Source organism: Falco peregrinus, chromosome 18 (genome assembly GCF_023634155.1).
Source record: "Falco peregrinus isolate bFalPer1 chromosome 18, bFalPer1.pri, whole genome shotgun sequence".
NCBI classification, from domain to species: Eukaryota; Metazoa; Chordata; class Aves; order Falconiformes; family Falconidae; genus Falco; species Falco peregrinus.
In genome coordinates this window covers 154752-436449 of record NC_073738.1, presented here as the reverse complement: position 1 = coordinate 436449, position 281698 = coordinate 154752, and the positions used below count along the sequence as shown (strand labels likewise).

The 281698-nt window shown below is 47.4% G+C and overlaps 8 protein-coding genes and 3 long non-coding RNA genes across 55 annotated transcripts in view; 5 read left to right on the top strand and 6 right to left on the bottom strand.

Moving 5' to 3' along the window:
* The window catches only part of FMNL1 (formin like 1), a 17076-nt gene extending 2211 nt beyond the window's left edge, over window positions 1-14865 (top strand). The window contains 26 exon segments of the mRNA XM_055790012.1: window positions 3653-3736; window positions 3988-4071; window positions 4153-4226; window positions 4746-4829; window positions 5070-5210; window positions 6413-6521; window positions 6767-6843; window positions 6919-7012; window positions 7343-7417; window positions 7707-7817; window positions 7910-8059; window positions 8152-8253; window positions 8367-8610; window positions 8818-8867; window positions 8869-9103; window positions 9223-9344; window positions 9823-10025; window positions 10290-10524; window positions 10622-10690; window positions 10846-10926; window positions 11283-11412; window positions 11519-11682; window positions 11937-12038; window positions 12303-12401; window positions 12558-12681; window positions 13284-14865. Coding sequence (XP_055645987.1) covers window positions 3653-3736; window positions 3988-4071; window positions 4153-4226; window positions 4746-4829; window positions 5070-5210; window positions 6413-6521; window positions 6767-6843; window positions 6919-7012; window positions 7343-7417; window positions 7707-7817; window positions 7910-8059; window positions 8152-8253; window positions 8367-8610; window positions 8818-8867; window positions 8869-9103; window positions 9223-9344; window positions 9823-10025; window positions 10290-10524; window positions 10622-10690; window positions 10846-10926; window positions 11283-11412; window positions 11519-11682; window positions 11937-12038; window positions 12303-12401; window positions 12558-12681; window positions 13284-13387 — 3147 coding nt within the window. The 3' untranslated portion in view covers window positions 13388-14865.
* A 1920-nt stretch (window positions 14866-16785) lies between these two features.
* MAP3K14 (mitogen-activated protein kinase kinase kinase 14) lies at window positions 16786-42978 on the bottom strand. Of its 2 annotated transcripts, none has more exons than XM_055789887.1 (16): window positions 42889-42978; window positions 35144-35416; window positions 34501-34570; window positions 32451-32661; window positions 31714-32322; window positions 30532-30669; window positions 28236-28365; window positions 27372-27503; window positions 26836-26940; window positions 25437-25600; window positions 24888-25038; window positions 23907-24257; window positions 22627-22733; window positions 21668-21812; window positions 20995-21095; window positions 16786-20103 (listed from the first exon to the last, which is right to left on the bottom strand). In XM_055789887.1, exons 2-16 carry the CDS (start codon window positions 35394-35396, stop codon window positions 19939-19941), a joined length of 2832 nt encoding a protein of 943 aa, XP_055645862.1. In that variant the 5' UTR covers window positions 35397-35416; window positions 42889-42978; the 3' UTR covers window positions 16786-19938. The 2 variants fall into 2 exon arrangements, with proteins under 2 accessions (XP_055645862.1, XP_055645863.1); XM_055789888.1 differs by lacking the exon at window positions 42889-42978 and adding an exon at window positions 42742-42762.
* Window positions 42979-43029: 51 nt separating this feature from the next.
* Window positions 43030-51020, top strand: LOC114011448 (uncharacterized). 5 transcript variants are annotated; one of them, XR_008744694.1, is made up of 4 exons: window positions 43030-43091; window positions 43525-43677; window positions 43973-44100; window positions 46278-51020. It is a non-coding gene; the product is annotated as an uncharacterized LOC114011448 (long non-coding RNA). The 5 variants fall into 5 exon arrangements; XR_008744695.1 differs by lacking the exon at window positions 43030-43091 and having other exon boundaries at window positions 43288-43677; window positions 50298-51020; XR_008744691.1 differs by lacking the exon at window positions 43030-43091 and having other exon boundaries at window positions 43288-43677.
* Window positions 51021-71137: 20117 nt separating this feature from the next.
* MYO1D (myosin ID) lies at window positions 71138-235083 on the top strand. Of its 4 annotated transcripts, none has more exons than XM_055789789.1 (22): window positions 71138-71277; window positions 110878-111086; window positions 111948-112041; window positions 112793-112958; window positions 114508-114561; window positions 115488-115583; window positions 116756-116872; window positions 118103-118306; window positions 119474-119619; window positions 119703-119817; window positions 120522-120692; window positions 125464-125534; window positions 127217-127291; window positions 128848-128980; window positions 138299-138465; window positions 142960-143167; window positions 158566-158789; window positions 159935-160079; window positions 160682-160786; window positions 170093-170206; window positions 175282-175436; window positions 231627-235083. In XM_055789789.1, the coding sequence occupies exons 1-22, from the start codon at window positions 71183-71185 to the stop codon at window positions 231781-231783; spliced, it is 3021 nt and encodes a 1006-aa protein (XP_055645764.1). In that variant the 5' UTR covers window positions 71138-71182; the 3' UTR covers window positions 231784-235083. The 4 variants fall into 4 exon arrangements, with proteins under 4 accessions (XP_055645764.1, XP_055645765.1, XP_055645766.1 ...); XM_055789790.1 differs by lacking the exon at window positions 231627-235083 and adding an exon at window positions 183042-183821; XM_055789791.1 differs by lacking the exons at window positions 170093-170206; window positions 175282-175436; window positions 231627-235083 and adding an exon at window positions 162048-162298.
* On the bottom strand, window positions 96354-248470 carry LOC106112343 (endoplasmic reticulum-Golgi intermediate compartment protein 3-like). Of its 34 annotated transcripts, none has more exons than XR_008744651.1 (6): window positions 248340-248453; window positions 247513-247560; window positions 246561-246760; window positions 244876-246192; window positions 242980-243098; window positions 238397-241981 (listed from the first exon to the last, which is right to left on the bottom strand). XR_008744651.1 is itself a non-coding variant. In XM_055789798.1 (5 exons), the coding sequence occupies exons 1-5, from the start codon at window positions 248460-248462 to the stop codon at window positions 241286-241288; spliced, it is 414 nt and encodes a 137-aa protein (XP_055645773.1). In that variant the 5' UTR covers window positions 248463-248470; the 3' UTR covers window positions 238397-241285. The 34 variants fall into 34 exon arrangements, 7 of the variants coding, with proteins under 7 accessions (XP_055645774.1, XP_055645773.1, XP_055645772.1 ...); XR_008744638.1 differs by lacking the exon at window positions 246561-246760 and having other exon boundaries at window positions 238397-241291; window positions 241926-241981; window positions 242366-243098; XR_008744639.1 differs by lacking the exon at window positions 246561-246760 and having other exon boundaries at window positions 238397-239327; window positions 241926-241981; window positions 242366-243098.
* On the top strand, window positions 98090-100877 carry LOC114011446 (uncharacterized). The gene is made up of 3 exons (XR_003553335.2): window positions 98090-98144; window positions 98575-98639; window positions 100330-100877. It is a non-coding gene; the product is annotated as an uncharacterized LOC114011446 (long non-coding RNA).
* Window positions 234739-237323, bottom strand: CDK5R1 (cyclin dependent kinase 5 regulatory subunit 1). The gene has a single exon (XM_005244519.2). It carries the CDS (start codon window positions 237225-237227, stop codon window positions 236334-236336), a length of 894 nt encoding a protein of 297 aa, XP_005244576.2. The 5' UTR covers window positions 237228-237323; the 3' UTR covers window positions 234739-236333.
* A 193-nt stretch (window positions 248471-248663) lies between the features above and the next one.
* LOC106112336 (uncharacterized) lies at window positions 248664-250890 on the top strand. The gene is made up of 4 exons (XR_001226554.3): window positions 248664-248768; window positions 249729-249865; window positions 250128-250262; window positions 250378-250890. It is a non-coding gene; the product is annotated as an uncharacterized LOC106112336 (long non-coding RNA).
* Window positions 250891-266823: 15933 nt separating this feature from the next.
* On the bottom strand, window positions 266824-276503 carry CDK16 (cyclin dependent kinase 16). Its single transcript, XM_055789972.1, is given in 20 exon segments — window positions 266824-267181; window positions 267669-267716; window positions 268010-268087; window positions 268551-268641; window positions 268871-268913; window positions 269199-269304; window positions 269997-270094; window positions 270399-270454; window positions 270456-270520; window positions 271132-271255; window positions 271522-271584; window positions 272249-272343; window positions 272576-272648; window positions 272650-272691; window positions 272810-272866; window positions 273302-273370; window positions 273372-273413; window positions 273883-274018; window positions 275495-275613; window positions 276344-276503. Coding segments are annotated over 18 exon segments (1386 nt in total). The 5' UTR covers window positions 275605-275613; window positions 276344-276503; the 3' UTR covers window positions 266824-267181; window positions 267669-267678.
* A 921-nt stretch (window positions 276504-277424) lies between these two features.
* UXT (ubiquitously expressed prefoldin like chaperone) lies at window positions 277425-280364 on the bottom strand. Of its 4 annotated transcripts, XM_055790090.1 has the most exons (6): window positions 280111-280266; window positions 279504-279587; window positions 279001-279065; window positions 278163-278272; window positions 277739-277802; window positions 277425-277621 (listed from the first exon to the last, which is right to left on the bottom strand). In XM_055790090.1, the coding sequence occupies exons 1-4, from the start codon at window positions 280245-280247 to the stop codon at window positions 278166-278168; spliced, it is 393 nt and encodes a 130-aa protein (XP_055646065.1). In that variant the 5' UTR covers window positions 280248-280266; the 3' UTR covers window positions 277425-277621; window positions 277739-277802; window positions 278163-278165. The 4 variants fall into 4 exon arrangements, with proteins under 4 accessions (XP_055646065.1, XP_055646067.1, XP_055646064.1 ...); XM_055790092.1 differs by lacking the exons at window positions 277425-277621; window positions 277739-277802 and having other exon boundaries at window positions 278170-278272; window positions 279542-279599; window positions 280111-280364; XM_055790089.1 differs by lacking the exons at window positions 277425-277621; window positions 277739-277802 and having other exon boundaries at window positions 278171-278303.
* Window positions 280365-281692: 1328 nt separating this feature from the next.
* LOC101924673 (RNA-binding protein 10) overlaps window positions 281693-281698 on the bottom strand; it is an 18415-nt gene continuing 18409 nt past the window's right edge. Inside the window, 1 exon segment of the mRNA XM_055790077.1 lies at window positions 281693-281698. This exon segment is cut by the window's right edge and continues 380 nt beyond it. The gene's annotated coding sequence lies outside the window, so the exon portion shown is untranslated.

Below are 281698 nucleotides of genomic sequence, written 5' to 3'. Positions count from 1 at the left end.
TCCCAGGACCTGGGGGAGAGTATGGCAAACGTCACTGCTGCAGATGTTTGCGGATGTGCTGTTGGCTTCAGTGGTGAGACTGATCCCCAGTGAGCGCCAGCTGCAGTGTCGGCCTCTGCTCAACTGAGAAGGAAACCTGATGCTTGGCTTTCTGCTGGATCCATCCTGCACCCGGTCCTAGCGCGGTGGCCGAGTCCGGCTGGTTGCTGTGGGGGCTGCGATGGGGTGCCCCCATGGGGGCCGTGTGCCTGGGGTAGAGAGGGGAACGGCTTGTGATGGATCAGGCCCTGGCTGAATGAGGAGGGTGTCCCAGTGCAGGGCTCCCCCCCGTGTGTGGGTACGAGGGGGCACCAGGCACCCGGTGGGGCTGTGGGCATGGTGGCTGCATCAGGCTCATTTCTCCAGCCTGTGCTGAGAGCAGCTTCGGCTCGTTCTTAAAATAGAGCCAGGAGCAGCAGGCAGCAGCAGCCACCCACCCCTCAGCCTGCTCCTTGCCACCCTCGCAGCAGGATCCGGCCATCCACAGGGGCCCTTCTGCTCCTCTGCTGGCTTGTCCCTGCCTGGCATGTGGTGGGTATGGCACCTGGCTGGATCCAGGGGTTCCCTGGTGGGAGGAGCTGGTCCTGGGAGCATTGCCCAGCCTGGCTGGCTGCATGCAGGAGAGCCCTCAGTGGGCCTGATCCTGCTGGGTGCCCAGCTCTGAGCCTTGGGAAGAGGCAGGAGGACGGGTCCAGTGGCAGTCAGGGTCACTGGAGGGGATGCCGTGGGTTGGCTGGTGCTGTGGGGCTGGGCACGTCCCAAAGCCCCTTGGGTGGGAGTATCACACTCTGTGGCCATAAGGGATGGAGAATCCCGGGAGCGGGGTGGTCCATTGGCCACTAGCTCAGGCACCTGGCGACCTTAGTCCTTCCTGTGGCCGGTGAAAGCCCCAAACCTGCCATCTTGGGGCTGCTTTGGCCCCTTCCCTGCAGCGGACAAGGCTGGTACCCAGTGTCTGGACTGGGATGCTCTCCCATGCCACATGCCAGCAAGGCTTTCCATCCCCATCTCATGGCTGCACATCCCCCACACGCCCCAGAAACGATGCTCTCTGGGTTCAGCCTGGTTTTCACTCCAGCCCATCGGTGTTTCAGAGCAAACACTTCCGTAAAGGATGCTTTGAATTTTTTGTGCTGAGGTTTGGTGCAGAGCCTGGCTCTGCTCAGCTCTGACCGCTCATGTGCAGAACAAAATAAAGGTGTCTGACGCCCAGAATAGTTCCATCTCTCCGACGGCAGCAGCCCCAGCGCTGTGGGTGCTGCAATATGAAAAGGTCTTTTCATACCGGAAAATGATGTAGGTGCTGCTTTACGTCACCCCAGCCTCAGTTTTAGGTGCAGGGTAAAGCCCAGCTCAGCCCTACGGCTGGTGTTGGCTGAGCTGGTGGGTCCTGGCTGGCTGCATCCTGGTGCTGGACATGGGTGGGATGGCACTGTAGGCTCCATGGCACCCTGTGTCCCAGGAGGGTTGGTGGGGGATGTTTGGTGGCGTCCGTTCATTAACCTGGTGGGCTGTGATGCTGCTGGGAGGCTGGGGAAGCCCCACGCTGGGGTGGGACAAGGGTGCTGGGTGCCGGCCGGAGAGTGATGGGAGGTGGGATGTGGCTGCTGGGGCCAAGCCCCTGTGGCTTCTCCATCCTTGTCCCCCGAGGAGAAGGACTAAGTCCTTCCTCTGACACCTCTGATGTGCTTGGCTGCTGCCCTGCCCCACATCACCCACCCTGCCCCACACCTCCCACAGCACCAGTCCCCTGATCCCCAGCAGGAAATGAGCCAGTTTCTTCACACTGCTGGTTGATGCTGAGGACTAGAGTGGAGCCACTTCCTCCCCCCCAGCACCACGTGCCCATCTGGGGCCGTGGCGGGATGCAGCCACCACCCAGTTTGTACCCGAACTGTGCCACATCCTGCCACCCAGCCCAGCCCTGCTTGTGAGGAGGGACTGCAGGGCTCTGTGGCAGAACTGCCTCCGTAGGGACATCCCCAGCATCCCCCTGCCCCACCTGCATCCCCGTGGTGGGGAACCCATGGGAGGTCCTGTCCCACCGGTTGTGCTTGGTCCTGGTTTTTCCAAGTCCCACACATAGTCGACTGGAAAAGGTGGTCCAGGTGCCACCATCCCCCCTCTGCCAAGAGCACCTAACAACGTGCCATAGGTGCTGCTGTAGCCCTGGGTGGGGTGTTTGGGCATGTAGTCCTCTTGGCGCAGCCATGTCCCTTGGCCTGACCCTCCTGGGGGGGCTCGTCTACTCCAAGGATGGCAACTTGGGGACCACAAGGACAGGGCTCTGCAGCAAAGGGGACATCCAGGTGCTGCTGCCACTTAGCCCACCCTGGGTTCAGCTGGCAGATCCGGTGCAGCCTCGTCAGCTTTGCAATGAGGCTGTTTCTGACCCTGCCGTCTGATTTTACCCTCCCTGCAGAGCTCTCCGTGCGAGCTGTCCCCTGGCTAAATCTGGCCGAGTGCTGGCTCCTTCCCGCCCACGTCTCCTGATTTTGACTTCTTGCAAAAGCAGCTCGACAGGTCCTTGGTGGAGGCAGGTGGTGAGGTTTCTGCTCCTGCCCGCCACTGTGGCACCTCTCCTCTTGGACCTGCTCTTCTGTGTGCAACCAAACCCGTGGGAGATGCCTTTTCCCCAAGGATATGGTTGTCCCAGGGTGCCTGCACCCCACACGCCCAGTCCTTAACATCAGGGGACCCTAAAGCTGGATGTTAAAGGTGACCCGGGGCTGCGTGTTGCCTCCATGTGCCAGCATGGCCGGGCTCTCCAGGCGAGCAGCAGCCTCAGCTCCCGCATCTCCCTGGGGGCTGGATCACCAAGAAATGGTTCTTTGGGGAAAATAAATCACCTGTGACCAGAGCTGAGCTCCCAGCCTGGCCCAGGCCATGGTGAGGGCTCTGTTAAAGGCTCTGCCGGTCACCCTATGGTGTCCCTTAGGGACCTGCTGGGTGCCCTGAGCACCCCAGCGGCAGGAGCAGCACCGGGAGCCCCCTGAAGCCCCCGGCTGTGGTGTGGAGTGGTTTCGGCAGCTGCCTCATGCCGTTTGGAGAGCGGAAACCACATCATGTCCTGCCAGGGTGGCCCCGGGGGGGTGACGGGGGCCAGGGTTGTGCAATGGTGTTGCGGAGGGATGTGGTGACACACCAGACTCTGCCCTGACATCATGTCTCTAAAGAAATGCTGGTTTCACCAGCTGGGCTCGTCACGCACCTGCGGCGGGGGACTGGGAGGTGACCGTCATCCCTGAGCAGGGCCCAGGCTCTGGGGTTCCTCAGCTGTGTCCCCAGCCTGTGTCTCTGTTCCTCACCAGAACTGGGCTGGCTGAGGCTGGTAGCATTGTGCGCTTGTGACACGGATGGACGGGTCCAGTTTTTCCTCCTGTCCTCCAATAACACCTTCTGCCTCGGGGAGCCCCAGGTGGGGACATTGCTGATGGGCCCATGGCTGGTGGGATGCAAACATCCTGGGAATGGTCGTGTCCCCATCCTCCCCCTGATATCCCCATCCTCCCACCACTGAGCAAGGACACCGGGTGCTGGATGAGCAGTGGGTGCTACAGCCCCTGGGCATGTTTCGGGGGATGACCCCAACCCTGACACTATCACCCCACAGAACTCCATGAACCTGCCCCCAGACAAGATGAAGCTGCTCAACCAGTATGACAATGAGAAGAAGTGGGAGCTCATCTGTGACCAGGTGAGGTCCAGGTGTCACAGTGTCTCTGGTGCTGTCCCTGTCCCCAAGTGCCACTTGTGGAACAGGCACCAACCTGGCATGTGCCGAGTGCTGACATCCGTCCCTGTTAGCGCGACAGTGCCTCATTAACCTGATTAAACGTTGATGCAGTACAGGGGCAGGGACAGGGACACTGGCTGCTGCAGAGACAGTGGCATGTCCCTGCGCCGCGGGCGGGCGGTTTGGTTTCAGCCTCTCTCTGGGGCTCGTAGGAGCGTTTCCAGGTGAAAAACCCACCATCTGCCTACATCCAGAAGCTGAAGAGCTACTTGGACACGGGTGGCGTAAGCAGGAAGGTGAGGACTCCCCCTTGCACCCCGTGTCCCCTTCCTGGGTTGGGCGTGGGGACAGTGCCAACAGCTCTCCCCATCCCATAGTTCAAGAGGCGAGTACAGGAATCGACACAGGTTCTCCGGGAACTGGAGATTTCCTTGAGGACCAACTACATCGGGTAAGGGTGAGGTGTCCTTGTCGTCACCCAGCTGCCACTGCTGTCCCCGGCGTTGCTGGCAGAGAGATTGGCAGTGGCTTGTGGCCGTGGGGGTGACAGCAGGATGTGGAGGCTGGTGGCCTCATCCTGCCCCTCTGAGATGGCTCTGATGGGAGGACGGGGGTGCTGTAGGACCTGAACCCCATTTTGGCTCTCTGGTACCCCCTGGGTGCCAGGATGGACCCTGGTCCCCACCCTGCGTGTCCCAACCCCTCACGGTGTGGTGGGTTCTGAGCTATGGGTGCCTGTGTCCCACCACCCAGGGTCAAGCTGTCCTGCAGTGGTGGCAGCAGAGCCCCTGGGCTGTCCCCTGCCCATGCATCGGGAGGTGTGCCAGCTCATGGTGCCACCTCATGTCCACAGCGTGTCCCACCCTCGCTGGGGACCTCTGACCGGGGGTGGCTCCACTGAGGGGCTGGAGCAGGGAGATGGGAGGGTGAGGAGGGCTGTCGGAGCCCACTAACCCCCTGCACCCCACAGCTGGGTCCAGGAGTTCCTCAACGAGGAGAACAAGGGGCTGGATGTGCTGCTGGAGTACCTCGCCTTTGCCCAGTGCTCCGTCGCGTATGTCACCACCGGCTGCCCCATCCCCCAGGCCAGGGCCAGCCTCCCCTGGGACTCAGTGAGGCTGGGGATGTCCTGGGGGGCTCTTCCCCAGCATGGGAGTGATGGAGCTAAGGATCCTCCATCGCTAGGGTTGAGCAGAACATCCCAGCATCCCCAGCCTTGGGGACCCCGGTGGGGGTGTCTGCCCATATCGGGGTGCCACATCTCACCCATCTCTGTGTCCCCACGGGCCACCAGGTACGACATGGAGAGCGCCGAGAACGGCAGCCCAGGCTCTGACAAGGGCAAGGTCCTGGAGCGGTCGCTGGAGGACCTGAGCAAAAGCAGCTCCTCGTCCCCCACCCAGGGCTCCTCCAAAGTGCGGCACCTCACTGTAAGGTAACACGTGGTCCGTCCCCAGCTGTCCCCCTCGGCCTCCATGCTCCCCGCCTCGCTGCACCCCCAGCCGCGCCATGCTCAGAGAGGGGCTCGGCAGGGAGACGCAGGCCTGGTCCTAAAAATGGGTCCCCGTCGCTGGTTTAGGGGGGGACAAAGCCACGTCCCCATGTATGCATGCAAGGGACAAACCCTGCAGGCCCCCAGCCGGCCCCCAGCCCCACACCGTGACCCTTGTGGGATGCTCTGGGTAAAATCCACGAATAAGCAAAAATTGGAGATGCTGGAGAATTTGGGGGAGCAAATTGCAAATCGTTCCCCCCCAAGTTTAAAACCGGGGTGGAGGAATGGCCTGCGACCCCCGTGGCCGGTCCCCGTGGCTGGTGGCTCTCGCTTGGCGCCATTCACCCCCGCAGCCCCCTTCTAACCCCGCTCTTCTCTTGCACGCTGCCGGGGGACGCGCTGACGGTAGGTGACGGGGCCAGGGCACTGGCGGGACAGGGACACCCTGGTGGGACTCCGCTGCCAGTCACCGGCATTGGGGACAGTGCCTGTGGGGCATCCCCAGTGGGCAGAGGGGGGGGTCCCAGGGGACACCCCACCACAGTCACCCTGGGAGCCGTAATGTGGCACCCCGGGGACCATGGGGGTCCCTGATCGCCTGCCAGCAGCTCTGGAGGAGCCGAGGTGTCCCCCTCCAGCCCCAGGGACAGGTCAGGAGTGACGTGGCACCCGGAGGGGGTCCCAGCCCTTGTCCCCCAGCTGTGTCCCCAAGCCTGGGTGTCCCAGGGGCGCCGCGGGAGCCCCGTTTCTCCCTCCTGTCCTGCAGGCTCTAACGCACCTCCAGCTGCTGCCTCTCGAACCAGCACATCCACACCCTCCTCCGCCACGTCCACCCCAGCGTCCCCTGCAGTGCCCTGGGCAGTGATGGGGACAGTAGCCCCAGGTCACCCAGCAGCTCCTACCCACCCCGGTGAGCCTCTGAGACCACCTTGTGCACACCCATCCCACCCCCAGCACCCCAGCAGCCCAAGCGCTTGTAGACGGACATGGACGTGGGGGGGTCTCTCCCGTGGGGACACAACTGTCCAGGTCCCTTGGTGTCTTCTCGCTCTTGCTGCCCACCCCCCCCACCCCCCCCGGCTTTGCGCTGCGCCGCCCCGGCTGCCCCCCAGCCCCTGCTCAGTGCCCTTTCGCCCACCCAGGCTGAACCCCTCGCACAGCAGGAAGGCACTTAGGAACTCCCGCCTCATCAACCAGAAGGATGACGTCCATGTCTGCATCATGTGTCTCCGCGCCATCATGAACTACCAGGTGGGGGAGGGCAGGGTCTTCGGGGACCCACCTGGGGCTCCTCGAAAGCCTTCAGCCCCTATGGGGCCATCTTCAGGGTCAGGGGTCGGGGTGGGACCCGGTCGCCATCCCCTCGCTCTGAGATGTCCTCACTCAACCTCGCGTCTGGTGGGGATGTGGTGTGGGGACGTCCCAAGGTCCTGGAGCATCCCTGGGCTGGGGACAGGAGGATGCACAACCCCATTAATGCTCCTTTTGCCCCCAAGTCTGGCTTCAGCCTGGTGATGAACCACCCAGCCTGCGTCAACGAGATCACCCTCAGCCTCAACAACAAGAACGCCAGGTAGGACCCATCCCCTGTCCCCCTGTCCCCCAGCCCGTGCCACGGCCCCAACCCCCTCCCACCCCATGTCTGCAGGACCAAGGCGCTGGTGCTGGAGCTGCTGGCTGCTGTCTGCCTTGTCCGAGGTGGCCATGACATCATCCTGGCCGCCTTTGACAACTTCAAGGAGGTGAGTCCTCAGCAGCCATGCATGGTCCCCACACTGACACCTGTGCTCTGGCTGGGTTCGTGCCTCAGTTTCTCTGTGTGGCAGAGCCCTGCATCATCAGGGCATCCTCTGTCCTGACAACGCCTGTCCTGTCACTTGCTTGTGGGTGCTCCAGCCATTGGGCTCGATGTCCCCATGCCAGGACCACATCGCAGCTGGACTGGGTGGCGGGCAGCACCTGTCAGAGTTGGGATGACATCCCTGGCAGGTGCCTCCTGCCTTGCCGCATCCCTGGGTGCCCACCCTGGCTGTGTCCCTCCTGGCCCTCAGCCCCCTGCTCTCCCACCCCAGGTCTGCGGGGAGAAGAACCGCTTTGAGAAGTTGATGGAGTATTTCCGAAACGAGGACACCAACATCGACTTCATGGTGAGCAGCTGTAGGGCTGGTGCTCTGCTGTCCCCAGGGGCACTGTGTGCCCAAGGGGCAGCTGAGCCACTGTCCTGTCCTGGGTGTGCCAAGGGCTGTGGTGTCCCCCAGGGCTGCTGGGCTGCTGGTGCTTCCCCAGGGCTGTGAAACCGCCCTGCATTCTCCAGGGGCCACCACGTCCCCGAGGGCCACCAGTCCACTGTGCACTACCTGGGGCACCGTGTTCCCAAGGATTACTGGGCCACCATGCCATGCTGGTGGCCACATTGAGCCTGTGCCTGTCCCGCAGGTGGCCTGCATGCAGTTCATCAACATCGTGGTTCACTCGGTGGAGAACATGAACTTCCGCGTCTTCCTGCAATATGAGTTCACCCACCTGGGGCTGGACCAGTACCTGGAGGTGGGTCATCCTGCACCGCCCCGGTGCTGAGCCCTGCTGCTGGGGGGAGGGGTGGGTGCCCTGTGACGGTGCCACTGGCTGTCTCATGGCAGAGTCTCCGTCTCACCGAGAGTGACAAGCTGCAGGTGCAGATCCAAGCCTACCTGGACAACATCTTCGATGTGGGGGCCGTGCTGGAGGACTCGGAGACCAAGACGGCGGTGCTGGAGCACATGGAGGAGCTGCAGGAGCACGTCAGCCAGGTGGGATGCGGGTGCGTGGGCAGGAGTTGCTGACGCCAGCCCCGAGGGAGGGATGAGGATGGGGCTGAGCAACGTCACTTCGTCCCCTGCAGTTGACGGAGAAGCTGCAGGATGCGGAGAACGACTCCATGGCCAAGATAGCGGAGCTGGAGAAGCAGCTGAGCCAGGCGCGGCAGGAGCTGGAGGCACTGCGGGTGAGCGCCCATGGGCGTTACGGTGCTGCAGGCAGGGGTGGGTGCCTGGGGGGCCGGGGTTTGAGGGGTGCAGTGGGACACCGGTGATCTGCTGGGGCTTGTCGCCACTGCAGGAGCAACTGAGCCCGCCACGGCCACCCAGCCCACCGGCCCCGCAGCCCCAGGAGTGCTACCGGCTGGCGCTGGAGCGGCAGCTGGCAGAGCTGGAGGAGAAGGGCTTGGTGCAGATCCTGCGTGGGCCTGACGGAGACGTCGCCATCAAAATTGTTCCCGTCGTCATAGAAACGCCAGCAGCCCCCGTGGTTACTGGAGAGGCCACTGCTGCCGCCACTGCTGCCGCCACTGCCACCTGCACAGGTACCATGGGTGCAGGGGGATGGCAGCAGCCCGCAGTGTCCCCTTCCTAGTGGGGACACGTGGCACAGGGGCGCGGCAGCAGCGTGTCTCCGAGGGGGGCGCAGGGATGTGCCCAGGGACACAGGGTCACTCGGTGGCAGAGGGGATGTGGCGGTGGCACTGTGCCTGCTGTGCCACCGTCACACCCACGTCTTCTTTCCATTGCAGATGGTTTGGCTCCGGCTCCTCCAGCAGCACCTGGCACACCGCCCCCCCCGCCCCCCCCCCCCCTTGCCGGGGGCTGAGCCTGGCCCCCCAGTGCCCCCCGCACTCCCATTGCCTGCAGGCACCGACCCCCCACCAGCCCCTCCGCTCCCAGGCACCCAAGTGCCACCCCCACCCCCACTGCTCCCAGGGGGGTTGGAGGGCCCTGTCCCCCCACCTCCACCACCCCCACCCCTGGGTGGGGAGCTCCCAGCTGGGCCAGCTGCCCCTCACCCTGCTGGCAGTTCAGGTAAGCGTGGCCCAGGGACAGTGGAGATGTCCCCCAGGTGAGGGCTGGGGGAATCCTGGGGTGGGTTTGGGAGCCCCCCACCCCATGATGTGTTGTCCCCCCTCCCTGTCACCCCACAGTGAAGGTGAAGAAGCCAATCCAGACCAAGTTTCGCATGCCAGTCTTCAACTGGGTGGCCCTGAAGCCGAGCCAGATCAATGGCACAGTCTTCACCGAGCTCAATGATGAGAAGGTGCTGCAGGTGAGGACACAGGAGGGTCCGGGGGGGTCTGGGTGCAGCACCCTTGGTTGGCCAGAGCCCCAGTCCACACTGCACCCACACTGAGGTTGCCTCCATGCCCCCCTTGTGCCTATCTGGGGGTGTCACATGGCTGCTGGAGGAGCTGGACGTTGGAGCAGCTCCTTGGCACCACGGAAAAGGAAAACATGGTATCTGCCATCCTTCTTTGGTCACCTGGTCCTTGTCCTCTTGCTTCATCCTTATCCTCCCATCCTGTCCATTTCTTCCACATCTTCGTCCTCTGGTCCCCTCGTTACGCCCTTCCTGTCCCTGTCCTTTTCCCCTTGCTCCATCCACATCCCATCAACTTGACCTCATCCCCTTGCTCCATCTTCATCCTCTCACTCCTCACCCCCTTGTCCTCGCCCTCTGGCCCTGTCCTCATCCCAGATGTCCTGTGTCACCTCCCTGCTGTGCCTTCAGCCCTGTCTCTCTGCAGGAGCTGGACATGAGAGACTTCGAGGAGCAGTTTAAGACCAAGGCACAGGGCCCCGGCTTGGACATCAGTGCCCTCAAGGTGAAGGCCATGCAGAAGGCTCCCAGCAAGGTCACCCTCATGGAATCCAACCGAGCCAAAAACCTGGCCATCACACTCCGCAAGGGCGGCCGCAGCATCCAGGACATCTGCACAGCCATCGAGACGTGAGTGTCCCCTCCTTGATGGGAGGTCAGGCACAAGCCCAGCTACACCAGGGGGCTGGGATGGTGTTGGGTGTGCTGGGGTTGGAGGGGTGATAGCACCAGCTGGGGGGACGGGGGGATGCGGGAACCAGGCACAGAGAGACGGAGGGATGCGGGGACCAGACACAGAGAGGTGGAGGGATACGAGGACCAGCCATGGGTGACAGGGCCTTGGGGAGCTGGTCGCAGGGTCTGACTGCACTGCGGGTTTCCCACCACCCACAGGTATGACCAGCAAGCCCTGAGCCTCGATTTTCTGGAGCTGCTGCTGCGCTTCCTGCCCACCGAGTATGAGCGGACACTCATCGGGAAGTTTGAGCGGGAGCAGCAGCCACCGGAGGAGCTCTCAGACGAGGATCAGTTCATGATCCGCTTCAGCAAGATCCCACGCCTGGCTGAGCGCATGAATGTCATGATCTTCCTGGGCAACTTCAACGACACAGCCCAGCTGCTCATGCCGGTGGGTGCTGCGGGGGGCACAGGGTGGCTGTGGGTGGGGGGCTGCGAGGAGGTGGCACCCTGCAGCGAGACTCACGGGCTTTTCCTCCCATCCACAGCAACTCAACGCCATTATCGCCGCATCCATGTCCCTCAAGTCCTCCAGCAAACTGCGCAACATCCTTGAGGTCTGGAGCTTGGCATGGGGTGGCCCTGGTGGAGGGACGTGGGGCTGGGATGGGTGCCTGCAGGGCGCTGCTGGGGCATGTGTAGGTGCTGTGCCCCCTCCCCAGGGTGCCCCATCCATGCCGGGTTGTGTACCCCAGCCGTGGTGTCTCCACAGATTGTCCTGGCCTTTGGGAACTACATGAACAGCAGCAAGCGCGGGGCAGCCTACGGCTTCCGCCTGCAGAGCCTGGATGCGGTAGGGTCCCCACAGGGCTGCCCCCTTTGCTGGGCCATGGGGACACTGTCACTGCCCGGGGATCAGCCTTGGGGATGGAGGGACACAAGGACCAGCTGTAGGGATGGAGGGATGAAGAGACCAGGGTTGGAGAGGCAGGGGGAGGAACCAAAGTGGTGGAGATGCCCGAGAGATAGCCATGGGGTTCGGAGGATGCAGAAATCAGATATGTAGAGATGGAGGGATGCAGGGAGCAGCTGTGGGGATGGAGGAAGATGAGAACCAGCCGCAGGGATCGATGCAGCCTACCCTGAGCGGTGCGGGGCGGTGCGGGGGGCGATGGGATGCGGGTCGGGGCTGACGCTGTTCTCTCGCAGCTCCTGGAGATGAAGTCAACAGACCGCAAGCAAACACTGCTGCACTACCTGGTGCGGGTGATCATGGAGAAGTACCCCGAGCTGACCGGCTTCCACACCGAGCTACACTTCCTTGACAAGGCGGGCACAGGTAGCGCCCATGGGCGCTGGGCTGGGGGAGTCATGACAGGCTGCAGCCATGGTACAGGGTCTCTCCGAGTCTGCTCTGACCCCCGCACTGCTCGCCCTCCCTGCAGTCTCCCTGGACAGCGTGTTGCAGGACGTGCGGAGCCTGCAGCAGGGGATGGAGCTGACCCGCAAGGAGTTCATGCGGCAGGACGACAGCCCCGTGCTCAAGGAGTTCCTCAAGGTCAACTCAGAGGTGATGGAGAAGCTGCAGGCTGACAGCAAAACTGCCAAGGTGGGTGCTGGGGGTAGCACAGGGTTGTGGAGCGGGATTGCGCCCCCCCATTCCTAGGTGGGACACCCTGGGGTGCCCTGTGCCCACACGTCTGTTCCATGGGAGAGGCTCCCGGCTGGGACGTGGCTCCAGCAGAAAAGCTGGGAGGGGTTTGGAGGGGGATGGCGTTGTGGGAGAGGCTGGGAGGAGGCAGTGGGTGAGGGAGTGCTGGTGCCCCGGCCTCAGCCCCCCAGTCGAGGTGTCTGTGCCCGCAGGAGGCGTACGAGTCGGCTGTGGAATATTTTGGGGAGAACCCCAAGACCAGTCCTCCCACCACCTTCTTCCCCATGTTCATGCGCTTCATCAGAGCCTACAAGGTAGGAGGAGACAGGGTGTGTGTGCCGTGTTTCTGGGGGCTGGGAGAAGGTTTGGGGGGGGTCTGACCCCACTTTGGAGTAACTGGCAAAATCTGTGCACGGGGCTGGGGGCTTGGGGCTCACAGGACAGGAAACCCTGGGGCTCAGCACTGTGCTTCGGGGTGCTCAGGGATGCTGGAGCTGAGCTGGGGGGAGATGGGGGGGGCTGCTGTCCCACAGCAGGACCCCTCTGGCTCAGCACACCCTCCCTGTACCTCTCCCAAGAAAGCAGAGCAGGACATCGAGCTGTGGAAGAAGCAGGAGGCCATGGCCAAAGAGCCAGAATCTGCCCCCCCCAGCAGTGAGAACCGTCCTGAGGTGAAGGTGCCCCACGTGTCAGGGGTCCAGCCCTGGGTGGGCTGCATGGTGGGGAAGGGCAAAACAGGTCCTGCTGTGGAAGAGCGAGGGTGAGGGCACCCCGTCTCCTTTGGGGTGCGGCGGGAGGCCACACCGTTCACCCCGCGCTGTCCCCAACCTCAGTTGCCCACCCAGAAAGCCAAGCGGCAGCAGATGGACGTGATCGCCGAGCTGAAGAAGAAGCAGATGGTGAAGGAGCCGCTCATCTACGAAGGCAAAGATGGTGCCATCGAGGATATTATTTCAGGTGAGAGATTATTGCAGGTGACCAGCCAGGTGTCCCCCCCTGTGGCAGACTTGGTGCTGGCGGGGAGACCCTTGGTGCTGGGGGGCTGCAGGGGACGGTCACAGCCAGGAGCTGGAGGGCCGCCGAGCCCCGTTACGGGGACCAAATCTATCCCACACGGCAGAGCTGCCAAGTGCTCCCTGCCCTGTCTCATTAGCTCTTCCTCCTCTTCTGCTTCTTCCTCCTCTCTCCTCCTCCTCGCTGTCTCTCTGGATTGCTCTACTCAGCTCTGAAAACTGTTCCTTTCACAGCCCGGACGGGCAAACGCTCGTCCCGGCTCTTCTGCGACGTGAGCTTCAATGAGGAGAGTCCTCTGTAGGTAACGTGGGGCCAGCGCGGTGCCGGCAGGGCAATGGGGGCTGCTAGGCTTTGCCCCCCTCCTGAGCCAGGGGCCGGGGTCCCGCTGGTTGGCCCTTCGTAGCTGCTGCTCCTCCTGGCTCTGTGCTAGGGCTTCTCCTGAGCATCCTCCTACCCAAAGGTGGGACTCCTGGGTGGGGAGGGGGTCCAGCCGTCACCGGGTGGGCAGGGGAGCTCAGCCAGCTCCACACTTTCTCCCGCTGCAGATCTGCGGAACAACCCATACCGGCGCGCAGACAAGGGCCGCGGCAGTGCCAAGAAACGGGCTGCGGGGCAGAGCCTGCAGGCGACACCGGACATCTCGCTGTGACCGGCGCCGGCCCTGCAGCTGCCAGGACCATCCTTCTGCCACAGATGGGACCCCAGGATGTCAACCCACTGGCCCCGGACAAAGCAGGGCAGAGGCACAGCGCCTGCTCCCAGCTGCTCCAGCTGCTTAGTGTGCCAGCTCCCGCCCTGCGTGCCCTGGGGTCTGGCGCAGGGATGCCTCACTTCTTGCTTAGCAATGCCTCTGAGCTCCTCTCCTCCAGGCTGGCAGGGCTGGGGGACCCTCCTGGCTACAGGCAGGGAAGGGGGAGTACAGAAGGGGCCCCAGCTTGCCCTGGCAGGAGGAGAGTGGCTGCCCCATCCCTCCCCTAGAGCTGCTCCCTTGTACGCCTGCCCCAGGGTCAGCCCTGTGCGCCGGTGTGCCCCACTCTTCAGCTTGCTGGTGCCTTTGATTTCCCGCTGCAGGGGGGCGGAGGGTCATACGCCAGGGATGCAGCAATCCCTGCACATCTCCCCCCTCTCCCCCAGCCTTGCAGTGCCCTTTGAGACCTGTGCTCTCTGCTGCAGAGCTGAGCCGGCACGGGGCTGTGCCTCCAGCGAGGAGCCTGCTGCAACGATCCCACCCTGGGCACTCCCCGTACCCCAGGAGCTGGCAGGGGTGCTATTTTACAGTGGGATTTTTTTAAGTCTTCCTTAAAATTTCTCTGTGCTATAGGAGCAGGGACTGGGATACCCATATACAAGGTCTCACCAGGATCCTAAGGCCACAGTGAGCAGCACTAGGCTGTTCCTCAGTGCAGGGGAGGCTCTGTAGCTATGACAATCAGCAGCAGGGTCAAGGATTTACTGTCCTGAAGTCTCTGCGTGGTGGTACCTAGCTCTGCCCCTCCCCATCCATCCACCCCCTGTGTCAGGGCTGGAGCCTCTTGGAGCCAGCCGTGATGGTCAGCCCTTGGGGAGCAGGAGCTGCAGGACGCGACATGCAGCAGGTGCTAGACAGCCTCCAGCGACCACCGTGAGCCCAAAATGCTGCAGGGTCACCGCTGCAGTCGCAGGAGGAAGAGGCCAGAGAGCTGCACAAGCTTCCAAATAACACACTGGACTCCATTCCTCCCCTGCCCTGCTGCTGCTGGGTGAATCCAAACCATGCACTGTCACAATTAACCTGCTCACGCAATTAGCTTCATTAAATGGCCCCTGCTCGCCCTGCTGCCGTGTACGGCACACTCTACCTGGCGGCCGTGTACGCTCTCGCTCGCTGCAGCTCGTAGCCTGGGGTAAGCCCTCACCGTCCACCAGAGTAGCAACCGCTTCCTGCTGTAATTATGATGCTCTGCGCCAGCCGGCTCCGTACCGCACGCAAGCTCAAAGGGGAGGGAAGGGAAATGAATGTGTAACTTATAAATGCCTTTAAGCCAGAAATGGAAAACATTAACTGCTAATTTGTATACATTATTTTTATATACTGAAGGCCTGTTTAATCTAAAGCAGAACTGGTAATAAAATTACTCTGAGGATAAAGCACTTGTCTGTGGGAAGGGGGAAGCTTTACCTGGAGGCGGGGGATGCTGCAGGGAAGGGAGAGATGCGTGAGCTGCTGCTTGCTGCTCCACCGACGTGTTATCTCCTGCACAAGGATCGGCTGCCAGGCGCGGTGACCGTTGAGCATTTTGATGTGGAAGATCTATTTCTGATTTGCCCATGATGGCAGCCAGGGGGTAGGGTCTCTTCAAGGCTCTGCTCAGCCCCGCAGGCCCTGCCCCCCCTCCCCAAGACTGGCAGCCTCTAGGCAGGCATGATCAAATGGGTGAAAACAGAAGGAATACACATGCCACAGGGCAACAGAAGGGAAAAGCCAGGACTTACGGCTCTTCCAAAAAGCAGTCCCACTTCTTACTTCACAACCATCCCTAAGGAGAGGGCTACTGGACCCCCGGCCCCCACATGGCCACGTACAGACCTGCTGGGCTACCTGGTGCCAGGGGCCACCGTTGCTGCCATCCACTGCGTGTGGGAGCAGCCGGCTCGAGGAGGCGAGGTCTGGCACACGCTGTTTCATGGCTGCTCGGCCGGGCTGTACTCAGAGACAAGAAGTGCTCTGGTCCTTCCCCGAGCTGACCTGCACCTTACAGGGGAGTTAGTGACAAACACCCACTTTTTTTTTTTTTTTTTTTTTTTGTGGTTAACCGGTCTGACTCCTGTGTTCACAGTGCCGATATTGGTATGCGGCAGCAAACCCCCTCGGCTTCAGTTTGGGGTTTATGTTCCAAGATAACCCACCTCACTCACTCACTGGCAGTGCCATGAGCACACCTCTAGTCCATGGCACAGATTTAACACGAACGTGCCACCAAAGCGGAGATAAACAGCTCTTACACCAACAGTGAGCAGAAGCACTTGCTGGAAGGTGTGGGCAGGTCTCCAGAGCTCTGCCTGCCTGGCCTGGTGCCTCTGCATCCCAGACCTACTTTTCCCCATCGAGGGGAAGACTCAGCATCTCCCAGTACAGCAAATCACACGTGGTCGGGGTGGGAAGGGAGTGCTGGGGGTCACCCAGCCCAGCCCCTGCTAGAGCAGGCTGCACAGAGCCACATCCCAGCGGGTTTGGATGTCCTCAGAGAAGGAGACCCCGCAGCTGCTCTGGGCAGCCTGTCCCAGTGTCCCCTCACCCTCAGGGCAAACAAGTTCTTTCTCGTATTCAGGTGGAACTTCCTGTGCTGCAGCTTGTGCCTGTTGCCCCTTGTCCTGGCACTGGGCACTGCTGAGAAGAACCTGGCTCCATCTTCCTGACACTCACCCTTAAGGTAGTTGTAGACATTGGTAAGACCCCCTCTCTGTCTCCTCTTCTCCAGGCTGAACAACCCCAGCTGTCTCAGCCCTTCCTCACCAGGGAGATGCTCCAGCCTCCTCCTCCTCTCATCTCCGCAGCCTCCGCTGGCCCCTCTGAGGTAGTTCCCAGTCTCTCCTGAACTGGGCAGCCCAGCACCGGACACAGCACTGCAGACATGGCCTCACCAGGGCAGAGCAGAGGGGGAGGATCCCCTCCCCCACCCTACTGGCCACGCTCCTCCTCGTACCCTCCAGGGTCCCACTGGCCCCTTGGCCATGAGGGCACACTGCTGGCCTACCAGCACTCCCAGGGCCTTCTCCACAGGATCCCCCCACCTGCAATGGGACAGGAGAAGGAAAAGGGAGAGGAAAGGAAAAGGAAACAGAGAGAGATGCCAGTATATTTAGCAAAGCCTGTGCTTAGATGCATCAGTTATTTACCACTGCATCAGCTGTTGCTGCCTCTTCACACCCAGAAATGACTTCTCTCTGCATCCCCCCAAACCAAGGGTGATGTACAGCACAGTTTAATCATACCAGGCTCCCCTTCTTGAAAAACATCTTATTCAGCACCATCATCTTGTTCTCTGGGACAACATATCATACCACTAGCAATGAGAACGAAGAATCTTTTTTTTTCCAGCTTTATTTTTTTCCCTGTGAAAATGCAGGTCAAAAATGTTAATTTCAAGAAATCACAGTTTTATAAAGTGTCATTCGTTCAATACAAGCTATAGTCATTCCATCACAGTGCCCATCCCAAAGAGATTACGAGCTTCATATTGCTTTGCCAACAGTGATTTCTCCAGACATTCGGAAGGAGCTACACAACAAGAGCCATCTGCGTTTATCACTCCTACTGCTATTTGTCCTCCCTATCCTGAACTGGGGTTCTGTCCTGAAGACCAGTTATGTTGTTATACACAGTTTCAGCCAAATTTTAACGTGGATAACGAAAAGCTTTCCTGACTTTCCCTTCTGTCAGCATTGCATAGCCCGCCTTGATCTGGAAGCTGGACTTTCTATGCCTGTCACAGCAAGAACGACCAGCCGAATTGAGAGGAAACCATCCTGGCAGCAGAAGAGAGTCAAGGAGACCTCAAGCAGGTAGGTAGCAAAAACACGAAAACCCTGGAGATACTCCTGAGAGGAGAACCACATTATTTCAGGACAGTAAGAAAAACACCAGTGGTTTGTGGTATTAGCTGAAGTGTCTTTCCTATTCGGCAGGGACTGCTGACACCACAGCCCGCATGTCTGGCCGGCTGTCCTATAAAAGATTTGTTAGGTGAAAATCTGCAGTCTCACTTTCTCACTTGAGGTGGCAGCAAAATAGGACTGAAGGTTCTGGACAAAACAAAGAGGATGGAGATACTGGCTAATGCTGGTGTGAGAGTACAGGAGAACATGGACATCTCCGTCTACCCAACAAAGACATTCTGGGTTCGCAAGGTTTGTGTAGGTGGCCTGAGATTAACGTTAATGCTATAGATGAAGTGTAAAGCTCAGAAGTCCTGCAGACAGAGGGCTGCTGCGTCCTTGCCCCGCTGCTCAGCAGAACGCGAGTCTAACATCAATGTACCAAACTGTACACCTATACATTGAAGCATTTAGCAGACAACAGTGAAAACCACGAGACGCAGCCTTTGGGAAGGGAACAGACCATGCTTTCGTATTGACACACCACCAACAGCGATGTGTCATATTGACGCATCACCAGCAGACTCTTCTTAGAAACAACCAACAGGTTTTTCTCCTCCCCACCTCAGAGGAAGCCTAGGAAGGGTGCCAGGCGTGGGAAGTTTGGTCGGTGTACTCAACATGTGCTTGGGAGCTCCTGAGAAGCCTGGAGAGGCATTTTTGATGCCTTCTGCTCCTGAGCTTACAATTCTTAAGTAGTTTATGGCATCTGAAAAAAGAAATAGAGCCAACCTACCCACTCTCCCCACTCCTTCCTGGAAAACATGTGCGTAATCTGTTAATTGTTTACTAAAAAGACTCTTAATGTGGCATTTCAGATATAATTAGGTGCCTATTTTGGACAACATATTAAGTGCTTTAGAACAAAAAGTGCTATAAAAACTATACCCATAGTGGTGACAGGTTCAATATTTCTTCAAGGGTTCCACTTTTTTATTACATCACAACTTTACTTTTCTGATTAGGGATGTCGCTGCCTAGCGTATCAATACCAGCTGATGTTCTGGGAGACCAAAGGGTATCAGGTGCTTAAGGAGCACCAGTCCTCAAAAAGGAAGGCCCAGAGTTTAACTTTTCCCAGCTATTTTCTAAGTGACCTTCGCTTAAGAAAACTGCCAAAATTCCTGCCCCGTTGCGTCCCCCAGAACCAGCATGGATGTGGCAGGGCCTACCCTGCTTTTTGGGAACTGTTTCTTTATTCTGCCTGGATGTAGATAGCCCCTCCTCAGAGGCCATGGCACTCAGCACTCTGCAAGAGCCACAGGACACCATCAAGTGACCGTGACTTCCAGGTGTGCAAGGACTTTGAGCAGTCCTGAACAACTACAGTCATAGCTTATGCCTCCCTCTGGTGCTGCTCCAGGTTATAGAAGGGCTAGCAATACCTGCCCATCCGAATTTGACCCATGCAGTTTTAGTATACTCCAAACTATTCACAAATCAGTAAAAAAAAAAGTTCAAAGTTTAAGGCACTCTGGGCCCAGCTGCCCATCCCACTCTGTTAACACGTTTTGCAGTAAGGGGAGCGGTACAACGCCCCGTGCCAGTCCCAAAGTGCTAGTGAAAGCAGCTGAGATAACACGCCATGCAGAACCGGGGCACCGATCTCCAGTGGAGGGGCCGAGCAGCCAGCCACGTAGATAGCTGGGAAGGGAAGACTTATATAAATGCTGCAGCAAAACTCACACCTTGTCTGAGCTGACTGAACCACCGCCCCTCCCCCCTCCAGATGGAGCTGCCTGGGCAGGACAGTTCTTGTGAAGCCCCAAGTCAGCCGTGGAAAGAGGACGGAGGAATACAAGCCCTTCACCCTGCCCACCAAGGAATACCATACCCTCCTCCTGCCCTACCTGCCAGAGGTGGCAGCAACACGAGAGAGAGAGCACCAGCTCCAAAGTCGGGGAGGAGACCTGAAGGTGAGAGCTGCAAGCAAAGCTCTTTCTGGGAACAAAGTTATTTTGTGATTCAAGAAGGAAGCGTCTGCGGGGAAGGGTGGGAGGTGAAACCAAGAACCCAGCTAGTTACTGCTGTAGATTTTCCCCATGCAAAAGGCTTGAGGTAGAGATGATGCTACCAAGCCTACAGAAACGTTAAGTTTTTCCTTCAGCTAGAAGGAAGTTAGCCAGCTCCCCTCAGCACAACCAACCATAGCTGCACAGAAGATGCCCAGCCTTCTCCTTTGGGCAAGCCCACCAACGACTGGCTTCACCTCAGAGGCTGAGCAACACGAGTTCTCATCCAATCCCCCTATTCTCCTGAAAAGCACAATCGCATTCCTCTGAAAAGCAGGAATTTCCACCCACCATTCTCAAGCTCAACCTAACACTCACACCCAAAACAAGTAATTCCCACTGCTCTGGAGAAGATCTAAGCTCAGGACATGTCTTGGAACTGGATCAGAACAGGTAACAGAAATGAGGCCCAAGAGCAGCGAGCTGGTGAACTGCTATCCTACTTCAGCACAAAACACCAGTAACTGCACTTGGTGCTCCATGGCAGGGGTGGTTGGAAGCTTTTGCAATTCCTTCTTTCAACAAGGTAAAAACCTCCAAAATAGAAACAGCTTCATGGTCTGTTCTCCAGCTGACCATGTTTGACTCGCCATGTCCAGCTGACGCTGCAGTCAGGGGCAAGGGTGCATTGCAGCTCAATACCAGAGTCGGGGACCTCCATGTCGTAGTGAACTGACTGGCCTTCTTTAGTAACCAGACTGAAAGCAGGAACTGGTATCTGTGAAGCAGGACAAACAGATCTGAGTGGCACTTCAAGTCTCTTTCAGGGCAGAATATCCCTCTACCAAACCCAGCAAATAGCTTCCCAGCCCCGTAAAAGCTCCTGGAGAGAGGCTTGAGCTTAGCAGTAACATCCTACCCTTCCCTTGTAAGAAAGTATCTCAGAAACTGGACTGGGTAGCACGCACCCTGCTGCTGAATCGCCTCACCCAAATTTTTGACCATTGCTGGCGGTTCCTGTGCTGCCTCTGTTTGGGGACTGCGAATCTCTGCAGGCTAGCGATATTTTGCTTGTGATGTCCAAAAGAACTAAGTATACCAAAGAGAATCAACACCACTAAAACATTTTCTGGACTTCTGCAACCTCTTTGTTTAGAGATGATCACCACATTTTACACTCAGATGAGTCACAGTCCCACAACCACTCAGGAGTTTCTTTCAGGGGCTGCCAAAGAGGCCCGCAGTGAGGTTCCCTGGAGTCTGCCAGTATCTCCTCCAACCTAACAATCTAGAAGCATCACAGCCAAATACAGCCTGTTTCCCATAGCTGATATTACTGCTCTTGATGAACAAGTCATACAGCGACTCCTCTTTAGGGAGAGGGGAAAGAATTTATTATCGAGCAGAAGAATTTTTATGCTGCAGCACAGGTACCTTCTAATCGTGAGGTCCCTATGGTCCCTATGACAATTAGCAATGGATTATGATACAGAAAACACCTTCTGGTGTCACGCTTACAACAGTGACACTGAAGTTATGTTACTAAATGTCATTAGGGTCCTTGAATGGATTTCTGGGTCACTGGTTTTAAGGCATTATGAGGCTGCATTATGGAAGAAATTGCTTCTCAGACAAAATGCTGTACTTAACTCCCAGCTTTGTGTCTCACCTGGCTGCTTATCCCAGTGGCAATGTCTCCCACCTTTGTCCTATGAAAATCCCTGATGTGTAAATTTTCTCCACTTAGCAACTGGATCTGGATTTTCACTCCTGAAATGCACAAAAGAAGTCATTAACTTCTGCTGCAGGCATAATGGCTTCACAGTCCACCACAGAACAACTGACTAGCAAGGTACATACATCAGAAGAACTGGTTTTTTGTCATTAAGCATTTAATTTAGGTAAGGCTTTCATGGAGCAGGGAGGCTTGCTGAAGACAACAATGACTCACAAAGCAGAGCTGGATTTAGCAAGAAAACAGCTGAAGAGATGTATTGATCTGCACAACAAGCCCTCAAAAATACTTTGTAGACATTTATGGTTATAAAGCATATATTCCTGCACATGGCAGTTGCACGAGGCAAGGCATACAAAGCTGAACGAGACTCTGTGCCTTCAGGAACTTCTCTGGCTTTTACTAAACAGTGTAGACCTGAGTGTCTTCCACCCATCTACGGCTGGGGCAGACTTAGCCTCTTGACAACTGTGTGCTTTTAGGAGGGTCTGTGCTAACACAGCAACTAAAGGGTAAGAAGAGCTCAAAGACTTCAAATCGCAGTCCCTCTACATACTGAGAAAATTATACCTGACCATTTACCCAAACTTCAGAATTTCAGGCTCACCGTTGAAATAGCTAGGAGTGTCTGTGTGCCGATTGCGGTTCAGCAGATTGTTCCAACTGAAGCTCTGTCCATCTGCCTGGCTGTTCCAGGAATGAATTCCAGAGCTCATAGTGTCCCTCAAGCTATGAGAAGCCTTCATGGAGTTCTGCAAAAGTAAGCACCAGTTTTTCAAAGGCTCCTAAAGAAAATGAGCTTGCATGAGACAAACATTAAAACAACATCAGGAAATAAAAAAGTAGAAATACACAGGGACCTAAGGCTGGGCATTGAGTTACTCAGCATTCACGTGACATCTAGAAAAGGGGATGAATAGCAATGCAACCATTTGCAGACATCGTAAGATATTCTCAATAATGAAATCAATAATCAGCTGAAGAGTCAGATGAGAAAGGGAGGTTTTATCATACTGAGTGACTGGAGAATAAAGCATCAGATAAAATTCTAATGTCAGTAAGTCACAAGTAGCATACAGGAAAAATAGTTAACTGTACATAAACAACTACGGACCCTCCATTGCTGTACTGCTTGGAAAAGTCTGTGTTATCTTAGAGTCACAGAAGGTCAAACTGACAACATCAGCATAGTGGCGAGTACCCGTCAAAAGTAAAATTAAATGTTAGGGTTAGGTATTGGGTTAAAAAGAAAAAAAAAAAAGCACAGTCACATCCTATGCTGCACACTATGCTGTGTCAACAGCCGAACTACTGTACAGAACTCTGCTCAGTCCTCCTTACAAAGCATTAAAAGGCTGAGAGGAGGAACAGAAGTAGGAAGCAATGATGATCACAGTCAGAAATTACTCCTGTAGATGGCAGGCTACACAATTTCGGACTCTTGAAAGTATCAACAACTGTGAGAAACTCTCTAGAGGTCCACTGGTCACAGCTGCTGCTTTCCCCGAGGTGTCTACCCTGCTACGCCACCCACGCACAACACGGCTAGCGTCCATTTACACTCACCTTCTCACTAGCATCTGACACAAATGGGCTGTCGATGCTGAGACATGAAAGCATTTGTTCTTGCTCTTCCAGCGAGTAAGGCTGTGAAAGGCTGTTCAAAAACAGTTCTGCAAGCAAAAGGAAAGAGAAGGAAGACATTTCCAACGTTTCCTTTAATGCCTCCCTGCTCTAATTGCAGTTACTGCAATTAATACCCAAAGCTTCTTCAGCATTATCTAATGAACATCGATACTGGTGTCCACAAAACACATGACAATTCCTTTGCTACACAGAGGCTATGGGCACCACTGTGAGAATAGGGAAACTGAGCCAAAAAGGACAGATGAATTGTGCAATGACATAGAAAATGCCAGAGACAGGGCTAGTACCCAGAATTTCCCAGTTCTGGCCTATTATGTCACCTATCATTCTTCATTCTAGATCCATCCACATTATACCCTGGGAAAAGTCAAACTTATGTACTCAACTCTTGCAGTAACTTGCACTGATGATATCCAGCCCTTAGAAGGCTGCTGAAGATCCAAAGCCATTTGAGAAGAAACCTGACTCTCAGCAACCCCTAAAATGCTACTCCTCAGTTCCACGACAACAGCCGGATTTCAAGACACTTTTTTCCTAGTCTGAAGTTTTCAATTCATTTACTAAGACTAGAAAATACGGGGTAAAAACAGTGAAAGGTTGAGTTATAATGCGGCAATGGAACTAGACTATTACTGCTCCACTGACTTTCACACCAAAGTTACTGCTGGTTTTCAAATTCTGGATTGCTGCTGGTAATCAAATTCATTGGCTGGTGGCTACAGGTTTTCCAATGCCCAGGACAAAGAGTTTCAGACTGATCCTAGCTATATTGCTTTGTTTGACATCTGCCATCCAACAGGCTTATCCTGTTATGACAAGAATTATACTTGAAGACCTAAAATTTCAGATGAAGTTGTAATTGCAGACACTGTTTATACGGTGTACGTAAGCACAAGTCTGAAACTAGCTGTTTTCTGAGAGGTTCCTGCACCTCTCACAGAAGTTCCATCCACTGTTCAGACAGCGGGAGGAAATACTGATCACTACCCCTGTAGCATATTTAATTGGTTAGGAGCTAGTAGTTTTGGTAATTTAAAAGAAGGCCGAGCAATGTGTGTAACGAAACAGGAACTATGAGCAAAATGTCATCCAAGCTCAAAAACCAGAAATAACTGTCAAGAGGCCAAAGGAGAGCAGCTGTATTTTTATCATGCTCTCAAGCAAAGAAATCTGAATTCCCTACATAGCCCATCGCTTACCTATTTCCAGCTGCTGAAGCTCTTGTTCTGAGATGGTTGTTGCTTTCTCCACATGGCTGCAGCTCTTCAAAAGGAGAGGAGTCGAGGAGAGAGGTGGAGGATCCCAGGTCTCTGATAATTCCTTGCACACATTCCAAGGGGTTCCCTCGACCTCCTCGGTTTGCTCTAGAGGTGGCAGTGGTAGGACTGCGCTTGCACAAGAAACTTTGACTGCCAATTTTGGGTCAGAAACAGTCTCAGAAACTGGGCTGACTGTGGGGGACAGGGATGTCTGTGGATTGTTTTCTTTGTTCAAAGATAAATGCCTAGGCTCTCTGTATTCGCCTTTCCAGGGGCTTGTCACACCTCCCACTGCAAAAACAAAAAGCATACAAACATTATTAAATAAAGAAGAGGAAAAAAAAAGGTAAAAGCTTGCCTTCATAATCAGTTTCTGAACTCTATCTTGCTGTAAAATGCCCAGCTTCTTCAAAAGACAAAACCAGATCACCTCTACAAATTCTTGTTGCATTACAGAACCTTTCAGCAGGATTAAGTTGAAATAAATTACGCATAGTCTCAAGGGCAAGACTGGACCACCAGTATGAGTTACAGTTCAGGATGCAATAAACCTCTGCTTTCAGTTTCGTGCATATCAGGCTCCAGCTCAATAGATGCAGTTGATATTTCAGCTGAACATGAGGCCAGCCACAGCACACATCTTCATAAACCCACATAAAGCAAAACATTGTCTACTTCAAGCAGAGAAGGAAGAAAGACTGTGTGACAGCACACAGGAAATTTTAATGTAGTTGTGTGAGAAACACCCGGCTGCGGGTAAAAGCTATCAACCCAAAAATATACATCAGTGATGAAGCCTGTGCAAACAATATACTGAACAGTAAAACATACTGATAGTGCCCATAAGACCACTATGATGTAATTAGCCATCGGCCACTTTACCACTGCAGGTAGGAAGCTTTAGACAAAGGACATTTCTACCTTCTTCAAGTGCGACACTAGTCTTAGTTTTCAGTTCAGATGCAGATGCTCTCTGAACAGGCTCTTTCTCCAGACCCATCTTAATAATCTCAGCAGTCAGAGGGTTGCAGGAAGGTGGAATTTCCCTCAGAGGAGGTGGCTCTTTAGCTATCTGTGTAACAAACAGGAAATGAAAGAGTTTAGACCAGAGAAGCTTAATTTGATTTCAGAAAGGTTCTTCCCACCCTGAGACCATTTCTAACTGAAATTACAGCATTAAATGAGACACCTGAGTGGTAATTTTATTACAGATGAATAGCTACAAAGTTACACCCAAGTCATGAGCAGGATACGAAAGGAAAAGCCCTAGCATGTGTAGTACACAGCAGCCTAAGAGGCGTAAGAAATGATCAGCTTTCAAAGCAAGGTTGGCATCATCTTAGATGTCCAGTTGGCTTAGATGCCCAGTTGGCTCTCAGCCAGCCTTCCTGAAATGACTGCTCTCTAGCTAGGTATAATGAGATTTTGCAGGCTAAGTACCTTTCACTGGAGATATGTTGGGTCACTTACCTTCAGACAGAGTGGGTGATTGTAATACTGGGTCCAAGGGTGGCACCCATTAAGCATATGCAGCATCATACAGCAACTGCTCCAGACATCCACTTTGGAGTCACAACGCTTTCCCATCACCACCTCTGGAGCCATATGAGTCTCCGTGCCAGGTACATAGTTCCCTAAAACCATTCAAATGAAAACTCATTGCATGTAAACTACAAAACTGTTCCAATGCAACTGCTGGGAAGCCTAAGGCAGCCTCCTTGTCTTTTCAGTTTCAGTTGAAGTGAGAAACAAGTCACCTTAACCCAAAAAACAGCATTATGTGCTCTTACAAGCTGTTCAAAGCCTACATCTCTGTATCAGTCCCATCTCTTATATATGGATCAGGTATTAAACTCCCCTTCCAACCACATCTGAAAGGCAAAACATCACGCTCTACTGGTGAGCTTGGCATTAGAAAACATGAGCACTGTGTCCAGCTCTGGGGACAACATAAGAAGGACATGGACCTGCTGGAGCAAGTCCAGAGGAGGCCGTGAAGATGATCAGAGGGCTGGAGCACCTCTTGTGTGAAGACAGGCTGAGAGAGTTGGGAGATTTTCAGCCTGGAGAAAAGAAGGGTCCAAGGAGGCATTATAGCAGCCTTCCAGTGCCTAAAGGGGCCAACAAGAAGCTGGAGAAGGGCTTTTTATAAAGGCATGTTGTAACAGGACAAGGGGGAACGGCTTTACATTGAAAGAGGGCAGATTTAGATTAGGTATTAGGAAGAAATTCTTCATTGTGACGGTGCTGAGGTGCTGGCACAGGTTGGCCAGAGCAGCTGTGGATGCCCCATCCCTGGGAGTGTCCCAGGCCAGGTTGGATGTGGCTTGGGAACAACCTGGTCCAGTGGAAGGTGTCCCTGCCAATGGCAGGGAGCTGGAATGAGATGGTCTCTAAGGTCCCTTCCATCCCAAACCCCTCTGTGATTCTATGATATCCTTCTCTTGCAACAGCTGCATTAAGAAGCCCTGTAAAGTTTAAGTGCCCAAAAGTCAGTGAGGAATTTTGCTTTAGTGGAGGTCAGGATTCTTTCCCAGCTGTTAGTGAGGTCACATAACAAGTCAAAGACAGACTTCTAAGTTTCAATGTTGCTCCTTGCAGGGACAAAACACTGAATGTAGCACGCTGTGACATAATCTTACAAAAAATAGAACAGCCTCCTTGACTGGGAGATAAGGACCACCTTTCAACCTCAAGTTCGTTTTAGCTGTCAGTGGGATACATCACAGTAGGATCAATAAATGTGACACTATGAGCAATGTTAAGTCTGGAAAATACAGTTGTTTGCAAATTAGCCATATGTAAATTTTCAAAAAGAAAGAATGAGTCAGTAGGGTAATTCTTTAGAATTGCAGCAGAAAATCCTTACCTGTGACCAAGGACTTTCCCAGGCCATCTGGATGAAGGTGAGCAGAGTGACCAAAGTCACACAGAAGAGCCCTGCTTCCATCATCAGACAAGAGCACATTTTCCGCTGGCAATGATAAAATTTTAATTAATCAGTCTCCTCTGTATTATGGTCACTGAGATGGGAGAATTGTCAAAAGCCCACAGAGCTGCAGGTTTTTTAAGCCCAAACCAAGGTCTATTACTCCTATGGAGCAGGACTTAAGCAAGAAGACAACTATAATTATCTCTACTTATAAGCTACCAATTATCTATCCCGGAAATTCTCCTACCCCAGTGAGGGGTCAGTCTGGGCAAACAGCCTGTGAGACCCACCAGATGACAGAAAGGAAGAGGTGACAAGTATGATACGCCCAGCTGCTCAGAACCAAGTTAAGCTCTAATCTCAAATGCAGAGCTGAAAATCTAGTAAAAAACCTTTTGCTACTCAGTAACTTAATCTCCAGTTTGCTGCTTCTAAGAAAAAGGGAAGAACAGGTACCTTAAGTACTGTCCTACCTTTTACATCTCCATGGAGAATGTTTTGAGCATGAAGATACTCCAAGCCCTCCAGTGCCTGGCCCAAATAACTGAGGGCTCTGTCCTCTGGCAGGCAGCCGCTCTGTTTAATTAGCTGACCTAGTGAGCCGCCTAGAAAGGAATCCAGAGGGTCCGTGTTAGTTTATCTTTAAATTCTTCCCAGCATCATCAGCGTTCCTCTTTGTTTCCGGTGAAGAAATGAGAACTGCCAGGTATGACAGCCTTGATCTTCCACACATGGGTCTGTTCCTTTTGTTTATTCCCAAGTTCTTACTCCCACAGAAACTGGCCTCTGTCATGAAGCCTTTTGCTTAGTGTGAGTTTGACAGTGTTGCTTTGCATCAAAAGCTACTCTGTGATCATATCAGACATTTCTAGGTGCTACTGATCACCAGGCTGTTTCTTCACAGACTGTGTTTTCCATGGTCCTGGCTAGAAAAAGAGCATCAGGCAACAGAGGCATCTAGGTTTGCTTATACAGTATTCCCTTTTCCAGTACAATGTGCTTTCCATGGTGCCATGCAAATAAAACATGAAAGCAAAAAACAGAAAATGTGTTCTAGTGGGAATTTGCAGCTGCTGTTCAAGAGATACACATCTTGAACTGGAGTGAGGCAGGACTGGAAATTATCCACACACACTCCCTTCCAAGAAAGGCCATTGCCACACACCAGCAGGGTTGACACATACCTATCCCAACCCACTCAGGAATTAACACTAGGAACACTCTGGATACAGCAAAGAATTAACAGATTTAAAATAGGGGCAGGAGGAAGAGGAGATCAATGTCCACTGCATTCAACAGTTACAATGGTGCTTCCATTGTGGTTGTTCCATTCTCACCCTCCATCAGCTTCATGAAGATGGTCACCCAAGGTCCTTCCTTCACAGCTCCGTACAAGGGGACAACTTTAGGACTCGTTACTGCAGCACATGTTGTTAACTCTTCTGCACGGAAGTGTTCAACTTGTACCTAGCAAAACAAAGAAGCAGCACTGAACAGATCTGGTGACAAATCCTGACAGAATTGTCCCTCTCTGATGATTAGGTCAGAGTGTCCTGGACCATTTAACAGCAGAGGCACAAGGATGACCTTCATTAACAGAAATCAGTGGGTACAACAATAAGGGGAACACTCAGAATGATTCTTAACAAGGATGATGAGTCCCTAAATTCTCAGTGTCTGAGTAAAGTGAAGATTTGTCAAAAAAAGATGTCAAGTTGCAGTATCTCTGGCTTATAGCTGAGTACTGGTAGTCTTCAGGAGGAAGGTCATTTCTGTCTCAGTTAAAAAAGGTAATGCTGACAATTTAAACATTCTGCTTTCATTAAAAAGGAAAAAAATTAAGGATGATGCAGTACTTTGCAAAAATAAAACTTCCCCAAAACAGGAGGAAAGATGAAATAGGACCACAAGCAATGATCTACACTATCACCTTTTTAGGTGGCACTCTGCCTGCACAGGAAAATGGTTAAAGAAAGTTTGGCCAAACTAAATAAAACAAGAATTTGCTAAAGACCAGAAGGAAAACATGAGTCATTAAGATTCTGGTGGGAAAAGGATGTATCATGTTTCTTCACTGTTAGCAATCCAGCTATCACCAGTTTTCTTTAATCTCAAGAATTTGGAGAGCAGGTGCTTACAACACCAAGTATGGTGAAAGAAGGTCAGGTAGTCCCCTTCTAACACAGGCAGACAGCAGTAACTGAAGACAGTCACTGATGTAAAACACAATACATCATAGCAAAATATTCAACTTGCATGTTAGACCTCACTGGTTCAAGAGTTTAGTCTGAGAAGATTTATTTCTGATATAGAAGTATCCTTTGAAATCCTCCAGTAATAAGGAAAAAAAATAAACTGACATTCTGAAAGACTTCAGCTTCTCCTACTCTCCCATTTTCTTTTCAGTACAACCACTGCTTCCTGAAAACATAGCCCACTAGTAAAAGCTATTTCTCCTAAGACTGTGTATCTGCAACATGGATGATAAATTTAAGTAGTTACATACTGTCAGAAAACAAGCTGGTCAAGTTGCCACAAAATTCCACATCTAAAATGTGAGGTTGCAGAATAGGAAGTCATTTTTGTAATGCTTTAAATATGTTTGCTTCTATGTACCTGACAAATGAAATGGTTAAAAATACAGACAAGCTGGCTTAATCTTGCATTTACATCTTTCCATGGGCAATACATCAAAGTGAAAACAATGTAAACAAGAAAAGTCAACATTTTCAATTGACAAATGCAAGTTCCAATTCTTTTTGCATGTATTATTTTTGTACTCAAGACAAAACGCTTCCCACTCACTTGTTGAAGTTTTCTATCAGAGTAATGTGAGAAACATCAGCTCACAGAGGTGATGAAACTATTCAAGTTCAAACAAAATAGTTCACATTCTCATCATCTACTTGCATTATCACTCTGCCTTTACCTCTGAGGCCCCCCCATGCCTGCCACAAATCAGCACCCTGAATCAAGTTATATTCCACATGCTTCACACATCGTATGAGAATGGCGTATCTCAGTGTACAATAGATTATTATGCCAGCTTCTGGAAAAATACACATCCTTTGCTGCATCTGTAACAAAACCACCTCATTACAATGTGCCAGTATTGTATATGACATTCGCTGAACAGATGAAACCTCTGTTCTAAGTGCCTACCAACTGCCTTATTTTTCACTTTACTCCTTTTTCAACAGAGAAACACCTGCCATGTCACCATTTACACTAGATATGTTTTAAGATGACAACAGTTAGATAAGCAGACAACTCACACAGCCGTCTCTCTCCCACACTCACTAAGCACACCTTAAAATCTTTCTGAAATCTCTACTCTCTTGCTTAGCCTGTCTCAGCACAAAACCCAGGATCCCTCGCAGCACGCTTTGAAGGCCAAATGAACCTATTTCTGGCTGCTAAGCTTGACCCCCTGCACACATACAGGTTCTCTGTCTGCTCCTTCTCTCCATGCCGTCACCTTGAAGTTTTTCCTTGGACGTAACCACAGCAGCATTTCACTGTGGCTGTACAATAAGGTACCTACAGTCCACAGCAGCTGCAAGAAGACTTTTTCTCCATAGGCCTTCTTGTGTCAGGAACCCCCCCCCCCCCCACTTTCTCACTCATAGTTACCTTTTTGGCAGCACACTGAAATCCTGTCTGTTTATCCTCTATTTTGTATACTTCTCCAAAAGAGCCAATGCCCAAAGAACCATGACACTTGGTCCAATGAACCTCTTCTCGGTACTCATAATCCACTGGCTTTAGTTTCTGGAAGTTAAAATCAGAAAACAAGATGAAGCAAGGAAAGTAACACTTAACTGCTGAGCTCCACAGACAGAGACGAACATTTTCAGAAAAAGCACAACGATAGGTACTGCTGCCCCTCTAAAAATCCCTGTACAGAATTACTTCTGTTATGGGCTTGAGATGAAATGATACAGGAGGACCTACTTGATTTCTGTGGACTCTGATCTAAATGAGTGCATCCAATTGTTGTAAAGGAAGGCCACCAGTATTTGGATAGCTTTGAAGCTCCAAACTATTCCCTCCATGGGCAGGACATTAAATACGAAGCGAAATGCTACAAACAAAATAAGATCCGTGTGACTAAATGTAGACATCTCTGTGTGAGCTAAACCTTTTTTATAGTTAGTAGACTGAGATTGTGCCTTAGGTCTCTGTAAACATACTTAGGCAGGTGACACCCTGAACTCCACCGACAACACTGACAGGGTCACAATGATTCCAGAGAAAGAGGACTCTAAGAGGAGTTTATGGTGGCAAGAAAGAACTGAATTCAGAAGAAATGAATCATGCCTCTAAGATTTCCACGCATTAGCTATGCCCAAGCCCTGTGTTTGGCAAGGGACAACAGGTAAGTTGCTGGAAGGAAGCAGACATGCTTTTTGCACGTTCACAATCTGCACGTCCCTGGTTTCTGTCTGTGTCACCGTTCAGGTCATCTATAGCCAATAAAATATTGCAGCCTGTTGACCTGAATGGACTTGGTTCTTTCACAGACAAACAGAGAAGGTGTTTGAAGACTGGCTAAGCAAAGAAACACTTCTCCTAGACAAGCATGCATATTCTGTAAATAAGCGAACAAATTAGAGCCACCAATCTAAGACCAGGGCTTTATATCCTTCAAAAAACAAAACCGCATCTTTAACTGGCAGTCTTCAATTGTATCAAGAACCATCCAGAAAATGCAGTCTGGTTACAGAAACTAGCACATGGATGCAGATTCTCTCTCTTCTGAAGCCCAGGAGAAACTGCCTTCCACAACACTAGTGTGCAGGGTCAGAAGATCACCTCGTTAAGTAGCACGCCTTCATTTTCATTGGCTTCATGAAATTGTTCCTTCAGGTCCAAACCACCTCCTCTCCACGTCTTGGCTAGGCTGGCTAAATTTTGTGGTTCACCAAGACTCACGCTCCCCTTCAAGGCGTCTACCAAGTATTCTTCCACAGAAATCTTGTCTGAACTGGTTTTCACAGACTGGTTGATGCATTTGGGGAAACTATATTCTAAGTTTAGGCCAGATAAGCGATGCTCACTGTCTTGATAGTTGAGATCACCATGCAAGTACGTCTCCAGAGCGTTACGTTTCATGGCAGGGAGAGGACTGTCCAGATGTGGGAAATGAGGGGGTATTATGTTGTAGGGAAAAGGATGGAGAGTTTCAGGCTGTGGAACACTGTCCCTCTGATAGTGCCGTTTCCAAACATGATTAAGGCACTGAATAGGGCTTATCAACTTGTGCAGTTCTGCTTTGTATTTGCTCCCTGGTGAATGGAGCTTGCCTGTGGACAGAACTTTCTCAGGTTTCTCAAATGGCAGTGGATCATAGACCAAGTCCTTGTTAAATTCCGAAACCCAGAAACGGTTTCTGTAAAGAGTATTTTGGTGTGATTCATCCTCCTAGAAAATAAACCAAAACAAAACAGCTGAGCAGGATCCTCAATATAGCCATATGAAATTCAACCAAGAATTGTTAGGAGTTTGCAGGGGTCCCCACAGTACAAAAGGAAGTCTTTAAGGATTCTCACCTGGACAGGAATTGGGGTGCAGCTCTCTTGCTCTGGAGTTCTGGGACTGCGCCTGCCAGCAGCCACTGTTTGTACTTTCAGCTTGGATCTTTTCTTGTGACGTTTCTTTTTTGTCTTGCCACGATGCCTCCCTCTCCAACAGGTAGGTGCCATCTTTCCCTCCGTTGCATGGGCCACATTGTTAGGGATTTGATCGAGACTGTCTGACCGGCTATTGGAAACCAAAATGCATGAAGTCTCTTAGATCTGACAGTGAAAGCACACCTCCAGTTAACAATTATGAACCACAGAACAAGAATGAGAATCAGAAATTCTGCCTTCTGAGATTTAAAGAATCGAGAATTATAACATAAATTCCTGCCTTCTAATATGTAGCATTTGTAACCTCAATGCACAGTAGTACACCTGGCATTGTAAGAAATAAATATGGGTGATGTGGTGGGGAAGCAAAGCATTAAGTCTCCCACTATTTGCAAATTCTACAAAGAATAGCAAGACTGGATGGCAAAGTAGAGGTAAAAGCACTAAATGTCTCCAAGTTGCTTTGAAACAGCTTGTGTCTATGATTTATAGCAAATGCACAGAGATTATGTATAAATGCAATCTATTTCTAAAATTAATAAAAGTGTTTGTAATATAAGTGTCTGCTCTACTTGAAAGAAAAATAGGCTTTGCACCAAAGAAAAGGGATGACTATGTGCATGCAAATAAAATAGCTTCAAAAAGCAAAAATATTCTGGCATGTAAAGATCAGTAGTACAATATGATTTCTAGAAATGCATACATATGCAAAACAGCACTGGCCAGCACACCAGCTGGGGGTCTGCACAAACAGGCGCAGCTCTCAAGAGGAACATTTATCTGCAGTTATTCAATACCAACCACAGTAGTTAAGATTTTTTTTTAATCAAGTTCTAAGAGAAAACAGGATATTTGATCTTCAAATGAAGAAATCCTAATTCATTCAGAATAGTTATATTTGTCTGCCTTTACTGAACAGTGATGCAGTTCACAGCCAGCATTGCTCTCTCCGTCTTCTCCTGCTGTTCCAGTGCAACACAGAGTGCTAAGAGAGAAAATAAGCAGAGTTCTAGGTGATGGCATTACCACATTGCCTCGAACCTGAACATATCGCTGGTGTGCCTTCCACATAAACCTGTCAAGAAATGGTTCCCTCAGCATTTCTTCAGTTCCTTCATGGGACATCGTAAAGTCCGTGGGCAATGTCAAACCATATACCTCACAAGGCCAGATTCAGTGTCTGAAAGCTGCCGGAAAACAGGCAGTACCTAATTCTAGATCCCAGCGGCCCACTTCACAATGTGCTGGAGCTGCCTGGTAAAGCTCCAGTGCTTAATAACGCTCCAGTATGTGCCCCAACAGGGCACATATTCTTCATGAAGAAAAAGTGGCTCGTTCTCAAATGACTTCAGAAAAGCAAGTCCTGTTACTCCCCCTCTACCACTTTCAGCTTCTCTTCACAACTCTATTTCTGTTGCTGATGCTGTCATCAGGCAAAGGTTCTTCTCTCATCCCTTTTTGTTTATCCTCCCTGGAAATGAAACAGTTCCTTTTTCTCAGGACTACTTCTAGCAACAACCTAAGTTTCCCACAACTTTTCAAGGAGGATGGTATAACTTGGTTTCAAAAGCACCAGGACAATTTAGTTTAAAAAAAAAAAAATAATGCAAATTTTCCCTTGGATCCTTCTACTTCAAGCCCATGAAACTAAATATATATATATAAAAATCACTCAGTCATTTCCAAACAAATTTGACCAGCCAGAAATAGAAGCAGAAAACTACAAGGGCCAGCAAATCAGAAGGCATTGCAATAAGACAATTGCAAGGTGTTTCAAGTGGTTTGTACTTCAACGTGTATTTTCTCCTAACAAAAAGGTTTTGAGGAAAATGTTTGGGCAAAGACACGCTCTTCCCGAGCCTGAGACAGAAAAGCTAATTCAAGCAGGAGTGGTTTTGGAAAAAATACTGCAAGCACACAGAGCCAGGGTGATCTGGATCAAGTCAGCAGATGTTAAGAGATCTCTCACCTGTAACGCTTACTATGAGCAATAAAGGATCTCTCTGATAAAGTGGGGCTGAACTCCTGACTGTTTTCACCTGTGTGAAAGAAAACAGGATCATCACATGTCTTCAGTACTAGGCAAAGTCTCTCCTAGTAACAACTGGACCAAGAAACAACTCTACCAACCTGCTAAATCGGGGATCCAGACAAATCACCACACACTCATGCCACATCACCAGCACTATGTTCTTGCTCCCCCAGCATTAAACAGCTTCCCAGCACTGCGATCTCCTGACCCCCCAGCTCTTTCCCACCTGACAGTTTTAATTTGTTTTTCTTCTGTTTTCCGTTTTCCTCCCTCTTTTAAAAAGCCTTTCAGAAGTCAGCCAAGAACAGATGATCCAGCAGGGCACATATTTATAGTCAAAGCTAGGTGCAATGGCCTCATGCTGTTCTGTTATTTATGCTTTATTCAGTGGATGCTGCCACATTATTAAGAGATTTCATGAGCTTCCTAAATAGAGACTGGGATGTGTCACCAACTCCACCCCACTTGGGATTACAAATAGATTTTGTCTCAGCTCTCCAGGAGTGCAAAGTGGGTGAAATCTCATACTGCATTACACATTCCTTTTTCTCAATGAAGAACAGCCTGCCTGGCTACTTACATTCTGCTTGGGCAATAATAGAAATTGATGCACAGCCTCCTTCTGTTTCTTCTTTTGCTGTTCCTTTGGTGATTACATCATTCAGGATTTTCCACTGGCTGTGAAAGATGACCTTCTTCGAATCTTCTACTTTGCAAACACTGCTCTGCTTTTCACTCACTGACTCGTTCAGCCCCTTGGTAGCTGTGAGCTCCTTCTTGTGCTTGACGGCTGGATCAGGAGATCCCTGGCATGTAATTCCCATCACTGCCATTTCACAGGTTCAGGAAGTCACTAAGGACAAAAAACCAAAGCAAAACACTTGTCAAAATTGTTCACAGGCAGAAGCAGCTTCAAGTTCATGAGAAACAGGAGGCTGCTGAAGGTATCAGATTACTAAATAATTAAAATCAAAGTCCTACCCAACCTCTCAGCATGGAGCTGAAAAAGAACCCAAGACTGCTGCCACCTCTCCATCCCTGACTTGTATCACTGAGCATCTGAATAATCGATGTTATTCTCAGTACTAAAAATATGAGACCACACAGGTTTCAAAGGGAAATTTATTTCTTGGTCTGTTCCCTTAGCTTAAATGCAAACAGTGAAACCATATAGAAGAGAGAACTCTTGTATCACTAAACAGAAAGAATATTCACAAAAAGAGAAATAAAAGAGAAGACATGTAAGATTTTCTCCTAAAGTACACCTAAGAAAAATTACATGGTGCTCTCGCACCACATGAAATGGTCATAAAATCCTGCTAATTGCTTTCTTCCTTTTACTCAAGTCACCCTTAAATCCATTTCTCATTTTTCCTTCCAATGAAACAAGGCTAGACAAACAGATTGCCCATACTCCTCCTTTGCTCCCCTTCCTTCCCCTTAATTGCCAATAATTTTTGAAATCCTTGGTCAAGCCTGACAAAAGTAGAGGTCTTACGATGTATTGGACTAATGCAAGTTGGTGTTGGACAGAGGACAGCGATGGTGCTGGAAGAAACAATCCCCTCTGGTTGGCAGCAGCTGGCGAGTCAATCAGCACGGGCTGCTAGCTGACCGGTTAGCGTAAATGTAGCTCCAAACAAGTCCCAGCATACGCCAAATCTTGGCCAATTGGCAGAGCAGAGGGAGGTGGAAGGGAGCCAGGAGTGGAAAGGGAGAAGTATAAAGAAGCATGGAAGTAAGGCGTTGTGGGACAGGGCAGGGGTATATTGTGGGGTGAAAATCAGGAACGTGGAGAGTTAGAAGTTCCCTACAACCACACTGAACACGAGCCCACAGGAAACATGGCTTTGGTTTAGCTCCTGATCCCCTCACCTTGGATTCTGAAAAAGTTAAAACAGTTGTCTTCTTTTAAACCAGAATATGCTCTATTGACTCTTAACTGTAGAGGTCACTGCCTCATGCCAGTCCTCTCACAGCTCAAATGCAAAATCTTAAAATGAACATTTTGGTCGGTAAATAACCCGTGAAAATTCAGAAACCTTAGCAAACACATAGAGGTGTGAAGTACCATGAACCCAGGATAAGACAAGGAGGAGGGGCATTTGAAAGGAGGCCAACAAAAACAAGATCTTAGAATGATTACAGGAGCACATCTTTGAGGCTCATCAGTTTAAATCTGCACCAGGGGTTTTCTTTTCCTTTTTTCTTTCCTTTTTTTCCTCTCCACCTTGAACAGTTGCCTGGGGCAAACAGGACATTTACTCTAACTGACTCCTGGCACCACAGAGATCAATCAGGAAAATGACAAAACTAGTGGGTGCTCTGTGCCTAAAGGACCACCAAGGAAAGGGAAAGGGAGCTGTTTGGGAGCCAACTGCACGAACCTTGGTGTGATGAGTCACCTAACAACCTGGCAGGTGTACAAGGAAAGTCAACAATGACCACATTCAGCGGCTAAGCAGAGAACAGCTGCTGTGCAAAAGAAGTGGTGATGACAGTATCCCACTCATTACACCCGTCCCACTCCCTCTCCTCAACAGAAATTATGTCAAATCTCAGTGCTGTAAAATAATCCCTTGGAGCAGCAGAAAGAGAGCCTGCCAGATGACTAACCCAAGCCACCAGTGACCAAACTGACAAGTTCAGAGCTATTTTTAGACTCACTCTCTCCTGACTTGCATTAACTCTGTCTCTCCTTGCCCTCCCCCTCACCTTCAAGGACCTTCAAGGTCTGCAGCGCAAAACCATTCCCATCGCCAAAAAATACATAATTCTACAAGTCACTCCTCAGCTTAGTTAAAAGACAATAGAGGGAGGGGAGAAGTAAAATCGCAAGTCCTTGTCGCCCTCTGAAATGGAAAAGAATAACAAGGAAACATTACTGAGATTAAAGTCAACAAAGCACATACCTCACTCACGGACTAAAAAAAAAAAATAATAAGACGTAGCTATTGTAAGCAAGGTCCTCTAACACAGCAGCTGCCTGTGCTCAGACAGTTTAATGTGTGACTCAAGTCTACAAGGCTGTGTAGGCTCAGAAGCTGCAAGCCCAGCCCAGTTTAACTGTTGCTGCACAATTTTCAGGTCCTTGTAAGAATCAAAAAATCCAACTATTTTTACAGTACGCACAACAAGGCATAGTTGGCAGAAGTTGCCAATAAAAAAAAAAACCAATCACAATTTAAAAATAATTTTTGAAGCATAACTTCTCTTGAAGTTACAATATTCAGAACTGAACAGACTACACCGATTGCTGTGCACTTGGAGGGGGGTGGCAATCCAGAGAGGTGCAAAGCATTCGTAAGTCCCATTAACTTGGACGTAGACACTCCCTCCACCTCTCAGGCCCAGGCCCTGTACACAGCCCTTCTCAGAGAAGCTCTAGACAAAAGGCAGCCTTGGGACCAGTAAATGGGTACCTGAGGTCCCACGGCAAGACCACTAAGAACAGGATTTATCCACATGAGACACGCTGGAGCTGTGGTTTCACTGCCTATTTACTTGCCACCACTCCAGGATGAGCACAGCTTCCTGTACAGACGTAACTGATGTACGTGCAACATGAGGAGCTTCAAGTTATTGAGCTGGCGGGTAGTTGTTTCATACCCTGAACTGCTTCTCTGGTTTTCAAAACCTGCTCTCCCTCATCCAGGTCACTCAGATTTAACTGTAATTCTTATTTCAATATCCCTGACTTTCTTCCTTCTGTCGATGTGTATATGGGCTCATTATTTTCAAGGAAGAAAGAGGAAGTCAGGTCATGATGCAGTAGATAAAAGTGAATACTACACTCCTAGCCCACAATGGGCTTTTGCTAGCAGTGCTGAAGACTACTTGCTTCTTACCTTCACTAAGGTTTTACACTCACCTCTAGTTAACTAATGTTAGTTTTCACTGCTGTAAAAAAGAAAGTGCGTTTTTACAGAATGAAAGCCAAACACAGTATCAGTTGTGCTGTGGAGGCACCGGTCTGGTGGCAGAGGCAACTCCTCCCTCAAATGATGTCTGTGCTCCTGTGAGAAACTAATATACTGGATAAGGTCATCTGAGACTTGTAGGGAGTCAGAATTAAGGAGACACTCAAACACTATTAATATAAGAGATAATCAAGTGCTTTCTACTCCATTAAAACCTCCTCCCCTCGCCCTTCTCTAAACATGTCCCTTTTCACCAACTTCAGCTCTTCCATCTCAACTGGAAGCTACATGTAGCAGGGACCTTAAAAGAACATCTGTATGTTTCATTAAGTTACTATGTATATAGAAAGCAAGACTCATAGCTGGAAGAAAAAAAGTAAAGCAAATACCTCTCTAGCACTAAAACACAGGCAGCACAACATTATACAGGATCCTGCTTGGTCTGTCTGGGTCAAATCTCCCCTGCCAATGGCTTTTTGGAGATCTTCAGTTAACATTTTGTGGATTAGCCCATAGATTTGGTTCAAAATGGCTTGGGAGAGAGCTTTAAAGCATACATTAGACTTCATAAGTCAGCTTCAAAGTATGCAGATCTCTTCTCCTAGTCTGACTGCGAATGTTCAGCAGCAGTTTCACATTGACATTTAGTTAGAAGGGAGGAAAAAAAAAAAGAAAAAAAAATCATGTTGTCTCAGTGAGGTTTCCCACTTCCTTATTGAGAAGAGTTTTATGAACAATGCACTAACTTAGGTTAGCCTTCTCTTTTGCAGCTGCTACTGGTTTATTAAAACAACACAACTAGCATTTTAGAAATGTTGCTTTGCTGACCACTACAACAAAGCAACAACTGGGAAGAGCCAGGAATTTATGCATCACTAGAGCAGGGAATGTCAACTAGGAAGAAGAGCATACACCTTTCTGGGGACCTTCCAGTCCTAAGAACTGTCAGTAAGTACTCAAGAAAGCAGCAAGTCTGCAGCCAAAAGAACCTATCCAGTGTATTAGCTACAAAATCATCATACAAAGACATCAAACCTTGTCAAAAACCAAGTTTCACCAAAGAAAAAAAAGATGACACTTGTTAAAAAAGAAATAAATCATACTAAAGACCTGGTTTGGGGCTGAAGGAGTTGATATACATGTAAAACCCCTTCAAACCCCAGGCACCGTTTCCCTTTGTCCCTGCCTCCTTGCCATTGTCTTTCTCTGCTTGGATGCTATTGATGGGGCTTCCTTGCCAGCCCACGTTTCAGATGGAACTGAAATTAAGACTATTCCGTTTTTGGTCGTGTTGGTTTAAGGCATATTATTGTAGCAGGGGCCTGGGGTGGTTATTTAAACAAGCTCAGTGCTGTCAGCAAGGAGGAGTTTCAGTTTGTGTCAGAAGGGACTTTAAAAAAAAAGTTGTAGCACTCCACACACACCCCTACCTTAAAACACATTTAATGCCATTTTAAGTTAGTATGTGCAAGAGGAAAGTTAAAAAGAAGAAAAAAAAAAAAGAAAAAAAAAAGGCTTCCCATGCATATCTGAGAGTTCCAATGTAAAAATAAATAGAATGCCTGACTGATTAAAATACTGGTGAGTCAGACCACCAGTTGCTATTCCAGGATGCTCACAGCCTTCATCTTCTCTTCTTTAACCAGTGTTATCCATTTGTCTTGTTTGAAATCTTGTCTGGATCCTCCCAGTCACTCACATATTGTCAAGTACTGCTGCACGCAGGTTTACCTTAAGATCCCCAGGTAAAGCAAAAACTTCTACCTAAACCACCACGGAACTGCCTGTTTGAAGGATTTCACTATCAGCCTTATGTTCAGGAGTAAGTTATGTTACAAATGATAATAAGTACGTAAACATATTCTTTGAAGTGGTTTGATAGTAAATACTTCAAAACCCTGTTTCAGCCCTTTGTATTGCTTACTGTAAACATCAGGATAATGAGCTTCAACTGTCTTTTTAGCTGCCAGACATTAGTATATTGCAATAGTTTGGTTACAAAGTCTGTAGGAAAACATTTGACTGGCTTTAACCATCAGCAGAATTTCTAAAAGTATCTAAACACTCCTGTCTTCATTTCCTCAAGTACAACCTTGAGTACAACTCGCCCTTTAACAATTCTTTTCATGTTGTTGAACAAAGATATGAATAACAACATTTGCCCAGAGTTTATAAACATGACCACAGCCCCATTCATTCAAAGAAGTGGCTAATTTTTCCCAACTGCTTTGTAAACAAGCATAACAGAAAGCATCAGAACAAACTTCAGCCTGACAAGGTTTTGCATTCCAGCATGGCTTAGCTGTTCTCACACAAGCTTTCAAGACACTGCTTAACATCATCCTGGTTTTTAAGACCCACCTGTGGAGTGAAGCTATTTCCTAAATTATAACAAGATGATATAATAAAGCACCTAAATGGACAACTTCCAACAGTAACCACAAACACACATTAAAATCAGTTCTGCCCAAGCAGGCAGGACCGAGTTTTCACCAGTTATTGCTATACATTGCTTTACAGCTTCAAGTTTTCGACAACATTTATAAAATGCCATGTAAGCTCACAAGGAAGCAGTAAGGCTGAAATGGCTGAAATGCTAGGCAAACCCAAAAGTTTAGTTAAGTTTCATATAGATAGAAACATTTAAATGCAACTTAATTTACGATTGATCCTGTGAATTCGCTTATGATGATTTTATACTATAAAGTAGAAATATGAACAGACTGGAGTAGTTTCTAACTGTCCAGCCTGAGATAACTCCCATGACACAAATTCCCGTATTAACTGCAAAAGAGTTAAACAAGGTGAGAGTCCACATTCTTCAGGGCCCCGGGGCCCTGATGTCACTAAACCACGATCAGTTTCCCACAGACTAAGCCTCATAGGCCTCCTTCTGGTCCCCCCCATGCATCCCCTTGATCTCTCTTCCCCAGCATCTCTAGACCGTTCCCTAACTCAGGTCTCTTTTACTCCAAGCCAGCTGCTCTTCTTGGAACTTAGATATCTTTCTGTCTTCTAGACCTCTGTCCCTCTGTCTCCAGCAGCAGGTTTGACTGACACTTGCCAGCAAGCTTCAAAAGTCACAAAAGGAAAGACAAAGTGACAGCATGGTCACGTTTGCCTCCATCCTCTTAGCAGCCAGAGTAATAATTAGGCACTGCATCACTGTTACGCTAAAAGCTCAGCTCTACCTTCTCACATTTAACACTGAAATGAGATTCAGGACAGACAGTGGCAAAGTTCATTAACTCCAGTGATGTTAGACCAGACCCTTAGGTTTTTGAGTTGTTGTACATTTGTTTGTTATACTCCTTCCTCTCAGCATGCTATGTAAAGAGTCACTCTCTTATAACAGTTAAAATTTAATAGTTAATAGCAAATGACTCATTCCAAAGGAATCTAGAGGCTGTGCCACTAACAGATTTCAACTTAGTTAAAATGCAATAAAGCAGGACACTACAGACAGATATTTCAAAGCCCGATTCGATTATTCTTATCGCTAATGTCACAGCAGAGAAGGTGTGAGTTATTACTCATAAAAGAGTTCAGGAAGCCAGTTGAAAAGAAATTTAGATGTTGTTTATGGATGCTAGTTTCAGACTGCTGCTTCTTACATGTGCAAAGCATCGAACACATGTTTCTAATGCAACCAATTAAAGCAGACAGGAAGCATCTGAAATCAACCACAGCCACAGCAGCAACTTATTAATCAGCAAAGAAGCACTTTAACCTTTTGCCAGAAAAAAAAAAAAAAAAGCGGTGTCAAAGAGAAGCGCGATGGCGAGATGTGAGGGGCAAGCGGCCCAGCTGTTTAACTGAACTTCAGATCTTATTCAGTTGAATATTTTGATTAGCTGATGTCAGGCCTGCCCCCTCCCCGGGCCTGCATCGCTGGGGGAGGCAGCACCTAGCAACACCCGATAGGCACGGCAAGGCGGCCCCTCGCCGCCTCCCTCGGTGGGTGCTCCGGGACAGGCGGGGAGCCCAGTCGGCGACACCCGGGCGCTGAGTTGGACGCGGCTGAGGGGGCCGGCGGGACCCAGCCACGGGGCTGCGGCGCGGCCCCACCGGGGCCCGTTAGCCAGCGGGCACCGCTCCCCCGGCCTCCCGGGCGGCCAGGGCCTGCCCCGTGGCGGCAGCGGCCGGGCTGCCCTACCGCGGGGCCGGGCGGCGAGGGAAGGGTCCCTCACACCCTGCCCCCGCAGGCGGCCGCGGAAGCGCCGGCGCCGGCCGGCAGCGAGCTCCAGTCAGGCCCTACCGGACAGATGCGCTCCGCGGGTCCCGCCCAGAGCGCTTCCGCCGCTGCCCCCCGGGAGATCCCACTCTCTCCCCAGGTCCGGGTCCCGGTCCGGGTTCTGGTCCCAGCCCCAGCCCCGCTCGGCGCCCCAAGGGCGGCCGCACCTACCGCCGCGGCCCAGAGTCCCAGCACGGCCCCTCAGGCCTCCTCAGCGGCGCCGCGCTCACTGACAGGCGGCGGCCAGCGCTGGCCCCGCCCCCCCCTCCGCCGCGCAACCAATCACTGCCGCGCCGTGCCGTGTGACACCGCCCCAGCCCGCCCCGCCGCCCGCGCGCGCCCAACCACGGGCCGGCCCGGCCGCGTCCGCAGGGGTGGGCCTGGGGAGACAAGGGCGGCCCGGGAGGGGTCGGGGGCCCGGGGTCTGCGGGGGCCGGGGGTGGCTTGGGGAGACCGGGGGGGCCGGGGCAAATGGGGGGCGGGCGGCGGGGGCGGCCCGGGCTTCCCAGAAGCGGGCGGGGCTTCCTGCCAAGCACCCCCCACCCCTCCCACTTCCGCCGCGCTGCACATGCGCGTTGCTGCCGTGAGGCGCTGCCGGTGTCGCGGCTGAGCCCGGTGCGCAGGCGCGGGGAGGGTGCGGCGCGCGGCGGCGTATCGTTAAACGGCCGCCCGGCTCAGTTGTTAGCCCTGCTAGGGCCCGGGTCCCCCGCAGGCCCCGGTGCCCCCGGGAGGGGGCTATCCAGCCGGGCCTCGGGCTTATGAGACTTTCTGTGGTTATTTTTCCCCCCCTGTGCTGACTCCTGCCAGTTAAATGCTAAGAGAAGGGCTGCAAGAAGCGCTGTCTGAGTCTGATGTCAGAGCTCTATCCAGGCCGTGGGAGAGAAGAGGGGGAGCCTTGATCCCCAGGTACTGTGGAGGTGATTGGAAGGGGTTCAGTCCTGCTGTGGAGATTTCAGCAGTGTAAGTTTCTGAGAACTCTGGTAGGGTTGGTTTTTTTTCACCCCTCACTTTGGCCCTGACACTCCCCAATAAGCGACAGTTTATTCTGCAGATTCTAGTTTGCCCAAGAAGTGTTTTTCTTTGCTTTGACACTATGTAAAGGGATGTTTGGGAAACTCCCAACCCTTGCCTCAGGGGTGGGGGCTACAGAAAATAAATTATTTCAGAGCTTTCAAGAAAGGACTCTGATACAGTTACTTATTCCCTCTGGATTTGCACCCCGTGTATGACATACAATATGCTTTGCCCCATGCAGGAGGATGACCCACAGTGGTGGCAGAGGCTGTGTATGATAACCACTGTGACAGTGCTCTGAGCAGTCTCGAAATCTGCAGTAGCAAGATCCAGTGTCCCTCATCTTTAGTATAAACTGGCTCTGCACAGGTACCTCGTTTGCTCAGACTCTTGATGTAGTTTGGAGATAACTCTTCAGTCCTGAGAGCTCTTTCCTAAGTGAACAGAGCTGTATCATGTTGCAGAATAATCCCCTGCTGCCTGGTTATAGTACAAAACCAGGGTTAAATGAACCTGTCACGGTGGATCACTATCATACATGGTATGTTCCAGTGAATAGGCTGTTCTGCAGATTACTCCAATCTTTTGGAGATTATTGAAGTGGAAATAGAAAATGCTGGGAATGGGGTTGGTATCGTCGGGTCAGTTGTCATGAGGAGGTGGCCAGTAGTAACGCGTGGTTTGTCAGTCCTTCCTGGAGGAACTGAGCTGTGGTCAATGCCAAGTGAGGTGCATGGAGAGAGCTGGGCTTCAGGGATGAGTTAGTTCATGTTTTGTGTGCCCCTACACTCAGGTGGCATGCATTACAGGCACAGACCCTGAGATCCACCCCATCTCTCATGTCCCGAGTGAAGAATCATCCTTGTATTCAAGCAGTAGGAAAACCTCAAGTGAGGAAGGAGTTATGGTAATGGATGGTCACATCTTTTTCAACATTTCTTACTGTCTTACCCTCACTTAAAGAATATGGAATGTCTGCTGGTCAAGATAAAGAACAAGAGAAATTTTTACAAGGCAGTGCTTTTCAGAAGTTGAAATAATTTGGCAGCAGTTCTGCCTTTAAAAATCTGAGGGAGTCTTTGTTAGGTTATTTTTGCCGGAGTAGTTGAGGTGATCATAATGTTGCATTTAGAGGTATTTACGACCTTGACACTTTTATCACAGTGGAAAGAAGATCAAACAATGGTTTTGACAAAACATAACGAACCTTAATACTCATTTTGTGGGCTCCATTGAAGTTACATTCTGTAATTGTTGTCTGAAGAGGGCAAACAGGAGGTGTATAGGACTGAGATTTTGAGAAGCATGTGTGGCACTTTTTTACAAGCCGTCGTTCAATACTGAAATCCAGTATACTCTGCTTGTCTTTTGTGGTTAAGTTACATGAAATGAATCGGTGGTCTCAGTCAGCTTGCTGGCAGAGTAGTTTGTCACCCTTAAGCTGTAAAGAATGTCTTGAAAGCACAAACAAAGTGTAAATAATGTAATAATGATTGCTCCAATAAGCAAGCAGTATTCAGGGCACACTGCAATAGCTCAAAGATACAAAGAGTTCATTTGTTGGAAATAACGTGAGCATGTACCGGTCTGTCAGAGCGCTTTTGCCACCTCTCCAGCAGGAAGAGCATGTCTGGAGGAGGGTGAGAGCACCATGTGTCTGACCCACCGGAGCAGAAGTAACCCAGCTGGTGAGGGCGAGGCTGGGAGACTGGCACTGCCTGCCCAACCTCTGCTCTGCCCCTTCTTTGTGGTTACAGGACCATGTACAGCCAAGCTACGGTTTCAATTGGGTTTCTATTGTGGCAATAAAACCCACAAGTAGTTATCGACACGAGTGTGAATGGAGTGTGAATGCAAATGTAACTGTGTTCCTATTTATGTAAATTGCACCAGGTGTATCAGTTACTCGATTTGGAGAGTTAACACAAATAGCTGCATTAATAATTGGTGCAAGATATGTGTAGCCTGCCCTTTGGGTGACCCAGTAATGTCAAGACATACTTGTTGGAATCTGTGCTGTGATTATAGTTACAGCTCAGAAAGCACAGTTAGTTTCACAAAAGGTCTTTTGGTTCTGCCTGGCTTGGTTAAGGTGATCTACTCTGGGACCACTGATCAAAAAACAGCTTTTCACTTGGAGTTTTCAATCTGTTATTCCACATTTGGTGCTCACTGGGTATGTGTGAGCCAAAAGCAGAGTGTTACAAATAGCAAGTTGTGTAAGAACTTGAACCAGAGGGGCCTTTGCCAGTGTGAGCTTCAGTCCGGATCTAGAGATGGGGACAGCTTATACCACCCTGGCTGATCTTCAGCCTCATCCCACCAACCCAGCTTCAGCCCCTGTGGTGTGTCACCAGTTTAACAAGGGAGAATTCTGACCACTTTACCTCCTCCTGTCACCCCCAGCTTTATGCAGCTGCAGTCCGTGCCCACTCATCCAATCCCTCTTCCAGCACCCTCAGTCCAGCCCTTGTGTGAGCTGCTGAGCTGGCAGCACTGGCAGCGTGGGGGTCACTGGTGCCTTACGTTACTGTTGGCTTTCCCAGGGTTGCTGTTCTCAGTGAAAAGAGGATCACCTGCTTCAGTTTATGTTGAAGGTTGGTGTCTGGCCATGGGCAGCTACACTGGAGAACCACTGTGGAGTAGCTCGGGGGCTTGGGGTGCTCAGCCGGCCGGATTGCGGGAAGAACGGCATCCCCCAGGAGCTGCATGCCTGTCTGAGGGTGACCCTTGGGGACTGCGCTGTACTTGTGTGTGGGAAGAGCTCCTCCACCAGGTAGTGTGAGTAACGGTGACAAAGCAGTGCTCTGTCCTGCGGTGGGGACACAGGATTGACATGTCAGCTGCAGAAGCAGTCCTTTGGTGTGGAGACTGGACCTTTTAAACCCGAAGTAACTGGACTCAGACCCCGCTTGTTTCATGGTAATATTCCGAGCCAACTAGACCCAGAAAGTGTAAAACGGGGTTCTCTGCAGTTTCATTCTTCGGAACTTAAACCTGAAGCAACTGGTTGAAAACTTCACCATTAAAAAGTTTCACTTCCCAAATAGTGCTGTTCTATAAATACCCTGTGCAGTGGGATATGACATTTACTCCCACACATGAGACACAGCATGCTTTGTAACTTGCATATGCTGAGCCTTAACCCTTGAGCAGTCTTTGAGTAAAACACAAGGCAAGGAACCCACTTTGGTGGGATAGACTCATGTTGCAACCAGTGAGCTGGTGCGGGTTGCTGTAGAGTAAATGGCAATAGAATTGCAGCCAAAATTATTATACTTTGTATGGTAAAACTCACTTCTTCGAGCTCTTTGGAGATCATGTAGCTGAAGATGTTGCCTTAGGAATAACAGTGCCTTATATGCACTGTTATCGACAGATCTCGGAGCGCTTCCCTGCCCAAACCAGAAGCAGTATTTAAGGTAGTTTGCTTTCATTTCTGATTCTGCTACAGTTTTATGATCCTTGACAAATTTCTTAGCTCCTTGGTTTCAGCCCCATATAAAACACATGATACTGCGTTTCTCTCAATTTTTACATGTTGTGTGTGTGTGTATACATATATATACGCACCCATACTAGAAATTCAAACAGTAGGCTCTGTCTTTGTAGGGTGAGTGCTCGTGTACTGATGTTTTGTAAATATTCTGTATAAATATATAAATATCCTCTCTATGTACATATATATCTCAATGTGAGTAAGTTTGCAATATCCCTTTTTTATTAAGAAACAAATGAAGACACCTTGATTGGTAGATTTAAAAATTAATGGGTCATCTTATCTCATCCTCTTGTGTGAGGTAACTTCAAGCAAGCTGTGTATCACAGCCAGACTTGAATGAGTTAGCAAAGCAGTCTAGCGCTGCAGCCATACCTCTGTGGGAAATGGAGCCCAAGATTTTAAAAGCCCAGACTTGTATAATGTTGGCATGTGACTGTTTTTCTGGTGCTAAAAGACTATGCAGAAGAGGTCAACAGAAATTAATCCTAACATTGGAAATAGGCTGGGTTTGTTACCTCGCTGGGGTGGGAGGTACAGAAACAGAAAATTTAGGCCTTTGTAGAATGGGTCTGATTCTGATCTCGGTTACACAATGTTGATCTAATTCTTTCATCTGAATGGCATAATCGTGGCTTGTGCCAGTGAAAAATAAGAAACAGCCTCAATGGCTTTCAAAAGTTTTTCATCAGCTCTTTTGAATACCAAGCAGTTCCAATTAATCGGAGTTTGGCCCCTGCAGGGAATACAGTTCTGTAAAGCTTCCTCTTATCTTTGCCAAAATATGATCAAATTGCTTGTCTTTCTGAACAAGTTCTGCTTTTGGCTCTGGTCTATCATCAGGAAACACATGTCAGCATTTTAACAGCTGTGTGTCCTGTTCAGAATGAGCTCTTTATCTGAGTTGGGTGCATAGGGAGCAGGGCTAGGGCTAGCTGTCGTTTGCTCATTTATGGTTAGGAGTATTGAGTAAACACCGATTTTGCCTCTGCTGTGGAGGTCATCCAAGGATTTCAGCACTTTTCCAACCAACTTGCATGAAGCTGAATCTTCATTAGATTCTTCTGTGGAGGCACCAGCGTAGCGTATAAAAAGAGGAAATGAGCACTGGAAAGATAAAGCCAATATTATTAAAAGCAGCCTCTGAGTTTGGGTCTTGGCTGCTCAGTTCAAGGAAATTTGAGCATTCTTTTTCTTGTAGATTACAGGAATTCTCTTGTAGTGATGGCGCCTTTTTGGGAGGGGGCTGAAAAGGTTTCCAAACTCAGCTCCATAAAAATCACTTTTCTGAGAGTCACAGGTTGTATTAAAAAGAGGTGCCACTCACTGAAGCCTTACAGCATCTCAGCTATTTAAGGATATATTAGAGAATAAGCACAAAATCTTTATCAAAATATTACAATATTCATGTGGCCTGGGTTTTTTTTTAAGCCACAGCTCTTGAGAATTAAGCAGTAAATGAAAAAATCAAGTGTTGTTTTATCAAAAGAAATCTTTATATATAGTTTGTAGAGATCAAGCTCATAAATTCTAAGAAGTTGAGAGGTTGACAGTACTACTTTGATTGAATACTTTTGCTTTAACCAGTAACTCCTTAACCCAAAATGTGCAACAACTTCCTCTGAGGGAGCTGGCTGTGATTCAGCTCATTGTAGCCATTTGTCAAAAATACATCCCAGCTACAACTTCTATTCATTAGCACTTAGATCTACACATCCAGTACTTTTTTGGGGGGAAAAACTGTGCTGGATTTTCAGACAAGCTTCTAGAGGGACTTTGTCTTCACTGATGTGAAAAGATCAGTAACCAAGAAGTTAATTTCAGCAGGAGGAGCCAAAGCTGATATTCGCTCTGCAGGTTTTGCTTCATATATAGTAGAGGACTTTGTTCTTAGATAGCCGGTCTTGTCACATCCCACTGTAATTTCACTGTGTGACACAATGCAGATAAAATGTCAGTAATTATTATGGGATCCCTGGCAGTTAGTGGTATATGCTCCCAAGCTAAGAAGTGGCAGGCAGAGTCCAAAAGCCACGTTGTCTTGCGGGGTTTCCGAGCTGTGGTGTGCAGGTCATTCAGAAATACCAAGTGACTTGTTGCAAGCATGACACCTGGCAAAAAATAGTTTGTCTGTACGTTTCAGCCAAGCAACCTGGTGGCTTACCTTTCACTGCAGCATTGCAGCAGTGCTCCTCACATTTGAAAGCGTTGGTTTTACTCCAGTACATCTGCTGGCTTGCTCCTTCCACAGCAGGACGCACGTAGACACAGGGCAGTCTGGGTACTAGTGCGTTTATTTAGAAGAATTAATCTAGTTAGCAATTTTTAAAGTCCATAGGATGTGGGCAAAACCTGATTGGCTTAGGTTTCAAAGTTTCCTCCTCCCCAAGTTGCAGCAGTTTATAAATGACTATTCCGTGTCCATTTCTCCCTTTCCTCAGCACATAGGGAGAGTAGGAAGGTGCATGACAGCGCGTCTGTACTCCTGCATCTCAGACAAGATATTGTCAGCATACTGGGACTGATCTCTGCTGGGCAATGAAGCCAAATGAGGCTGGATAAATTCTGCCCTTTACCAGGGGTCGGGGTGTGTAAGGCTGGCGTGTGCCATGGAGTAAAGCTTCAGCTGAGGACTGACAGAGGTGGGTGGCACAGTCAGATGAATCAGGTGTCAGACCCAAGCTGTCTCTAGCAGGCAGGGCTGGTGTGTGCTGCAATGTGTGGCATTTTCAGGTGCCGTGACTAGAGGACTCTGTCCCTCTTACTGTACACAGCAGTTTCTTTTCCTGACAGGCTGAACACAGGCATCATCCCCAGGGCTTGCCTTGGTGAAGCAGAAGAGCTTTCTCTCGGTCCAGGGGCTTGGAAGCACTTCTGCTCCTGGCACTGCAGATGTAGGCTTTGGAACAAACTAAAGTGGACAAATAGTGTGGCCTGAACCAAAACTTCTGCTTCAGGCATTTCAGCTCTGCAATCGCTGTTGAATGCCATAATATGGGATCTTGTTATGAAACATCCTGAGGTCCATGTCTGCAAGGCATTCAGGATTCCCTCTTCCTCTGCACAGTTTCCTACCATGTTGGGAAGAGCTGCTGCACCTTCCTGTGAAGCTGAAATGTTCAAAGCCATCACACCAACTAATGGTGGGTAGCGTGGATACGCTGCCCGCAGCAGGAGCAGATCCAGCAATGTGGTACAGGAGCAGAGAGGAAATCCTGAGAGTGTCGGGACAGGGAGCCCTTGAGGAGGCTCAGCTGTCGGTGGCTGCTGTTGTGCAGCCTCCCTTCTGGAATGTCCCCTTTCATCCCAGCCCCTGTCCTCCACTTGAACCTTCAGAAATCCCGAGCAGTCTATAAGGTCTCTCCTCTTACAGGCATTCAGATGGTCTGAATTAAAACCCAGCAGCTGCTGCTGCCGCCTGCTGTGATGTGCTTCCACTCTGTTTCTGCCAAGTGGCCATCCTCCTGCCTTGCGAGAGGGTCAGCATAGCTTCATGTTCACACCTCCTCCCAGCCCCACCAGGAGCTGCAGCAGTGATGAGGAGCTGCCATACTGTGTATCCTCTTAGCAGATTTCTTTACTCGGCTGCTACATCCTGGTCCCCCACTCAGGTCCTTGTACTGCTCCAGGCTGTCACCCTGCCCAAACCCCTCTCCCACCCACCCTGGGAACTCCACTAGCTCCTGTCAGCGCTGCTCAAGCACAAATTAACAAAATGACTGTGTGCCATTCTAGTGTGAGTTACTAATTCTCTCAGATTGGAAATACAATAAAATGTTGGAAATATTCATATTTTCTCCTATTTCTTATATGTGGAGGGAAGGGCTGCCAAGAAACAGAAAAACAAAAGCCAAAGCAGTCAACCACAGTCCAGCTAGAGACATCTCATCTCCAGGGCTTTATTCAGTTTTTACTCTGGGTGTCCTCTCCCTCTCATGTCCCCAGCCCCCCACCCAGCTCCTCAGTCCACTGCCACCTCCACTGGCATCCATGCTCTCTGCTGATTCTACTTTCAGTGTCTTCCCTCCCTCCCTTATTTCCCAGTGAAAACCCTGCCCATAGACAAGATAACCCTCACAAACCTCACAGCTTTAACTCCTCCTTTGTGATTAATTTTTAACTCCTCAGAAGGATGATCTTGGTGGAGGGAGTCCAGCCTGGCATGATCCTCACCCCTCCCGCCACGTGTGAAGAGACATGAAGAGAAATAGATCCAGGCTTCCTTCTGCATGGCTTGTCCCCAGGGCTGAGCAGGCACAACTGCAGGGTGAACAACCTGGCCCGGAGCAGGGCATGAAACGAGGTACAGACATGTCCAAAGTCATCTCATCTACAAGACTGTGCAAGAAGAAGACATTCCTCCTCTGAAACAAAATACCCAAAAAGGAGAAAGATTTCTTTCACCGTACAGCTAGAGGGGAGGAGTCACTAGCTAAATATTTACAGACAGATCAATCGGGTTTTATTGCAAACAGGCAAACCTTAGCTAATATTAGGACCTGGCAAAACATGCAAAAACCAGCACCCAGAGTATCTTTGCCTTCCTAATGCAGAAAGTGCCCTTTACAAAATAAATGGAGAGCACACAGGCACCATTTATCTGTGCTGATAAATGCGGGGCTTGTGGTTTTGCTGTCTGTGAGGGTCCTTTAGTTTCTGTACAAGCAAAGGGGACTTCAATGTACCCAGCAGGAGGAAACAGGCAGTGCCTCTTGCCTCTGCTCTTCACACCAGCCTTGGAAATTCTGGTAGCAACAATTAGGCAGAATCCTCGTTAGACAGACCACAGGATGGAACAGGGGCATAACACAAAGTAGGTCTTCACACAGATCCGACACTGTCTTCCTTAAAGCAACAGTGCTCCAGCAAAAGCAGCTGGCTCAATCTTTGCTTATGAAATTTATTAAGATAAATCGAAAGTGTCAGGGACTGGAATGTCTAATTAAATTAAACCAGACTGTAAAAAGATTGTATAAATGGAAATGGGCTAAAAATTCAATCAGACATGGTATTAATCTTACAGAAAAATGCATGCAATGCTTTAAAGTTAATTATGTGTTAATCTGTTGCAAAATAACAAAAGCCCTTAAAGCATGCTGTAAGACAGAGGTTTTGTCCTCAGGTGTAATTCATCCACTAGATAAAAAGATAATTCATACCAGCTAAATGGCAAGAGTAACATCAAGGCTTCTCCCCTGTGCTTCCTCCTCCAGGACTGCCTGCCCACCGTGTGATCCTGCAGCCTTTGAGCCATGTGGGGCAGCAGCAGTGAGAGCTGTGACACCCCAGTGCCTCACGTTTCTGCATTGAGGCCGGTCGCTCAGACTTCTGCAGCACAGCCTTGCTGTCCCTGCCCAGGGAGGGAGGGAGCACAGGCTGTGGTCTGGCTCGCTCATCCCCTGTGGATCAGGCTGGCCAGCACCATTTTGCCTGGCATTGTGAGTCCCAGGGCAGCGGAGGTAGCTCTGCAATGCTGGAGCCAGGCGATTTGCCACCTCCTGCATGCCTAGCTTCAGAGGAGCCACAGCTTCTCCCTCCACACGTGTCTTTCTCCCATATACCTCCCTGGAAGTGTTCCAGGCCAGGCCGGACAGGGCTCTGAGCAACCTGATCTAGTTGAAGATGTCCCTGGTTGTTGCAGGGGGGGTGTACTAGATGACTGTGGTGGGTTGGCCCTGGATGGATGCTGGGTGCCCACCAAAGTCACTCTATCACTGCCCTCCTCAGCTGGACAGAGGAGAGAAAATACAGCAGAAGTCTTGTGGGTCGAAATAAGGACAGGGAGTTCACTCACCAAGTACTGTCACGGGCCAAACAGACTCAACTTGGGGAGATTAGTTTAATTTATTTCCAGTCAAATCAGAGCAGGATAACAGGAACTAAAACCAAACCTTAAAAAACCTTCCCCCCACCCCTCCCTTCTTCCCAGGCTCAACTTCACTCCCGATTCTTCTCCCTGCTCGCCCCGAGGGGCGCGGGGGATGGGGAATGGGGGCTGCAGTCAGTTCATCACACGCTGTCCCTGCTGCTCCTTCCGCCCCATGAGGAGGGTCCTCACACTCTGCCCCTGCCCCAGCATGGGGCCCTCCCACGGGCTGCAGCCCCCCAGGCCCAGCTGGCTCCGGGGGGGTCTCCAGCCCAGCTCCAGCCCAGCCCCAGCCCGGGCTCCTCTCCCCACAGGGCTGTGGGTCCTGCCAGGAGCTGCCCCAGCGCAGGCTGCCCACAGGTCACAGCCTCCTGCGGGCACCCCCTGCCCTGGCGTGGGGTCCCCCATGGGCTGCGGGTGGGGGTCTGCTCCCCCGTGGGCTCCATGGGCTGAGGACACAGTCTGTCTTGCCGGGGGCTTCCCCCCTGGCTGCCAGGGAGTCTCTGCTCTGGCACCTGGAGCCCCCCCTGCCCTCCTGCACTGACTTGGGGGGCCACAGAATTGTCTCTCCCACAGGTTCTCACTACTCTCTCTGGCTGTTGTTCTGCAGGTTTTCTTCCCCGCTTCTTAAATCCGTTATCCCAGAGGTGCTACCACCGTCGCTGATGGGCTCAGCCTTGGCCAGTGGGTCCATCTTGGAGCTGGCTGGCGTTGGCTCCGTCGGGCATGGGGGAAGCTTTTGGCAACTTCTCGTAGAAGCCACCCCTGTAGCCCACCCTACCTGCCAAAACTTGGCCATGCAAACCCAGTGCAATGACCTTTAAAGGTCCTTTCCAACCCCAAAATTCTCTGATACAGCCTGGGCACATTTCAGCATGATCAGTACCTGTGAGGTGGGTGCAATGTATCAACCTTTGAAATTCTTCCACTTGCTCTTTGGAGCACTGCTCAACACGTGCCTAACCATTCTTTTGTTGATGTTAATACTGCAGGTTAGAGTTCGTGGTGAGATAAAAATGCACTTGCTGCAAGATCGCACCAGGGAGATGGTTCCATGACCTCCCATTTTTTTCCAGAGGAAGCTCCGGGCTGGGCATGCCTGTGGAGAAGAGCTGAAGGGGTTAAAGCTACACAATTCCAGCTCACACCAAACACCCAGCCTCTAGACTTTAACCAAAGTAGCAGATGTTGGTTTCCTACAGCGCGCATACCCAGATGAACTCACAGCCTGTCGCTGGGTTTTGCAAAGCCAAGGTGCTCGTGTTCGTGGGACATGCTATTCACACAAGGAATCCAGCAGCAGGAGCAGCAAAACAGTAATGGGTTTGAAAAACACAACAAGAAACCCTGTGGTGAATCTGCTGGATCTCTCACTCTTCACACTCTTCACTCGCATTCACTCTCTCACACTCACATTCATTCACACTCTTCACTCGCATTCACACTCTTCAGATAGTATTAGCTCTAGGGCTAAACCAACCCATTCCCACACTGTTTCTGTTGTCCCAAACCCATGTCCGTCTAATGAGAGTGACCTCTCTTCCCCAGAGAGTTCTTTTTTCATAAAAATGGTTCCCCATAGGGCCATCTGTCCTCTTGGGGCTGTATGAATTTGTTAGTCATCTAATAAGTCAAGAAATGAGTCAGCTGAGGCTGTTACAAACCAGAAGCCTTCAATTAGTCCTAGACATTTGTTGTTGCCTTACAGTTTTCTTTGGGAGTCCTTTTTCCAAGACCAATATTTGAAAAGAGGGTGAAGCCATTACAGCAAACATTTCTGGGCTGTAGCACAGAGAAGTGAAGTAGCACTGCTAGATTAAATTCTCCCAATCTCCATGAAAGCACCCGGGATTTATCCACGCAATTCTCCAGGCACGGTTTGCAAGCAGCAAAGTTCATTCCTGCTACAAACCGGACTTAGAATTCAAGCTGGGCTTTGGGGAACCTCTCTGGAGGTCACCATAATGTCAAGTTTTCCACCCAGTCCTCTGCAGTGTTTGATGTGATGTATCTGCTCGCTGCAGGCAAGGAGGGGAACAAAAACTCCTGCTGGTGTCTGGCTGGTAGAGCTGGTCCTTTTCTGCCAGATGTATACTTTTCTATTGATCAAATCAGAAGGAAGTTTTGGAGGAAAAGGAAACTGAGTCAGAAAGAGCTTTCTGGCCAGCAGCATGCATGTGGCCCTTGCTCCCTCCTCATCTCTAACCGCGTTCCTGCCCCTCCATGGGGTGTGGAAAGACAGGTTGTTCTTGCAGGTGGACTCGGGACCATGAAAGAGGACAGCGTATGTTCAGTAAGGAGCTGCTTTTACTGTCGGGTGCTTAAAACAGCTTGAGCCTGACCCTTGCATGTAATCAGAACAGATCTAGCCAGACCTGGTCACAGGGTTACTGGAACTCGTGCTGCCACTGCAAAAAACAAACTGGAAAGAGTCCAGAAAGACAAGAATGATTAGAGGTGGGACAAACCCACCCAACAGACTAAAGCAATTGAGTTTGTTTAACTAAGAAAAAGTTAAGGAGTGACTTGATCACTGTCTCCAGTGAAGATTCTGATGTTAGAAGATATTTATTTTAACAAATAAAAGAATAACAAGTGCCAACATCCAGGAGGAGAAAGGAGGCAAATTCAGGCTAGCATGTAGAGCAGGAAAAGCTGGTTGGATCCACTTTAATAGTTCTCCATCAGTGAAGTCCTGAAGTTAAATCAAGTGTCTGTCTAAGCTGCAGGCTTGACCATCTCCCACAGGAATTCCTGCATTAAAATAAATAGATCTTGCCACAACGTGGAACTGCAGCAAAAGACAAACTAATCATTCTATCCTATCCCTGCCTTGTGTCATGTTACGCTGTAAATGATTTGAATGATTTGACTCAGAGACAAACTCTTTGTTTTGGCTCCTGTAACACCAGATGTGAAAAGAGCCCTATTCATCAACAGGATCCCAAGATGCTCTCGCAACAGACATCACGGGGGAAAGTTGTTGCATTGCCAAGTTTAGATGGGAGCCTAATTCTGTTCTCCATATACGCAGGCTTAGGCATGTCTTAACTGATCAAAGAATTATTATAGATAAGAGCAACAATTCTTGTATTAGATAGAAAGCAGCTTCTACCCAGTGAAGATAAGAAATAGGTTCTTTTTTAACATAAATGCACAACTTCAAAGTCACTTCTAAAAAAACATAAAAAGAAACCAATGTCTTTCTTAAGGAAAAAGTCCAAGGAGACTATAAAGCATCTTTCATTCCCTGCTAGCCACAGGACACTCATTCTCCCCCACTGCCACGTGCATTCTCAGACTTCTGCATAAAGCAGCCTGTGCTGCCAGCCAAGGCAGGGCTGCATCACCCGGAGCCACACGTATTCCCCCATTCCTCGAGCAGAAAGAATTTCTTTGGCTGTTTCACCCAACGGCTGCATAGGCTATTTTAAAAAATACAAAGATCACTTTTCCCAGTGATGCTATTTTTAGGACTGGTCCCTCTGCTCCTGGGCTTTGGGAACAGTGTCTCTGTTATCTGCCTCTCTATTTGTGCAGTTAAGAGTGCACAGTCCACCATGCACGTGCAAATTTGCCGCAGTCAGCGGGATGTATTCTCTTGCCTGCTGCAAATGAACCTCGATTCGTTCAGTCCATGAGCTGGGCTGGGAGCCTGATACTTGAATCGTGTGGGCTACATCTGTCCCAGCCTGCATGCACATGGCACAGAGACTTGTTCCAAGGTTGCCTTGAGGTTTTTTTTTGGAGAAATGTAGAGGATTTACCTTTCAGGGAAAGCGTAAGGAAGCTTTGGGCAAGGAAGTCAAATGAGCTGCTCAGCCGTGCTCGCTCTAGCTCTCAGGCATAGGTCTGCTGGCACAGGCAGGGTTAATTCAGCTGTTGCAGGGTTAATTTTGTGGCCCAGATATTGAGTTTCTGAACACTGCAATGGCCCCAGGCTGGGGCAGAGAGGGGGTGAAGGATGGCAGATGGCTGGCCAGGCCATCCTTCCCCATGCTGCGACTTTACATCTCAAGCAGGTGAGGACAAACCCATGCAACACCCCTGGGAACTGCAAGCAGAGATGGATGGGAGGTTGTGCCCCAGTTCATGTTCTTAGCTGTTAAAAATAAAATGTGCCATTAATGAGATGGATCAAAGATCCATCTGGCAAAGCACCTTGGCAACTGGCGTCAGAGCAAGGACTCTCCAGCAGTGCCTTCAGGAGCTGCAGGATGGGTTTGCTACAGCCACTCTGTGTGTAACCTCTGGTACTGCTGTGCCAGGGCGAAACCTTAGGCAGCTAACGGGACATGGGAAGGAGCCCGAGGACAGCCCCCTTCCCAGCAAACCCTCCTGATTTCCAGCCATCTGCAGCTTTAGGGCTTTCTGAACTGGTTGTTGTCTCTAGACGGGTGCTTCGCAGCCCCCATGGTAGCTCCCACTTTTGGAGACAAGCGCACAGGAGGAGATGGCCAGGTCTCTGTGACCCACGCCGAGGCATTCTCCCCATCACTGCACGCACAGCTGCTCTTGGCAGTTCCCTCTGCAGGAATTATTAATGCTGAAAATTGGCGCTTGCATGTTTTCACCAGTGCAGCAGAGTCACCCGGCTCTGCCTGGAGTGCCAGGAGGGGAGGCCAGGCTGGTCACGGTCACACCGCCTGCCCCTTCCCAGCGGCGGTGTGTGCCTGAAAAACAAGCACACCCAACCAGCGCTCAGGTCTCTTCCAAAAACATTTACATCATGTTGAAGCCATCAAGCATGTGATTTCCCAGCCCTGAAACTGAAAGGAGCCTCTCTCCAGGAGAGGGAGAGGAGCTGTGCAAGAGCCAGCTGGGATTCAGGAGGAAAGGCTTTATCCACGCTCAAGGAAGGCTGGGTTCAAGCAGGACCCCTGCCACAGGAGATGGGACCTCTGATGCAACGGGCAGGAGGGCAGGCTGCAGCCTTCAGAGAAGGAAAACACTGAAAACTTTTGATCTGTCTTTAGATTTTGAGCACATTTCTTGGGAATTGGGTAATTTCTGTCAGAGCCATGAAAGTATTTATACGTTTCCAAAGAAGGAGTTTAAATCAGAGCAGAGTGGATGCACCTGCCTGGTTTAGTGTGTTAAGGCAAGGGGATGCAGGGATGCAAAGAACATCTCACCTTGCTTAACCTCATGCACCATATAGCTTACAGCACCTGGCTCCTGTGGCCATATGGGGCAAACTGGGCCACGGAGTCCCACGGCAGCAGGATGAGGCTTTCTTCTGCAGCCAGGTTCTCACCAGCATCTCCGCTCCTCGTCTCATTTTCCTGCAGTCTTGTGATCACAGGAAGTGCAGGGGTGGGGGAGCAGCTCTGCTCAAGCCCTGAGTGCCTGGCCTGACTCAGGTCCCGTCTGGGCATCTCACAAGGATCGCCTTTAATCTGTGCACAGTGAGGAGGCTGCAGAAACAAGGGCAGAGGCCACAAACAGTGCGGAATAACTAATCCAACTGAGGAAACCTACTGGGAACTGTTGTGTGAGACAAATCCCAGTCTTGGGAGACTCAGGTGTGCTTCCCCAGCTGGGACAGGCAAGTTCACAACTCGCAGAGCCCAGCTGGGAGCAGGAGGTTTCCTGAAACCTTCAAGCCTCTCTTTCCTGAAAGCTCATTTCTGCGGATTAGCAGATGTCTTTGTTGAAAGTCTGAGGACCTGGCAAGGATTACTGTAAACACTTGGCAAGGTACAGCCACTTGGCATGGATGCTGGGTGTTGGAGGGGGGAGCTGCAGTTCAGAGGGCGGTTTTGATGTTCACACTCACAAATAAGCTGTTAACTGGAAACACCCCAGGCAGGGGTAATGCAGCAAACACTCACATACCTGAAACATCAGGTATATTTTGGTTTTCCCACCTTTCTTACCCAGGAGGGGTAAAGGGGTTACTTGCCCATTTACTGGGAAACTGGCTGTTCCCAGATCTGTGAAGTCCTGCATGGTTAGACACAGTCCCACGCGATGGCCAGCATAAAGACAGCATCTCTGTGGTGCCAGGTGTCAAAACCAAGAAAAGACCACTATAGAAACGGATATATGACCTAGGGTCTAACCCAGGCCTGCGTGGCCATGGCCAAGTGGTACTGGGAGCAGCTCACATGACGTAGCATCAGGAGGGTGCTGCAGGAGAAAACCTAACAAGTGCCCCCGCTGTCAGTTGGTGAGGATCTCCCATGCTTGCAACCACACTGAGACTAAGAGTGCAAGAGGACTCCTTCGCTGAGGGATGAAGACCAGGTCATCGCTGGAGGACACTGTGCTCTTGGGTGTGATGCCTGAGGAGCATCACGCTCAGCTGTGACACTCGAACACCAAAGGCCACACTTAAACCCAGCGTTTCAACCCAGGATTGACTCTAAAGAAGCATCTGGGTGATGCAGGACAGCCCTGAAATAACTCACGTTTGAAGAAAAGTGTTTTATAGAAACTTATGCAACCTGATTTCAGACTGTCAGTGACTGAGCCTGCCAATACCTTAATGAGTGGCTCCAACAATTAATTACCTCCCCTGTTAGAAATATGTGCTGTTTCCAGTCTCGGCCAACAGTGCTGGCATGCATTTTTCTTTTCTCTGCCAGACAGAAGAACCCTCCAGTGTCAAACTTCTGTTCTCCCATGGGAGCTGCCAGAGATGAAGTCTTCTCTGACTTCATGGGTGCGGGATCCCAGTCCAGCTCCAAATTCCCCAGCCTGCTGACACAAGCTCCCAGGCTGCCTGTGGTCCCTCATTCCATCTTCTAGATCACAATTTCCCCATCCTACGTCAAATTTACACAGTAACCCCCCATCCTGTATGTGGGAACTGCATTTCCCAGCCACGCAAACGCAGCGATGAGCCCCGCCAGTATGTCATCTTTATGTGCATGCAGCTCCCAGCAGGTGCAGGGGGCATTTCCCACCTACGGCTGGCACGGACCCTGGCTCCGGGCAGGGGGTCTGGGTGGCCCTGCCTGTCCCTGCCTGCTCTGCCCCTGGTCCTGCCCCCGGCCCTGCCCCGGCTTTACCTCTGGCTCTGCCCGGCCCTGCCCCGGCCCTGCCCGGCTCTGCCCCCGGCCCTGCCCGGCTCTGCCCGGCTCTGCCCCCGGCCCTGCCCCCGGCCCTGCCCGGCTCTGCCCGGCTCTGCCCCGGCCCTGCCCCCGGCCCTGCCCGGCTCTGCCCGGCTCTGCCCCCGGCCCTGCCCCCGGCCCTGCCCGGCTCTGCCCGGCTCTGCCCCGGCCCTGCCCCCGGCCCTGCCCGGCTCTGCCCCGGCCCTGCCCCGGCCCTGCCCCCGGCCCTGCCCGGCCCTGCCCGGCTCTGCCCCCGGCCCTGCCCGGCCCTGCCCGGCCCTGCCCCCGGCCCTGCCCGGCTCTGCCCCCGGCCCTGCCCCGGCCCTGCCCCGGCCCTGCCCGGCTCTGCCCGGCTCTGCCCCCGGCCCTGCCCCCGGCCCTGCCCGGCTCTGCCCGGCTCTGCCCCGGCCCTGCCCCCGGCCCTGCCCGGCTCTGCCCCGGCCCTGCCCCGGCCCTGCCCCCGGCCCTGCCCCGGCCCTGCCCGGCTCTGCCCCCGGCCCTGCCCGGCCCTGCCCGGCTCTGCCCGGCTCTGCCCCCGGCCCTGCCCCCGGCCCTGCCCCCGGCCCTGCCCCCGGCCCTGCCCCGGCCCTGCCCCGGCCCTGCCCCCGGCCCTGCCCCGGCCCTGCCCCCGGCCCTGCCCGGCTCTGCCCCGGCCCTGCCCCGGCCCTGCCCCCGGCCCTGCCCGGCCCTGCCCGGCTCTGCCCCCGGCCCTGCCCCGGCCCTGCCCCCGGCCCTGCCCGGCCCTGCCCGGCTCTGCCCCCGGCCCTGCCCCGGCCCTGCCCCGGCCCTGCCCGGCCCTGCCCCGGCCCTGCCCGGCTCTGCCCCCGGCCCTGCCCGGCTCTGCCCGGCCCTGCCCCGGCCCTGCCCCCGGCCCTGCCCGGCTCTGCCCCGGCCCTGCCCGGCTCTGCCCGGCCCTGCCCCGGCCCTGCCCGGCTCTGCCCCCAGCCCTACCCCCCCGGCCCTGCCCTGGCGCAGCGGCTGTCGGGCCCGGCCGAGCGCGGGGCTCCGCCGCTTTCCCGAGCGAGCGGCTCCATCTAGTGCCCGCGGCCCGGCCGGGGGCGGCGCGGCGGGAGTCGGGGCGGGCGGGGGGCGGGGGGGCCGGGCCGGGCCCCCGTCCCCTGGAAGGGTGCGAGCGGGGCCGACCGTGGGGGCGCGGGGAGCCGCGGGAGAGCTCACGGCGGCCTCGCAGCGCCGGACGGGGTCGGCAGGCAGCTGGAGAGGAGCTTTGTACACGGGCATGTCGCGATAGGACGGGGGGAGTGGCTTTGCACTGACAGAGGGCAGATGTAGATCAGCTATTAGAAAGAAATTCCTCACTGTGAGGGTGCTGAGGTGCTGGCGCAGGCTGCCCAGAACAGCTGTGGATGCCCCGTCCCTGGAAGCATCCAAGGCCAAGTTCAACGTGGCTTGGAGCGACCTGGTCCGGTGGAGGTGCCTCTATGGCCAGGGGGTGGAACGGGCTGGTCCCTTCCAACCCAAACCCTTCTGTGATGCTGCGACATCTCTGCAGGCTGGGAAGAGGCTGCGTGAGCCTCTCTGGTGAGGAGGAAGGAGAAGGAAGGAGGAGGAAGGCTGCCCACCACCACCCCCGCTGAAGGGGGGGAGCGTCAGGAGGCAAGACCAGGGTGGGGGGCAGCGCCGGGGGCGGCGGTCGATGCTGCACGATGGTACCAAGAGAATGGAGATGGAAAGAGGAAAGAAGTGTGGGTAAAAACGTACGGTGCGTTTTATACCAGTGCTAATGACCCCCTCAGTGCTTCGGGTGGCCTTGCTCCCACCAGGGCATGCTTGCGTGACACGAGCAGGTCCCTGAGCAGAAGGTGGCCGGCAGGGCTGGGGACACTGGAAGCAGACGCCTGTGGCAGGGCTGAGGGCAGTGCGGCACCAGCTGCCCTCCTTGCCGGTCCTGCCGGCATGGTCAGCAGTGCCAGCCCTGTGACCCCAAGCAGAGGTGGGGGTTGTGACAGAGACACTGCAGGAGCCGCTGGCTGAGCAGTGGTAGGACTCGCCCACAGAACGCTCGGCTGGCTCTGGCTTCTTGTGGAGCACAGCAACCCTGTATCCTCCTCTGCACTCCTACCACATTAAGCATTTTTCTCCTACTTTTTCCTAGAGCTTCCTGCAGAGAAAATATCTCTGTTAATCACCTGGGTGGTGGGGCACAGTGTTCCCAGTGACACAAAGCTGAGTGAGTGGCTGGCACACCAGAGGGCTGTGCTGCTGCCCAGATGGACCTGGAGGAATGGGCTGGCAGGAACTTCATGTGATTCAGCATCTCTTTTCTCTTCCACTTTCCCTCTGGCCCTTGGATTCTTCTCGATCAAACTCCCCATCCTTGCATCCTTTCTGTACCAGACTTCACGTCTTTGCTTTTTCTGAGGACAACATACGCCAGCTGCCTCACTGATGGGTGCAGAGACACCAAGGAGGTTGGCAGGGGACCTGGGTGGCCTGAGCCCACCTCTCTTCAAAGGGGCTGGCTGTGACCTGGGCTAACAACATGCCCTTGATCATTTCATTTCTTTAAATACACAACACTGAGCCCATCACAGGTTTGCTGATCACACGTTCTGGTACCCAGAAGTCAAGTCACAAGTCCCTGGGGTGCAGGCTCCAGGGAAGGCTTGTTCATGCCGACCTAGCTGGAAAGCACTGGGTGCACAGCCGGGACCTCTCAGTGGCCGTTGTATTTCTCTTGAATCTCTGCTAAGTTACACCCAGCTCTTAGTCCTTGATTCAGGGGATTTCTCTTTTGGTTATTCCACGCAGCCATCCATGGCTTTCCCAGGAACTGGAGCACAGTGGAACTGAGGGTCATCGCTGGCAGCCGCTGCTGCGCTCGGCCACCTTTGACTCATGCCTGGGACTGTGCTCCCACCAGGAGAGCTCGGGGCTGGGGGCTGCTGTGCTTGCGGTGGGTGGGAGGAAGCTTATGAGCAGTTGCAACACATTTTTTAATGACTGATTGGGAAGGTTCATGCCCTCAGGAGTCCCTTTGCTAGAATGGCATGATGTGTCATGATGAATGGGTGATTATCATATTGACTTACGCTGATGCCTTGCAGCTGAAGTCGCTGTGCCAGATTTTTTTAAGACACAGGGATTTTAAAGATTTTGAGATAAAAAGAAATACCTATGCAGATTTTTGACATTCTTTTGGCAATGGGAGTCCAGGTTTCCATGAAGGATCTTCCTAAGCATTCTGCTGCATCTTGGATATCTGGAAACCTCCCCCTTGAACTAGAATTCCCACTCAGAAGCTATGTCCTACTGTAGCTGGATTAGCTGAGAAGGGAAGGGAATGGAGGAGTAACTTCCAGGAATAATACAGGGAGACTTTAATTGGCCTTCAGAGCCTTTTCTCTGATAGGTAAATTAGGAGCTGCTGCTTTTTTTTTTTTTTTTTACAGTCAGGATAGGCAACATTGTGTCAGGGAACCATGGTGTGGTCTGGGCACCTTCTCCCTTTGCCCAGAGGAGGGCAGGGAAAGCACCTGCTGCTGCGGGTGGATGTGCTCTGTTTTATTGCTCAAGACACCTGCAGGAAGAGAGAGCGCTGGTGGATAAAGAAGACCCCGTGTATCACCAATTTTCGTGAAAGCGACCGAGTTCAGGATCTTTTAGGTCACGTCAATAGAGATGAGAAATTCTAATGGATCTGGATATTATGTGGTGCAACCATTTTGGTTTCTGAAGACCAGACAAAGGCAGTTGGCCCTTACAAAAGTCCTGCTTTGCTGCCTTTGCTTGCCATCCTGCTGGCTTCTCTCCTAGCCCTGTGCTCTTGCAATGCTCACACGATGGCAGGCAAGGTAGCAATCCCTTGGCAGAACACATGGCAGGGTTCGCTCACCTCCCAGGTCTGGGGACTTGCTCCTTCCTTGCTACAACTGGTCCTGAAAAACCTTCCTTTTTTGCTAGCAGCAAGGATTAGCAGAAACCTAGAAAATATGATCTGTGAGGGAAGAATGAAAGGATTGGGTTGTTTGGTCCAGAGGACCAAAGCCTGGGGGAGGATCAGACAGCTGTGGACTAGCTGACCTCCAGACTCCTTCAGCAGCTGCGTGTTCTGCACTGCTGTGATAACCATCCTTCAAGAAATAAAAGGCTTCCATGAAGAAGAAGGGATTAAATGCTTCTCTGTCTCTGCCTGGAGAGGATGAGAAGTCATGGGATGAAACTGCAGTAAGAGAGCTTTAGTTAGGGGGACTGGCTAAATGTAAATACAGCGATGCGCCAGAACAAATTGCCTGATGTCAAGTCTCCATTAGTGGAAGTTTCAGGGAGGGAAAAAACCAGAAAAAAAACACAGATTAGACAAACATCCATCATAAAGGGTTTAACTTGGGCTTATCCTGTGCTGGAGCAGGGTGATTAGACAGTCCGTCAAGGAACCCCTCCAGCCTGGTTTGCTCTGCTTCTGTCCCCAGCAGTCTTGCAGCTCCAGGCAGTTGTTTGACTGCAGTCAGCCTTGAACCAGCGCCTGCTCTCCAAGAGCAGATTTTTGGATGAGGTGTTCGCTTCCCTCAATCTGTGATGACCCAGCTGCCTTGCCGCAGGGAAGCAGCACTATGCCGTGCTGCCTCAGGCCCCTGCTGGGGTGGGGGAAGGTGTGAGAACTACCCTGGGAACATCGCACAGGGACCATGGAGCTGGCTGAGCTTTGTCAAAGGTCTCCAGACTCCAAAAAGCTTCTTTATTTGTTTGTTTGTTTGCTTTGGGGTTTTTTTTTTGAGTTATAATGGAAACCATTTGGATGCCACACAGTGCAGTAAGAGGGTAACTAGCCCTCCCCACCCCACCCCCCACCTCCCTCCCCGCTGCCATGAAGTAAGAGTACGGAGTACAGGAGCTCAAGATTTCAATGGTCAGCCTGGGTTTCCATCACTTCTGTGCTCGTAAGGGCTGGTCCAGGCTCAGCATCACATCTCCAGGCAAGGAGGGATGATATTTTTATCCAGGCTGCTGCAAAATTGGCTATACTGCATAACTGGAGAACATCCCACGATGTTTCCCTTCTGTTCAGACAAGTCAGTCTGATGGTTTTGGCTGAATTCCCACCTCTCATCAGCTTGGGGAATCACAAGCTTGTATGTAGATACAAAATGGCTCATAGTGAAGCTTTTGCCATAGGGCAAATTTCTTCCTCTCCGGGAAGGGAAAAAGAAAAACGTTGGGTACTGCAGAGGGACAAGGCAGTCCCGTAACCCATCATGCTGCCTCTGGGTTCTCAGCTCCTCCACCTTATTCTTGCAGAAAGAAAAACATCCTCAAAAGGATTTTCAGCAACAGCTGTGGGAAAGTTTTATAGAATCGTAGAATCATTTAGGTTTGGAAAAGACCTTTGAGATGATCATCAAGTCCAACCATTAACCCAGCACTGTGGACTCAACTTTATCTGCTTTCTTTTACAGGATGTCTTGCTCGGTCGCACTCTGTCCTGAAAGGGGGTGTTCATAATGTTCTTCCAGTACAAGTGGGTACCTGTTTGTGCAACAGTCACGTTACAGACTTGGGAAGTCTCATTTCTGTCTTAATAATGTTTCCTGGAAAATCCCACAAAAGGAAACACGATATCCATGTTATATAATTACAAAAAGCCCAAGAACTCAATATTTAGGTTTGTTTACAGTTTAACATCATTGGCTAGAGACCATAACATTGTTGTGTATGTGAGACTGGAAATTTTGATGTGATGTGTAATTTTCTTTTTTGCTTCCCTTTTTGGAAGAAAAATAGAGAAGAGGGAACGGCATATGTTACCCTGTCACAAAAGGTTGATGCTGGGGAGGCCCATGGCAGCTATTTACCAGCAATGAAATTGTGGAAGGGAGGAAGGTGACGTCACTGATGAAATAGAAGAAGACATATCAGAGGAAGCTAAGAAAGAAGAAATGAAGCATCGATGGAAAGTATCAAAAGCAAAACTCATGCTTTTAAAGGGAGACCAGGCAGATCATTAGTTGAGGCATCAGAGAATATCCTTCAGGAAAATCTCTGTATTTAAGTTACCTTTTTTGTCCTCAATTCCATCGTTCCATCTCAGGGAGAAGCCAGGTCTCAGGGAATTCTGTGCTGAGTCTCCAGTGTGCTCCTGAGATGTGATTTTGATGTGTTCAGACCCACCTGGGTGGACTTTCAGGCTGATGTCCTGGCTGAACTCAAACTGGCACTGGCACATAGCTGCCATCACACGGCCTGCATCCCTGTGCTGGGCAGAGCTGGCACCTGAAGCCAGCCAGGATCAGCAGGGCCAAGCAGACAGCAGGGATGCTGGAGCTCTCGTGATGCCTCATCCAGGGACCGCAGTGGTGGGGAACGTGGGTACCCAAGCTGCTTCTGGCTTCTGTCTCTTCCCACAGACAGAGTGGCAGCAAGCCTCATCCCTTTTGCTGTCTCCAGTGACCTGCCGGCCACGACACGGCTCTTTGCTGGTACCTGGAGCAGGTACACAGCCAACCTGCACCTCCCACACCATCCAGCTCCCAGAGCCCAAAGCAACTGCAGCCCCAATCCTGCCCCACCTTGTTGCTGTGATTAGCTTAAACGCAATTAAATAGCTAAAAGCAAACCGTCAGGCGGCTTTGACTGGACTTTTTCCTGCCCAGGCACAGGGATGTGCTCCAAAGCCAATTTTCAGTTCATCACCTCACAGCTCCCCAGCGAGGGGAAGCATGTTCATCCCTCCTTACGCATGGGATGAGAAGAAGCAACTTCTATTGGCTTGTCCCCATCCTTTCACACTGTGCTGTGCTGGAGTGCAAAGCAGCCCCACTGCTTGCTTTTCCAAAGTTGTTTGCTGCCTAATTTAGGACTGTCTACTTAAAAGTCTCCAGCCGGAGCTGTAAAAACTGCAGCTGTGCTCTGCAGATGAGAGACTTGGGCTGATTTCAGCTCTGGTTTTTGGAAAGGCTGCTGCGACCCTGAATGAAGGCAACACAAATGGCACGAGTCCATCCTTCAGAGCAGCGAACCACAAGAGCCACGGTCCTCCAGAGCTCAGGACAGACATCTTTCTCTCTCAATTTTGGATCTGCAGACTGAACAAAGTACCTCTTTTATGTTTAACCCTTCCATTGCTTCAGTCTGTCTAGGCTTCTATCAGCAGCATAGTAAAAAAAAAAATAATCACAGAAGACACTATAAAAAAAAATCCTGAAAAGCCCTTTCAGTCCCAGTTACTTGGGGGTTATCCTCCTGCTCCTACCGAAGCTGCTTTTTGGGATGACAGAGGATTTTTAAAGGGTGTCCACGTGGTGCATGCAGCCTCAACAGGGCACTTCCCCTCCAGGAATAAATCATCGCTCTTGAGTTTTGAATCAAGGCTTTACCTCCAGATGTTTCCCCATGAACACATTGGAGGGGGGAGGATGAACTGAACAGTACAACTGCAAAAGAAACAACAAACACAGACTCTGATGTGTCGCTGCCAGGGTGCAGGGGAACTGTGCCCACGTTTGGGGATGAACGTGTGCCAGGGGCTGCCTACACATAAGAAACTGCTGCTGCCATGGGGTCAGTGGAGCACATTTTGCTCTGCCCCTGAACCAGACCCTCTGAGAGATTTTTTGGGGAATTGCTTGATTCAACCTGTGTTTCAGGTCCCTATTTCTAACACTAGGACTCTCCATTCCAAAAGCAGAGGGCGTATAAGGACAAAATAAAGGAGGGAAATAAGGATGAAATAAAGAGAGGGAGAAAAAAGGACGAAATAAAGAGGCTGAAGCACGGACCCCGGAGAGCTGAGGATCCACTGAGTGATGAGGCTGAGTGAGATCAAGTGTTATGCAGACACATATTGCAGGCATCACCCTGGTGCAGAGCTTCTCATGCCGCTTCAGCTGACTTTGCTAGAGACGGGTACAGGTTTCTGTAGAATAGGGTCAAAAAGAAAAGGGATGAGCAGGGCACCCAAGCACTGAACAGAAAACTGATGGAAACTAGAGTCCTGGGCGAGGAATCATTAGCTCTGGCTGCTCAAGACTCTACTAATTATATTGTATCTGTTCCCAGATCACACTGGAGCACAGCTCCACACAGGAGAGCCTTAGCTTGGAGGGGGATTTGGAAAGACATTTGCTCCAAGGACAAAGCAATTTGAGCAGAGATTTGCTCAGGGATTTGAGCACCACTGTGTCAGACACTGACCTTGACGCCAAAGCCAGAGCTGCATCTCAAGATTTCAACAAAATTCAAAGCGCAATTGAAGCGTCACAATGATTTCCAGTTGGTGCCTCTCACACAAAGTCACCCTGACATACGACAGGGGACCTGCTTTGGCTGCAAGTGTGCTTGCACCAGGTCATGTTCTTGGCTCTCTAGAGTCCAGGCGACCTTTGGGTTTTCAAGTAGGAAAAGGCAATGCTGATAACACATGCTCTCCTGACCTGCCCTGGCACCACCTCACACTACAAACCCGCTGAAGAGGCATTTCACAACCTTCGGCTCATGCCAGCATCACGAGGTGATAAAGGCCAGATCCCTCTGGAAGGATCCTGTCCACACTCCTGGGAGGAGAAGCTGGAAAGGCTGCTGCAGGGAGGGTGTTTCAGTACCGCCGGCACTTGCTGGGACTGAGAACCCCTCCATGGGAAAGGGGGTGGGGGTGGGCAGCTATCACCACCCCCATGGCTGGGGCTGAAGCTGTGGGCAGAAGGCTGGAGACCCTGGAGCCACCCCTGTGCTTGTGGGGCAGGGACACTGGCAGGTGAAGGGGCTCCACAGAGAGCCTGCAAACAGGTCACTTCAGTGACACCAGCTAACACAGTATCGCAGGGGATGCTGCTGCTCTCCAAGCTTGATATTTCCCCAGGACTTGGAACAAGGACCACCCTTCCTCCTCTCCCCATTTTTTGGCCAGATCTGGTGCCAGGAGGCATCCAGCTGCCCCTCAGCCCCGGGGCTGTCAGAGCCAGGAGGCTCCTCTGGCCAGGGAGCCCCCTTTGTGCCCCTGGGGAGCCCCCTTTGTGCCCTGGGGAATGTTTGCCTGCTGGCAGGGCTGCTCTGCAAATGTTTATCTAGGTGGGTGTGTGCCAGCACCCTCCCTCCTGCGCCCTGCCCTGGGTGCAATGGCGGTCCAGGCCCAGCAGCACCAGCCCAGGTAGGAGGTTCCGTTAAACAATGCTAATAAATACTTTTATTTACCAAAACCACATTAAAATACTCCTAAGACTGTCCTGTCTTGCTGGGTCCCTTCGGGCAAAACCACATTAAAATACTCCTAAGACTGTCCTGTCTTGCTGGGTCCCTTCGGGAGGAGTCACAGCTTGAGGATCTCAGAGGAGGCTTGGAGAGCTTATGCAGCAACACCAGCTTCATGGCTAGCAGGACCTCATGGTGGCCATGGTGGCTTCTTCTGCTGCAGTGGGACAGCTGGGTGGCCTCCAGCGCTGTGGCCCCAAGCAACCAGGGGCTACCCAGCCAGGCGGGGGTGGCAGGCACAGGGCAGGAGGCTCCAGGGGAGCACGGCTGTGGGGAGAGCAACCCACAGAGCATCAGCACGGCTGAGGAGTGGCTCAGGCAGGGCTCCCCAAGCCCCAGCACTTCCATTTTAAGCCAAAAACCTCCAGAATCAGCTAAGACACAAGCACCCAGGCTTGGATATGTGGCTAGCCGAGCTGAGCTGGGAAAGTGGGCAGCTGGACCCAAGCCCAGGTGGAATGTACCAGTAGCATATGGATGTAGGAGGAATAATCTGCCTTCTCCTTCCTGTGGGGCCAGAGGCAGAGGATGCTCTGCCCAGTCGCTGCCTTCTTCCCATGCTCCATCGCCGCTGCCTGCTTGCTGTGCTGGTCCCACACCTGCTTGCCACGGCCCCAATGCCTCCACCTTACTCTGCCTTTCCCAGGGCATTTACAAGGTGTTTAATTAGCATTGTGCCAATTAGGGAAATTGCAATGACACAAAAAATACTTAGCACGTTGTGTGAAACAAGATCAGAAACCATCCATCTTCCAGGGAGCCACCCATGCCACACCAGCAATGTGCAGACATGGTATTTTGGGGGAGATCGATCTATCTATCTATCTACCTATCAATCTATCTATCTACCTATCATCTATCTATCTATCATCTATCTATTGATCTATCTATTTCTCCTCCCTGCTCACCCAGGAGCAGGCAGGGAGCCAGGCACCGCTGCCTATAACCAGGGGGTCACCGCTTTTAGCTGAGGCTGCAGCCCACCAGCACCCACTGGGCTGTGGGGATGTGAGGCTGTGCTTGCTCCTAGGTCCGTCATTAATCTAATTAGCTCATGGTGGTACTGGCCCTGCAGGTGACCGGGTGCTCCCAGGTGGGAGTTTTTGCGTTTATTTGGGGGGAGTCTGGGGGTTTGGTAAGTGCCAGAGTGAGCAGGGTCCGGGAGGGCAGCCAAGGTTCTGGGGGCAGGATCTGGCCCTGCATGGTGGGGCGGGAATCCTCTGAGAGCAGGATCTGGCCCTGCCCACTGGGATCCTGCAGTGGAGATTTTCTGGGGGCAGGATCTGACCCTGCTGCACGCTGGGGTGGGTCTGTGGGTGCAGAAGGTCCCCCCCACCCAACACCCCCGGCACAGGATCCAGTGCTACTTGCAGCACCCGGGGCTGGAGGTTCGCCGGGGTGCAGGATGAAGGCCCCCCCCATGCTGTCCTTACTCCGCGTGCAGGAATGTGACACCCCCCCCCACCCCCCCCCCCCCCATGCTGGGAGACAGGGTGGGGGTGTCACCCGGGTGCAGGATACAGCCCCCTTCCCCCCCGCAGGGAGTGCCCCCCGCCGCCCCCATACCGGTGGGATTCCCCATGTGCAGTGCGCCCCTCTCCTCAGCAGAGGGCGCTCCTTGCTCCCGCCCGCGCTGGCTGAGGGGCGGGGCCGGTGGTGTGCACGCTGCGCGTGCCGCCAGGGGGCGCCGACCGGTGGTCGCCTCGCACCCGCCGGCCCCGCCTCACCTGCGCGCGCGAGGCGGGCACACACCCCCCCCCCCCCCCCGCAAGCCTTCGCCACTTTCCCGCCCCGGCCCGGGGCAGCGCGAACTCAGCCGTTGCCGCCATGGCCGAACAGGAGAGCCTGGAGTTCGGTAAAGCGGATTTCGTGCTGATGGACGCCGTTACGATGCCTGAATTCATGGCAAACCTCCGCCTGCGGTGAGTGCCGTGAGGGGGGGGAACGGGCGGGGAGGTGGTAACCCCCGTTCTCCTCACCTCGGGGGGAGGGGGTTTGTGAGGGGTTTATGAGGGGATTGTGAAGCCCTGGCTTCCTGGTTGTTACCCCCCTTGCACCCCCGATTAGCTGCCGGCTGTGGGGAGGGGGGGTGGGCTGTGCCGGTTTAGTGAGCTGAACCGGCCCTGCCTGAGCCCGATTGAGGGGCAAACTCTGCACGAAAGAGGGGAATTCTTTGTGAAATGGGGGTAAATCAGGAGGACCAAGTAAATAGGAGGGTGCCCAGGGTGCAGCCAGGGGGCACCGAGCCCCCCTTTGGCTCTGGGGGGTGTGTGTGTTCAGTCACCCCCCTGCAAAACCTCCCTCCTCTCACCAGACCTCATCTGCTTCAGGCTCCACCTCATATGCCTTCCCTCTGACAGGTATCTTGCCTGTGCTGATACGTGTGCAAAGTTAAAAAGGAAAAAAACCGGCAATAAAAGTCACCAAGTCGAAGGTTGCTCGAGCCCCGTAGGAGCCTTACAGCCCTTTACTGGGGCAGCCTTGCTGCGTTAACGTTTTGTGATCTTTATAGTTTTATTGCCCTACTAGACCAGCTTCAGGAAGATCTGGGTTTTCGTCCCGGTTTCCTCTGTGAAGCACAACTAAATCCTGAGCAGCACTGATAGAGGGACAGCTGGTGGGGACCCTAAGTCCATGGTTGCCTTTCACTTTCCATTATAAAAGATTAATGGGAGGTTTTCCTGATAAACTCTTATACCCCTGCTTGTGCAAGGATTTGATAGTTACCAAAGGGAAGCCTTTGGGATAAAACTGTGGATTATTGGCTGCCCCCCCCCCGCCCAGTTTTGCTTGTACTTTACTGACTGTTCCTCCCCTGCCACTTGTGTTCTGGAGATAGATGAGATCCGTCGTGTGTCAGGCCTGTGCAGTTGTTGGGCGCACCTGAGAGTGGTTCTGGCAATAGCCGAGGGAAGAGCGATGGGCTAAGCTTCCTCAGCTGGCATAAAACTACTGAGGAAGGAGGAAAACCAGCTCTTTGGCAATTGTGATGTCTCCTCTGGGTGAAATCTAGGTTTTGAGGTCTGGCTGCATCAGCCGCTGAGTGCTCGGGAATACTTTGTGCTAGACACCTGGCTACTGGGGTGTACCTGTCTTCTGTGGTGCTGCAAAGTCAGGGCTCAAATCCTGGTGGTGTGAGGTACAATAACAACTGGCATATTTGATACTATATTTTCTTTTATATTTTGGATTTTTATTTGGATAGGGAGGGCAGTTGTGTTTGAATACTAAGAAAAACAGCATGAACAGTTGAGCTTTGAACATGAGGAAATGTCAGATTCAAAAGAATTTTGCAGTGCCTCTAAAAGCTTTAATTTGTTTCTCATTTGTGCACGGCATGACACTAATTGTATTACAAAGGGCTTGCAAACAAAGTAATTGTAATTAGCAGGAAACATGCATGTAACAGGTTGTTCTTGGGGCTTTTATTCTTTGGTTAATGTGTATTAGAAACTAAATGAAGTATTGTAAACGGATTGTTAGATAAAAAAAAAATCAACTTAGCATGTTGGTTGCATTTAGGAATCAGATTAATTAACTGAGAGATGCCACTGGTAGACTTTGCTAATTTTGTGTGAAAGAGGATGAGCAGAACAAGCTAAAGCTAGCAATTCTTGATCCTTACAGTTGATATGCAGTTTGATTTTGTTTTATTTTTTTCCTGTCATGTTGCATGGTGATTGTGCTGAAGGATGTTGTCTGGACATCCCTGCTGTGTCTAATACGCCATCAAGTGTCCCTTTAACTTCGATACCTTGATCACTGGTACTTGAAACCAGACTTTTCCTTGTGACATCAATTCAAACCACAGTTTCTTTTGCATGAGAAGGCATGTGTTACTTTGGCCGTAATCTGCAGTTTGCAAGCAGAGGTCTGGCTCAAGATTGTCTTGTATCTGTCTGTGCTGTGGGCAGAATAATCTTCTGTTAAAAAAAAAAAAAAAAAAAAAAAAAGAAAAAGAGAACACTGTTAATTTTTTCTAGCCTTGGTGCTGTCATCCCCTGGCTTAAGGCTTGTCTGCACCAGGACGTTTAGGAAAGCTAATCTGAATTTACCAAAAGTGAGGCTTTTCAGTAAAATTGCTATACTCTGCTAAACCCTGTTTGACAGTGCCAGTAGAGCTATGGCCCTGGCCTGCTGACCCAGCTTTGCTGCTGGTGTTGTTACAATTCTCAAGCAACATTTGCTTCTCTTATTTTTACTGCTTTGGAGACAGTAATTAACTCTTGCCTGATGATACATCTTAAACTGTGTCATACCCAAATTACATCCTAGATTTTGACCCGCTCGAGGTTTGATTATGTCACGTTGCGTAGATGGCACGAGTTGCCTTGAGCTGAACAGAATGGAGAAATTGTTGCTTCTCCATCATTAACTTCAAGTGGCAGGTTTGTTCAGTTTACACTTGGATGGGCTCCACCCTATTCCATAAATCCAGCTTTCTGCCAGAGCTATTTTTGTTCAGGGTCACTGGCTGACCCAAGATGGGTTGTGCTGGATTTAGTTCCCAAGTGAGCCCAGATGTGGGTGGAATTGAAATCATACCAGTTTTGGTGCATGCAAGGATATTTCCCCAAGGACGTCTCTAGTGGGAAAAAGAGAAATGGTGAAGTTGCACTTTAATACTAGAATTTAGTGGTGTTGACATGGGCTGGATTAGTATGGCAGATGTGTTTGTCAGTGTGAGTACCTGCCCAGGTAGGTGGATGGATGCAATGTCAGTTCACTATCTCGTTTCCCAATCCCTGTGCATCTTGCGTTGTCAATTTGTGGGTTCATGTAGCAATTCAGCAAGGATATCACAGCATTAGTATTTTTTCATGGTGATGTCTTGCAACTGGTTAATAAACTGGCCATATCATGTAGATACTCAAGCAGTCACTGTGCGTTGTGTGCTAATTGTAAATAAAAGTCGTCCGGTCCTTGAATTCCTTAGTTCTGAGTGGGCTTCGTACCAGTGTCTGGTTGTGATTCTTAGTCATCAGAATAATTAAAAAAAAAACAAACCCAAACCCAAAATAAACAAGCAGGACTATTTGGAACAGTTAGCATGGACTCAGTAGCTAGCTTTGTTTCTTTATAGCAAACCTCTATAGCTTTAACAGATAATTATTCTTTAAGTGCTCCTAAGTGTGAATTATTTTAAACTGCCATATTTGAGCAGTTTGTGCTTCAGCAGGTAATCTGGCATTCCCTTTAATCGGTTCCCGGTTGACCTTTGTGGGCAGGTTGATTACTGCAGTGATAGTTGGCATTTTAGTTCCTGTCAGAGGACATAAGAGTAATTGAAAGGCTCCTTAAAACTGAATCTTTTTAATGTCAAACAGCTCACGGATCCTCTTGCTGACAGTCAAGGGCCAGTATTTAGCTGTACTCTGAGCGGTACCCACCTGTAATCTAAGGGAGAGCATCCTGCTCTGGACTTGTTAAAACACTTCAATTGCAGCACGAGGTCTTGGCTTAATGTGACTGACTATTCCATAGCAGGTGGAGTGAGATGGTGCTTGTGGGAAGGGAGCAGCGATCTCGCAGGAGTTGCTAATGTTTTGCAGAAATTGTGGCGTAGATGAAACCTGCAGTGTGAACTTTTGAGTAAGAGATACACAAAACTGTACATCACTTCATTTTTCATCACACCATAATGAAAATTTCAAGTGATGGAAGTTATCATTTTTCATTTACTTCCTTGTAAGGAAGAGGGCAAGGTTATTTTTCATAAGTATGAAATATTCTGGTTTATATGTGATTTCTCACATTATCCTGCAAAGACCACTCGTTGTACTATCCTTACAACTAACATTTTTATAAACAAATCAAAACACAGAGCTTTAAAAATCATACATATGGCATGCAAAGAGTTAGCTTGATTTCTTGAATTATCTGTTCTGCAGTCTTAGTGATAATTTCAGGAATAACTTGAGACTAGCTTCTCCTCACAAGGTCTCAAGTGCTTTGCAGGAGAGTGAGATGTGATCCCCTCTGTGCCGGGCAGTGAGATGGTGTGAGGGTCCAGCTGTGGATAAACCCAACACCTCTGAATTGCAGCTGGGGACTGTAAGTGGAAAGCCATGCTGAAGTGCAGGAAAAAAATGCAGCAGACAATTATGTATCACAGCGGCAGCGTAGCGTTCGGGGTAGTTCCATATGAGCTGTGTGCTCAAGGTCTTTCTGTTCTCTCATCTAATTTGTGAGCAGGTGCTATTTGACTCATCTTTTCCTGATTTCTAGCGAGTTGCTTATTATTCATAAGCATTGTGCAAATCCCCTTTGGGGAACTTAATAGATCTTAGTTCTGATTATTAAAGAATTCAAAGATGCATGAAAGGAAGCTGGTGAAAGCACCTGGTAAGATGTAATGATCGTGAAATGAGTTTTGGGTTGTTTTCTTTTTTTTTTTTCTTCTTTTTTCTTTCATTTCTTTATTTTTTTTTTTTAACTAATTCCGGCATGAAATCTGATGTGGAAGGCTGTACTTGCTGCTCAGATAGTTCCTGGTCATCCCGGCCCACCTGTACCTGAGGATGTGGTGCAAAGAACTACAGCTTAATAGTCCGTGCAGTTGCCTCCCTGCACACATTGTGATTTCAAACTTCTTAAAGCAATGCTGGATAAAATCGCAGTTCTGACTTTAGTTTAAAATATGCTCAAGTGGTCTTTACTGTTTCTCAACTATTTCTTACAGTCAAACCCTAACATTTACAAAGCTATCCTAAATTAAGGCAACAGTTCTAAATTCTTATTTATTGCAGATACTTTTGAAAGAGATCTAGTATTTATTAGGATTAATAATATTTTTGGTATCAAGAATGTATGAAGAAAATGTGTGTTTCCTCTGAGAATTTTCTGTGTTTGCTGCTGAGGCAAGTGTTCACTGTGAAGCATAGGCTGTAGTTCTACAAAAAGGCTGTAGCAAACCAAAACAGAGCTGGGCTTCAAATGCTGCAGAGGGATATCTTGAAGGCATTGTCTTGAGACAGTGGTGTGTAGGCTATACCTTTTGGACCTCTCAAAAAAAAAAAACCCGAAACATTTTTTCTTCTGGATGATGTGGTGGGTTGAGTTCATAGTATCTGTCGGTCTTAAAAAATGATCTGGTTTGTGTTTTGGACGACTGATATGAGCAGCTGTTGGTCTCTTGGGTTTGCAGCACACTCCTGTGCAGGCAGTTTTGGATACAAGAGGCTGAAGATGGTGCCAAAAATGTACAGACTTCGTAACTGCCCGGGTGACGTGAAGAGAAGCTATGACGCAGTTGTTCACAGCCCCTTTCAGTAGGTGATAACGAAGGGCATTTTTTTTTTTTCGTGTAAATGCACAGATAGTCACTCATCTTATGGTTCCGAAAGGCAAAACTCTTGTTCTGCATTTTAGTATCCTCTAGACCTGGAGACTGGGTGACTTACCTTCATTTTTGTGTTCCTGGGAGCTCTCCTCAACAGGTCTGGAAAAATGCACACAAGTTCTGGGGTTGACCAAACACTTTAATTTGTTCCTGTTTTCAGAGGATCAGTGTCCCCATGAATACATTAGAAACAAATCTTTCAGCAGGGATGTGGATCATTGATGGCACTTAGTTCTTCATCTGTATAGCACCCTTTCTGCTCTTCTGGTGACTTAATCTTACTTAAAGTAAGCAAAGGGGTGCTGTCTATATTGTATTGATGTTTTTACAGCGGCTTTCTTATCTTTTGAGCACCATCTTAAACATTCATATTTTTGGTTGAAGTTGTGGTGGGAGAGGTTTGGCTTCATGCTAGGTAGTAACAGAAATATTATGTGAATGCTTAGTTTCATTCATGCTTTTGGTAATGAAATATTCATGCTTAATAAACAAGCTTTTCATGCCTTTAAGCCATTTTTATTTTCTCATTTTAAATAGGTATGAGTATTTGAATTGTTCATGTGGCATTGAATTAAAATGCTGCTGGGAAGAGTCTGCTTTCTTTTTGGAGAGGGGTGCCTGCCACTGCAGATGTTGCAGGACACTCACTGCTGCTTGGACGGTCAGCAGTTAGGTCTCATCAGGTCTTGGCTTCTTCAGAATTGCTCAGTTTGCAGAGAGCTGTCTTGTGTCAGAATTTGGAATGAATGGAATGAAAATTCCCCTTAGTCCATCAAAAATTGTCTTATGAACTTGGACAAGGTCTAGCTTGATCTTCATAGATGGAAAAGGCCATCAATCTCATTTAAAAAGCAAATCCGAACTAGACAAGTAGCAAAAGGGAGGCGCAAGGCCAGTTTTCTGATTTCTGCAGGGACTTCATGTTCAGCTTATGGAAACTGATAGCTGCTGCAGGTGGGCTCAGTGTTTCCTGACAGTGTTCGTATGAATGAAGCATTGAATGAGATGGTGTCCAGTGTGGAATTTGTTTTGCCTCCATGTGTGCTGAATTTATGTAGTTCCACTGAATCTTCTTTTGCACATCTGCCCTCCCCTGACTTATGAATACCTTCTTTTCTCAGAGTGAAATTTTATAGTAGTCTTTTTATAGCAGTGTGGGTGAGGTAGTGTTTAATAATTTTAACACATGGGTGTTGAATAATATACGAGGCCAGATTTATGAATGAGGTTAGTCTCTCAGGGTAGCTTACCAGCATAAGAATGTAAATCTAATGCTGTGCACCAGATCTGCTAGTCCTGGCTTGCCAGCTGATGTTGAGCTGCATTTATGGTACTTGTAAGAGCACAGATAACAAAGTTTAATTGTGGGTAGCTAGCAGCAAGTTGGGGAGGGACATTCATGTCACATGGCATCAGGTCTGAAGAGAAAGCACTACAGAATCAGTTTTGTAACCAGAACTATTGCAAATTAGCTCAATAAGGAGCATCTTCTATTACATCTCTTTTTTTAGTATATTATTTTTTTCTGCTGTTTTACGCAGAGTGTGTCAACAAAAGTCAGCTGGTAATTTAGCAATTCCTCAGCAGCCTTTTTGCTTTCGTTCTTGCCTCTTCTCTGCGCTTATTTTGTAGATTCTGATGAAGTAATATGAGTCCTGAAGATCCTCAGTGGGCAATGCATCTGTTTGTGATACTGTAAAGTAGAATCCTGTTCTTGTTTTTGACTACCACACATTTGAGATGGCTTGTATTACCTGCATTGTCTTAATGAAAGTAATTTATCTTCACCTTCTGAATTTCCCTAGTTAAATTTTGACTTTAAGATCTGCCAAATTTTTACAGTAAATATTAGCTTATACTTCCAATGAGTCTCGTGGTCTCCTTTCGTCAAGAGTCCTCTGCTTTGACTTCTGTTCCAAAATCTACCTCTTTAGATGGTTTTACTGATAATACCACTCCACCAACCCCTTGCATTTCTTTCAGATCGAGCAAGCTTTTACACTACCTGAACATTTCCCCTTTAGTCATATTTACTCAAATTCCTTTCACAGTTGCAGATCTCGCTAGATATTTGGTTGTTAGATCATCACTCTCCTTTCTCAGTCCCTGGGTCATGATTGTATCTTTTTATGGAATGAAGACATTCTGAGGTTGCGGGAGAAGGAAAGACATGTCCGAACATAGGTTTGCCTTTAAGTGTTAGATCAGGGAGCTGTGTGTCCTTTTGTAGCAAATGCTCATTTCCAGTTCTAAGAAACAGAAATACATTTTCTAAAATATTTGTGTTCCATTGAGGGCTTTTCAGTGAGACCCAATGAGATCTCTGCTCACACTACTGCTGTCAGGTACTGCTGTTTCTGTCTCTGTTAAACAGACCAGGAGAAATAAGTTTCCATTGTGGTGCTTTGAAATGCTAAAAGAACAGTTTGGGTATGAAGCTGCTCTGTGTTTGGGAGTGAAAAAGAGGCGTTAGATAAGTTTAACCTGTTGAAAATACTTTTTCTCTTCAAATCTAAACCCTGTTTCTTAGATAACCTCTGTCTTTTGTTAGGAATGAGGTTTTTCTCGTTCCTGGGATTTGTTACAGGTAGTGTTCTCACCTGGTCTGTGTGGGGCCCGGCAGCCACAAGCAGACATGGCACAGCAGGCTGCTTCTGTTTGTGAGTAGTGTTTCAGACAGATTACATGCTGTCAGAGCCAGCAGTGAGAAGCTGAGGAAGGAGGAGGGGTATATCACGTAAAGACCTTTTAAATAAAACAGTTAATAATAAGCCAGAGGACGCAGCCCCATCGTCGCAGATGGTCTTGCAGTGCGTTGCTTCTCAGGCTTGTCAGTAGAAGTGTGATGAGTGCTTGGGCCGTAACAAGTCTGTTCTTGCTTTTAATTCTTCATGGTGATGGTACTTTCCATTCTGCCCCTTCTAATTGCAGAGCATTTCTCTTTGCAGGCTTTAATGTTTTCTTTGAACAGCATTGGAGTATTTGTTTCTCACCACTATTGCGTTTTGACCGATTCACCTGTCTGCTGAAGCATTTTGCTGCACGCATTTCCTGGTTGCTGTGATGTTGCTAGCCACCCCTTCTTGATTCAGGAGTTGGCAGTGGCCTGCCCTCTTGCTGCCATTTGCCTGCTCTGACCTGCCAGCCTTGAGATACGTGAAACTTTAGAGAACAGTTAGTGTGCAACCGTTGGGCTGGTCTGATCCAGAGCGTCATTTACAGAAAAATATACTGTTGGGGGTGAAAATACGGCATTAAACCAGTTATGTGGTCCCTAGACAGCTGCTTACTTGCCATGATTTCATTTCTAATCCTTGGATATTTCTTGCTGTACTCCAGGGTGTCAGCTGTTGTCAGGCGCTCTCACTGTCCCTCCAAGAAATGTTGTCCCACCTGACCCTTACTTTCTCCTCTTGCTGACTTCCCATATTTTTATAATTGCAGCTTCCTCTTGGTCATTCTTGGTGACTTCTCTTGCTTTCAGCACCTTCTTTGTACAGGTAAACACCTCTGCCCAGCTTTCCCCCTTGTGAAGTGTCTGCTTACGTCCCTTCAGCTCTCCCAGTGGCAGAGATAGCTTCTCTGATATTGGTGTTGATCTTTTCAGCCTTGCCCAGTGAGTGAGCTGGGGTTCCCTTGGGCTGGAGCAAGCAAGCTCTTCTGGACAGCAATTTGCTTGTTCTGCCTGTACCATCTGACTTGGTCCTTTCAAGGCCTTTGCTTTGAAGCCAAGGGTTATTTCCCCTATAGTATATCAGACCTGAGTTTAAGCTATAACACAGAGCTCAATCTCTTGCCTAGAACCACCTTCGCACTGATTTTTGTGCTTGCTCCTTGTCTTACACCTTGGCAAACCCCCCTTTCCCACATATGCTTGTTAAGTTATCTACAGATTGTTTTTGCTTTCTGTTTTATCTGCTTCGCCTCTTTGCCTCTTTCCTGTTTGACCTCAGAAATACAGCTTATCTCCTTCCAGTGTTTATCAGTTTCTCCTACAGCACTGATCTGTTAACATGTCTGTCTGAGAACTTTCTGACAAGCATTCATGTGCTTTTCCCTCAGTTGCTCCTCTTTTGGTGTGGAAGAAAATCTCCATATAAATTTCAACATAGACACTGCCTCCTCCTTAAATGTCTAATTTATGAAACCTACACAAACTTTGTCATGGTAGGAGGTTTGGTATGCTGCAACCGCTGATTATCGTGTTGATCTGTTCAAGTAGTTTCCTGATTCCATACTGGATCTGTGCCCACTGGAGTTAGTTTCTTGGGTCTGGACAGAGCCTGGCCTGATGCTATCCTGCCTGAGGTTGTTCAGGTAGAGAATAATTTGCTTATAGTATCATGATCTGTTCCCATTTAAGGTTGATGTAACTTAATGTGGGAAGCCTGAAGGCTCACTACATCCTCCTGGAAATAAAAATTGGAGATTTGTGGCAGGACTTTGTGCATTGTGTGGTATGTGATGTGCTGCAAGAGGTGAATGTTTAGTTTAGGGTAGTGTGTCTAGCTCTGTCCCCAAACAGAATTTTTTAAGTTTGTGGTTTTTTGCTTGCCCCTGCGCTCATGCGATCCTGCATGGTTTATTTAGCTCAAGGCAACTTAAGCACGCTGGAACTTCTGATGACCTTTGAATAAGCCTGCATATTATGGGGCTCCTGTTGAAAAGGTTTTCAGTCTCATTCTGATGTAGAACAGGTGTACATTGCTACTCCTCCAATGAATTATACTTTAGGGCACCACCTGAAAATTTCTGAAAAGGTCCAGTTTTAGTATCTGGCTTCCATTAGAAGCATCAAACCGGTCAGTGCCTTTGTCATTGTGCTGGTGCCCAGGACAAACTCACAATAGGGAAACCAAAGGGGGCTCAAGCAATGTACTACATTGTTCTGTCCAGGAAGCAAAACAGCCAAGGAGTAATGAGAACCTATATTTTAACAGCCTACTGAATGACAGCAAAGGCTGTTCCACAATGAATAGTTAGGAAAAACAAACTAAACAAAAAAATTCTCTTTTCCCACTGTACAGACTGCTTGCTTTCGGGAGAGCTCTTCTGTGGTATATTGAGGTGGTAAAATCTGGCGTGTCGGCCTGCAAAAACTCTGGTGGTTGTAAAAGCCTGTACATCACGGTTATCAAGAGTACAATGAAGCTTTCATATAGCTAGACATCTTTTAGGTGTTTACAGTAAAACTTCGGCTTTTAGTCATATTGCTAAAATTCACCTAAATAGGTTATTTTGTTTACAAGGATGAACTATAAAGTAAGTTTCACCTTCAAAGGAAAAATCCAGCTACTGTTGTTTGAAGGCCTTTCTTCCTGTGCACTGTTTATAAAACAACTGTTTATAAGTTTATATATATAAAGTTTATAAGCTTGTGAGGCTAGAAATAGTGCCTTCCACTTCTTAATACTAGCTTATTTGGCATTTTGATCCTTCTTGATCATGGGTGTAAAGACCAGGGGAATGAATCAAAGAAGATTGAAAGAGCTGTAAGTACAATTTAAGCCTCCAGAAAAATCCCAGAATACCAGACCCTGAGCACTCGGAGTCTTTAAGTGAACTTGCTTAGAAAAATTGTTGCCCTTGCTACTGCAGGGATTATACTCTTTTGTTTGCTTTTCAAAATATCAGAAAGACACAATGCTGCTTTTCCTTTTGCTTGCAGAGACATAAGTACCCCAGTCTTCTTTTAGAGCTGGATGTAAACAGCTCCTTGGAACACTGGCAATTAAACTTTGTTGAAAAGTGCTTAGCAATGACGAGAAAATGTTATTTCCAAAGGATTTCTGTAGTACTGAGGTGGGGTTTTTTTTGTGTGTTTTTTTCTTTTTCTTTTTTTTTTTTTTTTTTTTTGCAAATGAAAGTCCAAATTTACCACAAAAATGTCCCTGTAACCTCTTATAATTCAGAACATATTACTTGCTTTTCAAAAGCACAGACAAATTACCAGGGAGACTTTCTAAAATAAGACCAAGGGTTAGATACATAACTTTGTGGACAATGATTCTTGATAATAGTATGTTTCCTTTTTTGAGTTTTGCCTGTGTCACAGTAAGAAAGTAACTTTGCTTTATGTGGTTTATGTACTGACCTCTTTTAGTTGAAGAGAACACTAACGACATTTGTGTATGCCTGCAGGAATTAGTATATAAAAAGGAGTATATTTGTTTCCCTTTTTTTCCTGTTAAATGTAGCATTTATGTCTCTAACAAAACAAACAATAGAAATCTTGTCTTTGTTCTTAATTTGGTTTTTGGGCTGTACTGCATCCTGGCTTTTAAGGATGCAGACATTCCTAAGCTAGACATCTCCAGTCTCTGGAAGCTAATTCTCTGAACCTTTATTAGTTATACTGAACTTAAACCCCTTTGAGGAAATGCCAAGAAAATGTAGATACGTGTAAACCTTTTTAAACCCGGTATAAAACTATACAAGCTGAACTTGATTGGAAGCAGAAGTCAAGTTGAACAATTTTGAAATAATTGGGAATATTTTGCTTAATTTTTCCAATTAGTTGGTAGAAAACATGTTTTCCATTAAGGGCTTACGTTTTTTGGAGACTTAAAGCCAGGGAGCTGCTTGTTGTCAAAGTGAGTCTTATTTTTAACCAGAACATTTTGGCTGCCTTCTTTCTTTTTAGGTACTGTCACTCCATTCCTGTGGGTAGTGGAGTGGCAACTGATGTATTGCAGGTGTTCCAGAGCTTCACCCTGTTCCAGTGCAGTCTGGATCAGTCCATGGCAAATGGTAGGGCTGTGTTTTGACTCGTGGGGCAGTCAATTCCATGTGTACTTGTCACCCCTGTGTAACTTGATGGCATTAGAGTATGTTGTGTACCTGTATCTGCTAGAGCCTTATACTCCTGTGGGTCTGACGTGCCAGGCCATCGGATCCACAGAGACCAGAAAACCCAGTTGTCCCTCTCCTCCACCTGGCCAGAGGCAGGGTCCCTCTAGTCCTGGCCATGGGATTCTCCTCTCACTGCTTGTAGAAACAGTTTAGAATTCCTTTCCATAGGGTCAGGAGTAAGATCAGCCCTTCCACTCTGTCTGAGGAACTGCCCACTGGAGACTGGAGCAGGAGGACTGGAAGAACCCCCATTTGTGATTGTTTTTCCTTGCAGTTCACATACCAGTGCCTCTAGGGTCGAGGTGTATTTTTCATCCCCCTTCCTTATGTCCTCGCTGTGGTCGTGCAGGTAAAACCACAGGGTACCCCATGGTGTGTACGCTCTATATTCTCTCTTCTGAGTAAAAGGATGCTTACTGTAATAGCTGAGGTACTGGTCCCTACAGGGGAGTAGGACATATTCTCTTTTTGTTGCTGGAACTATTGAAACAGTTTTTCCCAGTTTTCAGACAGTTTCTCCACAGGTGAGACACAAGTCTGTAGGGAGGAAGAGAATTTTCTTTCTATTGCTGGAGTTGGTGAGCCACTTCATCAGCTGTTGGTGCCTCCTCATCTCTTCCAGTCTTTACTGGCCAGTGCCAGTCAGTCATCCCACCTGCCTGGAGCGACGGATGTTGTGGGGTTTGGATACTGAGTGCTCCTGCCATGAGGAGCAGAGGAGTGTTAGTTAGACTTCCAGCTGGTAGGTAAAGTATGAAAGGCAGGAAAGCATGATGGTGGACACTTATCTTTTAAAAGGTGCTATGTATATCATCCCCTGTCATGCAGGAAACAAGTAGCAATGTAAATTTCAACATTTTCATTTACAAGAATGCCTGATTATTTTTTTCCTGCTTTTCGGTTGGGTTTCTGGATCTTTGATCCTCCCATTGGAGCCAAGGCAGCACCTGCTGCTTGCTCTGTGAAGGAACAATTGAAGCAGTTGGCTTAGAGCAGGTAGATCTTTGCTGTTTTCATGACTTGTCTGAGGTGATGATGTTTTGGGGCTCTGGTCATGCACATAGGTCATGTCAGACTTCAGAGGCCAGCCCAGATTTGTTGCTACTGGAATTGGGGAGAAAACTCTTTAGCTGATCTTGGTCTCCTCCTGTGATTTTTTTTTTTTTTCCATAGTTGATTTGTAACTGGCAATTCAGCTGCTTTGCTATGAGACTGTTTACTGAGGTTAGTGAGTAAACCCTGCACAGATAGACAGATTTATTTCACTTGTTTTATTGTATAGACTAGCTTGGGAGCGGTAAAAATGTATTGTGTAGCAAACATTGTAGTAGAATCGTGAAAACTGTTGAACTGGGTCGTAATCTTTTAAAATGTTAAACTCAATCTGATATGTTTTAACCTTCTGGTTTTCCTGTATTGTCCTTGTATCTAGAAAAATGTAAGTTAAATACAGTAAATTTAGTTAGTTTTTAAGACATTTTGTAGTGCCTTGACTAGAGGAAAAATTTGCTAGGATTACATTTACTAATGTATGCTATTAAACTAAAATAAATTGCAGGATGGAACAAATTAACAGGTGCTTACTGAAAGACTGGCTTGGTCAGTAGGTCTGGTTTATGTTGTACTAGCGATGTGGGAAGACTGGAGAGCTCAGACATTCAAGTAGTCAGGGTCAGCTTTGTGGGTTATTTTTATCAAGACACTTTTCTGCCTTTTTGAAGGCTCCTCTGTACCTGTATGTCGGTTATGTGTTAGAAGTCTTGTGCGAGTAGGAATTCCCACACTTTCACATCCTTTGTGCAGTGCCAAAGCATTTTTCACCTCAAGTGCCAAATTCTGGGCTGTCTTGATGAGTATGGTAAGCCCCATAACCAATCTGGGAAAGCTTTCAGGGGAAAAAAAACCCCAACCCTCTTAACCTTTCATATGCAGATGTATTGGCTTGGCTTAGCCCCGAACAGTTTAAGATAAATGAGCAGCAGCCTCTGTTTGTCTTAATGAGGCATGTGATGTAGAAGCTGATAGCACTAATGGCCAGATCCCAAGGAACTGGGAAAATAGGAAAATGGCACAATTGTGCCCACCCATCTGGTCATCACTGGGTGTCCACATGGGTAGTGGGAGCCTTTGAGACTCTCATTTTATCATTCTGTGAGTAATGGAGTGTAATGGATATTTTGCAAACTAAAAATCCCTGTCGCTGAAGACAGCAATTTTTTTGTAGTTTTTACCTGGGTTTGGTATTCTTTGTACTCTCCAGTGTGTGCAATGAATACCAAAAATAGCCCTCCTTTTTTTTTTTTTTTTTTAATGTGGGGAGGAAATAACATGAAAAAACATCCTATCCCTTATCATGTACGAACTGTCCATCTGTCAGTAAGGACACTCACTGGGTCTAAGTGGTGAGTGAGCAGCACTGACAAATTCAACTCTTTACTGATTTGATTTTTTGCTTTCTGATGTTTAAGCCTTTGGGATATGCTGTGGTTGCTTTTAAGCTTTTCTTTACAGTGATGAAAGCTAAAAACCTCTTAATAAAGCTGAAGATGGTTGTATTCATTCTACTCTAGGAGGATGTATTTTTAAGAAAAACAATAATTGTCATGAGACCCATGGAATAAATCACGAATGCCAGTTGTGAATATTATTTTTCAGTCTGTAGTCTTGCCTTGTGTTTACCTCCCTGCTCAGTGCTGCTGTTGCTGCCACTGACCTCTTGGGTTGTCCGGCATTAACTTCTGCCATAGAGTTTGCGTACCAAGGATTTTGCCTTTGAAGTCACATCTTTCACTCAGGGTAGAAGAGTGGAGTTGTTTTTAGTCTCCCAGAAATTTTGTGTGAACACAGAGAAGGCACCAACAACAGAAAGCTTTTTTGGAGCAGGTAATGTCAGAATTCACTTTGACAGGATTTTATGTGATGCAAGAACCCAGGGTTTTCACAGGGGATGTCCCTGCCCTTAGGTGCTTTTAAATGCTGATGTCTGGGAATGCCTGAGAACTGATTTGGTTGGAAAAAGGATCTGTTGCTTCTCTCTCAGGATCCCCAAGAGCCTTCCAGGGTGGGAAACTGGTGACACAAGGTGATGCTGGGGGTCCTGGGACTTCTGCTCACTCGGGTTGACAGACCTCCTTCCTCCCTTCCTCCCTTCCTCCCTTCCTCCCTTCCTCCCTTCCTCCCTTCCTCCCTTCCTCCCTTCCTCCCTTCCTCCCTTCCTCCCTTCCTCCCTTCCTCCCTTCCTCCCTTCCTCCCTTCCTCCCTTCCTCCCTTCCTCCCTTCCTCCCTTCCTCCCTTCCTCCCTTCCTCCCTTCCTCCCTTCCTCCCTTCCTCCCTTCCTCCCTTCCTCCCTTCCTCCCTTCCTCCCTTCCTCCCTTCCTCCCTTCCTCCCTTCCTCCCTTCCTCCCTTCCTCCCTTCCTCCCTTCCTCCCTTCCTCCCTTCCTCCCTTCCTCCCTTCCTCCCTTCCTCCCTTCCTCCCTTCCTCCCTTCCTCCCTTCCTCCCTTCCTCCCTTCCTCCCTTCCTCCCTTCCTCCCTTCCTCCCTTCCTCCCTTCCTCCCTTCCTCCCTTCCTCCCTTCCTCCCTTCCTCCCTTCCTCCCTTCCTCCCTTCCTCCCTTCCTCCCTTCCTCCCTTCCTCCCTTCCTCCCTTCCTCCCTTCCTCCCTTCCTCCCTTCCTCCCTTCCTCCCTTCCTCCCTTCCTCCCTTCCTCCCTTCCTCCCTTCCTCCCTTCCTCCCTTCCTCCCTTCCTCCCTTCCTCCCTTCCTCCCTTCCTCCCTTCCTCCCTTCCTCCCTTCCTCCCTTCCTCCCTTCCTCCCTTCCTCCCTTCCTCCCTTCCTCCCTTCCTCCCTTCCTCCCTTCCTCCCTTCCTCCCTTCCTCCCTTCCTCCCTTCCTCCCTTCCTCCCTTCCTCCCTTCCTCCCTTCCTCCCTTCCTCCCTTCCTCCCTTCCTCCCTTCCTCCCTTCCTCCCTTCCTCCCTTCCTCCCTTCCTCCCTTCCTCCCTTCCTCCCTTCCTCCCTTCCTCCCTTCCTCCCTTCCTCCCTTCCTCCCTTCCTCCCTTCCTCCCTTCCTCCCTTCCTCCCTTCCTCCCTTCCTCCCTTCCTCCCTTCCTCCCTTCCTCCCTTCCTCCCTTCCTCCCTTCCTCCCTTCCTCCCTTCCTCCCTTCCTCCCTTCCTCCCTTCCTCCCTTCCTCCCTTCCTCCCTTCCTCCCTTCCTCCCTTCCTCCCTTCCTCCCTTCCTCCCTTCCTCCCTTCCTCCCTTCCTCCCTTCCTCCCTTCCTCCCTTCCTCCCTTCCTCCCTTCCTCCCTTCCTCCCTTCCTCCCTTCCTCCCTTCCTCCCTTCCTCCCTTCCTCCCTTCCTCCCTTCCTCCCTTCCTCCCTTCCTCCCTTCCTCCCTTCCTCCCTTCCTCCCTTCCTCCCTTCCTCCCTTCCTCCCTTCCTCCCTTCCTCCCTTCCTCCCTTCCTCCCTTCCTCCCTTCCTCCCTTCCTCCCTTCCTCCCTTCCTCCCTTCCTCCCTTCCTCCCTTCCTCCCTTCCTCCCTTCCTCCCTTCCTCCCTTCCTCCCTTCCTCCCTTCCTCCCTTCCTCCCTTCCTCCCTTCCTCCCTTCCTCCCTTCCTCCCTTCCTCCCTTCCTCCCTTCCTCCCTTCCTCCCTTCCTCCCTTCCTCCCTTCCTCCCTTCCTCCCTTCCTCCCTTCCTCCCTTCCTCCCTTCCTCCCTTCCTCCCTTCCTCCCTTCCTCCCTTCCTCCCTTCCTCCCTTCCTCCCTTCCTCCCTTCCTCCCTTCCTCCCTTCCTCCCTTCCTCCCTTCCTCCCTTCCTCCCTTCCTCCCTTCCTCCCTTCCTCCCTTCCTCCCTTCCTCCCTTCCTCCCTTCCTCCCTTCCTCCCTTCCTCCCTTCCTCCCTTCCTCCCTTCCTCCCTTCCTCCCTTCCTCCCTTCCTCCCTTCCTCCCTTCCTCCCTTCCTCCCTTCCTCCCTTCCTCCCTTCCTCCCTTCCTCCCTTCCTCCCTTCCTCCCTTCCTCCCTTCCTCCCTTCCTCCCTTCCTCCCTTCCTCCCTTCCTCCCTTCCTCCCTTCCTCCCTTCCTCCCTTCCTCCCTTCCTCCCTTCCTCCCTTCCTCCCTTCCTCCCTTCCTCCCTTCCTCCCTTCCTCCCTTCCTCCCTTCCTCCCTTCCTCCCTTCCTCCCTTCCTCCCTTCCGATTCCCACCATCTGCTTGCTGAGCCCTCCTGCTCTGCCTGTCCCATCAGCGACCTTGTAGAAGGTGTCAATCGAAACCCTTGTTTCTGAGCATATTTGTATTAACTTTTCCTTTCTAGCATAGTTATCTTACATGTTGTCACCCCTCAGAAATGTTCTTAAGGGCCTTTACTGTTGAGCCAGCACTTGACCCTCTGGAAACCACTGAAGTATTGCTTGCGTTACCCTGGAGCGACTCTTTGCTTTGCTGTTACATTCTGTAATTGTGCATGCTATTAATTATTATCTGTTGCTTCTGGATCCTACTGCAGTATTTGTCAGTCTTTTGCTTTTGGATTTCACATTTGCAGAGTGTAACTAGCCATTCTTTGTGTGGCTTGGATTTTTCTTGCTAGATTTGCCTTAAATTACATCATAGAGAAGAAGTTGAAATAGTAATAATAAATCACCTTCTTATTAAGTAGATAGCATCTACTTGTCTTGGTTTGACATGCTTTCTTACCAAGTGTATTCTGGGATCTCATGAAAACTTATTTATTAGATCATACTTGTGAAGATAGCATGTGAGATTGTTCCTCGTATTCCAAATATAACCATCCTGTGATCTTAATCAACATTTGCTTTAAAACTGTCCAGCTGACTTCCCTGACAAATTTGGCCAACACTAGCATTAACATGAAGGTGGCTTTTTTTTTGTTATTATGGACCTATTTCCTTCTTTTCTATGTGCAGCTGTGACTGTGCTAGGAGAGCAATTTAGGAGTTCCTCCAAAGATGACTCATATTTGACAGATCCACGTATACTAAAAATAGGACATGCTATTACAGGGTGTATTATTTAGGCTACTTAATATTTTAAGCAGTAGTCACTGAACTTTAACTGGTAGCCTTCATCTCTGTGCTTGCTTTTTCTTCCCCCATTTGTCCACCTAAAGACAAACCAACCCCCCAGGTGAAGCTGGAGTGTGTCTCCATTAATATTTTTCTGCTACCCTGCCTCCTGTCTGCCTTGATTTTATAACTGGGAGTGGCAGTTGCCCAAGGTCATCTTTCAGAAAGCAATAATGTGTTATTCCTGCCATTGACTCTGCCTCTTGGCTGGTTTCTGTAGACCTCAGACTCCTGCTTGCATCAGCCTGTGGGAGTATTGGTGGTTAATTAGTGTGAGCCACACCAGTCCCGTTTTTTAATTTCTTAGATAGTCCCTGGGTAATCTCCATTTCAATGATAGTTTCACTGTTGCAAAATTACAGCTGCGGCAAGGGCCTGGTTTTGTATTGGTGAACTGACCTGTGGTTCCATTCCTTGCGGGCTGTGCAGATCTCGGAGCTGATAGGATAGGATGTGAGAGAACTGGGGAGAAAACACTTTTAATCTGGAAACTGTGCTGTGCAAGTTCCCTAGAGAGCAAGAACTGGTCTGGTCAGGTACAGAAAATAGTACCTCAGCTACTAGTGTTGTGATCTCTTCTGAGAGCATCATCTACTGAAACATCCAGAAGGAAGGTAAAAATTCCTAATGCCTCATCCAAGGCAAGGTCTTCCTGCCAGAAAGTTCATCGTTGATAGCAGTGTCTGCAGTTGGGTCTTGTGTGGCATTTCTCAACTACTAGTGTGATGAACACACAAATGGAATAGATTTTAAAGAAGATTTGTAGTTGCAATTCTCTTGTCTGCTTAAGACACTCTTTCTCATTCTTTTCTGTTCCCTGGCATTTTGTTGATAACATCTTTGTCCTCTGGGCTGCCCTTTGTAAATTGTTTGTTTGGAGCCAGGAGCAGTGGTCTTTGCTGTATGTATATCAGACAGGTGTTGAAAGAAGAATTGCCTTTGAAATTAATGAGAAGGTTAAATGGCAGGCAATTGTCTCCACTTCTGAATTAAATGACTGAAGCTAAACACTAGAATCTAAATAAACGTGTGAGCTATATATTTCCAGGATGAAATTAGCCTTGTCAGGATGATTCTTTGGGGGGTTTATAATTTACAGAGTTACTTCCTAATATTTACAGATATTACTTCCTAAAAGGAGATTATCTATGCTTTAGTGCTCCCTCGGGGCTCCAACGACATGGTGACCTGTAGGAAACCTAAATGGGTTTATTCTTCTCGATTTAAATTCCTTCAGTCAAAATGGGAATAACTCTTTGGATTGGGAAAGGTTTTTAGCAGAATCCTGTCTGCTCGGTGGTGGTCCAGCTTCACTGGATTCATGTTCGTTGTGTCACAGGGAGGGATGGTGCTTTTCAGCCCTGTTATTATTAGATATACTCCACCCTTGAAAGCTCCCACTCCTTTTGCTGCTTTTCCCTTCGTGGCTGGCACAGACAAACGTTACGCCAGAGTGTCGGCATGGCCTGCGGTTGCATAACTTACTTGCAGTGGGCTAACCAGCTTTAGCAAAACAGTCATCTTGGACAGATGTTGCAGTGAAGCAATGATTAATCGGGGAAAAATTTTAACAACCTTAAATGGCAGTAAATTTATTTTGGCAGGTGGAGACTGAGAAAGTCATTGCTGCCATGTAGTGGAGTGTTACTCTGAAGAATCGCATTTTATCTGCCATAACACTTTCTCATGCTGTCTCCTGTCTCATACTTTAACCGGAGCAAGAGAACAGTACTGAAATCTCCTTTTTATATATACCTTTCTAACATGTTTGCCATCCATGTGAGAATGTGGAATGGCATTTTTTCAGACCCCCACTAAACATCAGAAGTACTATTGGTTCTTGCTTCGGAGAATGCAGTGAACGTGCTTATGGATAAGGAATGAAACATCCTCCGGAATTGACGTGATGACAGCTATAGCTTTATTCTAAAGTTTGCCTTTTCAAGACATATGAACTGGCATTGCAAATAATGCTGACTATCTTCCGTGAGACTGATTGGATAAAGTGATGTATCAGCTTGCCAGCCTGAATTTTTCGAATATTCTTGTAATAATTTTTCTGGAGGTGAAAAAGTAACTGGGTTCATCTGAGAGCTTTCTTTAATGGTGTCCTGGATTAAGATTGGAGCTTTTTAGATGTGGTGAGATAGTAACCCATATTTAAAAGATCCTTGAGAAGTGAGTGATAAAGGAGAATTGATGGATAATTTTAGCAACTTTCAAGATATGAATTATTTTTTATTCAAAAGCTCCAAATTCTCAGCAGTTCTACTGCTGTATTTGATTTTGAACAGGAATTCAGTTTTGACTTCAGGAGTAGGCTGCTGTCATTTCTCTTTTTTTAATCTCTCCTTGTTGGCCAGCAAAGGTTCTTGTTGGTATATCCGTAAATTTCATGGAAGTTTTATTTTACTGAGGCTCTGTTCAGAGCAGAAAGCACTTACCTGAACCCAAATTTTAAATGTTCTAGAAAACTTCCAGCCTCCCTCTCTCAGATTGTAACGGTTAGGTAGGAGGACTATAAATGGCTTTTGGATATTTGTATAATGTTGTTATTGTCCGAGATCCAACGTGTATGCAACCAGCAGGCACAGTGACAGCACTGCTTTTGGTTGTGGTGTTTGTCTTGTGTCCTTAGTCCTTTCTTTAACTAGCAGAAGTGGTAACCTGTATGTTGTTTTCCTACCAACACTGTACTGAAAGTAAATGTAGTCAGCATGCAGGGAACTGCACAACCACTGAAGACCATGTGTTAGAGAAAGTGTTTTCTTTGTAAAAAACAGCATATATTTTATGCAGTCAATCTTTCTGCATACAGATGAGTTCTTAGTCTGGCAGGATGTAATTTCATTTTCCTTAGTAGTTTGATTTCCTTTTGGTTTGTGTGTGCTTAAGCTTGTCACTAGTTTTGTGCTGAATTGATGTTGACTCTAAGGTACTTTTTTAAATAACTCAAGGGAAGGATATTTGTGAAAAGACTGATTTGATTTTTATCTATAGTAAATGCAGGCTATCAAGGGAGCTTAAATACTGAAAGTATAGGCCCATCTGAACATATTTTTCAAAGTGACATTTTGTGGCTGCATATGATGGTTGTAGTTCCTAGTGCAAAGAATCAGCTGGCAGATGCTTTTACTTGGTTTTTTTTTTTAGTAAGGTCTGAAGGCATAATACACATCTGCAACAGATGAGAGATTGATATGGCTTAAAGAGTTTATGAAGTTTACTTAAAATCTTAAAGCAACTCTAATTTAAGGCATGTTGATTTCTTCGGAAAGCTTTTGTTAGTTTGGATAGAGGCCATATTATGTAAGATACTATTTATTTGGCAACAAAGCAGTGATTTTAACAAGGAAGCAGTTTCAAGCTTGATGTCCTCTGCTGTAGCAATAACATTCTAAGTGTCAGTGCATGCAGGAATAAAACATGGGTGAGGTATGGTTATAAAGGCACAGTTTCCTTATTTACGGTATCGCAACAGCTGCGTTTCATTTCCTTCAAGTTACCTTGCTGATCCATGACTATCCTGAGTGCTGATAGCCAGGAAAATGAGAAAACAATCAGGAAAAATTTCTGATTTCACGTTATCCAAAGTGCTTTGAGGTTGCAGCCTGCAACTTCTGTGTGTCATTGTCTTGTGGAAAAACTCCGAGAGGTGCCACACAGTCGGTGTGGACTCCGCTGAACAGTGATACAGCTCGAGAGGAATATCTTGTGGGGCTTTACCCAGGATGAGGTGGGGCAAGCCTGCCATCAGAGATGCGTTCAAAGGAACAAGAAATCTAGCACTGCTGGCTCGGTAGCCACAGCTGAGGTGTTTTTAAAATCCCCTTTCCTGATATTGGAAAGAATTGTTAAGGACCTCCTTAAATAATTCTCTTTAACCAGCTACTTCATTTTCCTTAGGATTTTTTCTTTGCCCTAAATGGAGTCAAGGCAGTCTGGAATAACGTGTGGAATTGACAGGCCGTTTTTTTTATTGCAGTTTTCCTTTCGGATGACCTTTAAGCCTTGTGTTAGTTGTATTTCAATTTAGGGAATCCTTAAACTATTTGATATTATTTGGGCGTGGAGGAGACTTAGATAGAATCAGAATTTTGGATGTTTGTTTTCTGATAGTTAATTGCCTTCTTGCATGTCCTCCAAAACTTCACACAGAAAACACTATCAACTGGACTGCTATCAGAGAGTTGGCAGCAGGAGTAGCTTTTAGGGTGAGAGGGTCTGTGGGGCCGAGTGAGGACGTACCAAGCCCAGTGGCAAGTGACTGCCAAGGGCTAGTGCCCTGCTTATGTCCTGCTCAACTGCAGCAGGAGAGAAGAGAAAAGGTCTGGTGCTGAAAATGTTTTGTGTTGCCTGAAAGTACACTGGAGACACAGGATTTCTCAAGATCCTGGGCACATTTTAAGTTTGGAGAAACTGTGCCTAAGTGCAACACCATGGAATGTTCTGGAGAGCAGCTCCTCATTGGGTCATCCTCAACCTCTTCCTCACACATTCAAATTCTGGGAAGGCAAAGCTTGACAAGAACTAGATTGTGTCAAGAGTGACAAGGCTTTTGCCTGTGCTCATCAGTGTGTCTTGGAGTTTCACATTAGTGTCTAATCCTGTTGTGGAAACTTACTTCCTTTTCTTCCTCTTAAGTAATTTTATGATTTGTACAAACTGTTCAGATGATGTTTCGCTACTGTGTTGAACATAAACTTTGGTTTCTCTGAATTCTCCAGCGTTTGCTTCTATATTGGTGAACAGGGATTGAAGGCAGTCCTGGGCCTCAGCTGCTGCTCCAGGCAGCTGTGGGCATCTGCGGGCATCTGCACAAGAGGCAGCTCATCACACCCAACCCCTCCTGCTCAGTCCATCTGCCTTCCCTCCCTCGCCTAGGAGAGCATGGCAGGAGCAGTCATGGAGGATGCTCTGGCACAAAGATCCCACTTTCCTAAGAACAGTCCTGTGTTCTAGTTCAATACCTGTGTGAAAGTTTCACTGAGCTTCCTGGCCCTAAGGCAAAAAGTAGGGATTGTTATCAGTGGTGGAGGAACTAACTTGCTAAAAGTGTTTTTCCTGTTTAATGCTTTTACGGTACTCTGTCTGGGAGGTGGTATCAACTGTCATCTTGGGAAAGGTCAGATTAGTATTCTATGGTCAAGATACTCATATATTTACTGCAGGTTTAACAGGTACTAAAGGGATGAACCAAGTCAATGTGTTGCTGACAGACCAGCTGCACAGGCCTTGGACAAACTGGCTGAGGGGTTGATTTTCAAAGTTATGCCCCTTTAACTGAAGGTACCAGCCTGGCACAGATTTATTTTGCTATGGAGGGATGTGCAGGTCTTTCTTCTGCTGGAGGGTTTTGTGGTCCACAGGTCACTGGAACTAGTTTACAGCTATTTTTATTGTATTCATTTCTTTCAGATCTATACAGGATGCTTGTTCTTTTAACATCCTACTTTTTATTATGATTATAGATTGTGAGTGCCAGCTGTGAAGGAGGCAATGCCTGTAATTGCAATTCTGCCTTGGAGTGCCTGGCAGCATGTGTCCTTCTATAATGTCAGACCTTTTTTTTTTTTTTTTTTTTTTTTTTGAAACAGACTTTTGTTTGGATGCCTCACTGAATAATCTGTCAATAGCTGAAATAATACCTTGATCCCAGAGTAAGTGGTGCTGCCAGAAATCCTGCTTGCTTGTCTGGCTAGTTCCATGTTCACAGCTAATAAACTGTCTTTGCTCACACTACAGCTCATTTTGCTCCTGAATTGCGCTTTCTCCTATAGATCTGTGCGTGCTGCCTGAATTGGGTTTGTTACCCATTAAAATAACGTATACAAACAACTGCTTGCTCTACTGTTCTGAGCCCAAGTCTATGCTTGGGTTTATCTCATTCTTCCAGTGCCCCTTGTGAACCTGTGAACTTCCTGGGGGAATTTCATAATGGGAACACCAATGCAGACCACCTGCCTGACTTTTGGCTGAACATGGCTAAAAATCACAGCCTAGCTGGACTTCTCTTTTCGTTGCTTGCAGTTGTGATGTGAAGGTGGCTGTGTCAAATAATTTTCCCTCCTTCCCCTGCCCCCCCCCTCTTTTCTTTTTTTTAATTAAGGTTGGGTACAATGTGAGGGAGAGAGAGGGACATGGATGGGCCATGAACGAATTCCAGGGTTTGTGAAGCAGCAATAAAAATGCTGTTATAAATGATCAATGGCTTGTAAAGGGTTGCAATCTGCTAATGTAGGTTACTGGGTTGATACCATTGATTTAATAACAGTTCTTTAATCTGTTCAGATACGTTGACAGGCCTTTCAGTTTGAGTATCAGGAACTGGTCCCTTGTGAATTTTTGGTTATTTCTCTGGGTCGTTTTAATAGTTGCAAATCCTGTCAAATACCACTCAGCTGCACAGCACACTGCTATTCCTGGTCAAACCATGAAGACAACAGCCTCAGTAATTGCAGTGGTGTTGAATTTATCATTATCCAACAAGATGTAATTTGAAAATGGGTACTACTGCTTGGCCAGTGTGGTAATATAGTTTAGAAGCTTTTAAAATACTACCTTCGGATAACTTTGTTTTGATATGTACTGATTATATCTGATTAACATGTGATGAAAACATCACATGTGCCCATCTTCTTAGCCTTTGCATTATAATTACACTTTTACAAAGCAATCAATGCTGTGCAGAAACTGAGAAGTACAGCAAGAGCCTATGTTTAAATAACCAGTTGCACACGTCTATGCAGTTTTTGAACATGCCATATGGCGTGTGATGTATGGTACTTTGTGTATTAACAGTTGGTCAGTGTATTATGAAGTCTGTGGTGTCATATGATTGTGTTAGTTTGCACTAGAGAGGCTGCTCTTAAGAAGAAAGGACTGTCTGTTTATAAACCTGTGGAGAAAGAAGTGTGTTACACAGTCAGTGCAGTTTCACGTTGCTGCTCGCACCAGTGGAGCTTAGTTATGTGCTCTCCTTTGAAATATCTTTGGAAACAGAATTAAAGCAGATGATCAAGGAGGGACTTCAGGAGCAAAGCACTCTGAACCATCCAGTTGAAACAAGAATATGAGTACTGCCTTCATTTGGAAGGGGATAATCAGGAAGGAGGCCAGCAATAAATGATCAGAAAGAACCGCAAATTTCTGAAAGTCTCCCTAGTTTGTGGAGATTGTGTTTTGTGTTGTGTGTACATTGTTGTACTGCCTGGAACTGCAACAGTGCTTTACGTTGGCAGTAACACCTGCGTGTTAGCACCATCATCTTTCCCTACTTAATGAGGTAGATGGAAGGCTTAAAAACAGTCAATCAGCAGTAAGTTAATGTTTAGTTTTAGTAATACTTGTTTTATTTCCTGTACTTTTAATCCTCAGTTGCCCAGAGTGGATGATCTGGTTGCAAATTAACCACACCATTGACAAATGGATATGGGAGCTCCACTGAGAAGCAGCTCTGTCCTGGCAGAGTGCAGCCACCTAGGCATGGTGCTGGGAGAATGTGCCTGTGCTTCTCTCTGGCTGAGGCTGTTTTCTCACCTTGTGGAGCTCCAGCTAACAAAGCTGCAGAGCTGAGGTGGCTGTATGCAGAGCTGCCTTTTGCCACCATATTCTCAGTGCAGGGACCCTAGGGAAGAAGCTTCAGAGATCTCCTAGCAGGAAGTGAACCCCACTTCTGCAACATGGACACCATACAGGAGCTAGTGATGTTAAAGAAGTCTTTATATAGGCAGTGGAAACCTGGGCAATGCAGTTGATGAATCAGCCCCAGAATTTCATCTGCCTGAATGCTGGTAGCTAGTAGAAGGCTTATGGCAGTGTGCTGGTTAACATGGATGCAGGACTGGCAGGCTGGAAATGCAAGCACTGCTCCCCACAGGGGTTTGGCAAGCTGGCTTTGTCCTCCGGGGCTACTCAAATTAAAGAAAAATGTAACCTGGCCTACATTACGGTGCCTCGTGGGAGCAGCCACGGTGTGTGGTGCAGAATGTGGACTGTTGAAGAGCTCTGAGAGTGTGTATGTGCAAAGACCTGTTGAGGAAGATCCCTCTCTGAGGACTGCTGCAGATGCTAGGCCATGTGACTGGCAGAAACATCTGCTTGAGAAGGAGCTATCGAAGATGCTGTGCTTGTGAGCTGCCTTGCATCAACTGGCCTATAGAAGAAGAATCTCCCCGCAGTGGATCACAAAGATGATATGGATGTTGCTGAGGTAGCCTTTGTGTAAAAGCTAGATTCATAACATTAATGATGGGACGAATGGGGGAGGTGGTGCTCCTCTTGAAGAAGCCTGGATCACCTTGCAGATGGAATCCAATTATACAAAACACTGAGCCATTTGTTTACAGGTGAGTAATGTGCTGTAAATTACGAGGTCATGGATTAGTGGCAGAGGATGATTAGAGGACACTACATGCACAAGTGATTACCAGCCACCAGTTCAGTGTGCTTCTAGAAGACATTCATGAGGCTCAAGGATGCAGTTGGAGGAGATGCATCAGTAAAGACAAGGAAGTGTTGGTATGGCTTCATAAAATACTAGCAGGGTTTTGTTTTAATAACTACAAACAGTTTTGTTTCTCTGTATTTAAAATAGGGTAAATTATAAGAAATAGAGATGGTTATTGGGATGAAGAGTTACTAGTGGTTTGTGGGAATACATAAATAAAGTAAATAAAGTTTGACTTGTTTAAACTAGAAGTGGAGAAGCAAACCCTCAAACTTGAGCTGATGGAATTACACTTTTTTCTGTTATCGCCTCTCCTTCCAGCCTTCCTTCTCTACCCACTTCTCACTCCCTGCTATCCCCACCGAAAAAAGGGGGGAGAGAAAGATTTTAAGGAGTAACACTGGTAAAGCAGCACTAGGTAGTAGAGGGGAAATTGTGAGTTATCGTTGCTGGTTGGTTGCACAGGTTTAGGTTTTTGTTTATATTGATCCTGTGTTCTAGGATTTCCACTTAGTGTTTGCAGAGGCCATGCAGGAATCCTTCATCCTGGCACAGTGCTTTGGCTGGTGGGTGTCTATTGTTCTCTTCTCCAGATGAGCTGCAGCCCAGATGGGATATTTTCAGGGTGATCTGCCTCTTCAAGTAGTGTTAAACTGTTTTGGATCCCTTGTCTGTCTTGCTTGAGGTTACATCAACAGATTTGGACTCAGGAAAGGATTTTTCTTGTATCAGGTTACTGGACAGTTTAGAAGGGTTTTTGCGTGGCCCATTTCCTAGAACCATTTTTTCCCTCCTGAACTGTATTTCTTTAAGGACTGAGACAGAAATTTCACTATGCAAGCAAGTAGCTTCAACAGATGAAGCTTGCTTGTGTGAGAGAAAAAGTAGAAGAAATAATTAGCTGGTTTTTATCTGCTGTGACCTGGGACTTTGAGAGAAGTGAAGATATGGTGTTAATAATCGTCCTTATTTCCTGGCATTTGCTTATCAGTGTTAACGACCTATGCACCATAGCAGCAACTTGTCAAAGCCTCTGATTTTTCTGTATGTAGGACATCTCCTTAACTGTTAATGCGAGTCTGTACTCTGGTTAAAAAGCCAAAGGAGGGGTACTCAAGATGAGTGTGGATATGAAGTGTCAAATTCCTTTGTTCTCTTTCTCAAAGGACAGAGATGCGAACAGGAAATAACTAAGCTTTATTTCTTCTTCTGTAAGTCTCTCTTGAATATATTTAGGAGGAAAAGAGTCATTTCATAAATACATTCCACTCTCCTTTTGACAAAACCAGGATTTGTAGTAATTTTTTTGGCACTGCATGAAAGTGCTATGAATGAATCGCTGGAACCCTGGCCTTATCTGCAAGTGCATCAAACCATTTCATTATATCCCAAAGCTATAGATGCATTTTCTTACTGGATTGTGTAAGTAAAAAAGAAATAGACCATGCAAATTCTGTAGTGAGAGTGGACTGGATTTGGATGTGTACACAGTAATGTACACAATAATGTAGTAGTGACTGTTGCAGTAAAATTTATTAAATATTTAAAATGCAAGTAGTAAGGGTTGTGGATGTTGTGGGTTGAAACTCTTTCATTAATAGGTGTGGAAGACAGTGTTATGCTTGAGCCAGATCTGAACAGAATTTCTTTAAATAACAAAAGGCCACTTTGGGGAGAGAATGCCAGCTTTGCTGCTGCTTCTTATCAGATAAATGTGCATTTTACGTGGGTTTTACAGCACTGAAGTCATGGTATGTGTGTTTTGATATGTAATGGTTGACAGTTGTATTCCACTATGGATTGCTAGTAGATGCCTAAATATATGGATTCCCCATGCTTTCCAAATATCAAAGCAAAGTCTTTTGAGAAGTTTGAAGCCTTCAGTTGTTTTCAGAAGTCCTTGGAAAACTGGCAATAAATCCATTTCGTTCATTTGTTATTGCTGGTGGGAGGATGATTGCTAAGCATGTTGGGGAGCTGATATGTGAATGTTTCTAATTACTAGTAATTCAGTAAGATCTGTATTATTCCAACTGTGCAAGTGTTGATGAGATATCCAACCATTTCTTCTGCCGCATGTATGAATGTGAGGGTAACATGAATCTCTTAACTTAAACATAGAAAAATAACATAGAAAAGATTATTTTTTCCATGTAATAAGTGAATTCATGTATATTTTTGAAAGATTTAAAGAGATTGACAGCTTGTGACTGTCAGACTTGTTGATTCAAAGTGTATTTCTTTGTTCCCTTGCAGTATGTTGCTGTTCTACCAAGGCATAGCAACTGATTGCTCACAGGAGGCAAAAAGAAACATAGCTGCATTTGGAGGAGCATGCATCATAGCTCTGAAACATTATTTAATTTTTTTTTTTCAGAAATCTGTTTTAATTAATTTCAAAATGAATTTGAAAACCTGTGCTGCTATTATTGGAAATAACAGTTACTTTCAGCCATTATTTGAAGCTGCAACATGTATGTCACAGCCATGGAATAATGCTGTTTGGAAGGGACCTGTGGAGGTTGTTTCATCTAACGCCCTGCTTTAAAGTGGACCAACTGCTTTGTTACTGGTGTCGAAAATGAATGTAGTAATCCTGGAAGTGAGCAGCAGTGCAGGTTTACTTTGTGCTGCTGGTTTTGAGTGTGTAATTAGATCTGCCAAAGCTGAGAGTATGCACTTGACCACCACTGTAGGCTAAAATTGTGTTTTCAGTAAATAATCTGTGGCTGAAAACTTTGTTATTAAACTTTTTGATAAACAGTGTAACATTGCTCTGACTTTTGGTGATTGTCACTAACTAATGCTCGTTACCTAACAAATGATATTTCACAGTAGTAGTAGCCTGCCTGAGTTCTTGGGCTGATATGTTGTCTGAAAAATATCTGTTTTAAATAATTTCACAGGGCTCTGAATTCCACCGGCCTTGAATTAAAAATGTGATGACATGGTAAAGTAATCTTGGCTTGTGTAAGATGATTTGTAGCTTTTTTACAGGTTATCTGCATATTAATTGTGACTGGTATTTGTGCTGTCTCACAATATTATTTGAATAGCCTTTCAGCTTCTGAGTGGGAGCTATCTTGACAGAAAAAATATGTAAAATCTAAAGGAAGTAAATGAACACAATCTTTCTGGTCATAATTTAACATGATAAAACAAGCAGCATGTAAATCAAGTAATCTGTTTTAATAATCAAACCGTTTAAGTCCTTTTCCATATTGCTAATGTTCCCCTTGCATTATCATTGTTTAACAACTCAGGTCAGTTGGCATTTAGAAATTCACTCCTTTTGCAATGAGTGCATAAATAACGGCATTCCTACTGCTCAAATGTTTTTCCATTCAAAGAACATAAAGCAAAATACTTAAGACTTTTGTGCAAATTTACTTATCTTGCCTATCCTACCCTGCATTTCCATATCCACAAAGAAGTTTGAAGACTTCCCATATAATTTCTTCTCTTCCCTTTTTAAAGTATTCTTTTCAGTGAGAGGGAGAGAGATCCCGATGCTGAACCTGCCAGATGAATCACACTCATGACTTCAACTGAAAGTGCTACATTTGGTTGCAGTAAAAAAACCCCTGTATTTATAAATTGAACTTTTGGTAAAATATTAGTTGCTTTTTACTTGGAAGAATAAACCTTGTGTATTTAGTAAGCCTCTTCAGCACTGATATGCATACTCAATCTCATTTCTCTAGGGCTTGAGGGTTTGTCTTCCAGGGCATCTGCTGCTTGATTCTTGCTTACCAGGGAGAGACTGAGAGATGGTGAAGGAGGGATTTCACTGCAGTTCTGGTTCAAATGGCTGTCAGGTGGCATAAAGCTTTTCCAATACAAAACAGAAAATACAAGAAAAAAAGTCTCACAATAAACCCGAGCAAAGTCTATGACTAAAATTGGGAAGCTTTTCCTGACTAGACATGCTTTCAAGGAAACATGAGGAAAAGTCTTTTCTTTCAGCCTGAATAGTTAGTGGACATATTGTGGTGAAATGTCTTTGCTTTGTGATTTGCAAACCTAGTTTTCTGCTCCATTGCTTATGACTCTTTCATAACGTTAGCTGCCTGAAGTTGTTGGTAGCTGTCCTGCAGGAATGGTGTCAGTGATAATCTGGACTTGGAGTGGCCGAGATCATGGCTGTCCATCGTTGTCCCTTCAGCAGACGTGGCAGAAGGGAATCTGGCAAAGGAGCTGGATGGGCAGCTGTAGGTGGAATAGCTTCAGCTGTTGCTTTGAGACTCAGCAGTTTGTCTGCCGAAGCCCTTAACTGGTAACCTAATGTGCTGCTAGGACAGTTTACAAGCCAAAACCACAAGAGCTGTGTTAAGTCACGATATGCTGTAAAACACATAAAATGCCTGAAGAAGTCTGCCTGGTTATATGGCCAGAAAACAAACAGTCCTGTTTGAGGACTACATACGCAGTATTTGTTTTTAGGTGAGATGGTGCAGAACACTGTAACAAATCTAAAAGAAATCCAAATTATGCAGAAACATAAGTGATATTTGTGCATTATTTGTATGTTTTGTATTATTTTTGCGTTATTTGCATGGCCTGTGTTAGTACAAATAAGGCATCTAATTTTATTTTAGATCTAATGTTAGCAAAGGACTAAGCAAGCCTTTTGGAGTGCTTGCAGCTGGTATACTGTATTTTAATAGTGCAAGATGATTCTTGGTTTTTTTGAGCCCCATATCAAAACAATACTGTATTCGGGAGACTCCAGCAGCATTCATAGATCAGCACTGGGCACGAGCTTAACAAATGCAGAATATTCCTTTACAGCAGAACAATGAAGCATCTGAACATCAGCATCTCATGGCCAGCTGACAGCAAAAGGAGTCTCTGAGCTCTACAAAGAAAACCTGTGAAATACGGTGGTTGTACCTTGGCATCTACGCTTGTGGGATAGCTAGAGGTGTAGTTAGACATCAATACGAAGTTATGTTAATGGTGCAGTGTGTACAGAAAATTGGGAAGGTGGTATAGTGTATATATATGTGTAAGAAAGAGATGGCTTAGAAAATAATGTTGAAAGTCATCAGTACAGTTGCTGATGTGGCTTCAGGTTATGTTTGTGTATACAAGGATGCTGGTGTATCAAGGGTCATCAGCAGTGATGTGAATGGTTTTTGTCTCCTGAAATTACTGGAGAAGTCAGGAGCAAGTAACAGGGTATCAATCATGATCTTTGTTTTTCTGCATGTTTCTTGGTCTTTCTGTTGAGTTGCAGGGCTTTATAGTTCCTTCAGCATCCCTTGGGAGAAAAGTTGTTATTCAGAAATATAAGCTAGTCCTTGCCTGGGCACTTTTCAGACAAACCTACTGTTGCAGAATTCCTGCACCACTGAATCGGGGAGATGAAATCAGATGCTAACTTCTGCAAGATGCAAATCTGTCCAACCACCAGTCATTAGTCTAGTTTTTGCCTTTTGTGCTGCAATTTTGTCCACTGATATATTTGAACCTTTAACACAGCGGTATGTAATCTGACAAACAAAGCTGAATTCCCAAAAATGAAGGCCGAGATAATCATACCGTGGCAGGTTACTATTAATGTGGGTACACAGTTTGGAAAGAGAAGGTGGTGGTGGAAGGTGAAGCATCTTTTTGTAAGTACATAAATGCTGTAACACCAAAGTGGAGGGAACATAATGGATCATGAAGTCAGTTGCTGGTCAGTGCAGAAAGAGCCAGATCTAAACACATCCATAAAATAAGTTCCGTAATACCCAGCTGGGCACAATGGTCCTGGCAGCTTCTGTTGAAATGCCCTTCCAGGGCTGCCTCCCTGACAGCGAGCTTGCAGTTTCAAGCCTGTGTTGGCCAGGGTAAGTCCGTTCCCATTTTAGTTTTGTATGGGCCTGTGTAGTTTTTTGTTTAATTAGTTCCTCTGGCTACCTGGCAAGGTGATATTCATCTACCAATGTATTTGTAGAGTAATTACTTCCACCTTTTCCTCCTCCTCAGTAGTTTTGAGTCTTACGTACTTGTCAGTTCTCTTACATGACAAGCTCAAGGTTCTTCTGCACATGTGCTCCAGTTCACTTCACATGTGATTGGAGCAGATGGAAGAACCTACCTGACCTTTGAGTGTTCTTTTTCTTTTTACTATCCTTTTACAGATTATGTGCTTTTATTTTACAGATTAAAAAGTGAAGAGATGATGGGTGGATAGCAGTCTGTTGCTGTCCCAGGCCTGGCTTTACTCTTTCCTGGGTAGATCTAGGATCATGGGATAATTCAGCCTCAGGAGGTCATTCAGGGCAGCCTCCTGCTCAGAGCAGAGTAATATGATTACTGCATTAGGATTTTACAATGTTCCAGCCAGACTTTTCACATGGGAAGTGGGAGTGTGCTTTACTGCTCTAGGCCGAGAAGTCAGGAGCAAGCTTTTTCCTCTACCTGTGCTCGATAGGAACTTTCTCATGCGTGCATTGGAATAAAACCACAAAGCATTATGTTGTCCTGGAAGCTTCTCAAAGAACTTCCTTTTGTCTCATTATCTATTTCAAGTCTGCTTGTGCCTTCTTATGCTTCTAGAGACCTAAAGAGTATGCAGTGCTTCACTGCTGTAGGAGAGACTGCTCGGTCCTGTCTGACACAAATAGAAATGAAAGTTCACTGATTCCAGTGGTTTGGCATTTTTTCAGTGCAAAGTTAGGACTTTAACTTCATGTTTAAGGAGAGGGACTTTAATATTATTCCCATTTCTAGCTAGCTATGTTTCACGCGTTTAACCTTTATTCAGTGTTCATTAGAGCTAGCTTAGCATCCATCTTCCATTTACCTTTCCCCTGACCTTACCTGGTGGGTTTGCAGAGCTGCATAGATGACTCGAGGGTCAGCTGTGTTGAAGCTGAATAAGCCTTGTAAAACTACAGTCAGTTTGCTTAAATGTTGGTTTGTTGAGGAAGATGTGGCACCAGACACTCGTAGTTTACTGTTTTCTTTTGAAAAAAAAATTTACAAAGGACTCTTTTAACCTTATTTCCAAAGCTGACTGAAAATTGCAGATGAATGAAGTATTCCTCACCCTGCCTTTTCTGCTCCCTCTGTACAGGAAAGGAGTGGTGCAGAATGCGCACTGAATGGCATTTCCTATTTTGTTAAACTGGCAACATCTGAAAACTGAATCCATGCAAGGACAACTGCAAGCAAAAATTTCATCTGTGTGTTAAATTAACTTAAATTCCAGGTTTTATGTCCCTCGGGTTGGATCAAAACATTGTAGACATGCATATTTAGAATCATGACAGACTTGGATTGTTTTCCTAGCACAGGGAGGTAATACTGACTGGACAGTTTATTTGGTTTGTTTTTCCAAGTGCAGCAAGAATATTTTAGCTATAGTTCTGCCAACGCAAATCCTGTTTATCTGAGTTCTCTTCTGATGGGGTTGATTTGCTATAATAGTTTGAGTAATTTATTGAAAGACTTGAATGTCGTTCTTTCCTGCTTGACAGCTGATTTTTGTTTTGAGCTTTACCTAAAATAAAGTCTTCAAGTAGCACTGAATTCCTAGTGGAGAGACCTGGTATCACATATAAAAGGCACAATCGTCTGACATACCAGTTGAAGTGTGCTTAAACAAGCTTGAGAAGAATAGTTGTTGCTTTGTGTCAATGCTATACGTTCTTGTATTTAAAAACAGGTAAATAAGTAAGACTTCTGTCAGTGAAATCCTAAAAGTCCTTTCCGTAGTGAACACATCCTAAAGGCCCATCCTTGACTATCTACGTGCATCTCTTCATGAACACGAGTTTTAATTAAAATGTCTTCATGCATGTTTGCAATGAGAACGGAGTCAAAGCTTTCAGTAATGGATTTTTAATGTATGTATTTGGTGGTAAAAAATAAATAACCTAAAATCACAGTGGGTGTTTGCAAAAGGAAAAGGAATTGTCCCTCTTCATGTGCCAAAGAGGTGTATAGTTGCTAGATCGTTCTTCTTCCCCCGCATAAAGGAGGAAGGAAGAAAAAGCAGTATGCTCATACTAAATATTTCAGTTTGTGCTTTGGAATTACTAAGTTGGAAATGGATCATAGTTTGCAACCATTGTCTTTTATTCTTTTAACCTTCATGGTACTATGTTAGCTATTGACTATCTAGTGCAGGCTGATGCATCTGTAGCATTTCCGTACTTGAATTATTTGCTTTTTTTGTTAATGATTCCTTTACTTTAACCGCTGCTGTACAGTTAAACTGAAAGTCCGTCTTCAGCTGATGGCTGCGTTGGCTGCGTTGTGACTTCTTGTTGTGAAGATGTTCTGTTTCTGGAGCATCAGGGAGCCCTGGGGGTCAAGAGCCTGACAGAGCACCTGCTAATGTAGGAAAGCTTGAGTGTGTCTGCATGTATGTAAAGCAGAATATGATGTCAATCTGTGGTCGCGGGTGAGAAAGGAGTAGTTCCAGATGAGAGAAAGCCTTTTCCCAGGAGGAAGTGATCCATAATACCGATAGCCTACACTTCAGCTCTCTGAAAGTAACAGAAAATGGGATGACTGGTGACTTAATGTGTTTTTTCCAGCAGTTGTTCTACTCCTCGGGTGTTAGACAGGTGGAGGGAAAGACTGGCAAAAACGTGTTTCTGAGGAGCTGTTTCACAGCCCAGTGAAACCCAGCCCGTGATCTCACTGCGGACTGATCCCCTGGTAGCTGGCATGGGTCATTTCAGAAAGTATGCTGAATTCTAGAGACAGCAATAAGCCTGCAGAGTGCTCCTGCTCTCTGTGATCCTAACAAACTTCTATTTATCTTTTAGTACGGAGGAGTTACCATGTAAATGATTAATTAGAAATTCCCTTTATAATTTGAATTGCAGCATTTGGAGTGCAATTGCATGGTAGGATGCCTTTGTTTAACAGTCTGCATTCTGCAGATGTTGTTTTGGAGTATGGGTTCCAAGTCTTGCCAACTAACTCTTTTTCTTTATTTGTACTGAGTGCATTTGAAGTTGCATCATTTCCTCGGTAAGAACAGTTTTATTTTTGACTGGAGTGTTTGTCAGGTGGGAGAAATCCTAAATGTGAGTGCTCTCTGGTGGTGAACATTTCTGCTTCAGTTTTCTGGTTTCTGCAGTGCATTTTCTACTGGCAACTGAATGTGAACATGGGATGGCTGGACTTATGGATATATATTTTTTTTCAACTCCCTTTCCCTAAAAATAAAAACTACAAAACAAAGTAAGAGCCTTTTTCTTGCCTTGGCAGTCCTCTTTCCTGGACAATAATTTCTATGCTTTCAGATGATTTATGTTCTGTGACTTACGGATTTATATTTTCCCAGTATCAATCAGTGTTTTAACAAGGTAATAAAAAATAGTATAAAAAATTCTCATGAAAGAACTGATGTTTCTCATCAGTATAACATACAGGGATTAAATACCGTGACTTTCTTTTTGGTTGCTGAGCTAGTGGAAAATTCAGAAGATACTGATACAGAAATTATTCCAATAGAAACATTACAGGGAAATCTTTTCTCCTCAGAGTTGTAGCACAAGATGTGGTTTCCATGACGCATACAAACCAAGGTTTGACCGTGGGGTGTCGACCCCTAGGAGTAGATACAGGGGAGTCTTTTATGTAGTGTGCTGTAGATGGTTTTTAATAACAAAAATCCAGTTCTGTGTGTTCTGTGCTGGGTACTAAAATGATTATGCTATCCTTTAGGTTGATGAGCTTTCCCTTGGTGGAGTGCAATGCCCCAGCTGATAAGCCTTTCTGGATAGCTTCGATGTCTTGCTTTGCCACCTTGCTGTGCAGAAGAATAATGATTTGACACAGCTTGGTCTGCTGTCATTGGTTGTTTTCTTAAGTTTTCATGAGTTCTTTTTGGGAAAGGAAAACCACAAATCTCACACTGAAGCAATGCAGCTAGGAAAACAGCCGCTGCTGTTCTTGGCCTGCTGCTGTGCTGAGCTGTGCTATCTGATGAAAAGAGGCTTTATCAGCAAGGAGGGGTGAGGAACCACGAGCGACAGCTCCTTTTAGGACCATCGAAGCACAGCTCTGGAATTTTAACTCCGCTAATAAGAAGTAAAGAAAAATGAACAGAGGTGTAAACGTGGGTGTCAGTTGTTCATAAACCCTGTTCCTTAAAGCCAATCTGGAGAGATGCCCACCTGTCAAGCCTGGAGATGGACCTAGTCTCCATCTGCCTTTTGCCACAGAGATTGTAGACACAACTGGTCAGAGTCTAGTAAAACCTTTTAAAACTTGACTTTGAGACCAAATGTGAGGTCTGTGGCTTACACCCAGAGCTGCCAGGGGAGCGAGCAGGCAGTATGGCAGATGCTGTATGTGCCACATCACAGCTGTAGGGCTCCGAAGCCACCCTGCACCCCAGTCCCCCTCTGCAGCCGTGTGCCTGCAGGGCCGGTGGTGGGTTGGGCTGGTGGAGCCAAATCTCTCGGTTCTGCCTTTCGAGGCAGGCGGGGATGCTGAACTGTCAAGGGAGGAAACTTAAACTGTGCTCTGCTACTGAAAGTTTACATAATTCATTGCTTAAGGAAGAGGTCAAAGTACTGGGTACTGTGATGCTGACTTGGCACGACACTTCAGCAGAGATGTCCTTTTATTTCCTTCTCCTTGGCAGCTAAAATGCACCCCCTTAACCCCTCTGTGCTGTCCATGGACTGTCTGGCTGTGCATCTGGCAGTACAGGGGGGCTTAAAACCTCACCCTGAAACTGCTTTATCTTGATCATTCATAGTGCCTTCAGCGGTGGTTGTGTACCTGCTGTGCAGTAGCTTTTGGAGAGCAGGGTGTATGTTCTCCATTGCTTGCGTTTTTTGGATGGCCCATCTCCAGAAAGATGGGAAGGATTCTGCTAATTTTGATGTCCTTGTAATGGTTTCCGTTACATATGTATGTCCCAGTGTGATTCGATCTCCTTGATCGAAACAGTGTTGTGTGTGTTTGTTTTTTTTTTTAAGTGCTCCTCTGTATATGTAGAGTCCCTGGTGCTCCTGAGAGGGCAGAAGACAGCAGCCTGGTATCCGATCCCTCTGCACACACACGTCTTCTGCCTGTTTGGTATCTTTCAAATGCCACAATTTCCAGCTGCTTTGTGCTTCAAATAATTAAAACTAGGGATGGGAAGTGACAAGGACTGTGTGTGTGAGGCTTCCCGTGTACCCGAGTCTGTGTGATTCTATTTTTGCTTAGTGTAGTTGCCTATGTTACCCATAATTTTTGTTACGATATTTACTGGCCTGCGGTTCATATTGCTGCTGCTGGCCTTATCTTTTCTAACACACTTTTGGTAGCTTTCAAACAGCATATGCCTCTAAAATAGAAAATACTTTTGCATTTTAAGCTTGCTAATGCTTTGGGAAATACGTATCAGGACTACCTGCAGTTAAAACAATGCAGGAACAAAAAGATTTTTTACAATTCTTGTGTCTTTTTAGTGAAGTATTTCTGGAGGAGGCTAGAATTAGAGGCAAAAATAATTTTTAGAAAGTGGAATGCTGGTTGCTGAATTCTATTTCTTCAGTTTTATTACACCTGCTAAAAACTAACACTGCCAAGATGCTGCAGAAAATTCTCAAATGAACAATAGAAAATGTCAAGCTCGTCACCACATGGGGGTGGTAATAAATTCGATAAAGTAATAGTGGAATTTGTGCAGAGTCCATCAAGCATTGGAAAGGTCCGGGTGCTCTGTAGAGGTGTTGTGGTGCCATCTAATGTTGGAAGATTTAAATACAGGATGCAGACCTATTTAATAGTAGAAATGCCATCGTTTGCCTGTTAATCTCTAAATCTGCTGTCATTCTTTCCTCTCCTGAGAATCAAATGATGTGTATGAATTCTTCAGCTGTTAATCTGAAATTCCTTCTGTGCTATTCTACTAAATAACTTTTGATAAAATATTTGGAAACATCTTTTAACTAAAACAGTTGTTTGGTTTTTTTTTTAAGTTATTTTCTGTCTTGTTTGCAGAAAGAATGCTAAGGGCCAAGTAGGGTTCAGGAAAGGTGTAGTTTAGGGTTGTTTTCACATGTTCTTAAAAACCTTTCACTTCTGGTTTAGCAGCAGCGATGATATTAAAGTGCCTTCTAGCGGAAAGGACAGAGTGGAAGCGAACTGCTAGAGCTGAAAGGCTGTAATTTCCTTCTTTGCTTGTATCTCTGTTTACTTTCCTTGCAAATGTGATTAGACCTCTACATGAGTGGCTTCAAAACTTCAACTTCTCTGGCCTGAGCTGGGTTACAGACAACTGTAGAATGTGGAAAAAGAATTTGCCTTTAAATCCCTGTTATGAAGCAGGTTATATAAGCTCATTGCAAACTCATGTTTACTTATTGTCAACTGTAGAAACAGTAAATTATATTACCTTAAATCTTGCTAAATAATTTTATAGAAACATTAGTTTCTGGCAGCATGATAATGGCAACAGAAATACCTGAATATGTAGACAGCTGACTTGATTGCACCAGCAAAGTGAAAGTTTGCTATACTCAGAAATATAGTTGGTGCTTGTATCTCAATAACCTGATCAGCCATGCATCTGTAAGTGAAATAGCAGTAGAAATTTCCTTTGTAGGTGCTAAGATTCAAAGCTAGCCCTAGTTCTTAGCCTTTGTAATATCAGGTCTCTGTGCAATATGCTAACATGCCATCTGGGCCACGCTGGTCAGATAATGTCCATAGTAAATGTTTTATTATAATTTTTTGGTACGACGATGGATTGAAGAGTTCACCTGATGAAATGGGCAACTTGCTTGGAAGATACATTCTGAATCACTGTTTGACTAATTCCCTTTCTCCCTTTTGTCTCCTCCTGGGTAGGTTCGAAAAAGGACGGATTTATACATTTATTGGGGAGGTGGTCGTTTCCATGAATCCTTACAAAAACTTGAACATCTATGGGCGTGACATGATTGAGCAGTACAAAGGAAGGGAATTGTATGAGAGGCCTCCTCACCTCTTCGCAATTGCTGATGCTGCTTACAAAGCAATGAAGAGGCGATCAAAAGACACCTGTATTGTAATATCAGGTAAGCTGAAAAAGCTTCTCATTATGATGAACACATGATTTTTGTGAAATTCTGGGCAGAAAAAGAGTTAATGGTATGGCTAATGACAGCATTTTGTAAAAGAAAACTTAATCTTAAAACTGCTTATTTGCATTTGAATCCATGTGTGGAGACCTTTAAAATTATTTCTTACCTAATTCAAGAGCTGGTGTCGGTCATTAGCTTAATCTGTGCATGCAGGGTGATAACTTGAACATGAGGCCTCTGCTTGCTCTGCCTGTGTGAATGGAGATCAGCGAGAACAGGGTTCCTGTCTCTCTTTAGAGAACTGCTGATTTTTATCCCCTAGATGACTGACTGGCCAATGTTTTGTTCTCTGTTTCGATGGTTGGACTGATTGCTTGTCGTGGCTCTAACAGTGGGAGCAGGGCTTGTACCATGAACGGTCGCTATCTGGATCCTGGCACTTCGTTTCCTTGATGTTCCTGTGCTTTAGCAGCTCTGAAAAGCGAGAGACCCGAGATGGTGTGCTGAACAGTAGCCTCTTGTATTGCAGTTCCCGGCACTGCTGCTAGCCAAGCCTCTGCGTGCCAGTCTTTCTCCTCTAACAATATTCCTTTTGATCCTCTGTGTGCCAGGCCTTTTACCGACCTGTGCAATTTTACATCATAACTGATTCTAAGTCGGCATAGCAGCAACAACCAGGCAGGGTTATGGCTGTATTTAGAAAATGTTCAAAGTGCATGCAAACAAGATTGCTTTAAAGAAAACCCCCAATAACAAAAAACCCAGACACCGTTGGGGTAGAATTGGGATATACTGTTCAGTGACGTGCTTTGCTTTTTTTGATCTGTTGTGTCACCTTTGTATTTATGCCCTCAGGTGAAAGCGGGGCTGGGAAAACTGAGGCCAGTAAATACATTATGCAGTATATAGCAGCCATTACCAACCCCAGTCAGAGGGCTGAGGTGGAAAGGTAAGGACTTGGCAGAAAAATAAGTGAAATTGTTTTGTTTCTGGATCTTCAGTGGACTGTGTAGCACTGTGTTATTAGATGATCTCTTGTACTAATAACATGCTGATTTTTACAAGATTTACCAAACTTCTTCAGATACTACTTTTACTTTGAGAATTTTGCAATATTGATTGCTAAAATCATGTAGAGAAGTTTATTTTGGAAGTTTGAACTTTCAAAATAAAACTCTGTATCTAGAAATAGTGTTTCCTGTGGCAAACTGCCTGAAATATGTGTACATTAGAAAAGCATGTGGAGTGCAAGAAGCATATTCCATGACCTTTCAGGGTTGCATGCTCCTGAATTGCAAAAATGTGCTTGTCAGTCCTAGAGTAAAATTTTTAAAGCGAAGAGTGTGGCTTTCTGCTGAAACAGACTTAATACCTGCCCTTTTGAAAATATCTTGCAAAAGAATTCAAGAAATTGTTTTGAAAACTTACATATGTAAAGGAACTGAATTTTTGATGCTATTTTGAGCAGGGAGATCTGATTCTTTTGTTTGCATTTTCTCAGCTCTAAGGAACATTGCCGAAAACTCCCAGCTGATTTCCCATGGGATTGCTAATGTCATACACATCTGCCCAAATATGTCATCATAGAACATCTCTGCTGCTACTAAATTCTTATTGAGAAATGCCTACGAAAAAAAGTGATATCGAGTATACAAATCTGGACTTTACCCTGTTCTGTTTTCCATTTCTCTGTACTACAGAGTGAAGAACATACTGCTGAAATCCAATTGTGTGTTAGAGGCCTTTGGCAATGCCAAAACAAACCGCAATGACAATTCCAGCAGGTTTGGAAAATATATGGATATCAACTTTGATTTTAAAGGAGACCCAATAGGTGGGCATATCAATAATTACTTACTAGAAAAGGTAAGCCACCCTCACTTTTAGAGGCTTTTGTGTAGTTACTTTTGCAATATGTGCTTTGCCATTAGAAAGTTTTCCTTTCGAATATGGTCTGTCAACAGGTGACATATGAAGGCATAGAATCTCACTAAATATAGGCCTTAATTTTCCTTCAAGAGTTAAAGTAACTGAAATGCTGCTGAAACACTGGCAGTGCCCTGTTACTTGAACACCACTACTTTCAGAGCTCACTACATAAGGACCTAGCGTTACTGAAAAGCTTATTTGCATATAGGTGTATGTACTTTGTATCCGGAATAAAAGCTGAGATTAATTTAATGTCTGCAAAACGCCTTCTTTATAAGTTCCCCCATTGAGATCTCACTGGTGAATAAAAGGAGAAGATATCCAGGTCTGTAAGTAGCAACAGTACGCTTGAGAAGTGTTATTCTGGAATAATGCCACAACCTTGTGTGATCTTTTAGTAACATTGTTTTTATATATTCCAAGTGATCCTAAGCATATTTTCATGTCATTATCTGGTGGCTGAAAACATTGGAATATGTAAAACTGTAGAGAAACTGGTCATGATCTATTAACAGTTCTAGAAATGTGAGACACACATGTCTGGCTTGAATTTGTATGTTTGACCACATCTGCTAACATCCTTTTTTTTTGTGTTTTTTTTTTTGTTTTTTTGTTTTTTTTACTTTTCCCTTCATTTCCCTGGAGTTTATTTTCAGAATAAACACTTTATTTTAACAAACAAAACAGCAAAACCAAACGTTTAACATGTGATACTTCCATGAAAAAAGAGGATGGGGCTGCAGCTGCAGTAACTTAAATCCTGTTCATTTATTTAATATTCTTGACTTTTACCAAGTTAAATTTATTTCTGTTTTGAAAGCAGTTGAGGTTCTGGTCCAAACACAAGCAGTTAACAGAAAGTGACTTTGCACTGCAGCAGGATACATGCCTCATCACTCTCCATAGTTCCAACTTAGAGAATAAAATAAGGATATGTTCCTTGTTGGCTGCATTTAACTTTTTTTTTTTGCTACTGATTTTGAATGAGTGCTCTGAAGATGGAGCTGTTGCCTGCCCCCTAAAACAATGCCCTTGTGTTAGAACAGAGTGTTCACTTGTACAGTGGCTGTGTGCCTTTTGTAGGCCTGTCCTGGGGTTGTAGAAGTGGTTACTGGGCCCTCACTGTGGCCCATGGAGCATTTATTTGTAGTCAGAATCCTGTTTTTCAGTTCCAGGGATTAAATGACTCTTAAACTAAAATGGAGTTTTGACTCTTCCATGAAAGCAATTCTGTAGTTGCCACATGGATTTCCTGGTTGGAAGTAGGAATCGCACCTGTTAAGCAAGCTGGTCTTTTTTATTATAGACTTCAAACTCCATGGTCACGCCTGGCTAATAATGTTTCTAACAGGCTTATTGTAAGATAAGATTAATTTGAAGGTGTCCTAGCAGTGGTGAACCCATGCATTAGTGTCTAAGGGGAAGTGCTGGGGAAGGGCCATCCACATCCAGAAATGCCTATCTTTGTGTTTTGCTTCCCACCCAGTCTCGTGTGATTGTGCAACAGCCGGGAGAACGAAGCTTTCATTCTTTTTACCAGGTTAGTATGAGTTCGCTGAAGCAAATGACTTTTCCCAGGTTTCCCAGACGTGATAGGCAAAAGGTTTCACCCTCTCGTGTGTTTTGGAAAGGGTTCCCTTGTTGTTGCATCTTGGGTGATCTTAGGTTCTTTAGTTCTTTGGAGAGGCCTAGTCTGGGGAAGGAGCATGAGAAGATTTATTTTTTTTCTATTCTGCAGTCCCATATTAACACATTTGTAAACTTAAAAGGAGGCTAACTAAACAAATATGGTGGAATATTGGACTTTGACTCTCTGGTTTATTTGTAATAAGTCGAATCCCTCAATTTTCTCTTGAGGCCTTTAGTCCATATGGAAGTAATTTTATGACAGCGAGTTCAGTTTTTTCCTTGTAGGGTGGTGGTGGTTCTTTTTAATGTCTTCCATATTGCATGGTGGTTCCCCTGTGTGTCCCTTGGGGGAAATGGTTGGCCTATTAGTTTAACCTTTATTCTCAGTTTTGCAGTGAGGGAAACATTATTTGTTTATTTTTTTCCCCACTTATTCAGTACTCTGTGATAGCATGTTAGCACCTTTCTCATGAATGTGTCACTTCCATATTGGAAAGTCTTTGTGTTTAACAGAGAAGGTAAATGTGCTTGCCAGGGCACATCTGTGGCATGTCGCAGATGTAAATGTCTGGTCTGTGAAGAGGTTCAGGCTTGTTTGCTAAACAATTGTGTCACTCCAAAGGACAGTCACTTAAGCAACCACTTTCTGGTGGTCAGAGCCCTCCAACAATGTATTTTGCATATGTTGTGCTTGGGACTCCAGATACTGTAGTTGATTCTTCTGTAGCAGTACGTTAATGTTTTTTGATGTTGTTTGTCAAGTGGATGAATAAGAAACAGAAAACGGAAGGAATTTACTTTTTTCATTCACCGTTTCTTAAAATACTCTCTGTACAGCTCCTCCAGGGGGGGTCTGACCAGATGTTACATTCTCTGCATCTTCAGAAGGATGCATCTGCATACAACTATATCTGTCCTGGAGCACAGATAAAGGTGAGCGTGTTGTTAGTGAGTTAAACGTAATGTCTTAAAATTATAAATGCTTCTTGAAATACTCTTAAGTATTGCTGAGCTAGCAGAAGCTGAGACCAATGGGAAGGTGACACCAATTTGCTATTTTTAATATAGTGTTATATACATATATAATACATATGTTTTTATATATATAAATAAATTTATATATAAATATACAATATATATAAATATATTTTTAATATAGAGTTTCTGGCCCTAGAAGACAAAGTATGTGTGGACTTGTGCATACTACAGTTGTCTGCTTATAAAAAGCAATAAAATGTAGTCAGAGACACATCACCTTTGTTAGTAAAGGCAGATATTGGACCCATTACCAGTGACAGACTTTTCATGCTTCGTAATGGGTAAAACTTAAGCTGCTTTCTGGATCAAAAAGCCATAAAGGCTAATTCTTTTACAGTAGGTCTATTTCAGTTACTGAAGCATTCATCATGTCTGACTTGCCAACAAGGGGGCATCTGAGCAGGAAAGAAGAGAAAACAAATTAATAAAGTTTTTAGGACAACAAGATCCTAAACACTTTAAATATGTCTGGAGTTTTCCCTAGTGTTGCCCCTCTGAGGCAGGGTCCAGATAAAATGCTCCCTGATTTCCTGCTTGCTTTCTTGAGATGCTCTTTGGCAAACAAACCCACAGACTTTCTCAGATGCCTTTATCAGCCTCTCTAGAAATTTGTGGTGAAAACAAACCCAGATGATAGGGAGGGGAGGGAGGCGTAGGCACATCTTGAGAAAGATGATGACCAGAAATTTACTGCTGGTGCTCTGCAGCTTCTGCTCAGAGGGTCTGACTGCACTACTTGTAACTCTTGTTCTGATTTTTTTTTTTTTTTTTAGTGCATTGCTGCTACTTTCACGTTAAATACCACTGGGAAAGTATTGAACTATTTAGTCGTGCTGTGATGGACTTCTGTGTCTCATTGCTGCTAGTATACATGTGTGTTCAGTGTGGGGTTCAGTGTACAAGCATATGGCATGGCATTAGAATAAGCTGAGAAATCTCACAACAGTGTCTTGCATCTGAAAAATAGCAGAGAACAAATCTATTTCTCATGGGATTGCAAAAGCTTTGCTTTCTCATAGTTGACTTCCATTAAGCACCTCATGTCCCAGACATCTCTTTCCCCTCAGTGTTCCATCAGTGACGGTGCGGAGTTCAAAGTGGTAGCTGATGCCATGAAAGTGATTGGCTTCAAGCAAGAGGAGATTCAGACTGTCTACAAAATTGTGGCAGCCATTCTTCACTTGGTAAGCTCTCTTCTCTGCCTGCAGGTATGATTAGGCTGTTGCTCTTCAGCAAGGGTCAAGCAGTATATTTGTACTTCCAGCAGCTCTAACTTTCTTGCTGCAGAAGTAGCTGGAAGATGTGCTGGCTGGAAGTGTATACAGTTTACAACTTCCAGTGGTGAGTGAAACTCCTCAATGAAATAGGACACTGCAATAATGGTAGAGGATCACATTTGTTCCTGCGTATTCCAGATCCCAAAACAGATGTGCCACTAAGCACTGGGAGCTGCTAAATGTTCTGAAAAGGAATTGTTTGGGTTTGGCAATGGAGCTCTCTCCATGCTATCCTTCTGTCTCCTTTTGCCCTCACAGTCACCATCACCACTGTGGTTTTGCTGGAGGGATGGTACTTCGTGGTGGAGGCTTGAGGACAGCCAGATACAGGAGACCTCTTAATTCTCTGTATTCTGTTGTGAAGGAAATCCCTCCTGCACCAGTATTCCCCTGGGACCACAGAGCCTCTTCCCTTGCGCAGTGTCCCTGTAGCTCTTGTCTCTTGAGGAGAGAGGCACCACAAGTGGGCAGGAGGAGGGTGGCAAAGAAAACTGCTGCTTTTTCCCAACTCTTTCTCCTCCGGCGTGATGCTGGGGAAGGAATGGAGGCAGAGCAGGGTCAGGCCATGCAGGCAGGGTTGTGACCACCCACTCCTGCAGTGGTGTTGCTACGTAAATCCTGGTGCTGCAGGTATTCGGTAAGAAATCTGTTAGGGTAGTGTGCTGTCAGTCCAGTCTTATTAGCAGTGCTGACTTGTCAGCTTCCCCAGAATATTTCCATTACCTTCATGGGCAATAGCATACAGTAAGAATTGCTGTAAGAATAGTGTTTCCATGGCGAGCTGCAGTGAGGATGAAATGCTACATCCAGCATTTGTGTACTTGATGTAATTTCCCATCACTAGACTCTGAATCTTGAGACAGTGTTTGATTAAACCTCTGGAAGTGTTTGATGTAATCTTTTTTTCCAAAAGCAGAGCTGAACACTGAGTAGCAATGCTTAACTTTGGGTCAGGCTTTGCTGCTGCCACTGGTGTTGGGGCTTTGTGGGTACATGGAAATGCAAGGCCCACCGTTCTAATGTGTTAGGAGATATACTGACTTGAATAGCAGGTGGAATGTGGGTGAACTTGGAGTGTACTGATTCATATTAATAAATGACAGACTGAGAAATCTAGTTTCTCATTACTTATTTCAGGGGAACCTGAAGTTTTCTGTGGATGGTGATATGCCTGTGATAGAAAATGGCAAGGTCGTGTCAATCATCGCAGACTTGCTGTCAACAAAATCTGACATGGTGGAGAAGGCTCTTTTGTTTCGAACTGTAGCTACAGGTCGGGATGTCATTGATAAACAACATACTGAACAAGAAGCCACCTATGGCAGAGATGCCTTTGCAAAAGTGAGTTTAAATTTCTTTGCATCCAATTTTGTATGGGACAGTAATGCAGACGCATTTCTTTTGCTTATGCCTGTCGGTTGAGTTGTACTTAGTGCAGCAGAGAATGCAATGCCTGTGGAAGGCATTCGATATTGAATTGCTTTCAGAATTGCACATTTTTCAGTGCTCAGGTCCTAGTGGGATTCCTGGGTGGATCAATGAGAATAGTGCGTGCTGAGACACAGGAAGCCTCGACTTCATGCAGGTTTACTTCTGACTGTATGCACCCCTGTGTTCTGTATGGAGATTGCAGAGCAGCACCATCCCTGCCCTTCCCTGGTTATGACACAGCATGCACAACAACCAGCATTGCTTGAGGCACACAAAAGAGGGGAGGGAGCTGCAAGCCTGGCTTGCTGGCATCTGCAGAAGGAATACATTGTACAGGGCTGAATGTTTTGCAAGATCTGATTCTTGACTTCATTTAGCAGTTAAATTCAAAGAGTAGAGTGGAACTGTAACACCTAGAACTTGGGCTGAAACCCAAAGTGCTATCTTCTTTTTTTTTTTTTTTCTTAAGGATGGATACTGATGACAGGAGGAATGACAATTGTCTTTCCTTAGCTAAGAAATCAATTGATAAGGGAAGAACGGATGAAGTTATGAAGATCCTTGATTATTAACTTGACGCTTTTTTCCTAAGATTGTATGTTTGCACAGCTTCACAGTACATTTTGAACACGTAGGCTTTGAAGATACCTGTGCCTACAGAACATTTTCTTTATGAAAGTTGAACAGGAATATTTTACTGCCATTGTGTTTGGTTGTTAGGTTTCTATAACTGACCTCTCACTTGCTCTTCAATATTGTTAGATAATTCTTAGGAATGGAAGTTAGTAGGCAGCTGAAAAGCAGACTGGAATCAAATCAAAGAGGGGAACCGCTGTACCTAGTGACCTCACCAGGATTTAGACTTTGTGTAAATGACTTTTTGAAGAAAGAAAAAAATATTTTCATAGAATATTTTCTTCATGTCAGTAGCTGTTCACTTTCAGCAGAATGTTATCTGTAGCTTTTGTGTAGTTAGGGCAGCATCTTGAATTAAGCTTTGTAGCACCACATGTTGCATTTACCAGAAAGAACTGAGACGGATGCAGGCAAAATTCCTTGGTATTTGTTTCCTGGCAGGCTATATACGAGCGCCTTTTTTGTTGGATTGTAACACACATCAATGATGTGATTGAAGTGAAGAACTATGACACTACAATACATGGGAAAAACACAGTCATTGGCGTCCTGGATATCTATGGCTTTGAAATATTTGACAATAACAGGTGAGCCATGTTGTTAAAGCACAATGCTGTGCCTTCTGCTTTTCCCAGAAAACTCATCATCTTTTTTTCTTATGTTTTTACAGTTTTGAGCAGTTTTGCATCAATTACTGCAATGAAAAACTACAGCAGCTCTTCATTCAGCTGGTTCTAAAGCAGGAGCAGGAAGAATACCAGCGAGAGGGAATTCCCTGGAAGCATGTGAGTTATTTGGCAGGGGAGGGAGAGGTCGGTTTGGGGTCACTGTACCAGCATAAGTCCCAGATCTAAAGTTGCACCACATGTAAATGCCTGTTGGAATTGATAGGACATATGTGTCTGTGCCAGCTGTACTGTCACACTTGCTGTCTGGAAATCAGGCTGTGGAAGAAGCTAACCAATTATCTCACAACATGTCTTTATTTGCAGTGGTGTGGGAAAATAAGTGACTCCAGATCTGAGTTAAAACATACTGTGGCATCTCTGTGATGCCACACACATCACACAGTGTGTTTCTGTTCTGAGTGCTCATGTATTTTGTCTAGTTGTAGATATTAAAGTGTAAAAATCTTTGAGTTCTCCTGTTCAAATTCCTTTCAGAATGCCAAGGATAAGATGTACAGTTTTCACTGTGGTGACTGTGCACAACTGAATTGTAAAAGATGTTTTAAAGTGCTTTCTGTAGCAGCTGATTTTTAGCAGAGGTCATGAGATTTATGTGAGGTGTTTGAAAAATCACCTTCTCTGCTGTTTAGTGGTAGAGAAGTAGCCTGCTTAATTTTGAATTGGTGATCTGCATATTGAAAATTGATTGCTTCTCCTATGAACAGTGGGTGCCATTCAGTGGCCAACACTGCTGTGCTCCTTTTTCACTGGCCAAAGTCACAAATATACCTGTTCTTTTTTTTTTTTTTTTTTTTTTACAGATTGATTACTTTAACAATCAGGTCATTGTTGACCTGGTAGAGCAGCAGCACAAAGGGATCATTGCCATTCTGGATGATGCCTGCATGAATGTGGGAAAAGTTACAGATGAGATGTTCCTTGAGGTTCTTAATAACAAGCTAGGGAAGCATGCTCATTTCTCCAGCAGAAAGGTAAGTACGTACTCCTCTGAACCCTCAAAACTTGTTTCCTTTCTTGTGTGATACCTTTCATATTTTTGTAGGTGTAGTGGAATGAGGAAAAAGACTTGGAAGGTGGCTGGGGTTGGAATCTTTACCTTCAAATGTGAAATGAAATGCCTGAGAGCAGCAGCAGCTCCCAGCTACGGAGCAGGCTTCCTGCTCTGGGTTTAGGTCGTGCCTTGGGTGGCCCTGTATCCGGCAGAGGGAGCTGAAGTAGTCCAATGCGCGAGCAGTTTTATTCCAGGCATAAAAGAAGCATGAGCTCCTGCCTTGACCGTATCATGATGTCATCTATAACCAATCAATGTGCAGTTTCAACCCACGTGACATTCTTCCCAGGCTGCTCTAATGCATAGTGACAGTGAAATTATTCACACTTCTGCATTATTACAGCACTGTGATTTATTTTTTTTCATCATTATTGGCTACAAAACGTGCTCATCTCATTGTACCTATGATCATCCAGGCCCCTCGACTTGCTTTTTTTGGTACAATGTACGAATTAAAAGGCTTTATTTATTCCTCACTTGCAGCATATTGAAAAAACAGTCACTAGCCTGATTAATGTGAGAACCTTTTACACTGAGTAATCAGATAAAGGCCTTTAATTTATTGACATCTCTCTACTCAGAAACGTTGTTTGAAATACATCGTTTGGAAAGCTGCTTCCCCCCTTCTCCCTCCCACCCTGCCACAATATTTTATGTAGGTCAGAAATACAAAATTAGCATGGTTGTGTAAGATATGTGCTAAAGGCTGCCTTCAGGGAGGCTGAATATAAACAATAGATCTGGATGTGGCTTGTTTGGGTAGAGGCTAGGACAAAAGGAAAATAACCACTTTTTCCTCCCAGATGTGGCTTTCCTTAAATGCCCTTTAGCTGCAGCACACCTGACATCTCATCTGCCATCCTCACTAAGGAGCAATGGGGGGAGTCTTGCTTTCTGTGTTAACCTAGGTTTTACGTGCATAAGCAGTAGATGAGCTAGGCATAGCATGTTCTGAGTAAACTTACCCAAACGCAAGTATTTTCATGAAGCCTAGTCTGAGTTTCTATGTTTTGATGCAAATTGCTTCCTTTGGTAGTACTAATGATTGTGCATAGTGATGTGTAGGGGGATGGAGTCTTCAGTCCTCTGCAGTGGGGTGGTGGGGGAAGTGGTCCAGTTTCTGGAGCTGTCTAGCAATGGGTGTAAGCTGGTAGAGAAAGGAGTTCCGTTTCTGTTCTGGCCTTCCCGCATCTGCTAAGGTGAAATGGCTCTATCATGGAGAGAGCAGGTAGTCCTTTGGTACAGTGAGGGAAGAGGACTGAATTTCATAAAGTATATGGGAAGCTATGAAATGAAAATTTAAAAAAAAAAAAAAGATTGTCCTTACCTTCAGGAGTCCCTTTACAGCATAGGAAACATTAAAAGAAAATATTGCCAGTTGCAGCATTCCTCAGTAGGGGGTGGCATTGTCAGAAAAGCATTTGCACAGACTGAGGGAAACAAGGAATACTGCTATATAAATAATGTTTATGGAGGGTATGATGTATCTTTCTGGCTTGCTAATTTCTAGTTGAAATCAATATAGCCTTGAAAAAAATGATCCATAAAACTCTCAGCATCATAATTATTTTTCCCCCTCTTGCATCTTCGCAGATATCCTTTACCAGTATCAAGATACTTAATCAGTTCCATCTAGAACTGCTGTAGGAAACCTGAGCTTTCTAAGCCAGCCTTCTCTAGCTTGAATTAAAACAAGGGACCTGATTTCATTTCACAATTTGCTTTTGTAGACTGCAGTTGTTCTGTGCACACACTATAAAGTTCAGCGTATATCAAAGCTGTTCCTAAAGAGTTAAAGTATGTGTGCTGACATGTTATGGGAATGCTCCCATCTTTCAGACTGAGCTAATGCTTCACTGCTCCCTGGTAGAGCGTGTTGCACACTGGCTCCATGTGGATAAGCTCTAAGGGGCTGCTGTGCCCTAAATAGTAGTGTCCTAATTTGTGTACTGCATGTCTGATCTGCTGCTGTCTGCTTGGTTGTCCTGGTGAAAGCCAAGTAAACCACAAAAAATACGGGTAAACACTTCCACTATAGGTATTTGTCACAAAATTTTATGTTCCTAGAGCATGGGTTGTCTTCCAAATTGTCTGATGCTCACCTAGATATGTAGACATGCTAACTGTGCTGATAGTACGTCTCAACATCGCAGGTTCATTTTCTCAATCTCTTCAAGTTCTGATTTTTTCAATTGATCTTATACTTTCAAAGGGCCAAGTGCAGTGATAGACAGTCTGTGAATTCCTAAATCTTCGAACTTGAAAGTGTCAATTTCAACAAACTGATTGTGATGGGAAGAATGTCAGAAGGTCCATTCTAGTCCATCTGGTGTAGTATCTTCCAAGAAACTAGGCAATAGTGAATGTCTATATGGGAGAAGAGTGCAGGACAAACATGTAATGATAACTTGATATGCTCCCAGTCGCTGCTGATGTGCAGTTCAGGAACCTCCTCAATCAAGTCCTTAATAGTTTTTTTTCTTTCCTTTTTTTTTTTCCTTCTTTTTTTAAGTGGCAAAGAATTCCACAGCTTAGATATTCACATGAAGGGTTCCCTCCTTCCTGTTTCCATCCCTCCTCCCTTTTCCTTTTTAGATTATATCTGTTGCCTCCTAGTTCTTGAACAGTGAAACACAGTTCATGGTGTCTTCCAGTACATCACCTCCATGTCATTTGCCATCGTCTCCTGGCATTTCTTCCTTAACCTGAAGAGGTTTAGTTCATTTGGCCTGCCCTACCATAGCGGTCAGTCAGTATTGTTAATCATTTTTGCCCTTCTTAAAGCCTCTTCCAGTTCTCCTGTGTCCTTCTTGAGATGGAGGGTAGTTAAGGTACTTGTTGGATTGGGAATGGACAGTATGGGGCCCATCATTTACGATGAACTTTGGCTTTTCTCTGTGTATATCATACGTTGACTTTCATTTCCTCTTTTTTGCTGTTGCTTTAGCCTCTTGTGTCTTCCTGCAGTTCTTTTACTTCCCTGAATAATTAGGTAACATAAACTTGCTGACCTTCCTACTACTCGCAGATGATAGTTCATTTAAGACGATGTTTATAGTGTAGACCTCAGAACAAAAGTTCCCTGCAGGACTCCTGTTCCCATCTTTCCAACAGTGAGGACCCTTTCTCCTATCTTTCCTAGCAGCTTAAATTCTTGGAGTAGTTAGCAAGAGACCTTGTAGAAAGGCTCAGAAACCCAAGCAGACTATGAACTGTATTGATATACTTTTTGGTTTGGGTGTTTTTAACTAATTTCAACTGATTTGCCCAGTAGACACAAAGCTCAGAGAGAAACACTCCTTAAAAAAAATAAACACCAAACCAACAACCTAAGATCATGTTAAGCCACCTTCCAGTCTCCCCAGTACTGGATGAGTTTTAGGCGAGAAGCTTGTGCAGCCAACCATGTCGCAGTTGTGGTAGCAACAGTTACTTCATTCCTTTATGGTTTTGCCTGTTGTATACCTCTTGGGCTGACACCTTGGTTTGAGATGAATGTTTTAGGTGGTTAAAAACAGGCATTACATCCTCTATAGCCCCTTGCTGGTGAACACAGCTGCAAAAAGAAAAATTATTTGTTTTCCTGATATGGCCTCATTTCTTTGTTTTCCCTGTGTTCCTGCTGCACCTTGGTCATCTATCAGCTCTGCAGACCCTGGTGTGCTTCCTGCTCCTGCTAAGCTGGATGACTTACACCTTTGTAACCTTCTGTATACCTTGTTATTCAGGTTTTTTGGTTTCCTCCTTGTAATTTATTTTTTTAAAATATATTTTATTTTATTTTACATCTGTCCATTTGAGCTAATCTATTTTCTACTCTTGTACACAGGTGAAGTTTTTTGGACGATATCTTTCTGCTTCTAATAATCTCTCCTGCCCTGCAGTTTAACTATGCTATTTCCTCTTTTGTTTTCCCAGGACTTCTGGTGGATAGTGGTTATTTGCTCATAGCCCTTGGTGTTCTTAAATGATGCCCATGCTTCCTGCAAAGACTTAATTCATCTAACTGCCCCTTCTGGCTTTAAAAAAATCCTCATTTTGGTCTTGTTGTCCTTTTTTAATTAAGCGGAAACTGATGGATTTTTTGGCTTTTGTTCTTCCTGAAGGGATGAGTGTATTATGGCTACTGCTACTGAATGGCTGCCATGTGGGCATTTGACATCTTTGTAGTGAAGGAATGTAATGGGATGTCTGAGCTGAGAGCAGAGGGCTGGAGCGGTGACCGCTATGGGTGGATCTCACTGAGGGATGTTAGATATCTAGAGTGATTTGGGACAGAACAAGCATTGCTGTTGCAACTGTTGTATTTTGATTGCTTCATTGCTTTATTTCTTTGCTGAGGAGTGATACTGCAATGGAAAAAAATATAAAGGAAGACTTAAAGTCATATGTTAATTCCTAGGTGCAATGTTACTCTACATGCACAAGTGTTCTTTTTGCATAATGGTGTTTCTGAGATAGTATCAATTTTTTAATAAAACTGTAGGCTCTTGCAACTTGGTTTTGTACAAATATGTGTTCTTGTAATACATCCATGACAAAATATTATGAAGCAATGTTATAACTGTATTTCACATCCACATATAAAGCAGAATGTCTATAGTTTCCATTTCTATTTCCAGTGCATATTGCTTTTCCATGAAACTTGAAAATCCACAGGTGATGTTTTAATGTATGTGAATTTATTTTAGCTATGTGCAACTGACAAAACACTGGAGTTTGACAGAGACTTTCGAATCAAGCATTACGCTGGAGATGTGATGTAAGTTTCTTTCAGAAATAAAGTTGCACCTTCTATTTTTGTCTTTTAGCTAGCTTTGAAGTGGTACAGTATTCTGATTTAATGCTGCTTCTGGTGTGAACCAGAATAGCTGTCATCCAGAATTACAGAGTGCAGCCGTTCCTTATCAGTTAAATCTTAGGCTGGTTACTTGCTCTACAGAATATGATTTTGTACTTGGAATTGAAACAAAAGGAGAATATGGGGAGGGGAGATGAGAGGACAGCAGTGCTTCAGGAAAGTAAAAGGGTGTGGGGGGGAGAAGCCAGCACTGTTTATGCAAGGAAGCTGTGCTGAGCTAATAAAATCTGGTTTAGACATCTGTTTAGTATGATTATATAACTCTCTGGCTTTAAATTCTCAAATCATTTTGAACAGACTGAAAACACAGGGTTAAACTGCAACAAATATCAGTGCAAGGAGCCTTCCCCTTTCAGGTTGAAAAGTTTTCTGTACCCGAAGCCTGCAAAAATGTCAACAGCATGTGACAATAACACGAAGGAAGATTAAGTAGAAGGGAAAAGATGCACGTATGTTAGAAACTGTTCATTGGGAAGGCTGTTGTCTGCAATATCACTGGAGTGATTTAATGGTTTAGGATTTGTGTAGACATCCCATGTCAGCAGAATCTAAAGGGAGTTAATAGAGACATAATTTAGGATTTCTTTTGCCTTGGGATTAAATTTACCTTTCATTTACAAGGGTAACCAGCGTGATCATACTGGAGCCCAATCAGTGCAGCTAGATTTTTGTTCTGGAGTCTTTGTTGAGCAATTGCTGATAGAGATCCCTGATTTCAAAGCATTTTGGAGGAGAAGATACAAGGTGCCATATCAGTGGTTGAACCTTCTGTGTTGCCAGTTTGCAGGAAACCTTTATAAAAGAAAACTGAAATGCGGAAATATTCACAGATAACGTAGTTCAGGATTTGAGGATGGCTTCATGCAGGGATTTGTGGGGCTCTCGATCCCAGTGCCTGCAGTGCAAGTACAGAGATCTGAAGCTCAGGAAGCAACTGTGTGGGAGTGGGTGAATGGGGAGATACTGCACTTCTGAGGACAGTGTTGTCTGTCTTGTCTTGAAGAAGAGTTGAAACTGTGAAGTGGTAATCTTTTGGGGGGGGTGTGTGTGTATTCCCAAGACAGTTCCCTACTCTCTGGTTATAGGCTGCTCTTGATTTCAGGCACTCTTCTACTAGAGAATATTCCTTGATACCAAGGGAAGGGCAGACTAGACATTAAAAACCAAAAACTTCTGTAGGATTTAACACAAACGTCTGCTCTGAATTTGGAGGCAGAAGTAATGAGTGTCACTCTTGAATTTGGGCCATCTACAACTTGCTTAAGTCCTGCTAGGTGCCTCAGCTGACATGCTCTTCACCTGCATAGTTCAGATAGAGTTCTAAACCTAGATTTAAGTTGCTTCTGGAGTGGAGGTGGAAACCTGGACAGATGGATCTAAGTCGCACACAGTGCTCATGCAGCAAATTAGTTAGTGATAGGTTGGGAAACAGAGCTGGATTCCTGATTAGCATCTGCTGTGTCTGTAGGAGTGCAAGGATGCTGATTCCACACTGATACTAGCAGCTCAGAGGAGGACTTTGCTTCTTTGCAATTAACTGTTTTCCTTTTTTTTTTTTTTTTTTTTTTAATTTATTTATTTAGTTACTCAGTCACTGGATTTATTGACAAAAACAAGGACACTTTATTTCAGGACTTCAAGCGCCTCATGTACAACAGGTAGGAATAAAATTATTAATGAGGTGAATTCAAATCTGACCTGTCAGAATCCTTGTTTATAGACCGGGTGCTAGAAGAGAAATATTTTCACTGATACTATCTTTACTGTGCATGCAGTGCTGGTGAATAAACACATTGCTTTGGGATTTGATCTTTGTCTGTCTACTGTAACCCAAAGACTGTTAGTCTGATATTTCAGGATAAAGTCCTTATTCTGTATATGTTGTTTTTGTTTTGATATAACCTTTAATTTAACTGAATTTACAGTCTGTCTTTGCAACCAACACCAACTCGTTGTGCAATCAAGATAGCTGTGCAGAGATTACCTGTGCTGCTTGATTTGCCATTAACCAGGTTATTGGACCAGTTGCAAATGTACCATTACTGATGTCTCCTTAATCAGTGCTAAAGATGCTGAGTAGCATTTGGTCAACAACAGATATCCTTGACCCCAGCTAGAAGTCCCTGTTTTGAAAGAGAATATAGGGCTAGGGGGCAAAATGGGCAAATAGATTTGAATCCTTTTCATATGTGCAGTGACGTGAAAAATTTAAGCCATGTAGTTGAGTGTTTTAAATAGTAATTAGGCAAGTAAAAATTGCCTTTGACAAGCCAATTTGAAATCCTATCAAAATGTGTGTGTATACCTAAGTGCCTCAACTGGCTGGCATTAAACATGTTCTAATTCTTGTGTAACTGTGGCCTATCTCAACCTTTCAGAGACTTTGCTCAGGGGCAGAAGTCAGCATAAAATAGCCTGCAGCTGCATGGACAACGGTTTACCTGGTCTAAGAGCTAGTACAACTATTAACTGAGTTTACAGTCCTGTTATGTTTACTCAGTGTACTCCCTTGAACAGTCTTGCTGTTCCTGTTTTCAAGACTTCACATTAACCAAAAACCTGCAAAATATTTGCTGTACAGAGGTTTTATTATATTTAGCCTCTGTTTTCTGTTAAGTCTCTGGTAAAGACTATTCACAAAGACCACTTACAGCATATTAAAGCATGTGATAGATTGGCTGTTAAATTGCTGTAACTGCATTCAGCTTTTGTCTGTTCCAGAGTTCTTGCCATCCATCATGGCCATTTTACCTCACTTTCAACCCTTCGTGAAAATATAAGCTGAAATGTATACATTATTTTTTATATAAAGAATGGTGCAGAAATACAGTGTGAAATCAGTTCCAAGTTTCAAGGGAGGAGGTTGAGGACTGTGTTCCTACTCATTTCTGTTTTGATTACATTCCTTATGTTTGTGTCAGTAAGGCAGGCCCTGCTTTTGATAGATCACTTCTGCAGGATTTTTACTATCCCATTACTGCACATCTTTATCTGAAGAGGAGAATGCGCTTGTTATTCTTCCAGAATATTCAGTTATAAGCTTGAACCATATGTTGCTCAAGAGCAAGAGTTACTTTGCCCAGGAGTGTCATATTGGTTTGGCTGATAAATTTTGGGCTGAAAACACCAGTAGATCTGGACAGAAGCAAGCTGTTGAATTTTGAATGTAGTGGAAGTGTTGTTAGACTGTGCAATTAAAGAGACTGTCTTTTAGCTCTAATCCCGTGTTGAAGATGATGTGGCCTGAAGGTAAATTGAGCATCACTGAGGTAACCAAGAGGCCTCTGACAGCTGCTACTCTTTTTAAGAACTCCATGATTGCATTAGTGGACAACCTGGCATCAAAGGTAAATATTTCTGTTTCAAAATTGACTCCCAACTTCTGATTAGTAGGGTGTAGCTTCTCTGTGGAGAGGCTGCCATCCTCCTATCGCCATCAGTTAGAAAGCTGAGCTGAGGAATGGCAGATGAGCTTTGGTTGTGTCAATTGGCAGCTGTGAAGACTTCGTAAGACAGTTATCTGCCATCCCCGCATAAAGAGGATGGATTTTTGCTTCCTCTGTGACCAGTGTATCTTTCACTTCTGGCAAAGCTAATCTCTCTTAGGTAATAATTACTATATCAAATAAATAATCATCTTTAACAAAGCTCTTTTGGCAGACGGCCCAGAGGATGTAGTTTCACGGTGGAGAGATTCTCTCTTTCTGGCTTTTAATGCCAAGTGACTTCTGTGAAAATAGAAGCAGACCTATGTGATTTCATTCTTTCCTCCTCTTTCCTTTGTCAGAGAGTGAGAAGTGAAACTTTTTATTTGACTAAGTAATTAAGTTTGATAGTAGAAGGTATTACCCTGGCAAGCAGCACTTTGTGTGAAAGAAAGGTAGGTAAGGGAATGAACTGGGAAAGTGGTTGGTTTGAACATGGTGCAGCCAAGTGGCAGAATGAGGGGAGCAGTGTGATCCCTTGTGTGAGCAGACATCACTGAGAAATATTTGGGTCTTACTGATGCTGGGTAACCTTGCTGGGCTTCTGGCATTGTGGTAGTGTTGTGGAAGGGGTGTGCGGCCACCAGAGATGAATAGTGACCCCAGAGCAGTGGTGTACGTTAGCATTTAGCATAATTAAGCAATAAAGGGCGATGTGTTCTATCTTCTTGGCAGTTGTGGTAGCAAAGGAGGTGTTGCTGGCCCAAGATCTGGAGGGAGAACAGGCACACAGTTGTGGTAAGGCTAGGAAAAGCTTTGTAGAAAGATGATCCTTATTCTAATAAGATGACCCTGTGAAGAGCAGAGCAGTAGTTGAATTTTTGCTTGGAGTGGCAGCCACATGAGTGTGTCTTCATAGGTGCTGTATTGGTCAGAGCATGGTCATACAGTACTGGCTGTGCACAGAAAGAGAAAGATATCCTCACTAGGAATATTACAGGATATAATGTATTGCTTCATGTTTTCCAGAATTAGATGAAAACATGCTTGCTTTATATTTTTGAGTTCTAGTTCTGGAGTGGATTTAATCTTCAGCAGTAAATCTGCAGGATGGTGTGCAAGCCCAGCCAAGGCTGTCTCGAGGTGCTAGCTGAGCTTCCTGACTGAGTGACGAAGCCCCACACCTCTCCCCAGTACTATTTGACTAAGTGCTACTAAGGGGATCCCCTTGTTAGCTCAGTTGAAGGTCAGGTCTTACTTTAGGTTGGCACCGTAAGTAGAAATTGCAGGAGGTCCTACCCCACTGCCTGTGAGCCAGGGAGGAGCTTTCCTGGATGGCAGATGATGAGCTGTTGAGGCTGAAGAGGGTGGCTGTGACCCTGATGGAAGGCAGATAGGGGCAACCTTTAGTCTGACTTTCCAAGGAGTCAAGATTTACCTGATCTGTCAGTCTTCCAAATAATTTGCTGGCTAGCCCTGACTTAACTTTGGTATAGAGATGACAAGAACCCAGAGAGGTTTCTTTGTGTGTTGTAAAAATGAGTAGTTGGGGAAGGAAAAAGATTCTGATTGATGTTGTTTGTTGTTAATGCAGTTCTCTGCCATACAGAGCACTCACGTTCTGTCTTGCCTAGCCAAACGGGTAGGGAACCTGATGCACTGCAGTGAGGCATTTCAAGCAATACAGACAGAAACAGCTGGTGGTGGTGTAGTGGAGGGCTGTGATCAAGGCGGGATAGCTGGGAGCTGTTGGCGGGGAGGCTCGGCAAGCATTTGTGGAAAAACTTATTTGCTTATTTATTGGAAAAGTTATTCTAGGCCACCTGGTATTTGTAAAAATAGTTAAGTGAATGCTATGCACTGTGGTGGTTTGAACAATTCCTGCAACTCACAGCAGGAGCTGAAGAGTTTAAATGGCCCATTATCCATCTTGAGTCAACAGGTACCAAAATTCAGCATTGAAGGCTGGCTGACTTATGTGAAATGAGTTAGTTTCAGTCCATTTATCACTGGTATCTCTATCACAAATGCCAGCCTTTTCCAAGGATAGGACATAACCAGGAACTGTTTCTAAGTCAAGTTTAACCACTAGGAGGTTCCTGTGTGTCTCTCTCTATAGTCCTTTCCCACTCTTTACTTTCCCTAGACTTCCATTGGGAAACTTGTATTAAAGATGTGTTTTTCCTGATTTTCTGTTGAATAGCAATGGAGAAAATTGTCTCAGAGCATTGTATTTCCAGAGAGTTACAGATTCCATTAAAGGGGAGGCTCTGGCTAAACAGATGTGTTTGTCAGGCCTTAAAAAGGACTTTTGCCAAGCAGAAAGGAGCCAAAGGCTGTCTTGCTTGTGCAGTGTTTTATGGCCAGTCTTTAGCATGATAGGGCTGGAACGAAGCGGGTGAAGTTCACACTTCGGAGTCTGCTGTTTGAACACGTACAGGGCTAACGCTCCTTGCAGAACAGTGTTTGTAGGTACTTAAGTTTGCAAACTAAGTTACATAGTTGAGCTTTGGCTATTTTTAGTGGAGAATCTGGCTGTCCTGCATCTTAAACAAAAAAAAATTGGTGTGACCTATCCTGAAGCCAAGCTTATGTTACTTTAAAGGGTCTAAATTTTGGTGTGTCCTAGAAAGGAGAGGTTGCTTAGATAAGGGTCCTGAACACAATCATTGTGTACTTCAAACAGTAGAACAGCATGCAGAGAGATAATGCTTCTGTTTGGCCATTCCACCCTGAGGATCTTTTTGAGTTGACTTTTCGTACAGCTAATAATATGTGCATGTTATTAGCAAGCTAATAGCTGGGCGTTCAGGCCGTGCTTTGCTAGCTATTGGTTATGCACAAATAAATGGGCTGCTCTGCCTCTGAGTCACTGCCAGTTTGGATACTTGTCTCAGCTCTCTTACTTCTGCTGGGGGCTGGAGAGTGGAGAGTTGTTCCTGGGCTGGTAAAACTTCTGTCTCTTTTGGGGATACCACTCGTTCCAGTTATGGGTACCATAATTCGTCCCTTGGGTTGTCTTACCATTTTTCCCCGTGCTTAACTTGGGACTGGAGTTGCACTTCTGGGGATCAACAGTGACAACAACTATGTGTCTAACTGCAGTTTGGACCCTGCAGGACTATTCTGGGGAAGCCTGTGGTAACAGCTGATGAAAACAGCTCTCTGAAAACAGTGTTGCACAAGCGGTCTTTGCTGCTGTGGTCTGTGGATGTCAGAGGAATAAGGTTCGTAGGGAGAGATAATATCAGTTCATGTTTTTGTCAGCTGTTTCTCTAGAAAACGAGATGAAGATAGGCTTGAATTTTGTTGTGGTTTGGGCTGGTGATTTATTGACATTACCAGAGTGTGTCCAGCATGTAAGTGCAGCGAGTGCTGCTTTTCTCATCCTGGCCTCCCATTCCACCTGGGCTGTTCCTGCTTGCGTAATGTTTCTTTGTAAACTGCTTTAAACCATATTTATGTGCTCTGTTTCTACAGTCCTTGAGCAGAATGGCAGTCCAAGAGCACTTCGTTGATACTCATTTGGCCTTCCTGGAATGCTGCAAGTTTTTTGGCAGTATAAAAAGTATCTTTAAACCTGTAATTTGGGGGAATAGTCTCCAAAAATGCTAATTTGGTGGGCAGGAATAACAATAATATCAGAAACAAAGCTCACAGTCTGTGAATACAGTACCTGCAGCATTAGTTGGTTGTTTAACTTTTCCGGTGTTTAGAAAAACCATCTTTAAATTTCTGTTTGGTTGGTATTCTGTTTTAAATCCAGAATTCAGTGACGAAGCAGAGTTCTGTGGTCCCTGAAGAAAGGGGCAGATGGTGTGGTTATTAGGGTGAGTACCATACAAGTGGTGTTAGCACTGCAGGAGCCACTCAAAAATACAGTTTTAACTTCAGCTTGTGTGTACACATGTCCATACAAGTATGAAGACTCAGAAAATATATTTTTGGAGGATGCTGAGTTGAAGTGGTGCTTATCAGTAGCAGCATCTCAATCATACTGTAATTCTCCAGACTTATGCTGAGAGTCTTTTGGGCAGAAACCTCTGGTAGGTAGAAAAAAAACGTTTTGGGTTTGGTTTTTTTTTTCCCAAACCAACCAACCAAAGCAAAAACTAGCTTTACAGAGTTGCCGTGTAACATTGCTCAAGCACATGTTTTACTGCCCATGCTGTTTTCTTGACGATTTGGTCTTTCTGTGATGGATTACTTTGGGTGGCTTTTCTTTTAAACACTGACATAGGGAGTCCTTTGGCTGACACAGCTGTAAATGATGAGCTTCTCCAGGAATTCTCTCTGGACATGCATTCTTTTTTTCTCTTTCCCTTTTTTCCTCTTTTCCGTAACTCCTTTTGTCTGACTGTTCTTTCTTCCATACCTCTCCTCTCCCATCCAGGTTGACAGGTTTCATCTCTAGTAAGTTATAATGTCATCACTGTGACTGATTTGGCATATCCAGCACAAATTTGTCATATCCCTTCTCTTATCTAATGGGAAACTGTAAACTAGGGGTGGTGGAGGTGGTGGAATCTCTCAAGGAGGAGTTTGTTTAGGGTGACTTTTAAATTGGTTTGTTGTCTTTTTAACACTTAAAAATCGTTCAGCTTGATTTGAAAAAAAAAAAAAATCAGTTTCAATTAGGCATCTAAACAGCTTTCAGAACTGGGGCCTTTGTGTCTCTGTATTTCAGTTCTTCCATTTATAAAATGCAGCTCCCAGGCTTGACAGCCTCATGGTACAATAATGGGAGCTGTATAATTATCCCCCTTAAGAGCTGAGGCTGGTGGGATTGTAGGCATGGAATAATCTACTTTAGAATTTAGCCTAGTAGCTGTCATTGCTGAGAGGCTTTAATTACACTGTAATTGCACTGATAGATGATCTCCTGTCTGTGCAGGAACTTCCTATTTCTGTTTTCCAAAAGAAAAGCAATGTCTTGACTTCTGCCTTTTATACCAAATGCAGATACAGTCACTCGTCTTTGTGTTGGGCATGAAGTCACAGATGTTTTGCATTGAGGTTTGTTGCATTTTTGAATGGCAAAGACCTGAATCACAACCCAGGCGGCCAGCCTTGCAGTGGTGAAAGGAGTTTATGTATAAGCAATAATGAATAGATGTGAACTGGATGCTGTAATGTCAGTAACAAACAAGTGACACCACTTCCCTTGAGGTAAAAGGGTGGGATGCCCTTTCTTGACTTCATGCTCCTAATGGCTTCTTTAATTTGATTCCTGTGTTGTTAAGATGTTGCAGATCAAATGTGGAATATTTGTGGTATCAACCTCATCAAAGTATTTACATTCATCTTGGCATCACATGCAAGATAGCATATTGAGGGTGGATCTGGCATGGTCAAGCGTTGTTCTGATGTTGGTGACTCTGTTAGCACTGAGATAGGTTTGTCCTCAAGGGTGACTTACTGCGTGGTTCGAGAAGTGGCCCAAGCTGAGTATTAGCAAGAAGGGATGGGGAGAACTGCAGACCATTCACCTTCACGACTGCCAATCTTCATAGCTTCTAAGTTTGGGTGTAATTCAGGGAGTTCTCTGTATATCCCATGCTTTCCCTAAATGTTTTATTTCCAGTCACATAGGAGACTTCATCTAGCAGCTGAATGACCTGGCCTTTGGTTCTTGCTGTACAACTGAGAGATTACAATACAGAGCTTATAAATTGCAGGCATCAGGTCCAGCAGACTCCTACTCCTCATCAGTTATAGCTGCCGTGACCACATCAAACCTACTTCAACACTGATTTGAAGTTCAGAAAGGGCTGCTTCTACCTTCATAGTTTGACACATGATGCCTGAGTGCTGAGGTGAAGAGCGCCGATGACAGCTGCCTTCCCATGGCACAGCCAAGCTCTATAACTGAAGGAAAAATCATCACCCACACAAACTAACTGCCAGTTCTGAGAGCTGGTAGGAGACTGCTGAGTTAATAAAGACCCTTGTAAGCCTTCTTACTTTCAGAGATGATTTTCAGGAGAAAGCCAAAAACGTTTATATGTAAATCTCTTAAAACTCTTTAAATTGTACCAACACATTATATTTCACCATGCTGTCTTTAAGGAAAGGAGAACACATAGGATAGGTATGGGTTGTGTTGAATTACCATGGCAGAAGTGCTTAGTGTGGTGGTGACCTCAGTAGAAGACTTTGTACAGAACAGAGCTGTCGCTCAGCTGCCTGGTGTCCTGGGGAAGCTGTGTCCTTAGTGTTCCTTTTTTGAGCCCACCGCTCTCTGAGGATATGAAAAGAAGAGCAGGATGAATAGAGCACTGCCCTACCAGGGGGCTCAGCCTGCTCTTTGGAAGTGGGCAGTTTTCTCCACTGCATGCAGCTTTGCCTTGGTCTCCCTGGTAAGGAAAGGAGCCAAACAAGACTGTGAAAGAGCTATCCCTGGCACACTTCACGGGGAGGGAGATAGTCACTAGGAGAGAAGGGAGGTGATGCAAGAGCATACTTTGCCCACACATCCTTCTGTTTACCCACACACTCCCCATACTTATGGGCTCCTGGGTTGCTGCATGGAGGGTAGGCAGCACAGGGATGCTGCCAGCTCTTGTACAGGTGGTTGGCTTAGATTTTGCTCGCTCTCCTTGGTGTGTTCTTACCCTGAGGACAGCCTTCCAGGAGAAAAGCACAGCCTGATGCTACTCATTGCATGCTTAAGTTAAGCAGGGAAATGTTCCAGTCCAACACCTTCCCCAGAAGATCCAGTGGCTTGTATCAGTTTTTAGGATACAAGTCTGCTTTTTGAAGGCCTCCATATCTAAGCCTCCTCATTGCTCATATTCATCCTATCCGTACTCAGTGAGTGGAAGCTCCACGTGCCTGTCATTAATGCTGCATCCAGGTTATGTCGGGACTAGCCAGGATAGTTAAGGATGATCCTGTTTCTTCAATATTACTGAAGGGAAAATTGCAGGTTTTGGCCTTTCATGTTAACCTGAGATTGAGTGACCTAAAATCATAGAAAACAGAGCTAAAGGGGACCTTGGGAATGTACCTCATTCACCTCCTGTTTGAGGACATGTCTGCCTTTATCTTCTCTTTACAGATGCTTCTTCAAGACTGTTCCTGTCTAGTGGTGGAGGTTCCCCTCCTTTACGCAGGCTTTTTGCTCCCATTCCTTGTTTCCCTGATGCCTAATCTGGATTTTTAGACTGTAGTTAAAGCCAACACTACTTTGTCCTAAAACTGTGGTTTACTTTTCTTCATATATACCCTTTAAATTTATAAAATCTAATGTCAGGGTGGTTATGTGGCTCCTTAGTCCTTCCAGACTAAAACTCTGTATTTCCTCTGAGTCACATACTCTGGATTTTTTTATCGTTCTCATTCTTCTGTTAACTGACTCATTGCCATTTGTATCCCACTTGAACTGCAGTGCCCCAAACTGCATGTGATGTTCAGATCAGTAGAACTGTTGGGGTTTTTGTCTTACAGTTTTCCTGTTCCTGTGCCTCTTTCTTAGAAGAACATGAATTTGACTCATGTTCAGCTAGAATTCCTAGATCTTTTTTTTTAGCACTGGTGTCAAATCAGTTTTTTATTCTTTTATTGTACAGCTGTTTCTGCCTAAATGGGGAGCTTTGCATTTGTCCTTGCTAAATTAATCTCCCTCCACTTTTTTTTTTTTTTCCCCTCGGCCACTGCTGCCATTTTTTAATGTTCTGGGTTCTTGCACTCTGAAACTGTATTTTGCCTACAGATTCAGTACCCACAATGTGCTCCTTCATTCAAATCACTGCTGAAAATGTCCAGTAGTACTGAAACAGAACAGACTCCTTTGGAGAACCCTTGGGGTTTTCCTTTGGAGAAAGGGCCTCTGGTTACTTAGAGTAGTTTTACAGATGGTTTCACAGCCACCTGTTTGATCTAGTCCAGGGGAAAATTGCTGAATTTTCACTCTTAATTATCAGTTGTAATTATGGAAAGCGACATCTTCTAATGCTAAGATTTCAGACAGGCTGCTTATCTCCCTTTATGATAATGTTAGATTGCTGTAAAGGGATTTTTGCGATGCTCCAGTTGAAGTGCATCTTTGACATGTCCTCTGAAACCAATGTCTGGACATACTGTGACCAGCTGCCTGGGATCTTGTTTTGAATTCTCTCCTTGGCTGGTGATGAGATGTGATAAGCAGTAGGCTCTGCCAGCCTGCAGAGTACAGCACTCCTTTTGCAAGGGCTACTTAAAAAATAGTACAGATTAATGTTATAATAATACAATTTTACCTTGAAAAACTAAGGTGGGCCTTTATGACATTTATTAATTGCTTCCTGCCCCCTCAGTAAAATTACAAGGGGGGGAGTAAGGGCTAACAATGAAGAGAAAGAAGTGAACAGACTCTAAAACCCAGTGAAAAGGAAGTGCGTAAGTTTAAAAGACTTATAGCTACCCCTTACAAGCTGGTGCTAGTTATAGACCATGTTGGCCTGAATGAAAGTTGCCTTTAATCTCATAAAAATAAAAGTAAACATCAAAACAGTCTAGCAGGACTGCAGATGGGTTTGTCTCGTGGGTGCAGGCTGTTGGCAGTGAAAGGTGTGCAACCCTTTGGGACTCACTTGTATGTCCAGGGTCGGCACGGACCGGGCAGAACCACCCGCGTTGTGCTGGGTGAGGTAAAGCCACCAGTCCCTGTTCAATGTTCCCTGCTGTCCGCGAGTCCAAGGTGGTGCAGAAGGAGGAACTCGCCTGCTGGTGGTTTTTGTTTGTCCTGCGGAAGGTGCGGGCTGGAAGGTAGCTGGGTTTTGCCCTGCACAGGATTGTGTCCAGTGATTTCCATCACATGAGCATGCTTTTGTGGGTTGTAGAGGGCTTTATTCAGCATGGTTTAAAAATTGTTGAGTAATCCATGGTGCTTTTAGATGTTGATAATTGGAAAAGCCATATCTGACAACAGGGCAGTGAATTACATTGGTTTTTCTATGTTTTATAAAGGCTGGTTTTTTTACCATCGAAGTCTGTAGAGAAGGAGGATGTGGACCTGGTTCTGATATATAGGAAAGGTCAATCAATCTCGAATGAGTAACATGTGGATCCTGTAACAGGTGTCTTCGCTGTGTGCAACTGGGAGGAACGCTTGTCGTTCTGTTCTAACCGTGTAATTCCTGTTGAGCAACCAAACCTCATTCAGATGACTGGGGTGGATTGACACCTCAGTGTTTTAATGAGGCAACAGTTGTGTCTGCATAGGCATTTTTCTGATGAAACTCTGATTTGTCCCCATAGGAGCCCTATTACGTCCGTTGCATTAAGCCCAATGACAAGAAGTCACCACAGCTTTTTGATGAGGAGCGCTGCAGGCATCAGGTGGAATATCTTGGCCTTTTGGAGAACGTGAGAGTCCGCCGAGCAGGCTTTGCCTACCGCCAAACATACGAGAAGTTTCTTCACAGGTAAGAAGAGTGCTGCCAAGTGACTCAGCTCAGCCCCTTGCAGGACAACTCAGGCGTTGGAACAAGGAGTGTGATTTGGCTTTCTCCCCTTGAGTGAAGAGTTAAGTCCTCTGGGCTTGTGATCCTCACTCTTGAGCATATGGGTGGTGGCATGTTTGGTTCAAGAACTGCTGTTGGTTATGATAAAACATGAGTCTAACAGGGACCGTGGTTGCTCTCATTTTGTGGTGACAGATATGTTTAGAAGTACATATGTAGCACTCAGGCTCAACTTCTTTTCTCCTAAAATTCACTTGCTCTATTACTCTCTGCAGCAGGAATGTGTAATGAAGTTCTTCCCCAGAGCATAACCCTAAAACCAGAGCTAATTAACTTCTGTTTTGTCTCTGAACATTGTGTAATTGTTGCAGTGAGAGAGACAGACATTGTGTATCTTGGGAAGTGCTTGATGGTGCACAGTGTCGTTATGCATGTGCAGGAGGAAACCTCTGGACTTGAAAACTGGAAGTCTGAAAAAGGGATAGTAACATGACCGCATTAAAATGTTTTTGATACTTCTTGCCCTTTTAATTCCTACCAAACTGGTGACAAATGATATGTTTTAGATTGAAATTTGTCTTACGGCTCCAGTAAATTAGCATGGGTACTAAGAATTCAACCTCTTGCTGATGAAATAGCGAATTGATTTTTACTTTTCTTATTGAATCAGGTGGGAAAAAGGCCCTGAGGGTAGAAAAAAATTAAACTATTCAAGCAGGTGGACTGTCAATGCTGTTGAAAGATCTTTTGCTGTTCACAGTAGAGATTTGCCTGGATATTTTGTGGTACCTGAAGTGGAACGAAAGGGTCAGGCTTACTAAATACAGCCTACAGTGCCGTGTATCGGTTTTCTTAAACATTATGCGGTGGTTAGAGCATGCTTTTGCCCTCACATGTGGAATTAATTACAATTTACTCTTAAGATTTGTGTAATTACTATTAATATAAACAGCTGCTTTGTTTTTAATAAACGTTTGATGAGCTCCTGTAAGCTTAAGACTAGAAGTGGTGATTACAGCCAGTAAACCAAATTAGCACATGGCAACTGGTACAGCTTTCAGGCTATTGTAACATTTGTTCTGCCGGACCCTGGAGTAGGATTAAACATCTATGGTGTAAGGTATCAGACATTGTGTTTGCATATCCCAGTACTGCTTTGAGTCCGGTCTCCACTGACTTTCCTACATTTAAGGAAAAACATATCTTTTGGCCTGGATAATGTTTTTATTTTTTCCAGAACTCTTTGTTCCTTGTCTTTTGGTGAGACATTCCCTCTTAGAGGGGCTGGAGGGTATGATTTGTGGTACAAGCTGCACATTTTTTGAGTGTTTTTTGAATAGGGATCACCAGGGATTTCTGTTCCTTTATAATTAACAGGCTTACTGGGAGACTGGGAATGTGGAGGAGACTCCAGGCCCTTCAGCTCTGGACTCTTGCAATGCAATGCAGGGCATCTTTTAAGACAGGTCTAGAGAAACTCAGTGAGAGGTGATTTTGGGATGTAACTTGGTCATCTGCTTGCTTACATTTGCAAAAGATGTTACAGAAAGCCAGTCCCACCAACAGATGTTTAAATCTCTTACAGGCCCCTGAATCTTTACGATTTTCTGAGCCCAAAATAGATACCTTTGTTTTGTTTTGCTGATTCCTCTTACAGGGAACAGGAGAGAGATATCAAGATATATATAGATAAGAGATACATATAGATATTTATGTATTTATATATATTTATAAATCTATTTATAAGTGCATGTATGCCTATTTTTTATATATGTGTGTATATAAAAACATATTAAAAAATAACTTTCCTTTCTGTGGGAAAAGACTTTTGCTATTTAGCCCTAAAGTACTGTAAGGTAGTTGATATCTCATACCTACGTGTAGGAGACGAAGTGAAGCACAGTTAAGACCATTAATAAATGTCCTTTTTAAGCTTTCCTTGAACTGAAGACAACTTTTATTTGAGCTCTGTGCAAACCAGTCTGCCCTTACCCATTGGTAGAAAGTAAGATCTAAAAATTTTTTTTTGTTGGGCCAAGAGATGTTGCGTGTTCAATTGGTAACTACAGCTTCCAGTTGTGTGAAATGCATGTCAGTACCATGTATCTTAAATAGATGTGGTACTTTTTTTTTAATAGTAATTTATATATCAAAACAAAAGAAGCTGATTAGATTTCAGAAAGGGGTATGTGTGCAGGGCAGGGGGAAGAACGGCGCCTGTGAGGCATCTGCAGGCATGGCTGCGTGTGAGTGTAATCCAACACTTGCGCCATGAAGACATCCATGTGCTTATTTCCAGGCAATGTTAAACATAGCACGTAAATGATACTGGGATATCTGTGAACCATACAGTGGTAAGGGAAGAATGGCGTCATGTGCAGACCTGATATTTTTCATTAAAGCTTCATAATTTGGTGGCTTGCAAAAATCTTGGTTCTTAGGAGAGCTATACTGGCAATTGTAAACTCAAGTAGCAGCCTCTCGCATGCTGGGTGTTTCTGTATCTAAGTACAGAGAAGAAGGAGAAACAAAAGTGGTGTAGAACTGGATGTTTAATGTATAAGTGACCTTGAAAGCTGTCAGGATCTCTAGGCAGGAGAGGGGAAGGGTTGTGGTGTCAGTGAGCAGATTTCTTTTGGGTGCTGGCTCACTGTAATTAGCAGTGAGGCTGGGATTTTGACTTGCTGTGGCATTCAGGTTCTGCTCTCTGCTGTGGGGAAGGAGTTCGTGGCATTGCACCACACGTGCCATGGAAGGAACAAAAGGAATGAGAGGACTGCTGTGATACTCCACCACCAGTCCCACCACCTGTGGGCTAGGAGGGAGGTGGTCCATTTGCCTCAGAATGTCTTTAAATACCATAGCCCTGGTTTTGTTGTAAAGGAGGAAGAGAATTTAACAATACTTTGGGGCAGGTTTTCAGTTCCCTAACATCTTGCCATTTTTTTTTTTTTCTGGCCCCATCAACGGAGCAGGCCTGTTTAATAATGCATGGGTTTGCATTGCCACTCTGCTTGTCTTTTTGGTTTTTGGTTCTTTTTTTCCTTAATCTAAATGTCTCGAGGTGGAAGATTTTTCCCAGTGAATTAATTATTGCAGGAACATTTTCCGGATAAGAATAGGAAAGAGAAGCCAGTATAAAATATTTATGTCCTGTGTGTACATGTATTTGAGAGAAGCAATGCTTTTGCTGGCCAAGTATAAATGCAAAATCTTCTTTTGTGAGTCTGAAGAGGCTTTTTTATTTGCCTGTTTTATTTATCAGTAAGATCTCTAGTCTGCGTGCTGTAACCCTTACACTGATGGCGTTCCCTGCTTAGACACAACCCTTACACTGATGGCGTTCCCTGCTTAGACACAGTGCACACCTCCATTTTTTCCCCTCTTCAACAGCTTATTCAGAAAGGCTAATTTGATGAATGAAAGTGACAGTGTGATGTATTTCCATTCAGGCTTATTTTAGTCTGTTTAGTAAGTCCTGCAGTGCACCCACTCCCCAGTAAAAAGGTTTATTGCTGCGTCCGTTTAATAGTAGCTGAGAATTCTGAATGTGTAAAACACTGAGATTGATGCTTGATTGGATTGTGGGCTTTTAAAGAGAGAAATGGTTAAGATTGCTGCATGCTTGTTTTATTTAGTACATGAATGCGGGTACTATTGCAGTGAAAATGTCTATTACATTTTTTTATTATGTCCATAAATCTTATGCAGAAAATTCATTGTTGCTTTTTGCAAACGTCTGTTCACCTAATCAGCGCTTTGCAAGGCTGATAAATCTTACAGAGAGCTCAGTCTGATGCATTTACTTTCGTGTTTGATTTGTAGTTGTCTTAGTTCCAGTCTGCATTCTCTTTCTTAGTGTACAAAGGAGAGTAAGGGTGGGAGGGAATGACTGAACAACAATTACAGACAGTGGTGGTGTTTGCATGCTGTGGCAGTCAACTGTCTGGTACTTTGCTAAATAAAAGAATTTGTTAGAAATGGCTACCAAAATAATGAACAAGAAAATTATGCACAGAATTTTTAAAACTAGGTTTTCTGACAAAACAACTGATTACAGTTGGCTTTTTATGCAGAATGTGACCAAACCAAAGCTTTTTTTCCTCACCAAAAAAAAATAAATTAAAAATTATTCCTGAGAGTGTGAATAATGGAACTGCCAAATCTGCAGCAAGACAGTGGTGAAGTTTGTCATGTTACATCAGTTCGGTGTTGAAGAAGTGAGCTCCTCACAATATTATTGTTTTTGAGCATCTCGCAAAATCATGCCTCTCATATTCATTTTCCGTGGATTTTGAGGATCACAGTTCCTACAGAGGATGTCCTGAAGCTCTTCTATTTGTAAGAGTTTTTATTAGAATTTAGATCATTATTATTTCTAAAATGTGTTGAAGGCTATCCTTCTTGAGAACTTAGATGACAGGTTTACTTGTAAATTGTACCTTGTACTTCCAGGTACAAGATGATCTCGGAATTCACTTGGCCAAACCACGACCTCCCTTCGGACAAGGATGCTGTGAAGAGGCTCATAGAGTGTCATGGATTTCAGCACGATGTTGCTTATGGCAAGACCAAGATTTTCATCCGCACACCTCGAACTCTGTTCACCTTGGAGGAACTGCATGCCAAGATGCTTGTGAGGATTGTCCTTTTCCTACAGAAGGTAAAGCTTTATTTGCTGCATTAAAAACTTGCTTCCAGTTCCTTAAAACACCTTTGTTCCCTTTTCAGGCTCACTTGCAAAAATGACAGATCTGCACAAATTCTAGAATACTGCAGTTTGATTACTGGTTAATTTTTTTTAAAGCTCTTTCTGTAGTGCTCTCTGTAGCTGCACTGAAATCTCAATGTGGTGTGATGTGCTGTAGGACCTGTAAGATTGTTGGTTACTGTTTAAAAAACACTCTTTACTCAGTGAAAGTAGCTACCTGGAACCTTTGAGGAGCTTTTATGGAGGAATGGATGTTGAGACAGTACATGCGTAAAAGTTTATTAGCGGATCCATAGCTGGTGGCATACGTCGACTCTATTGGTAAAATTCTTGGGGGTGCAGGAAAAGGGGTGAGAGGGGAAGACAGAGTGAGAAAAGAGACAGGGAAAACTTACCCCAGAGGCCAGCTAGGAAGGGAAAGGACAAGATTCCCAGTGAGCATCCTCCCATGGTGTCCTTTCTGGTGCAGTGTGTGGTCTCCCTTGTCATAATATTCCATTAATAATTACTGAGTTGTTATCAGGACCTGTGTGAAATCCCTATCGTTTTTTCTTATGATACTGTTAGTGCTGACTGGAGCATATAAAGACAGGGGGCAGATGCTTGTGCGTATTGGTTTATTAAGCTTTGAGCATCCATGTTTATGGAGTTCCCTAATGTAAACCAGAAAATACAGCCAAGGGATACAGAAGGAAGGAGTGATTTGCACACCTGTGACAATCACCTCCTGTAAGAACCTGCTATAACGTGCCATTTTGGGGTTTGCAGGTGCAAGCCTAGGAGAATTACAGCACAGGAACAAGGGAAAACACTGCCCCAGCAGCTTGGGTGAAAGGGTAACAGAGCGAAAGGCAGTTTTCAGAACAGAAAATAGAAGGCCCGTAGCATTTTGAAGGGTCACACACCTAAGGCGCTGTGCAACAGGACCCATGCACTTTGCTTTCTTTCCTCTCAGAATGTGGGATTTAAGCACCAGGTTTTTCTGGTTTTACCCTTAGGATAAGTAATTTTACATTCTGTGACTTCAGGGCAAACACATTCTCAGACTTTGCATACGAAGGTACTCTTCTAAGCCATGGGAGTTTTTGTTGTGGCTTGGCTAGTTCCTAAATAATTTAGGTGTTTTTTTTGGGACCACAACATAGAAGCTGGTTTTGTAACCTCAAAAGCAACATATACTGGAGGGGAAAAAATGCTTTAGTACTTGCTAAAGTAGCTGTGTTCTGTATGAGTGTGATCTGTCTAGCAAAGAGCAACAACTTCGAACTTTCACAGCCACAGAAATTGTGGGACTGACTTGGGCCTAACAGGAATTGTTGACTAGCTCAAGTTTTTTAGAAACATATTTCTTAAAATGTGTATTTTCTTTGTCATTCTTGGAACTTGGGAAACAACAGAACTTCTGAAACCCTTTTTGCCTATCAGAAATAGAAACTGTTGACAGATGGGTATAAATACTTCACAGAGAAAAGCTTGCTCTACAGCTATGCAGTTAACATAAGTTTGCACAAACTTTTTAAACCTGCTGGACTGAATCATTTTTGGTGAAGAGTGAGACCTGGAAGGAAAAGGTATCCACCACAAGCTTTAATGGTTTTGCAAAACACTCACATTTCTTGTGTTCACAATGCATTCGATCTGATTCCCTGTCTGGGAGGCGAAATGATTTGACCGGTGTGGAAGGAGGAAGTGTCAAGTCCAGTGTTGCAGCTCTGTTAGTATCTGTTGTGCCACATCACATAGTTTATATTTAGTAACAAATCTCTAAGTTTTATATATATGTATGTGATTAGTTTTTCTGGGAATGCAAAGCTCCAGTTGCTTAAAGGATTCAGGACCTGCCTGTTTCCTGAGCTTTGTGGTTCAGTGTTTTCTTCCCTTTTGTTTTTTAGCAGTGTTCTGTTCGCCCTGCTGCTGAGCTTCACAGTGGCTTTCTTAGACTACTTGTCATCTTCCAGGTCTCTTCCCTGGAAATGGCAGCACACTTTTCCGACAGCTTGTTCTGGCTTATTCTTTTGGAGTGAAATGGAGCTAATCTGTGGGGCCCCCTTCACACACCTCTGTTCAGTTTTTCTGGATTATTAGTTGCACTTCCACTGTGCTCACTCTGGTTCCTTGGGAGGAGTTCTCCTGTCTGCAGCCGCTTTTCTAAGCATGTTGGTCTTATTTGGTGCATTCAACGAGTTCACTGGGTCACGTCATTGATCTGTATTCTCTCTTTCTTCCCGTAGTGGTATGAGGCAAGCTAATGAGTTCCTTGTTGAATAAAGCTGCAGGGGGGACACCTTGCTCCCAGGTGACCCCAGTTTTCATATTAAATGTCGGAGAAATTGGGAAGTGACTTTTTTTGAAATTGAAAGGTGCAGTTACTGAAGAATAATTTAAAAGACCCAGCCTGTCTGTGCTGTGGAAACAGATGATGTCTCACTGCAAGGTGAGCACTGAAGCTCCTCCTTTGGATAAAACCCACTGAACAGTGTGAGGCATGATTTTAACAGCAACATGTCAGGTTTTGTGAGTTTGCTGGCCTTTCCTTTAGATGGAAACTTCAGAATTATGTAGTCTGGGCTATGATCTGGACTGGGTTCAACAACCTGGGAGGAGAGCAGGGCTAAAAATTTTTTGCCTTTAGAAGGTAAGTTCCTGGTTAGGAGGAACGGATCAACTCTGTGGCTCTGGGGTTTCTTTTGTTGTGACAATCTGCAAAAGTGACAGAAGTGAAATTGCTGGTGCATGTTGTCCTATGGCTTCACAATGTCCTATGGCTCCCTCCTCTATTTTCTCCTCTCCCTGGAGGAGAGGCCTGAAAGGCATCTTTCTCTTCTACGCGAAGTACTGAAATAGGACAGGTAGAGTCATCTTTTTGTTAGTTTTCTCTGAGAAATCTCTAGTGAGATTCTAATTTACCTAAGAAAAGATGTGTGGGGAAAAGACAAGGTCCTGTTGAAGCACTCAAGGTATTGAAGACTTTGAAGCAAACTGGGTGGCCAGAGCTCCTTTTCTGTAGCTTAAGCCTGCTGTGGTTCATCTGTGTCTCAGTTTAGAGTTATGGAATGTTCTTCCACCAGGATCTAAAATGCTTGCAAAGTGATGGAGTGAAGCTCTTTAGAGTCTTGAACTTGAAACTAAAGGCAAGAAACAGGGATGAATCAGTAAATGCTTACTGAACAGCTCATCAGCAAAAGAGTAGGTCTTGGGTTGATGTGTGTAGGTATGTAATCACATACCGTGTGCAGTGTTAAATCTATCTGGAAAATGCTTGGATTTTTCTTCCATTTTCTGTATTTCTCTTGTTTTACTGTTAGATCTCATTCTCAGCTCTGTGTTGGATCACGCCTGTGTTCAGACACCAGCCAGTTCTGCTGCCAGTAGATGGGGCAGTTGGAGACTGGCAGTGCTGAAAAAGGAACAATCAACACAGTAACAAATAAAATCAGAGTAAGGATCTGAAGAGGCCTTCACTATGCTCTGAAAACATCAAGGCAATTTTGCCTGTATCTTCATTTCTGTTATCAACTTGCTTTCAAATATCCATTAAAAACTCGTATGAAAATTTAATTCTTGCTCCTTTTTTCCTTATTTTAGTTTTGCCTATAAGCATCAAAGGCTGTGTAAGGCAAACTGTGATTACATCTAAAAGGAAAGAGAGAGATTAACTTGATTTGTTAAAAATAATGGAGCCTTCTGTTGCCTTGGAGTTCCTCAAATTTGAATTTAGGAAAAGGAAAAGACAACTGGAAATAAAATGTGTTGTTGTGACAATAGGCACTTGTGTGATAAAAACTGAGGGAAAATGTAAGGCGTAGCCTTAAAAGCAGCTGATCCCAGGCAGGGGTCCAATAACATTTTACTTTGTGCAGGAATGATTTTAAATGAAAGAAGAATCTGCATTTAGTGGTTCTGTTTCCTGGTAGTTATAAATGTATGTCCTAATTTCTAATTATATATATTATGTAGTTTAGTGCTGTCATACAAATCACAAGACTTTCAAAAAGAGATTTGGTAATTATCTTAAAAGCTTCATCGCGCGAGTAACCCTTAACCCTTAAAATAATGCTGGTTCCTTTGTTTAATGACAATAAGAATTTGCTGCTTATGAGTTTGGTTAAATTGAATTAAAAATGACTTCCAGTTTAAGTAGATAATCTTTCTTTTGTTTCACATCTCTTGAATGTCTTCTTTAGATTTGTCTTCAACACTTCTTTTTTTTCTGTTATAAAATGTTAGTGAAATTCCAGGCTGTGATTTTACTTTAGACAAAAAACCAAGTCAGTAAGCAAATGTGGTGTGATTTAACCGTGGCAACTTGCTGGCTCCAGGAGAATTTAGCAAGCGAGAGCTGTGTCCGGTATTAGAAAACTCATATGGCAGTGGAGACATCACTGTCAGAGTCAAACTGAATGGTCATTTTAGAAGCACTGGCTGAGAACATCAGTGCTTTTTATGTGGTGCATTTGAGTTTATTTACTATACCTGTAGTCACGCCATCTATAGGATTGTCTTCATGAATGCAAATGGAGCAGCTCTAATGTTAATAATAAAAATAAAAAATAAAATTAAAAAAGATGCCATAAAACTGCATTGCTTTTTCTGCCCTTGGAAGCATTCCCACATGTTCATTAGCTTTGCAGAATAGTGCTTTGTTCAAGAAAAAAGCCCGGCTAGCCAGCACGTGCGGTATGCAAAGATGATGTATCTTGTCAATATAATTTAGTGCACTATTTCAGTGTAATTTTATCAGACCAGTACAGCTGCATATGGTAATCGCTTCACTAAATCTTTACTGCCTAATGCAGAGGAAGCAAGAATTGTCCTTGCCTTGCAGCCCAGCACCACCTCGGACAAAATCCTTGTGCACAGAAGGCGCTCAGCCCAGGAGATCGGTGCTGTGGAAGGAGGCAGTGCTGGCCCTGGTGTATACTGTGGGTCCTGACGCGTCCTCGTGGCACGGCCGAGCAGTGTGTGCCATGGGTGCTGGGCTTTGCAGAGGCTGCTCTCAGGAGAGCTGTCGCTCACAGCCCCGCAGCTGCAATCACCATGGCAACATTTCCCCAGCCCTGCAGGGAAGAGCAAAAGAGAGAATCATGGCTGACTTGTCATATTCACCTTCCCTTTCTTCTCTGTCCCCATGAGTCCTTGAAGCACAGTGCGGTGGGAAGCATTGACCGCAAAGGGAAGCTTTCACTCTGACAAAGGCATTTTCGTGTCAGATTATGGATGGGCAGTAGTAATCTGATGAGGGCTTCGGTTCAGTGACCCAAATCAAAGGTGCTGCAATGTGTTTGCCATCCTGACTCAAGGCATTTGCCATCTTGAGGGAATGTGTTTGTGAAGTTTTGAATATAAGTGGAAGTAGATACATAATTACATGTGGATTTGTACTGTGAACCAAGGCTTTGATCTTGAGAGGCTTTGGCAGGGAAAAGCTGTGAAGGGAGATGCTGCAACTCCTTCCAAAGGAGCAGCATGTGGGTGCTGTGAAGGACCAAGTAAAATGAAGAATTGGATGTGTCCCCTGTGCTGACAGTGCCACTCACCAGTACAGCAAAGTTGATCTCTTAGTGGACTGATCTGACTGCTTCTCCCATGCTGCTTGTCTCTCTTGTGCTGGTAACATCACTTGTCTGCTTCCAGTGAACGCATTGAGGCATCTCAAACCCAAAAAAAACCCCACAAATGCACCCCTAAAAAGTACCAAAGCAACAAAAAATCCACCTTCTATCATTAAAAAAAAAAAAAAAGAGAGAGAGAAGAGGCTGTTTTCTGCCAGTTGAGCTCCACGACCAGCTCACCTTCCCTCAGATGAACATTCATGCTGGTAAAAAGGGGAGTTGGGGACATGCCTGTGGGGGAAAGCAAAAAGAGGAGAATTAGATCCTACCCTTCCAGTAGCAGTGCAGTGGGGCCCCTAGGTACTTGCTTATTATCTTTTTCCTCCTGGAGGAAATGCTGTGGGCACATGCTCAAATCTAAATAAATGTAAATACCCATTTATTCTGGAGCAGAGGAGAGAGGATGCTGTGTATGTGCACCACTGTTTAAGGATATGGTCTAGCAATGCATGGATAGCAGGGCAACTGCCTGTTCCAGGACTCTGGTGTCCCAGCATTGAGACCTTGGGCTTCGTGGCTGTTAGTCACCTTAAAACTTGGTTTGTTAACTCACATGCATGTGGGGAAAAACGATAACACACACATACACCCCAACTCTCCCCCTAGCCTGTTGTCAGCATCACAGAGAGTATGTTTGTGCTTTAGTGAATGTGCAAATGACTTCAGTAAGCCCAGACAGAAGCAAAGTGCCTGGCAACAGCAGCGGAGCAGGTAATTGCCTGATTCTGTAAATGCTTCATTGTGGTCTTCTGCTTTTTGCAGCGCTGCGTATGAATTCTTGTAAATGATGACTGCAGAGCCTGCAATTAGGTGTTAATGGTACCCACTGCTCACTTCATCCTCCTTGCTCAGGTTTTGCTTTACTGGATTTCAGTTTGCAGAACATGTTGGAAAGACTTCAAAAAGAATCTAAATTGATTTCCCTAATGAATCAGAGGAACTGAGGAGTGCTGCGTCCTCATGTCCCTCTGGGAATCCCAGTCTCGAGTGTGGCTTTTTTCCCCCCTCTCAAATGGACTCCTTTCAGCAAACATCTCTACAGTCCCTTGTTTGTTAAGCAAACTTTTTGTGGTTCTGATCCTCTAAACTGAGTATTTCAGGTTCTAACTCTGCCTTTCACAGTTTTGGTTGGGTTTTCTTCATGCTCATTCCACATGTATCACAGACAAATTGGGAAGACCAGATTCTGCAACCATTGCTACTGATACTTGCTTGTTTTCATGGAAGAAAATTATTTTCTGTTGTGCCTGAGCTTTTCTTTTTTTAAAAGATACTGATCTGCTGCACCTCAAGATGTCTTTAAGCCTTGTTTGAAGTGTGAAAATACTGCTAGTGTAGTGTAAATAAAAGTGCAGGCAAGCACAAATAGCATTCAACAACCTTAACTTGGAAAAGGTCTTAATTTGACATGATAGTAAAATATACCAGGATCACATGAACTGTGCCTATAATGAGGCGCACAGATAATTTCTGTGTGTAGTTTCTTTCCCAAAAGGATGCTGCAATATAAATCACAGCCCCTTTGAGGGGGTTTGCCACTCTTTCATGGGGCTGGCTAGTGAGCTACTCACACTGGTTGTGGGGCTTTTGGGCAATAAGCATGTAGTGATTGATCTGTGATTGCTGAAATATTTATGGGTTATTACTTTTTTTCCCCACCGTGATTAAAACTGTCCTCCCTAGCAGAAATGGAAATGCATGTTTAAGTGGTGTTTGTGGTCTTTAAACAAAGGTAAGTAATGTTTTCCAGTTCTTTGCATGGCTCCATTTTCCCTCTGTCTGCTTTGTTCTAGAGAGGCTTGTTAACAGAACAGTGCTGTCACAACTCCAGAAGACATAGATGAAGCTTAATTCTTAGCTGCTTCACTAAATAGATCAGGGTTTTAAACTGTAGCAGATGTGCTACATCAGACTGAAGGTCCATCGGGACCACGGTCAAGTCTCCAAGAGTGACTGCAAGACAGTGCCTCGGGAGGACAGCAGCAGGGCAAGTGTGAATCATGCCTCTCCTTAAGACTTTCCTGGTCCCTTCAGACATGTGGGCTTGCGATAATGTAAGCTGGGCACAGGTTTTCTTATGCAGTAACAGGTGTTGGATTTCTCTTCTGTGAACTTGTCCTCAGACATGTGCCACCAGCTTTTAGGTTTTGTAGCCACCTTTGGCAAGCTCAACTAACCACTGCATGGAGAGACCTTGCTATGTCTGGGTTCTTGCATTTGCCAGCTTCACCTGATACCCACTCATTCCCATACTGACAAGGCAGGGCTTCACTCAGGACTCTGTGGATGTCTGCTACATCCCCTCTCAGTCCTTCCTTCTCACAGAGAAGTGTCCTAGCTTATATAACTTCTTAATGTTTGGAGGTTGTTCTGTGCTTCTGGTTGTCCTTGCAGTCTTTACCAGCAATAAATACTGAAGATCATTAATAAGTGACTTGTATTTTGAATATCTTCAGCATAAAAACACTTTACCCTGAATTTTCATAGGACAAGAGAAGGTTCCTGTCTTCTTCTAATGGCAGCAGCCTTGTTCTGATGATTCTCTGCTTCCCTAATACAGGACCTTTACCAGTTCTCTTTGTTCATGTCAAGCTATCTCTCTTCTCCCAACATCTTCTTTCCCTGCTTATTGCCAGAGGCAGGAAATTCTGTGGAGTGCAACCAGGATGGGGTAATGGTGTTCCCTTTGTCAGGACGCTGGGGTGCTGCCAGTAGAGACTGCGAAGGGCACCAAATGGACCTAGCAGCTCCTTATGAGTAGGATGGTAAAGAGCTTTCTTGAGGCTTTTGGGCTGAACTGCAGCAGCATTATCTCAGGCTTGGCCTCGAAGGAAGGTGGGCACAGCAGCAGGATGGTTGCTGCAGCCATTGCTGAGCAGCAGGACGAGCTGCAGGAGGAACCCAAACCAGTTCTGCAAGGACCCTGCATCTGGCACGTCATGTGTACGTGCATGAGCCTCACATGTGCGACTTGCTTATAACTGCTGTTTCTCTGATAATTTTTATGTTTATTATTGGACACGCTCTTGTTAGTACAATCTAATTAATCTCCAAGTGGGACCCTTCTCTCTTTCCTGGCTTGTGCAGTATTTCTATTAAGCAGAGTGATAGAATGAACATTGTTCAGCTGACTCATGAAAAGAGAAAATAGCATTTAGTAAATTAAGCAACTCTTCCTACTCACTGTTTATATGCTCTCTAATGTGATCTCTTAGAATGGGGAGGCTTTGATTTAAAACCATTTGCCTCAAACCTTCTATGGGTTCTGAATTTACTTGAATTGGGAAAACTCAGATCACAAATAGTGGTGTGTGCAAGTACCTGGTGGGTGCTGCACGTGAATATTAGCCACTCCATCATAACTGTGCTGTGCAAGGAGATGACCCCCTTCAAAAGCAATCAGGAATAGTATAATTAAAGCTTGCTTCAGGTTTGAGCATTTATTCAAACTGCAATGCCTCGGAGGACTCTGTGGCAGAACGTGTGCAGCTTCGGCGCTGCACTATTGACTTAAATATTTAATAACCTTTCCCGTTTGAGATCCTTTAAAGCTGTGCAGGAAGGTTCATGCCTGTGTGAATTTCTAGCTAGGTTTTGTTTTATTCTTTTCAGTTTGGATGCCTGGAGGGCAGCTTGTGCTAGGGTAGCATGAAATATTGATCACGGAACAGTTCAGGCCAGAGCGAAGGAGGCCTGGTGGGAGATGTGCTGTGTTACCCCAAGCAGAAGTAGTTTTCCAAGGTTTAGTTAGTTGCAGAACTGTTCAAAAATACAATGCTAGTGTTTAATTTAGGCGGGCTCCATTTGTTTGCTGAATTCTGGGCATTTGTTTGCTTGTTCGTCTGTTTAGATTGTGTGCTGTGTGGGTTTTCTTCTCCATTCGCAGAGACTGCAGCATCTAGGTCAAATCTAGATTATCCCTTTTTCCACAGAAGAACTACAAGCGAGGTGATCTCAGCATTCTGGGTGCATCTGTCCGGTCTGCTGGTTTTCCATGTGCTCTGCAGGGCCCATTTGTTTTTTTTCCTTTCTTTGGGGTGGTGGTTTTTTTTGTGGTTTTTTTTTTTTTCCTTTTTTTTAATAGGGAAGTCTGAGCTTGGAAGCAGACTGCAGTTCACAAACCAGCCTATGTGTAAGTTGGTATATAGGATTTATAGTCTGCTAAGGTGATGGACTTGGGCTGTGTGTTAGGTTTCTTTAATCTTAGAAACCTTGCTAGAAGCTCACTGAGCTGATTCTAAAGGCATGTCCAGATCTCCTTTTCCATTCATTTGAATTTTAATTTATTAAATTTTAATCAAACCCATGTGAATTAAACATACCTTAGAAAATATTTTAGTTTAGTACTTCCCGTAAGATAAGGTATGATTCTTGGTTTAGATGATTGTTCTATTTCTTTTTGTGCAAATCCCAGCTGCAGAAGGTGCCAAAGCTGCTGCTGCTGCATTGAGAGGAGGGGGAGCGCTGATGGGGTCACAGAGCACCCAGAGCTGTGCAGGAGGATGGGACCTCCCTGGCTGTGGAGCTTTTCATGGCTCCATTGGTCACTTCCACCTCGCTGGCTGTAACTGAAGGAGTAAAAGGGATTATAGGAAAGCAAACAGCAAGGAACTCTTCTTCACTGGAAGCAGCCATAGAAATAAATACTCTAATGCTGAGGAGTTTTGAGTAGATTTCTTGTGTTGTTCAGGCTTTGTTTTCCAACCTTTTACTTTCTGTCCATCCTCCTAGCCCTTTAGTTATAATTTTACCTACTCTCTTAATTTTTCTTCACCTGACCTTTAGGAGGAGAAAGGCAGAGGTATTGAAGGAGATGAGGAGAGACCATGGGCAGGGACTGGATGGCAGGAATGTTGTTTCTTTCTTTTGTTGTTCTGTGGCGGGTTGGTTTTTGTTGGGTTTTTATTTATTTATTTATTTTATTTAAAAGCTCTAAAACTCCTTTTCTTTCCATTTTTAACAACCATAGTTTATAAGTCTCTGCTCTTAAGTCCTGAATTTACCTGTGGTCCCCTTCCCTGCATACACATGTTGTGGAGCCAATGCATGTTGCTGGTTATTCCCCTTCCTATGCCCTGCCCTGCCTTGTCTCCTTGGGCAGCTCTTCTGGTAGAGGACAATGTATTCTACAGCGTGTCCTGCACGATGTCTCTTGCTCTTGCTTGGTCACTAGGTGCTGCGCTAACTGAGGACAAAATCTATTGCACTGGAATCTGCTCTTCAGTGTGTCACTTTGAAAGTAGTCATCAAAGAGGCTTTTCTGTGAGCCTGGCTTCCTCTGCGTTTGTCCTGTGCTGCGGACGCCCCGCACTGATGACAACTGGTTTTCTTCTTGTGGCCACTTCACTGCCGGTACTCCAGTCATCGTCTTCATATCCTTCACTCCTTCCCTTGTGTCCTGCACACATCTCCATCTTCTCATCCTGCTGGAATACTACCAGGTCCTTCTGGTATCCTTTGGCTATACCTGTTTGGCTTGGCACACAGTCTTGTGTGGCTGCCTGGCTAGAAGCTTTGTGTGTGCTGGTTGAGATTTGGAGATCAAAGAAGGCAGATGGCTCTTGAGCTCATTCTGAAGTGTTTCCAGCAATGTCACTCTAATTTGAGGCTTACTCTACCCTGCTGTTGATATTTCCTGAAAGATATATGGACTTGCCTCTTCGAGTCTTCTGTTCCACTGTCAGATTTGGTTGGAGCTGGCTAGAGATTCAGAAGATACCAGGGCAGTCTCAGCAGGTCAGATGGGGACAGGGTTGTGCTTAGTCCTATTTCTATGGGAAGCCAGGTTAACCAGGAGTTAAAAACCAGAGAAAGGTGGCAAAGAAATATCATTTTATTCTTGCTTGTGGGAGGAATGATACAGGGCACTGATTCTGAGGCTTGTTTACCCTGTCCTTGCAAGATTTGCTAAATGCAAGTGCTGAAACTACCAACTTGCTGGTGTGTAGCTTTGATTTAAGTTCGACTTAAAAGCTGCTCGTTGTCAAGTTGCAGAAAGGTGATGTGTGTGAGCTGCCGAATCCTTTCTGAACTATACATGAAAATGGCTTGGACGTTACCTTGGGTACAGAGGGCCAAGAGAAAGAAGCAGAATCCTGGATGCACAGATCTTTCTTTCTGTGGGTTTTTTGGCGTGCAGGTCTCCTGTATGTGGCCGTGGCTCTACCATTTTCCTCCAGCATGTAGCAGAAAAGTAGCTTTTGCAACATGAGAACCTGTTAAATGCCATGATGAACTCGGCTCTGGAAATCTGATTTTCTTTTTAATTTCATTTTGCAGTGCTTAATGTTCTTGAGTTATGAGCTGGAGGTGGGGGCAAGAATTGAAAAGGTACGTTGGGAGAGGTAGTGCTCTCCCAATATTCAAGCCTGAGAAGGGTGTGTGTTGGGAGGAAGCACTCCAGTGTCCTTGTTTGTCTTGTGTATGGTTCTCACCCATTGCTCACAGCTACACAATGCAGAGTACGCAAAGTGGCTGCTGAACAGGGAGGTTGTTGCTTTGACAGCCTCCTCTTGTTCGTAGGTTTGAACAGTCCGTGTTTCTGGAAGAGCCTGCTGGACCATCAACCAGCCTGGGCAGTTCAGCGTTACTGATGGACTGCTTTAAGCAGAAATGAGCCCTGTGGTTGAAAAGAAAAGAAGCCAGAGAAACAATTAATTTTAAAAATATTTGTACCCCATTCCCTGGGAAAAAAATTTGTTCTTATCTTTGGCTTTCTCCTTACTTCTGAGAGGCCCTGGCGCTGTGGCTATTAGGAAGGCCCTTACTAGGTGTGAGGTTATCCAGTTATGACAACTTGATTTGAGGGCATGCTTTTCATTAATAGTTTACTACTTGCGTGTAGCCAAGGGGCATGCCTCGGCTGGATAATTGGATTTGGAAGGCTAGTGTTTGTAGCAATTGTGACACTTCTTGCTGTGAAGCCAATTTCTGCAGCGATGCAGCTGATACAACATAGGGGCAATCTGTTACAGCGCCTTTGTTCCATGAATGTCTGACTGGTGTAAAAAATAACCACAGCAAGAGACTTTCCTCAAGAGCCTACCTACTTCCAGCACAAAGAAGCAAAATCAAGACCTTGTTCTGTGTCTAAAAACAATTAAAAATGCTTTTTGGGAAAAACTGACAGAAGTGAAGCTCTACAAAGTCTTTAGCAGCCTACACAAATTCAGCGTGCATGTTCTTTTCTTGAGATCCTTTGTAACATTCAGAAAGCTGTTTAGCTGCAACCTGGAACCCTTTGTTCCTCATTTCTGTTCTTACTAAATTAAAAAATGAGAAGTTGACAGTAGGTTTTTACTTGGTTTATCTTGTTTACTGTTCATACGTTCCTGGCAGGTACATTTTGTGATGCCAGTCTGTGCTTAAATGTCTCAAGCAATCTAAGTTGTCTTCACTTTTCTTTAAAAAACGGCACAAATTCCTTTAGTACTCCTTAGATGGTCAATTATTTTATCCTAGTTGCTGATTTTTGTCAGTCATACAGTTTCTGAATATGCCCTCAGACAGGGAAGTGCTGGGTTTAATTTGGCCTTACACACTTTGGGTCAAATCCAGGCCCTGTGCAACTTGGTTTTAGCTTGTGGCTTCAGGAAGCCCTGAGCTGCTCCGGAGCTCTGATGCCCTTTATAAGGCAACGATCTTGTATCTCTTTGTGATATGCAGGTTATATAGGACTAAAACTACAGCTGTAACTGAGTGTGCTGAAAGTGACTACGAAGAACAGCATATGTGATGCACAGGATGCTGCTTTCCCTCAATCTGTCTAACAATTTCAAAGAATAAATAAGGAAAGTGTTATATATTATTTTATATGCATGCAGTGCTGAGATTTTCAGTACCAATCCCTTGTTCACCCTTTAACTCACGCTTTGTCTTCCTGACAGTTTTGTTTGTCTGGTTAGCACAGCAGTGCTGACTGTCTGCCACAGTTACAGGGACTGCTTTTTGTGCTTCCTGCTATTACCTTTCCCTTTGCCGTCCCGTGTCCTGCCTTACTTCCCCGGCTCTTCCTTTTGACTACTGAAATAGCGTCTGTTCCTACACCCTCCTTCAGAGAGTGACTTCTGGCAGGTGCTGGGGTCTGATAAGGAGCACATTGCCTTTGATCGCTTTGCATGTGTTGAGTTGTTCCCCTAGCTGCTTGCTTTACTTCATTTTCCTATGCTTTGCTGTCCAGAATAATTTCCCTCCTCCTCTTCCTACCAACACTATACAATGCACAGTATAGGAGTGGATGGGGCTCCATCTGCTTCTCAGCCGTATGGGACTCAGCAGCTGCGATTTGGCCTTCACCATGCTAAATAAGCCACAGAATGGAATAGAGTTTAGAGTGATTTCACAGTGTTCCAAGGACTAGTTCCTATCTTGGAATAAAATGTTCGAGGTTGTAGGCTTACGGTCATTTGGACATAAGATACTAGTTGAGGGATGGATTGGCTCAGCCTTACTTGGGATGTTTGGGCAGTGCTGTCTAGGGTCTTGACTCTGTTCTGGTGGGCTAGAACATAAATGTGCTTTATGGAGCGTCAAATGCACTGGTTAAGTGGGTGCTCAAGCAACTCCCTAGGCTCTGCCAGAGATACATGGATCGTGTCAGTCATGAACGGGAGATACTCCATGCAAGGACAGTGAGGCCAAAGCAGAATGAGGTGGAGTTACTCTGACAGAGGTTGAAAGAACCACCGCTCTTGAGGGGTTTGAGACCCAAAATCCCTAATTCTTCTTTGAATGTTGAGTGTACAGAGAAGAGCAGCCCCTCACATCTGCTTTACTGCTACATATAGGTTTTTTTCCAGCCACATATCAGGGTTATCAGTAAAGCTGTCAAGAGAACCTTTGACATCAGCTTCATAAAGTGAATATCATGTTGGAAATTGCCTTAGGTAATTAATTAATTCTTCTGTAAATAGAAGGCTTGATATGCATCAATGGTGCTATGGGATGTTTCTCAAGAGGGAGATAAACTCTCCAGCAGGGCCCGTAGTGGGCAATGAAGCACTCTTCATATGCAGGAGGCTCATTATCCTTCCAGTTGAATTCTACAAGGAAACAAAAATACAATCTTCATCTTGGTGGATTATATTAGAGGGAAAGTACATCTGTTGACAATCCCTCAGGGATGTGCGTGTCAACTTGAGAGTGCCTAGGTGTGAATTTGCATTTCTCTGGTTATGAGATAGAAACAGCACAGCCTGCCCAGACTGGCTGAGCAATGCCATGCATCAGCGTGCACGGGGTCTTCAAGTTAGGAGTTGGGTAGCAATTTGCAGTCATGTCAGCGTCGCACGCAGCCTTTCCTACACCAGGTCCCAGAGTGCCTCTTTGCATAGGGTGTCAGAAGTCCAGAGCATGGCGTGTTTCCTGCCTGTGGTGCTCTCCAGGCACTAATAAGACTCACAGTGATGCTGGCGAAGCTGGCCTCCCATCTGGCAAGCTGGGAGGATGTCATTTGTTTTGCATATTTGCTTGTTTTTCAGCGCGCGGCCAGAATAGATATTCCCCAAACTGTTTTCAAAGCAATCTTTTTCTAATCAGAGTTAAAATTGTTTCTTGATACACTGGTAAACACTGTGTTTTTTCAGTGACGTTTTAATTGGATCTGATTGGCACAGAGAAGGCAATTCCTTTGAAATAAAACTAATATATGTATGGATTTCAGCAGGATAGGAGGAGTACAGAAAGAAAAAAAATAATCCTGCTTTTTACTGCTAAAACTCTTTCTCCTCTGACTCCTAGGTTTGGAGGGGCACTTTGGCTCGCCTTCGCTATAAGAGGACAAAGGCAGCCCTCACGATACTCAAGTATTACCGCCGCTACAAAGTGAAGGCTTACATCCGCGAGGTTGCTCGACGCTTTCACAATGTGAGGCTAATGAAGGATTACGGCAAGCATGTGCGATGGCCCACTCCACCGAAAGTGCTGCGCCGATTTGAAGAGGCACTCCAGACCATTTACCATAGGTACAAAGAAAACAGTTTGCCTTTTCAGTCTAACCCAGTGGAGTGGACAGCTACTGCTTGTTCCATAAAAGTTGAAAAAGAGACTGAAGAGCATTAACTGGGTGTCGTAGATGAAGGTGTCGGTGGCTTCTGGTAGCCTAGACCAGGCAAACAATTATTCTAAGTCAGGATGGACATTTTGTTTCCATCCTTGGCCCCTTTCTCACCTTTCTGGTTGGTTTTAAAAGAAAAGAGCAGTTGCTGTTAGGTGGGGGGAAAGAGAAAAGGAATCTTCTCCACTTCCTCAAGACTTCTTATAGTAAGCCAGTATTTTTCTGCAGTTGAATAAGTGATGTTCCATGATTCACCCATATTCTATGTGCAGAAGAGGTATTTTATACCTTTATTACAACCTCCTAACATCTAAAAGCTAGTGACTTTTTTTTTTTTTTCTGCTAAGTTGTAGGCAAAGTAGTTACAATTCCAATCTGAAAAATGACAGCTTCTGAAAGTTGCTGAATGAGAGAGATGTTGGCTGGATGGGTCCTCTAGAGAACTTCAGTCCAGCTGTCTGCTGGCAGGGGAATTACCACCAATTTCAAGATCAAGTCAGCCTTGGGTTTTTTCCCCAGCTGTCTCTTGAAAGCCATCCACAGCCTATCAGGGTAGAGAGTCCTGCTTTCAGAGTAAGCTTGATTGTCATAACTACAGAACTTTAGCTTCTAAAAGACTTTTCATAGCATTAATCCTGGGGATCTGGTGTTGCTGCTGAAGGCTGGAGTGTGATATGGAGTAATGGATGGGCTACCCTGCCTTGTTTGGTGTTCCAGTTGGTTAGGGTTCAACTGTAGGGCCAAATTCAACTAACAAAGGAGAATGATGATGTAAATGACCCAAAAAATGGGCTTGCAAAAACCTTATTGCAAATAGATGTGCCAGTAGTTGACTCCTGGGTATGGGACGGGGTGTATGCCAGGGAAGTCTGTTAGGAGTCAGAGGTGGTATGTGACCTAAAAATGATAACTGATGTTTCCAGCTGTAGGAATGCAATGGAAGGACTTCTGTTCCCCTTGACATTTGTAGTCTAGAGGTGACCTTGTTGTGCTGATCTGGCAGAAGCAGTCTTCATAGCAGACTGTGGAACTGATTTAGGTGTTTTGCGGCAGGTGGCGAGCAGGTGAACTCATCCGGAGCGTCCCGCCAGAAGTCCTACCTCAACTGAGGGCCAAGGTTGCAGCCATGGAAGTGCTGAAGGGTCACAGAGCTGATATTGGCCTCCAAAGAGCGTGGGAGGGGAATTACATCGCACTGGTGAGTACAAGTGAAGTGCTCAATGCAGTGGCTGGGGCTTAGGGTGCTAAAAGGGTGGAAATTTGAAAAAGTGACTATTGGAGAAATACTTTGAAATTTCCTCTGTAAATGAGTTTATATAGTTCCAGAATCTTTGACTTCTGCTACACTAGATGTGATTCTTCTGAGGGCTAAGCCTAACCTGAGCATCACATACAGCCAAACAGCACTAAAACGTACTAACAGTAATTCCATCAGCTGGCTCTTCAAATGGCCAAAGCTAGGAAAGAAGTCAATGTAAAACTAAAATTCTAGATATAATGGGATGTTAAGAAATAGCATAAAATGAAAAGGAACAAAGAAATTCTTTCTAGGCAAGTTGCATTGCTTCCTTTTACTGCGTCCTTCCTGTAAGCATTTTGTTTTGTTAAGGGTTTGGGTTGGTTTTTTTTCAGAAAGCACATAAAACTCCAGATGCTCTGCTGCTCTTTGACGAGGCAGAGACTGGAGGAAGCCTTCAGATGAGCTGGTGCAGCTGCAGTCCTCTCTGGACAGCCGTGACGTAATGCAATTACATTCTTCAGTAAGCAAGAAGAGTTATGTGCCTGTCTTTGCTCTTTCAGAAACCAGATAACCCTCAAACCACAGGCTCTTTCATCCCTGTTGCCAATGAGCTGAAACGGAAAGACAAGTACATGAGCGTTCTCTTCTCCTGTCACGTCCGCAAGGTAACTGGCATGTGTGTGGTCTGCAGACACATGGGCTGGGTGGGGAAACTTCTTGCGGTCAAGGTGAAATCTTGGGAAGCCAGGGTCGAGGAGGTAATCCTGGAGATTCTTTCGGAGGTGGCAGGTCAAAGCAGTCCCGTTCCAAGGAATGGTATCAGTGATTTTTTGGTGGATACATACCTCTGAACGTATCGTATCGAAGGGTGCTTGGTTTGATGGGTTCTGCGGCCTCTTCATGTCAGAGACATGAGTAAATTCACTTCATTCTGCGTAACTGGTTTGGGTCTGACTTTTTTTCATAGCAGAATGGTTTTTTTGTAAGTTGGTTGGAAGGTTAAAAAAACTAATTAGAAGAACTTGCTTGCATAAATGTTTATGGTAGTTCATAATGATCTAAATAATGCTGGATTTAAATGTCTCAGGAAAGTATACTTTGAATTTTACAAAACCAATTTCAGTGGCAGGCCAGGGCTGCTGACGTTCAAGTGTTTTTAAGAAGCAGTATATTCTTTTTATTTCTAAAAATGTTCAGGCGGTCCCCACTTGCCAGAAGTGGAGCAACGTGCATGATTATTGTTTATGATTCTGCAATTGTTGCATTTAACAGTAGCAACAGAATTAATTTTGCAGCATAAAATCTCCCTTTACAACAACTTATTTGCTAGTGGTAGTGAGGTTTATTTTTTCAACAATGATTTGTGTATATAAAAATTGAAAACTCTTGTTGCTTTCCAAACAAAAATATTTCAGTGGAGTATTCTGTTGCTTTTAATGTGTTCTCTTTTAGAGTGTGGTTCGCTAGTTAAATGAGCAGTTTGAGTGAATACTGGTTTATATTGTTGGGATTAAAGGAGAATAGGCTGAGTCCAAATCCAAACCTCCTCTTTACACTCTTGCAGTAGTTTGGCTGGAACCTCTGTTAGGGAAAAGGCAGATGCAGCAGCATTTCCACCTGGCTTTTTTCACTTTAGGCTGAAAACAAAATAATTCCTCTTCTAATTCATTTAATGAACTAGTTCCAAATTGCTGCCATTTCTAGCTAAACTGGAATAACTGTAAAAATACAATATTCAGTTCTTTACGGTGTGATTATAGGAACTGTTGTTTTGAATGGGAATGGAATGACAGTGAGGGGAGTTACTCTGTGTGTGTGTGTGTGTAAAATATATGCATACCTGGTGTGGGAGTTTAATTTTGCTTGCTGTTACGCAACTTTTAAGCTTTTAAGTCCTTACGTTTCTCTTGCTTGCTCCCGATTCAGCTCTGAAGGACGATCTCCCATGCAAGCATAGGGGAAAGCAGATTTTGAAGCACAGCTCCATACCTTATCCTGTTCAGTAATTGCAAGCACAGAGCTCCTGCCTTTAGGCAAGTGTCTGCACAGTTCTTTTTTGTTTATGGTGTACGAAGAAACCCTTGAGCGTACAAACAGGCCTTGTTTCTCTACATCCTGTTACTGTGTTTACTTGCTGGAAAAATCCATTTTCTTCTGGGGTTTGTTGCATTGGTGTCCCAGCACTATAATAATAAAAGCAGTCTGGAGATGGAATAGGTGTTACCTATCATAAAGCAGATTTCTTCCTGAGCCTGAAAGGTTACTTGCAGTGTCTTCAGAGGTGAAGAAACCTTTAGCTTACCATAGCTGCTTAAAAAAAGTAGCTCAGCTGGAATTGGGAAATACTGCGGAGACTGCGAGGTTATAGTCTTGCAGTCTTGTGGGTTTTTAAGTTATCTTGTAACTTTTTAAAAATATTTCTGGAAGTTAAATTATTGTTTGCTTTCTTGTATCAGAGAGGTCAGGCTTAATCCTCCACTTGCCTGCCTGGTTAGGGTTACCTTTGTATGGCTTTTGAAATCCTCAATAAAGGAAGCACAGGCGTGAGCACAGCAGTGCAATCTGTGGGCACAGCGACAGCGGAGCTAAGGTGAGATGGGCAGACCTGCAGCTGCCACATGTGCACCAAGCTGTGGTGAGGGGTCAGCTGGCACAGGGGAGCTGCTGCTCTGGCACAGCCTGACTGTGCCTGAGTTTTTGAAGTCATTAATACTTTTTCTGGTCTTTGTTCTTAAGGATCTGTGTTTTCTGGACAGAATATAACTAAACACAGTGAAAAAGCATCCCCCTTAGAAAAATGGTGGCCTTAAAAAAGCAAACAGAAGCACCTCTCCTCCAACAAATGGATAAAATAATTTCAGCATTGCTGTTGAGGACAAGGCTGCAACTTTGTAGGATCTTTAATGATGTGTGTAAGCCTGGTGATTTCAGTGCATCTCCGTGTTTAAACTCAAAAGCAAATGACCCCTTTCAAATCCATGCTTGGATGTACTATCTTTTTGAGTGAACCATTTGACTTCCTTCTTGTATGGACAAGAAATGCCCAGGCAAGCCTGAAGTGAACAAAGGAGAGAAGACAAACAGTCCTGAACTTTGAAAGCTAACAAGACCAAGATTTCATATTTCAAGGCTTAGCATTTTGCTTTCCAGCCAATGCACTTCTTCAGGTAATCTGTTATGCCTTAAATTTGAGCGTCGGATTTGCAGACTAAGCAATGGTGAAAATTGTTGTAGAACCTGTAAGCGACGCTGTGCTTTGACTGCAAGAGTACAGTCTCTACCCTGAAAACAGCACCAGCCTTCTTTTACTCTTCACATGAAACAATTTATATCCTAAGCTGTCTTTTTAAAACAAAGGTGTTTCTCTTGTCAAAAATAAAAGCTGCAGCGTTCCTGCTTCTTGCCCTAAAAGTAACAGCAGTCTGAGGGTCAGCCTTCAGTGCTGTGGGGTAGGGAGAATTTCTTCTGATTGCTACTTTCTTCCCTTTACTTTCTTAAAGTAAATAAATAAATGAAATCATAAAATTTCTTCCTTTTAGCCTTAACCTTCTTTAACTTCCCCATGTCATACCAAATGTTATCTGCACGTGTGGCGCTTGGTCTTGGCATGTGCAGACTGTCTTGGTGGTCAGAGCTTTTGAAAGGGAGCGACTTTCACTGCAGGGAGTTTTGTCAGATTTCTTATGCTAAACCTGGTTTGTTGTGGATTTGCAAATCGGCTGTTTGTTTCTCAGCTGAAATTTCGTTCACATGAAGCTTTAGCAGGGGACTGAAGAGCGAGCTATAGAAAGGAAAATGTAATTAGTTATCAGATGAGTTCATTGCTTCCATTAAGTAATACTCTTTAACAAAGCATCAGTGCACAGAGTAAGGTTCCTCAAGTTCATTCAGGGTATATTTTCATGATTCAGCTTATTTGAGGATTCTTGAGCAAAAAATGTGCTGTTACTGTTGGTCCCTTAGGCAGGCAGGCAGGTGTTACTGGTAATGAGAGTTCAGGTGAATGTTTTATTTCTGGAGCAGTGTCAGACTTCCTTTGCAGCTTTAAGTGAGGTACTGAATCATCACACTGCATGTGAAGTAGTTCTTTACTGTCAACAGTAATGTTAGTCGTCTGCTCTTCAAAATTTTCTGGTAATTGCAGTCTAATACACCTCTTTGAAAAGACACTAAAAGGATAAGTACCGGCCAATTTGAATAGACACATGTTAAGCCTGGAATTCATATATTTAAACACTTTCATGTATAGAATATATGACCTGTAAGATATTTGTTTACCATTAAATTCTTTGAGGCAGTTTTGTTGTTTTTTTTTTTTTTAAGTTGATGATTGGCATTGTTCTAGTGAAGTCAAGGAAGTAATACCAACTCTCACCAGCCAGAGAACTGCTCTTCAAGTATTGATAACTGCTGGTAAAGTTTTCTTTAGCTTGAGTGTACGGGGTCTTCATTTCAACAGCTTGAGATGAATAATAACAGATGAATCTGTTTGGACTGAAGCTTATATAGCTGGTTTTATAGAAGGTCTGTGAAGAGACTTTGAAGTCTCGCTGATGGGAAGTACATACGTTTGCTTTCTTGCAGTAGGTATAGGTAGAAGCAGGTCATTTCTGCCTATGGAAAAATATATCTTTTCTGAGCATCGTGGTGCTCTTCATTTTTTCAAAGGAAATTTTCAAGTTTTTTGCCTTGGGAAACCAAATGCATATTTCATGCATACCACCAGATTTGTTGTATCACCTAGGAAACAACAGTTTCTTCTTCTTCTTTTTTTTTTTTTTTAAAAAAAGTCTTTTCTTCTCACTTTCTCCCTGGTCACTTGAGGCACCAAGCTGCCTTGAGAGGACCATCTCTTCCAAAGCCCAGTGCCCTGCGGTGTCTAGAGGCCCCTGGCAGAGACTTGAAAAGCTCATTTGGAGCTTTTTCTGCTGCAGGCTAGACCTTCATTTTTCCCCATAAGCTAGTCAAGAAGCTAAATTAAGACTGATTCACATTTGGATCAACAAAGATATAAATAAAAAATATCCAGAAGGTGCAGAGAACACAATGCTAGGAAGGGCTGTTCTCCGGGAGGGTATAATGTATCTGAGAACATAAGGCCTGTCTCCACTCCTACAAAATCAAAAGAATAGTGGCATTTGCAATGGTGCTGGCATTTGTCTGAATCTCTTCTGTGCATGCTTCTCAATGTGACAGTTTACTTCTAAAAACACAGCATGTATTATTTACATAAATATGCCATAGGTGCATGAGGCACCTGAAGCAAAGCGGTTGCTTGGAAAGAGCCAAAAAGGACATGAATCATAGAGCAGTGAGAATTTGTTTCTCGGCTGAGAAGAGCTGCTGGACTTCCCCTTTGGTACATCTCTTTAGCTCTTTGGCTGAATTTATTGTTCACTGTGAACACCAAAAACAGTGGGTGACCACAGGAAAGAAGTGGAATTTAAAACATGCTTGTAGAACTACTACAATATTATATTGCCTTGTGAAAGCTGGGCATGCGTCTTGTCTCTGCTTTCTGGGTGGCAGCTGCAGGGTGGCAGCTGCAGGACCTTCTCGGTGGGGTGCCTCTGGCTGCACAGCCCAGTGAGGTCTGCTCCATTTGTCACCGTGGGCTCCGTGCTGGAGGTGGGCATGGGCAACAGGCAGGGCATTGAGGTGGGAGCAACAAGTGGAGTTGTGGAAGTGAACAGGTGGTGTTGTCAGACTCCTTAAAAAAAGTTTCAAATAAATAAAAAAAGACACATTTGGTGACCATGGCCCCACATTTTCAGATCTGAGGTCTGTGCGGGGTGGATCACAGCCTAAGAGACTGGAGAATCATTTGCTTAAACTCCCAAGACATGGAGCATGGTGCACTGCAAGCTGCACAGCCGGATTATCATCTGAGGAGCCTGTGCTACTCTGCTCAAACAGCTCAACTTGTAGCACCAGACACTCCTAACCTACTTTCTCTGGGCCATTCAGTGTTTCATAGCCTTTATTTTTTTTTTCTCCCATTCATCTGCTTCCTAAAATAATCCTAATTATTCAGCATCTTTTTATGTGAGATTTGCCAGGCCCTCGGTCTTGTTCTTTAGCTTCTCTGAACAATTACTCTCCTTCACTTTCACCATGCCAGTGCTTCACCCACACCACTCCAGGTGAGACCAATGCATGAAGGACATTATTCTCTGTGCTAGTCTTCACCACATGCTAACGCCTTGCTTGTTTTCAGCTGCCTCACATGTTTGTGCCAAGATCTATCCAGAGCTGTCTAAAATCATCTTCAGTTACTTTTCCGAGCTGGTGCTGTTAATTTAAAGCTGTCATATAGCTCTCCAGTTGCATGTTTTGCCTTTATCTGCTCTGAACTTTGTCACTCTGCTGCCTATTGATGGAATATTTAAGTTCTTCAGTTGTCTCTTTCTCTTTTCTCTTTTCACCTAGGAAAATTCTCTTTATATTCATCTGCCTCATCACGTCTCACCCTTGTCTGCCCTTCTCAGTTGATTAATACGTATCTGTGACTGTGATACACCGATGACTCCAGTTTTGCCTTAGTGAAAAATGATTTCTACTTTCTCACTTGCTTTTGACAAAAGTCTGCATCTTGCCTTGTGACTGGCTATTTAGTACCTGCTCTCTTGGGGCGTCTGAAAGTCTGGATAGATGGCATCAAACGTTCTCCTTGGTGTAGTATTTCCTGGACAAATTAATTGTAATGTTGGCGAGATGCGTGTTCCTCTGCGAAAACCCCATGTGCTGGAGCCTAATGTTACCAGTAGCCTGGAAGAATGAATATTTGTGATGAGTTGCTGGTGGGATGGAGGGAATTGAAATGGTCTGTGTTTAGGAAGGAGATATGAACAAAAGCATGATCCGAGGGTACAAAACACTTCTCTGGAGAGATTATAGTTTTGTTTCCTGCTGTAACATGATCCTCCCACTTCTGTTTTGGTAAACAATCATAAGAATTCCATAAGGTGTGGAATAGTGGTTTTTTAGCTTCAGTCTTCTTGGATCTTCCCTGGACCAGATGCCATTGTGAAGGTACAACATTTAGTATATTGTATCCTCTGAATGAGTACATTTATTAAACAGTTGCATATTTTTACAGTAGCTTTCCAGAGGTTCTTATGTGACATTTGACAGCAGGTTTGGTGATTTAATTTGTCAGGTACTGGGGGGATGCTGTTGCTGGAGACAGGATTGGTGGCCAAAAAAACCCATGAATTCAGAACATCAGAATACCTAGAACTGAGAGAAATTATATATGACCACTATACATGGCTTGCTGCTGGGTCACATCATTACTTTGAATCATCAGCTGGTGCTTAACTAATCTGTTCTTCCATTGCTCTTACTACATAGAGACTGGATGTATGAATTGTAACAAAATACTGGGCTGTGGGGCTGTGCACTTGGCTGTTTTCAGCAGTACTTACTGGGGGGTTTCACATATTGCTGTCTTCCAGCAGTTAATTTTTACCTTGTAAAAAATTCTGGTTTTTATTAGAACTGTTATATATAATTGGTTTTTTTTTTAAAAAAAAAAAAGTTGTTTTAGGGTTGATACACACAAAAATCATAGCTACAATACAAGATGGAGCTTATTTTCCCCATACACTGAGTGCCTGGTTATGCAAGGAGTGTCCCAGGCGGGTAGTACTTGAAGTTCAAATAACAAGTGAATGACCTTCCTGAGTATGCCTGAGATTATTCCGTGTGGGTGGGAGGAGACAGATGTATAGATATCTATACACAGATAATCTCTGCTGGTGTTGAGTGCCAGTGAGATTACAGGTGATGATATGGTGGTTTGCCTCAGCAGGCAACTAATGGTTCTTCACTGAATTATAGTGTGTATCTATAATTGGTCTTAGATTTACAGCTGTAGAGCCCAGTGGCAGACAAAATTAAGATATTAAGATATTAATTTTTCCCAATGGCGATGCTAAGCTGTGTTTGCTGAACTACTAGAAACTGTCAGAATATTTTGAGTACTGTAAAGTCTGTTTTCCTGGCAGCATAGGGGCTGCTGAGATCACAGAATGTTTAAGGTGGGAAGGGAGCTCTGGAGATCTGAGGGCCAACCCCCTGCTCTGAGCAGGGCCAACTTCAGAGGTAGATGAGGCTGCTCAGGGTCTCAGTCAGCTTGAGTTTGGAAAATCCCTGAGGATGAAGGTTACAGAGTCTCGCTGAGCCCTGTCCCAGGGCTGCTACCCTCCTGGGGGGATTTTTTCCCACTTGTGTCCAGTTGGACTTGCTGCTGCTGCATCTTCTACCCATTGCCTTTTGCTGTACTTCTCCAAGAAGTCTAGCTCCATCTCCTCTGTACCCTACCTTTGTCAGAGGGTACAGTCATTTGAAGATTAAAACACATTTGCCTCTTTTTGGAAACCAGTTTTAAAATTGTTTTAAGTGCACTATGATTTTCTTACTACTCAGTAACTTATAGGAATGGAGTTGGGAGTCAGGAGACCGGAGTCCAGGTTCAAAATAACCTGAGAATGGTACAAGCATTTAACAAAACCCAAGTCAACTAAAAGCCTCACTCAGTGATCGGTTAACCTTAGGGGCAGCAGATGCTTCTGAGCACTTTCTTGTTTGGTCTAGGAGTTTGCCAGGTACTGTAGCTTTGCTTTCCATGTTCCCAGAAGAGCCCTGGGCAGCAGAGCTGGGCAGTGACCTCCTGTTTAAACAATTTCTTTTGAGGAGCTTGAGCCCACTGGTGATCCTTAGACATCCTTGCCTTGAACGCCATGTTCTTAACAGAACACTAAGTCAAGTTCAAATACGGGTTGGGCAATGCCTACCTCTGCAGAAGAATCTGCTGTCCTCGTAGTGCGGGTCTGGGACAGCTGAACTGATCTCGCAGCTCGCTGCTGCTGGACAGAGCCGTCCTGCCTTCTTCCTCTGTTTACTACTACCCAGAGCCTCACCCTCTTTCCCTTGCAGTGGCTCTGATGCTCATTGTGCCCTTCCCTTGCCAAGCTCACAAACAGGGCAGATTTCTGCCTGGTTAGTGAGTCGATAGGGCTGAGGAGCACTGGAGCCAGCTCAGGGTGTTGCGTTAGGACCTCCTGGAAGGGGTGACAGGACGTCGTTCTCGATGGCAGTGAGCCTTTGGACGAGAATGGTTGCGCTCTCCCTCTGCATCTCTTGCTTAGGAAGGGAGAGGGTTGTGTTCAATTCCCCTGCAGCCTGAGGGCACTCCAGCTTGGGGCTTCTGCTTGCGAAGAAATAACCTTGCCTTCCTCCTGACAGCTGGTTGCCTTGGCTCTCCCAAGCTTCTTCTGCCCCATCCAGTCTCTTCTTCCTTCTTGCAGAATAGGAGAACTTTGGCAAGCCAGTGGAACATGCCTGTGCCCAGCTAACACATCCCCTGACGGGCAGGGGAAGGGTGCTTGTCCGGCTTTCAGCTTCTGGGGCAAGTTGCTTACCTATGTCCAAGGTGCAGATGGTTTTGAAGAGGGAAATGGGACCGCCTCAAATTTAGGATGGGCCAAAGCATCTGCTTGCAAATGCCTCAGGTCTGGACTGTTGCAGGCCCTGGTGGCAGCCTGTTTAGCTCTGTGGGGCAGGTATTCTGCATTGTGCTTTTGGGGTGACATGGATAATGTAGGAACAATGGCCGTCTGCCTGGGCTTGGTGTCTGCCAGTGGATGGGGACACAGGTTGAGTGTTGCTAGGGGAAAGCATCTGTCCTTTATTGGATTAAAGCTGTGGACTCTCCCAGGTTGCCGCAGCCCTGCTGAGTAACTCTGGGAATGTTGCTTCTCCGAGACTTTGTGTTTCTCTATTTGTAAAATGGGATTACGAGGTCCACCCTCCCTTTTCAGTGTTTCAAGATCTGTGGAGAAAAACTGTTTAAGAGCTATGCGAGTTTTGCGTATTTACATTGTGAGTTTTGCATATTTGTTGCTGCTGAGTTTTATTCTGCATGGTCTTGTGGTGCTCGGTGAAACTGAAAATTTGCTTCTTTACAGGTCAATCGCTTTAATAAGGTGGAGGACAGAGCAATCTTCATTACTGATCGGCACCTTTATAAGATGGACCCTATGAAGCAGTACAAAGTGATGAAGACCATCCCCCTCTATAATGTAAGTACAAGGACTGTGGAATCTTGTCTCAGGCTCTTAGTCACGGGCAGTTCATCAACTGTTTAGCTCCATTTCCGTATCCATAAAATGGAAAAAGATCTTGGTTTACAATTTTTAATATATTTAATGTCTTTAAAACAGTTATAGTGCAATTATCTACAACACTGATGCATCATGTTAGCTTTTAATTTCACTGCATAAAATAAAAGATAAAACCCAAACTGCTTATCACGCTCTCTTCTGCTCATTCTTCTATTTGGGTTTTTATTTGCTGTGTGCTGCAAGATCCTGGCCCCATAAGGGGGTTAGCATTTCACAGCAGCTTATGACACAATTTCTGTGTCTCTGGGGGTTTGTTTGATGCTTCATGTCGTGTTTGAATTTTTATTTTTAGTATTTGTTCATGTTTAATGTAAATCTTACCAAAGCTAGATTTGGAATTATAGTGAGGTATCTGGCCTTTGGGGTAGCAGAGTTTAGCTGCCAGTGATCCCTGGTAGGAAGGGGGCTGGGTGAAAAACCTCGTCTTAACAATTCAGCATCCTGGAGTGTGGATTCAACTGCTTATTTGTTTTCCTCAGCCTGAGGTAACACTACTACAGTTATCTTAAACCTACAGAACCTGCCTGGGTTGCTTGGAAATGTACACAAATTTGTTGGGATGTTTGCATTGGAGAAATAATAAATCTGGCATCCTTGTATTGCTAGAAGAGCAGAGGTGAGATTAGAGTAATGGTGAAATCTAATCTGTGCATGTGGAGTGAATGATTAGCACAGTCTGCATCCATAATGTTGGTTCTGTAGATCCTCTTCTAACCTCCTCGCTGGTCATCCACCTAGGCTGTGCACCCACCACAGTGTGTGTGAGTAATGTGCTCATACCCTGGTGAGAGTATTTGCTGTAGCAAAGTGACGTCTCCGTGGCAGTGCCTCTTGTTTTGAAAAGACATCACTGCCAGGGAGTTAGCAGCTCCAGGTAATTTTCTTCAGTTGATGTTCTGTTCTGGTGATATTCTCTCTTAATTGTGTAAAATGAAATTGTCAGCAGATTACGCTGCTTAATGGCTGACTTTTGCTTGTGCAAACCAACTTGTGCAGATACATAGAGAGTGTTTTCCCTAGATGGGTGCATTTTTGGGGAAGTGTCAAGGCAGACAAGATGGAATTCTGTCCATCACAATTTCTCACTATTAGTTTTCTGCACTCTTATCCTATACAAAAGGGCTAGGCCGCTGCAATTCACTTACTGTATTGGTAATTATAGTTAAATCTGTATTTATCACAGCTTTATAAGAGTGTCTGCTTTACCTGTGTGTCTGATGGGTTTAAAGGTGGAGCTCGTGCATTTACATGACAGCACAAGACCAATCACAGTGGTGGTAACCTTAACATTTTCCTCTGAAAATCCTTAAAAATTAAAAGCCCTCAAAATTAAAGGGGGTGAGGAAGTCAGATAGAATTTTAGGTTGCCTATAGAATATCTGTTACTTAGAAATGTTAGTAATTATTGTTTTTTCACAAAAGCCCTGTGTCTAAGATAGGATGTCCATTCGTACAGAGTGCTGTAGCATAGCCTGCGCTGTCTGTCTGCTTTGCATTTCCTCTAGCCCCAAAGCAGTTAATGCTCTGTACATAACACATCTCTTGCTTTTATATCTACGGCAATTTAAGTATTCTAAATCAGCTTTATTTGTAGATCTGCAATTATGTCCTTCAGCAACCTACCACAAGGCTTCCTGACCAAACAGTTTCCGTGGCCTGAGCAACAGCTAAGGGCTTCTGGAGTACTTTGCAGAGGAGGATGGGTCCTAAAGGCCTTTCACTGACTCATACAGGTGTCAGAATAATTTTCCAGAGTGGGAATGTGATGAAAGCAATCCTTGGTAAATGCTGTAGTGATAAATTGCTGCTCTGTTGGCAGCAGCCTCTCCTTTAACCTGCTTCTCCTGCGCTGTGGTCCTGCGGAATAGCAGCAAATCTGCACATACACACCAGGATTGCATCATGTGGTGCTAGGGTGTGCTCATTGATCCTCTTGATTAACTGCTGATTTTCTGTGCACGGCAAGAAGGAGGGAGAGGAGGAGAGAGTTTGGAGATATATTTGGTCCATACACAGTACCTGAAATATTTATATTTATGTTGCCAGGATTTCTTAAATTGAACTCTGGCAAATGCTTAATGCTATAATGCAGTTGCTTTTTCCTTTTTGTAGTTATGTTTTGTATTTTATTGCTTAATGATTTGAATATGCATTGTCTTTCACCTCTTGGGCTGCCTTGCACACTGTCTCTTGTTCTTCTGCATGCCTGATCCCTTCTTGTGTGGAAACCCTTTTACAGTGTACAGGGAGGTGGTATAAGTAGCCGGTTAGTGATCCAGACATTCCTTCAATTTTGGAGAAAGAACAGTTTGAACTGATTTGAAGATTTTTGAGAAGCAAAGGGATAGTAATTACACCAGTTGTGATGTGTATCGGTGTATCAAATGTGTCCTGCTAGAAAGATGCATGTTTGCTGGGGAAGATGGATTGCCCTTCTGATATGTAAAGGTGAACCCAGCTGAAATTTATCTGCCTGTTAGCTGTGCTGCTCGCTATCAGCATCTCGAAGCACCCTATCAACACAGCAGCATCCTTAGGGATGGTGTTTCCATGGAAATCTCATTGAAGACAGTCAGCTGATATCTGTTACGACCATAAACTTGTTTTTGGCTGAAGAAATCGCACAACAGTTCCCCTGTCTCCTTTAGCTATGTTTACATGTAAATGGTTTAAGTGGAGCCCATAACGCATGCCTGCTCAGTCCCAGGCTCTGCATTCTGTTACTGTGGCTTGTGTGAGGAAGCTGTAATTTTGTGCAAATGATGACAAAGCAATAACTTTCCTTTCAACCCTGACTGTTTTGGTGTATTGAGATGCTGCTTTGGGGGATTTTCTGTGTGCAAGCATTCTGTCAGTTGCCTCAGAAGTACCAATATATGATTGTCTTTTTGTTCTTACCTGGAGAGAAAATAAACAGATAATGGCAGAAAGGAATTAAAAGGCGGCTGAAAGGATCTTGCAACTACCTTTCCCAGTACAGTGGTGAATACAATAAAGGATGTTATGTGGATGCTGAGAATTTTCTCCTGATCTTCAAGCAGAGCCAATAGTTAGTGCTTGTAAATACTGAGATAAGCACCTTCTCTGAAATTATTTCTTTTGTGTTGTATTTATTTGTTCGGATAGTCTAATGGCTAGGGGTGAAATAGGAAAAATTTTAAGGGCTCTTGGACTTCCAACACGGTTCTGTTGAATAATTAATGTTTAAATAGGCTTTTCAAATCCAGACATTGCAACTTGTTCATCTTTCACACTCCGTGCGCGTTTAAAACCTTGATGGCAGTAGTCCCTGTGGTGCTATTGTGCTCACAAGATGTTATTTAAGCATGCAAATTAACTTTAAGGGACACTGTAAACCCAGGCAGCTGTTAATGGCTGTCCGTGAAGTGTAGCTTGTTTTTGAAGTATTTCACAACCTCAAGATAATGTGAATGGTAGAGAGTAAACTCCACCTGTGTTGGCTGTACTACGCAACTGGTAGCAGGAGGTCTCTGCTCAGTGTTTAAAATACCAGCAGTTGCTGTAGTTCAGACAGACTGTTGTACTGTGATAATAAGCCAACAAAATACGAGTGATTCTAAACTTGTGTAGTGTTTCATCCAGAAAACAGGGCACACACTGCGCTGCTTCATGTTGGTTGTGGTGTGCTTTTCTGGGACAGTGCTGCTGTCTGGTATGTGTTAGACATCCAGAGCTGGAACAGGTTTCTTGGAAACAATACGTTGTGACTGCTGAAACAAACACGCGGATCCAGACTGTTTCCGAATATGATTCATGCTTCTGAAAGGAGTGAGTAGTCTCCAACTCGATTTGTGCTAATATCCTTTCCAACACAGGCAGTGGCGTTACTTAGAAGGCATTTTTTCTTTAAGAAGAGAATAATGAGATTTTCATTTCCACAAAATGGTATAGCGGTGCCTCTTTTAGGAGAATGTGGCTTCTCTCTGCAAATCTCTGAATGACTCAAAGGAGTCATGTAGTCCTTTAGTGGACAGAGAAGGTCTGCTGTATTCTCTCCTTGTTCTCATCATTCTTTTGCCTTTCTCTTTTTTTTTTTTTTTTTCATTTATTTTCACTGGTTTGTTAAATGTAGTTGCCTCTCGATGACTCTTTTGCTATCCTTATATTTCCTTTCGACAGCATAGATTCACTTTATGCTTTTTTCTAATACTCATCTGAACAGCCTGTGTACCCAGATTGCCACTCCTAAAATTTTCCTACTTTTTGCTTTGTGAGATGATGAGGACAAAGCTTTTAATGTGCCAATTCACAGTTACTTAACAGCCAAAAAACCACCCCAACCAACCCAAACCAGAATCCCCCACCTTTTTATTTGGTTGGAACAGCAAGACCTTAATCTGTGCTAAAATACTGGAATCATCACGGCTTTGTGGGGTTTGTAACTTGTATTCTTCATCAAGATGTTTAGGCTTTCAGTAAAATTCATTCTTACATTATCTGTGCCTCATTGCGTTCCCAGTGCTGCATGTGTGAATTTGAAGATGGCTGTTGGGCAGTCTCATGATTATTGTTAGTTTCCTTTGAAAGGAAAGAAAAAAAAAAAAAAAAAAAAGCAGGTGGCTCTTCAACTGAGCAGTGTGGTGTCATCCAGTGCAAGATTTTTGGGAAAGCAAGCGTTGGCTGTTAGAAATCTACCTGGTGCACTCTTTGGCTCGTGGCACTGGATATGCAGAAGGGCACTACAGCAACATGGGGCAGTGCTGCTTCTGTCAGGAGTTGCTCAGCGTGAACCCCATCTAGACAGGAAAATTTCCTTGCCCCTTTGAGACTGTTGACTTAAAAACAACACCCTGTCATTTCAGGAGGAGTATGGAGGACCTGCACGCTGCTGTCCCCTGAGCTCTGTGGTAGAGGGAGAAGTTGTGAGCGAGCATGGCATCCTGGAAAGAACTAGCCTGGTGAGTAGCAGATTTGTCGACGTGTCTAACAATGTTCCTGCTTTCTCTTCACAGTTGATAGGATTGAGTGTCTCCAATGGAAAGGACCAGCTCGTGGTCTTCCACACAAAAGACAGCAAGGATCTCATTGTCTGTCTCTTCAGTAAAGAGCCCTCTAACGACAGCAGGATTGGGGAGCTGGTGGGAGTCCTGGCAAGTCACTTCAAGAGGTCAGTGTTGGGGTTGGGTTTTGCTGAAAACTCAGTTTAGCATGCCAGATCAGAAACTTCTCCTGATGTCGTTCTCACGTCAGTGTTGAGCTTTATCTACGTTACTTCACTGTATTACTAGGATACCAGAGCAATGTTTTTTTCCTTGCATTTTTGGGACATGCTTTTTAATCACAACACTTTGCTTCCCCTTCTGCCTTCCCTGTATGTGTATGTTAGAGCTTGGGTGTTTGGGGTAAGTATCACTTAAGATGCATTTTGAGTGTATCACAATGTCTCCTGGATGCTTCTTACAGTCAAACTCTTCACACATATGATTAAGATACAGCTTTTCATTTCTCAAACTGCTCTTCCTAGCCCCAGTATCAGTAGAGATGAATTATTGCTTGAGCAGCAAAATGTCATCTCTGTTTCTTGAAAATTGTCTCATAAATCAATGTGCAAAAGCTGTTTTATTGGTGGACTGAACACTTAAGTGGTTATCCTGCATTGAGCTGCTTGGAGCTACAGCTGAACTAGCAGTAATCACCTTTACACTGATGAGCAAGTTCAGGGCTGTCCAGACAAGCGTCACAGCAGTGGCTGTGTTGCAGGCAGTCACGTAAAAGTAACTCTATAAAGAAATGGTGTGTGGAGTGAACAGGTGTCCGGAGTTGTTCCCTTGCTCCTCCAGAACAGATCCTCTTGAGGACTGATGTTGATCAGCATCACATGCAGTGTTGGCTTTTGCCATTCACAATATTATGCTCCATTTATGACCGATAAAGAGGAGTCTTTACAGGTAAATTTTCATACAGAGCTACAAGCGGCAGGACAATGAGAGTGAGTTTTAGGTTACATTAGGTCCCTGGGTAACATTTTTTTTTTTTTTTTAATTCAAGAAGAACGTGCCAGTTTAGCCACTTCTCACCACTACTGTGTAAAGTTCGCTGCTGCCTGTACTGCTGGAGGCAGGTGCCACATTCATTTGAAATGAATTCTCAGCATCAGCATAACTTCTTTTGGGAAACTGAGTGCTGGAAAGCAACAGAAAACATTCTCTGTTTTTGCTTTTACCTAAATAGAGTTTCATTTCAAAGGCAGCTACTCTTAAAGGCTTGGAAGATCATGGGTATTGCAAAGCAACACACTTCATTTTGGGAATCCTGTGAAATACCTGGAGTTCTTTCATGTCTGGTGTGCTTTGAACACAGGTGACATCTGTCTTCAGATAGCTGATGCTTCTCAGTGCTTTAACAAGTCTCTAATGTTGGAAAGAGCTGTGAAACTGTTGGTTACACTCCAGATCCTGTATGTTCAGTGTTCAGACTGCCCTGGTTTGCTGTTCCTTTTGCTCGGATGTTACTACAAAGTACCCAGCCTTTTTGTCACCTATCCAGTATAGTTCAGTGTGAGGCATGTGCTTCGTGTTAAGAAAGTGTGTTGTGTGGCCATCAGTCTAAAATACTGCACCTTTCATAGAAGGTTATAAACTATTGACTTTCAATTTCTTACACTGATTTTAACAATGACATTTTTATCTTTAAAAATAGTTAGCTTTTACCTGATCACTGTCTGTAGAAGGAAGGCAGTTAAATACACTTATATGCTGTTTAATCTTCACTTAAAACAGTATTTTGTGTGTGTGTGCTTGAAGTGACAGATCTCAGCACAGCTGGTGAAATAGGAGAGGTGGTCTAAAAGCCTGTTTTTCTCCAACCTCTAATAAAAATTACTGGTTTAACAGTAATGTACAGGAACATCTCACATTTAATTTTCCTAGTATCTAAATGTCATGGTTTCCCTCTTCAAAGCAGTATCTGTAAATCAAGATAAAAGGAAATATTCTTGTTTTCAGCCACTTTCCATTTTCTAAGTGTAAAAAAAATCCTGTCAGTGAATGGGATTAGCTGACCCTTTGCTTGAGAGGCACTTTGGGAATTCCTTGTTAAACAGGATTAGCTGAAAGTCACCATGTGCCTCGTGGCAAGTGTCAGGTTTCTCTGTCCTGCATGTAAGAAGGTGGTTGCTGTGAAAAGAAAGTGGATCTAGCAGTAAAATCTTGAGCCTAAAAGTTCAATCGCCTTGTGACCCTGTAATGGGATTTCAGAGCTCCATTCCACCTGGGACGTGGGGAGCACCTTCCTTAGGTTACAGGAGAATTTCACTTAATGTCCTCTCTGAACACACAGAGCAATTTCCAGCCATCTCAATGCCAGTCCTGAACCCCCTGTTGTGAGGTTTTAGAAAGGGTAAGGTTGCACAGCCACCCTTGGTGATGTGTAGCATAGTAGGTAGTGGTACTTTAACTACTTGTATAATAAGATAGTGTAAAATTCCATGCCAGTCTGTGTTAGGGTGTAAGAAGGATGAGGGGTAGGCTGGTGGTGTCGTCTGTGCTGAGGATGCCTAAACCTTCTAATTCAGAGAATTTGTTTCAGGTTTTCTTATTTTTCCAAATTCTTTGAACTGGGAACTTCAATGCTGACACATCTTGCATCGGGAATTTTGGAAATTTTCAGCCAGAAATAGGTTAGACATTTTAGAAAAAGTTTCAAGGTAAATGTCTTTAGATGCTGTATTTTTGGGCAGCTGCTTTTAGGGAAGTTACGCTTTTCCTGTTCTTTGGCATAAAGGCTGCATGTTTGGGAACGGATTGCCTGAGTTCATATCTTTTCCCTTCACCCATGAAAATCTACCTGAAGCAGCATCTTTTTAAAATTATTCCTAGTATGATTTTTCTTACTTGCAGGATGTGGTCACAAATTATATTTATGTAGTGTAAAATAACACGACATTTCTATGAGCTATATGGTTTTGGAGTAACGACTCTTCTGCTAAAGACAGTGAATTGAATATAGTCGAATTAGTAGGTGTTCGAGTCATACTTCTAATATAGCAGCTAGATTTTATTTTTTGTTAACAATGCAATTTATTAAGTTACTGAATTCCCAATAGAAATTATGGGAAAGTCAGCTGAGATGCTGATGTAACGGCCACAGTAAGTTCATGGACACGTCTACACACCATTTTGCAGGCAGACATGAACTTGAGTTTGCTGGGGTGTTTTCCTTGCTGTTCTCTGGCTGTGGCTGTCTTGACCTCAGTGATGGGCATCTCCTGCTGGAGCCCTTGTGCCTGCCGCATGAGAAGAGCTGTGTTTGAGTGAGCACATGAAATAGCTGGAAGTATCCTCTAGGAGCAAAGTGTGTTGTAGGAGCATCCATTGTAGGAGCAAGCATATGAAATTTGGATCATGGGACGCTTCTTACGCTACTTCGCAGGAAGAAAAGATGCCCTGAAGTGACTAGGGCAGCACGTGGCTCTCGTCGTTGGTTTGCCAAAGCACTTGCTCACAATGCAGGGGAAACAGCTCTCAGAAGTTGTGAATGTGGCCGGTGTCCCTTCAAGTGCTGGAGCCTGCACTCAGGAGAAGGGGACCTGAGTAGCTCTTGGAGGACGTAAAAGGGGAGGATTATCAGCCAGGAAAGGACTTATCCTTTCCATCTTTTACATCCATATGCTTCATGGTCCTTAAGGGTCTAGAAGATGTCTCAGCTGACCAGTCCAACATACTGAGGGCTCTTTGTGGATGTACTTCAGAGCCGTGCTTCACCAGAGAAGACATGCTCGTAGCCAGTTTCCAAAGCACTGATTGATTTTACTCTTTGTCTTGTGGCTCTCACACTGTGTGTCACCTCCTGTACCCAGTCCTCCCTGCAGCACGCAAGTGTTGTCATCACTGGGGACTGTAAAGGCAGCTCAGATGTCACCACTGAAGATGGCCAAGACCCATCCTTTGTCCCCAAGCACTGTGCTCTGTTCTACAGCACACCTTTTTGTCTGTGTTAAAACACACATGGTATTTTCTGTCTGACTTACCCGTGCCGTTCAGATCAATGTGTATCAGTGGCCTGCTCTTTTCCATGCTTTCTATTCCCCTAATTCCTGTATTGTCTGCAGCCACAGTTGCTGGTTTTCTTCCAGGATTGCTGAAGGGAAGGGCGAGTTAAAAGAGCAGTAAAAAGCAATCCCTGCAGAACTCCAGCAGAAAATCACTTGCCTAAGGATAATTTTGTATTTTCCATTGCACTGTGAGACCTGTCGGCGAATTTTAATCATTAGTGTGCACTGGAATAATTTTCCTTAGTTCTGGGTTCTTAAACTGGCATGCCTTAGAGCCCATTGCATTGGCACTGCTATGCTATTGACCAAGCAGTAATTCATAAAAATGAATCTCAAACTAGTACGAGGGGCTGTAGGCTGCATTAAAGCCTGTTATCCTGTTCTTATTCCACACAGGGCTCTTTGGCTTGGCAATAAGGCGTCTTTAGGAAGATTACGTTCCTCAGCTTTCCCTTTTACATGCATTAAGTATTGTAATTTTGCTCCATCTGTGCATTTCATTACATTAGCCTAGATGGTAGCAATTTATTTGATTGTGTAAGTGGAGGGGTTTGGTTGTTAGGCTTACTGTCACGTGCACATGTATTGTCTGTGTGTAATACAGGATTGTGAGTGTGTACGTAGAATCTATACATACATATGTAAAAAACTGGGGGAAATTTATGCATATATGTATATTTATCTGTGCACATATGTAAAAATTAGAGAAAATATGTGTATATATTTATATACACATGTGCAAACATGTGGAAAGTATATGTATATATACATATGTGTAAAAATGGGGAAAGTATATGTATATACCTATATATACATATATGTAAAAAAACTGGGGGAAAATCTGTGCCGTGAGCCTTTCAAAGCAAACTGGAATAGGAACATGTTTGGTGTAAGGTGCACAGTTTGCCCAGGCATCCATATTAAGCCAGATTTGCATGGGGAAATGCGTCCTTACAAAATGCACCTTTCTTTGCCGGCCATCAGCAGTGCAGTGGCACATAGGGGATATATCTGGGATTATAGCTTTATTATGCTAAATACCATCAACAAACAGATTCTGGTCCAAAGGGTTCACAGGCTAAGCAAGCCCGGGAGCCTGGAAGGGGGAGAGGTGGGGTTGCATAGTGTGTGGGGGAGTGAGGCTACTCACCCCTTGGTACGGACACAGGAGAGACCAAAGCTGGGCTTGGGGCTGGGGCATGCTCAGCCTAGGAGAGACCCCTTTAGGCTAGGGGAGACCCCTTTAGGGCACGCAGAAAAGCCTTTCTTGGGGAAAAAAAAAGTGTGCACTTCTGACTGGTTAATCGGTATTCAAAGCTTCAACCATAAATTCTGCTTTCAATAGAACTGCTTAAAACTTTGGATGAGTGTGGCATGCTCCTAATCCCCCTCAACTATATAAAACAAGTGTCAGAACAAAGCCTAGCCAGAATTGCAGGCAATTTGGGGACATTAAATATATTTCGTAAAAAGAGAGGAACTCACAGATATTTTTTTTCCTGTTTTTTTGCTCTTTGCAACTGTTCATCTTGTGGTAAACAAAGCTTCCTGCAAACCTGTTTAAGTGAAAGATTTTAAATTTTGCCATTATCGAAATAGTGGTGCTTAAGGTTAAGCTCCCAGAGTGCTGCCTACTGGGTGATTTGTGTTAATAGTATGAATGCCGAGATGTTTGTCAGATAAATGGAAAGAAACATTCTGTAAATACACATTTTCAATCAATTGTGGAAGAGTGAGGACAAGCATTTTATACATTTTTGATGCTGTCTGTAAAAAAAAAAAAAAAAAAAAAGGAGATTCAACATGATTTGATTTTGCTTGTTTAGGAAGAAATCCTCACTCAATTATAAGCACAGTCTGGAACACAAATCATTAAGTAGGAGAGCCCAGTTTGATTAAAATCAATTCAGTATTTTTTAATTTGAATTTTTTCCACTGATATGAAGACACAGAGCTTCCAGCTCAGGCCCAGGTATGATGCAAGAGGTTAAACCCCTTCGTTTTGTCATAAAAATGGTCTTTCATATCAAAACTGCACTGATTTTAATCAGTTTAAAATCATTCCTTTCTTTTAAAGCTATTTACCTTTCTCTTGTAGAAACCTTGATTTACTGCTGAGACTAGTATATTTACATGCGAGTTAAAACAGAAGCATCTTCTGTAGTCAGCAACAATCTGGAGGAGACAATGGGAATTCATGGTCTTGGGGGTTTTTTGGACAAAGAAAGAAAGAGGAGCCCGAACTGGTATTTGAAAACACAAATGTGGTGGCGTGCCACTCACAAAGCGACTTTACTCCAAGGAAATAACCATCTCATAAGGCAGAAAGCTTCCACACAAAGGAAGAGTGTTACAACTGCTGGTGTCAAATTAATCTGTCACTTAAGCTTTGTGAGCACTATGAAAATTATCCATTAACTGGCAGTGGGTGTCAGCAGCGCTGGCAGCCGGGCCAGTGATGAGTACTCTTTAACTGGAAGTTTCTATCAATGCTGGTGATTTCTTGTACGCTAGATGAGATCAAAAGGAGTTCAACGCCGCTTCAGAGAAGCAGGCTGGAAACAAACTACTTCAGAATTGCTATTTAATATGATTTGTCCTTTGTCACCACTGCCAACTAACCTGTGTTTAGTTCTGATTCAGCTGTGCCAGTGGCTGACACCATTGTTAGCAGTGGCTGGAGCCTGACAAAGGACCAGACTTTATTCATATCAGACTCTTCCCTAACATTTCTTTCAGTGCTTAAGCTTTGTTTTTACACAGGATTTCAATTCATACTGAATTTGTAGTAAAATTCTGCTGTCATTTAAGGGGGGAGCCCTAACGCACAGTTAGCTGTCAGCTTTTAAGCAGCAGGTACCCTGCGGAAGGGTAGTGGCAAAAAGAAAAAAAGCTTCCTTATACAAAATACATTTTTAAAATAAATAAACTAGAAGAATTGGCTTAACTCTCTTAGCTTGTCTTAGTGACTTAAAATTTTTTTCTAGGATTTAGCTAAGATTTACCTTTGGCTAATTTGTGATCTTTATAATCTTTCCTGGTAATTCCCCTGTAGGTTTGCTGAACTCACAATTGTACCACAGGTTAAGGAATGAGAGCTTTCCTTCAGAAAATACATTGCATAGATTAATGGTCTGTTGCTTTCAGGAACTCCAGGACATGAAGATGTGGAATTATAGCACTCTGACAAAGCACACGCTTTAATTCTTCTATATTTTGGAAAATGTTTCTTCAGCTGTTGATGCAACTGAGTTTTTTCAAAGACTTGTCCTGCTAGAAGGGAACTCATTCAGGAACTCGGAAGAGGATCATTTCCTTCTTAAAACTCATCTTCCCGATGCTGCTGCTGCAGCAGTGTTTGTTTACTGGCTCTGAAGTGGGTCCTGAACTCCCTGGCCAGGGAAGCCTTCCCCACCTCACATCCCAGTGGCAAAGTAGCTTTTTGTAACACTTCTCAATATGTTCCTGGCATGGAAAAACCCCTTGTCTCCCACAGTCCTGGATTTATAGAGAATAGAATGAGCGTGAGAGAGGGGCTTGGGCTTTCAAGAGGCTGAATTTAATTTTTGCAGCAAAATTATGAGTCCTTTATTTGAGTACTTGCCCTCCGCATCTAAAAGTCAATTATTTTGTCTAGTAACATGAATAGTAGTAATTTATTGTATTTTATGACCTTCTTTGGAATACAAAGAGGTTATTGATCAGTTTTTCCTTCCCTAGCCTGCCTGTGTCCTACCACCACCGATAGCATGAATTCTGTCTAAAATCCACTGGGAAGAGGACTCTCCTGAGGCTGAAACACAATCAAGTTACTTTATGCCAGCATCTCTGTGTAACTTTGATGCTTTCCATCCTGTAAGCAGCACCTAGGTGCTAAAGCTCCATGCAAATGCTCAGGGTCCTCATCGGACAGAGATCTTGGTAAAAATAAAAAGTTACTGGAGCTTGATGTGCTTTGAAGGAGATTGACTTTTCTGATGGGTTGCTTGGTGTTTTCTGCAATTGTTTTATATTCGGGAAGTCTTATTCAGGGCACTTAAAAAATCATCGATTACTTTGAAAATTTAGAATCAGGTTTCTGCAGTAACTCTTAATTGCTATGAAAATAGCTCTCTGGTGACCCGAAGGTCCTCTCCAGCCCACCACACCAGTGTGATGTATTACTGACACACGATGTTTTGTCTTAGCCTTTTGCAGAGTGTTATTTGAGTTGCCCAGGTCATTCCCTGTCTCCAGCTAGTGGATATAGTGGGCTAACACAGGTGAATCCTTTCTGTTCTTGGACAATCTGTAGCAGCAGTGTGAAACTTGAAGGATTATTTGTGGTCTGGGGGGGAAAATATAGCATTGAGATTGTCAGAAGCTGTGATATGTGTTTTGCAGTGTCCTAGAATAGAAAATTCAAACTCCTCCTCCTCCTCCTCTCTAGGTGTTATAGAAGCATCATACTTCAAAGTATGAACATTTTAATATTTTAGAGCACTTAACATTTTCTGTGCCCTTTTATGAAGCTCTGTCCAGCTCTTTCCTGCCCTTGACAAATTTATGATCAGAATATAAAAACAATTAAGGAAATCACACCTGAGTAGTTGTTCTGGCGCAGTGGTCTGAAGTTTCTACATTCTGCAGCGGCCACAGCAGCCTCCCCTCTCGAGCATCCCTTTTGATGCTGCGTGCTGTGGATTTTCTCCAGAGAAGGTATTGTGGGAGTAGGTGAACGGGAGTGTTTCATCTTACAAAAAATGTTTCTTATGGGCTCTCAGCTACGTTCAGTATATTCATTATGACACCTTTCTGAGCATATTATTATTTTCAGTCCTGAACTACAGCTCTTGGCATTCATTCAAGACTGTGAAAGTTTGACATGAGGCATCACCTTGCCAGCTGTTAACAAACTGACATAAGCAGAAAGTGTCTTCTAAAGAATCTTCGGTGGTACAAACCGCAGTACAGAAATCCCAAGCCGCATATAGAAACTGAGCGCGGTGCTGCAGGAGCAGTCTGACGTGGCGGAGTTACACTCCAGCTGTACGTATGTGGTTGCACAAGTAAAGGTTGTAAATACTGATGATCTTGCTGTTGGTTTAATTCTCAACCAAAGCATTGGCTGCCTGCTGTTCCAAGAGCCTTTCCTCTCCAGTAAACAGATGGCCCCATGTTGGCTGGCCTTACCAGGGCTTAGTTTCACTAGCAAGTCAGTATTATCAAGCTGTCAAAGGACCCATCTGCCCCAAGCATCTGTCCTGGCATCCGCTGGTCTGTATGCTGGGAACCTCCCTGCTTTGCAAATCTCAGGCATATAAAACTTCTATATTTTTGTTTTATTTGGGGAGGGGATTGTAATTCATACCATCTGCCTCATGTGCTTAAGTGAAGGGATGTTACACTGGAAAACAAGCTACTAGAGAGAAGTAATCTTTTATGGTCCCCTGGTAGTCTGTGGTCTGCCATCACTACACCAGTATGTTTTACTTCGCTTTTTTTAAAAAAAGATGTGGGTTTGGACTCAAAACCGATGCAGAGATATTTTTTGATGTCAACACACAACTTGTGCAAATTCTGGTGTATTTAGTGCCTGCTTTGCCACTGACTGTCAGCTCTCCTTCCCTGTAACGTGGGGTGCTGCTGCCGACAGCGCCGGTTGGGATTGTCAGTGCCCAGGAGCTACTGTTTACAAACCTTTGTAGACTAAAAATGTCTCGTAAGTGGTGCTTAAATATTAGCTTAAGTTGATGCAGTCCCTGTTTGTTTATGGTGAGTCACTCACAGGGTGGTTTTCCTACCTTGAGTCTTATTATTTCTGATTAAAGGTGCTTACTGGCCGTTCATCAGCTCTGTTGGCCAGGTCCAAGCTTATGAACGCCATTGCCTTTTAATGACATACCTTCCGTTTTGGAGACAGCTGCTAAATATCAAACAGATGTTTTTGTAAAGATGAGGACAACAATTATTTTCAAGGCTTTAATGTTTTTAGAGAGGTGAAAATTTAATAGAATAAATAGACTCACTGGATATCCCTTATATTTGAAGCAATGGGGGAAAAGATGCATTTTGCTCTTGAAGCCTTTGGATATTTGATAAGCCTCATCAGAAATACTTCTGCTACTTTTTACATTCTTACATAAAACAAAGAATCATAAAAGTACACATTAACAAAACTTTCCTTCTGGTTTTCTCCTTTACAGCATCTTCAGCAGAGCCAAAAATCTCTCTTTTAAGCTTGCTTTCCTTCCTTTTATCTCTTACCCAGTTCATTTCATCTTGTGAGCTCAATATTTGAATTGTTCTCAAAAAGGCACTTCATGTTTCCGTGACTGCTCTTTCAAAAGTAATTAGTTACTTTGGCACATAACTGAAATTCTATGCTTAGAGGATAGGTTTTTGTTTTGTTTTGTTTTGTTTTCTGGAAGGTGTGGAGCATCTATTTGATAAAATTTGGATGTGGTAAAGACCCCTAGCTTGGTGCTTGACATTTTTGGAAATGTTTAGGGAACTTAATTTTTAAATATGGACTAAATACTTGGTAAAAGTATTGGGTCCCAACAATGCCTTCTGAAGCCAAGGTCAAATAAATTAGTATTTAAATGTGGCTGTACTAAACTGGCTTTGAAAAACAAACCAACCCAAGCCTTTTATTTCTTTACAGTCTTTATAGCTTTTATTTTGTCTTTTTGTAACAGATCCAGAACTTAATGACTGAGCTGAAGTTTTAAAGCTCATGCTAAAAAGTAGGCTGGAAAAAGAAAAGACAGTCTGCAGAATCAAGTTCGTGTTATAAAACTGAAGTATATCTCCTTAATATATTGAGCCTGGTGTATTCTCCTTATAAATTCTTCTTCGCCAGCTTGTAATTTTGCTGCTGTGTTTCTTACCCAAATATCTGAGTGAAGTAAGTGCTCACATATTTTGTCCATGGTTGTCCTCTTTCCTCTTTAGCGTGCCAAAATCCTAAATAAAGCTGTGTTGAGGTTTTTTATGTAATATGAAAAAGATTTGCATAAATGTAGTTATGATAATTTTTGTGGTTAGTTTTAATGTGTTGGCTTCATTTCAGTCCTTCAGATCCCTAAATCAGTTTTGATTTGCTATTGCTTAAACAGTGCTTTTTCCCCCTTTTTTCAAAACAAATGCGTTGAGAATGATCTGAGGCAAATTTCCCTGTAAATCTATTTTGTTCATAAAGTCAGGCTGAAACTGTTCGCTCCTGCCCATAGCTCAGTAGTTACGTGTAATAATTTATTATCCAAATAAGATGTTTTAATGCTAAATTAAGTAAGGGGGGAAAAAAAAAAAAAAAAGGATGACTGCTGGTGTGGATTCCCCGACTTACATTTCTTACCAAGCACTTGGGCTGGAGCCTCCAGTACAGCAAACTCTGCTGGTGTGTCTAGCCTGGCGCACAGAAGGACCAATGGCCAGAGCTCTGTGACTTGTCCCTTCATGTTCACCCTCAGCATGGCTCCAAGGGTTCTTGTGTCGCACGACCTACTCTGCCAGAGGTAACCCAGGGGTGGTTTGTAACCTGCTGTTGGGGTGTGGATTGCAACTGCTGTGCTATGATGGACAATTTCCAGGTATCCCCAGCATCAGCTGTGTCTGGGGACAAGATCAGATCACGCCCCAGCTGCCTTCTCCCTCAGTAAAACAGAGGTTCTGTATTAACAGCACTGCTAAGGACAGGCTCTGAGCAAAATCCTTTCCAGTTTTATGTCTTAGAAAGCAGTATTCCTTTCTTTTTGAGATGCTGCTTTTGACACCTGCAGAGCGTGGTGTGAGATTTTGGACTGCTTCCAGGGTTGCTCCTTCACCAGTGGGCATTACCACAACTTCCTACTGCTCTCCGTCAACTTGCAGTAAAGCCATGTGTGTGCTGTGTATAAATGTGTACAGTTTGATTTGCATCTTCAGAGTATGCAGCATCCCAAAGACTTCGTGTGTCCGGGATAAATCTCCATTCGATGGAGCCAGCTGGAGTTCAGAATTCTCTCCCTTGCAGATCTGGTGGCTGGCTTGTGCCTTTGTGTATCACAGGCTCCAAAGGGTAACACTGATGGGAACTGTGTTGTGCCTGATGCTATGAGCTGTGTTATCACTTCGAGATGCTTTAAAAAAAAAATACAAAAATTTCCACATTAGAAAATGTCACCTTAAAGAATCTGGCCTCAAAAAGTGCTGCTGGTACCAGGCTAATGGGGCAGGTCATATTTAGAGCTGTAAAGCCTGGAAATGATCAGTTTGACATGCTGATTTGCCTTAAAACCCTGGGTTTTTTGAGGCAGAACTTCTAGGGCTTGGAGATGTGTGTGTGTGTGGAGAGACAGCAAATGACTCTCAGCGCAACTGCTGCATTTCTTTGGAGGCTGTAAATGAGGTCAAACCTGAACAGTGGTGTTTGAACTGTGGCAAGGAGGATCTGCCATGACAATCCTTCTATTTAATGCTTCAGTCAGTGGCTCTGGTGTTTACCTTGCCACCCAGCTCGAACCTGATCGCACTGTAGCTGGCTCTGCAGCAGCTCTGAGGCAACTCCATGGTGTCCTTCAGGCACGGTAGAGCAACCTGGTTTTTCCTGGGAGTTCACGTGGGAGTGCCAGCAATTAGGGATGCCTTCAGCATCTCTGTGGTGTTCAGCTGACAGCTATTGCCAAGAGAAAAACAATGAACCATTTTTTTCGTGTGACGCTCGCTGGTTTGCTAAATAGTTCACAAAAAGTGCTTCATGTGCTGGGTTTGTTACCCATGTAGGCAAGGGGAGAAGCTTGGTTTGCAGAGCCCCTTGGCTCCCCGCAGTCTGTGGCTTGAGCGGGTGGGGAGGGGGTAGCTTCTGCTCTTTCATTACAGTTTGTTTCCTTCAAGGATTTTATTTGGGAGCTGCAGCACTGAGCAGAGCAGTAAATGCAGTCCAGGTGATACAAAACCAAATTAGAAAAGCCCAAACAGCACCTGCTCCTTCCACCTTCAGATCACATCTGACGTTGCACTCTACCTCAAAAGGTGTATGAGCTTGTCTGTTTTCATTGGCCTTTTTTTTTCCCCCAGCTAATGGGGAAAGTTGCAGTAGAAGGAGCTCCAAGTACACACCAGGCATGGTGAACAGCCAGATATTACTTCAGAAACAGAAAACTCCTGAAATGCTGGAATTTTCTAGGAGCATCATTTTCTAAAACATCCATCTCTGCTTATATCCCTGAGGACCCTGAGAAAACCAGCACGCTGCCTGCTCTGACTACTCAGCAGCCACAGTTTAGAAACAGTGTGCTAGTTTTTTAAAAGGCAGGATTGGACAGGAGATAGAAACGTGGGTTTGAAATAGCATTGCAATATCATTACTCCTGCGCATCTGACAATGAAACCAAGCCTGGTCCCCACCTTCCTGCTCATGCAACCACAATCCAGGTTTTGTTAAATATTTGGTAATATCCTTTTGCCCCTTTATTTTCCCCTTTTCTCCCTTCTTGAAGCTGTCTCCAGATGAACCATGTTGGTGCCAGTCGACCTGTACGGGCTGGCAGAGCGCCGTGTTCGTATGCTGGAGGGGAAGCAGCCACACAAACACAGGACCTGAGCAGCTTGCGGTGGTGGTCTTGCTTTGGAGCCAGTGGGATCCTGTGCCAAACATGGCAGCATCTTGGATCCAGCGTGTGCCGCACTTGGACTTCAGTGCGAGAGCACTGTGGACCACTCTGCAGTGAAGAGTCAGAAAATGGCAGATGATGCGGCTTGGCTTGATGGGTTGTCCTCCTTTTGGGGTTTGAGTGACCGCTGCAGTTTGGGCTTCTATCCACATGGTGAAGCTCTTCTTCTGGCCTTGGCACATCCCTCCGTTTGCCCTGCGAGCCTTGGCTTCCCAGCGCGGCTCAGATGGGAGGAGGCAGCTACTGCATGGACAACTGCCCTCTCCTTCTCACATCTCTCCTCTGTCCCGTCTGTACAAACACACAGTGCTCCCCAGAGCTCGTGGAATAAAGGGGTGATTTGGTTTTCTTCCCAATTCTCACTTTTTTTTCCGTTCTTTTTCCCCCCAGATCACACTGTAGAACTGGGCATGGAGAGGACTGGCGCAGGGAGGAAGTGCTTTGAGATTCATTTCCTGAGCACAGCAAACCTGAGAGGTGGGAAAAGAAATCAGAAAAGAAAGAGGATAATGCTCTGATTCCATTATAAACCCCCTTGGCATTAAATCGCAGTCTATATTTCCCTATAGCCCTTATAGCAGCAGCTGCCTCTCCATGCCCAGTTCCATGCTCGGAGATCAGGTAGCAGCTCTGCTAGGCGAGCGGTGGCAGTGGTGCACATGCTGCTCTGTGAGTGAGCTCATCTCTGAAGACTTGCCCGTGTCAGAGGTACAAGCCTGGTTTCAGAAAGGTAACACACGTTTCCCTCTGGAAATGCCACCTACCTTGTTGCTGTTGTGTGAATTCTTTTCTTCTCCAGCATTTCTCTCAAATAAGGACTCCAGTGACTGATAGCAAACTAAAACAACAAGAAAAAAAAAGACCCATCATGATCATATTTACTGGTGACCTACTTAAAATCCTCTTTCCTCATCCTCATTTAGTGTGTGTGCTAAAATGCTGGCTGGCTTGCAGTCTCCAAGGAATTGCTAGCAGAATGATAATGGATGCAAAATGTGGCCCCTCATTTGTTTAGTGGTAGTTTCTGAAAAGACATGTTTTATTTTTTTATTGCATCATTTAGACTTTTTTTTTTCTTCTCTCCACTTGTGATGTATTATTTCTGTTTTCGGTCTCCCTGCTCAGAAGCCTTTGTGTTCTGATTGCAAGCAGTGCTGCTGTTTGAAGAAGTGCCATTAAATCACAGGATGCCTTAATCTTTTTTGGTTTTGTTTTTGGTGTTTTGTTTTGTTTTGGGTTTTTTTTTGAGGAAAATTAGGCTTCTAGCTGTATCCTGGAGAGTCTGAGCTGTATTGTCAAAGGCCTGTGCTGAGCATCTTTTTTTTTTTTTTTTTTCCTGGTGACAATGATCCAACAGAGATGATTATTAAATGCTTTATACCTACTCTGGTATATTTTTGTAGGGTTATTGTAAATGGGATTGCAGTCCAGAGTAGAAAGTCATCAGCATTGTGCATATTGCACCTCTCAAGTTTTTCTCTTCCTGGTTTTCCTCTTTACAAATTCATTTAGAGGAAGGCTTGGGTGTTCCTACTTGCTCAGCCATGCACCGGACCAGTGCTGTTAGAAAGGATGTAGTTACACCGGCACACACATTCGTCTGTGGATACTGTGATTAAACTGTCTATTCTGGATGCTCGTGATTGAATGAGTACAGTACAGATAAATTGATCCTGCTTTTACAAACAATGTCAACAGGGTGATGTAGACATCCACTGAAACCTGTGTGTAAGGGATCACACCTGAAGTGTTCATTTCTAGTGACTCAAGAAACCTTCTGGTTTTATAAGTTCAGTCACATAAAGCATGCCATGTTTTCATGCCACTGTAAATTCTCTTACCCCGCATTGAAACAGAATTTATAAGCAGATGTATAAAAACACAACATAAAAAAAATAATTAACACTGGGTGGCTTCTGGTTCCTTGGCACCCAGTAACTGTGCTACTGGAGCTAAGCCCTGTTGTCTTTAGACATATATAAAAAAATCAGCTTCTTGCAGTCCAAATAATTCTTGTTTTCTCACCAAACACTTTTACATTTGGGGTCATTTTCATGTGCTGGCCTGGAGTGTGTGAGAAGCTAAGGGAGCATTTACCATCTTCTCCCAGACAGTTCCGGGTTACTGCTGTGTGCTGCATGCGTAGGGTAGGACATTGCTCCTGTGTTGTCCCTTCAGGAGGTGACAGTACTAATGGAGATGAGGGGAGAAGAGGTAATTACCTCCACTGTACTGGTAAAACCACTCGGTACTATGGAAGTTTAATTCAGTTTCTGGCTCCAGGGCACTAGCTTAAAATTAGACTGTAAGTAATGTTTTGTTCTCTTTCAAGTAGTGAGGAGGAGCTGGTCAGGATGGAGCATAAACACAGAAACAGTTTCCTGCTGTCGGAGTTGCAGACTGCTGATTCAGGAGGAGGAACCTCATCTCCTGGTGTGACTCCTTAGTCAGCTGCGGCCCATGGCTGTCATGCCCTGTCCTCTGGGTGGAATAACTCATGCGTGATGACTACTCTTTATAAAAAGTGAGTTAGAAGCCTTTGGAGTGGGTGCCACTGGCTCATAGGGAAATTGGGGTGCATGTGCCTGTTCTCAGGCACAGAGAGCACAGCATTGATAGTCCTCACCCCTCTTCCGCTGTGGCGCTCACAAACCGGCAGGAAATAAATAGGAATTAACCGGAAGAGCTGCCAGAAAAGTTCTTGCCACAAGATGTGACTCACTGGAAGGAAGACAATTGAGATTACAGTGAGGAATATAGTGTGCCTGGGTCTGTGTCCACAGGAGTTAATCTGGGCAGATTAAACAGAGTATTAAACAGAGCGAGCGGCCAGCAAAGGGGGCAGAAGGAAACAACTCCAATGTTATTGACCGGAGAGCCTTTGTTACAGCCATTGGGGTTTTAATGTATACCATCTTCATATGCACCAACCGACCTTATGGCTGTGCAGACTCTGATGGCCACTTTCACCTTAGAATGCACAAAGAGCATGTTCCTTGTTAAGAAGCATTGATCAGCAGTACTGTCTTATCTCCTTATCTTCTTTAATTTCACTTAATCTTCCAGAGCTCATAGTATAAATTAATATCCCTAGTCCACAGGGTGCCTTGCATAAAGCATTTTTACATATAAATGGCACAATATATCCTGTAACAGAGACATGATTCATAGGCTATTACATGTTAAATCTTAGGTGGAAGCCAGCTAACTAATTTATACAAAGTAATTAGATTCTGAATTAAAAGCACAAAAGATTTTTTTTTTCCTCTTCTTGCTTTTCCTTGTGTGAACTCAGAAGATGAGCTGATATTGGAGAAGGGGAAAGTGTTCTTCCTACTCCATCACCCTGTCCTGATACCTGCTAGGCAGTCTCGTGAGGCTAGGGGCAGGTTTATAGAGATGGCTTTGTCCTTATGCTGCGCCTCTGGGACTGCTCACCAAATGAGCTTCCTTCCAGAAATTACTGATTTGCAGGCAGGCCTCGGGGGGACTGTTCCTTCTCACAGAAATGTGTTATATTTGCGTTTCCGTGGACTGCTTCGACAGCGTAAGAATTTGCATTGATGTACAGGTAGAGAACAGCCAAAAGCAATAAAATGAAGCTCTTGTCCGTCCTCTTCTACCCACTTGGTCCACCTGATCCCCTGGAGCACGAGTTCATTCTTTTGCTTGTTTCTGTTTGGAGCTGCCAATGGGAGGAGAGTTACGGATCCTGCAGGACCTCAGCTGACACCACCTCCACACCTGGGGGATGGGTACCCGCAACAAGGCTGTGCTCCCCACCGCTCAGTGGCACCAGCTTGTGCTTAGATCCATCTCTGCTGTCCTGTGCACATGCTGGAAGCTGAGCCCAGGCTGGAGATGGTTTCAAACCAGGATACGTCCCCCAGCTTGGGTTTGCAGTTCAGAGCTCACGTACTGCTGTGTGTCTGCAAGGAGGCTGCTGCCTGGGAAGGCTGAGCTTCACCACAACCGGTGACTGCCTGTTAGACACACGACAGCAGTGTTTTACACTGGGGTCTTTAGGATTCAGGGTTGGAAATGCAGCTACTTAACCCCCAGCGCTATCTTCTCCTGACTGCAATTTCAAAAACTCTGGACCAGTCTCCCCAGCCAGCCAGCCTGGCTATTTTTAGCTTCGTTTCCCAGGGAAACATGGCTTTATGTGGCTGCTGTATCCTCAGATTTGACAGTGAGGGAGAGAGGTAGCAAAGATCATTGTAAGTTTTGTGAAAATCGCTCTTTCTGATTAAAGAGACAAGCTCTAAAATCTCTGTGCAGCCAAAGGCGGGGGTATTCAGCCTTCCTCCATCCCGGTGGGGAGTTGCTGCCTTGTTGCTTCATCAGCACACCAAGAAAAAGAAGCATCACAGCATGGAAATGCAAAGCAGGATGTATAGGGAGGGTGCTGAGGGACAAGGCAGTGGTGTAAGGAGTGTGAGGCATGTTTTGTTGGGGTTTTGTATTTATTTTTTAGGAAAGCAGGCTGTAATCATTACTTCACTCATAGAGCATCTCGCTTGATGGTTTTAATGGTAGCGTAATCTAAGATTCTTTTGTGGTGCTCTCCAGCCATGTGCAGGACATGGCAGCATCTGCTGAATGGATCCTTTTTTTTTTTTTTTTTTTTTTTTTTTATAATGTAGAAAAGGGGAAAGGAAAGGTATTTTGGTGCCTGAACCCAGTAACCCTAGGCTGCTGCAAACTTTCCAGCTACATGTTAGTGGACACACAGGCTCTGGAGGGCTTGGTATCCAAGCAGTGACAGTTCCTCCCAGGAACTTTCGAAGAAGGTAAAATGGGTGAGTAAAATGCTTAATCATAGATTTGTCACCTCAACAGCAGGGCATGTTCTGTTTTGCCTTGCTGAGTGTGTTATTTGGAGGGCGATGTGGGAGAGGATCTTCTGTTTTCCAGGGTTAGTCAACGTAAGGTGCATCCCCACCACAGGCACATGCTGTCGTGTCTCCACATGAAGTGGAGTTCTGAAGTAGACTGAACTAGTAGACGAGAGTAGAATTAATTCACCTAAGGAGAGGTGTTCAATGCAGTTTTTAAATCCCTTATGGTATGTAAGGAATCTGCATGGGGCTGGTAGGTGGGACACAGGTTCTACAGGGGACTCATGCCTTTCTGTGGCGGCAGCTGGAAGCAACAGGATGTAGCCCAGGGTCTCTAAAATGGCACTACAAGCCTGTGTTAGGGCTTCATTCCACCATCCATCTTCAAATCTGCACAGAAGATGTCTCCACAATTTTAACTGATACTGCTTTGGGGCAAGCGGGGCAGGGATGTCATTCCCCAAAGCCTTCATCAGCTACTTGTATTTGCTTAAGTTCTATGCTTGCAGTGTGGAGACATACACGTTTGCCCAGCTGCTGGTCTGTGTTGAGTCTGGCTCAGACTGGAATTAATTTGCTTTATAATAAGGAGTTACATGAAGACTTTTGAATGTTAATAGTCCTCTTGTGCCTCTCCTACAGTTCCACTGGTACTGTATCTTGCAAATTGGCCAAGAGAAACCATGAATGACAAGACAGAGGAACAGGACACGTGTGGATAAGCTCGGAACGGGGCAGAAAAGACAGCTTGGAGGGAGTATGCTCTAAAGCAAGCTTAGGCGAGTCCAGTTCTGAAACCTCAGTGGGGCTAAAGTGGGACTGAAGTGCCCAGCTTAGCTCCACGCTCTACTCATGTAGGCATTTGCAAAGAGTAGATGTTGGGGAGATGTCACATCATGCCTGACAGTGAGTAACAAGGATCTCCCACTGGTGTGAAGATACCTACTGCAGCTGGAGGTTGAGCAGCTGCGTAATTATGCAGCAAGTGATTAGTGCTGATGACTCCTCTCTGTACTGGGGGCTTCAACTTTATTTTTGTTGCATGCATATGAAGCTGCTGCTGGCAGTGGCAGCTCGGCAGGAAAATCTGCCTCTCTGGAGTGCCGGCAGTGTTGGGTGAGGTGGAGACCGAAGAGCACAAGGCATCGGGAGCCCTGGTGTCTGTACGCATGGAGAGTGGCAGGACTTGTTTAGATGCTGGTTTAGGGAGCCGTGGGACATGCAAGAGGAAAAGGGAGAGGCGTGTGTTTTCTGTGGCTGTGCCCAGTCTAAGACAGGGCCAGGAGCTGCTGGTATCACTGCCTACGAGTGGTGGTGGGGTGCAAGGTGTGAGAAGCCTTGATGCAGACTGAGGTGAACAAGGCAGGGTCATCACTCTTATTCCTGTCTAGGCTGTTGCCACATATTTGCTGTAAATAAAATGGAAGTGCTTTTGTATTTATGAAGTTTGAGATACTTGGTATGGTTAATGACCTTGAGGTTACACCCAAAACTCTGTTACTGTCTCTTCTAGCTGTGACTGCCAGGCCTGAGCTGCTACTCATCCTTCCACCTGGCCACGAGCACGTTACAACCACCAGGCAAGCCGTCTCCTAACAACCTTGCTGCTCTTAGCTCAGCCTTGCCGATGTGCAATCCTGTACCGTGCCAACGTGTGCTAGAGGGAGGACTGGGGATGGAGCTAATAAGTGGTTGGAAATGGGTGGCTTTAAAGATGTTAAAATGCCAGGTGCTTTTGCCAGCTTCCCAATATTCCATCTTCAGAGCCAGGTAGCTGTAAGTGTGGCTGCGTGTGCTCCTGACAGTTCATAGGTGCACCTGTAAGTTAGGGAGTTCTGCTGGTGAACTCACATTTAAACCGTTTGTCTTGCCCACGGCATTACTGGTGTGGTTTGTTCATATTTATGTTGAGAAAACCAGCAAAATTAATGAATGTTATCCAAACACAGAGAAGGTTAGTGCTGATGGCTCCATGTTTGTAAACTCTCTGTGACTCTGGATTTGTCATGTAGGGTAGACTGTTCATGCCAGTCGCATGTCATTTATGATCACACATCTTGACAGCTAATAGCAATGAATTCACTTTGTTGTATGCTAGTAGTTACAGCTAAATATAGAGTGTGAAATGGCAGGGTAGCCAACACTGACCCAGTTTTTGGGTTTGCTGTGGTGGGGTTTTTTTTTGAAAGACTTGGTAAATGAGATATAAAGCTGTCTACCTGTCAACTTAGCTTCTAAGGGGTGCTCTATTTGCAAGAGACTGTTCCCTGATAAGCCAGCATCCTTCAGGCTTGGTTAAAGATTTCAACCAAATTTAACTCCATGCAGACTTGACTGCAGATTGGAAGGAAGTTTGTAAGAAGCTGAGTGATCCTCTGTCCATCCAGAGTTCATCCACTGTTTTTCTTCCCATATGTGTAAATCACCTTAAAGCAGAGGTCCTTAAACTTTTTAACCAGGGGGCCGGCGTGCGGATGAAGTGGCAGGCAGCCATCTGCGGCTGCTTGGTTTCCCCCCTCAACCCCCAGTGGGGGGGCGGGGGTGGTCTGTAAATACCGGGGGCCAGATTGAGGACCCTGGGGGGCCGTATCTGGCCAGCGGGCCATAGTTTGAGGACCCCTGCCTTTAAAGCCTTTGTCCTGAGCAGGAACCTAAAATATTTGTGTATGCTGCACCGGTGGTGCCAGGCTCTGCCCACTTGCATTTAGCCTGGCCCAGATGAAAGAGTTTCTGTGGCAAATCCCAGGACAATTTACTGTGCTTGCATGGATGGTTTGTACACTCTGATCTGTCGTAGCCCTTGTTTTGCTTTGTTGTTGCTGCTGGGGAGGTCACTGAGCTTCTCGGGGACAGATCCCCCCCCCAAATGGGGATGTGCAAAACCCCAGTAGACACCCAAGTGAGCCAAGTCATGGAGCACCTGAGCTGGGCTACTCGGCCCTCGGGGTCTGCTCATGCCAGGAGCATTGGATGCTTGAAAATCAATTAACTTCTGACTTTAAAGCTTATTAACCCAGAATAAAGACATCTGTAGTCCTGGGTCAGAGATGGTTTATGAGTAGTAACAAGGGAAGGAATTAAGATGTAAGCCTGAAAAAGGTGTGTTACAGGTTAACCTTGCATTTGTGTTTTACTCATGGAGGTTGTGCTTTTTAACAGAGGCGGCCATTGCTCCTAGTAGGCACTTTAGCAGCAGTGGGACAGATAAAACCAGGTTGCTTAAGGATCCTTCTCTTCTAAAGACCACCACTGTTGGTGTAAGGGCTGATTCCTCTTCTCTCCGCTTGTCCTGCCACAACAACCTCCCAGGCAAGAGCTGACGTGTTATGCGGCCAGTGTGGAGAAATACCTGTGCTTGCTTGACAGCAGCCAGCAAAAAAGACATGGAAGGGCTGAGTCTGGCTTGCCTTTCCATCAGTGAGGTATTTTTTTGGATATGTCTGGCACTTAATCTTTCACTTGATTTATTTACTAGTCTTCTCCCTGTGAGATTTAGGGGCAGAGTGGGGATGGACAGGCAGACAGGCAGCACGATCGTACCAGCAAAGGTAACCAGGCTGAAATGCGCCTTCTTTTTCAAAAGGCAAAATGGCATTTCCTCTTTCACTCACAAATAATGTCAGCAGAGGGAAGCTTGGGAAGGAAAAGGTTAAGCATACAACACCTTTGTGGTTTGTTTTACCAAGAGCTTATTTTTACCAGTAAACTTTCAGGGGGAAAGTTTTTGACTTTACTCTGCACTTAGAAAAGGTCAGCTCCTCTCCCAAGCAGTCCTCGGTGCCAGTCTCTGCTACAGGGTCCGCTTCCAGACGGAGCCTTTGCCGGCCTCACCGCAGCTGCCCCGTATGCTCTGTGAGCTGTTGTACCCTCACCCTTTTGGGGCGACCTCATGATGAATTGCTGTGGGTCAAACTGAATTCTTGCCTGTTAGGTCTTGGGTTGCTGTGTAATTTTACCTGTCCTTCATATATACCGTATCTCACAGTGTGCTTATCTCTGGTTCTCAGAGCAGTGACCTGTCCAGATGAGGGGACGTGAGCAGCCGGGCTGGGATTTCCTATGATGTGACTGGTATAAATGTCAGGGGACACAGGGCTGAAGCTTTGTGGAGTGGAGCAGACTTGCTGTGAAGGGGACAGCATCCACCTCTCCAAACACTTTGTGCCCTTTTTCTATAAGGACAGCTGTCTTGAACATCATGTTCCGCTCCCCCGTGCCAAAAAGCTGTGCCAGTACAGCTGTGACTATACAAAAGGTATTTTTTTCAGCACTGCATCATTCCCTTTGTGCATCTTCCCACCTCTTGCTGACAGCTGTTCCTGGGAAGGTTTGCATTTAGTCTAAGCCTTACTGAACTGAGTGCCTCCACAGGGTTTGCACTGGGTTAGCTAAATAGTTTTAATTAAAATGGAGTTCCTTTGTGTCTAGACAGGTTGTGAATGCAGGTGGGTTTCATTATGTAGCCAGTCAGCGAAGGATCTCCAGCTGTAGCTTTGCTTGGGATGACACACTCGCCCCGTCTCATTTGAGGTGTGCCATGCTTTACCCAGCTGCTGTTGAAAGAGGGCTAATGGGCTTTGTTTCGTTGTTTCATCTGAAGCTCCATCATCCTCCTTGTTTTGTTTCCAGCAGACACAGAACTGCTTTTTCAAGGTACTTGCCCAGCTGGAATATCCCTAAATATGCATAAAGTCCCAAGTCACATCTTCACAGATTCCCATAAGCGAAGCATTCCAGAATGTTTAAGCAGGGGTTGTATAAATTTTTAAACAAAGGTAACAAGCCAAGGAAGAGGTGGTGGGTGATGAAATGAAGGTGAGAAAAGAAGCAAATTAGATCCCTGATGCGTAGCTGCCCTTTCTCCAGCTTCTGAGGCATTCTCACTGCTAATGAGTGTGATTGCTTTGGCTGTGTCAGCAGAAACACCTTTTGCTGGCTGCTGTCAGCAGGCGTTGTCACCATTGATGGTAGCAGTGACTGGGAAGAGACTGGGATGTTTTCAGACCACAGGTATGTACATGTGATAATGCACAGCAGTGTCTGCTGATTTTTCCAAATCATGAATTTCAAAAAGAGAAAGATTTTTTTTCTGCAGAGTAGTTGAAAGGCAAAAGGCTTTATTTGCTCCGTTCTCCCTTTGTGCCCCCATCTCGCCTGGCACCCCCGAGACAGTGGCCTTTTATCATATGGAGTGAGCTGCAACCAGCTTTCATCCTGCAACCCAGTAGGAAGTCATACCAAGTGATGCTTGCCTGTCTTGGACTTGAAGACCAATGTCTGATTCGATTTCTTTTCCAAAGATGCAGGATGGTTTTATTACCAGCTTAGGTTCCTGTTCATCTATATTACCTGATTCATACCACATGGGCACAAGGACAACATTATAGGGAGGAATTTTATGCACAATTACAGTGCGTCTGTGGCTTGCAGAGCTTGCTGTGAGCTATGGAGCAGTAGGGCCATTTCTTAATTTATTCAGAAAATACTTTTAAATGGTATGTTGTTGATGTTACCCTAGATTGTGGGTAATGATACAGAATATCAATAAATCTGTTAATTAAATCCACAAGCTCTTTTCTAAGGAAAGAGGAGGAGATGCAAAAGAAAGTGGCTGGAACGCAGGGTTTGTGCAGGGTTCCCTGTGTCAGCAGCCTCTCCGATGGACCAGCGTGGGGTCAGTGCTCCTGAAGTTTTGCTTTGCTCACCCTCATGTGGGCTGGGAAATGCCGCTATCATCGTCTCGTCTCTCTCCAACTCTGCCAGGACTCTCATCCCTTTTGGCATCCCTAGGAGGTTGGTTGCCAATGATGTGTTACTGCATCTCCTGCTTGAGTTCAAAGGAATTAGGTTAATGAGCATAAAGCAGCAAGCAGAAAGTCAGCCATCAAATTATATTGGCGCTTGTTTGCTCCCTACTAAATTTCCCACTTCATCCATCTTTAATTCTTGTGATGTAGGCAATTAAATACAGCAGCAATAAACCTAGAAAAACTGTGGTGACCTTACAAGTTAAATTTAGTCCTTCTCTTTTGTGTAATGTGGTCTTCAGACGAGGCTGGAAACTGTATGAGAATGAGGAGGTGTGGAAGGGGGGAGACCAGAAATTAGTGGAAAACTTCTTGTCTGTGGGAATAAAATTGAATATGGAGAGAGGCTGTAATATTCTAAAATCCTCAGGTACTTCAGCAGGCTTGGAGGAGAGTCAGCAGCCCAGTCTGTCAGAGGAGCAGCAGCTCGGGAAAGCTGCTCAGAAGAACAGCTAAATCAGAAGTAATTGTTATTGGCAGCCTTGGCTTTCATGCTACTGAGCGAGATCCTGAACTGGGGCTCACACAAGATGCTGCTTTTGTCTGGAGGAGCAGAATCGGGGAAGCAGCATTGGAGCCCCGCTGGTGGACAAACAAGGCAAGGAAAAGGAGCTTCTCTCGGCTGCTGCTATTGCATCATGCAGATGATGGCATAGGCCTTTGGAACAGAAAAGGGATGCTCTCTCCATCTGTTGCTGGAATAACATGCACGATAGTACAGACGTGACCCAAGAATCAATCATTTGCTCTCAAGGTGTTTAAATTTTAATTTGAAGAGCGTCCTCTACCAGGAACTGGGAGAGAGGCACAAATGCATCGGGGAGGTTCAGGACAGCAGCAGCATCTTCTAGCAAACTGCCCTGCAGCATTTCTGCACAGGCTGTAAGCCGTCCTTTGCTGCAAGGTTGGCCCCGGGAGTGTTTAGTGAAGGAGTGCCAAAAATGCTGTTTGCAGAAAAGCCAGGGAGCTGAGGCTGCTTGTCAGCGTGAGACACGCTGCCCTTGCTGACAGGCTGCCTTTCAGCTCCCACATTTGGCTCGGAAAGGGCTTTCACCAGCCCGCAGAAAGTAGCACATTAAAGCTGTGCCATGTCAAATTTTAAAATTTGCTTCTAAAGAGAAATGCCTGATGAACTTCTAGTGTGGTGTTTTCATCTTGAGCTGCTGACAGCGTCCACATCCTGTGTTTGGGTTTGCTGCGTGTTGTCAGTTGAGCTTGAAAGAGTAGGAATTAGAGGTCAAAAGTAAGAGTTACAATTGAGGGCTTTTTAATTGTAACTCCTGACTTAATTATTCTTTTTTAGCATCGTTAAAAATATTCAGGGAGCTTGTGGAGTTGAGCACATCCTGTAACTGCATGTGTTGGGAAAATGTATTTTTGCAAAGAAAGGCTGTTCTGTTCTCCCATGACTCAGGCATGGTGATTTAGAGCACAAATAGAAATGATACAGCAGAGAGAGGATGTTTCCTCAGTAAGGAAGGTGACGGTGGGGGTGTGCTGCAGTTTCATATCCTTGCATGTTAAAAGTATAACATTTTTAGCTTATGCAAATGTTTCACTTCCTCCTCATATGGCAGCAGTAACGTAACTGAACCCAACACCGGAGATGATACTATCATAAACTCTTCTGATCTAGTCAACAAGATGCCAACATTTATTTCAATGCTATTAATAATCTTAACTGGCAAGGATCTTTATCTGTAAAATGGCATAATATGAGTTACATCTTGTGTTTGTAATGGAGCGGTTATCAGAACTTACATATGAGATTTGCTCTTAATATTTGGGATTGAATTATTTTACGCAGCCTTGACTCAGCTCATGGAGACAGAAGCTGGGCTGTGCAGATGCCGGCTAAGGAGCCGCTGCCACACTGCCTGCAGTCTGCCTAATTCAGTCTCCTCTTTAGCATAAGCATTACAGCATTTGGCCTTTCTGCCTGTCTGCAGGGATGTGTTGGTATGTCCAATGCATTCCACTGCAGTCCTTGGTGTGCTCAGTTTAATTTAGATGAGTGTGAATTAAGGTACCCTTAAGTGTAAATACTCATTCAAGCTGTGGTTGGTGGTTGTTTGTTGTTTTTTTTTTAAACTCAATATTGTAGAATATTTTAATCGACTTTATTAACTGTGCAAACACAGCAATTCAGTCAGTGCCAGTTAAACCTCAGAAAGGAATATTTTTCTCCAGGTGGGTTGGACAAGCTGCTGCCTGCCTTGGGAGTGATCCCCATTGCTGTGGCCCACCCCAGGAGGGGAGCAGCCCCCCAGCATCACCCGGGGAGAGGGGGTGAGGCTGCGGAACAGCAATGCTTTGCAAGTATCTCCTTGTGATGCAGCCAGAGCATCTTTTGTTTCAGCCTTTCTAGGAAACAGCTGGAGCAGAGCCAGTGAGGAAGGGATGGGAAGCGGGGGGTGGGGGGCATGGAAAGCCTGGGCTGCGAATACAGGTGTGCACAGGGGCTCCCCCGGCAGAGGGGAAAATGGCAACCCTTTGTACCCCGACCACCAGACAGCATGAGGTGGCTCAGGCTGCCCGTGCTTCCTTGAGGGTGACAGTAATTTTGGGGACAGCAAGGTCCCCTGAGCGGGGGATGGTTACCATGGCTACAGCAGCATCATCTCAGGCACTCACTGTCACACCGAGTTGGTGATTTAATGAGTTCATTACGAAATCCTCCAAAATAATAATAATAATAATAATAATATGAAAATGGCTTGGCAACGGTGGGGCCCACTGAGCCCCTGGCCAGCAGCGGAATGGCTGTGGGGCTGCTGCTGCCCCTTTCTCCATCTGGAAGCCACACTCAGGATTCCCAGAGCAGGGATGAGAAGGAGGGAGGTGGAGGTAACCTGCCTGCATCCTCGTGGGCTGGAAGGGAGGGCATTTTTCTCTTATTTTTAGCACTGTGTGCTTCAGTATGGCATGCTGGATAGAAACCCTTAACATAAAAATTACTCAGTGCTCTGAGAACTCCCCCTCATCATCTGCAGCTGCAGTGAGTTGATGGAGGCTCTTCAGACCATACAGAAATGGGGATATAGCACCAAAAAGCCTATTTCTTACAAGTACCATGACTTTGGTTGTTTCTTCTGCAGTATGTGATTTCAACAACAAAAGTCTTGTTTTTCAGGCTACAGCCAAGCTTTAGCCCAGGCTGTAAGTCTGTGCAGCATTGTGGTACAATATATAGAGAGTGATTTTCCATAATTAGCCCTACCGTGGGGCTGAAGTGTCCTTTCCAATTATTACAATATTTTTCTCCCTTCCCCTCCTGTAATATTTTCTCTCTCTTACTGGCCAGAGCTAGAGCAGGAGACAAATCTGTTTCTGCATGTATAAAGGTTACATTTTTATAGTTAACTAAATGCTTTAACACATAGAGACAATAACACTATCTTGTTAAAAATAAGAAAACTCCTCCGCCTTAGTTATGTGGCAATTACAGAAAAAAAATGCATCTACTGGAGCACTCGGCTGCAATTTAAAAGTAAAATTAAAATTTAGTTCTGTTTGTCTGGTTTGACAAGATTTATTGAAATCTTTCATTATGCAGCAGGTTCAAGAAAACCTCTCTCCAAAGTACACATGCAATTTAGAAAATGAAAGCCTGAAACAGTTTATTATTAGAAGGTGGGTTGGATTTTGTAGGGTTCCTACAAGAACATATGTAATCTTGTACATTTTGGATATTTTTGATGAAGCTATTAAATTCTTGGCATACAAACCTATTATTGAAACAGTGATTTAGGCTAAGACAGGATAAATACTTTGAAGTCTATTTAATTGACTTAGTTCACATTAGAATTCAGTCTCAGGCCTAAGACTAAAAAGCATTTAATTCACAAATTTTCCCTTCTGTGTGTTTGGAGGTGCCGGCTTCTTGAACGGCAAGGGGCTTTAGGGATGGGTCCCCGCCAGAGGGTCTGCCACAGTCGGGCAGAGTGGCAGTGTCTCATGGTAGTGGGACCAGCAGGTTGCAGTCTTTAGAGACTTTTTTGCTTGTATTAGAAGCTTCAAGTCGGAAATATCTGACTTTCTGCGTTGCTTCTGTTGCATCTAATTCTGTGTAATATTGTTGTTGTGGAAATGTGGAGTCTTCTCTGGCTTCCTTCATAGTACATCTTCACTGGAGATCTCACTCAAGAAATGAGTTCGGTGTCCACATTTGCATTCAGCAAGTATGTCTGCCAAGGGGAAACTGCTCAGATACATATTGAAATCTATTTTTATACAGTCCATATTATGTTTTTATTGTCCTGTTGGGTTTTTTTCCTCCTGTTCACGTTACCATGTCTGTCTGCATTATTTTCACATCTGTTGGCAGATACGCCTATGCTTTTCAGGCTTGGTGAAACACTGTGTTTTTTCGAGGTTATTTTCTCTGTACCTGCAATTAAGTTGGCGTGTTTTATTTGACCTGCAAGTAAAACTATGTGCTGAAATGAAAGCAGGTGCCATGTTTGTCAGAAGAGAAGCAATGCACTTCAGATGCGTCATAATTCCTCTCTGAAGCACTCGCAGGTGCAAGTCTGAGCACGCCACGTGCTGGTATGGTAAGGCACAGTACAGGTAGTGCTGGTCAGACTGGGCTGCCTAAACAAATAGCCACAGTAGCCTTTCGGATAGTTCAGGGCCAGGAAGCATCTCCTGGTGGAAGGTACTTCCCCGGAAAAGTTTTCTATGCTGCCAGAGGTTATACCAAATTCTCCATTTTGTTTTTTCTCTCCTCTTTCAGACAACACTCACGTTATCCCCACCTCTGTGATCTCTTTGCATTATTGGTGCACCTGGCTTTGGATCTTGTTTTCAGAAGGGATTTTGGTAGGACCATACCTGTGTGCTCCAGCTGGTTTGGGGCATCCTTCCCGGCATGGCTCTGGGGTTTCTCTGCGTCCTAGCAGCACACATTACAGCAGCACTGCTCATGACTTTCCGAAGACCACGTTCAGCGTGGGAAGAGCCGTAGAGGCTTACCCCTGTGCATGAGGAACACCAGCAGTCACCCTGTCATGTTTCAGAGCAAAATAACCCCTTTGAGTAAACGCCCAAAATGAAGGGTTTGAGAGATCAGTGGCCACAGACCATTTGGTTGCCTGCCAGGATCTGGTTTAAGTAGAGTAGAGCTTAAGAACATGCAGTAGATTATTTTATCTTGGGTATTTAGGCATTTTTTTAGCAATATCTTGCAGGAATATGTAAAAATGATTGAATATCCATTTGTTGATGCAAACTCAAGGTCAGCTGGTCAAAACAGGATCCTGAGCTTTTCAAAGGAAGCCTGTTCACACTCCTGCCTTCCCTAAACTACTACATTTAGGAGTTGGGGAAGTACAGTGCTCAGAGCTACTGTCAGTCAACCAGGCGAGAAAAGACTGAAATCTATTTCATATCATTGTTTTTAAATTTCTGCTGGGAAGAAAAGCAGACTGTTTCATGCATACACAAAAGTACGTGCAGGATACCACCACTGAGTTTGATTTGGCAGCGTCAGCTTTGCCATGTGGCAGGGATCAGGTTCTGATAGTTTCTTTCCCTGTTCCTTTGTGAAACATAAAGCCATGTGGATGATCACTGATCTCCTCAGGGTAATCCCACAGGGAGCCGCAGCCGATGTGGTCAACACTGATAGAACAACCTTGGCTCTTGAAATTTGAATTGGTTGTTTGAACTGAAGCGTAATATGGCATATAAGTTCTCTGTATTTAATCTGATAATTATTAATTGCCAGCATCAAACAAAAAGGTGGGATAACATAGAGTCCCCCTTTATAATTCCCCAGCATTAGGAAAGGTGTGTCAAGGAAGTGGTTTCTTCTCTCCAGTGTCTTCATAAATTCCAATTTCCTAGGTAACTAAGTGGTATCTTTGGGGTAATGTAAATTAAAATACAGCAAGACTTCCAGGTAAAGCCATGAGCTTGGTGAGCCACTCCTGACAGTGCAATCAATGCACCTTTTGTGGTGCAGAAACTTCCCAGCAAAATAGGAGTGAAAAGAAAACACCGAACCAGCTGGCTGTGAGTGAGGCTTGGGGGCTTTATGTTCCTGCTGCTGTTACTTTTTACAAACAAATATTAATACTCTGATATTAAACTTCTGGTGTCTCCGATGTGAGTTATTCGTTCAGCATCCTGACCCTGAAAATAGATATGTGTTGAGGCCACTTGAGAAACATCTGGCATTGGAGAAGTGTTTACTGTAAGCTTGGCTGCGAAGCTGCGTGTTGGAAAATCCTCTCCAGCCTCCTTTGCCTTCAGAGTTACAACTGTGGATGCCTGGGCTGCTTCAGGACTGAGCTTTCACAACTTTAATTTTGAGCTAAATTCTTTTCTTTGGAGTTATTGACTTGTCTTTTATCAGATTTCTTCTACATAAAAATCAGAAGAAAATATGGAGGTGACCCCATAGCCAGCAAAGGTGCGCATCAGCAGCCAGAGAAAGCAGCTGAATCCCTCTCCCCAGCACAGGGTCCCAGGCACAGAGGTGGCATGGCTGCCCCAGGTGGAAGTGTTTCACAGCTGGCTTGCAGGTGATAGCTGCAGGGAAAATCTGCTCCCAGACTGCACTGAAAAGAGCTGTGCTGACATGGCAAAGGCTGCTGGAGGTCCTTCCCCGAGGCCGTGGTATCTCAGGGTGTGTTGCTTGCTGCAGCTGTGGGGTTCAAGCACACTACTCGTGTTTTGCAGCGCGGGGTGTGTTCAGATTTGATATTTTGAGGAACAGTGAGGTGATTCGGTCTGGGGCTGGGACCCAGTGGGTGAGGTCACAGGCTGGGAAACAAAAATTTCCTGTCTTCCAAGCAAAGCGCTTTCAGCATAGTTGGCCTTGGTGAATGTCCTCTGCTGAAGCTTTTGCTCCTTCAAAATCTAAAGCTCATATAATGCCTTGGAAACCAACGCAACTGACTCACTCTAAGGCTGATCTCTTTGGAAACTCTAAACCTGCTTGAGTCAGGGCTTGTGAAGTCAAGAGGGACTCTCTCGTGGCTCTCTGGAGGCAATCTGGAATTGCTCTCCAGGATCACAGCAGGATACTAAGTAGAATTTGCACCCCATCTCCTTGAAACGTTGTGCTTTGCACAAGGGTAAAACCAGAGAGATGCTGCCAACAAAACTGAAGGAAGTTAAATGCAGTATCCCGTCTGGTACCTTGAGAGAGAGAGAATTCTGTGAAGATGATTTGAGAAGTCCCTGATAATCTTCAAAGGGAAACAGCAGCAGGTCATTTAGATCTGAGATCTGTCAAACCAGCAATCTACCTTGAAAGCATTGTGCTTCTGCGATTTAGGGATGCAAAAAATGGTCTCCTGACACTATGAGCAAGGAAATTCTGTATATTTATGAGAGGGAGGATTTCTAAAGCAGAGTATTTACTCACAGTAATGAGACGTTACTTAGCGTGGTGGTCCTTGCTTCTGCTTTCCATAGTTCAACACAGAAAATGAGGCACTAGAAAAGTTTTCACAAAAGACCTCCAAGAATGATTTAAAATGCAGGAAACCGAACTACAGTTAGCACTTGATAAGCTCAATCTGTCAGTTTGTAGAAGATTAGTTTCAGAGTTGGGTCGATTGTCATTTATGAGTACTTGACAAAAATGTTTCTGCCTGTGTATGTAATACTTAGCACAATTTCTTTTAGGGCTGCAGTAGAAACTTTGACACAAAGTCTTGAAATGAGAGGAGCAACCTTGGTCATGTCTGAGATGAGACAGTCTTGTTCTATTTTGCAGTCTGCCAGCCCCAAACCCATCCGGTGTCACCGCCTGAGCCAAGCGCTAGGCTGCTGCTGTTGAGGCAGGGAAGGGGCAGGGAACGCTGACCGGTGCTGCGTGGTCACAATGTCCCTGCTGAACCCTGAGGGAAAACTTCAGAAGGATCTTTTCGAGGTCATTCGGATAAAATTTGCCTACTGCAGTGTGTTGGGAGATGGTGGCAAAGGAAAGGTGAGGTTCTCAGGAGGTGGCCTGACTCCGGAAGAGAAGGTGGAGGGGCAGGACAGGCTGGGCACTAGGAAGCCCCCAGCTGCGAGCCCCCAGCAGCATCCCTGTTTGTCGAGTTTGTGGCTGCCTTGCTCTCTGTCCTGATAATCCTGGGATAACCTTGGCAGCCAGTGCTCTCACCTCACCTGAAGAGCCTTCTTTGGCTGCAAAAACTGCTGCAGTTGCCAAAGCTTCCCAGCATTTCCAAGGGGCTGAGGAGAAGCCATCATCTTCTCCTTGCTCCACCACCAACTCTCTGCAAAGACCCTGCCAAGGAGGCATAAAACCAGCAAAAAACCCTCCGGCTGTGCCGGGCCGGGCTGTGCTTGCCACCTGCCTAGCTGGCAAGAGCTGCACAGAAGCAGGAATGTTTTTCAAGAGATCAGTCAGAAACATGGAATTTCTTCCAGAAATATCATGTGTCCAACACCCCTGACAGAGGTCTAGGAAAGGTTTATTCATCTGAATTTGGACTGGAGTCCAAATTTGGCCCTATCAATTCTCTGATCTGCAATCTTGATGGGAAGGAATGTTGCAGGGGGAAAAAATGGGAAGGCTAGGCAGGGTGAGCAAAGCAGTACTGGTATTACTTACACAAGTGTTGTAGTCACCAACAATGAGGGTTTTATGCCAGCCACTGCTGTGCACAAAGAGGAGTCTTGGCCCAGATGATGACAATAAACTGGCTGGTGCCCACTGCCAGGGAGCAGCAAACCTCCTGCCAACGGAGATTTTGCCAGCGTCTGGGTACCAAAAATCTCCCCTTCTCCTTAAACTGTGACATCCTTACTTTCAAATATTTGTCTTGATTAATCTGCTCATTAGCAAATCTGTAGCTTTCAGAAGGCTTGTGTGGTATGGGTGCCCTGTCACAAGCGCTGTTTGTCGCTTGGTCCAGCCTGGGCAGAGATCTGGCGACACCACCAGTGCAGGGGCGGTAGCAGCTTGGCTGCAATGCACAGCTGCGAGGTCACGCATGTGGCAGTCCTGGGTGGGACAGGGTCAGGAGGTGGCCTTGGCCCTGCAAGAAAGAGAATGTCTGGGATAAAACCTGGCCATGCTGTGTTACCAAGAAGCCACTCTGGTCTGCCTTCCAAAAGGGAGCCAGTGGAGAAGAGCTGTCACTGCAGGAGGAGAGGCAGGAGCACAGGCTGGAAGCAGGAGATTGATGGAGCTTCAGATTGTCTTTGGAGGACAGGGAGAAAATTGCCCCTTTTTTTTCTTCTCTGGCGCCATGTGAGTGGTTTCAGATGAGCTGAGTATGAGCAAAGGGTGAGTTGCTCCGTGCTGGTGTGCCTCAGTTGACCAGCACTCACTGGAGTGGCAGGGGTGGAGAGTGCCTGGCCCCTGCCCCATCCCTCCTCTCCCCGCACCCTGTCCACCCTTGCCCTCCTTCCCACCGCACTCCTAGCTTTCTGCAACCCACCGCTCCTTTCTCAGGCTGTCCAAGAACCACATTTGCTCTTTTTTTAAAAAAAAAATCTTTTATGTGAGCATGGTGCCACACTCACCTTGCAAACAGGCTCTGCTGAGCAGCGTCAGAGCTGTGCAGAGGCACTTGCTTGGCTTTTGCCTGGTTTCATTTTCACTTGATAAAGAAGCTACTTGAGCTAAATCAAACTGCTATTAAACCGCATAGCCAGCTCCACTTTATTCACTTTTCAAAACAGATCTTAGTTACAAACGTGGCTCCGTGCTCAGGTTAAGCAGCTCCAGCAGCCGTCGAAGGCAACAGCACCAAGCGCGAGCATGCCTGCTCTCACCTTCCCACGGTGGCTGTCTGGCCAGGGCTTTTGTCACCTGAGGAAAGTTAATTTGGCTTCTGGCTGTTGTCCCTTCTTCACTCACACAGCAGAACCACTGGTGTGCCAACAGCCCTCCTGCTCCCCCGGGGGCCTGGCAGCACCGATGATCTTTCCTGCAATTCAGGAGGAAAGAAGTGGAGCAGTTAAATTTTACTGACGCCTGGGAAGCCATGGGACACATCCCTGGGAGCGTCGGCGAGGCAGAAGGTTGCAGCATCCCTCCTGGTATCTCAGGCAGGGGGTTGCGTTGAGCGCCCATGGCTGGGTGAAGCTCACCTAGCTCCAAGTGCAAAACAACCCCTTAATTCTGTGGGGTTTCTTGCAAAGCTGATTGCATAGAAACTGTGCAAAGAAAAAAACTGGCACAGAGCAAGTGCTGCGCCCTCTCTTTCTGTAGCCTGAGGCGACATTGGCCATCCATCACCATCACTACATAAACTTGTTACTTGGCATTTTATTAACAGGAAGCCCATTTATGACTTGAAAATGCTTATTCACGAAATCTGTTTACACTTAAGATTATATAAGGAGGCACATGCTGTATTGCCTTCCATTATCAAAGCCCAATGACTCATTAAATTTAACCAGAGCAAGTGCTGAACTGGCACGTATTTTGTTAAAGCCGTCTTAATTTCCAACGTGCTGTTTCCCTGCTGTGGCTTATGGCCCCAGTTTTCAAATCTAGGTGTCCAAGTGTTAATTTAATTTCTCCTGTCTAGTGGCACAAGGGCAGATGGGCTGGAATAGTCTATTCTGGGGTTTTAAAAGGCATCTTTGACCTAAAAAAAATAATAGAAGTTTGTTGTAAGATGGGGTTTTGGACTCTTGATTTACCAAAGGCATTTTGGCCTGGGTAATTAGCAGTAACCTTTAAAGTACATGCTGCTTATTTTGAGCATTTTCCATTTCTCCACAGTAAAACCAGAAAGGTTACAAGAATTAGAGAAGGTAGAATTTCAGCAGTATTTATTCTAGTCTGAGTTCATTTTGTAAATATAACTCAAAAACTGCCAACACTTGTTAATTGTTCTTGTTAATACTTTATGAGCTGCCAGTGATTTTACTAAATCAAGTTGCTGATTTAGTAATCAAACTAATCACAGTACTTAAATTCTTTTAATTTGCAGTCACTTATAGATGCTGCGGAGTTAAGGAATTGTACCATAAGCTTATTGTCAAAGGGGCTTTCTACATACTTGTCATTTTAAAAAACAGCACTTTGATTTTGTTTTAGTAAAATGGTAGGAAAGTGGCAGTAAATATAGCAAATGGGATACGTTGTTATTCTGGATTTTGAGAGCAACTGAAATGGAAAGTGTTAACTTTTTAAATATAAAATTTTATATAAAAAATATACGTTTAATTTAGGTTTTGGTGGTCGTTTTTGTGTAAGTAGTCTTTAAATCCTTCCTACAAAGCAATCAACACTCCAGAGGTAAAATTCCACCCCTAGGAGTTGAGGAGGAGGTAGCTTTAAATAGCACAGCACCCTCTTCTCCCTTTGTCTGTGTCCTTGTGCAACCAGGCAGCAGACAGCTCATACTCTTTGTTTTTCATCTCCTTTGGATCCTGCAGATGAGAAGAGATAAAGGTGTGAAGTAAAGGCAGGAGTCTCTGCTGTAGCAATCTGCCCCGAGGCTAGAGTTTCACAGTCTGGAGATTCCAGCAGCCCTGTCTTCTTCCAGTCCTCCTGGAGCTGAAGGCTCTGCCCTCAGGTTTGAAACCAGTTGAGTGTCCCTTTTTGCCAAGATCGGTGGCTGTACCCTGCTCTGCCTCCGGCCGGCCGTGCTGTTCCTGGTCCAAGAGATGCTCAGGGCATCAGGAGGGGGCACTGGCACATCCCTGTCTCTGGAGAGCACCGCACTGGCTGCCTTGTCACAGCAGTAAATCTATCAACCGTTTCCATTTTCCCAGCTTGCTGCTTTTCATTTTGTCAGAGGTCTGGGGATAGGAGAGGTGCTCCCCATCGCCCCTGGCCGTGCCTCCCTCCCAGGGCGGGGTATTCCTTCTGCAGCTCCTTCCTCCCATCCTGTCTGCAGCATTTGAGTAGCTTGTAGGCTGCTGATGTCTAGCAGTCCTGTGTCTGGAAGCCTTTAGGAAAATCTTAAATTCATCTGGACCAGTATTAGCACCTCCTTCTCCTTAGAGGTTGTGAAGTGGCAGCTAGTAGACAACAACTGCTTTTTACAGGTGTTCCCCTCCCAGTGCCTTCAGCTGGGGCTGGCCCTGAGCAGCCTCCCTGAGCCATCGGCTGTAACAGGATTTGCTTCCTGCCTAGCCCTGAAATTGGATCGAATTTTCAAGTCGGTCCCATTCAGGGCAGGACCTTGGAGCAGGTGGCCTCAGCGATCCCTCCAGCCTGAATCATCCCGTGGCTTTGTTTCTCAGGGACTGGGGCTGAGCGGGGCTCTGCTGGGAGCAGACCTAGCAGGAGCATCCCCAGCTCCCTGGGTCAGACCGAAGCTGGGAGCACAGGACGGGGGTAATGTGCGCATTTAACCTCAGGTGACTGGTTCAGTCTCATCAATAACAGCTTTTCTGGACAGCTGAACAGTATTGATGGGCTGCAGGAATTGCTCATCCTCCAGATCTGGAAAAATAACCTGTAGCCAGTGAATGAAAAATGCATGAGAAAAGCTGGAGACACCTTGGGCTTGCTTGCTGCCCTGAGAGAGCAGGGCAGTGCAGGCAGATTGTGCTCTTCATTGTTCAGATTCGTTGCAAGTCCTGGATCACCATAGGGGTTTTCCTTCCTGCTTTGACCTTTGCATATAGAAGCTAAAATGGAATTTTTGGAAAATCCCTTTCAAAGCTGTCATTCTGCTCGTGGCACAGGTGCAGCCCATCAATTGTCTTTTGGCTTTTCCTTGTCAAATAGACCTTGAAAGAAAAACAGACTGAGGTATGGTCAGAAGTGGTGGCAGGTGTTAATCTGCTCCACCTAAGTGCTTCTCCTGTAAACATACACAGTGTTGTTCTCTGAAGATGAGATTTAGTGGGCTTCGGAGCCTGTGGCCACGCAAGTCTATCATGAGGCTGGGTCTGGGTTGCGGTTTCCTCTGTGAAAGAGGATGCAGAGCAGCTGGGTGCTGGTGGAGACGTGGCCCGAACTGCTCTGCAGTTTGCCCAGCTTCCTCCCAGGTAAGCGTCTGCAGCCCAGGAGGCTCCAGTTCTCTCAGTCTCAACTGGGAACTCGGGGCCGGCAGGAAAGGTCAGGGATTTTGCAGCAGACCAAGAGAGCAGATGACGATGGTTCTCACTGTAGTATGAAGAGCCATGTGGATGCTTTCAGCAGTGGAAATGGTGACTAATAGGCCAACACAAACTAATTGCATCCTTACTATACTTCTGAGATTCTGTTAAATGAGAGTGAGAACTGAAGTGAAACTTGTGGTCCGTATAAAGCCAAGCGCTGGGTGACAGCTTTGGGCACTCTGCCGTCTGTCATTTGCAGCCCGGGACAGCAATTAGCACCATTCCACAGTAATATCCTAGCTGCTTCAGGATTTTTTCAGTTCCTAAAAACAACTGGCTTCTTTTAAATTTACGGTGTATGCAAAGAGAGGGGTTGTTGTTTGTGGCTTCGAACAAATTCTGTTTTCTAGCCCTGCCTTCTGTTGGTGAACGTTTTTATGGAGGGCTGGGAGGAGGCTATGTGCCTGGCTGTCAGACTTGTCTTTGGGGAGTACAAGGGGTGTAAGTTAAGCAGTATGTTAACTTCTCTTTCCTCTGATCATTTCTTTGAAAGCCTTGTGTCTTTTATCATGGAGGCAAGTGGCTAGCGTGCTTATATCTAAGGAGATTGCAGACTGGAGCTTTGGCAGAGATGGGAACAGGAGGCCTGCCTCTCGTGCTGCCCAGCCCAGTTTCATCCAGAATGCCTTTGAAATTTAATACACCTCTTAAATGTGCTTCATTACGCTGGTGTTAACAGCTGTTCTAACTAGCATTGGACTTCTGGGCTCCTACTCCAGCGTACTCTGGAGAATAGTTTGTAAGTCATTGGGCATGCTGTTGCCGGTTAACTTTCCATGTTAGGCTGTTAATCATCTCCTGTTACCACTTGCTCCTTTATCTCAATTGGAAGTTATCTCTGGAGCAGATCTCAAGTGTTTAGGGTTCACTTATGCAGTTTGTATGTGTAAGGGAAAATGTGATAATTAGCCATTGGTTACCCAAGGAGCAGAACAAATTCTGCAGGGTAAGCCTTTTCTTCCTCTCACATCACACCTCTGTTTTCAAACACTTAATCCTAGTAATCTTAAGTTTGAATGTATGACTTGGACACCTGGCACTAGAATATTGAAGTGCTTGTTACAGTTGGGATTGATTTGGTGTCACGGGGCATTGTGCTTATTGGGCGTGATAATGTAGCCCCGCTTGGGTTTAATAGGAGTACCATCAGAAAAGCAAGGATGTGGGACTGTGTTGGATTCACATCAGTCTGGGGAGCTTTTGCTTGTGGGTGCAGCGAGGAGGACCACATTTATGAAGTTAAAATCAGATCTTGGTTTTAATTTAAATAACATTAAAAATGCAGCTTTGAAAGTTGTAGCAATACTTGCAGGCTGGTAAATGCTGGCTGCAGCCTCACTCGACGGGAACCAAGTGCTTCCCGGGTAATGCTCCTGAGGCTTTGGTCCTGCTCCTGTATCACCACATCTTCTCCAAGGACTGAACCTCACCTCTCATCCTTGCAACAACGCACGTGGGTTGTGGTTTCAGATTGCTCAGAGATCACAGAAGATATGTAAAATCATTGCAAAGGTTTTATTTTTGAGTATAGAACTGCAGATTAATAAACTCTTAATTATGCTGACTTTTTGCTGGCAGCAGCTCGGCTCCTTGTGGGAGGGACAGAAAGAGCAAAAGAAAGAAGCCGTTCCAGTTAGTGACCTAAGCGTTTACACTAGTTAAGGAGCACTTAATTACCTGTCAGCAGCCTGCTTTCTCCTGGTCACAAGTGTTTACACATGGTGCCAGTAATTCCAGCTGTTTCCCTCTTGTGCTGCAGGAATTCAGAGATAATTACATGCAGCAATTTAAAGGTAGCTAGCTCTCCCCTGAATCTAAGTGTCATGTGAAGATGCATACACCGAGAAGAGTCAAGTGAGTATCATCGCCTTTGGGAAATGCTGGTCTAAAGAGTCTATCTCCTTTCAGCATCAGGACCGGGGCATCCTAATAGCACGCCACAAGCTTGACCTCGCTGCGTATCAGCAGGGCTGCTGAGGCAGTGCCTCACAAAAGCACAGAAGTAGATTTATATGCTACCAGGTCATTTTCAGGTAGGCTTTTTGAGACTGGCTTGCTGAGTAGCTCGTGCTGGCTGTCATGCGATGCTGCGCTGACCTTGGTAGCAGTGGGATTGCTATGACCTCTGTTTCGCAGCGATCTGAATATGCCTGTCGACCCCCTGTGTCCGCGGCAGGATTTTAGCCCCAGAGAAACTTGCATGACTTAAGGAAGGCTTTTATTGATCTCAAGGTCAGGCAGACACTTTCTAATCGTCTAACCTAATCGCTTGCAGTGCACAAGCTGGGGAGGTTCACCCAACAATAGAGAAGATGGCTTAATACCAAACTCTTGGCATGATACAGACGTTGCTCAGTGCATCGCCTTGATACGAGCAGGATCTGTGCCAAGGCAGAAGAGATCAGGGAGAGCATTAGCACTTTTCTGCCAAGGGATCGCACCTACACTCATTCTGTTTGATCTTCTGTTTTTTTCGTGGTGGATTTTGGGGTTTGTGTACAGCATGTTTCCAAGCACTGTGATCCAGCGACCATGTGCTTGAGTGTTAAGAGATCTGACTGCCATATTCTGCCCTCATGTCCTTTTTTCTAGCTGTGGCATTAACAGATGCCCTGGATGTTGTCAACTGTTTTCCTATTAGTATGTTCTGCGTATAGAGCTGTTGGAGCTAGAGAAAAAGCAGCCCTGGGACTGTGAAGGGGAAGGAGGGCAGTTCAGTCCACTGCAGACAGGAAGGGAGAATCACGAAACTGACAACAGATCTGTTTCACAAAAAGATTGGTTTTATCTTATTTACTCAAAACCCCTCATCAGCTACCCCTGTCACTTGCAAACAAAAATTTTTGTTGTGAAAAACTAAGATCCTGAGATGCAGTTAAACTTGATTGAAGAATATACCTTGTTTGTGGTGTTAGCGGAAAGTATTTGGAAGTGTTAAGATGAGTGTCAAGTAGTCCTGTGGTGAGTTACGCCTTGAGATGAGGGATTCACTTGCCATTTTGGTGGTGCTACCACTGAGCTCTATAGCCAGCTCGTGTGCGGGCATACCCTTTGAGAGCAGACGAATTATTCTTTTCCGAGCAATTATTTCACAGTGGTGGTATCTTATCTTGTCACTGCAATGGCTCTTCAGAAAACATATAGGAAGCCTCTTGAAATGATGGGATAGCCTTGGAACAAAGAGTTAATCTATTACTAGTGGAAGCATTTGCTTTGCAACTCATTTTTCCCCATTCGCAGCTCAATTTTTCAACTTATCACAGAGAGCAATGTGAAAGATTTAACTCTGGTAAGCCCAGAGGAGGATGGAAGCTGATTAGAAACTGGGGTGGGTAAGAGATTTTGCTCAGCTGGAATGACTGCAGCAAAATAGATTAATACTGAATGCTTGAGCCACAGATATTTGATTTGTTAATGGCTTTAGCTTTGCAGGCATTTGGTTGATGTAGCAAATTTCTCAGTGCCATGTGTAAATCTGCTGATTTCTTCTAGCACAGACTCTGAAATATAGAAGCATAAAATATTGATAATTCTGCCTACTAAAAGATGGATATGATAATGGTAAGCCTACCACCATTTGGTACCCCCAAATAGCATTTTACGTGGCTCAGGGATTGTAGTTAGTCATCATTGCCACAGCCTGGTGAAGTGATTAGTATCCCTTTTAGACTGGAAACCTAAGGATATATCACGCCATGTCTTATCCTTAGAATAACTCTGTTCTGCCAAACTTGCCTGTATTTGGAGAAATTTATATAGGAGCATAAAACCCTGCAGGTCACCAGGTCCATTTTCCTGCAACCGTGGTGGGGCATCACCGAATCCCTGTGGGCTGTTTGTGAAGGAGAGGGGTGAATCCAAAGGCACGGAGGGTCCCAAGTTGTTTGGTATAATGGCAATGTTGTTGGAGCCGCTGCAGTGGTGCTGCCTGTGACTGCCAGCAATTACAGCCTTTGGCACTCGTTCTGATCTACATGGAGCAGCAGGTCGGGGGTGGGAAGGAAAGAGGCTCATCAACAGAAATAGCATTTAAGTAAAAACTGTACCTTCCGCTGCAAGGGAAGATAAGAAGAAGAATCAATTCTTTTGCAGCTGAGAATGCAAACTGTGCCAGACAGTAATTAAAAGCATTTTACTGTGCCTAGTAACGTGTCTGCGCTCTAAAGCTTGCATCCTAAGCCTGCTCGGGAACAGACCCATTTTTATTCCAGGGAGATGGAGGGCACCGACAGCCTCGCTGCTGGGTCACGAGCAGTCGCTCAGCCCTTCACCGTCCCTCCCCAGCACTTCCCTTGGCTCGTCTGAATCATTTCTTGCATCTTCCCTGAGCCTCGCCTTGCCGAAAGCTGCATGATGTGCTCCTGAATTCATTTAAAAGCCCATCTAGGAGGACAGGGGTATTGATGCAGACTGTGATTTCCAAAATGAGATCACCCTGCCTACTGAGCAAGAAGCTGAATGTCAGAGAGTCAGGAACTGCTGTGCTTCCAGGTTGGCCAGCTGATGATAGATGTTTGAATGTATATGTCCATGATGTGTTCACATAGGTGTCGTTCTCCAGTGGAGTCACTTCATACCCTGAAATGAAAATTGTATGTTACTGTAATGCAAATGCAAATGGTGAATGTAGTGGGAATCAGGGCATTTCCCCTCCAAACCTTCCATTTCTATAAGTAAAAATCTTTAAGTTTGTGCACCTGTTTTTCATGCTGGCTTTACCACGAGGAAGAGGTATCTTTCATGTGATCCAACTAAGTTATTTCAGCTATTTCTGCAAATCCAAACTTCTTGTTGAGTAAGTTAGGCAAAGGAAAAGCAGAAATAGGTCAGATATTTAAATAAGGCATAGTTGTCTCTCCTCATGGCAAGTGCCTTTTTTCCTGCCTATGTGAATTGTGCTAATGTATCAGTGAATAAAGACAAGTGAACAAAGGGAAGCAGAAGCGCCAGCATTTTTATTCTGGGATTGCAGCTTCAGAGCCCTTTACTTTGCAGAAGTGATACCAAGCCTACTCTGGAACATCTCAGCGAATGCTCCTGAAATAATAAAAACCAAATTGGCTGCCCAACCTCTCTGAATACACAAGATCCACTTAAGGTCCTGCCTGTCATTTTGCTATCACATAAACAATTGATTTCCTGGTGTAGCCTAAGTCCAGGTTCTAAGAAGCATCCTTGATGCCTTGCAGGGCATCATGAATCTGTAATATTAAGGAAACATAGTGAAAGTGTGCTGTTCTTAGGAATCCTCTGGCTTGAAATGTAGAGGAATCGGCTGCCTTTAATCATTAGTCATAGGGTTATATTTTTCAGCTCAGTTCTTTGTTCCAGGGAGTGCCTGTGGCTGATACCAAGCTCCTGGCAGGTCGGCTGTCACATTGTTTTAAGCTAATCTGACTGCCTTTGGTCCCTGGAGAGGACATTAGGAGTCCAGAATTGAATTCCTCTTTTTAAATACCTGCATGGTACTGTGTGCTACTGGAGGATTTTCCTGACTTTTAAGTTTTGTGATGGAAGGAAAATCTTTCTTACAAAGTCTGCCTCGTCATTTTTTCTCCCCAAGCTTCATGTCTCCAAACCTGATTCACTCTGATGTTTTTGATGGGAACAGTGATGACTTTCATCATACCTGAAATTTGTTTAGACTCAAAACATTTTATTGGGATGCTGTAATGATGATAGAGAGGTGATGATGTCAGTACTGGTGATAGCTGAGCTTTCCTGCATGGACAATTTTATGCAGCAGAGTTTTTGAGGCAGTAGAAGCAACTCTTCCCTGTGCTGTAGGAATGGAGGCAGCTCACAGCCCTCCGCAGTCCAACCATCCCCATTCTTCGTCCGTTTCTGAAATCCACTGCTTCCTCCTTAATTGGACCACCTCTTGATTGCCTGCTGCAGGTATTGCTCTTGTCTTCTCTTTTCCGTAATCCAAATTCTCCTTAATGACCATGCCTCTTTTGACCATCCTGTGCTCAGAAACAGAGGCCAAATTTTCTCAAGACTTAACACCACTACCCCCCACCCCCAAAACCAGCATTGCTGGGAAAGTTTGGTGTCGATGAGGTGCATCAGCCCCTGATGTCCTGAGAACAGCTGTAAACCTGTTCAAACACCATCCCAAAAATTCCCTCCACCTCCAGGGCTGCACTGATAGCCCATCAGGATGCTGGCAGTCAAACCCAAATGCACTGAGTCACTCCGTGGTCCAGGTTCTTGTTCCTGACACCCCGGCCTCTTCTTTCTCGGTGTTTTTTTCAGTAGCCTTGGTACAATCTTACTTCTAAGGTTTCTTCTGACCTTCTCTTGCCTTTAAAACTCCTTTCTAAGCCTTGCGTGCTTACAGCTGTCTCTTGAGGTACCCAAGAAATAAGAGGGAAGTGGCAGTTGGTTCAAAAGCTAAAACATGGTGGTGGAGCAATCGAGAGGTCTGTGCCCTGCGTCACCCTGACTTGTTTCTTCCCCTTCCCTTTCCCTTCTGTCACCCTTCATCTAATGAGTCTTCCCTGCCTTGTTCCGCAGTGCCCGGTACATGTTTTAAACTGCCTTTGGTTCGGGAGGCAGCTGGCAGGGCGATGTGTTTGAAGGAAACACCGTGCTGTCTGCAGCATTCCTGCTGCCAGGTCCCTCCCCATCAAATGGCTCCCAGAGGGGGGATGGCGTAAACCCAAAGGGTGGGAAAATCACTGTGTTTGAACCATTCTTCTTTTGGCCATAGAGAGAAATGTTTTTAACAGGAGAGAGACCTCAGTGAGGCTCTTCAACATCAGGTTAAAAGCCTGTCATTAATTGAAGGATGATTCAGCTTCCCTGGCTAAAATGTCACAGTGTGGATGCTGGGAGAGGAGGAGCTGTCTTCCTCACTGGCATAACACCGTGCTAACCTGAGCACACCCCACCCCTCTGCGCTCCCCTTGGATAAAAAAATCATGGTTTAGCTTTCAGGAACAAGCTGGTGGTTTTGGGCTGGATAGCCCTGATGCTGCCAGCCTGAATCATTGGGGAAAATGCTCGTCTGCGTTGCTGGTTGCCTGTGAAAGTGTGACCTTTTATCAGACACTATGTGATAAAAATCGTGCTTCACACAGGGAGACTGAATGGGAATGTGGCTTCTCTCTGGGAGAAAAGCTGCAGGAAAATACAGCACAGTAACACCTTTTTTTTTTAAATGGCATTTTTCTATCCCCTGAAGCTTTAGCTAATTTCTTTCTTTTCTATTAGAAAAGGAGAAAAATCTAGGTTTTCAGATCAGATCTGGAAATAGGGAGGCAGGATTAAGCACAGCTGTTCCAGGTCAGAGGAGCCGAGGAGGGGCGACGTCTCTCATACTGACAGAGCAAGGTTATACCAATGGCCAGAGGTATGTGCCTCCTTGTTGGAAAGCTGCCTTCGGGGTCAGATTAATTCAGCATTGCTACTGGACAGAGTGGTCCAGAGGAGCGAGAAGCCACTGGCAGTTTAACATGATGTCACCTCGTCCTGCACTAACTAGGTCATGGTGACACCCTGCCTGAAAGTCCTCTGTGCCAGTGCTTCTGCTATTGCAGCAGTGCTGAGCAGGACAATCCCCAGTAAACTCTAAAAAAACCCTCAGAAAATGGAATTCATGGAGTATTAGCGTATACAGGGGTTATCCGGGTGCAGCGAGCAGCAATCATCAGAGGCAGTAAATGAACCCATCTCTTGTTGCTCTGCATCAGCCCCTGGTTGGCTGGCAGAAATGAAGCATCAGATGGGATGATGAATATCCAGGTTGCTATAGTGACTGAGAGCTGTAGTGCTAAAAGCAGTCGTTCCCCATTACCCCCTCCCTGCATGCACACATGAGCTGTCACACGCCGTTCAAAGGGGTCCGGGTGAATTACGGCTGCACTGAAGCTGCAGTGTGGTGCCGAGCGAGTGCACCTGGCGGTGGATGTTCCCCGGGATGTCAGAGTCCTCCCATTAAATTCCCGGCTCCGGCTTTAATGAGCTCAGCGGTGATGTGTGCACAATATAATGGAGCTGAACTGTTTGCCTGCACAGCACAGTGTTTCACGGGCTGCAGGGCAGGAGCGCAGCCAGAGCAGCTGGGGACAATGACAGCCAGGTCCCCAGCACGGCCACCCCACGGAGGCGTTATTGAACCAAAGCTTTCGGAGCCGTGGGTGGGATGTGACGAAGCATCCCCATTTCCCAGCCCCTCTTCGTGGGGAGAGCCCCTGTGCCATTGTCCTTGTGGCTGCCAGCCCCCGGATCCGCTCCATTTCTGTGGCTCCAGTGGCATCGTAGCTGTCGGTGCTGGCAGAAGCCGAGCTTGTGGCTTCACCTTAGCAAATTGCCCTCCCGCTTGTCTGAGCTGCCTTCCTGGCAGTTTCACTCGCACAGGTTAATCCCAAAGAATAATAAGAGAAAAACAAAAGGAGAACTTCTAAAGTGTGTACACTTTTGATTTACTTTTTTTTTAATAATAATTTTAGGGGATCTCTATGAAGGTCAGTGGCAACTTCCCCCATTTTGTGACTTCAGACCTCTGCCAGACTCTAAAAATGTCTGTTTAATTCACCGCCCGGCATGTGCCAGTGGGAAAAGCAGAGCTGCTCATCCATCAGGATGACTATAGGTTATGTCTGTATCGAAGGGAAATGATTGAGCAACAGCAGCGCTTTGCTGTGGCATCATTTTCCAACGTCATGCACCCGTCAGCTGTTCTGACCACTATTTGATGCTAGAAAATTGTTGGCTTCTTTTAAATTTGAGTTGTGAACAGTTGAATAATCCTGTACTTATTGTCCTTACCGTCAGCTCCCTATACCTTGCATTCCCGCAGGAGTTGAGTAAATATATCCCAGATGACTGAAAAATGCCGGCTGCCCTTTGAAGTTGTGTTGTTTTTTTTTTTTTTTTCCTTCCTCAAACTTTGAAAATTCACCCAGCAGAATTTTATCAGCACCTGCTAAACAGACCGAGAGCATCCTTTGAGGAGGGACATTGCAACCGTGGGCTGTGTACACCCCATCAAATGCAGGTCAGGTCCGATGAATTCAGCCGGCTGGCTGGGCGATGGAGAGGACCAGCACCAAAAAGAAAATATAGGAAAGACTTTTGCTGCTTCTCAGCCTGCCCGGGAACCAAGGTCTGTGATGTCCTAAACAGAAGGCAAGTCTGCGCTCATCTTCCTAAGTGGTCTTATTTTATTTATGTGCTGGTGCATTTATAATACAGATTCTTGGCATAACCCTGTGAATGAGGCGATGTTCTGCTTTTACTCTGTCTCCAGCCAAGGACTTTGAATCCTATTTTTGGCATAGTGGTTTTTATAAAATATGTAACACTCCAGCGTCTTGTGGCCACGTTTGCTGCTACTAAAGCAGAAAGCTGGATGAGAGCTGATTCTCAAAAGCTTTGCCAGGACTCAGAATAGCTGAGAAAATATGACTAATTGGAGACTTCAGAGGAAGCTGTAGTTTATATATTGGTGCTGCACCCTGGGAAAGCTGTGATGTTGAGAACTGGGTCAGTTTGAGTAGATGAAGGCAAGTGGCACACGTCACCGGACCGTAACGTCTGTAACCATCATCCTCAAACTAAATTCCTCTGTTTATCCCAAAACAGGTAGGATGTAAACTGAGCCACAGAGCACACCAGCACCATGTGTGCAGGCAGGGCGGCCCACGGCAGTGAGGATGTTACACAGCCAGGGAAGTGGTTCCTTACCTAATGAGATCACTTCTTTCATAATTCTGCACCAGAACTGGTTTCTGCTCCTTGCAGAGGCAGGTGCTGCTGGGTAAGCCTCAGATGACGCTTCTCTTCGTGTTATTGCTGAAACCTCACGGGTGTTTGAGGAGATGGAAATGATGTGGGCACCTTCCCTCCTGCCACCGCTCCCATGTCAGCGGGTGCCACAAACCCCACGTGCCTCCTGCCCAGCTCTCCCCATCCTTTTCCTTCCCTCCCCAACATGGTTGCGTACCGCCAGCCTGTAAATCTGCAGCATGGTGAAGACTTGATGCAAAACTTATGATTTTAGCTGTACGGGGAGTGCAAAATGCATTGAATTCTGGCATGAATTTAACTCCTGTGGTATCAAACTGCACGCAGGGACCAGGGGAGGGAAAAGGAGCAGTCTGTAGATTTTAGAGCAGGCAGTTCCCTGCAGTCCCAAGCACTGGAGCTGGGCTTGCGGCGTGTTAGGGTGTCAGTGCAATAACCCACCTGTTCGGGCACAGCCTGAAGCACATCTCTTCCACCCTGAAGTCCCAACACATTCAGCTTGGAGACGGCAGTTGTGTTAGGGCTGGGGTGCGTTCACCCCAGTTCAGATGGAGGATGAAGCTTCTGTGAGTTTTTGATCCTTTTCTTGAATTTCACGGGATACAGGATCATTACATTCCCTTTTTATTTCCATCAAATATCCCAGGGATGGAGGAAAGGGGATGTTAGGGTACACACACAGTGTGCTTGCAAAGTGATGTCTCAAAACCACTTTTTGGGGCTTTCCCACCATAAAATAAGAGCTTTGGCGTGCAGTCCGCATCGGTTGCAAGGCTGCGTGGCTGGGACCTGACCCCTATTAACCTGCTTTTTAGCTGCTTAGGTATTTTATTGAAATCTGGCTGTTATCCCAAGTTCCCGACGGAGAACAGCCCTGGAAAGGGGAGGAGCAGCCCCTTGTCCATCACCCTGCGGATCCTCCTTTGCCCAGAAGCACGTGAACCGAATGGTTTTGCTGGAAGAGACAAATATTTTACAGCTCGCTGACTTTCTGGAAAGCACGCCCTGGCTAGCAAGGATGGATGCACAAATGCCCCAGTTACTAAATAAATGAAGAACAAAGCACAGCTTGCTGGCGCTGCTCTGGGATTGCCTGACCTTGGGTTGAAGTAGGAATAAATGCATTTTAAGAATGAGAGAGCTAAACATTTAATGGGCTAGGTTTACACCTCAGATAGAAGGGATGTACCTGGTTCTACCACAGACACATCATGAAAAAAGCACATCAGTGTTGTGGCAGCTGCCGTCTTCTTAGGAAAGTGGCTTCTGTGGTTCAGACATGAATAAAAGGAACCACCTAGGTGTACCAGGCAGACGCCAGCAGACCAGAGTATTAATAGCTGACTTGCTTTTGCCTTGCTGTGTGCTATTGGACATATATAACGCTTTTCATGAGGAATATACAGATATTAACAAATCTTGTTTCTCATTAAAAGGGCAAAAATAGAGTTATTGACGCAACTTGCTAGCGTGATGTTGTAATATGTTGTGCTGTACCGTTCCCAAAACCAAAGGCAAGCAGCTCTGTGGTTTGCACAGTGTGAGTTGCAGAGAAAAATGACACATGGGCAAGTTTGAGCCAGAAACAATTGAAAACCACTTTTAAATGTAGTGGTTGAGTTTGCAGTGGAACGATGTGGCACTGCAGTTTTGTAGCCTGGTCCTTCTCTTGCAGATTGAAAAATGGCTTTTGAAAAGCCCCTTCTTCTGGCTTCGAAGGTGCTTTGGCTGAATGTAGACCACAAGGTACAAAACTGTATCAGAAATAAGCCATAAACATTTGCTGGTTTTGAAGGACAAAAAATATTTCACAGTATCATGTCACTTGACTGCAGATAATTTTGAAAAATCATACAGTGAGAGAGGACCTGCCACAGCCATGTTTAGCTCAGCTGACCTTTCTTGGCATTAAAATGCCTGGAGGACTTGTTCTGACCTTCCACTATGGAAATTTGCCTTTGATCCTTACTTGAGATCTCCTTTATTCGTGTCTGACTTCTTTGTAGTCTCTCTTTTCCATAGCTTTGATCCATCTTAGCATCCAATCTCCCCCAAGACCACCTGATACGGAAGAGCTCTACAACGCCAACAACCATATGTCTCTAAAAAGCAAAAAAATACATCCTGTTTGTCTGGTGCTTTTGTGGTGTGAGACCTCAGAGAGGGTTTCACAAAGCAGATTTTGTGGTTTAGGACGTTGTTGTGTCCCTTTGGTGCACGTGTAGGTAATGCTGCACATGCTGAATGAGTGGAACGCTACCTGCCGTGAGCGTGCATCCCCTGCTGATCCAGTTGCTCTTGAGTTACGAGCAGAGAGGATTGATCTACGCCTGAAAAAGGGTCCCAGTTAATCTCCTCGCCCTGGGCTTCTTGGTGTTGGTAGCCAACCCATGGGGTGGAGAGTGCTAAAAATGGACTGCCGGGTGGAGGGGGATTTCCTTTGGTGATGCTCGTACAGCCTGGCAGCCAGTGCGAGGAGGCAAAGAGGACATTGAATTATTTTCTTGGGTACACAGGATAGTAAATCATTGCTTTTAACCTTCTGTAGCTGTGTGAGCCAGAGTGTTTTAATAGGAGCTGGATGGGAAAAGGTGTTTTCTCCCTGTGATGGCAGAGCAAAGAAGGATGGAGTGTGCTGAGGAGTCACAGGGGTGATGCTGTCAAAATCATCTGAGTCTTACTTAGGGAAATTTATGCTCCAAGTGTGTAAATCTCTTCTGGAAGTGGGACCTGGTGCTTTGAAGCTGCCAACGTTTCAAATATTACTTCCCCCCCGAGAGGCAGTGGGAGAGCAGAGAAGATGTAGTGTGCCAGAGCGCTGGCAGCCCGCGGGCTTTGAATACTGGCAGCAGGATATCTCTCTCCCTGGAATGAAACAACCACCCGGGATTATTTAGGTGTGATACTCTTCATGCCACACACCCCCCAGGGACAGCGCTTGCCCCAGCTTCCCAAAGCGGGGGATGCTCCTGCTGGTCACCAGCAGTCCCTGCGCAGAGCAGCTCTCCCCACGCAGGGCTTTGCTGCGCGTCCGAAGCTGAGAGGCTACAGCAGCTGCGATACAAAACGCACACAAGATTTTCAGTGCAGGTTTCATGCTCGTACATGTCGAGACACTAAATATCCCTATTTTTGTCTCTGTTTAAGCTGTTGTGGGGTTAATTTTCACAGTGAGAACTATGGCTGTTCCTCTGAGCTCAAACATCCCCAATATCATTGTTCTGCAAGCTGCAGAAAGCCATGAGTGGTCAGAGGAGATAGATCTACCCCCAGCCCTCCCCAGCCAAATATGCAGCCCACACAACCAGTGTTCTTTAAACCCTCGTGCAGAGGACACTTATCTTTTCCAAAAATGACACTTGTTGTAATTCAGATATGTAAATGTTTATTACCTATGTTATAGCCAATGTGGGTTTAGACCCTGCGTGTTTTTTCTCACCTCTCTACCACCCAGCAGCAGTAAGCACCACAGCCTGGAGTGAGCCACAGCAGCTTTCCAGGCAAGGTGCAATCTGGCTATTTCAACCACCTTGAAATTCTCAATATTACTGTTTGTCTCTTCGGCTGTTGTTAGGAAGCAAAGCCTTTGAAAGCTGCCTTTTTTTAGACCTCTCTAGTTTTGCTCTCCGCTCCTTACGTATTTTCTTCATGCAGAATATAGTCGATGGTTTTTGGTTTCTTTTTTATAGCCTCCCTTCATCTGTGAGCCTTTTTTTTTTCCATCACTGAACCCCCTCAAAGGCTGCAGCTGGTATCCAGATGAGACTGCAGCACTGACTTATATAAGGTGTTACAATTTTTTTAGTATCCTCCATCCTGCTCCTCATGCTTCCTAACATCTTGTTTGCAGCTCCCTGCTTTCTTGAAGTCTTAACTTGTAGTCCAGAGTGATTCCTGCCTTTCCAGAAAGAGGGCTTGACCAAAACTCTAGAAAGATTTGTTTAAAAAAATCCCCTCCAGAATACATCCCATTGCTGCTGAGTTTCACACAGCATTGCAAACTTACCCTTATTTTAATCCCTCTGGTTTGTTGTCGTAAAAAATCCCTTACTGTACTCAGCTTTACCATCTTCTCCCCAAATTTTGCTTCCTGAAAAGAACCTATTTCCTGCTCTCTGACTGTTGGCTGTGTCCATAGGCAGGCAGCACCTCGCTTAAAGACCCTGGGAAATCTGCCTGAACTCCCATTCCTCCCCAGCCCTGTGAGTGAGGGTGCTGCACCTCCACAGCACCGCGACTCTGGTGGGGTGCCACTGTCCCCAGGCATGGCGTGGGCACATTCCTGAGGGGGCTGGCATCTAAAGACACGGGGGTCTCAGCGACAAGTGCTGTCCCGTACTTCCATACCTGTCACAGCTCCATGTGAGGCACTCCAGGTCATCTGTGTTTGCTCTGAAGCATCTCATGTGCTCAACATTTATTTAGCAATACATTTCTTTAACTTTCTAGTCTTACACCGCTGTCTTTGCCAAAACTCCCTCTGATCTTTCTCCACTCTTTCCCTTCACTGTTGTGTTTCCCACCACTTATTGGCGACATAGATGCTTTTGTATTATCAACAGTGCTGACAGATGTCTGTGGCCATTTATGCGCTACTTGGCTTGTGTTTTCCCTGAGGTCCTGGATTAAATGCTCAGTCAAAACTCTAATATTTCATGGGCCAGTAGTCTGCTTCCACTTGGAGTCATCTCTTCACTGCCAGTTTCCGTTTTGCCAGCATTTACCCAGGTGTCCGATGGGCTTGCACTGGGTTTCTAAGGATGCTCTCACTGTGGGATGTGGCTCTCCAGCACGGACAGACACCATGCGTGCGTCGCATACACGTGTGCTCAAGCCCAGAGCCACGGCCTCAACTGTTTGCCAGTAGCTCCTCTCATGAGTGTGAGTGGACAGATGAGCAAAGGGAGCTGATAAAGGCAGTGTGCGTGCTGTGATGGGTTGGAGCAGATGAAGGAAGAGAAGTCACCCAGCCCTGCAGCATTCACTGAGCCATGAAACCCAAGAGCAAAGAGAAGCCCCAGCCCACACCACCCCTGAGAGCAGCAGCTGTGCCTTGCACCGCTGGGATATGCAGAGAGTCTGTTTCCCCCAAAAATATTGTTTGCAGTTGTATCAAAAGACCTGTGTTTTCAGAAAACACTAGTCCCTTGGGATTTATTATATGCAGAAAACATCGTGTGGTTCCCTGGCAGGACTGGAGCAGTGCGGGAGGTAGATCCTGACTTTCCCATGAAAGCCCTTTTTTCCCTTTGCATTTTGCAGGCAGTTTCACGCCTGGATGCTGAGGGCCGGCGTTTCTTCCTTGGCAGAGTCTCAGCCAGCGCTTGCTTCTCACTGTATCTTCTAATGGAATCATTGTTAAAAATAAGTAATTTTATTTCCCAGAAGATGCCCAGCAGCAGCATCTGTCATTTTGTCCTGATTGCCCTGACTTCTGTCGGTGTGCAGGTTACGTCGGGGCTTGGTGAAGAGCCAAGGCTGCCATCAGATGGGGCTGGTCTCGGCAGGGCAGTGCTTGGTACCTACGTGAGCTCTGATGTCTTGTAGACAGTCTCCTGAACATGTGTCTGTACATGAGAGATGGCAGAAGTGTCTTGGAAGCCTGTTAAGGACTTACTAAAATTGAGGCTGATGTCTGGAACAAGTTCTCCTACACAGCCTGTAGTAAGGGTCAGTCTAGTGGCAGCTCTGGGCGCTCCGGCCACCCCGGTGTGGGATCTGCCGGGCAGGGCGCTCGCATTGGCAGGCATGGCCCCTCCACGGGGTGCTGGGATGCAGCAAGTGTGAGAAGGGTGAAAGCAAAAGGATGAGGGCAGGGGTCATCTCCAGGCAGCCGAAACTTTCCTACTGTCTTCCGAGGACGTAATCTGCAGGCAGTTGTTGCCTGTTGAACAGAGGGACAAGCTTGAGCATTGCTTTTGGTAAGAAACCAGGTATGAACCAACACAGGGTCCTTAAATCAGGTGGGATGTAGATGTAGATGTAGTTGTAGAATCATCTACAGGATGAAAGAAGAGCCTGGCCTTTGGATTGCTCACCTGTGGTTAAAGACAGATCTTGAAAGTTGGGGAACTTGGGTTTAGCTGTTAATTCCAGCACTGTTTTCTGCTCTCTGCACAGTGACTGTGTCTTCAACTGCAGAAGAGTCATAAATACATTCAGTTCTGCCCCTCAGCCTTTAAATGACAAGAATCTTCCACCTCTAACACAAAACCCAGTTGGCCCTTTCAGTTGCCAGAAGGCCAGAAGATTATTCATCAGCAATTACTAAATTCATAAATGTTCCTTAAATACTAACAACCATTGAAATGCTTAAGGAATCAAAGCATGGATGGTGAATAAACGTGTGTTTCCTAGCTTGAAATTTAATAGTGCAAAGTTTATTCCACCTTAATTTCACCTTACCAACCTTTTCCTGGCTGAATCATCTTTTTGAGACGGAGAGATGGAAGAGCGAAGTACTGTGGTGTGACAGGATTATACAGTGAAAACTGTTTTCAGGCCCAGTTTGAGTGGCAGTGGGACTTGTCTCTGCTTTCGCTGCCATCAATCTGGCGTGGGGCTGGCAGGTCACCAGTGACCCCCAAAGGGTATTTTCACTGGGTGTTGCCCCTGTGCAGGAAAGACTTGGGTGGACTTCCAGGGTTACACTGGGAGACTTTTCCTTTGGAATCTAAATTCTGCAGGAACTTAGGGAAACGTCTCCCCGGCTATACTACTTGGTAGCATCTCCTTGTAGCAGTGGGGTTTGGAAGGTCCTTTAGTCTGGTTTGTTAGCTGATGCTGGCAGCTGTCTTCTCCCTTTCGGTCAACAAATCGTCTTACTCCAGAGCAGCCATCAGCTGTCATCTCCCCTTTTTGCCACTGCACCAAGCGTGATGCTGATGTGCCTGATGGACTGGAAACCAAGCTGACGTTTCCTCCAACCTCTTCTGTGCTGGCGATTGACTAAGCATGGGAGCAGCATCCAAGCAACTCAAGGTCCCAGCACATCCAGCTGCTTGTGGCAGGGTTCCGCGTTGTGTTGCCTAGCAGGGAAGACCAAAGACGGGGTTTGTAATCCCTACATGGGCTTGCAAATCCCTGGTCGGATTGCTCTTTGGGTGCTGTTCAAGAGCTGTCCTACACCCCCAGCAAAAGGTTTTGATGCTGAAACTTCCCGTATGCAGAAAAGCAGCACGAGGTCAAGAGTGGATGAGTATTGCCATGGTGGGATCTGGAGAACATGGAGAGGGTGGGATGTGAAGCCCTTACCATATGGAAATGTTACACGGGGCAAAGATAAGAGCATCTTCCCCAGCGCGCACTATCCCTGCACAATGTTAGCTTCATGTAGATGTGTATCTAATTGATTCTCCTCCTTCCAGCAAGGACTGGGACCTGGAGACATTCAGCTTCTGGCGGAAGGTCCCACAGCCACAGGGCTCAGAATACATCAAGGACCTTCTGATTTCCAGGCCTGGGTCCTGCTTGTGGTCAAAATTCAGGTTAACGGCATTCCTCTCCCCAGTTTGGGCTGCTCGTTGCTGAGCAAGAGGGTCAGCTGAGCGTGACTATTAACAGCCACAGACCGTCCATCCTCTTACCTGTGGTTTGATGAGGGCTGTGGGGGAGAAGGAAAGTCGTTAGCGCTTATCCTTGTTACAGACACTCAATGCTAAACCTGCTGTCCAAGCACATGATGGCAAGAATCTCTAAGAGGCTCCTCTGTGTATGTGGCTCATTCTGCTAAGACACAGTAAAAATAGCAAACTAAGCAGGGATTTTAGCCTCAACTTACTGAGGCAAGAGTAAATAAGTATTAAATACCTGGGACAACGTGAGGGCTGTGTGTGCTGCTGCCCTGCCAATTCTCCTCCAACCGAACAGCCGCTCACTGTTATGGAAGCAGTGAACATCTTAATTATTGTGAAACCGCATAAAAATGCGGCTTATGGGATGTGACATGTCTTGAACAGTCTGTGTTAATGAAGTAAAAGCCTGTGCAGCATCAGGGACTTGCACCGCATCAGTGAAAAGGCCGTACCAGCTCAGGCAAGGCGAGACCTCTGGTCTGGAAGCTAAAGGCAGCTGAACAGAACCCCAGCGCATCCTCCTCACTGTATTTAGAGCATCGCGAGAGGCAGTGGAGTCCATGCCACTGTCTTTAAACCACTCCGTAGTATACTAAGAAATGCTGGAAATTCAGGAATTTGAAGTGCGGGTGAGGTCGTAGGAGTGATTGCCCAGAAGCCAAGTCCCTGGTTGTCTCTTCCTGCTTCCCTGGGCTGGTGCTGGCTCAAGGCCGCACCTGTGCAGGCACTTCTCTGGCCTCAAAACGCCCGCTGCTTGCTGGGCAGAGCTGGTGGCTGGAGCTCGTGCGTCGGCTCGGCTGCACCTTGGCCTCAGCCCAGGGAGCAGCCGGGCATTTCTCCGCTTACAGTACAAGGAAAATAATTCGTGATCTAAAATAGTGGCTTTTTAATAGCCTTCAGCAAAGGGGGATGTCCTTGCCAGCTATGCCTGACGCTGTCTTAGCCCGAGCAGAGGTGACCAGCCATCTGGCTGTGCTGTTCTGATGTCCCCCGCTGGCAGCGACCCAGACAGCCAAGGAGAAACCAGTTTGGGTGGCAGAAACTCCTGATTTCACTCCTGAGAATTATTTTTAGCCCCAAAGCTGGGTTAAAGGGTTAAAAAGTTGGGGAATGGTTTGCAGTGACACAGCAAACTCCTCCAAGCTGGGGGAGGCTGCATGGCCAGTCAATCTGTCTGCCTGGAAAGGGAATTTAAAAAAAAATTTAAAAAAAAATCAACCCTACCTGTGATGCTTTTAGCTATTTCATGCAGTACTCTTAATCTCTGAGCTGAGAAAAAGGGATGTCATCATCATTCTTGTAATTATAGAGACAGGAATGATTGCTGGCGACGTCGTTTGGTGAGTGGATGGCGGAGCTGGCAGCAGAGCCCAGACCTTTCGCAACCTGGCCCCTGCTTTGCCCACACAGAGATACAGAGACACCCTCCATGGGCACCCTGCTGCGTACCGGCATCCCCGGGCGCACGCCTCCGCGCGTGGGGGCCTTCCACGTGCGAGAGCAGGGCTCGGCTGAGCCCAAGAGCTGGGCTTAGAGCTGCTTGGCTCAGCGCGGTGTGCTGGGCCCGCTGTGGGACGTGTCCCAGCCCAGAGCCGTCTCCCTCGCCTTGTCCCAGCCCTCCTGCCTGACGCTTTTCCCTTTTGCCTTGACACAGTGAGAAACGCGCTCTGCAAGTCAGCGTCACCAACCCGGTCCAGTGCAGCCTGCATGGGCGGAAATGCACCGTCTCTGTGGAAACCAAGATTAACCAATCCCAACCGGATTTCACCAAGCATCGTTCCGGTTTCATCCTCTGCGTGCCGGGGAATTAGCATCCCCCTCCACTTGGCGCAGTGAGCCGAGCCTGGAGAGTGAGCGAGCGGAGGAAAGACAGACTGGGGCTTTGATCGCCCTCCCTTTGCCTTGGACTTTTCAAGGCGATTGATTTAGAGATGCTCAGCTGTGACTTGGTCATGCGCCTAAAAAGATCTCTAAAGCTAGAGGTTTAGCAAAGCCAAATTCAGGAGAGGGTTTTACTACCACATGCAACGAAGGCTTAAAATAGCCAGTGACCTGTTATCCAGCTTACAGAACAGGCCAGAATATCAGGAAAGTGCTTCTGAATTAGTCTGAAAAAAGCATTTATAGGTACTTACACCCTTTCCCACATTGATTTCTTAAACCCTCTCCAGTATTCCCTTCTGTTGTTTTTTTTTTTTTGTGGGTTTTTGTTTTTTTTTTTTCTTATTGCAATATTATGCAGCCTCCACTGGAGGAACCAAAGATACCTGGCTCAGGGAGTCTGGTTCTGTAAGACCAAATCCTGATGGAACCGGAGCCAGATGTGGAAAGGAGGGCTGGCTTCCCATGCCGGGGAGACACTCCGCACTCTTCCAGCCTTGCCAGCACGCATGGAGTTGCAACGGTACATGGAGATGCACCTCGAGGCTTGCTGCTTTCCTGCCCGGAGTTCACTCACACATCAAGGCACCTTGGTCGGAGACAGGTCCACCAGCAGAAAGGAGAGCAGGATTCACAGTGCAGAGGTTTTATGTTTTTTTGATCCTGCATTGCTTTTGCCTTAATTACCCTCTCCAGTGTCAGAAAATCCAGTGGGTTCCCATTTGGACCAAGTGGCCTTGCAGGATTTTTAGATGATCCACGTGGCTTTGTGTTACTCCCAGCACTGAGGTTCAGGGAGGGCTCAGGACCCGCTGCAGGTGCGTTAGTTGAGAACCACGTGGAGCCTGGGGGCTGAGGCCACCGCTGCCTTGCTTTGCACTATGTAACGCTAACTCTGGCACGTCCGTCCACGGCAGGCGAGGGGCAGCAGCACAAACCTGACTCCAAACATCCAGGCTGTTCCCTCCGACGAGTTTTCCTGAGTCTTCCCAGCCACGGTTGGAGGATGTCGGGGCATTGCGCATCACCTCGGCTTGTCTTGTGTCACCACGTCCCTCTCGCTGCGTGGCTCAGGTGACCTTGAGCTTGGTGTTTACAGGACAGCCATACATACTAACAGGCTTTTTATTTCCACTGTGTATCGGGGCTGTTGCTGTGGGTTTTGAGCAGAGGAGGCCATGTGATGCTGCGGGCTGTTGGAATCGTACGTACTGAGTCCTGGCACTGCTGGTCAGGTCAGGATTTCCATCACGTTGGACGTGGGGGTCCCAGCCCAGCCAGAAAATGGGGAGCACTTGTTTAATGGAACATTTTAGGAATCTGAAAGCCTGGAAGAGGCTCTTCATGTAATGCCCCGTTAACAAAAAGCTTCCCAAGGCCATGCCATGGATGCAGGGCACAGGGACAAGTCGCTGCAGCGTTTGTACCCAACCACTGCCACCGAGCCCTGAGGTTGAGGGTGCCTCGGGTGCAGATAAGGCCTAGCTCTGTGTGGAAATGGGACGAGCTTAATGTCTCCTGCACTTTTTGCCAGGGAGGGCCCACGCCAGAGCCCTCCCATTCCCATGGTCCTTGGCCTCGGACCAGCATCCCAGCACGGCATCTGGCCCGACATCCCAGCCACCAGCATTTGCTCCTGGTCAGCAGCTCCGGGATGCCCAGTGGACTGCTGTGCCGGAGGGCTCTGTGCATCAGCCCTGGCCCAAGTCCTCAGGAAGAAGCTCTTCCAGATGCTGGCAAACACAAGTCACCCACCACCACCACTGGGGCCATCAGGAGCCTGGAGGTGACATCCCACCCACGCAGCAGTTTCTAACCTCGCCAAGCACACACACGTGAGCGGCTCAGGACCACCGTGGGCCCCCCGCCTCCTCATGCAATCCCAGCATCAGCTCCTCAGGAGGAGCAATGCCAACGGCACCGCCGTGGGACACCCCAGCTCCTGTTTGTGTCCTCCCAGGGAAGCACCAGAAGGAAGATCCTTGTCATTGCTGTGCCTTTCTATTTGCACTTCTCGCTTTTTGTATCTACTAGTCCAAATGTTCCCCCCAGTAACACTAACCCATAGGCAAGGTAGCGGCAGGAGTTTTAATCAGCACTTTTATACACTATCCCTCCAATAAAATGGTTGTATCTAATCATGATGGACAGCAATAAATCACAGATTTAGGAAAATTCTAATACTATGAGATGGCGATATTGTATGCGAAGATATGTGTCTTTATAAAGTATATTATTGGTTCCTGTCTGGTTTTATATATATCTATATATCTATATCTATCTATATATAAATATATATAAAATACATATATTCCTGGGTTTCCCCCTAAATTAACTATTTCTAAATTGAATTTTGATTTTCAGCCTGGGGCGATAATACAATGAACCTTTTTTTTTCTTTTTTTTTTTTTTTTTTTTGTTTAAATCGGTGATATTTTAATGTGTAAAAGAGTAGGAAAAAAACCCCAAACCTACTATAATGGACCTGGGGGTTTGTTTACATAATTCACTGTACTAAATAAAAAACCCCAATCAATTAGTTGCATCCCACTATGGCGGTGCTAGTTTCTGACCAGCGCGGTGGCTCGGAGAAGATGATGCACAGACAGAAAGTGGAGTTTTGGTGTCCCAATAACCTGCTTTTTCACCTCTTGCATGCTGGATGCTCCTTCTCACCCCACGGCTCGCCCAGCGCCTCTGCCAGCCCCCAGCGAAGGGGTGACACCCCCCACACCCCACACCCCCACACCCCCCCAGCACTGGTAACACGATTAAACCTGCAGCTGTGTTAAAACCCTCTTTCATCAAAGCAAATCCAATTTCCCAACGCTGCGAATGGGCCACTGGAGGTGTGGGCTTGCAGAAAAGAGTCTGCCACGAACCGCTGCTGTGTAATGGATGGTCAGTGCATTTTTATTTAATCAGCACAGTACAAAAATAAATAAAAATAAGGGGAGGGGATTAAATTACAGGCACACTGAGCCCCATGACACAGTCGGTCAGGTTATAAACCACACATACTTACAAACACACTATACACATACATACAAAATGAGACAAATATAAATTAATAAGTAACAATATCCACCAATTTGGTCAACAAAGATCTACAGAAGAGATTGCACTAAAAAAACGTACGTACACATGTATCATTAGCAGGGTCCAATGTACAGCGATGAAGAGCTTCAAGTGAAAAATAAAAAATAAAAATAAATGGCACATTATTTCTCCCTCTCGTCTGCAAGTTTAACGCTCGATGGACCAGAACTAAACTAGAACTGTGCACACGGAGAAAAAAAAATAAAACCCCCAAAAAACTTATCAGTCCCCAGGCCTGATAAGGGAATACCAGCTCAAGACTGCAGTATCGGGGTGGTGTCAGGTCTTTGTGCATGGGTGTAATTTGTACAGCCATCTCTTGTTAAGGTTTTTCTTTTGATTATTATTTTTAATGTTTTTTTTCTTTTTTTTTTTTTTAAGACACAAAATGCTCCTGTTTGCATGCGCAATACCACTGTAAAAGCAACAATGAAAGAATAAAGAAGGGTTTTTTCTTTCTCCCCCCCCCCCCCCGGTTAGTAGTTTTTTGTGGTTTTTTTTCTTGGTTTTTTTTTGTTCTAAAAGTATTCATATAGCAGCATGTAGATTCTTTCCTTGCTTGCACACTCAAGTAGATCCTTTACACAATACTCATGATCAGTGCACGATGGGAACAAGACATTTCACATTGATGTCATTATACAGTAGCGGTTATTTCCCTTAACCCAGACCCGCTCGGGAAATTCGAGTCTCTTCAAAGAAAATAAATAAAGGGGCGGGAGGAGGCGGGGGGGGAGGGGGGCGGGGGGGCGGCGAGGGCCGGGGCTCCCCGGGCCGTGCCCGCCTCTGTCCCGTTGCCGGCTGCTCCGGCGCCATAAAGTCACAATCGGCCCCGTTCAGCCGCCTCCGGTGAAGCCTTTAGAGCAAAAAATTTTTTTTTCTTCCTTTTTTTCCCCTCCTCCTTTTCCTCCTTTGTTTTTTGTTGGTTTTTTTTTCTTCTTCCCCCCTACCTGGTCTTTGTCTCGGCTATGCGGTGCCCGGCCCCGCACCCGGGCGCTGCGGCCGCAGGAGCCGGGGCCGCCCCCGCCGCCCGCCCGCGAAGCCCCGCTCCGCTGCCCTGGGGAGGGGTCGGCTGGGGGGGGCCACACACGGGACGAAGGGGACCCCTCCTCCACCAGTTCGCTGAAATCAATCTGGTGGCGGAGCCGCTGCACCCCCGGGCCCGCGGGACGGGAATGGGGCATGGCTTGGAAGCAGCGGCCTGGGGCGGGGGGGGGGGGGGGGAAGGGGGGGGGGGGGCAACCGGGGGGCTGCGCTTCGGACGTCCCGTGTGCCCCTGCTCCTAGGCCCGGGCCCGGGGGAGCGGCAGCAGCCCCCGCCTCTCCCCGCCGGGCAGCGCCGCGGGTCGGGGCAGCGGAGCGGGGCCGGGGGCGGCGGGCGCTCACCGGTCGAGGCCGATGAGCAGCCGGCCCTTCTCCTCGGCGCCGCTCTCCTTCTTGAGGTCGGCGAAGACCTGGGTGAAGTAGTGCGGGTCGGCGTTGACCTGCAGCATCTTGGGGCTCATGAGGTCGATGATGGAGAGGCAGCGGTCCCAGAAGGCCTCCTTACAGCTCTCCACCAGGAAGGGCTTGAGCGGATAGGAAATCTCGTTGCCCATGTACGAGTAGGAGAGGTACAGGCAGGTAAGCAGCACTGCCTGCAGTTCGTGATCGCTGGCCACCTCAGCTGAGATGACGTCCCGGCAGAGCATGTAGAGGAAGACCACGTTGGCCGGCGTGATGAAGCCCTGGTCCTGCCAGCCCTGCAGCAGCAGCGAGCGGTCCACGGAGCGCAGCCAGAGCACGGGGTCGGTGGGCGAGAGGTGCTTCAGCCGGTAGCAGCGGCGGCAGAGGAACTCGCCCAGGCAGCGCAGCAGCTCGCTGGTGGACGCCTGCACCACGACCCGGCGCGGGGTAGCGGCGGCGGCGGCGGGCGCGGCCGGCGGCACCTTCTGTGCCGAGGCGAGGGCGGCGGCGGCGGCGGCGGGGGGCGGCGGGGGGGCGAAGGTGGCAAGGTTGGCGCAGGAGAGCGACTTCTTCAGGTTCTCGTTGTTGAGGTGGGTCACGTTGCTCTGGTAGCCGCCGTTGGGCTGCACCTTCTTGGAGCTCTTCTTCTTGGCCGAGACGGCGGCGATGCGCTTCCAGGGAAGAACCGAGATCAGGGAGTGCCGCTTCAGGCCCTTCTCCTTGGCGTTCTTGCTGTTCTGCACCGCCGTGTAGTGCCCCACCGTGGCCGCCCCCTCCTCGAACAGCGGGGCCTTCCGGTAGCTCGGCGACAGCGACAGCACCGTGCCCATGGCGCCGGCCGACCGGCGGGCCCCGCCGCCCGCCCCGGCCCCGGCCCCGGCCCCGGCCCCCGGCCCCGGCCCCCCGGCGCGGCCCCGCGCTGGCTGCCCGCTCCGCCGCCGCCGCTCAGCGCCGCGCCGCGCCTCGGCCCCGCCCCGCCGCCGCGCGCGCTCCCGGCGGCGCAGTGCGCGGGCCCGCCGCCGCCTCGCCCCGCCCCGCGCCGCCACGTGCGCTCGCCGCGCCAGCGGGAAAGCGGCAGAGAGACCCCGCCCCGCTTGCTTATAACCACGCCTCCTCTACCCAGACCCCGCCCCTCGACCCGCCCTGCGCGGGAAGCGGCGGCCCTCGGGGAGCGCACGGGGGCTGCTGCCGGGGCGAAAACCAGGGAAAAATATAAAAAAGGCCAAATTTACACTCGGGATCGTTGCGCTCCCGCCCCACCCCGGCCCGACGCATCTGCCCGTCCGGGCCACCACCGCCGCGTGCGGGGCCTCCGGCGTACCTGCCGCTATGCAACACTCGATGCTTTTCTGGTATTTAGAACTGGCTTTCTTACCACAGCCAAGGGATTAGCTGCTAATTGCTCAAGTGCAGGTTAAACTCTCGCTGGATTATTTCCATTCATCTTCCCCCTCCTGCTTATTCTTTCAAATTCAGTTACAAAGCTGTGTGCTCTGCTGAGTGACTGAAGCGGTTCAAGTCACTTTTTGTGCCTTATGTAATATATTCATATTTATAGATTTATTAAATATCCTTGTTTCAAATTTATTTATTTTACAAACCCTTTTTTTTCAGTATTCTAGCTTGGAGATTAATCAGACTTCTTACAGACACCTCAAACTGTTTCTATTCCCAGTCGAAAAAAACCACAGGTTTTTATATTCCCTGGTTTGTAATCAAGTTCAAATGCATTATAAAACAGCTTTCTCTCTGCATTATCTGGTGCTGTGCTTGTCACACTCACTGGGCAGTTGTTGGACCAACTGCTTGGACCAAGTTTAGAGTCAACGCCACAGCAGATCCAGAGCTGAGATTTAAGAGTGATGAGTTTTGCCTCAATATTGCCTCCACAGTATTTTATTTTTCCTCAAAATTTTCTAATGACCCCTAATATAATTTCACATACCAAGCACTTTACTCACTTGTGTAAAATCATTAAAAAGAAAAAAACCAACCCCACCATGATTATTGTATCTATGTATTTTGCCACAACACGGGTATGTTTTTTAATTATAATTTCCAATTATGTACCAGGGATCGTTTAAATAATCTAATTCTTCTAAATGCTTTACCAAAATACACAGAGGATGGACTTTGTTTCAAAATACAAACAGAGGGGAACTGAAAAACACAATCCCATTTAAAAATCAATTAAAACTCCAAACACTTTTTTTTTGCCAAAACATCAACTTGCATTTTTCACAAGAGCAGCAATCTGTGGCAACCGCAATGCTCCATGGTACAGTAAGCACATCCCAAGCGCTACTTCTCACCACACTGCCCAGAACAGCTGGAAGGAAGGTGTGTGGGATTCAGCACATTTTCACAGAGGTCTGGCATACAGCACCAGCACACCCAGAGACAGCTTTAAGAAAAGTTAAAAAAGCTAGATGGTCTTGCTAGGAAGCGTATTTGATGGCAACTTCAATCCATATTCCAAGTCTCATGAAAATACAGTACATTATTCCTGGGGGCAAATGGAATGCAGTATCTCCATCATCTCTTTTGGGAAGGGGGTGGGGGGGGGCAGAACTGGATGAACATGGCCTGGCACAAAAGGGTTTTTACAGTAGGGTCTGCAAAGCCAGACAAGACCGGTCATCTTTACAGCAGCAAGGTTCAGGCAGTCCCATTCTCAAAAATTAATGCCGAACAAAGAATGATGGAACAGTAACATACGAGTGGTCAGGGCCATCCGGTAATTCCAAACCTCTTCTCTTGTGTACTTAGAAGATCACTTGTGTTTCAAAAAACCTGTTTAGTTCTCCTTAAAGAGGGTTGGGGTTTTTTTTTGAGGGGTGAGCTCATTGCTTACGTTGTCTTCCCTAGTTCAATTTTCTTCTGGATGGCCTGTGCTGAGTGACAGATCAAGGAATCAATGAGTCCTGCGACTAAAAGGAGAAAAAAACCACAGATGCATCAAGCCAGACATGCCTCGAAGACAGAACAACTCTCAAGGAAAGAAAACACAAACCCTTCTGTTAGTGGAAAGGAGTTCCAGCTCCCCCCGCAACAGAAAACAGCTGCTGCTCAGAAGAAAAACGACCTCAGCTCATTAGGGCAGATAAGATCCAACTTGCAGGGCAGAGGTGATTATGCTTCTCCAGAAAAAGATCTGTCTTACAGAAGTAAAAAAAGAGACAGGCCAAGTCACATGTGCTTACTGATGAGTGAGATGAATTTGGAAAGGAAGCTGATGTCGAGAGCTTTATGCCATGTTACTGCACTGACCCAGCTTGCCAAGGGCATGTTTCCCATTTTTGCTCATTTCCCAGCACCCTTAAAAAATAAGCTACCCTACCCAACGCTGCCCTTGATGGACATCCTTTATCAAAGACTGCCATGTTTACCCACCAAGGACACAAAGCAAAACAAACCGATGCCTTTAGTTCTTTCTGCAGTATTTTCCCCAAATCTCTCCAGCACTGAAGGAGCCTATTAATTCAGTGCTTTTTTGGGACCATAGAAAATTTTAGAATTGGTCTACTGCACCATGAAACCCAGACAACCCTGCATCCATCGGGGCAGCTTTCGCAGGGCAGGAACCCTGAACTCCTGCATGGGAGGGAACACAGGGTGCCAGTGACCAGCAGTATTTTCAGTGCCTTTATGAAGATTCATGTTCTTTTTTCTTTTATGCAACACCTCAATCTAAGGAATAAGTAAGTGATTACTTGGCCCTACCTAAAGGCACACATTGCAATGCTATATAAAGAACAGCCGCTAAAACGGGAACCGAGTCTTCTGTTTATTACTGTAGAATACAGAATGACTGGCCTTATTACTATCTGGTCTTTGAGTGACACTTCAGACTACTGCCTTTTGTGGTTGTCTTGGCCTGAAATTATCTCTACCTCTGGAATAAATTTGATCCTGTGACACAAAAACTGTTACACAACTGATTTCTTTAGAATAGAATAGTTTAGGTTGGAAAAGACCTTTAGGACCGATGATTAACCTACCACTGCTAAGTGCACCACTAAACTATGTCCCTAAGTGCCACATGTACACAACTTTAAATGCCTCCAGGGATGGTGACTCAACCACTTCCCTGGGCCGCCTGTTCCAGTGCTTGACAATCCTTTCAGCAAAGAAATTTTTCCTAATATCCAATCTAAACCTCCTGTGATGCAACTTGAGGTCATTCCTTTCATCCTATCACTTGTTACTTGGGAGAAGAGACTGACCCCCACCTCGCTACCACCTCCTTTCAGGGAGCCGTAGAGAGCAGTAATGTCTCCCCTGAGCCTCCTTTTCTTCAGGCTGAACACCCCCAGTTCCCTCAGCTGCTCCTCACCAGGCTTGTTCTTTAGACCCTCCACCAGCGTCATTGCTCTTCTTCAGACAGGCTCCAGCACCTCCATGTCCTTACGGTGAGGGGCCCAAAACTGCACACGGGATGCAAGGGGTGGCCTCACCACTGCAGGAGTACCGGGGGACAATCACTTCCCTAACCCTGCTGGCTACACTATTTCTGATACGAGCCAGGACACTACTGGCCTTCTTGGCCACCATTTCATCTTTCCTCTACAATATAGACACAGAACATGGCATATGGCAGCAGGAACTTACTGTCAAAGGTAATCAGTGCTAGAGGGCAATTGCATTTGTCACAAAAGTAAGTTTTGAAAGCCTCTCCTTGAGTCAGCCATAGAAATAAAGATGACCAAATTTATCACAGACAAATTCTGTTTAATAGCATCAGGTTAATTGAGCACTGTGACACCTCAGGTGACGAGAGAACCTTGCAGACGAAGCTATTACGCGATACATATAGAAGCTGACTTCTCAGGTCCGTAGGATCTGCTGACCAGATCTCCAGGCTGGCCCTTCACAGCCGCGTGAACATCTATGACTGTTTCAGAGTACCCTGAGTTATTACCTGGAGCACAAGGCTGGACCAAGGCTGGGCTCTGTCACACACATGGAGCTGAGCAGACGCTGATCAGCTGTTCAGAAGCCAACACTGAGAACGAAGCCCAGACCCTCCAACGGCTCCGCAGGAACAGCCTCTCCTTACGAGCCCCATGTAGCTGCGAGGGCTCCTTTTAGTCCCTGCAGAGCACTCACTGGAGCTCCTAAGTCTCGGAACGCATTCTAACACCTCTTGAGATGGCTATGCTCATGGCAACCTGGGTTCACAGATTCTACTGGCTTTAGTTCCACATGAAAGCAACTGTCTGCTTACAGACCCAAGCTGGCCAAGATACACAGCACAGATACATTCATATGGTATGTGAAAGTGCATTATTTGAAAACAAAAATGTCCTTTAGAGCATCAAAGTAAAATATTACGATAGGTAGGTCTGACATCATCCACAGCATCTTGAAAGTCTGCAGCACTAATTATACTCTTGATATATTCCCTCTTGAAGTCTGAAATCATCTCTCCCCATCAAACAGGGATTTATTATCAGCCATACACATTTTAGAAGAAGATGGCAAATGTTTACAATGTAGAAAGAAAAAAAGATTGAAAGATGCAATACCTGTAAATATGCCTCCAATGACGGCACAAACTCCTGTGAGAAAGTGTGTAAAGGACCTAGAATGAGGAAAACAATTTGAACAACCAGCATGAGCTCAGATACCAAAATGTCGGATAAGTAACAATTAACTAATAAAAACTAATTCATAATTATCATAATGTTCATCATAGCAGCAATGCATTATATAATTATTAAGAGCTAATGATTAACAGCTTTAACAAGTAAATAACCCCTATTGGCTACAGAATAGAGTTTGCCACCGATGCTTTTACTGAGCAGCATTGAGCAGCATTACAGCAGTGTGCTCTAAGGAGCTCAATGGCAACGCTAGGAGGCAAGTACTGAAGTTATAAACCTAAAGAAGGGCTTCTAATCACCAAGATTTTATACATTCCTACACAGGCAGAATGTACAGCAAGCTGCTGTAACACAAAACCTACATCCCTAAGCACATGTTAATACATTTTAAGGTATAGACATCGGCTGTCCCTCATTATGATCCTAAAATACTGGGCAGCTGCAACCCCCTCCATTCCCCTGCAATTACATGCCTGTGATTAACAGAGGACCCGGAAAGAAGAAAGAGGTTCCATACTGACTATGACATGCAGAAAAGCTATAGTAAATACCGAGTAAGTAACCAGTTTGGATCAGTGTGGGTGCTGCTGAGATGCTATATAAATCATCTTCCCGTTAAAAAAATGACTTTGAGGAAATTAGTCTGAACTGAGAACCATTATATCAGACTTCTGCTCAGTACACCAATTTCCTTCATCTTGATACTAGAATAAAAAGTTTCAGGCAATAATCAGAAACCCCCCCAATCCTTTTCAGATGTGCACGCTGAGAGTAAGGGCTTCTGGGAGCGCCTCTTCCTCTCCACTGACCGGGAAGGGGCTTGGATGGCTTTCAGGCATTTGCACCGTCGTGTCTAAGTGAGGATGAAGCTTTAAGCTATGCAAAACTATGAAATCTACGGAGGATAAATGAAATGGACTTGAATTTACGTAAAGGCTCATACCAACCACCGGGACAATGTATCTGGAGGAAATACCTTGGCTGATCAAGCAGCAAAAGCTGCTGCACGGCAGGCGATCTGAGCAATGACTCCGATTCTGACTGAACAGGGTAAGGCTGAAATCCCAGATGTAACTCCTTTCTATGAAGATCTACCTGAAGAAGACAGACAAACCTGGGAGAAATTGGGAGCACAACAACGTGAGGGACAGTGGCTATTTGGAAGTAAAAACCGCTACTTCCAAAGAGGTATTTAGGACCTATCACTCACTGGCAGCACAACAGAGCTCACGGATTTTGAGAGCAATACTTTCTGGCCCTCCAACAGCTGTGGGCAACCCCTGGAATTTATGCAGCAGCCAAAAGAATTGGTGAGAGCTGTCGGCTACATAAGGATCTGCCTCTTTAAGAAGGAAGACGCTGCTAGGAAAGCCACCTCCAGCGATGAAGTATCCTTTTCGAAACCTTCAGACTGATTATGCCGAAATGCCTAAAGTAATGGGGTTCACATACCTACTTCCTGTTGTTGATCAATTGTCAGGGTGGGCGGAAGCTTTCCCTACTCAGAAAAATGACTCAAAAGCAGTTGTTAAAGCTCTCTTAAAGGAAATTATTCCTAGATATGGAGTTCCAGAGCTATCTGACAGGGGACCTCATTTTTTTTGCAGCTGTATTAAAACAGATCTATCATTCATTAGGAATTTGATCACAATTACATACTCCCCATCATCCAGAATCCCCAGGACAGGATGCAGAATCTCAGGAATAGAACTCTCAAAGAGAAATTAGTCACAGTTTGTAAACAGACTGGGTTAAAATGACATGAAGCTTTAAATTTGGGTTTATGGGATATAAGAAACACTCCCAGGCAGCCAACTGGAGTTTCTCCTGCAGAAGTTATTTTTGGAAGGATTATAGCAGTACCGGGAACTTATGTCCCAGCAAAGATAAGTTTGTCGGATGGAGGTAAACAAGGTAACCCAATATTTATTGTATTTGCAGAATTCTTTCTCAGATTTGAGAAACCATGCATATTGGTATCAAGGAATTAACATCTCAGTTCCCCGACCTATCAAGGTGGTTAAAGAAACTGATCACTACAATACCTGTTGTGATTTCTGTAGTTGTGTCTGCGATTGCACTAACGCGATGTTCTGTAACTTGTGTGACTGGCTTAGCAGCAAAATTGCAAGAAAGAACTTGGAAATATGTTAGCTATTAAACTATTGCAGGTATGCAATAATAAAACAAAAGGAGGAACCTGTTAAAAGAAAACGGATTTTGAATTAAGAAATTTAAAGTGCTGAAGCAGCTAAGTGGCAGAACCAGGCCTCGTCCCTAGCATAACCCTAATCCAAGGCTGGTTTAAAACCCAGTCCAGTTAATCAGCGGGAGAACAGAGAAGCAACAGATGATCAGTTTGTGCACACAGATGCTCTCAGAAACACAGGCGTTTTTAGAAAAACTGGCATATATGAATAGGAATTGCTTGTTCAAAGACTAAGCGTGCTTGAAGGAGTGTGTGAGTTAAAGCAGGCAGACAAGAAGATCACGATCTGAGGAGGAGCCTGGAACAGAGGCAGAGACTGGTACCGAACAGATGAATCAACTGGGACAGAGTCAGGTGATAGATTTGCAGAACTGACAGGACCAAAGGAAACTTCTAAAAACTTTGGATGTTGACTAATGATCTGGTAAGTGTAAGCTGGGCTGTATCCCTTCGTTCTCTGCCACTCACTGGGGTGGTGGCCCAGCTCTGAGTTGTGACTAAATCAAGCCTAGCAGTACCCACGTCTGTGTAAATTTTTCCTTTAGCAGTCAATACCGCTATAGTTGCCATTTAAATAACTGACTAATTAGTGTTACTAATAGAAACTGATAAGCATAGAGTTTCATGAAGATGGGTGGACACCTCCAATCTAACTTGCCACACCTGTGGTGGAAATCAAACTAGCCGTATACTTTTTCCAGACAGCAGAAGAAATTGCTTGTTGCATGCAATGCAATTTGATCGCTTTCAAAATGCCTCTCCTGGATGAGACTGCTCCCTCCAAGTTTCCCTTCCTCTCCGTTGATAACGTAAGGAGCAGGAGCAACCGGTTCAGACCGAGTAATCCCAGTGGAGGCTGGCAACACAAGTAAGGCAGGAGGCCTACATGTGTTAACAGAGAATTAGATACAGAAAAGTGGGGTTTGACCCCAGACATTACGTTCGTAACGCCACAGCCTCCAAATACAGAAAGGCTGCTAAGCGACGCAACAGTAAGAACGCTATCACCACACTTCTGTGACAACAGGAGAAGCTCTTGTACCCACCCACTGTTCAGCTCTTGGCTTAGTTTAGCCTTTCAGCTTTTAAGAACAGAAAAGTTAAATCTGAGTTACAACAAACCAGCAAATTTAGTTCATGCCAATACACAGAACCACACTATCTCCCAGAACAGATAATAAGGACCTCACACTTTAGAAAGACAAAGTCGGGACAGCATTACTGTTAGATTGCAACACTACCAGAATCATTCCCAGTTTGTATTGAAGTACAACAGTAAGTCATAACATGTAAAAAAAATGCAGAGGAGAGGTTAATGTAGCCAAGGACCATTTCAACTTGTAACTGATCAATCAACTGAAGTCTATGAATCGGGTATGCATTAACACACACAAAGCAAACTTAGTAAGATGCAAGTTTAGGCTTAAGGGTCAAGTCAGTGGAGCCTTCCCTGGAGAGAGGCTCTTCAACCAGCTCGTCCCATTTGTCAGCCTCCTAGGCTTTAAAGATGCAACCAAAGTCAAGTTCCGCCAGAGCAGCTGCTTGATTTCTAGTAGGAAAAGCCCGTTCACTCAGCAGCTTTGCTCCTGAAATGCATCAGTGAGTCCTTGTCCCAATTTCAGAGTGACTAGGCAAAGACTTGCCTTGCAAAGGTACCGAGTGTAATATACATACACACAGAGAGGAGCTTGTCTGATCTGCCAGTGTAATACATTTGTGTCCTATAAACTCTTCAAGAGTTTGTGGTGTTTAAAACGCTGTGAATTCAGCCGTCCCTTGTTCCCACAAAGGTCATAGCAGGCATACGGTGATGAAAGGCTACGAGAGCATCCATCCAAGAATGGCAGAACAGCATCTTACAGTGTCTCTCAGCTTCTGGAGTCACACGGTTGGCAGCTTTATCCAAGCGTTGTTTAAACGGCTTGTGCTCTATGTCCTGCTGCTGCTCTCCCGTTACATCCGTGGCATTGGTGCTCAAATCTGAAAGCAGTGAACAAGGAAAGCGGTCTATGAACACACAAGTGTTATGGCCTGTGGCAAGCTGAGGAAACGAAAAGACAGAATCTTTCAGCCAGCAGGGTAAGAACGTGCCAACCGGGAGAGCGTGTACAGCTAGGACCAAGTGACCGACAGGGAATAAAACGCAAGGTGCCGCACGCTAAATGGTCCTCCCAGGTACAGGGTTTCATTTGGTGTCCCAGAAGGACCGTTTCCAACTTCCAAGAAAGCGTTACCCTGAAAGGCAGAGACGCTTAAGGCAAAAAGCCAAAAGCAAACCCCTCAAAGCCCAGAACCATTTTCAGGAACACAGGAGTTAAGCCTAAAATTGGTTGAAAGCTGCCTCCTACCTCTTCCCCCGCCACCTTTCCCTCTTTAACATCAGCACATTTCCTTGTGATCCCTTTTCACAAAAAAGATTGAGGTCTGTGGTATCAGCTTGGTACCAAAGCACCACGATGCGCTTGCTGGCTACACGCTCTCTTAGCAGGCTGACAGCTTCCCCGCACACAACAGCCGAGGCTTCCAGCCTCTCTGGCCTTCCCACGCCCTGTGAAACGTGAGGAAGGCAAAGACCGATAACATCTCGGGGGGTCGGGAGGAAGTCAAGATGCACTACATCTAGAGCCCAACGCATTACCCAAAGGAATTACCACAACTGAACAAGAGGCAGGAACGATCGGTAGACAGGCAGATAACATGCACGGCAGCGACACCCAGTCAGACTTGAAGGACTTCCAGTCACTTCATCCCGCAACTTTGTTTCGAATTTAGTTAAAAGGTAATCAGATTCTTAACGCTCATTCTGCTTTTATAACTTCTGGAGAAAGGCCAACACGTGGCATTGGCATTACAGTCAGAATTCAAGTACAAAAATCACAGCAAAGCTGTGCCTTGCCAAGTGACTTCCAAAGCAGGCTCTGGAGCCTTTCAACAATACAGTCAGATCTGGAGTCCCAAGGGAACTCTGTGCCAGCTCCGTCAGTGCGACTGAGCTCTCTGACCAAGTACACCGTCCTACAGAAATGTAAGTGGGTTTATGCCTCAGGTTCATTTACAATCTAGAAAAATAATACTGCCCGATTGGACGTGCTGGCTTAAGCACCCAGCAGGCCTGGCTGCGTAACCACGAGGGACCAACAATTCCTCCCTGGCTGTTGCCCAAGCAGCAGCGCAGCACTCGGAAGCAGCGGGCACACGGAGCCTTGCGGGCCCTCGGCGAGTACAAAAGTTATCCCTCCGTAGTCAGCAGTCCAACTCACAAGCACGAGGCACACGTGGAAAAGTAACATCTAGACTGACCTTCAGTGTAGCTCCCCTTGATTTGTCAACGTACAATTCCGGATGAACCTAGGTACAAAGAAAAACCAAAAGAGCCCCGTTTCACTGGGAAGCAAACCCAAAGGCCTCTTCCCCTCGGCTGCTCCGGCCCAGGAGCTGACTGTCACAACAAAGGATCAGCGAGACACCTGAGCTGCCGCCTCCCAACCCTCCCCCGTAGTTAAACGCTTGCCCTTTGTAATATTTTTTAGGGAAATCAGCTGTCGGGGGGGAGGAGTGGGGATCCCACCGCCGGCTTTCTTTCCTTTCCCTTGCCCGCTCGCAGGGGCGGGCAGAGGCTCCTGAGCCGCCCCCCCGCCACAGCGTTACCGCAGCCCCCAAGGCAGCCCCTGCGGCCCGCGGGGGCCGGCAGCCCCAGCCCGCTGCCACGGCACCGGCCAGCGGCTGGGGGAAAGACAAAGCCCCGCGCAGAGCTGCGGCGGCTGCAGCGCCGGAGGCGGCGGGGGGGCGGCAGGGCGCCGCGGGCCGACCCCCCTCCCGGGCCCCGCCGCCGCTCCTCGCCTCCTCGCTGAGGTAGCGGCGCAGCTCCGAGAAAAAAAAAAAAAAAAGGCAGCACCGCGACCGCGAGCAGCCCGCTGACCACCGTCACTGCCGGCGAGACGAGAACCGCCGGCAGCCCCGCCGGTCCCGGGCCGGGCCGCCCGCCTCAGCCCGCCCGCCGCCGGCACCAGGCGCTCCCTGCCGCGGCCGAGCGCCGGCCCGATACGTCCCCCCCGGCCGGCCGCTGCCCGACGGCCACGCCCGGGCTCGCCCACCGGCCCCCGGCAGCCCTCAGCCCGCCCGCTCACCCAGCGCCGCCGCACGTCCCGGCCCGAAAGGGTTCCGGGCTCCCGGCGAAGGCCCCGCACCGCCACCGCCGCTCCAGCGGGCCGGAAATGAACCCACCTTCCGGGGCCGCACGCGTAGCCCATACGTGTGCGTAGCCGGAAACCCCGCCCCAAGGCATCAAGCCGATTCTGCGCATGCGCTGCCCTTAGTTTGGCTGGAGCTATGGTGCCGTCTAGCGAAAAGAATTGGGTACTGCAGCGCCCGGTTGGTAACGTACTTCTGCTGTCGCCTGGCGGCCGAAAATCGGCACTGCAGCCTTGGCGCCGCGCATGCGCGGTGGCGCGTCCCCCCTCGGCGTTGTCAGGAGGCTGCAGCTTTGTTTTGCCAAGGCTGAGTGAATGAAGGCATCGTGTCCTGCAGATCTGTAGGAGAGATACCTCTATAGCAAGGTACAGGACAACCTTAAAAGTACAGAAAGCTAAACCTCCCACAAATTTCTTCATGGGACTGCAACACAGAGAGCTTTTTGTCTGGATTGCGTCACTGCTGCTATTAGCTTCAGGATCGAGTGCTTCCAGCATTGCACCTTCTTCCCTGTCCTCAGCAGATCTTTGTTTCGGGGTTTGGCCCTGCTGTTTCATGAGCTGTACCCTTCTAGGCTTGGTTATCAAGTGTCAGGGTAGACTCTTGTTCTTGCACGATGTTACTGCGGTGGCTGGGTGAGTCACATGTGGACGAGTCCCAAGTGCAGGCATGGGGAGGTGACAAGTCCTGGTTATTCTGCCCTGACTCCTGAAAGAAAGAAACCCCTTCAGTCTCCTGAATTTGGGCAGAAAGGAGTGATGGAAAGCAGCTGCATACTTGTTAATTTTCAGGGATTGGTGCAAGAACGATCTTTTGCTCTGTTCCCTCAACTAAAATGTTTTGCAGCTGTATGAACAGGCACACAGCAGCTCTGGTTTTGCCTTGCTTTTTTGCAGTGAATGCTTGTTGTATTTAATCTGCTGAGCTGTTATAAGCAATCTTCCTGCAAGTGAGACACTTGTGAGTGGCTGAGCTGAGATTTCCAGGTTCCTAATCAGAGGAAAGGCTGTTCCAGCCAAATCTGAGTTGGGCTCCTGATTGCATCCTGATAGAAAAGGTTTGTCATCCAGTGGAAAAAACCCAGAGTTGCTGTTCTATCGAGTGTTAGGGATACATCAGCTGAGCAATTCTTTGAGCTTAGTACGTGTTATGGCTCTGCTTTTCTGAGCCCATGAGCTGCCTTTGCTTATGACTGGCCCGCCTGCTAGTTAAAGATCTAGTAGTTCCTTAAAACAGTGGCACTTACTGTTCTTTTACTGACTCTATGTCCTTAGTTTTGAGAACCTTGGTGGTTCTTCCATCTTAATATTCAGCTTCTCTGGCAGGTATGTAACCAGGGGCTTCTCTGCCCGCTGTTCCCCAGCAGCACCCCATGTACAGAGAAACGTGCTGGTGTTTATGGCATGGCCTTGGTGACTGGCTGCCTTGGCGCTGTTGGCTTACAAGAGACCATGAAGAAGAGGTGGGTGTCTTATGACATGCGCAGGACCAAAGATAACGGCTGCTAAAACGGGTTGCTTTTATTTCCATGGGATTATTGGTCTGTTGCCCGTCTTCTGGCACTTGTATGTGCAAGGCAGATAACCTCAATGTCTTTCTGCTGTACACTGGCTTTCCTTTTTGGTATGAAGCAGCTGGCATTTTGGTCTCAGACAATAGTTCAACAGATGGCTGCTTAAAACCAAAAAACACCCCAAAAAAGGAGACTTTTTCTTTATTTCAAGGAGTCAAGGACTTTGAAGGCATTTACAGCTGAGGTTAACTTCCAGAACAAGGGCTGCAGAATCACAACACACAGTATTGCTTGGAGCCTGTGCTGTAGCTGAAGGCAAACGCGTGTCTGGTGACCATAAAGGCAGGTAAAAGCTTGTGTGACCCAGAGAAGTGGGAAACCTCCATCCTGGAGATGTAAACTGCTGGACACATCCCCGCACAGTCTGTTCTAACTTTGAAATTGTTCATTTTGTATGGAAGGGTTAGACCAAGAGGCATCCAGAGTCCTTTCCACCTGTATTTTTCTGTGGTTCTGTGCCTGATCCCACTGACCTGTGTGGTTTGCTTTACGAGGAGTGAAAGAAAGAGAAAAAAGCATTAGGAAACATGTAGAAATGGAGCAATATTCCTGTGTGCTGCAAGCTCTGCCGGGGAGCAGATGCTAGCTGCCTTTTTTCTTCCGGATGAACGTATTTAACTGCAAAGACAACTGCTGTTGCTGTGGCGTTGCCAGATGGAGCTGCACATGGACTTGGGGCAAGTGGGAATGTTGAGGGGTGTGGGTAACTGGCTAGCTGAAAAGGGTCACATAGACATAGTCCAGCTGGCTGGACAAAAATGCACATCGCTCTCAGCTTAGCTGAAGTAAAGCAAAAATACACTGTCTTTGGCTGTCCTTGTTACACAATAACAGGAAGATTTTGGTGGGAAAAGAATGTTGCAGGTGGGAACAGGTAACTACAGAAGAGAAACAAGGGGCGGGCTTGGTATTTAGGCAACTAACCAATAATGAGCTTAACTTTTGTAATATGTCTGAGCTAATTATAACAAGGCATAAAAGGTGACTGTAAGAGACAATAAACGAAGCCTGCTGATCACTCATATTGAGTGACTGTGTCTTCCCTCCGTCGCGACAGAGGGGGACATCTGGGAGGGCAGGGAGTCCCTGCTGGTAGCAGCACTTGCCCTGCCAGGGGACGGAGCAGGGCTCTGGGAGGGGGTGCTGGGGAGTCCCTTGTATCGCTTGCCTGTGACAGGCTTGCCGGGATGACGACCGTAATGAGAGGAGGTTTCTTCTTGGGCACGCATCCCCAGGAGAGGCTGCACTTGAGACCTGACCTTTGTTTTCCTTTCACGCCGGGTGTTTCTGGGCCGTGAGATGTTGCTGTGGGCTCAGGTGGGCAGGTGAGGAGGGATGCGTTCCCAGGGGGCCGGGGGGTGCAGCAGGAGTTGTGCTCTCTGGGAGACAAACCAGCTTTGTGGGCCCAGCGTAGCAGGACTAACGATGGGCATTTCTGGAGGGTTTGCGCCTTCAGGGCTCTTGGCAAATGTTCGGTTAGGGATGGGTTAGGGTTAAGGATTAGGGTTCGGGTTAGAGTTAGAGTTCGGGTTGGGTTTAGGGTTAGTGTTCAGGTTAGGGTTAGGGTTCGGGTTAGGGTTCTGGTTCGGGTTAGGGTTTGCGTTTGGGTTCTGGTTCGGGTTAGGGTTCCCGTTAGGGTTCGAGTTTGGGTTAGGGTTTGCGTTTGGGTTAGGGTTCTGGTTAGGGTTAGGGTTCTGGTTTGGGTTAAGGTTCTGGTTTGGGTTCGGGTTTGGGTTAGGATTAAGGATTAGGGTTAGGGTTCGGGTTAGGGTTAGTGTTCAGGTTCAGGTTCGCCTTCAGGTTAGGGTTAGGTTAAGGGTTAGAGTTTGGGATAGGGTTCGGGTTAGGATTAGGGATAGACTCAGGGTTAGAATTTTAGGGTTAGGGTTAGGTTTGGGGTTCCGGTTTGGTTTCAGGTTTGGGTTCGGGTTAGGGTTAAGTTTAAGGATTAGGTTTAGGGTTTAGGTTAGGGTTCAGGTTCAGGTTCGAGTTAAGGTTCGGGATAGGGTTTGGGCTAGGGTTAGGTTATTGTTATAGTTCGGGTTTCGGTTAGGGTTCGGGTTGGGTTAGGGTTAGGTTTTGGGTTTGGGTTCAGGTTAGACGCTTAGGGTTAGGGTTAAGGTTAGAGTTAAGGTTCAGGTTAAGTTTAAGGTTAAAGTTTAGGGTCAGGGTTACGGTAGGGTCAGGGTTAGCGTTAGGTTTTAGGTTTAGGTTAGGGTTATATTAGGGTTAGGGCTAGGTTTAGGGGGGTTAGGGTTAAGGTTAGGTGGTTTCGGTGATTGCCCTGCTGGGTTAGGGGGGGAGGGGGGTTGGAGGGTGTGGGGGGCCCTGCTATGCCGGCATCGAGCTTCTCGGGGGATTTGGTGGCTTCCCAGCCGGGTGAGGAGGGAGAGGCGGGGGAGGGGGGTGAAGGGGAGGGAGGGGGGGGATGGGGGTGAGGGCGGCATTGAGCCTGTCAAGGGGGTTCGGTGGCTGCCCTGCCGGGTGAGGGTGGCAGTGGGGGGCCCCGCTAGGCCCACATCGAGCCCGTCAGTGGGCATCAGGTGGCTGCCCTGCTGGGTCAGGGCGATAGTGGGGGGCCCCGTTAGGCCGGCATCGCGCCCGTTGGGGTGGTTTGGTGGCTGCCCTGCCGGGTCAGGTCGGCGGTGGCAGGCCGTGCTCGGGCGGCATCGAGCTCGTCGAGGGGGTTCAGTGGCTGCCCTGCCAGGTCAGGTCAGCGGTGGCGGGCCGCACTAGGCCAGCATCGAGCCCGTCCTGGGCGTTCGGTGGCTGCCCTGCTGTGTCAGGGCGGTGGTGGAGGGCCCCCCGCTAGGCCGGCATCGAGCCCGTCGGGGGGGGTTCGGTGGCTGCCCTGCCGGGTGCGGGCAGTGGTGGGGGAACCCCACTAGGGCAGCATCGACACCGTCAGGGTGGTCCGGTGGCTGCGTTCAGGGGGGAGGGGGGGCGGTGGGGGCCCTGCTAGGGCGGCATCGAGCCCATCGGCGGGGTTCAGTTGCTGCCCTGCTGGGGGAGGGCGGCGGCATATAAATTACACAGACACAAAAGTGGGAAATAGCTTTTATTCACTTGGTTTTGCATTCATACAGTTATTAATACACATGTACAAAAGAATTCACCTACAAGACCCTCACTCAGGCAGAACAGCTAAGCGAGGCAACGCACCTCATCAGTCCTACCACAGGTTAGCTACAGCGATGAAGAACGATACCTATTCCAGTTGCCCCAGCATGTCACTATCCTCCAGACGCGCAGGCACTGGGGAGCCCCTCTTGCAGCGAGGATTTGGAGAGCCTCTCCCGGCAACGGGGAAGTGCTGCGCAGGGCGTCCCCTCGTAGCTGAGGTCTCCAAAGTCACTGCAAGAGGGTCCAGCTTTTGAACTATAGAACAAACAAGCTCACCTCATTGCAAATGCGGAAACACCCGGTTTCGCTTGCCTCTCAGATCTCACCAAAGCCTGGCCAGGGCTCACAGACGACCTGAGGGAGATTCCTGTATCTACTGCATTTTCACCACCCGGTTCCAAATGGGGCCAAACAGCTGGATCCACGGCCTTGGTCACCCGCCACAAAACAAGGAAGGATGTGCTACCTCTTTCCTCATGATTCTAGTTTAGCTAAGCTATACTTTGCGCTAAGGATCATTCATAGGACGCCAAGGACCACGCACATTTTGCTACATAAATATATATACACACACCCCTCTGTGTTTTAGGGCCTTACCTTACCACAGTTAGGGCCCGCGCTGAGTTTCAGTACTTCAACTTCCCTTGGATAGGGCCTACACCGAGTTGTCAGGCCTCTGCAGAGTTTTTGCCCAGAAAAACTTACCTTATTTATGGCCTTTGCTGCATTTAGGATTTAAAAGTACCTCATTTAAGGCCCTTGTCAAAATTTAGGGCCAAACCACGTTTCAGGACTTGAACTTCCCTGCATTAGTGCCTGCGCCGAGTTTTCAGGCCTCCACTGAGTCTTCGGCCAGAAACTTGAAATATTTATGGCTTTTGCTGCATTTTAGGGCCTAAACATACCTCATTTAAGACCTTCATTGAGTTTCAGGGCCTAAACTTACCACAATAAGGGCGCACGTGGGGTTTCAGGACTTCAACTTCCCTCCGTTAGGGCCCACACTGAGTTTTCAGTCAGAAAAACTTACCTTATTTATGGCCTTTGCTGTGTTTTAGGATTTAAAGTTACCTCATTTAAGGCCCTTGTCGAGATAGACGGCCTAAACTAACCTCAGTTTGGGTCTGTGCATTGTTTCAGGACTTCTGATTCCCTCCGTTAGGGCCTGCACTGAGTTTTCAGCCTTTGCTGAGGTTTTGGCCACAAGAAAACGTAACTTGAGCTCCCACAGACACCTCACTGCCCCCCCCCAACATCTCCCTGCCCAGCCCAAGACCTCTTCCCAGCACCCACTCTTCCAGAACTCCCCTCATCTTACAAGAGTCCCCCAGACATCTTCCTGCCCATCCACCATCTCCCAGGGCCTACCCAGATGTCATGCTCGCTGCCGCACCCCCCAGAGCATCTTCTGCCTGCCCACCTTTCCCCCCTGCCAGACACTTCACCCAGACCCATCCCTGCTACACCCTCCGACACCCAAAAATGTCTTAGAAGAGACCCCCTGGACATCTCACCCCACCAAGGCCCTCCCAAGTCTCTCTCCAACATTTCCACAGCTTCCCCCCTGCCCCCAGCGCTTCCCTAGCACCCACCCCCTGCTCTCCCGCTGCCTGGACTCCTACCCAGCCCCACGAGGAGAATTCACGTTTCCCAGCCCTACACCCCTCCCCAAATATCCCTTGCAGCCCACCCAGATGTTTCCATGACCCCCACTCCTGTATACCCTCACAGCCCCCACACCACATCCACACACACGCCCACACACACACAAAGGGCTTCCCAACACATCTCCCGACCAGGCCCACACGAGGCAGGCTCACCCTCGCTGCCACGTCCACCGCACCACTGGAACGAGCCTTTAGTCACCGACCGCCCCAGGGCTGCAAAAGACATCTGGTGCCCTGGCAGTGCCACGTGGCAGCAGCCCCCACCTCCACAGCTGCAAGCAGGGCAAGAGGCAGCAAGACCCCAAGCAGGGCTGCCACACCACCCACCTACTCACCAGCCAAGGTCTGCAGCACCGACTTTTATTTGCCAGGTGGCTGCAGGGGCGGGGCTGCCAGGGCGGGGCCACTCAGGCCATGGGGTGTGGCAGGGCCAGGCCACTTCGGGCCGCAGGCAAAGCTATACACAATACCAGAGACACCGCTTTTTATATCAAAATCCTTTTCATTTTCTATCAATGGATACTATTTTTCAGTATGCATAAAAGGAAAGGCTTTTTCTTTATTTCAACCCATCACACCCATACCCTACAGTTTTTAAAAATGCATTAAAGCCACCCAAAAACTGCCGCCACATGCAGTGCGGTCACTGCTATTTTTTTGAGCGCGGCATGGGCTGTGCCATTTTGAGGGCAGCGGCACGGGCGGCACCATTTGTGGCGCGGCGGCGAGGACGCAGTTTGAACTCGCGATCAGCAGAATTGGTCCCGCACCGACAAGCATGGCTCGAGCAGAACCGTGGCATTGCCGTGTGAGGGGCAATTGAAACTGTGGAGGGGCGCAGCCGCCCCGCACCCACGCGGTCTCCAGGTGGGGGGGCTTTTCGCCAGGGGCGGGGCCGTTGCAGCACCGAGCACCCACAGGCTGCGTTTGTCCCGGGCTGCAGCGGCACTGCAGTTCCGTAATCCCGTGCCGAGCGCGCCTTGCCAACATGCGCGGGGGACGGCAGCGGCAGCTCCTTACCGGGAGGCAGCCGCGGGCACCGCGGGATCGCGACGCCGTTAACGGCCGGCAGCGCCGAGTGGGGAGCCGGGGCTGCAGTACCGACCCCTGGCCACCAGGTGACAGCAACAGCACGCAACCAACTGGCCGGCTGCAGTATCCAACCTCGGTCGCTAGGTGGCAGCAGTGCTCCACCAACCCTGGCTGAGCAGGGGCCAGCCGAGGACTCCCCTCCCCAGAAGCAATGCTGCCAGTAACTGACTGCCTGGGGCTCGATCTCTTACCAGTTTGGAGCCGGTCCTCCCACGAGGGGATGCTGCCTCTCACGGGAGACCTGGTCCATCACGCTGTCCTGGAGTGGTCCCACATTCTCCCGAGGAAATGCTGTCTCTGATTAAACGCCTGGTCCATCACCCTGTCCTGAAATAATGCCCGCACCCCTCAAAAGAAATGATGCCATAAATAGACTACCTGGGGCTTTATGTTCTTATTGTTTTGGAGCCTGTCCTCCCACGAGGGGATGCTGCCTCTCACGGGAGACCTGGTCCATCACATTGTCCTGGAGTCGTCCCGCACTTTCCCGAGGAGATGCTGTCTCCAACTGGATGCCTGGCCCATCACCCTGTCCTGAAAAGGTGACAGGCACCCTCCCCAGAAGCAATGCTGCTGCTAAATGGCTCTCTGGGGCTTGATCTCTTACCTGTCCTTCCACGAGGGGATGCTACCCACCTCCCACAGGAGACCTGGTCTGCCACTCTGTCCTGGAGTAGTCTCACATTCTCCCAAGGAAATGCTGTCTCTCGTTAAACACCTGGCCAATCATTTTGTCCTGAAAAGGTGACCACCCACCCCAGAAGCAATGCTGCCACTAACTGGCTACCTGGGGCTTTAACTCTTTGCTGCATTTTAGGGCCCAAACCGTTCTCAGTTAGGGCCTTTGCTATGTTTTAGGGCTTAAACGTACCTCATTTAATGCCTTCACCAAGATTTAGGGCCTAAAACTACCTCTCTTAGAGCCGGCACCGAGTTTAAGGACTTAGATTTACCTCAGTTAGGGCCTGTGCCAAATTTCCAAGCCTTCGCTGAGGTTTTGGCCAGGAACTTACCTTTTCATGGCCTTTGCTGCTTTTTAGGGCCTAAACTTAGGTCGTTGAAGGCCCTTGTTGAGTTTCAGGGCCTAAACGTACCTCAGTTAGGATCTTGTTTTGTCAGTTGGTGGGGTCAAGAGATAGCACGCAGACACCAGCAGAGAAAATAACCGTTATGTACTCTTTGTCTCAAAGGAATACAGAAAATAAGACAAGACGCACGTACAAAACGGATCAGCCTACAAGACCCTCACTCAGGCAGAACAGCTAAGCGAGGCAACGCACCTCATCAGTCCTACCGCAGGTTAGCTACAGCGATGAAGAACGATACCTATTCCAGTTGCCCCAATACGTTACCATCCTCCAGACGCGCAGGCACTGGGGAGCCCCTCTTGCAGCGAGGATTTGGAGAGCCTCTCCCGGCAACGGGGAAGTGCTGCGCAGGGCGTCCCCTCGTAGCTGAGGTCTCCAAAGTCGCTGCAAGAGGGTCCAGCTTTTGAACTATAGAACAAACATGCTCACCTCATTGCAAATGCGGAAACACCCGGTTTTGCTTGCCTCTCAGATCCCACCAAAGCCTGGCCAGGGCTCAGGGAGGACCTGAGGGAAGATTCCTGTATCTACTGCACTTTGACCACCCGGTTCCAAATGGGGCCAAACAGCTGGATCCACAGCCTTGGTCACCCGCCACAAAACAAGGAAGGATGTGCTACCTCTTTCCTCATGATTCTAGTTTAGCTAAGCTATACTTTGCGCTAAGGATCATTCATAGGACGCCAAGGACCACGCACATTTTGCTACATAAATATATATACACACACCCCTCTGTGTTTTAGGGCCTTACCTTACCACAGTTAGGGCCCGCGCTGAGTTTCAGTACTTCAACTTCCCTTGGATAGGGCCTACACCGAGTTGTCAGGCCTCTGCAGAGTTTTTGCCCAGAAAAACTTACCTTATTTATGGCCTTTGCTGCATTTAGGATTTAAAAGTACCTCATTTAAGGCCCCGGTTCCGAACAGGGCCAAACAGCTGGATCCACAGCCTTGGCCACCCGCCTCTAAGCAAGAGGCACTCTCTCTTCCCTCATGATTCTAGTTTAGCCAAGCTACACCTTTCACTAAGGATCACACATAGCTGGCCAAGGACCACACACATTCTGCTACAGAGCCAATACTAAATATATGTATATACTTATCTCTGGAACATTCAGTTCGCGATTCCACCTAAATGTCAACTGTTGTTCAGGGTCTGTTGCTCAGGCCTTCGCTGCATTTCAGGGCCTACACTTACCTTATTTAGGGCCTCTGCTGAGTTTCAGGGCCCAAACGTACCTCAGTTTGGGCCTCCACCAGGTATTCTGGCCCTCACCAACTTTTCGGGTCTGAAGGGAAAACTCCACAGCACATCTGAAAAAAAAACCCCAACAACTACCCATCCACAAATCCAAACACCTATGTTCAGATTTCTTCACGTATCCATAATAATCTGTAATATGGTCTTCTACATTTAAAGAGAAACAGAGCCATGCTGGAACTTTCTATCTCACCACTTCCTTAGGCTTTTCAAACTCCAATGTGAAAGCCAAGGACCTTTCCAAACTGAAAATAAGAGCACAGAAGAACACTTTATAGTTACCATGCCCTTCATTTTACAAGGATCAGTGGTCAGGTTTTAACGCAACTGCACATCCATCTTTACTTCTTTCTACGTAACAAACACCACTGAGATAACATTTCTGATTCATAAATGCAGTTCAGGGCCCATCTGAGTTGGATCTGTGCTCATACAAACCTGGTATTTTTCTGAAACTCGCACCTTTTCTTCAAAGAGGAATAGAAGGCACTACTTGTCAGCAAGTGGCATGGGGTGGTTTTCCAGGTACTTCCTTAAATTAGCTTAGGGAGCGCACTTCATTCAACATTCCTCGACTTTCGGCAAAAGCCATTGGCTGTTTACAAACCAAACAGGATGCCCTGGGAGCAGGTAGCAGGGCTTTAGAAAAACAAAAACCAAACCCCGATTGATACCATTGAGGAAACAGTCCACAGTGCACCCGAGTTATACTGACACGCACCATCGGTTCCTCCATCATTCTTCCCAAGTATTTCCTGCTGCTTGTTTCCTGCAATGATTTTTGGCATTTGCTGAAAGGAAAGGTTTAGACCCCTAAGCTGCCTTTCTAAAGGACACAGACTCTAGTACAAAGAAGGGAAGCAGAGACACAACTGACCCCTAGAGAGTTTGCCTTGATGGCTGTTGGAACTCTCACATAACAAGGCACGCTTCAAAACAGCCAGGGCCAACTGGAGCTGAAATATTTTGCTGGCTAATAAAGTTTTAAAGGGGAACATACCAGCAATGTACAACAATTGATTACCAAAACCACGCTCCTCCTGCACACATCTGATTGGGCACTGCGCTCAATTCGACATTACCACACAAGTTTTTCAAATCAAGTCTTATCGGATCAGTAACGGGTGATTTAAAACTTATATTTTGACGTTCCAGGGCAACTGCGAGCTCGATGAAGAACGGTCACCAACATTGGCAATAAACCCCTTAACTCCAACGTAGCATTAAGCAGCGGGCTTTCCCTTTATTGCAGCACTGGATGCATGAGGGATTGCTCCACCTAACATGCACACCAAGTTGCTCAAGGGTACATGTGATATACAGTGAGAGTACTTACACATCCCTAGTGCATTACATATTTTCCTGACAGGATCTGGGGACCTACAGAGAGAGAAGCCCACAATGGAGCACATTTGCTGGCAGGACTCAGGACCCTGCCAGGGTCCCACGCCAGAGCACTCTGTTCCTCAAGGACTGCATCCCATGGAAAGGGCCTACGCTGGAGCCAGGAAAGAGCATGAGGAAGCCTCCCCCTGAGGAAGGGGAAGAAGAAGAACCAATGTGCAATCAACGGACCGTAAGTGCCGTTCCCCAGCGGGGAGAGGTGACAGGGAAATTGGGAGTAAAGCTAAGCCCGATGGAAGAAAGAGATGAGGGTAAGTTGTTTTGAAAATTTAGTTTTACTTCTCATTCTCCTACTCCAATTTGCCTGCTAATTGACTGAACCCATTTCCCTGAGTTCAGTCTGTTTCGCTCGTGATGAGAACTGCTGAGCAATCTTCCCATCTTCACCTACGACTCGCCAGTTTTTTGTTGTATTTTCTCTCCCCTGTCCAGCAGAGGAGGGGAGCAATAAGAGCACATTTGGTCCGGCCCGGGTCAACCCGCCACACCAAAAAAGTCACAGCAGCACAGGAGAGAGAAGGGACCAGAGGAGGGGCAGGGAGGGCCTGGGACGCACAAGAGGGGAGGCAGGGCCCTGATGACCCGGGACTTACTGCAGCTTTCGCTCTCAGTGGTGCCCAGAGAATGTGACAGTTCAGACACTTCTTTTCGCCTTCTCCCTTTGTCTTCTGTAACACCAGTCGCTCAGCTCTCCTCCACCTAGGAGGAGCACGGCAAGAGCACAACACTTAAGAGAGCTACCGCCCTGGTGGGCTTAGTTAAATACATGGGAGATGGCATCACACCACGACAGCACCGGTGGGCTTACAAGTCCCACCGACTGGCAGGATAGGCAGCGAAACAAATATTACTTCTTTACCCCCCACAACAAATACATTCTAATCACCATTGAAAAGATGGAACCAAATGCTAAACCCCCAGGTTTTACAGCGAACAGTAAAAACCCCTAAAAAGCACCTCTGTACCATTTCTCCTTTGCTGTCCCATGGGGGGAAAATTCCTCAATAATCAAGCGTACATGACAACTCGAGTGATCTGTGTTCACTGTGCGTGAAAGAAAGCTATACCTTCTCAGCCGGCCTATACGTTCAGACATAGATCCAAAGAAACTCCAGTAGTGTAACTCACAAATAGCTCTGTGACCTCAAACCTTTACCTGTAGTGCCTGCCCCCTTCCTCCTCCCCCGCGAGCTGCAGAGCTACGGACTCTAAGAAATGCTGGGGCACAAATCCTGGCCCACCTGAAACGCTCAGGGGCTCCCAGAGATCTGGGCAGAAGTAGAAACCGTTCCAATTTTGGAGCAAGGCTGACCACAGTTCCAAGTCTTCTTTTGCGCATTCACACCCGGAAGCCAAACCAAAACAGCTACACGCGCAGCGGAACAATTGCTTGGTACATCTATGGCACCAGAGTTCCCTCAAGGCGCACCTGGGGTATTTGATACCTCAGGCCAACATGTACAGCGCATGGCTGCAAACTTTGAAACAATGTCATTTTGGGGTCAGACTGTTCCAAGCCTTTTCTCCTTACAAACCCCAAAATATTAAAAAAAGTTACACCCCCTCCTCTGCCACATCAGCTATCGCACTCCTTCGGGAGAGCTGCAACTGCATCTCAGGAAGAACACAACAAAGCCAAACCGAGAAAACATAAGCACAGCACACTCCTTAACAAGCCAATCTGAAGAGGTGACTGTTAATTCCGTTAATCACAATCAAGGGAAGATGTGTCACAGCTATGCTGAAACAAGTCCACGCTTCACATACTCACCTGTCCTCCTCCCAGGTGAATGTCTATAGACAACATGTTTCTCCCAAAGGCAATCGCTTGGGGCAACTGATTTTGTTACCCCATTTCTTTTGTAGTTCCACCTTTAAAAACCACACAAAAAAATATGTCAGTTGCGCTGTTGCCTCGTGAAACTTCTGTGCCCAGGGGAATCCAGGAGTTCAGCAGTAGGAAGTGCCAGTTTGGACACAGAGACATCCCACCACCGCCGCCGCCCCCACCACCTGCCTGGCCCCACCTTCATGGACATGCGCCCCCCCCCCCCTCCCCCCATGTCCCCGGAAGCCATCCCCACCACCACCCCTGCCAAATATCTCCCTGCCCTCACCCTGCCCCCTCCCCCAACATCTGCTTGAGACCCCTGGACACCTCCCTGGGGCCCATCCCTGACGCCCCCTTGCCCTGTCCTGGATGCTTCCCCCCAAAGCAGAACGTTACCTCAGGGCCTCCCACCAACAGGCCCATCCTGGGTGGGCTCACCCTCACTGCCATGTCCACCACACAGCTGGAATGGGCCCCAAGCCCTCTGCCACCTCGGGGCTGCATCAGCCGGCCAGGCCAGGCCCTTGTGGCACCACAGGGCAGCACCACGCGGCTCAGCCACCACCCCGCAGCATAAAATGGTATCCAAAAATTACTGGAAAAGTGCTGTAGTCTCTTGTGGTCAGAGGAAGGCAGGATTTGGCTGTACCACAGAGTGAGGGGCGTCCTTGTTCTGTGTGCAATTATACAAAACGTCTCCTGGAACATCCAGCACAGAGGTCCTGGAGAGATGGCCCTTTTGCTCTGGGGATTGCCCACGTCGTTCACCTGATGTGGACCCGCCAGCCTTTTGGGAGCCCCCGATCCCCACAAGGACCCCCAAAACCTCCCTGAGACACCCGGTCCCCCGTCCCCCCTTAAACCCAGGACCCCGCAAATCCCCCACGACCCCTGAGTCCCCACGGAGACCCCAACCCTCACCCGGGACCCCTCCAACTCGCCGGCTGGGACTGCAGTACCGGCCTCTGTCCGCAGGGGGCAGGCGAGAGTGCCACAACGTGTGCCTCTGAGCATGCGCGGCACCTGGGCTGCTCCCGTGCAGTCTCCATGGGCGGGGCTTGTCGCTTGGGGGGGGGTTAGGCAGCTCTTGGGTGGTGTCCATGGGCGGGGCTTGTTGCTGGGGGCGGGGCTTGCCACAAGGGAAGCCCCAGGGGCCCTATGGGGGTCCCCCAGGGGGGAATTTGGGACGTCTCAAGGGGTCTGGGGGCCGGGGGGCAGAGCTCTTTGGTAGGAAGTCACAAGGGGGCCAGGGAGTCCCCAGTGGAGAGTTGGAGGGGTCCCAGGTGGGGTTGGGGTCTCCGTGGGGACTCCGGGGTCGTGGGGGATTTGCAGGGTCCTGGGTTTAAGGGGAGAAGTGTGTGGGGGGGGTGTCTCTGGGAGGTTTTGGGGGTCCCTATGGGGACTGGGGGCTCCCAGAAGGCAGTTTTGGGAGCCTCGCCCTCAGTGATGGGCCCAAAGGAGGGGGAGCGCTGCTCCTGCTGCTGCTCGGCCATGTCCAGCCTCCACCGTGAAGAGCTGCCCCCCACCACCACCGTGCGCGGTGGGCAGGGCCACAAGTGCTGTCACAGGCTGTGGGCCTGTGGCCCCCCAGCGATGTCATAGCCAGGCTGGGGGCAGGGAACCCACATCTCCACCAAGGCAGACTGCAATATCGCATCTCCATCGGGACCCCCCTATCTGGGGCTCCCCTGTGATGTCATAGCCACACCCCACCCCATGTGGGTCTGCTATGATGTCACAACCCTGGCACACGGCCCCAGGGGACCCTCTACAACATCACAGCCCCGGTGGGGCACATCTCTGGGCTTTGCGCGATGTCGGCACCTTGGTAGGGACCCCGCATTGGGTCCCCCCCCGACGTCACAACTGCGACAGAGGCACCCTGCCCCACATGTCCCTCGGTGACATCATAACCACGCAGAGGAGCCCCATCCCAGGGGATGTCCCATGATGTCACTGCCCCTCTGTGCAGCACCCACGCACGTCACACCTATGGGGGCTGGGGTGTGTGTGTGTGTGTGTGTGATCCCGCGCACGCGCCTGCCCCGGTGACGTCACGCAGACCCCCCCCCTGCCCTCGCAGCTTCCCCGCGACGTCACCCCCTGCCCCCTCCACGTGCAGCGGCAACCCGCCCCCAGGCCACGCCCCCAGCTACGTCACGCCAGCACCGCCCGCCATTGGCCGGCCGGCAGGACGCGGGACCCACCCCCCCGGGCGGGAGAGACCATGTGGCGGGCGCAGGGGGGAAGCCAGGTGGAACGGCCCGGAAACCCGAGTCCCAGGGAGGCTTTAATGGTCGGTCCCGTACAGCCGAAACGCCGCGTCCCCGCCCCTGCCCCGCCCCCTATGACGTGTTCCCCTGCAGGGTAACGTACAGGACCCGTAAGTCACCCCCCCTAACCCGGGCACTACGGGGAGGGCCACACAGGCTCCCGTACAGGGTCTTCATGCTCCCCCCCTCCCCCTAGGCCCCTATAGGGGCTATAGGCCCCCCTCCACCCTATAGAGACCCTATAGGTTCCCCCGGCCCTCCAGGGGCCATAGGGAGCCTGGCCAAGGACATTGTAGACACTGCAGGGGACCCCAGGTGGGGTATTATAGCACTGACACCCCCCCGGCATAAAAGAACCCCTCCGGACAGCATAGGGGCTGTACGTTCCTCCCCCACCAGGTGCCCCTCCCCCATACGGTCCCCCAGGAGCACACAGAGCCCCCTACACAGTCCATATGGCCCCTTGGGGGAGCTACAGTGGCTCCGTCCCCTCACCCCCCGCACCCCAGGCACTATAGGGGCTCTATGTCCACCCTGGGCGCTATAGGGGGCATAGGAGGCGGGGCCAAGCCCACGAGCGTCTCATGCTGCATATAAAAAAGACCCGCCCCCTTATATACATATATACACACATGGTACGTATAGGGAGCCCGGGGGTTGGGGTGCCAATCCTGAGCGATGCTGGACACGCCGGGAGGGGGAGGGTGGGTGGAGCGAGGTGTGTGTAACCTCAGAGTAAAGTGGGAGTAAACCTGGAGTGACCTGCGAATAACCCTGGAATGAAGTGCGGTCTCCGTGTAATGTGTCTGTAAGTCCAGAGAATTGTGTGGCCTCGGGATGAAATGTGAAATGCAAGTAACCCTGGAGTAAACCCGGGGAGAAAGCGTGTCCTTGGTGTAAAGTGTCTGTAACCTCATAGTAGTGTGCTGCCTCAGGGTGAAGCGTAACTGCGGAGTTAAGTGTGAACAACCTTGGCATAAGGTATGACCAACCCAAGAGTAAAATGTGACCTCAGTGTAAAGTGTCTGTAAGCCCAGAGTAAAGTGGACCCTCAGGGAGAAGTGTCAGTAACCCTGGAGTAAAGCATGACCTCTGGTAACCCTGGGGTAACAACTGAGTAGTCCCAAGGTGGAGGACTAGGTAACCCTGGATGAAGAAGTAGTGGCTGGGTGGGCTTGGAGTAAGGGGTCAGGGACTTCAGAGCAAGGGTTTACCTCACAGTAACAACTGTGCAGTCATGGGGTACGTAGCAACCCTGGAGTAAGGGCTGAGCAACTGTGGAGTAAGGAGTACTCCACCCTCGTGTACCAGGTAACTGTTGCCATTAAGTTGTGTAACCTAGTGCAGTGGCTGAGTAACTTCAGCGTAACAAACCTCAGGTAACTTCAAGACACTGGACTATAGCAAGGGCTGAGTAACCTTGGAGTAACAGCTGTGAACCCCAGAAGATGGGCTGAGCGTGCCCTGGAAGTGGAGTAACCTCAGAGTAAAGAGTAACACCATGGTGAGCACCCAGAAGGGTGTACCTCTTGAGTATCCTCAGAGAAAGGGCTTGGAAGAGCAGGAAACACTAGAGATGAGGCCAAGAAACCTCTGAGTAAAGACATGGCACAGCTCAACTGAGTAACCTCTGAGTAAGTAGTGCAAGGTTGGGCCCAAGGTGCAATCAGAGGAAGTGGCTGCAAAGGGTTGTTGGTCTGTGTAAGAAGGAGAGGGACTTTGTATCTTCTGAGTAAAGGCTGAGTAGCAAAGAAGGCGCCACCATGTAACCCCAAAAGCCACCACTTACTTTGGGGTTAAGCAAGGCTAGCCCACTAAGGCCTTAGTAACCTCCGAGTAAGTGTTCAGTAAGGCCCAAGTCCCTCCTGAGCCCCCACTGAGACCCACCACACAAGCCCAGTTACGAGTGCAGAGCAAGTCAGCATTAAAATAAGAACAACCTGTTAGTAAGTGTTAAGTATCCTCTGAGTAAGATGGAGCACATCAATATTTGTGTAACAGTGGAGTAGGGCTTTGAGCTAGACTGGGATTAAGGGAGAGCTGAGTACCAGAAAGTGACATGGGCCAAGTAAACTCTGAGTAAAAAGCAGAGTAGCTGCACCAAGGAGTAGGGCAGCAATGGAGGAACAAGCACATAACTTCTGAGGAAGGGCTGAGTAGCACTGCTGTAAAGAGCAGAGTAAAAGCAAAGGAAAGGGGTGGAGAAGAAACCATGTGGAGTAACTCTGGCGTAAGATATGAAAAGCAATAAAGTACCAAACAACCCCAAAGTAAGAGCTGAGTAAGCCCAGAGTATTGACCTCTACGAATAACCCTGGATTAAGTTCTGGCTAGAAGTACCGAGTTCCCACAGACTAAGAGCTGAGTTAACTCAAAAGACCCCCAGAAGTAACTGTGGAGTAAGTTCTGACAAGGAGCAAAGTACTAAGAAACCTCAGAGTAAGGGTTGGGTAAGCCCAGAGTAAGGATCATCCACCATGAGTAACCCTGGAGTAAGTTCCAACTAGGACTAAAGTACCAACTAACCTCAATATAAGGGCTGAATAAACTGAAGAGTAGAGTCCCCATGGTAACCCTGGAGTACGTTCCACCTAGGACTAGAGTACCAAGTAACTTTAAAGTAAGAGCTGAGTAAACTCAGAGTAAGGACCTACACAAGCAAACCCAGGATTAGGGGGAGTGCAGCCTCCAGCTGAATAGTGTCTTAGTAAACAAGGAGTAGGAGTAATGCTGGAGTAGCAAGTCAGTTGGGGCTGAGCAGCCATGAAGTAAGGCCTGGAGTAGGGCAGGAGCGGCCACAGAGCTGCGCCTGAGCTGCCTTGGAGCAATGTGGGAGTTGGGCCTGAGTAACTCTGGAGTAACCCTGGAGTAAAGTGGGAGCAAACTCTGAATAAGCTCCCCCACCACCACCCTGGGGACCCTTCCCCCGGAGGTGAAGAAACGCCGAGTAAGGCTTGAGCAACCCCAGAGTAACCCTGGAGTAAAGTGTGAGTAACCTTGGAGTAAGCTCAAAAGGGCACCACCACTCCCCCAACACCCAGAAACTGCCCCCAGGGTGGCCCCCCCCAGCCCCTGCTAAGCCCCACCCCTGCAGGGTGAATGGCCAATATAGACTCTTATTTATAATATTGCCTTGAAAAAAAAAAACTCGAAGTAAATTGGGAGAGGGGAACCCCAAAACCGAGGAAACTCCCCCCAGAAAACAGGGGGGGCCCCCCTACAATGGGGGGTCCCACATGACCCCCCCCAAATCCAGCAGCGGCTCTTCAGGAGGGCATTTCAGGGGGACGACGACTTAGTTACAGTTTGGACGGGGAAACCCCCCTTAGGTTTGAGGCGCGCCCCCCCCCCCCGGGTTTGGGGGGCACTCCCCCGTTTAGAGGGGCCTCCCCCAGCTTTGGGGTGACCCCCCCCCCCCGATTTTGGGGGGGAGCGGGTCCCAAAGGGTCGCAGCAGCAGTCCATGGGCTGTGGGGAGAGGAAAGGGTTAAGGGAGGGGGGGGCCCATTCCCACCAAAATTACTGACACACACCCCCCCCCCCGAATTCATGCACCCTCTTTTTTTTGAGGGTCCAGTTTTAGAGGTTCCCCCATTTTTCAGGGGAGCTCCAATTTGGGGGGGGGTGTGTCTATAACAGGGAGAGTCCTGAATTTGGGGGGGTCTCTGAGCCCCGTGTTTGGTGGGAGGCCCCCCATTTTGGGGGAGGAATACCCCCATTTGCAAGGTGCCTGGTTCTGGGGGGATCCCCCCTTTTTAAAGAGACACCAACCCTTTTACTAGGGGGGGTCATTTGTAAGGAGCCCCCCTAAATGTTGGGGGTCCCAATTTGGAGAGAGGGGCTGATTTTGGGGGATGTTGCCTGTTTTGGGGGGGCAGGGCTGCTCCCCAGTTTTGGGGGAATCAATTCAGGGGGGTCCCATGGAGGGGTCCCTCCATTTCGGGGGGCTGCCTACCTGCTCGATGTCAGAATTCGGTGTCGAGCACCCGAAAGGATGAGGAACCTGCAGAAAAAATGGGGTGGGGTCAGCGGAGAACCCAAAAACAGGAGGAGATCCCTGCTTTTGGGGGGTCCCTAGATCGTTGGGGGGGTCCAAGATTCTGGGGGGTGTTCATCTCTGGGTTTTGGGGGGGGGGGAAGATTTAGGGGGGCAGGATGTGGATTTGGGGGGATGCCCAGATTTTAGGGTGGACCCTAGGATTTTGGGGGTGGGTCTCCCAAGTTTTGGGGGGAAGGTTCTGCATTCAGAGGGGTCTCCAGACTGGGGATGGGGGCTTGGGTTTAGGGGGGGCTGACCTGGGGGGGGCAGGGAGGCCGAGCGCAGCCCTGGCTCCTTCTGCAGCTGGATCTCCTTCAGCGCGAAGATGGAGGTGGCTACGGGGGATGGTGGCCTGGTGTCAATGGGGCATGGCCACGCTGAAGGGGGCGTGGTCAAGCCCCACGCCCCACCCACCAGAAAGCCCCATCCCGTGTCTGGACATAGCTCCTCCAATGCCCAACCAGTACCCTCCCCCCCACCCCCAAGGAAGCCAGGGTCCTCCAATGCCACGCCCACCCGCGACGAAACCCCACCCCTCCCAAGCAACACCCACAGCGTGCCCCTCTAAAAAGGCCTTGCCACAACAAGCCCCGCCCACAGCAGCCCCACCCACACCCAGCCCTCAACCACCCACTTCCACAACAGAGCCCCCCCGACTCTGCCAGGGCCTGCCCCTTGAAGCCACGCCCCCCACCAGAGCTCCACCTCCACCACAGCCTACCCGACCCCCCACTCCCAGGCCCCGCCCTACAGTCCCCCTCGCCCGCGGCCCCACCCCCCGAGGCCCCGCCCACTCACTGTCGGGCAGGGTGGTGACACGCGGCCCCAGGCAGGCGAAGAAAGGATGAGCCATCGCCTCCGCCGCTGGCATCCGCCGCCGCCCCTCGAACTGCCCCGCCCTCCGCATCAGGCCACGCCCACAAGGGATGGGGTCACGCCCCTCTCTTGTGGGCGTGGCCCCCCCAACCCCTCCCACCCACCCCCCCACCCCATGCAGGCAGGGGGGCTCTGCGCAACGGTGGGGGGAGTTGTAGGGGTGAACGATGGGGTGGGGCTTTGGGAGGGGGCGGGGGCCCAGGAAGAAGGGGCGGGGCCAGCTCTTGCCCCGCCCCCCTCACCTGCAGCAGCTGCCCCAGCAGGTCAGCGCCGTCATGGTCCAGCCTGGGGGGGGGGGGGGAAGGGTATGGTCAGGGATCCCCAACCCGTCATGGGGCAAAGCCACCCCATGGGGCACACACGTGCCCCCAGACCCCTGTTATGGGGCAAGGCCACCCCATGGGGCACATACCCCTCTCCCATGGGGTACGTAGCTCCCACTATGGAGCAACCCCCCTTCTGCCATGTGGCAACTCCCTCACCCCTCTATGGGGCAGCCCCCCGCCATGCTATGGACCACCCCCCCCCACCCGCCCCGCTACGGGGCAGCCCCCCATCCATGGGGCAGACCGTGGGGCGTGGTGCAGCAGACCCTCAGGGGGGTACGGGGGGTACTTGTGGGCCCGGAACTCAGCATTGGCCCCGATCCCTGGCCACGTCTCCTCTGTTGGGGTCCCTGAGGAGGGGGGAGGGGATCAGGGGAGGACCCCAAAACCCCCCTGGCACCCCCACATGCCACCGGAGTCCCCCAAGCACTCCCTGACCCCTCCACAATCCCCCCAGCCCCAAAACCCCCTTTACTTGCCCCAAATCCTCTTTAATTTCCCCAAAACCTCCCAATTCTTCCCCAAATCACCCAAATTTCCACCCATTCCCCCAAACTTACCCAAAATACCCTGAGTGTACCCCAAACCCCCAAATTCCCCACAAACTGGCCCAAAATCTTCCAAACCCTTTCATTTACCTCAAACCCCCTTCAATTCCCCCAAAATCCCCCAATTTCACCCAGATTTACCTGAAAAAACCCAAATATGCCCCAACCCCCACAAATTTCTCCAAATCTCACTCAAATCCCCCAAACTGTCCCACATTTACCTGAAAACCCCCAAATTTGCCCCAACCCCCCCAAATCCTACCCATATCCCCCAAATTCCCCCCAGATTTCCTGAACCCCCTGAAATTCGCCCCCAACCCCCCCAAATTCCTCCAAATCTCACTCAAACCCCAGAAATTCACCCCGATTTACCTGATACCCCCCCCCAGATTTGCCCCAAACCCCCCCAATCTCACCCAAATCCCCCACATTCAGCCCGGATTCCCCCCACAGCCCCCCAGGTTTGCCCAGAAGGGCTGCGTTTCGCCCCGTACCAAGGAGACGGAAGATGAAGTGCAGCTGCTCCTCCACAGTGGAGCCGGGGAAGAGCGGCCGCCCCGTCACCATCTCCGAGAAGATGCAGCCCACACCCCTGCGAGGCCCAAGACCCTCGTGCGACAGACCCCCTGCAAAACCCCCTCCGGGGCCCCACAGGAGCCCACAGTCCCCACGCAAGGCCCCTGGGTGGGCTCAGCACCCCCGTTCCAAACCTTGTGCACGGCTCCCGTTCCTCCCGCAAGGCCGTTGTGTAAGACCCTTGTGCAAGAGACGCCCCTGCAGCCCCCCTGGAGCCACGTAGGAGCCTGCAGTCCCCGTGCAAAGCCCCTGGGCTCCAACCGAGCCCCCGTCTGAGCCCCCAGCCCCCTGTGCGAAGCCCCCAGCCCTCGTGCACTCACCACATGTCGATCTGGGTAGAGTACTCGGTGGAGCCCAGGAGGATGTCGGGGGGTCGGGTACCAGAGCGTCACCACCTCATTAGAGTAGGTCTTCGTCGGGATGGATTTAGCCCGAGCCAGGCCTGGGGCAGGGGGAAGTGGGTTATGGGGGGTCCTGGGGGTCCCTGGGGCAGGTAACTGGGGCCTCAGAAGGGGAAACTGGGGTCCTGGGGGTAATGGGGGGCCCTGGGGCAGGTAACTGGAGTCCTGATGGCACGAGGAACTGGGGTCCCCGAGGGGGTCCCGGGGGGCAATAGGCAATTTCCAAAATAAAAGTGGGGACTGTGGGAGGGGTAACTGGGGTCCCTGAAGGGGCAACGGTTGTACCTGAGGGATGGAACTGGGGTTCCCAGAGGGTCCTGGGGGCCACTGAGGTCTCGGGGCGGGGGGGGCAAATCAGGGGCTGGGGTCCTGGCAGGAGGGAGAACTGGGGACGCAGAAAAGGAAATTGGGGTCCTGGGGGGAGGACGGGGGTCCTGGGGAAGGCAATGGGGGTCCCCAAGAGGGGTAAATGGAGGAAGTCGGGGTAACCCAAGGGTGTCCCTGGGGGAATATGGGGGGCTGGCAGGGGAGAATGGGGATTCCTAGGGGTTCAATGAGGATCCCAGGGTGGGGTTTGGGGTCCCGGGGTGGGGGAGGGTGGGGTGGGTGGTGCAAGAGGGGATTATGAGATTTTGGGGTGCCCCCCCCCGACCAAAGTCAGCAAGCTTGAGGTCCCCACGTCGGCTGAGCAGGAGGTTCTGGGGCTTGAGATCGCGGTGCAGCACCTTGTGCCGGTGGCAGAAGGCCAGGCCCCGCAGCAGCTGGAAGAGAAACAGCTGCGCCCCCCGCCCCCCAAAATGGCCCCTTGCACACTCATCGCACGTTCATTGCACACCCATTTGTGCAATCACAACCCCTCGCATAGATAAAAATCATGTCATGGGGCCCTGAACCCCTTGCGTCCTCCTCAGAAATGCCAGACACCCTCGCAGGGCCCTTTCCACACCCCTTGCACACTCCTTGCATACCCCTTGCACGCCCCTGACCCCCTCACCCACCCCTTGCACACCCCAGAGGGCCCTCGCATGCCCATCGCACGCACCTTGACGTTGTGCATGCTGATGACGCTGCCACAGTCATCCAGGTACTGCTTGAGGTCCCGGTCCTGAAACAGGGCGAGGCAGGGGCACCCCAAAAAGAGGACGGACGGTTGGGGGGGCCAATAAGGGGATCCCCAGGGGGTTTAAGGGCGTGCTGAAGGCATTTGGGGGGGGGGGGGGCATGGGGTCATTTCAGGAGTCCCTGAAGGATTTAGTGGGGCCACAAGGATATCTGGGAGGGCGATGGGTGTCCAGGAGGCATGTGGTGAGACACCGAGATCTGGGGGGGGCCATGGGAGTCCATGGGGGGGATCTGGGAAGAGCTGTGGGTGAACTTGGGGCGCCCTGAGGACATTTAGGGAGCCCTGGGGACATTTCAGGAGGGCTATGGGTATCTGGGGAGAAATCTGGGGGTCCCCTGGAAGTTTAGGGGGGGTTCCCTGGAGGGATTTGGGGGGCACTACTAGGGAACTGGAGGGCTCTCAGATTAGTTGGAGGGGCCCCTAGGGAATTTGGGGGTCCCCGGGAGGGACGTAGGAGGGTCCTGGGAGGAATTTGGGAGGGCTGAGGAGGAAATTGGGGGTCTCTTGGGGGGATTTTGGGGTGCAGGGGTGGTTGAGGGGTCTCAGGAGAAGGTTTGGGGGAGGTCTGGGGTCCTATGGAAAATCTGGGGGTCCTAGGGTGTGTTTTGGGGTGCAGGGGTCCCAGGGAGCGTTTCAGGGTGCTGACCAGGTACTCAAAGACGAGGGTGAGGCACTGGGGCGTGTGGACGATGTCGTGCAGCGTCACCACGTTGGCGTGTTTCAGATCCCGCAGCAGCGACACTGCAGGCAGGGGATGGGGGGGGGGGGGGGGGCGGGACACACACAACAGCGGCCTCATCCCCTGCCCCCACCCACCCCCCGCCTGACCTCAGCCCACCCCTCACCCCCGGCGACCCCCCCACGTGTAAGGCCAAGCGAGCCCCCTCCCCCGCACCGCCAGCCTGCGAGCGCATGCCCCCCCCCCCCCCCCCTCAGCGCCACCACGGCATCACCGTGGCGCGGTGGGGCTCACCCTCGCGGATGGCCGTGCACGGGGCGCCCTCCTCGTGCTCCAGGCGAATCTCCTTCAGGGCCACCAGGTTCTCGGGTCAGCTTGCTGCGGCCCTTGTACACCGTGGCGTAGGTGCCCTGGGCAGGCGGGGGACAGCGGGGGACGTCAAGGACACGGCGGGGGACAGCAGCGGCGTAGGGGCCACGGTGGAGGACAGGGGGGGCGCCCCCAGCCCATACTGGGACAGCTCCTCACCTCTCCCAGTTTGTCCAGTTTGACGTAGGTCTCCAGCTTCCCAAAGCCGATCTCCGACTGGTGGGAGGGGGAAACAAGAACACAGTCACTGGCAAAACTGGGAGGCACTGGGGGGAGGTTGTGGCACCACTCCCTCCTACCCCATACATGTCCATATTGGTACGGAACAGTTTATACTGGGGCACAGCAAGGTTCAGGGGACACTGCTGGACGGGTCTGGGAGGAACTGGGAAGTACCAGGAGGCCCCAGGGGGTGATACTGGGCTCTAGCACTGAACAGTAACTTATACCTGTTTATACTAACCCATACTGGTTTGTACTGGTTTATACTGGGACACACCAGGCAAACAGGGTGCAGGCGGTGGCTGAGGGGCTGCCTCCAGAAGGGACTGGGGGGCACTGGGGTGGGTTGCTATTAGTTCCTACTGCTCCATACTGGTTATATCGCTCTGTGACCTGTACTGGTTTGTACCGGTTTATACTGGAACGCACCAGGGAGACACGGCGCAGGCGGCGACTGAGGGGCCCGGGCAGCCCCAGCCGGTCCAGGCCGCTCTCGGGGCAGGCGGGTGTCAGCTGGCAGCGAGAGGCGCTTGTTGATGTCCTGGAGGGACAAGGGGGAGGGCACAAGTGACCCCTGGGGACACCCAAAGCCCCTCAGGACCACCACCCTGCCAAAACCTCCAGTCTCCCCCCCAGAACCCCCCCCCAGACCCCACCAGGATCTTCCCAAAGCTGCCCAGGACCCCGCCCAAAGACCCCCCAAATCCCTCCCAAGATCTGGTGTAACCCCCCCGGAAAGCTCCCAAGAACCCCCCAAAGCTCCCCAGGACCCCTCAACCCCCACCCGAGGACCCCTGTAAAGTCCCCCAGAACACCCTCTGTCCCCCCCAAAACTCCCCAGGACCCTCCCAAAGTCCCCAGGACCCACCCGGTCCCCCCAAAACCCCTCCCAAGACCCACTGGATAACCCCCTTAGTACCCAGCAAACCCCCACAGGACTCCCCCAACGCCCCCCCCCCCCCCCAACCTCTCCAGGACCCCCCAAACGCCCCCCCAGCACCCCCCCACACCTCGGAGGAGCCGGGGCGAGCTGGGGTGCTGGCGCAGGCGCAGGCGGACAGGGGAGGCCACCTCCTCCGAGGATGTCCCCGAGGGGGGGGTCGCTCTCCCCATCCGAGCCCATCCGTCCCTCGTCCGCCCCCACCTCTAGGAGGGGGGGGGGAGGGGAAAGGGGGGTGGGGTGGGTTAGGACACTCCAACCCTCCCACCGCAGGACCCCCCCCCAGGTCCCCCCTAATCCCGCTACCTCCAGTGACAAGGGACATGGTGGGGGCATGGGGACATTTGGGGGGACACAGGGGTGACACAGGGACGAGGTGGAGGACAGATGGTGGCACAACAGGACATGAAGACTGGGGACACAGAGCCAGGGGGGAACATGGGGAACACACCAGGGGGGACACGGGGGACAGGTGGGTGACACAGGAGGGGACACGGGGACAGGATGCAGAGACAGATGGAGGGATGTGAGGGGGAGACACCTGGGGACAGGTGGGCGGACATGGGGACAGATGGGGACACAGGGGGAGCACTGGGGACATCGTGGGGGGACAGATGACATGGGAGGGACGTGGGGGACATAGGGGCACGTGGGGAGGACACGGGGGGGACACAGGGGACAGTAGGGAAGCCATGGAGAGAGGGACACCCCACAGCCCCCACAGGGCTTTTAAAGGGGCCACACACACACATCTGGGGCGGGGGTGGGGGGTGTGTGTCTTAAAGGCCAGGCACCCCCAGAAGCCCCACCCCAATTCTCTTAAAGGGCCAGGCCCCCCAGTGCCTCCTGCTATCAGTTGTCTTAAAGGCCCAAGCACCCTACCAACCCCTGCGGCAGTTGTCTTAAAGGGCCAGACAGCCCCTCAAGTCCACTCCCCTCTGCCTTAAAAGGCCAGGCACTGCTCCAGCCTCTTAAAGGGCCAGGCACTGCTCCAGCCTCTTAAAGGGCCAGGCACTGCTCCAAGCCCAGCCTCTTCAAGCAGCCAGGGGCCCCATCAACCCCTGCTGCAGCCCTTTTAAAGGTACAGGCACCTTTTTAAAGGGCAAGGCACACCCTCCTCTCAGATACAAAGGCATCGCCCCCCCCAGCCTCTTAAAGGGCCAGGCACCTCTCAGGCCTCTAAAAGAGAAGGCTCCTTCCCTCGACCAACACCTCCACCTGCCTTAAAGGGACAAGCATCCTCTTAAAGCATCAGGCACCCCCCAAGCCCTATTCTAGCCCTTTGAGAGACACCATGTGTCCCCCCAGCCAATCCCCACTCCAGCCTCTTAAAGGGGGCAGGCACCTCTCCAGCTTCTTGAAGGAGCAGGCGTCTTCTTAAAGGGATGGGCACCCACTCCCAGTCCTCTCTCCCCAACACTTTCAAAGAGGCAGGCACCCCACAACCCCTACCCTAACCCTCTCAAAGGGGAAAGCACCCCCTTCTAAATCCCCCGCCTCTTAAAGAGGCAGGCATACCCTCAACCTCCAACCCCAAGCTCTTACAAAAAAGCCACCCCCTGCTCCCCAAGCCTCTTAAAGGGCCAGGCACCTCTCAACCACTATGCTAGCCCTCTTCAAGGGACAGAACTCCCCATGGTGGAGGGGGGGCAGGGAGCTACCCTTAAAGGGCCGGCACTCACCGCTGTCGCTGCCATGGCCATTGCGGGGCTCCCCTAGGCTCTTTTCGGGGGCGCGCCCCCCCCCGCAGCGTCATCGACAGCTGCCGCTTGATCTTCTTCATCCGGTCCATGGTGGAACCCTGGGGGGGGGGGGGGGGGGGGGGGGATGGCGAATGGACACCTGGGTCCCTCCAGCACACCTGGGCCCACCCCCTCCCCCAAACTCCAGAGCTCCCACACACACCCCTGTATCCCCCAGAACCGCTGGGGGTCCCCCCCTCAAAGACCTGAGTGCCCCCCAAAACCCCTCACCGTGTCCCCCCCAAACACCTGAGTGTGCCCTCCCGGCCCCCTAGTTCCCCCCAAATGCCTCAGGCCCCCTCCCCTGGACCCTTGGGGCCCCCCAAGCCCCCTAATCCCCCGCAAACTCCTGCTTCCCCCCCGAATGCCTGGGTCCCCCTCCCAGGACCCTTAGCCCCCCCCCCCGAAGACCTGAGTCCCCCCACAGACCCCTCGGTGTCCCCCCCCCCAGACGCCTGGGTGTGCCCCCCTCGTACCCCTGGTTCCCCCCAAACGCCTGGGTCCACCTCCCTGGACCCTTCCTCCCCCCCCCCCAAAAGATATGGGTCCCCCCAAACCCCCCTGCAAACTCCTGCCCCCCACCCCCCTCCCCGGGCTCCTGGGTCCCCCCCCCCGGCTTCTTTCCCCCCGGCCACCTGGGTGACACTGGGCGTGGCCAACCAGGGGGTGTGGCCTCCTCAGCCCAGGCCGCCCCCCCCAGCCCCGCCTCCACAGAGCGGGGGGGGCCCGGGGCTGAGGAGGCCCCAGGAGCCCCGCGGCGGGAGCGGGCCTCGGGGGGTTCCCCGTTACCGGCTCAGCGGCGCGGGGCCTCCCAGAAATCCTCGGCCATGGCGGGGCCGGGGCCCGACCCCGCGGGCGGCTCCGATGGGGGCCGGGCCGGGCCGGGCCGGGCGGGAGGCGGCTGGAGGCGGCTGGAGGTGGTGGCGCAAGATGGCGGCGGAGGGGCGGGGCCGGGTGACATGTCGGAATGGGCGGGAAGGGGGCGGAGCCAGGGGAGAACACGCCCCCCTCCGCAGGGCGGGGCCGGAGGAGCTCTCCCGGAGGCCTGCGCCCCTTCCCATGACGTCAGTCCCGGCCCGGGCCCCACCCCCTTATGCCTCAGGACACCGCCCCCCGCCCCCAGGACCCCACCCCCTGGGTCGGAGGGAGCCCTCCGTGGGGGCGGAGCACCCTAAAAGAGGCTTCGCCCCCTTCCCAGCACGGCAGGGGGCGCAGCCAGGGTTACTCCGAGGTTCCTCCGTGGTTACCCATGGGTTACTCCAGGGTTCCCCTGTGGTTACCCATGGGTTACTCAAGGGTTACCTTGAGCTTCCTCCATGGTTACCCATGGGTTACTCCAGGGTTACAAATAGGATCCTCCAGGGCTACTTTGGTGTTGCTAATAGCATACTCTGCTGCCACTCTGCAGCTACTCCAGCATTAGTAATAGCACGCTCTAGGCTTGCTCAGAGGTTACTCCATAGCTCTTCTGAGGTTACTCAGACATTGCTCTGAGATAGCCCACAGGTTACCCCAAAATTAGTGCTACTCTCACTGGTCACTCTAGGGTTACTGCAAGATTACTCCTGTGCCCCCACACACAGGAGCCTCCCTCACATGCGCTTTCCTCCAGATTTGCACATGCCTTACTCTGGGTTCAAAGGCACGTTACTCCAGGTTTACACTCACCTTACTCTGGAGTCACACACACATTACTCCAGGTTTTGACAACCCTTACTCTGGAGTTACACGTATGTTACTCCAGGTTTCGACAACTCTTACTCCATATTTACATGCACTTGCTCTGGATTTGGCTTACTGCAGGTTTACACCATGCTTACTCAACCCTCAGGCACACGGCGCTCTGGGTTTAAACATACATCACTCCAGGTATACTCATGCATGCTTTTACTGCTGTCTTACACGTCTTTACTCGAGCTTTACATGGACATTTCTCCAGGCCTACACAGGCCTCACGCTGGATGTACACATACTTTGCTCAGGACCCTCAGGGGGGTGACGTGCCTGAGGCTGTCAGGGGTCAGAGGTCGTTGGCGGGTCCTGGAGACCCTGGAGCTCCCGCAGGCCCTGGGGGGGGGGGGGAGGGTCACAGATTTATGGGGGAGCAGTGGGGACCCCTCACCCTGCCCCAGAGGCCCCAGAGGCCCCAGCACCTGGGGGGACCCCAGGGTCCAGGGGACCCACCTCCAGCACCAGCCGGATGTGCGCCCGGATCTTGGCCCCATCGCGTGTCAGGGATTCACTGAGCCTGTAGGAGAGAGGCGGGGGCTTCAGGAATGGGTGGGGCTTCCTCGTGTGGGTGTGGCATTTGCAGGCACGGCCTGGACAGCCCCAGCGGGGGTGTGGGGGGTGACAGCCTTATGTGGTCACAGGGAATGGTGGCAGGGGGTGTGTTCTATGGTGGTGGGGGGCATGGCCTGCCCAATAGGGGCATGGCTTAACAGAGGCGTGGCCTCTGCAGGGGTGTGGCTTGCCCGGTCCTGCCATAGAGCCCCATGGGCAGGCCCTGGGAAGAGGGGGGTGAGACTTAGCATAAATGGGAGGGGCCCTTGCCATTGGGGCGTGTTCACCTGGGGGGCGTGGCCAAGACCAAGGGGGCGTGTCTTACCGGTCAAGGGAGTCGGCTGCGACGGTCAAGGTGGCGCAGGGCCTCTGGCAGCGTCAGCTCGGCAAAGAACCCATAGCCCAGAGCCACAAAACACTCGTTGGGGGGATGGGCTGAGGGGACACAGAGGGTTACAGGGTCCATCTGGGTGGTTCCAGGGCAATTAGGGGTCTTGCAGGGGGTCCCAAGGCAGGAACTGGGGTCCCAGGTGGCTCCCAGGGGAGATACCAAAAATCCAGAGGGGTCCAGGGGGGTTATGGGGTCCATCTGGGGGGTCCCAGAGCGATTAAGGGTCCTGCAGAGGGTTCCCAGGGCAGGTATTGGGGTCCCAAGGGAGTTACTGGGAATCCAGGGTGGTCCAGGGGGGTTACAGGGTGCATCTGGGAGGTCTTACAGGGGGGTCCCCAACACAGGAATTGGGGTCTTAGGAGAGGTACTGGGGATCCAGGGTGGTCTACGGGGGTTACAGGATCCATCTGGGGGGTGTCCCAGGGCAACTCAGAGTCCTGCAGGGGGGTCCCAAGGCAGGTACTGGTGTCCCAGGGGGCCCCCAGGGGAGGTTACTGGGGATTCAGGGGGGACCAGGGGAGTTGTGGGTTCACTTGGGAGGCCTTGGGGGGGGGGGGGGGGGGGAGGGGGGTGTTCCAGAGGGAATTTTCAGGTTTCTTGAGTGGGAATTTGGGCATCTAGAGGTGTTTTGGGGTGCTGGGGATGGGATCCTTGGGGGCTTCTGGGGTGTTTGAGGGAGTGTTGCGGGTCTTGGAGGAGTTTCAGGATGCCTGGGGAGGGGCTGTTGGGAATCCCGGGAGTTTTCCCAGTACCTCCCCCTCTCTCAACTCACACTTCTGCGGTGACGAAGAAGTTGCAGCCGAGGTCGACCTGGGTGTGCAGCGGAGCAGCTGCCTCCTGCGGGGACCCTCAGCACTCCCAAATCCCCCCCAGGGACCCCAAATACCCCCAAGATCCACCCACCCCCCCCAGTATCCCCCCTAATATCCCCCCAAGACCCCCCTATAGCCCTTACACCCCCAAAATAGAGCCCAGGGACTTCCAAATCCCCTCCAGAGACCCCCAAGTCCACCCTTGAGCCCCCAAATCCCCCCAGATCCTCCAAGTTCCCCCCAGGGAACCCCAGATGCCACAGATCCCCCCCAATATTCCCCAGAGACCCCAAAATACCCCCTTGCTCCCCCCAAATATACCCAGGGACACCAAAATACCCCTGTGCTGCCCCCAATGCCTCCTCTAAGTCCTGCCCCCTCCTCCCCCACGTTCACCAACACTGCCTAGGCCACGCCCCCATGCTCCACCCCCTCAGGCCATGCCCCCGGAGGCCACACCCACCTGGAGGCGGGGTAAGGGCTGGTGCGCAGCTGCAGCACCTGGGCCTGCTGCTCGAAGACGCCATCCCGCTGCTCCTGCACCCGCCTGTGTGGGGCACTGCTGGCCTCAGGGGCAAGGCCCAGGGCCAGGCTGGGGTGGGGGAAGGGGGTGGGGCTAGGGGGGCATAGGCGTGGCCAGGAAAAGGGCGTGGCCAGAACATGGGGGTGGGGGTCATAATGGAGAGGGTGGGCAAATGGGGCATGAGTGAGAGAAAGGGGCAGGGCCAGAGGCAGGGCGAGGGCAGGGGGCGTGGCCAGAACACGGGGTAGTGGGCGTGGTCGGCACGTGGGAGCGTGGTCGGCACGTGGGGCTGGGGGCTTGACAGGGGGTTGAGGTGAAGGGTGGGCACGCCAAAGGAAAGGGGCGTGGCCATAGGGTGGGGTCGGGTCGGGGCGTGGCCAGCGATGGGGTGCAGTCGGGAGGCGTGGAAGTGGGCGGGGCCAGCCTGGACGTGGGGCGTGGCCGGACCTGGACCACAGGGCTGGGGCGGAACGGGGCCGATCCCGAGCGGGCGGGGCCAACAGGGGGCGGGGAAAGTATGGGGCGGGGGCGCCCTGGCCACACCTACCGGAGGTCTCGGCGCAGCACGTCGCTGACGAAGGCCTCGTATCGCTGCGCCTTCTCTGCCGCTGCCATTGCCGCGCTGACGTCATCACACCGCGACATGGCGCGGGAAAAGGGGTGGGGTCTGCCGTCACGCGTCATCGCCGGGCGTCGCCGGCGGCTGTTCTACGTCATCGCCGTGCGGCGCGACGGGAAGCGCGGCCCGGGGCTGCAGGGTCCGTAGGGCCCCGTGGGCGGTAGGGTCTGTACCTCCTCCCCCCCCCCCCGCCCCGCGCTCTGCATATGCTCAGCTCTATAGCGCATTTAACCCCCCACAGTCCCGTATAGAGTCCACAGCCCCTCCCAGGCACGTGGGACCTACATTCAACGCCCTCCTCAAGCTTACAAGTTCACACACCCTCCCCCGGCTTCTATAAGGTCCGTACCTGTGATAAAGGCAGTCATGACTCATATAAAAAATAGAACGTAGTGTGCTAAGTGTAATTGTTGTACTCTGTGTGTTTATTGTTGAATTTAAATAAATCAAGTCCAAAATGGATTTATTAAATATTTATCAAGGTAGGAAAGCAAAAGCAGCGCTGGGCGGCCGGGGAGTCGCAGCTCTACCAAAGGATCGCAAATTCAAGCAAGCTGAGCAGTTCTTTTTATCTTCACCGAGGTCGCTTCTGACATCTTCGGTACGCCCCTTTGCTTCTTCTGTTACCGTGGTTTCTTGTCAAACAGGACGTTCCCATGTTTGGTGTAGCAAGATAACATTGTGGACACGTCTCTTCTTGTTAAACAGGAAGTTCTCCAGACCACCACAATGGGTTCGTTCCTCTTGCTTACCTCGTTTGATCAGCAGATTACCCTTAGCTACTTATTACACTGTGTAAATCTAAAACCTGTACCACAATTGTAATGAATGGGCGCGCTGCGTAGAAAAGCGCGCCAAAGGAGACAAAGACCCTGAGACTTTGAAAAGCGCGCCAAAGGAGAGCCAATAGGAAGAGAAGGCGTGCCCTAACGGCCCAATGGGGAAAGAGCGGGACGAACATCCGGCGAGAAGTGATTGGTCGAGATCCGGGCATAAAATACGCCGCTTTTAGGGCTCAGGGTGCGCGCGTGGGTGGAGCTAATTGAGTTCTCCGCGCACCCAGCGCTGTTTTTTGCTTATTGTTTCTCAACCGAAATTGATTGAACCTCAAATAAAATTGTTTAATTGTTATCGTTTATAACAATACCCCACCCCCCCACAGGGTCTATATGCCTTCCCCAACCCCCGGTCTATAGACTATCCACAGATCTACTCTCTTCTATATGGTGTGTATCACCCCCAGCTCTTTAGAATCCGTAGTCCCTCCCAGATCTATATAGTCTATATGGTCGCCCACAGATCTATAGGATCAGATCCCTACAGAGCAGATCTACAGGTCTGATCCCTACCTCCCTCAGGTCTATAGGGTCTGTAACCTTCCTCAGGCTCTACTGGGTCCATACCTGCTGCTCAGCCTGTACAGGCTCCATACCCCCCTCCAGATCTATAGGGTCCATCAGCATCACCACCTATAAGGTGTGTCCCCTCAAGCAGTGACACAGCAGCAGCAGCTCTG

Excerpts from the sequence above, each read along its gene's own strand:
- MAP3K14 (XM_055789887.1), bottom strand. The coding sequence starts at position 35,396 with ATGGCAGTGATGGGAATTACATGCCAGGGATCTCCTGATCCAGCCGTC. Across the intron at positions 32,662-34,500 it reads GCTCATAGTAAGCGTTACAG|CCGGTCAGACAGTCTCGATC; the intron begins GTGAGAGATCTC and ends GGTTTCCAATAG. Across the intron at positions 27,504-28,235 it reads CTTCATGAAGCTGATGGAGG|GCGGCTCACTAGGTCAGCTA; the intron begins GTGAGAATGGAA and ends ATTCCTTTCTAG.
- MYO1D (XM_055789789.1), top strand. The coding sequence starts at position 71,183 with ATGGCCGAACAGGAGAGCCTGGAGTTCGGTAAAGCGGATTTCGTGCTG. Across the intron at positions 128,981-138,298 it reads TGGACAACCTGGCATCAAAG|GAGCCCTATTACGTCCGTTG; the intron begins GTAAATATTTCT and ends TTGTCCCCATAG. Across the intron at positions 158,790-159,934 it reads CTCCAGACCATTTACCATAG|GTGGCGAGCAGGTGAACTCA; the intron begins GTACAAAGAAAA and ends GTTTTGCGGCAG.
- CDK5R1 (XM_005244519.2), bottom strand. The coding sequence starts at position 237,227 with ATGGGCACGGTGCTGTCGCTGTCGCCGAGCTACCGGAAGGCCCCGCTG.
- LOC106112343 (XM_055789792.1), bottom strand. The coding sequence starts at position 248,462 with ATGGGCTACGCGTGCGGCCCCGGAAGGTGGGTTCATTTCCGGCCCGCT. Across the intron at positions 247,561-248,339 it reads GGGACGTGCGGCGGCGCTGG|GTTCATCCGGAATTGTACGT; the intron begins GTGAGCGGGCGG and ends CTTTGTACCTAG. Across the intron at positions 246,254-247,512 it reads CAAGGGGAGCTACACTGAAG|CTTGCCACAGGCCATAACAC; the intron begins GTCAGTCTAGAT and ends TCGTTTCCTCAG.
- UXT (XM_055790089.1), bottom strand. The coding sequence starts at position 280,247 with ATGACGCGTGACGGCAGACCCCACCCCTTTTCCCGCGCCATGTCGCGG. Across the intron at positions 279,588-280,110 it reads GTGCTGCGCCGAGACCTCCG|GCGGGTGCAGGAGCAGCGGG; the intron begins GTAGGTGTGGCC and ends TGCCCCACACAG. Across the intron at positions 278,304-279,000 it reads TTCTTCGTCACCGCAGAAGT|ATGGACCCTGTAACCCTCTG; the intron begins GTGAGTTGAGAG and ends GGAACCACCCAG.